Here is a 288,358-nt window from a genome sequence, read left to right as displayed (position 1 = left end):
TTTATAATAAAAGAAGTCAAATATTAACTTTAGGTATACAAATGGCTTGAGGGTAAGAAAAAAGAAAACTAAAACTTTAATAGGATCAAGAACAGAAAGATGGGCAAGCAATGTAGGAAAGTTGGGAAGAGTGAAGGGGGAAGGGGAAGCATTCCAAGGACTTGGGTGGGGAAAGGCGTGGATCTTGGACCAGTGACTCAAGATCTAAGTGCTAGTCCAAGAGATATAAAAGCTTTTGGGAGCCAGGCAGGGAAAGCAGCCTGAAGTGCAGGATTGACACACAGGCTGAGGCCAGTAAGCCACAGCAGTTTCTAGGGAAAGGCTGAAACGCCCGAGCAGCAGAGATCAGGTCCAGGATGCTGCACCTGTTCTTGTCCCACCTGCTAGGAATCTGGCTACTATTGAGCCAATTTCCCAGAGAGGTCCCAGGAGAGACAGACAAGCTTATTCGAGCATGCGGCAGAGAATTAGTCCGCATCCGGATCGAGCTCTGCGGTACCATGCCCTGGAGAAAAAGGGATCAAGGCCAGAAGCCTCTGCTGGAATTTGAACAGCTCGCAGGTGAGAGCTCCTGCCCTGGCTTTGAGGCTGCACATGCCAAAATGTTTAGTTTTCCCTTGCAACTTGCTTTTCTAGTACGGGTCCCATGAAGGAATCTCAGCAGAGGGAAGGGAAGTAGCAGGAACAGCAAACAGACTCACCTGAGCGGCATTTGGTCCCTCTGACCTCCTGGAAGTCAGGGTGACACAGTTGGGAGCAGGAGGAAGCCACAGAGGAGGTGAGGCTGCCCGCAGGTGCGCAGTATAAGGAACCATGGGCCAGACAGATGGCATGCTGGACCCCAGAAACTATGCAGGGCATCTTGACTTGAGAGGACTGGGGCAACCAGTGATGTATGAGCAGGTTATCAAGTGCTTGTGCAGGCCAAGAGGCACGGGGCAGAACCTGCAGACCACTGATAGGATCCCGGAGTAGTTAACACCAAGGCCTTTAGATTTAAAGGACTTTCCTCTGTAGAAAAGCTTGGCTGTGGCCCATGCCATTGAAAACTTTCTATTTTTAATATTAATTTTACTTGTAAACTTCACTAAAGGGGAGACCCTAGTCTCTTTGAACCAGGTCTTGAAGTTCATTTGTGAGAGAAGGGAGCAAGAAAGCAAAGGGCCTGACAGCCTACAGGAGGAACTGAAGGGGACCAAGAATCAAGGGGAGTTTGCGCTTGAGGCAAACACAGATGGAATTCCTATTGATGCTTTAGGTACTTGTAAGGTGCAAGACCTTCAAAAGCAAGATCTCATTATTGATTACTGCTCAAATTTGGAATTATCAAAACATACTGTTAGTTATAGAGCATTTATACACAGAAACCAGAAGCGAACTTTAGGTAGCAGTGGAATTTTTAAAGAAGAATAGGCTAATCTTATCAATGTCAGGGATCATTTTAAACTCAGAGAAGGGAACCTCAATTATGAATAATTCTTTTATCTTTCATAACATATATGCAATTTATGATAAACCACAATAATATTTTATATGCCATATGCATATCCTGTGTCTGAGTAACACTCATGTAAAATCATTTGCACACTAAGTATGTTGACCCTTTTATGGGATTTAAAGCAGAATTATAAAACTATTTTTCTACATTATTGGTCAAAGATTCATTTATTTAATATAAGTTTTTACATAATTCCTGTATAGTATTAATAGAAAACTACTACAGAGTTTAGGAATTTACTGATTCAAAATAGGGAGGTCTGGATTGCATTGCATTTACTTCATTAATTCACTTTTTCTGGATAAATAATATGTTTATATCAAAGACTGAAAATATACATTATACAATAAGGAGAAAATGATGAGAACTCTTACATACTAAATAAGATGTGAAAACATTTGTGAATTTAATAAGAAAATGAAAATATGTATATTAAGTGAGGAACTGGAAAGCATATTAACATTTGGAGATATATATGAATATCTCCTGCATTTTCACTTAACATTATACTGTGAGAAGTTTCTCACACTATTATTCTCCAAAGACATAATTTTAAGATTCTTGACAATATGCAGTATCATAGATCTACCATATACAGTTAACAATTCTTAGTGGACATGGCTTCCTTTCCCAGCTGCTGAATTGTGCATGTTTATGTATAGATATTTGGCCATATTTATATTTCTGTAGGAGAGACTTGTGATATTAAAGTATTTTAAAAGAACTGTCTTTATTGCTACTCAGTGCATAATTTAACTGTAAATAAGCTAACAAAATATTGCCTGCAAGTAAGGATCAAGAGAAAGTTTAAATTACTAGTTAAGAATCATCTTTAAAATACATGTGAATAATTTGGGATTCATACGTTTTAAAAGCGGGATTTTTAGTTTTGTGTTTACATTATTGAATTATTAGCTAACCATGTCCCCCACAATGTATGCAGAAGTAACACTTACTGCATCACTTCTAAAAGTACATATTTTTACTTAGGAGAGGTCTATGCTGGTGAGATTTTACTCCAAAATATACTGATGAATAGGTGTTTGTATGAGTCAGGGAGATTAGAATATTACACATTACTTAGATTCCAGCACCTAAAGTTGTGGATTGCAAATGTTTCCAATTGAAAATATAATTTTAATAAAAGGGTATCATAGAGGCAATAAAAGCAGTATTAGGAAGTGTGAAGACAGAAAATCAAAAAAAGCTTCTGCCCAGCAAAATGAATAATCAACACACTGAGAAGGCAATCTATGGAATGGTAAAATATTGGCAGACCACATTTATGATGAGGGGTTAATTTCCAAAACACGTAAAGTACAGCTATAATTCAATCGAAAAAAAACTAGTAACTTGATTAAGACAGGAGCTAAACACTTGAATAGACATTAACCCAAAGAAGACATACAAACAGCCCACAGGTAGAAGAAAAGATGCTACACATCACTAATCATCAGGCAAATAGAAATCAAAACCACAATAAGATATACTTTGCACCTGTCAGCATGGCCCTTATCAACAAAAGAAGACAAAGTATTGTTGACGATATGGAGGAACTGGAACCCTTGTATAGTGTCGGTGGGAAAGCAGCCACATAGAAAATAGTATGAAGGTTCCTAAAGAAATAAAATTTACCATGTGATCCAGCAATCCCACTTCTGGGTATTTATCCAAAAGAATTGAAATCAGAATCCTGAAAAGACTTCACTTGCACATTCATTGCAGTGCTATTCACAGTAGCTAAGATGTGGAAACAACTTAAATGTCCACCCACAGATGAATGAATAAAGTATGTGGGTATATACATGTAATGGAATATTATTCTGTCCGAAAAAGAGGAAATCCTGCAATATGCAATAACATGGATGAACCTGGAAAATACTATGTTATGCAAATAAAAGCCTGTAACAGAGGGACAAATACTACATGATTCCACTTACAAGTATTTAAAATAGTCAAACTCATAGAAGCAAAGAATACAGTAGTGGTTGCAAGGGACTGGGAGAAGGAAGAAATAGGGAGTAGTTAATAAATGTGTATAAAGTTCAATTATTCAAGGTGAACTGGTTCTAGAAATCTGATGTAGAAGGTTGTATGTATGGATAACTGCTATATTGGAAACTTAAAATTCTGTTTAAAGGGCAGGTATTATGCTAAATGTTCTTACACCAAAAATTAAAAGACAACATATTATATGGGAATTCTGTTATACTTTTATGAATTTTCTGAAACTTCAAAAAGTATTTCCACATAATGGGTTTTTAAATTGTTAAAAAAAAAAAAGAATGCTCAAAACTAGCTTCCGAATAAACATAGTACACAGTACAATTACTTTGTGTGGCTCATTCATTTGTGGGAAGCTACTATCAGCTTTTCTCTGCATTCAATAAGCTCTAAACTGCAAAAAGTTTAAGTTAGAGCAAAGAGAATGTATCATAAGAATGAAATTTATGATGTTTTACTGAGGGAAAATGAAAAAACTTCTACTAAAAAATGGTATAAATTCTCATCTGTCATTGTCAGTTTATAACTTAAATGAAAGAGACCATTAGGAGGAAGGAAAAATACTCTTTTGTTTTTTCACGGAAAACCACAACTATTGAAGTCGGTTGAAAGGAGAGCATTTAAAACTCTTACTACAGAACTCATAGGAAGTGGACCAGCCCAGACCATTCATACCTGGGTGAAGACATGTTTTTTTTCCTACTCAGTCGTTTTTCTGCTCAGGTTACCCAGAAGCCCAACTTCCAAGCTTAGATTTATGTCTCTTGGCCTCATTGTTTCCACTGTTCAAAGAGTAATGTCTTACTAATAAGCTTTCGGAAAAGGACAGTTTTGCTGTTAATGACGTGATCAAGGTTTATGCTGTAATTTATGTTTATTTATCTGTGCTTCTAATTTTTTGGTGATAAGACTCAAAATTATGTTAGTAGGATAGATAAGGTTAGCAGAAAATTCACATGACTGAAAGTATTTTGAGAACAGGAAATATGTTTTCTTTTTATTTATATCCCCAATCTGGCAGTGCCAGAGACATGTGAACAATAAATATTCATCTGAACTTAATGGATATAAACAAGGAAGACTTCAGCTGATTCCTGCAAAGTTCCCAGTCCAAGTACCAACCTTCATATGTGCCCATCCTGGGATGTTGTTTAAGAACAGGCTTCTTTTGTAGGGAACGTACAGAACTTGCTCACTGCATGATCCATAGCACTGGAACGAAAACCATCAGAGTATGTGAGTCAGTACACACACACCACAATAGATACTAATCTTTTCTTAAAGGTGAGATTATTTGGTTAGTGTTCTTTTAACCCAGTTCTCTATTTAATGTAAAATACTACTGATTTGGAGTAAATACTCTGGGACAAAGAAATTGTTAAATAGATATATGAGGAATGTCAGAGATCGCAAGCGTGTCAGATCATAGCATTTGGAAATTCTGCTAGTTTTTACACTTCATCTTGGAATAGTAACTTGGCACCATGAAACATTTGATATTTTAAAATATATAACATGCTTTCCAAGGGTTACTGTCATAACTCATAATTTTCTTAGTAGTGGAAGAAAATTACTCAGCTACGAAACATTCATCTATGGTCAAACAGCATTTTTCAGACACAAGATGACTTCAGAAATGTCAGGTGGAGTCTAAAGTGCTATGACAGAATATTAAGAGGACCTGAGGAGAGATGACAGAGGGTCTAAGTAGAGTAAAGCAATTATAATGTTATAATACTTAAGCTCCCAGCTACAAAAAACCAGCTTATTTAGATATCAGGATACTTGCTGATTCTGTTCTGATGTTTAACTCTCTTGAGGCAATGTTTTCCTTTATATCTATGCAAAATTTTGTAGGTTTTTTTTGGTTCTTTAACATAAATATTTTTCTCTTCCCCCCTTTTGTGAACCTAGAAATCATGCCATCCTCCATTACAGAAGATGCAGAAACCTTAAATAAGATGTTGGAATTCATTCCCCATTTGCCACAGAAGACAAATGAAACACTGTCTGAGAAACAGCTATCACTGTCAGAGTTACAAAAACCTGCATTAAGGGATACACATCTTAACTTTGAAGAGTTCCAGAAAAATATTCTTAGGAGACAAAATGAAAAAGAAAACAATAATTCAGAATTTAAAAACTCAGGCTTAGAGAAGCATTCCCGAGAAGAGAAACAGGTCCTTATATCACTGGCAGACAAGTGTTGTTCAATAGGTTGCAGCGTAAAAGAACTTTCTAAAATATGCTGAGATAAAAATATTTCTGTATCTCTTCTAATACTCAAATGTATTCTCAATTACATATTACTGATGCCTCTGTCTCCCCAATATTAGAAAACGAGAAATTACTAGTGTTTGGGGTTTTTTCTCGGTGCAAAAGAAAATGTTCCTTTCAATATTGTAGTTTCTGCTAATAAAGCCTTTTATGCAAAGAAGTACGTTTGCCTTTTTCATTATTGGTACAGTTATATTACTGTTTTTTTAATGCTGTTAATTGCTTCTTTATCACTTTCACCACAAACAATTAACGCAAGTTTTAAAAAAATTTCTAAGAAGTTCAGTAAAATTCTATGTCTTCAATTAGTGAGGGTGGACAAGTCTATTTTTGAAAGTTCTATTTGATAAATTACAACCTATGATCCATTCCTTTTATTCCAGACCTATAAGCAAATATTCTTTCACCATTTTCTATCAAACAAATTATTTTAATAGCAAAAGATAAAAGAATAACTCAAGTCACACAGTGCCTAACACCAGGTATATAAAATGGACCAAAATGTTTTCTTGATATTAATTCTTAGATCATCTGTGTAAAGAGTCTCAAAACTTGGACTTCTCCAATAGATTTAATTTAAAAGAATCGTGCCTTGTTGAACAACTAATTGTAAACAATCAGACTGGAAACTAAATCGACTCAATTTAATAGGGGCAATATAAACTCAAGGATTTTACAAACTAAATTTCTTTCTTAATTCTACCATCTGGGACACGAAAAAACATATAGTTTTTTAAGGAGAAAAATGAATAACATATATATAAGAGAATATATATACAGAATTATATATACATAGAATATAGAAGCAATGGTATATATAGAGGAGAGTTAACAACTCACTGTCCTATGTTAAAGAAGAAATGGTTTGGTAGGGGAACATACTTCATGTTCACTCTTAGAATTTACAAACCATTTCTGTAACGAAATTACTGCGAAATGATATGGAAACTTGGTAGAACAGCAAATTAACAAAGCTTTCATCTTAATATTTAGCCATTTCCTTCAACTTACATATACATAAATTTTTAGGCAGCATTTCTAGAAAAATGCACTTAAATAGCAAATTAATCTCCATCAAATGTCTGTAAACAGAATTGATAGGGATTAAGACAACAACACTCATATTTTAAATCCTCATACATGATTGATCATAGCCAGGCTTCTAAGGCTATGAAGTCCTTTATGAATTCTCACCAAGACCACCTTGTAAAAATTCATGAATGCCTACAGACCTTCCTCAGAGGGCATAAGCCTCTTTGGACAAAGCCAGGAAGAGTGCTGTGTCAGATGGCAATTCCAACACAGGAAAACAAGGGCAGTGGAGAGGCAATTCACAGTCCAGACAGGAGAAAGAGGTGCCCCCAGATACAGGAGGCATCTCACCAGCTCCTGCCCTAACCCATGGCCCTCATCTGTTTCACGAAAGCCCTGAAGGCAGGGGTCCTGGTCTCGGAATCTTCATTCACTATCTCTGATGTTACGACCACTTTTTAAATTTATTTTTATTTTTATTATTTTTATTTTGGTATCATGAATCTACAATTACATGAAGAACATTATGTTTACTAGGCTCACCCCTTCACCAAGTCCCCCCTACAAACCCGTTCACAGTCACTGTCCATCTGCGTAGTAAGATGCTGTAAAATCACTACTTGTCTTCTCTGTGTTGCAAGGCCCTACCGGTGCCCCCCACGCACTATACGTGCTAATCGTAATGCCGTCTTTCTTTTTCCCCGCCCTTATACCTTCCTTCCCACCCATCCTCATCAGTCCCTTTCCCTTTGGAAACTGTTAGTCCATTCTTGGGTTCTGTGATTCTGCTGTTGCTTTGTTCCTTCAGTTTTCCTTTTTTCTTATACTCCACATGTGAGTGAAATCATTTGGTACTTGTCTTTCTCTGCCTGGCTTATTTCACTGAGCATAATACCCTCTAGCTCCATCCATGTTGTTGTGAATGGTAGGATCTGTTTTTTTCTTATGGCTGAGTAATATTCCATTGTGTATATGTACCACTTCTTCTTTATCCATTCATCTACTGATGTACATTTAGGTTGCTTCCATATCTTGGCTATTGTAAATAGTGCTGCAATAAACATAGGGGTGCATCTGTCTTTTTCAAACTGGAGTGCTGCATTCTTAGGGTAAATTCCTAGAAGTGGAATTCCTGGGTCAAATGGTATTTCTATTTGGAGCATTCTGAGGAACCTCCATACTGCTTTCCACAATGGTTGAACTAATTTACATTCCCACCAGCAGTGTAGGAGGGTTTCCCTTTCTCCACAACCTCGCCAACATTTGTTGTTGTCTGTCTTTTTGATGATGGCATTCCTTACTGGTGTGAGGTGATATCTCATTGTGGTTTTAATTTGCATTTGTCTGATGATTAGCGATGTGGAGCACCTTTTCATGTGCCTCTTGGCCATCTGGATTTCTTCTTTAGAGAACTGTCTATTCAGCTCCTCTTCCCATTTTTTAATTTGATTATTTGCTTTTTGTTTGTTGAGATGTGTGAGCTCTTTATATATTTTGGATGTCAATCCTTCATCAGATCCGTCATTTACGAATATATTCTCCCATACTGTAGGATATCTTTTTGTTCTATTGATGGTGTCCTTTGCTGTTCAGAAGCTTTTTAGCTTGATAAAGTCCCACTTGTTCATTTTTGCCTTTGTTTCCGTTGCCCGGATAGGTATGTTCATGAAGAAGTCACTCGTGTATGTCTATGAGATTTTTTCCTATGTTTTTTTCTAAGAGTTTTATAGTTTCATGACTTGACATTCAGGTCTTTGATCCATTTTGAATTTACTTTTGTGTATGGGGTTAGACAGTGATCCAGTTTCATTCTCTTACATGTAGCTGTCCAGTTTTGCCAGCACCATCTGTTGAAGAGACTGTCATTTCCCCATTGTATGTCCATGGCTTCTTTATTGTATATTAATTGGCCATACATGTTTGGGTTAGTGTCTGGAGTCTCTATTCTGTTCCACTGGTCTGTGGCTCTGTTCTTGTGCCAGTACCAAATTGTCTTGATTACTGTGGCTTTGTAGTAGAGCTTGAAGTTGGGGAGCAAGATCCCCCCCGCTTTATTCTTCCTTCTCAGGATTGCTTTGGCTATTCGGGGTCTTTGGCGGTTCCATATGAATTTTTGAACTATTTGTTCCAGTTCATTGAAGAATGCTGTTGGTAATTTGATAGGGATTGCATCGAATCTGTATATTGGTTTGGGCAGGATGGCCATTTTGACAATATTAATTCTTCCTAGCCAGGAGCATGGGATGAGTTTCCATTTGTTAGTGACCTCTTTAATTTCTCTTAAGAGTGTCTTGTAGTTTAACGAGTATAGGTCTTTCACTTCCCTGGTTAGGTTTATTCCTAGGTATTTTATTCTTTTTGATGCTATTGTGAATGGAATTGTTTTCCTGATTTCTCTTTCTATTAGTTCATTGTTGGTGTATAGGACTTTCTGTGTGTTAATTTTGTATCCTGCAACTTTGCTGTATTCCGATATTAGTTCTACTAGTTTTGCAGTGGAGTCTTCAGGGTTTTTTTATGTAAAATATCATGTCATCTGCAAATAGTGACAATTTGACTTCTTCTTTACCAATCTGTATTCCTTGTATTTCTTTGTTTTGTCTGATTGCCATGGCTAGGACCTTTAGTACTATGTTGAATAAAAGTGGGGAGAGTGGGCATCCCTGTCTTCTTCCCGATCTCAGAGGAAAACCTTTCCAGCTCTCACTGTTCAGTATGATGTTAGTTGTAAGTTTGTCATATATGGCCTTTATTATGTTGAGGTACTTGCCCTCTATGCCCATTTTGCTGAGAGTTTTTACCATGAATGGATGTTGAATTTTGTCATATGCTTTTTCAGCATATATGGAGATGATCATGCGGTTTTTGTACTTCTTTTAGTTGATGTGGTGGATGATGTTGATGGACTTTCGAATGTTGTACCATCCTTGCATGCCTGGGATGAATCCCACTTGGTCATGGTGTATGATCCTCTTGATGTATTTTTGTATTCGGTTTGCTAATATTTTGTTGAGTATTTTTACATGTATGTTCATCAGGGATATTGGTCTGTAGTTTTCTTTTTTGGTTGGTCTTTGCCTGGTATTGGTATTAGGGTGATGTTGGCTTCATAGAATGAGTTTGGGAATATTCCCTCCTCTTTTATTTTTTGGAAAACTTTAAGGAGAATGGGGATCATGTCTTCTCTGTATGTCTGATACAATTTCGAGGTAAATCCATCTGGCCCAGGGGTTTTGTTCTTGGGTAGTTCTTTCATTAGTGATTCAATTTCGTTGCTGGTAATTGGTCTGTTTAGATTTTCTGTTTCTTTGTGGGTCAGTCTTGGAACGTTCTATTTTTCTAGGAAGTTGTCCATTTCTCCTAGGTTTTCCAGCTTGTTAGCATATAGGTTTACTTAGGATTCTCTAATAATTCTTTGTATTTATGTGGGGTCCGTCATGATTTTTCCATTCTCGTTTCTGATTCTGTTGATGTGTGTTGACTCTCTTTTTCTCTTAATAAGTCTGGCTAGAGGCTTATCTATTTTGTCTATTTTCTTGAAGAACCTGCTCTTTGTTTCACTGATTTTTCCTATTGTTTTATTCTTCTCAATTTTATTTATTTCCTCTCTGATCTTTATTATGTCCCTCCATCTGCTGACCTTAGGCCTCATTTGTTCTTCTTTTTCCAATTTCGATAATTGTGACATTAGACTATTCATTTGGGATTGTTCTTCCTTCTTTAAATATGCCTGGATTGCTATATACTTTCCTCTTACGACTGCTTTTGCTGAGTCCCACAGAAGTCAGGGCTTTGTGTTGTTGTTGTCATTTGTTTCAATATATTGTTGGATCTCCATTTTAATTTGGTCATTGATCCACTGATTATTTAGGAGCATGTTGTTAAGCCTCCATGTGTTTGTGAGCCTTTTTTCTTTCTTTGTACAATTTATTTCTAGTTTTATACCTTTGCGGTCTGAAAAGATGGTTGGTAGGATTTCAATCTTCTGGAATTTACTGAGGCTCTTTTTGTGGCCTAGTATGTGGTCTATTCTGGAGAATGTTCCATGTGCACTTGAGAAAAATGTGTATCCTGTTGCTTTTGGATGTAGAGTTCTATAGATGTCTATTAGGTCCATCTGTTCTAGGGTGTTGTTCAGTGCCTCTGTGTCCTTACTTATTTTCTGTCTGGTGGATCTGTCCTTTGGAGTGAGTGGTGTGTTAAAGTCTCCCAAAATGAATGCATTGCATTCTATTTCCTCCTTTAATTCTGTTAGTATTTGTTTCACATATATTGGTGCTCCTGTATTGGGTGCATATATGTTTATAATGGTTATATCCTCTTGTTGGACTGAGCTCTTTATCATTATGTAATGTCCTTCTTTATCTCTTGTTACTTTCTTTATTTTGAAGTCTATTTTGTCTGATACTAGTAGTGCAACACCTGCTTTTTTCTCTCTGTTGTTTGCATGAAATATCCCGCTGGGTTCTGGGGTGTTGGAGTGTTTGGGTCCCACCTAGTTGCAGCTTGTATCTTACCCTCTTCGTGTGATGTTGATTTCTCACATATGAAGATATATCCTGACTGTTGTACTGCATCTACTGGTGTCTCTTTTAGGAATAGTTGTATTTATTGTATTTTCATAAATATATATGTTTTGGAGAGGAGATTTCATCTGAACTACTCATGCCGCCAACTTCCCATGATCCTATCACCACTTTTTAAGTGGTTCAAAGAAAATCTGCGGTTAATCATGTTCTATAAACACTCACATAATCAGTTAATGTCTTCCAAATATCCAAAACTCACGCTACTCATGTCCTCCTAAGACTCTCATGACAAACTGATTTGTAGGCTTATTTTTCATATAAAAAACTTCCTGTTTATACATATACATGCAGTAGTAAGATCATGTTCACTGTAAATAACAGTAGACTCTAAAACAGTGGTTTCAGAGAAGCCTATGAAGTAAACATCCAACCCTGTTGGCATCACTGAATGATGCCAGCAGGCTCCTCACACCTTTCTGGTCAGCTTTGCTTAGCATGTAAGGACTCCTCATCACCGCACGGTCCCAAGATAGCTGCTGCACCTCTGGATATCAGTGTGCATTCTAGACAGAAAAAGAAAAGGGGACAGAAAAGGCTTATTTGCTGGATTAGAAAAACAAAGGTTTTGCTAGAAACTTCCACATGTGTCCTTGCACCTATTTTGCACAGGCCAGAACTATGTCACATGGACACTACTTCCTGAAAGACACATAGGAAATCATTTCTAGAGCTTACATTTAGAGAATTGAGGTTGGCAAGGGAGAAGGGTCTAGAAAGTGGGTTTAGGTAATCAACCGGTAGCTTTGCTCATGTTGCTGTTCTTGTACCAACTATGACTATTTCAAAGACACTGATCTTTATTTATTAGCCAGCACTATTACAATAACTCCAGCTGGAGTTGGATCCATGAAATATGATGTGAGAAAGTAGGAAGTCTTTGGAATCCAGTAGACATGGGAAGGAATGGCAGCTCTAGCATTCAGCAGCTTTATGCATGGGCACATTTATTTTTTCTCTTTTAAAACGTGTCTTTGTTTCTGTTTTGAATTAAAATATTGACGTTTAAATGAACAGGTGTTATTTTTTAAAGCAGTTTCAGGTCCACATAAAAATACAGTGGGAAGTACAGAGAGTTCTCATCTATACACACACCCACAAATATAGTTTCCCGTATTTTTAACACCCTGAATTAGTAGTGCACATTTGCATGAACCAACGAACCAATATTTACATAGTAGTAGCAGTAATAGTATTAACAACTAAAATCCATACATTCTGGTTCAGTATTTGTGTTGTACTTTCTGGTTTTCTAATCAATAAATTGTCTTTATTTTTAGATCATTTTTAGTTTCACAGTAAATTTCAAGTGTAATGCACAGTAAGTTCCCACATACTCTTTTCCCCTACAACCTCCCCCGCCATTTGTGTATTTGTTAGGTGTGGTACATTTGTTAGGATTGATGAATCAACACATGTTTATCATTATGAACCAAAGCCCATAATTCACATTATGGCTCACATTTTGTATTGTACATTCTAGTGTTCTGACAAAGAGAAGCACCACTACTCAGAAAACAAAGAACTGGCTGAAGCAAATTACCTTCTGCGGGGGACTGAGATAAATCACCACCTGCAGACAGACAGAAAGATGGCCCTGCCTACAGCACACTAACAGCAACAGGGGCCCCAAAGCAAAGGAGAAGCAGACCCTGAGAGGAAAGTGTCCTGAGCTTCTGGGCACCAATAGATGGCCTCTAATAAATCTATGTATTTCTGTGGTATTTGTTGTGACCATTCCTTCTTCATTTTGGATTTTGTTTATGTGCGTACCCTTTTTTTCTTGGTAAGACTGGCTAATGGTTTATCGATTTTATTTATTTTCTCAAAGAACCAACTCCAGTTTATTAGTTTTTTCTATTGTTTTATTCTTCTCTATGTTATCTATTTCTACTCTGATCTTTATTATGTTCCTCCTTCTATTAACTTGGGGTTTCATTTCTTCTTTTCTTAGTTTCTTTAGTTGTGAGTTTAGACTGTTTATTTGGGATTGTTCTTGCTTCTTGAGGTAGGCCTATATTGCTACTTCCCTCTTAGAATGGCCTTTGTGGCAACCCACAAATATTGAGCTTTTGTACTTTTGTTTTCATTTGTCTCCATGTAGTGCTTGATTTCTGTGTTAATTTGTTCATTGATCCATTGATTAGTTAGAAGCATGATGTTTAGCCTCCACGTATTTGTAGGCTTTTCTCTTTTTGTGATTTATTTCTAGTTTCATACCATTTGGTCTGAGAAGTTGCTTGACACTTCAATATTTTTTAATTTATTGAGGCTCTTCTTGTGGCCTAGTATGCGATCTACTCAAGAGAATACCCCCGTGTACACTTGAGAAAAATGTGTATCCTGCTGCTTTTGGGTGGAGTGTTTTCTGTAGATGTCTGCTAAGTCCATCTGATCTAAAGTTATTTTTCAGTGCCTCTGTTTCCTTATTCATTTTTGCCTGGTTGATCTACTTATGTGAGTGGTGTGTTCAAATCTCCTACAATGAATGTGTTGTAATCTATTTCCCCCTTTCTTTCTCTTTGTATTTGTTTTACATATATAGATGCACCCATGTTGGGTGTGTAGATATTTCTAATGGTTATATCCTCTTGTGAACTGATACCTTTATCAGTATGTTATGTCCTTTTTTGTCTCTTGTTATTTTCTTTGAAGTCTATTTTCTGTGATACAAGTACTGTTACTCCTGCATTTTTCTCCCTATTGATTGCACAAGATGTCTTCTTCTATACCTTTACTTTTAGCCTGTGTGTCTTTGGTTCTGAAATGAGTCTCCTGTAGGCAGCATATATATAGGCCTGTTTCTTTAGCCATTCTGCCAATCAGTCAATCTTTTTATTGGTGCATTCAGTTCATTTACATTCAAGGTTATTACCGACAGGTATGCTTTGTCAATTTTGTGTTTTCTGACTGTTTTTTATTCCTCCTCTCTGTTCCTTTCTTCCTCTCTTATACTCTTCTTTTGTTATTTGATGTTTTTCTTTAGTGTTTTGGCAGGATTTCTCTTTTTTAATTTTTTTATGTATCTATTATAGGCTTTAGGTTCCTGGTTACCCTAGGTTCAAGGATAGCTTCCTGACTATATAATACTCTATATATTAAGTTTTTGATTGCTCTATTTCAAACACAATTTAAAAGTACTTTTTTTCTTCTTTCTCCGCAATTTGTTAGATGTCATAATCAAAACTGTTTAGCCTTAGGAACATGTCCATCTACAGTAGTTCCTTTTACACATCCTGTAATACTGCTTTTGTCATAAATTCTTTGAGCCTTCATTTACCTTGAAATTGTTTAATCTCTGCTTCAAATTTAAATGATAATCTTGCTGCGTAGAGGATTCTTGGTTGAAGGTCCTTGTTTCAGTATATTAAATATTTCATGCCACTCCCTTCTGGCCTGTGAAATTTCTGCTGAAAAGTCTGCTGATAGCCTGATGGGGTTTCCCTTATAAGTTATCTTTTGTGTCTCTTGGGCTGCTTTCAATACTCTCTCCTTATCCTTAATCTTTGCTATTTCAATTATCATATGTCTTGGCGTTGTCTTCCTGCGGTTCCTTTTGTTAGGGGCTCTCTATGCTTCCATGAAGAATACACACTCTGTGTGTATTTCCTTCCCTAGATTAAGGAAGTTTTCAGCAATTATTTCCTCAAAGGGACTTTCTATCCCTTCGTCTCTCTCTTCTCCTTGTGGTACCCCTATTATGTGAATATTGTTTCATTTGGATTGGTCACACAGCTCTCTTATCATTCTTTCATTCCTAGAGATCCTTTTTTCTCTCTGTTCCTCAGCTTTGTTGTGTTCCTGTACTATAATTTCCATGTCATTGTCTCCTCGACTTGCAGCAATCTACTATTCATTCCCTCCATTTTGTGCTTAATTTCAGTCATTGTATTCTTCAGCTCTTGTATGTCTTTGATGAAGTCCTCCTTGAGATCTTTAATTCATATCTGAATGTCAGTGAGCATATTTAAGACTTTTCCTTCATAATTTTTATCAAGAATATCGATTCTTTTTTCCCTCTTTCTGGTGTCTTATACTGTAGTTCTATTTGGACTACATTCCTCTGTCTCCTCATTTTGTCATAGTTTCTTTGTTTCTTCCTTTACATTAGATGGATCTGCTATGCTTCCTGAACTAGAGAGTAATAGCTTTATGAGGAAGGCCCAGAAGCTCAGGACTCTTTCCTCTCCAGTGCCTGTTTCTCCTTTGCTGTGAAGCCCCAGTTGCTACTGGTGGGCAATGGGCATACTTGCTTTTCTGTCTGCCAGCAGTGGTTTCTCTCAATCTGCCTCAGCTGGGTCTATGTGATCAGAGCAGTGATTTATTCTGGGATTGTTGTGGGCGGGATTTCCTTCTGCCTGCCCTGTAGCAATGGGGGGGATGCTGGGTTAAAGAAGTGGACAGGGTAGTTGCAGGGTGAGTTGCACAATAGCAGGATACACAGGTTAACAGAACTGAGACGTTGCCTGGTTGAAGAGCCCTGAGGCACTCAGCAGTGGTGGCAATATGTGAACCGGGAGGACACCGGTCACACAGTAGCAGAAGGGCAGGAAATTGCACAGTGGAAGGGCCTGCAGGTTCATAGTGGCTATGCAACATGTGCATGAATAGCAGCAGTAATGATTTGGGTCATGGGAAGCCACATTGGTGTAGCAGTGAGACCCACAGAGATGCCAAGCAGCAGCAAGGCAAGAAGCATCCAGCTTGGCCACCCACAGGGAGGAAGAAGCTCTTGGGGCTGGCTCCTGAAGGCACCTCCCCTGTTGGGCTAAAATAGGACCATAGAAGTTGGAAAAGTTTCCCTCTGCCAACCAGGCAGCAAAGTCTGAAACTACTGGGCCAAGTTGAATGGTGCATTGGTGTGTGCAGGGAGATGCCTTTGTGCTGAGCCACCAGAGAGGGCTCCTGAGAGTGCTTGACCTGCTGGGCCAAGGGAGGGATGGGGAGGTATTAGACACCTGCCCTTTCTCCTGCAGAGACAGCTCTGTCCAACCCTGGCCCCTCTGGCTCCCATCCTACTGCTGGAAAGTCTTTCAAACTGCTGTCTCTGTGTTGGGTCTCAGTGGGACCAGTGGAGTGTGCCTGTCCTCCATAGGCAGCTAGTGTCTCAGCCTCCCAGAGTGTTCCAACTCCCTCTGGCATCCAGTCTAATTACCAGAATTCAATGCAATGGGAACTTGTGTTCCCAAAGCAGGCCTCCAGGGTCAGGTGTGCAAAGTTCCTGGGCACTTATCCCTTCCAAATTCCATTCTTCTTCCTCCCATCTATGGGTCAGGATTGGATAAGTGCTTGTATCCTGCTCAGTTGTGGCTCTGATACTTTATCCTTTTCTGTGTGGTCTTCTCTTTTTCCCCCAGGTGTAAATGTTGTGTTCTTCAGTCTTCAGTTCATTTTAAGGTTTAGTTATATTTGCTGGAGTTGCTTCATTTGTGTGTGAGGAGTAGGAGGTTTCTGTATTGTCCTATTCCACCATCTTGAGAGCCTCCCCCCATGTCATTTCTGTTTATGTTGTGTGTCACCTTGATCGATTTTCAGATGTTAAACTATCCTTGCATTCCATGAATAAATCCCACTTGGTACAGGTGTGTGCATTTGAATATATCATTCAGTTTAGTTTGTTAATATTTTCTTGAGGATTTTTGCATAAATATTTATAAGTGGTTTGGGTCTGTAGTTTTTTCTTGTAGATTCTTTGCCTTTGCTCTCAGGATAATGCTTGTATCATAAAAGGAGTTAGGAATAATGCCATCCTCTTCAATTTTTTGGAAGAGTTTGAGAAGTATTCATTTTAATTCTTAGATGTGGGATAGAATTCACAAGTGAAACTGTTTCAGGGTTTCTTGTTCTTAGGAAGTTTTGGATTTGATGCAATCTCCTTCCTAGTTATAAGTCTTTTTAGGTTTCCTATGTCTTCAGGACTCATTCTTTGGGGGTTTTACATTTCTAGGAATTTCTCTATTTCTTCTGGGTTATGAATTTGTTGATATACAATTGTTCACAACGCTCTAATCCTTTTTAATTACTATAATTAATGGTAATATCTCCACTTTCATTTTTGATTTTAGTAATTTGTCTTTTTTCATTTGTCAATATAGCTAACGTTTTTATCAGTTTCATTGATCTTCCCAAACATCCACCTTCAAAGTTTTAACTTGTTGAGTCTTTGTATCCATGAACATGGAACACCTCTTAGTTATAATAAGATATTCTTTTATTTCTTTCATTAGAGGTTCATAATTTTCTTCTTATATATTCTGTATCTATTTTGTTAGATTTAAACCTAAATATTTCATTTTTTTGTGCTAATGTGAATAGTATTGTGGTTTAGTTTCAAATTCCAATTGTTCTCTGCCAGTATATTGGAAAGCAATGGAATATATATATTAACCTCATATTCTGCAACCTGGCTATGTTTGCTTATGAGTTCCAGGAGGGTTTTATTGCTGTTTTCCATACTATGGGAATTTCTACACATACAATCATGTCACTGGCAAACCAAGACAGTTTTATTCTTTCCTTGCCAATCTGAATCACTTTCATTTTCCTTTCTAGTTTAAATGCAGTTAACTAGACTTCCAACATGATATTTGAAAATCTGTGCTAAGAGGTGACATCCTTATCTTGTCTCTGATCTTAGTTGGAAAGCTTATAGTGTCTAACCATTGAATCAGATGTAAGTTGTAAGTTTTTGCAGTTATTCTTTGTCAAGTTGAATAAATTCCCTTCTATTCCTAGTTTGCTGAGAGTTTTTATGATGAATGGGTGTTGGAATTTGTCAAATGCTTTTTTGGCATCTACTGATATGTTCATGTGATTTTTCTTTTTTAGCCTGTTGATGTGATGGATTAATTTCAAATGTTGAACTGGCTTGGCATACCTATGATGAATAATACTTGGCCATGGTGTCATATTTATATTTACCTAATTTTTCTTGATCCTTAATGGTTTCCTCATCTAGACTTCACAGGTTTGCTCTACCAATGACAATTCTTCAAAAGTCAGTTAAGTTTGGGTTTCTGGATATGTCTGTTAGAAATGTCTTTGGGCAGGTGGGGCCTGATACTAGTCTAATTTTGAGAAAGGCAACTATTTGAGCTCTGAAGTTGGGACTGAGGGTTGTGCCACTGGCTACAAACAGCTGGATAGGTATTGTGGCTGGATCCTCTGCCCAAGTGAGGCTGTAGGATGGCTCCACAGTTTCCTGAATTTTCTGATCAGGCTCATTAAATACTCAGAACTAGGTACTATACATAGCAATAGATTGGCTATGAATTAGATTTACTGCTCTGGAAGGAAAGCAAGACAGGACCCAGCACCTGCATGGCTCATTGCTTGAGGATCTGAATCAGGCAAGAGTGTGTAATGAATATCTTGGTGAGATGAGGCGCTGGTTTTCTTCTGAAAACATGGAAAGTCATAGGCTGTGCTCTCTGTTCAAGTGCCATGGTAAGCAGGGCTATTGTATGGGCTATTCAACTTCCTGTGTGCCCTGGTAATGCTCCCTGATTGGGTAGGTTGAAGGCTATATTCAGCAATAAGTAGGGCTATGAATTAGTTTCCAAGCCCAGATACAACAGGAAAAGCAGATCCAAGGACACTGAGGCTCTTTGTTTGTTGTCTTGACTCAATCAGACCCACGTCCCCAAATCCCATGGCTAAGCAAGGCCACTAGCTTTACTCTACAGTCAATCAGCACTGCCCACCAAACTCTCAGCTCAAGCATTGCTGGGTTATACAGCAGCTTCTACATATTCTTGTCAGCCCTTCCTGTCAGATGGGGCAAGAGGCCACACTCCACAGCAGGTGGGAGTATGATTCAGCTCTTCTGCCTGGTTTTGGGCTGATCAGCCTCCAAGGCTGGCAAAACTCATTTAAGAACCCAAATCAGGCAGACCTACACCCTGAAGAGTTCCTTTGTCAGACTGTGCCACCAACTTGGTTCTGCAGATGAGCACAGTCACTGACTGGAATTACTAGTTGGGCTATTCAGATAAGAACTTGGGATGTCAATACTGAGTGCTGGTTGCTCAAAGCTCCTCTCTATCCTCCATCACAATTAGATTCTCTGTGGTTGAGCCCTGCAGATCCCCCTGAGATCCACATAAATTGAAACCAGTGTAGGGGCTCCCATGAAGTAACCCAGAAAGCTCGAGGCAGTAGGCTGGACATTTCTCCAGGCTCTCTTTTACTACTGAAGGAACCATAGACTCAGAGGAGACCTCATAGCATGGTGCTGCACTGGCCTGGAGGATGGGCAAGTCAGCATGTAGCCACTTTTCTTACCCTTCTAATAAGCTTGTCTTGGTCTCTGTGATACAGGGGGGTTCTTTGGCCTCATCTCAGTATTCTAGGTTTCTTTAAGTATGTTGTTCATGAAGATTTCTTAGTTTTTCTTCTTGTGAGGGAGAACAAAGTCAGGAACAAAGTGACATTGCCATCTTGGTGATGTTGCTACTCTGTGTTTCTCAAATTATGGTTCTTTTACACTTCTAAGAGACCCAAGTATGTGTTTTTAAGTGATAAAATGAGTAGTCCTGAGATACTCTTCATGTAACAGGTAAGGATTTTTTTTATGATTATTCGTTTGGTTTTTTTTTTTTTTTTTGAGAGGGCATCTCTCATATGTATTGATCAAATGGTTTTTAACAATAAAATTCTGTATAGGGGACTCAATGCACAATCATTAATCAACCCCAAGCCTAATTCTCAACAGTCTCCAATCTTCTGAAGCATAATGAACAAGTTCTTACATGGTGAACAAGTTCTTACATAGTGAATAAGTTCTTACATGGTGAACAGTGCAAGGGCAGTCATATCACAGAAACTTTCAGTTTTGATCACGCATCATGAACTATAAACAATCAAGTCAGATATGATTATTTGTTTGATTTTTGTACTTGATTTATATGTGAATTCCACATTTCTCCCTTATTATTATTATTATTATTTTTAATAAAATGCTGAAGTGGTAGGTAGATGCAAGATAAAGGTAGAAAACATAATTTAGTGCTGTAAGAGGGCAATGTAGATGATCAGGTCTGTGCCTATAGACTAAGTATTAATCCAAGCTAGACAAGGTAACAAAACATCCATGGATGCAGAAGATTTCTCTCAAAACAGGCGGGGGGTGAGGTTCTAAGCCTCACCTCTGTTGATCCCAATTTCTCACCTGATGGCCCCCCTGCGACTGTGCCTGTCTTAGGTTGTTCCTCCCTTGAGGAATCTTAACAGGTAAGGATTTTTAAGCACAATCCCTGGTATGCAAAAAATACCATCTTTATTTTTATCAAATAAACATAAATTGAACTTCTGCCACTGGGTGGGAATATCATTTTCAGACATTATTTAAATAGTATTTCCCCTACTAAATTGTGTCTTGAATTCTCAGGTTGTAGCATCAAAGCATTAAATGCAGAAGATATTTCTCAACTTCTTCTCAGTTCCCCAGAGTCTCTGAGAGTTCCAATTGAGCCTATTTGGGTGTATATCAGAATTTTAAGCAAGTACTTAAAAAAGATTATATGGCTATTTATTAAATATGAATGAAAGCAAAGGAGAAAAACTACATACCAATATGTCAATTCCATGCCAAGGCCACTATACAGTACAGCAAAGACAAGGACTTAAACTTCATATATGGAAAACCAATCTATTTATCTATATTTCCCTTCTTCTTTTGTCTTACCTTGTGAGAGATATCTGCATAATTTTTTCAATTTTTAGGCATTTAAAAATGACAGCTTCAGGAAGATTCTCTTTATACATTTTTGATATTTCAATCTTTTTTGCTAATATTGGTATATTTATAAAACTTATAACTTTACCATTTCTTGAGGGATATACAGGCAAAAAAAGTAATTGAATAACTCTTAAATATTGCAACAGGGTCTTTGTATAGTCAGTCGACAGTAGTTCCTCAACAATACAGAACACTAGAAATAAGAGATTTTAAAAAATACTTATGCCTAGCTCTGGCACTAGGACATAATGATTTAATTACTTTGGCATGCAACATAGATACTGGGATTTTAATTGAACATTCCACAGGGGAATATAATGTGCTGTTAACATTGCAAAATCATTGGGGAGGGGGGATAAAGATGGTGGTGTGAGAAGTGAGACAGAAACCTCCTCCCAAAACTACATATAACATGAAAATACAGCAAATGCAACTAAACGTGAAAGAGCAACCCGATGACTGCAGAATAGACTGCCTACATCTGGGGAAAAGAGAAGACCTCATGGAAAAGGGTAAAGTAGCAAAGTCACTATCTGGCCGGACCAAATCCTTCCTCCAATATCAGATCACAGGGAGGAGGAAGAGAAATGAAGCATGGAGGGAGTAGAAGCCCAGAACTAAACCCAGCCCTGGAGATCTGCTCCGGGAGCACAAACCCACATTACATGGTGATCTGGGGATTAGTGGGGTTGGAAAGCAAAAACAGGCAGAGTACTCAGAGACAATGAGATTCTACCTGCTTGTGGAGAACAGGTACCCACAACCAGCCACACAAGAACAGAAGAAAGGTGGGTACTTTGAAAGACTTCCCAACTGCAAGAGGAGTGCTAAAGGGGGCATGAATTACACAGAGCTTGCTGCTCAGGAGAAAGGGAAGTTGGATGAAATCATCCTGGCACACTCAGCACAGCAGGTTGGGAATTTTCAGGAGATCCCCTTGGCTGAAAGCCCAGAGCCGAAGCCCTGCACTGCGATAAGCAGGCAATGTTCCGCATGCCTGCTGCCCCCGCCATCACATCAGGCCAGCTGGAGGGTTGCCCTGCCAATGGTACCTACAGGGGCATAACACAGAGGCTCCTGCCTGTGAGATCAGCCCACTGGACCTGGCAGTAGAGGGAGGCAATGCAGCCAGGAAGCAGGATAGAGCTCCTTCCTCCTAGCAGGTGCTGGTGACATGTGGCTGCAACTCCAACCATCGCTCCAGGTGTTGGGCAGCTCCAGAAAGTAGAGCTTCTGGGCAGTAGAGGACATCAACTACACGAAGTTCTTATTCCATAGGATCATTAGAAATATGAAACAGCAAAAACCTTGGTTCAAAGTTGGTACAAACCAGAATCCAACAGATACCAGAAAGAGGGCAAAGCAAAACCGAAGTCACCAATCATCTTGATAAAGATTTCAAAATAAAAAACAAGAACATGCTCATGGAGCTACAGAAAAATACTCAAGATCTCAGGGAGAGCTTCAGGAAAGAGAAAATTTGAAAAATACAGTACCTGAAATGAAATATACAATGGAAGGATTTAAAAGTAGATTCAACAGGTATAGGACATGGTAAATGAAATAGATATTAGAGAACAGGAATACAAAGAAGTTGAGGCACAGAGAGAAAAAAGGGTCTCTAGGAATGAAAGAATAATAAGAGAACTGTGCAACCAATCCAAACAGAACAATATTCACATTATAAGGGTACCAAAAGAGAAGATAGAGAAAAAGAGATAGAAAGATTTTTTTTAGGAAATAACTGCTGAACACTTCTCCAAACTGGGGAAGGAAATAGTCTCTAAGGTCATGGAAGTGCAGAGATCTCTCAACAAAGGGTACCCTAAGAGACAGAGGCACTGAACAATGCATTAGAACAGATGGACATCTCCACAACACTCCACCCAAAGGAAGCAGAATATACATTCTTCTCAAGTGCACATAGGACATTTTCCAGAATAGATCACATACTAGGCCACAAAAAGAGCTTCAGTAAATTCAAAAGGATTGAAATTGTACCAACCAGCTTCTCAGATCAGAAGGTGTGAAACTAGAAATAAATTATGGAAAGAAAACAGAAAAGCCCACAAATGTGTGGAGGCTTAACAACATGCTCCTAAATAATCAGTGGATCAATGACAAAATAAAAACAGAGATCAAGCAATACATGGAGACAAATGGAAACAACAAAACACCCCAAAACCTGTGGGATGCAGTGAAGATGATTCTAAGGGGAAAGTATACAGCAATACAGGCTTATCTCAAGAAAGAAGGACAGTCTCAAATGAACAGTCTCAACTCACAATTAATGAAACTAGAAAAAGAAGAACAAAGTCAGTAGGAGGGACATAATAAAAATCAGAGAAGAAATAAATAAAATTGAGAAGAATAAAACACTAGAAAGATTCAATGAAACGAGGACCTGGCTCTTTGAAAAAATATACAAAACAAATAAACCCCTAGCTAGACCTACCAAGGAAAAAAGCATGTACACACATAAACAGAACAAGAATGAGAGAGGAAAAATTTTTATGGACACCACAGAAATACAAAGAATTATTAGAGAATACAACAAAAAATTATATGCTAACAAATTAGATAATCTAGAAAAAATGGACAACTTTTTAGAAAAATACAACCTTCTGAGACTCACCAACGAAGAAGAAGAAAATATGAACAGAACAATTACCAGTAATGAAATTAAACTGGTAATAAAAAAATTACCTATGAAGAAAATACCTGTACCAGATGGCTTCACTGCTGAATTTTATCAAACACTTAGTGAAGACCTAATACCCATACTCCTTTAAGTTTTCCAAAAAGTAGAAGAGGAGGGAATACATCCAAACTCAATCTATGAGACCAGCATCACTCTAATACAAAAATCAGAGACACCACCAAAAAAGAAAATCATATGCCAATATCCCTGATGATCACAGATGAAAAAATACTCAACAAAATATTAGCAAACTGAATTTAAAAAATACATCAAAAAGATCATCCATCATGACAAGTGGGATTTATTCCAGGGATGCAAGAATGTTACAATATTAAAAAATCCATCAATATCATACACATCAAAAAAAGGACAAAAATCACATGATCATCTCAATAATGCAGAAAAAGCATTTGACAAAATTCGAGATCCATTCATGATAAAAACTCTCAATAAAATGTGTATACAGGGCAAATACCTCAACACAATAAAGGCTATACAAGACAAACCCACAGCCAACATATACTTAACAGCGAAAAGCTAAAAGCTTTTCCTCTAAGATTGGGACAAGATGAGGATGCCCACACTCCCCACTTTTATTGAACATACTACTCGATATCCTAGACATGGCAATTACACAAAACAAAGAAGTAAAAGGAATCCAGATTTGTGAAGAATAAATTAAAATGTCACTGTTTGCAGATGACATGATATTGTACATAAAAAACCCTAAAGACTCCACACCAAAAATACGAGAATAAATACCTGAATTCAGAAAAGTTGCAAGATACAAAAGTAATCCACAGAAATCTGTTGCTTTCCTATATACTAATGATGAAGTAGCAGAAAGAGAAATCAGGAAAACAATTCCATTTATAATTGCATCAAAAAGAATAAAATACCTAGAAATAAACCTAAGCATGGAGGTGAAAGATCTATACCCTGAAAACTACAAGACACTCTTGAAAGAAATTAAAGAAGACACCAATAAATGGAAATACATCCCACTGCTCATCATAGGAAGAATTAATATTGCCAAAGTGACCATACTGCCTAAAGCATTCTACAGATTCAGTGCAAACCTAATAAAAATACAAACAGCATTCTTCAACGAACTAGAATGAATAGTTCTAAAATATATATGGAACCACAAAAGACCCTGAATTGCCAAAACAATACTGAGAAGGAAGAACAAAGCTGGGGATATTATGCTCCCCAACTTCAAGTTCTACTACAGAACCACAGTAATCAAACTAATTCAGTACTGGTACAAGAACACACTCACAGATAAATGGAACAGAATAGAGAGCCCAGATACAAACCCACACATATATGGCCAATTAATATACAATAAAGAAGCCATGGATATACAGTGGAGAAATGACAGTTTTCAACAACGGTTGTTGGTAAAACTGAACAGCTACATGTACGACAATGAAACAGGATAACCATCTAACTCCATACACAAAAGTAATATCAAAATGGATCAAAGACCTGAATGAAAGTCATGAAAATAAAAAATTCTGAGAAGAAACATAGGCAAAAATCTCTTGACTATAAACATGAGCAATATTTTCCTGAACACATCCCCTCGGGCAAGGGAAACAAAAGCAAAAATGAACAAATGGACTACATTACACTAAAAAGCTTCTGCACAGCAAAAGAACACCATCAGCAGAACAAAAAGTCATCCTGCAGTATGGGAGATTATATTTGTAAATGACATATCCAATAAGGGGTTAGGAGCCAAAATATTTAAAGAACTCACATGTCTTAACACACAAAAAGCAAATAACCCAATTAAAAAATGGGTAGAGGATTGGAACAGACACTTCTCCAAAGAAGAAATTCAAATGGCCAACAGACACATGAAAAGATGGTCCATATTGCTAATCATCAGGGAAATGCAAATTAAAATCACAACGAGATGTCACCTCACACCAGGTACAATGGCCAACATCCAAACAAGGAACAACAAATGCTGGTGTGGATATAGAGAAAGAGGAACCCCCTACACTGTTGATGGGAATGTAAAGTAGTTCAACCATTGTGGAAGCAATATGATGTTCCTCAAAAAACTAAAAACAGAAATACCATTTGACCCAGGAATTCCACTCCCAGAAATTTACCTGAAGAAAACAAGATCCCAGATTCAAAGAGACATAGGCAACCCTATGTTTATCACAGCACTATTTACAACAGCCAAGATATGGAAGCAACCTAAGTGTCCATCAGTAGAGGAAAGGATAAAGAAGGTGTGGTACATATACACAATGGCATAAGTCAGCCATAAGAAGAAAACAAATCATGCTATTTGCAACAACATGGATGGAGCTGGAGGGTAACACACTCAGTGAAATAAGCCAGGCAGAGAAAGACAAGTACCAAATGATTTTCCTTATGTGTGGAGTAGAGCTGCAAAGCAAACTGAAGAAAGAAAACAGCAGCAGACTAAGAGACTCCAAAAAGAGACTAGCAATTACCAAAAGGGATTGGGGTGGGTGGGTGGGGAGAAAAGGAGAAGAGGATTAAGGGGCATTACTTAGAACAGAAAATATAGCTCAGTGACAGGGAAGGTAGTACAGCATGGAGAAGAGAAGTAATGACTCTGTAGCATCTTACAATGCTGATGGACAGTGACTGCAATGGGGTGTGTGGAAGAGATTTGATAATATGGATGAATGTTGAAAACACAATGTTGTTCATGTGAAACCTTCATAAGATTTTATATCAGTGATACCCTAAAAAAAAATCACTGGGCAAGGGTTAGGGCCTAGGTTGGGAGACAGGGCCATAGACCATGTACTGAACTCAAAAATAACCAATGTTATTGAAGAAGAGAATACAGAGTTTAGAAGTTAGACTTCTTTGGAAAGTTAGGTTTATTCTAATAGATAGTTGTAGACCATGAATCTAGAGAATGGTTAAACAAATCATGGCACATCATATCATGGAATAAGTAAGTAAGCAATGAAAAGCAACTAAGTATTAATATGTGCAACTTGGGTGAATCTCTATAGAAACAACTGAGTGAAAGCAAGCCTATCCTAAAGGTTACATGCTGTACGATTCCTTTACAAACATTCCTGAAATGACAAACTTATATAAATAGAGAATCGTTTTTCAAAAGTTAAAACCATGGGAAGAAGCTTGAGAGGGAAGCGTGACTCAGAGTCCTCGTGGTACTGGGGTGGTTTTTTATCTTCACTATAGGAATGCCAACATCTTAGTTGTGATATTGTATTATAATTTCATAAGAGAGTACCATCATGGAAATCTGGGTAAAGCACAGACAGGATCTCTGTACATGATTTCTTATATGCATATGTGTGAATTTATATTACATCAAAATTTAGAAATTAGTTTTTTAAATTCCTTATAGCCCCAAGAATCATAGGGATTAGGTATAGGTTGTTTGCAGTGAACAATCAAATAAATTGATGAGATAACTTGGTCAAATAAAAGGGTAGAAATTCATGGAAAATATAAAGTGCTTGGAAATATACAAATCTAGATAATATACAAATTATCAAATATAAGAGCAGGAGGTTTGCCCTTTAAATACCTACTTCAAGTACTATTAAGTACACTGAAAACTCTCATGAGAAACTTAAAAAGTTATTTCACATAAAAATTTATGCTACTTACACTTTGTATTAGGTAGGATTCTGCTGTTAATAAAGAATACAATACAACAGTGGTTTAAAAAAGGCTATAGGGTAAGCATCCACCCCTGCTCCTGCATATCAGTAATGCCAGCAGGCAGCACCTATTTTTCCAGTAAGCTGTGCTTATTAGCATATATTCCTTCCTCCATATGCACCCACCTTGTGATTCTGAGTTACCTGCTGCATTTCCCAGTATTAGTTTACATTATAAGCAATGAACAAAGGGGTCATAAGGAGGCTTAGTGCCTAGATCAGAAAAGCAAAGGCTTTGCCAGAAACCTCCATAGAAGTGCTTATGTTGTATTAGCCAGGACTGTCACACAGTCTGCTACCTACCTGCCTGTATTAGTTTTCTAGGACTATAACAACTAAATACCACAGACTGGGTGGTTTAAAGAACAGAAATGTATTTTCTCAAAGTTTTGGATGCTGGAAGTACAAGACAAGGTGCTGGCAGAACTGGCTTTTCTTTAGGCTTCTCTCCTTGGCTTTCAGACAGCTGCCTTCTTGCTATGTGGTCACATGTCCTCTTTTCTGTGCGCTCACATTCTGGGTGTTTCTTCCTCCTCTTACAAGGAAACAAGTCCTATTTGATTCGGGCCTCACCTATTTTACCATAATTACTTCCTGAGAGCCTCTATCCTCAAATTCAGTCATATTCTAAAGGTTTAGGTCTTCCACATAGGAATTTGGAGGGAACACAATTTAGACTATAACATTCCACCCTTTACACTCCCACAAATTCATGGCCATTTCACATGCAAAATACATTCTCTCCCATCCCAATGATCCACAATTCTTAACCCATTCCAGCATCAATTTGACTTCCAAAGTCTCACCTAAATATCTTCTAAATTACAAATATGTGAGATTCAATGTATGATCCATCCTGAGGCAAAATTCCTCTCCAGATGATAACTTGTTAAACCAGACAATTCAAACACTTCCAAACACAATGGTGGGAAACAATGGGACAGACAGAAGATAGTCATTCCCAGTCGAAAAGGGAGAAGAAGAAAAAAAAGGTGATGGGTCCCAAGCAAGTGTATTACAACATGGCAGGGAAAATTCCACTGGACTTTAATGTTTGAGTATAATCCTCCTTGGCTCAATATTCTGTCTTTTGAGCCTGCTGGGCCTCTACCTTGGACAGCAGCACTGCCTTATAACCCTGGACAGTAGCCTTGTGCCTGAGGCAACGGGAGGCAGCAGCCTGGTCTTTGAATCAAAGGAGACAGCCTTGTCCCATGGGCCTATAGTGCAGGGACAGACATGCGAACCCTAAATCACCCACAGGATCATTCTTCCGTTTTCTTGAAGGATAACATCCACAGCTGAATAGCTCTATTGTCCCACTGTATAGAATCCCAGAAGTCCAACAGTCTTCCTTCATTTACATCCCATGTTTGTCTCTTTAGTCAAAGATGGAAATATTTCTGCTGATACAGCCTCATAGTTGTTCCTAGCTTCTGTTGAGATGGCTACTTACATGCATAGGCAATCTCTATGGAGTGATTTTATAGCCATTTCATTGATGCCTTCTTTAGAACATATTTTCCACCTTTTGCAACATGGAATAGGCTGAGGTTTTTGAGCATTTTCAAGTTCTGGTATTTTTTGTTTCACAATTCCTTCAATTCTTCTCTCTCCTCTAGCGTTTTAGTATAACTAGTAAGGAGAAAGTAGGCTGCACCTTGGACACTTTCTGGAAACTTATCCACCTAAATATCTATGTTCATCACTCTTCTACTTTCCACAAAACTCTAGAACACAATTCAGACAAGTTCTTTGCCACTTTATAACAGGGATCACCTTGTGGTAGCATTCAGTAACATTTTCCTGTCTGAGATCTCACACAGAAACACCATTACCATTCATATTCCTACTAACAACCTCTTTAAGCCAATCTAGGTTTATTTTAGCATGCTTTCAAAACTCTTCCAGCCCCTAGACATTACTCAGTTCTAAAGCTACTTGCACATTTTTAGGTTTTTGTTACAGTGGCAACTTACTTCTTGGTACCAAAATGTGTATTAGTTTGATAGGGGTGCCATAATAAAGGAGGCCAGTCGGAGTAGCTTGAACAACAGTAATTCATTTTCTCACAGTGCTGAGGCTGAAAGAACACTTCACCTTTGAGCAATATTGGTTTGATCTTGGAGGGTCCATCTATTAGTCTATTTTTAAAAGTAAACACATCAGAAAATTTTTGGAGCTCTGCAACAGTTGGAAAGAAATTTCTTCTCTCTAGCTTATTTATTGTAAGAATACAGAACATAATACATGTAAGTACGAAATATGTTGATCAACTGTTTATGTTATTGTTAAGGCTTTCAGTCAACAGTAAGCTATTTGTAGTTAAGTTTTCAGAGGGTCAAAAGTTATACTCAACTTTTTGACTGTGAGGGAGGTCAGTTCTCCTAACCCCCCTGTTTTTCAGGGGTCAACAGTATATTAAGATGTTGGCAGGGTTAATTTCTCCTGGAGCCTCTCTGACTTGCTAACAACAGCTACAATGCTATTATCAATATGTGTCTTATCTCTGTGCACTCACATCTCTGTGTCCCTTTTTCTTCTTCTAAGGACACCAGTCATGCTGGATTAAGACCCATTTTCATGACCCTATTTAATCTTTATTACATCTTTAAAGCTCCTATGTCCAAAAATATTCACATCCTAAGGTAATAGGGCTTAGGGCTCCAACAAATAAGTTTTGCAGGGAGAGGAGGGACACAAACAGGTCCCCCTCTGCAAGGACACAGGAAATCATTTCTAGCACTGAGAGCCTCAAGAGCTGAGGTAAGCAAGACTAAAAAGGACACTGGGTCACCTAAAGTTGATCACGCTTGATTTTCTTATACCACCACCAACTCATTCAAAGACATTAAGCTGTATTTATTTACCTTCACCATTTCAGTTAACTCCTACTGGAGTTGGAGTCAAGGGATACAGCGACAAAAAAGGAGGTAGGTGTTCGAGTCTAGTAGACATAGATAGGAGTCATAGATCCAGCACATACCAGCTATATTCAGCAGCACATTTACATTTTCTCCTAAACAGTTTTGCTTATTTTTAAGGACATGCAAAGCACTTTAGCTGTGCCTCAAAAGTCTGCCAATCCTGAATTTCTCAGTGGCCCTTAACTGGGTAGGGTAAGCCCATATATACTGCACATGTGCAAGATGAAGTTACACTGGCAGAGTTCCTTCACCTCTCTGAACTTGATTACTCTCTTTGTAAAATGGAAAAATGTCCTCATTGGCAGGCAGTGGTGAGGATTGCATGAGACCACCCATGTAGAGTGCCCACAAACAACTCAAGCACTCAACATAGGTGCCCTTTATCCTTTTCTCAATTCCAACATACAGTCTGCTTGGAGATGCTTTAACTCACATGCAGCAAAACAGGCCTCAGGAAATATGTCTAAATAGTTATTAGCCCCTCAAATTGAAAACCTTGTATTCATATACTTTATATCTCCCATGAGAGTACCTATTATGTATGAGGTACATCACAACTGCCTAAACAAATAATTCTTTGCTGCTTTATGCAATTATTTCTAACATAAAGAGTTGATATATAAGTAATTTCTCTTGCCAAAGTTGTCAGAATTTCAGTGTAAAAAATAAAAGCAATTGAAAAAGTTTGTGCTACATTTAAAAAGAAAATAATATGTATTACTCTTCTTGGTTGCAGAAGAAATAAGATGTTTCTTCAGATAAAGCCAAGATGTTAAAAAAATATGTAAAAAAATGAAATACATATGAAAAAATATGTAAAAACATGAAATAATTTACAGCAATCATGTTGTTTTCAACTTAAAGACTTCAATGTGTTTGTAAATTATTACTCTGTTTTTGCATTGCATTATTTCAGCTTAGGAAGATTAAGGATATTTCACAAAATGTCCTTTAATAATAGAAAGTAGAGCAAAACAGCCGATTGGGAAGCTACAAGCTCTTTTTCTCCCATGAAAAGCGTAAGTGGAAACAGGCTGAACTAACTGAAGAAAAATTCTGAAAACCATGAAAACAATCAAGTTACAGTAGCTTAGTGAATACCCAAAAAGAAAAAGTCACCTTCCCAACAGTAGGTAAGATTTGTGGTGTTTTAATTGGCCTTGTCCTATACTTACAGGGAGTATTAGTTTTGGGCTGGAAGAGAAGGCACTCCACTCATCCTTTGCCTTTCCTGAACCAGAGTAAAGAGCAAACATTACTGTGTATGTGCAAGAGCTGTCTGAAGCGGCTGGCATTAGTACAACCTAACTCAGACGTCAGGAGGGAAAACAGAGGGCACTGCTCATGAAAGCTGCAAGGAGATAACCAACTTGCTCCCACCTAGGGCAAGAGATTATAGGTAGATAGATTCAATAGACGAATCTCAGACCCTGACAATAGGTGGGGCAAGATCCTTTAGGAAATTAAGACATTTAAAAGCAGCTGTGTATACAGAGGAACTGAGAAAACCACAGGAAGGCCAAGGCAAGACACAGGCTTAGAAAAGACCTGCAAAGAACAAGATTTCACCTGTACCTGATCTCTAGGCTCAATGCAAGTCTAGCTTATTGGAGAAGGACTACACAAATATGGAGATAACCTGCAAAGACTGGTAGAGGGGCCTGTATTTCCAAATGCCCCATTTCTACAAAAAATTCACAAGGTATATAAAGAAAGAGAAAACAGATCATTAAAGAGAGTAATGTAGACAGAAACTCAGATATGGAACATACTAAATAAATTAGTAAAACACTCTTAAGTATGATAAAAATACTGAAAGAAAACATGTGCAAAGATCTAATGAAAATAAATTGATGTGTGAACAAAGCAGAAAGTCAAAAAAGAGATAGAAATCATAAAAAAGGAGCCAGACAGAAATTCTGGAACTTAAAAATAAATTACCAAGTTGAAAGTTACTGATTGTATCAACAACATATTTGAACAGTCAGAAAAAATAAACGGGAAACTTGAAGAAAGTACAATTGAAATAACTGAGTCTGAGAAACGGAAGTATAAAAAAGGAACAAAAGTCAACAGAAACCAAAGCACTTTCTCCAAATGGCTGGCTATGCTATGCATTATGGTAATCCCATAAGAAAAGAGAGTGAAGGAGCAGAGAAACTGAAGAAATAATGGCTAAAACTTCCTAACGTTGATGAAAGACAAGAATATCTAAAGCAAGAAGTTCAACAAACTGCAAGCTGTATAAATACAAAAGAAACCAAACACATCATAATGTATAGAATGAAAGACAAAAAAGCAAGGAAAGAATCCTGAAAGCAGCAAGGGAGAAGCTATTCATCATGCACAAGTGTTCTCCAATCATATCATCAGCTTATTTCTCAGTAAAAGACAAACTGTCAACCAAGAATTACATGTCCAGCAAACTGGCCTTTAAAAGTAAAAGAAAAATAAGACATATCAGGTAAAAAGAAGTTGAAGAAGTTCATTACATGACATCTGCCATAAAAAAAATGATAAAGGAAGTCCTTTAGGTTGAAATAAAAGCATACTACATATAACTCAAAGGCATGTTAAGATAGAAAGATATCTTAAAGGTAAATAAATACAGGGGCAAATATATAAACAAGCATTATTATAATTGTAGTTTGCAATTCTACTTTGTATTTTTTATAGGGTTTAAAAGATACAAAGACATAAAATAAGTATATGTAGTGACTTTACAATGTAAAAAGAGGCAATGTGTGACATCAATAATATAAAATGACAAGAATAGAGCTACACAGGAGTAGAAATTTTGTATGGAATTGAAGTTAAGTTGGTATCAATTCAAATTAGATGTTATAACTTTAGTATGTTGTCTGCAATCCCCATTGTGAGAACAAAAATATACCCATAGAATATAGCCAAAATGAAATAAGCTAATGAAAACATGTCACCACAAAAAATCAATAAAAAAAACCAGTCACTAATGATGGAAGTAAGAGACAAAAGAGCTTAAAGATATACAGAAATAGAAATATGGGAAAAGTTAAGTTCTTCCTTATCAGTAATATTTTAAGTATAAATGACTGAATATTCAAAAGGTTGAGATTAGCAGAATTGATGAGAAAATATGATAAAGTATTCTCTATCTACAAAGGACTCACTTGAAATATGAAGACACAAGTACATTGGAAGTTAAAGTGTGGAAAAACATTACATGCGAATATGAACTCAAGAGAGATCTAGGGTTGCTATATGCTATGGTCTGAATGTTTGTGTGCCCCTCAAAATTCGTATGTTGAAATCTTAATGCCCTATGTGGATATCAGAAGACAGATAGGGTCTTTGTCAATATGCCTATATCCTGATTGTAGAGCGCATATAAATGAGATTACTGCTTTTTAGACCTAATTGAGCTCCCCAGACCTTTCCACTATACGAGGACACAGCAAGGAGTGAAGAGTGTAAAACACAGAAGAAAGCCTTCACCAGAACCCAATCACTTTTATCTTGACTTCCAGCCTCCAAAACAGTGGGAAAGAAACCTTTGTTGTTAATAAGTCATTCAGGGTACACTCTTTTGTTATAGCCAACTGAATGGACTAAGACTCTACCTATATCAGATAAAATAGACTTTTAGTCAAAAACTATTACAAGTAATAATGAAGACATTATACATTAATAAAAGGGCTTATTCACAATATATAACATTTACAACCATATATATAACAATCTCTGGAGCTCCAAAATATTTGAAGCAAATGTTGATAAAATTTAGTGAAACAGAATTAGACAGCTATTAAATAGGAAGCTATTAGGTAAATAGATACACAGATTGCCCTATCATAAAATTTGAAGATTTCATTTTTTGTTTAAAAGATCAACAAAATTGACAAACATTTACTGGTTTATTAATGAAGACAGAAAAGACTACCCTTACTAATATCACAAATAAGACTTGAGACAATACTATTGATGGCAGAGAAGTAAAAGGATAAAATTACTATTAACTATGGAATGTGCACAAACGGGATGAGACAAAATGGATACATTCTTAGAAAGAAACTATCTCCAGCAATGAATCATGAACAAATAGAAAATCTTAATAACTCTATACCTATGTATAGTAAGGAGATTCAATCAGTAATCAAAATCCTGCAAACAAAAAAAATTCCAGGACAAGATGGTCTCACTAGTGAATCTACCCAACATTTAAAGAAGATTAAAACCACTCCTTCTCAAAATTGTCCAAAAAAACCCCAGAGATAGAACACTTCCTAACTCTTTGTCAGAGCCAACATTACACTGATTCCATAGCCAAAGATACTACATAAAAAAGAAAACTAAAGACCAATATCCCTTATGAATATTGATGGCAAAAACATCAACCAAAAAAAAGAAAACTGAATTCAGCAGAATATTAAAAGGATGATACACCATGACTATGTGAGATTTATTCCTGGAATTCAAAGCTAGTTCAACATACAAAAATAAATTAATGTAATACATCACATTAATAGAATTATGTGGGGAAAGAATGTACTAAAGGAATTTGACAAAATTCAACACCATTTCATAATAAAATGCAACGAATGAACTAGGAATAAAAAGACTTTTCCTCAACACGGTAAAGGCTGTGTATACTAAACCAGCACTTACATCATTTTCAAAGGTAAGGACTGAAAGCGCATCCCTTAAGATCAGGAACAAGATAAAGAAGCGCACTTTCACTCCTTCAATTTAATACAGCAACCAGAGAAACTGGAAAGGAGGCATGCAAATTGGAAAAGAAGTAAAATATTCTCTACCTGGAAACAATATGATACTATACATAGAAATACCTCAAGATTACACAACCATTAGAGCAAAAAAACAATTTCAGTAAAGTAGAAGGATAAAAAATCAACCTGTAAAAATTGGGTGTATTTATATATGCTAACAGTGAACATCTATGCATGAAATGTGTCCCGTCCCGCGGGACTATCAACGAGGGCCAAAACGAGAAACCTGCAGAAATGAAACAAGCAAGGGACACAAAGCACGACCAGCAAGACAGGATGTCTGATCAAGCTGGCACAGTTTATTGTTTGCAGGCTCAATTTATACAGGTTAGCAAGGAAGGGGTGGGTCAGAAGATAATTGGACCTTAGGTGGCGCCGGCGGGAAGGTGTAGAGGGGTGATTGGGCCTTGGCTGGCACCGGCGGGAGCAGAGGACCCGGAAGAGAAGCGGGGAGTTCGCCATCTTGTGGGCGGGGGCCCTTGGGAGGGAGGTTTTAAGGGTGGGGCCTTCCCCTGGGGCAGAGGATGTTCCTGAGAAGCAGGGTGTTGGCAGGGTTAGAAGGCCAGTGGAAAGAACAGAGGAGGAAATGTTGCTTAGCAATCTGACTGCAAGATCTATATTGATTTGGCTAGGAGAGCAGCTTTGCTTTTTCTAGGATACTGCAGAAATGATTGCTGTTGTCTTAACTTACATAACTGGCATTGCTTAAAGTCCATAGGCTCGCTCCCAACAGAAATGGAGAAGACAACTCTATTTACAAGAGCATCCAAAAACATAAAACATTAAGGAATAGAGTTAAAGTAGAAGAAACCTACAAAACATTCCTAAAAGCAATTAAAGAAGGCATAAATAAATGGGAGCACATAATATGTTCATGAATTAGAAGCCCTAATATCGTTAAGAGGTCAATAGTATCCGAAGAGATATACAAGTTCAATGACATCCCTATCAAAATGTCAATAACTTCCCTTACAGAAACAGAAGAACAAAGAAAAATGATAATAAAGTTATTCTTCTTTCCTTAAAAAAAGAAGTGAGATATTTGCATAAGGACAATCATATAAATCAAAGAAACAGAATAGAGAGTCCAGAAATAGACCCTTGCATATTTGGTCAAATGATTTTTCACAAGGGAGCCAGGACCATTTAATGGCAAAAGGACAATGTTTTCAACAAGTGTAGCTGGGAAAGCTGGATATCCACCTGCAAAAGGACTTAGACTCTGACCTCACATACTAACAAAATATAGCTCAAAAGGTACTAAAGAACTAAATTGAAGAGCTAAAAACTACAATGACTAGAAGAAAACATGAGGGAAAATCTTCTTGACCTTGGATGTGGCAATGATTTCATGGATATGACACCAAAAGCACAGGAAACAAAAGAAAGCACAGATATACTGGACTTCATCAAGATTTAAAACATTTATGTATCTAAGGACATGCAGAGAGTGAAATAAATTATAAAATGGGAGAAAACAATTGAAAATCATATGCAAAGCAGGTTTTAATATCTAGAACATACCAAATAGAAAATAATGTTTAGAAAGGAATTTTTGTATGACATAAACGGACACGAGGAAATTTATTTTTAAATAATAAATTGCAGAATGGTATTGTACGTGGACTACTCACCAAAATCAGTTAACCCATAAAAATACCTTCAGAACTTCTCTCTTGAAAAGTATCTCCTAGATTCTTTAACATCTTCCTGTGTTGACAGATAGTAACTGTACTAGTTGAGATGAGTATTTAATAATATGGGTAACTGTTGAACCACTGTGTCATATACTTGAAACCAATATAAAATTCTATATCAACTATTAATTCAATAAAGAAATAAAGAAAATAATTTAAAATAAGAGCCTCTCCCAAACTGCTTGTCTTAATAAAAACATATTTAAAATGACTACTTTGAGCATCCCATAGCCCTAGAAAGGAATTATGTGAAGACTCAAACACCCATATATGACAAATGATGACTAGGCCTTCCTCCAATTATGAAGACCCTAGATCAAATTTTTTTAATTGGGAAGTAAGCATATTTATCAGTTTATTTTTTAAAAATCATAACTTCCATCAACCCCTCAGGCTTACCTGACTAGTACCCATCTAATCTGACTAGATTTTGAACAATAAAAAGCAATAAAATTTCACAATCCAGTTTGAAAGTTTCACAGCCCAGTTTGAAAAAGACATATGCACCCCTTTGTTTATCGCAGCACTATTTACAACAGCTAAGAAATGGAAGCAACCTACGTGTCCATCAGTAGATGAGTGTCTTTTGGGTGTTTGTACGTGTTTGTGTCTCCAATTCTAGAGATAAAAATTACCATTTCAAATTAAAATATTCAGATAGGAGGTAATAATTCACCAACCACCCAGGGAAGTAAAAAAAAAATAGAAGGAAAAAAAAGCAGGGGGGATCTCACTTCCCAACTTCAAGCTCTACTACAAAGCCACAGTAATCAAGACAATTTGGTACTGGCACAAGAACAGACCCACAGACCAGTGGAACAGAATAGAGAGTCCAGATATTAACCTGAACATATATGGCCAATTAATATACAAAAAGGAGCAATAGATATACAATGGGGAAATGACAGCCTCTTAAATAACAGGCGTTGGCAAAACTGGACAGGTACATGTAAGAGAATGAAACGGCATCATTGTGTAACCCCATACACAAAAGTAAACTCAAAATGGATCAAAGACCTGAATGTAAGTCATGAAAACATAAAACTCTTAGAAAAAAACATAGGCAAAAATCTCTTGGACATAAACATGAGTAACTTCTTCATGAACATATCTCCCCGGGCAAGGGAAACAAAAGCAAAAATGAACAAATGCGACTATATCAAGCTGAAAAGCTTTTGTACCACAAAGGACACCATCAATAGAACAAAAAGACATCCTACAGTATGGGAGAGTATATTCATAAATGACAGATCTGATAGAGGGTTTACATCTAAAATATATAAAGAGCTCACACACTTCAACAAACAAAAAAGCAAATAATCCAATTAAAAAATGTGCAGAGGATCTTAACAGACACTTCTCCAAAGAAGAAATTCAGATGGCCAACAGCCACATCAAAAGATGCTCCACATCGCTAATCATCAGAGAAATGCAAATTAAAACCACAATAAGATATCACCTCAAACCAGTTAGGATGGCCACCATCCAAAAGACAAATAACAACAAATGTTGGCGAGGATGTAGAGAAAGGGGAATCCTCCTACATTGCTGGTGGGAATGTAAATTAGTTCAACCATTGTGGAAAGCAGTATGGAAGTTCCTCAAAAAACTAAAAAAGAAATACCATTTGACCCAAGAATTCCACTCCTAGGAATTTACACTAAGAATGCAGCAGCCCAGTTTGAAAAAGACATATGCAGCCCTTTGTTTATCACAGCACTATTTACAACAGCTAAGAAATGGAAGCAACCTAAGTGTCCATCAGTAGATGAATGGATAAAGTAGATGTGGTACATATATACAATGGAATATTATTCAGCCATAAGAAGAAAACAAATCCTACCATTTGCAACAACATGGATGGAGCTAGCGGGTATTATGCTCAGCGAAATAAGCCAGGTGGAGAAAGACAAGTATCAAATGATTTTACTCACATGTGGAGTGTAAGAACAAAGAATAAACTGAAGGAACAAAATAGCAGCAGACTCAGAGAACCCAGGAATGGACTAACAGTTACCAAAGGGAGAGGAACTAGGGAGGATGGGTGGGAAGGGAGGGATAAGGGGGGATAAGGGACATTACAATTAGCACACATGGTGAGGGGCAGGGCACAGGGAGGGCTGTGCAACACAGAGAAGACAAGTAGTGATTCTATAGCATCTTACTATGCTGATGGACAGCGACTGTAATGGGTTATGTGGTGGGGACTTGATAATGGGGTAAGTCTAGTAACCGTAATGTTCATGTAATTGTATATTAATGATACCAAAATAAAAATAAATAAATAAAAGAAAAACACAACAACTGTGGGCTCATCAGGGGGAGGATCCACCCCCCACCCCAGGTTGTGGAGCACTCCATGTTCCTCCACTATACACAGAATGAGCTCATGGACATGAATGTCCAGTATAGGCAGAAGCTGTTGGAATCTCGGCATACATGGCTTTTGTGTCTCTGGGATATGGGGATGAGAAACATTATTATGTCAGGTTCTGAAATGAGGACACTGGCTTTCCTGATGACTTACCCTTCCCTCCAGCAGCAGTTTCATAGTGCCCATCATACCCCAGGGAATCAGGTGCTTCTGGATTGTCTGACAGCTGCCATCAGGGCAGTTTGGCCTAATTAGGGTGACTTAAAGTACTTACCCACTAGGTGGAAAACATATGCAGAGCTCCAACAGGTCTTACAGGAATTGGGCATGAAAAATATCATCCATAATATGGACCTCCAGGGCCCCGATGAGGAGTTGTGCACCACAGGAATGAGAAATTCAGTGCTGCATAAACACTCCCATCTCTCTTTGGTTCCCTAGTGACTATAGTTGCCCCCCCACATAGGGCAAGCCATAAGTGAGGCTCCTCATACTTTTGTAGATCTGGGGGAGGTTGAAACAGTAAGAGCACAGAAGGAAGTACATGCTACAAATGAAAGGAAAGATGCAAATGACCTGGTAAAGGTCTCAAGGACACAGATATGGGCTGATTTGGTAAAGGTCAGGGTAGTGAAAGAAAAACTTGATGGGCAGCCCAATAGGCATCAATTAAAGCCAGAGCAGCAGTTCCAGCCACTGAGGCCAGGACACAGAAGAAAAGGTGAAAGCACCATGTCCAGCCTGTGTCCCTTCAAGAGTTCCTGGGGGGACAGTCCTCAGGCTCTGCCTGGGCCCTAACCCCAGTAAGAGGATGATTGGACATTGCAGTTTGCCTGAGGGGGTGGTCAAGGTCCTCACCTTGCTGGACGTGGTGGGGACAAGAGGCCACATGTAGAATTAGTAATTCATTGGTCCACTGTGAATGTACAAAGTGACCTTGTGCTGTTGGACACAGGAGCTGAATGTTCTCTGATTTATGGCAACCCTGAGCATTTTCCTGAGACCCCTGCTGTGATAGATGGCTATGGGGGTATGGCAATTAGAGTAAAGAAAGCCCAAATTTCATTGGGGATAGGGAGTTTACCCCCACAGGAGTATACTCTGTACATTTTTCCAATCCCGGAATATATTTTGGGGATAGAAATCCTGCAGGGCCTGTGATTACAGACCAGATGCAGATGAGTTCAGAGTATGTATGGTAAAGGCAGTACTGAGGGGACATGCTAAGCACCCACCATAGCTCTTCCTGCACCTTGGCGAGTGACAAATACTAAGCAGTATAAATTGCCTGTGGGTGACTAGGAAATGGAAGAAACTCTACAGGAGTTGGAGAGTGTGGGCATCATAAAGCCCACTCATAGTCCTTTAATTTAATTCCCCCAGTGTAGCCAGTGAAAAAGCCAGATGGCCTCTGGCATATAACCATGGGCAACAGGGAACTGCATGAAGCCACTCCCCCTTTGCATGCTGCTTTCCCCTCTATAGCAGCCCTTATGGACACAGTCATGACCTACGGACATATCATTATCTTGTGGACCTTGCTAATGCTTTCTTCTCTACTGACACAGCACAGAAAGTCAGCAACAGTTTGCCTTCAGGTGGGAAGGCCAGCAGTGGACATTCAATGTCCTTCCACAGGGATAATTTCACAGTCCCACCATTTCTCATGAACTTGTAGCCCAGGACTTGACCACATGGAAGAAACCACAAATGGTGCGGTTATATCAGTACATTGATGATATTATGCTTACGTCTTATTCTCTCACAGATTTCAAAGAGGCAGTTCCTAGACTGCTGCAACATCTATAGGAGAAGGAATGGACTGTGAACAGCACCATGGTTCAGGGACCTGGTTTGTCTCTAAAATTCTTGGGGGTTGTCAGTTTGGGCAAAATTAAGTTATTACAGAAGCAGTCCTAAACAAGGTCTAGGCTTTCCATACCCCTACCACTGTGTAGTATTACAAGAATTTTTGGGTCTTTTGGGCTACTGGAGGAGAGTGTTTATCCCACACTTGGCACAAATTCTGAAGTCCTTATACCAGTTGGTATGAAAGGGCATTAGGTAGAACTGGGATGAGACATGTGCAGCTGCTTTTATTGCTGCTAAGCAAGCAGTCAAGGCCATACAGGACTTGAGTCTAATGGACTCATTAAGACCTTGTAAGCTAGATGTTCATGGAACTGAAGATGGTTATAGATGGGGTATTTGGCAGTGGCAGAACAGACACACCAATCTATTGGATTCTGGTCACAACTCTGGAAAGGATCAGAGGTCCCATACACCTTGATAGAGAAGCAACAGGCTGCTGGGTACCTCACTTTGCTGGCTATGGAGGCCATCAACAGAACAGCCCTGACTAAGTAATAACAACCTATCCCATTGCAGGGTGGGTGCAAGACTGGACCCAAAGGCCACGGAGTGGCATGGCCCTGACAGCTACTCTGACCAAACGTGGTGCATATTTACAGTAGCATAGTGCCCTCTCTACTAGCCCCTTGAGTGGAGAACTCAATGCTTATTGGGGCCAGTAACATATACCAGTGGAAAGCAGGAAGAATTTGCTTTTGGGCCATTGGTAGCCAAGAGTCCTTAATGGGAGGGAAAAGCCCCTATACCTGAAGATGCTTTGTATATAGATGGCTCCAGTCATAGGCATCCCCTGAAGTGGAGGGCTGTAGCTTTCTCTCCTAAGACTGAGACAATATGGAGGGAGGATGGAGAGGGGAAGATCAGTCAATGAGCTGAGTTGCAGGCAGTATGGCTTGTAATTACCTAGGAGCCCTCCCCTATAGTTGTCTGCACTGACAGCTGGGGCATCTATTGGGGCTTGACTCTGTGGCTACTAACATGGTACCATGCCACCAAGAGGGTAGGTCACCGGCCCCTTTAGGGGCAAGAATTGTGGCAAGACCTATGGGCCTCTGGTCAGACTATTACCATATATCATATGACTGGCTATTTGCCTTTGGCATCCCCAGGGAATGATGAAGCAGACACACTGGCCCAGGTGTACTGCCTAGAAGGAAAGCCTGCCTCTGATGTACTCCAATGGTTACATCAGTGTTGCACAATGGGCAAAAGATAATGTGGTCTGTTGGTGGGGCTTGCCTTTGACCTTTGAGTAAGTCAGCAGAGCCTGGAAGGAGTGCCTTGTGTGCACTAAGAGTTACTTACACTGATTCCTGCAGCAACATGAAACAATAGTAAACGGATCAATACCCCTTGTCAGATGGCAGATAGACTATACTGGGCCTTTGCCCATATGAGAAAGACATCTGTATGCGATGACTTGTGTGGACACAGCCACTGGCCAGTTGGTTGCTTTTTCTATATGTCATGCAGATCATCAAACTACCAAAAAGGGCCTATAGCACCTCTTTGCAGCCTATGGCCAGCCACAGGTGACTGAGAATGATAAAGGCACCCACTTTACTGGACATGCGTTACAAGAATGGGTGCAGCAATTAGGAATAAAATGGAAGATTCATGTACCATAAAACCCTACTGGGCAAGCATGATAGAAAGGTACAATGGTTTGTTGAAATATGGCCTGAAGTTGGACACCAATAGTCTACCGGACTGGTCTGTTCACTTATAGACAGTGCTGTGATGTTTGAATGAGAAGCTCAAAAAGGAGCCTTGAGCCCTGTGGATATGCTAACACACATTGCTGCCTCTTCCATACACCTATATGTGCAAACCAAAGAGGAGTTACTAAAGCCAGGGTACGGCCAGCAGAGCAACATCCTGCTGCCAGTCCCAACTGCATTAAACCCTGAAGATACTGTTGAGTGGACAAGGCCCTGGACATTTTGACACATGGACCATTGATGGCTGGCCCTTCTTGCACATTGGGGAAAAGTCTTGGAAGGTGGCTTCGTATGTATTCCTTGAGTAACAGCAGAGTGGCCTCCAAAGATCACGGTAGCGTACCCAAAAGGTGTGGGAGGTAAGAGCATCTTATAGAGAAGTTTTATCTTTATGGCCAGTGCATGTACCTCCCATAGCCCTATATACTGACCCATTTGTAACTCCCACAGGGAGGGGAAGGTTAAAATATGGTATAATAGAACAGGACTAGATCCCAGTCCTGCCACGGTCCTCTCACAGGACCACTCGCTTGTGTGCATCCTACCTAATATATAAAATTTGCCTATGCTGGTGTCATTAAAACATGTATCTTATTGCCCTTAAGGTTATTTTCTTCCGCAGTCTGTATGGCCTGGATGAGAACCCTGGCTGCCCCTGCCACATGATGAACTCCCTAGCCATTCAGCTACTGCCAGTCTGTGGAATGGGTAAGCTATGGACTTAATCTGCATAGGACTTTGAACCTAGCTGAATCCTCCCACTTGAAGATTATCATGATTTTATTGTTGTTGCTATGGTATATTATTAGTCTGGTTACAATGATTGTGTTTTCTGCCCAGGAGTCATTGCAGAAGATGGGGAACAGATAGATTGTAAGGCAAGATTTTTGCAGGGGTGGGCTGTGAGCAAAATTGCAACATTTCCAGAATCTCTACCTGGGTTTACTGCATCTCCATACAATGGGTGTTTCCAAGGGGTGGAGAGAAGGAGTCCATCTCCATATCAATAGTTAATTACAAGGGCAAGTGAAGGCTTATTTGGACCTGAGAGGTTGAGTTGGGGGCTATTCTGCAGCCTGGTCTCAAGGGACTTCAGAGGAAGCAGAAGTGGATGACTGCTTGTAAGAAATCAATGTTTTTTCTCCCTTTGACTGATTTTGCTTTCAAAGGTATTTTCCCATGATTTTCAGCCCTGAGTTACACTCTGTAATTTGGGAAGGTGGTATCCTTTGAATCCTTTGGAGGACTAATGTTATTCAATAGTGTCCAGAATATGTACTGTTTGTTCCAGGTGAAACTGACAAGATATTTAAAAGAATTTTTAGTAGCTCTGTAGTCAAAAGCTGGACAGATTGGAAGCTGATTTTTAGAAACTGAGAGGGTTTTTTTAAACGTCTTCTTCCCTAAGGTAATATTAGAACTATGTACCCAGAGGGAAAGAAGTAAATTGAGGATAATGTACTTGAATAGGTAGATAAAATCATTGAAATTACAACCCAGTTTTTGAGGAGTTGACAGCAACTGTCCTTATTTTAGAAATCTTTGCAAAACCAGAAATACTACTCTGGAAAGAGTTCAAAGTCCACCTATAATTCTTAAATAGACCAGCCTTAATTCCTAACACTGAAGAAAAAAAATGAAAAAGAAGGTCTTTTAACTTACAAATGGCTCTAGAAGCACCCTTGCCTTGAATCTAGCCCACAGCTTCTATAAGTTTACTTGTTAAGGACAAATACAGATCTTAAGTGTCTTCCCATATGTGGATAGGTGTAATGTCTCTATTCAGGTCTGTCTATAAGTTCAAGTATGTCTATGTATGTCATAAGTGGGAGACATTTTTCTATATGCAGACAGTATTACTAAAATTATTAAGATTGAAGACAAGAGTTGATAAGGATTGGGCATTTTAAATTTCGGAAATATAATTGAAACTAACCCATATGTTCTTCAAGTTCATATGATCTGGGAAAATTCTGGTATTAAAACTAATTTAAGACTATTGGCTTAATTAAAATAGGTACGTCTTTAGAGTTATCAACATTTAAATGGCAAGTTTATATTTTGCAAGGGTTTATTTAATGTAAGTTGATGTTACTTACCTCTGTTACAAAATGTTTTAAAAATAGCTTGGAAGAATGACTGAATTTATCCAATGTTTCATGAAGCTTGTATAAGTGATCTAAATATAATTATTAAAAACAAGTAAACTGAATAGATGTAAGATAAAATTTTTTAAGTGAACTTTCCAAAAACATTTATATTTTATGGTATGTCTACTGAAATAGTTTCCCAAAATCCCTTTGGTAACTTCAATCCTTAGAATTTTACTAAGTTAAACTAAATAATGGAAATTCATTGAATATATAGATCATTTCTACGTAACATAAAATACTGAAACATTAATTGATGAACATGCCTACCTAGTTTTGGCTTCTTATTTCAGAGAAAATAAAGACAAATTTGAGTTTATTGGTAAACATGTTATATGATTTACTGACACACTGTACTATGAAAAGGTGTATGTTTCTAGAAACTATAAAATGTATTCTTGCCAATCGGAAGAATTCTGCTATAACAGGTAGTCACAATTGCTTACTACACAGTTTCACCAGAAGTTAAGGTTTCTGGAAGCTAAGAATTCTAGTAAGTGTAAAACAACTAGAAATAAAAAGGGAAACACCTCTGTATGCAAAAAAAATAGTAGGACGTATACTTTGGTAAAAGAAGGTATAAAGAATGGAAATACATTTTACTGAGGGGAAAGAAAGTGATTTTGTCCTAAAGTAAAGCTAGTTATTTAAAGAGGGGAAAACTTAGGGACAAAATCTGAATGTAAAAAGAAAGTTGTAGAAAGTTTGTGGAAAAGGAATTTTAATGCATGATCAAGCTAGCAAAACTTCAATGAATTTATTTTAAAAATTATTCTACAGTCAAAAGTAAGCTTTAATAATAATTATCTTATGTTAAACTGAAACTTAATTCTCTTGTATCTGCTAAAAGGACAAAGTTTTCCCAAACTATTTGTCCTGCTCTTGATATTAAGAGATTGTGGAGGGTTTTCCTTGTACTTAAAGTAATTGTTTAATGAAAAATTTTTGTGCTTCTTTTCTTAATTCAGTCTTCAAATAATTAAGAGAACAAAATCTTCTGAATACTAAAAGAGCTAAGTTTTTCTAACAACGAAGTTACCTTCTGTACTTGCCTTTAAAATCTATTGTTGTCACTTTGGTTAAAGTGGATAACAAAGTATTGTTTCACACTGATCCTGTGACCCTATTTAGACACGTTCCTTAAAACCTATTGTGATATTTTTGACAGACTTACCAAACTCATTTCTAAATAAGGTCCTTTTATCTCTAGTAATTTTGAGAATTTCAGAGGGCCCATGGAATAAATCAGAGGATTTTCTAAAAGAGAGATATTAAACTATTTAGACATATTTATCCATTATGTTAAAATATGGGAAGCCCTGTGAAATAAGTGATGTTAAACATTCTTAAATTATATTTTGTGAAGAAATATGTTATTAAAACAAGAGTTCCAGAAGACGTATGAAATTCCTAGAAATCTGATATACCCTGATATGTTATCACTTCTAATTATAATTATTGAAATGTTGTATGTTACAGGACTAACCAAATTTCCTTATGAATTACATTATGATGAACTCTCAATAGATCTTTAACCATGGCCATTTTTAAGTCTTGTCATTTACAAAACATTATTGTTTTAGTCAGATACTTTTACAAAAGTGTCCCTGCAAAAGAGCTTCATCTTTAAGGAGATTCATGGAAAGGACTTTTGATAAATACAAGTTTCTAATTACCTTAAGATCATAAAACTGAACACGTAAAAACTTTCAGAACTAGAGGAAAAACTAGATTCAAGCACACCAAGAATTAACATGAGACTGAATGAACTGAGAAAGACGATTATAATTTTTATGACTCTTATTTAAAACATTACTGGTTCGCTAATATTTGCTTTTCCAGGCTTAAAAAACCTTTTTCTCTTAAGCTTTCTATGACTTACAATTATTTGGTAAAATATATCCTTGTAAACAAATTTGAAACATTTATATTTTTCTCCCTACATGATCAATCCAGAATTCAGATACTTTCACTGAGTATTTTTATTTTCACGGCAATATAGTTACTGGCGTAGTTCAGTATGAATCTCTTTCCATTGTAACACAACAATTGAAAACTGGTAATCTTACAAAGGCTTTGACTGGAATATCAGATTTGAGAGACAGAGATACATAGACTCAGTTATGCCCAGAGAACCTTAAGGAACTAGGGTTGACTTTACAGAGCTAAAGAAGCCCCTTGGCACAATCAGCCTGGTACTTTGCCTACAGGCTTCTCATCAACCTTACAGGTAAGGAATAAGGGAATAAGGTCACTTTCTAGCAGATACAGAAACCTTAGGATATTTTAGGGATCTTAAAACCTTGAGAAGTGTTCACCCAAATCTATGTTCCGCAGGTGAAGTCTGATGGCAAGTCCTTCACTTGGCTTTCCTGGTCTCAAGAGGACTTTTAAAGTTCAATCTGAGATTCATTATGAAAAGTTGCAGCAAAGCATATTCAAAAATATCTACATAGTTGATCACTATTCTTGTTCACTTATATAAATTATCAGGCCAATTTAGTTAGGCTTAATTTGAAAAAAGATTGATATGCTTGATAAAAATGAGAGTGATTTCAAAAAGAAGGATTATGTTTCAGTAGAACAACTTTGTGGATATTAGATTCTAGTTCTGATTAATTTGTCTTCGGGAGTTTGTTGTTTATATATAAACTGGACTGGATCCTGAATTCTTGTTTCCTCAAATATATAGTTGGACTCTCCAAAGTAATGTTTCCAATTTTCTCCTATACTTTTTTTTATTATTAAGGTATCATTGATATACAATCTTATGAAGGTTTCACATGAGCAACACGGTGGTTACTACATTCACCCATATTATCAAGTTTCCCCAACACCCCATGGCAATCACTGTCCATCAGCGTATTAAGACACTACAGAGTCACTACTCGTCTTCTCTGATATTCTGCATTTCCTGTGACCTACCTATATTATGTATGCTAATTATAATGGCCCTTAATCCCGTTCTCCCTCCCTCCACACCCACCCTCTTCATGCCCTTCCCTTTTTTTTTTTTTTTTGAGAGGGCATCTCTCATATTTATTGATCAAATGGTTGTTAACAACAATAAAATTCTGTATAGAGGACTCAATGCACAATCATTAATCAACCCTAAGCCTAACTCTCAACAGTCTCCAATCTTCTGAAGTATAACCAAACAAGTTCTTACATGGTGAACAAGTTCTTACATGATGAATAAGTTCTTACATGGTGAACAGTGCAAGGGCAGTCAGTCATATCACAGAAACTTTTGGTTTTGATCACGCATCATGAACTATAAACAATCAAGTCAGATATGATTATTCATTTGATTTTTATACTTGATTTATATGTGAATCCCACATTTCTTTCTTTTTTTTTTTTAAATAAAATGCTGAAGTGGTAGGTAGATGCAAGATAAAGATAGAAAGCATAATTTAGTGCTGTGAGAGGGCAAGTGTAGATGATCAGGTCTGTGCCTATAGACTAAGTATTAATCCAAGCTAGACAAGGCATGCCCTTCCTTTTGGTAACGATTAGTCCCTTCTTGGAGTTTGTGAGTCTGGTGCTGTTTTGTTCCTTCAGTTTTGCTTTGTTGTTATACTCCACAAATGAGTGAAATCATTTGGTACTTGTCTTTCTCCCCCTAGCTTATTTCACCTAGCATATTATCCTCTAGTCCATACATGTTGTTGTGAATAGTAGGGTTTGTTTTCTTCTTATGGATGAATAATATGCCATTGGGTATAGGTACCACACCTTCTTTATCCATTCATCTACTGTTGGACACTTAGGTTGCTTCCATATCTGGCTATCATAAATTGTGCTGTGATAAACATAGAGTTGCATATATCTCTTTGAATCTGGGATCTTGCTTTCTTCAGGTAAATTCCTAGGGGTGGAATTCCTGCCTCAAATGTTATTTCTATTTTTAGTTTTTTAAGTAACTTCCATATGGCTTTCCACAAGGGTTGAACTAATTTACATTCCCACCAACAGTGTAGGAGGGTTCCCCTTCCTCAACATCCTTGCCAGCATTGCTTTTTCTTTGTCTTCTGGATGGTGGCCATCATAACCAGTGTGAGGTGATAGCTCATTGTGATTTTAATTTGCATTTCCCGGAGAATTAGCAATATGGAGCATCTTTTCATGTACCTGTTGGCCATCTGAATTTTTTCTTTGGAGAACTGGTCTGTTCAGATCCTCCATCTATTTTTAATCGAGTTATTTGCTTTTTGGATGTTGAGCCATTTGAGTTCTCTATATATTTTGGATGTTAATCCCTCTTCGGTATGTCATTTACAAATATATTCTCCCATACTGGAGGATGCCATTTTGTTCTACTGATGGTGTCCTTTGCTGTATAAAAGCTTTTTAGTTTGATGTAGTCCAATTCATTCACTTTTATTTTTGTTTTCCTAGTCTGAGGAGATGTGTTCAGGAAATAGTTGCTCATATTTATATACAAGATTTGCCTGTTTTCTTCTCAGAGTTTTATGGTTTCATGACTTACATTCAGGTTTTTTTATCCATTTTCAGTTTACTTTAGTGTATGGATTTAGACAATAATCCCATTTCATTTTCTTACATATAGCTGTCCAGTTTGCCAACACGAGTTGTTGAAGAGGCTGTTATTTCCCTATTGTATGTCCAAGGCTCCCTTATTGTATATTAATTGGTCATATATGTGTGGGTTTATATATGGGCTCTCTATTCTGTTCCATTGATCTGTAGATCTGTTCTTGCGCCAGTCTAAATTGTCTTGATTACTGTGGCTCTGTAGTAAAGCTTGAGGTTGGGAAATGTAATTTCCCCAAGTTTATTATTCCTTCTCAGGATTGCTTTGCCTATTTGGGGACTTTTGTGGTTCCATATGAATTTTAGAACTATTTGTTCTTGTACATTGAAGAATGCTGTTGGTATTTTGATAGGGATTGTTTTGAATCTGTAGAGTGCTTTAGGCAGGATGACCATTTTGGCAATATATATTTTTCCTGTCCATAAGCATGGGATGTATTTCCATTTATTGGTGTCTTCTTTAATATGTTCATGAGTATCTTGTAATTTTCAGGGTATATGTCTTTCACCTCTTGGTTAGGTTTATTCCTAGGTATTTTATTCTTTTTGATGCAATTGTGAATGGAATTGTTTTCCTGATGTCTCTTTATGCTAGTTCATCATAAGTATATAGGAATGCAACAGATTTCTGTGTATAAATTTTCTATCTTGCAACTTTGCTCAATTCAGATATTAGTTCTAGTAGTTTTGGAGTGGATTCTTTACAATTTTTTATGTACAATATCATGTCATCTGCAAACAGTTATAGGTTAAGTTGTTCCTTGCTGATCTGGATGACTTTTCTTTATTAGTGTTATCTGATTGCTGTGGCTAGGACCTCCAGTACTATGCTGAATTAAAGTTGGGAGAGTGGGCATCCTTGTCTTGTTCCCAATCTTAAAGGAAAAGGTTTTAGCTTTTTGCTGTTAAGTACGATGTTGGCAGTAGGTTTGTCATATATAGCCTTTGTTAAATTGAGGAGTTGCCCTCTATATCCATTTTATTGAGAATTTTTATCATGAATGGATGTTCGATTTTGTAAAATGCTTTTTCAGCCATCTATTGAGATTACCATGTGATTTTTGTCCTTCTTTTTGTTGATGTGGTGTATGATGTTGATGGATTTTTGAATATTGTATCAACTTTGCATCCCTAGAGGTAATCCCACATGATCATGATAGATGATTTATTGATGTATTGTTGAATTTGGTTTGCTGATATTTTATTGAGTATTTTTGCATCTATATTAATCAGGGATATCCCCTATCCTTTTGATTTGGAATCATTGAGAACTACAGCTGCTATTTTCCCTGAAGCCCTGCAAACTGAAGCTAGATGACTTGATACAGACTTCAGGGAAACTGCCACAGACCTCATTTAAACAATCTTTTTGCCTATTGCTGAGTGGGCTACTTAGGAAGTTCACCACAGACATTCAAACTACAAACCAGGAAAATCTGTCAGATAGCCATCACCCTCAAGAACAACATAGGCCTCACTTTGGGAGCTGAACTCCAAAACAGTCTTCTGAAATGAGATACATCTATTTCACTGAACTAACTGACTCTCAAGACTGAAATTGGGTCTATGAGATATAAAGCCAACTGTCAACTTAACTTCTAGATTAGGAAACTTCTTTATGTTTCAGAGGTGGGAGGGACTAAACAGGTCTAGAACAAACCCCAGAAATGTTTCTGTGCCACCCTACCCTAGAATCTAAAAGTTACCAATCTTTATGAGAACAAAATCCAGGGACGTGCAAATAGTTATAGCAATAAGCCAGTTGACTACAACAGACTTTCACTTAGTCTGCAGGAGTTGACTGCTTTATAAGGTTGTTTTTTTAGACCACCACCACCCCAGGCAATTAAGGCCACGTTATCAGGATTTATTTAGATAGGACTGACAATCATAGCAATTTGGTCAGTTATATATTTCACAGTTAATTGTGTTTGCAAATGTTGGGACAAGATGGTAGTAGGGGCCAGCACTAACACTATGATAATATATATAGGGTAAAGGGATAAAACCGAGGACTTGGAATATTTTGAAATGAATGTATACAACTTTCTTTGCTTTGTCCTTTTTCAACAGGAAGAAGAGAGAGTGGTCATCATCCATATACCCCTCATGAATGAAGAGTATAAAAGAACAGGAGAGGATTGAAATCAAGCAGTTTATACTCCTTGGGGAAGACCTCAGATTTTTCCTCCACTATGGGCCTTGAGGCCTCCAAACCAAAGTGTGAGAATTGGACGAGATAGTTAATGATAATTAGGGTGATGGATACATCCAAGACAAAGGAAAAACTGGGAAAGCAGAGTAATAACAGCTTAACTTAGATGTAAGTCAGGGTCACAGGACTTCAGATCTCCATCAAGAACTATAGATAATGTCTTGACATATATCTCTTGAGTTTTTTTATACGAGCTGAGACACCATTAGACAGAACCCATGCTCACCACAGGCCCAGACTGGCTGGAGCCAGAAGATTGTTGATTAAGATTACTGAAATATCTCCTGCTTACTTAATGCTCAAACAATCAGAAAATGTCCATGAGCTAATCATGCATCCTAAGACACTCACTCATATTTTTCCATTTAAAAATTCTTCCTTATAAGCCAAATGGGAGTTTTGGGCCTTGAATATTACCTCCCACTCTCCTTTCTTGGAGACCTGTAATAAGGGCCCACTTTCTTTCACTCATCCTGATGTCAGTGTCAGCTTGCTGTGGCTCAGGCGAGTGAACGCAGGTTTACTTGACTCAGTAACACTTCCTTTCCACAAACTTCCACAAACCTTCCCTGAGCCTGTCCCAGGGCTTCACAAATAAAAACACTATCCAGATGGGCTGACCTAAAGCTGGCAGTGATGGTCACCAGGTTAAAGCTGAGACCAGATTCTTCCAGCTGGAACCTTGGTAAGTGGGACTCAAGGGCAAATCAGTTAAAGTTGGATATCTCCACTTTTACAGATGCAGGCCTCAGAGAACACCTGCCAAACACAAGCCAAACCCAACAACACGTTAAGATGTGGTACAGAAAATGAACAACCCTTATCTAGGAGATGAGAGCATTTTAGGGTAGGAAGAGATGGCAACATTGACAAGATAAAAAGTATGAGCACAAGCCTGCAGCAATTGGTAGTTCTGTCTCAGGTGGCCCTTACTATGTCATAGATCCAGTTAGTTAGCCAAGAGTAGTTAGGTAAAGCTAAGCAGGTGTCCATGATTAGGCCATCTTGTTCATATGCCAACTGTTCTGATAGCCTCCTATTCACCCCAGTGGTGAGGGAGGGACTCCATCCCAGGGATATGGTGATGGCAACATTTGACATCCAACATGAACAGTAGAGACGGGCAGCAGTTTATTAGTCACATATGCTCACATTTGAGGGTACGAGGACACTGCATGTCACACAAAGGCGCATTGGAGCTGCACTGAAAACAGAGTGAACAACCAGGGGCTATAGGGCCACCCTTGTGGTATCAAGAGGGTGAGGTAACCCCTGGGTACTGTGAGAGAATGCCATTGGCTTCACTGAAATATTCCATGAGCTGGCAGGGAAATGAAGCCCAGTACTCAGGAATAAGAAGGAACTGTGTCTGGTTCTTTTGATGAGGAGGGTTGTTTGGTTAGGGAACTTTATCTGTGGGAGTGGAGTGCGGAGGGAATCCTATGTTTGGCCATTTAAGTTTCCTTCAGTTTTACCCGGTATCAAAGCTTCCTATAATATTGGGCCTGAATTTTAGGCATAATATAGTAACATCTATGGTGATCAACAAAGCTAGCATATTTGGGGCCCCATTACTGAGTGCCTACCACACGATAAGCATTTATCATTAGTGGAAAAAAACTAAGATCCCTGTTCACACGGAGTTTCCATCAAGAGGCATGATTCTTTCTGAACATTCATTTAGCACATATATTGTTATTCTAGTAGAAATAAGAAGTAAAGGAAAGGAAATAATGAAGTTATTTATCTTTTCTAATCTCTTAAACAAAAGAATTCCAAAGGATTGCTGACAAGAGAACTTTCTGAAGATCCCAATCTCCTTTCATTTTTTCTTTCAGTCTTCTTGATGAAGCAGCATGATAACCTGAAGTGAAAGCACAAACACCTAGAGTGCTTCCAACGACATGCAATGAGGTTATCAGCACTGATTTCTCACTAGGATGTTTGAAAAGAATACGGCGCTTCTTTTTCCTTCTTTCCCAAATCCCAATGAAATGAAGGAGAAACTATACAAATAAAAATAGATCCAAGCAGCACAGCTTATCATGGGGATTGAATAAGGCTGTCTGTTACTGACAGATCAGAGAAAATTATGAGAATTCCCTACAACATAAACCAGATGGAAAGAGATTAATGCTGAATATAAGAGCAGAATCTCATATCTTTAAATAAGTGAGTTTCCTTTAGAACTAGTGGAGACCCCACCTCAATGAATTCCAAGCCAAGGTTGGCACAGGTAGAAGGCCATGAGCAAGAAAAATTCAATAAGGGCCTGTAATACCTTAGATGTTGTCTGCCACCTGGGATAAAGTTCTATGAAACTGACCTTCCAACTCAGAAGAAAATGGCAATGCCTAGAAAACTTACAGCCTAGAAAGCACAGAGACACAAACACAAAATGCAGCCCCACTTCATCCCCTTCTCCACAAAATCCCTGAAGGCAAGTGTCCTGGTCCCAGAACTTGCCTGTTTCTGATTACATGACTACTTTTTAAGTGGTACAAAGATAAGGTGTGGTAAACCATCTGGCATAAGCATTCAATTGATTACTTCAATCTTTAAAATATGTAATTAGGTCCTATTAAAGTATGACTAAACTCTCAAGAGAAACTCATAAATGTAAGCTTAATTTAGTTCTAATATAAGAACTATATATATACATATCTCTCCCCTTTCCCTCTCTCTCTCTCTCTCTCTTTCTCTCTTTCTCTCTACATGTATTTCAGGATTGTGTTCTCTGTAAATAACAGGAAAAGCTGCAATCATGGCTTTAAACAGCCTAGGAAGAAAGGCCCTAACCCCTTGCAGCATCTGAATGATGTCAGCAAGCTCCTCACACCTTCCCAGGCAGCTGTGCTTAGCATATAGGCCTTCTTCCTATGTTCCCACTTCAGGTCCCAAGATGGTTGCTGCTCCTCTGAGTCTCTGCATGCATTTCAGGGAGGGAACGAAGGGGACAGAAGGTTTACTGCCTGGATCAGAAAGGCTTTGCCAGAAACCTCCTCTGTGTGCTTATGTTGTATTGGCCAGAACTGTGTTATATGGACACTGCTACCTACAAACACTGGGAAATCATTTCTGTGATTTACAGCCTAGAGAGTCACTGCATAGGCTCACTTACTGCTTTGTATTTACAGTGACTGATTTACAGACATTAATGTTTATCTATTAACCTCTACCACGCAGATTAACTCCAACTGGAGCTGGACCTAAGGGTTTCAGGAGAACCAAAGAAAAGAAGCTTTGGAATCCAGAAGACAGATTAGGAATCCCAGGTCCAGCACTTGCCAGATGTTTGGATGGCACACATTTGGTTTTTCTCCTTAAAAAGGTTATTTTCATTTTTGTTGTTGTTTGTTTTAAGAACATGACATACCTTTTAGTTGTGCCTATAAAGGCTATGAATCCTGCATTTGCGTGTCCCCCTCACAGTGGGTACACCCAGCTCTGGCACATGTACTAGACAAAGCTGCACAAGCTACTTGACTACTCTCAACTTGCTTCCTCTGTCTGTAAAGTGGGAGAATGGCCACTCCACTGGACCGTTGCAAGTACTCCATTAGACTACCTGGGAAAAAAGTACACAGCCCCATATCCAATGAAACTTACATTTAACATGTGCGTTTGCTTTGCAGGACAGCCTTCTAAATGGATTATTTTTGAGATGACTCAATCCACAATATACATTCAAACCTCAGTTTTGAGAAGCTTCTCCCCAACTGTTTCTCCTCATGAAAACACATCTACAAGCACCATCTCTGACCATCTCACAGCTTTGGTTCTGACTTTTTTTGCTTTTGTTTTTTCAAATTAGATTCTGTTTAGCATTGGACTAGTGGTGAGTGGCCCCTGTTGAAATTAGCAGCAATCAACAATTTAGAATTTTTTTATGCCATAGTTGTATTTCTAAAACAGTGATTGTTGAGTCATTAATTTAAAGTTACAATAACTTCTTCCACGTCTCTAATTTGCCTGGTGTGGCTATGGTAATCTGAGTGCATTATGAACACAAGTAAATAAATAACTGAAAAAATTTTTTAAACTGTTTTTTAGTTACTGAAAAATAACTGTCCACCTAGAAAGGTGGTTTAATGAGCAAATATTACTTTAAACTGTGTTGAATTATTAACAAGGGAAATAAGAAGGTTTTAAAAATAACCTGACCAAGTACAGTAAACATAGAATAAAAAAATAATGATTTTTGTGCTGTTACTTGGGTTACCAAAATATTCTCTGGAATTGTGGGATTCTCCTACATTTTTTCTTTTCTTTTTTGGTCTCTGGGTGTGTTCTCCAGTTTCTAAGGCTATAGAATATAATCAGAAATAAAGATATTCAAGCAACTGGTTGCAATCAAACTACCTCCCGAAGAACTCAAATGAAGTCGCAGGAGAAAGTGCATTGTAAACTTAAGATACTGCATGAGCCTAAAGTAATACATTGAGACTTTTAATGGTTTTACTAGGATTTAGAAAAATAGTCATCAGTTCTCCCTCTCTTGTCAACAATTTATACATTCATTCATTGTTTTTATGGATCAATACATCAGACATTACACTACTTAATCTATTATCTTATTTAGATTAGAAGGTTATACAGCGAATGTTCATAATGGAAACTCTGGTTTGTGAGAATATGGGTGATTTCAATTTTATTTTTCTTTATACAATTTAGTATAATAGCTGTGCCCATCTTTATAATAAAGAATTCAAGTGTTAACTTTAGGTATACAAAATGGGTTGAGGGTAAGAACAGAGAAAACTAAAACTGTAATAGGGTCAAGAACAGAAGGATGTTCAAACAATGTAGGAAAGTTGGGAAGAGAGAAGGGGGAAGGGGAAGCATTCTAAGGAGGTGGGTGGGGAAAGGTGTGGATTTTGGACCAGTGACTCAAGATCTAAGTGGTAGCCCAAGAGCTATAAAAGCTTTTGGTAGCCAGGCAGGGAAAGCAGCCTGAAGTGCAGGATTGACACACAGACTGAGGCCAGTAAGCGACAACAGTTTCTAGAGAAAGGCTGAAACGCCCGAGCAGCAGAGATCAGGTCCAGGATGCTGCACCTGTTCTTGTCCCACCTGCTAGGAATCTGGCTACTATTGAGCCAATTTCCCAGAGAGGTCCCAGGAGAGACAGACAAGCTTATTCGAGCATGCGGCAGAGAATTAGTCCGCATCCGGATCGAGCTCTGCGGTACCATGCCCTGGAGAAAAAGGGATCAAGGCCAGAAGCCTCTGCTGGAATTTGAACAGCTCGCAGGTGAGAGCTCCTGCCCTGGCTTTGAGGGTGCACATGCCAAAATGTTTAGTTTTCCCTTGCAACTTGCTTTTCTAGTACGGGTCCCATGAAGGAATCTCAGCAGAGGGAAGGGAAGTAGCAGGAACAGCAAACAGACTCACCTGAGCGGCATTTGGTCCCCCTGACCTCCTGGAAGTCAGGGTGACACAGTTGGGAGCAGGAGGAAGCCACAGAGGAGGTGAGGCTGCCCGCAGGTGCGCAGTATAAGGAACCATGGGCCAGACAGATGGCATGCTGGACCCCAGAAACTATGCAGGGCATCTTGACTTGAGAGGACTGGGGCAACCAGTGATGTATGAGCAGGTTATCAAGTGCTTGTGCAGGCCAAGAGGCATGGGGCAGAACCTGCAGACCACTGATAGGATCTCGGAGTAGTTAACACCAAGGCCTTTAGATTTAAAGGACTTTCCTCTGTAGAAAAGCTGGGCTGCGGCCCATGCCACAGAAAACTTTGTTTTTAATATTAATTTTACTTTTAAGCTTCACTAAAGGGGAGAGCCTAGCCTCTTTTAACTGTATCTTGAAGTTCATTTTTGAGAGAAAGGATCAAGAAAGCAAAGGGCCTGATAGCCTTTAGATAGAACTAAAGGGGACCAAAAATCAAGGGGAGTTAGTGCTTGAGACAAACAGCTGAAAATCCTATTGATGTTTCAGACATTTGGAAGTTGCAAGAACTTTAAAAAGCAAGATCTCAGAATTGACTACAAAATTCATATGTTGAAATCTTAGTGCCCTATGTAATGATATTATGAGATAGGGTTTTTTGGGAGATGCTTAGTTGCTGATGGTAGAGTCCATATGAATGAGATTAATGTTTTTTAGACCTTATTGAGCTCCCTAAGGAGGACACAGCAAGGATTTAAGAGTATGAAACTCAGAAGAAAGCTTTCACCAGAACCCAAACACTTTGATCTTCACTTCCAGCCTCCCAAACTGTAAGAAATCTTTGTTAATAAGTCATTCAGGCTCCAGTGTTCTGTTATAGCAGACTGAATGGAACTAAGACTCTACTTCTATCAGATAAAAGAGACTTTTAGTCAAAAACTATTCTATTACCAGTGACAATGAGGACATTATATTAATAAAAGGGTTTATTCAGAACATATAATAATTACAAACATATATGTAACAATCTCTAGAGCTCCAAAATACACGAAGCAAATGCTGATAAAATTCAATGCAACAAGAATAGAAAGTTATTAGATAGGAAGTTATTTATTAAATAGAAATATAGATAGCCCTACCATAAAATTTGAAGATTTCACTTTTTGTTTAAAAGATCAAGAAAATTGACAAACATTTACCTGGTTTATTAATGAAGAGAGGGAAGACTCCCCTTCCTAAAATTAGAAATAGACTGGAGATAATACTACTGATTGTAGAGAAGTAAAAGTATAACATTACTACTATTAACTATGGAATGCACACAAAAGGGATGAGACAAAATGGATACATTCTTAGAAAGAAACTATCTCCAGCAATGAATCATGAACAAATAGAAAATCTTAATAACTCTATACCTATGTATAGTAAAGAGATTCAATCAGTAATCAAAACCCTGCAAACAAAAAAATTCCAGGACAAGATGGTCTCACTAGTGAATCTACCCAACATTTAATGAAGATTAAAACCACTCCTTCTCAAAATTGTCCAAAAAAAACCCAAAGAGATAGAACACTTCCTAACTCATTGTCAGAGCCAACATTACACTAATTCCATAGCCAAAGATACTACATAAAAAAGAAAACTACAGACCAATATCCCTTATGAATATTGATAGCAAAAACCTCAACCAAAAAAAAGAAAACTAAATTCTGAAGAATAATAAAAGGATGATACACCATGACTATGTGAGATTTATTCCTGGAATTCAAGGATAGTTTAACATACAAAAATCGATTAATGTAAAATATCATATTAATAGAATTATGTGGGGAAAGAATGTACTGAAGGAATTTGACAAAATTCAACACCATTTCATGATAAAATGCAACCAACAAACTAGGAATAAAAAGACTTTTCCTCAACATGATAAAGGCTGTGTATACTAAACCAGCACTTACATCATTCTCAAAGGTAAGGACTGAAAGCACATCCCTTAAGATCAGGAACAAGATAAAGACGCTCACTTTCACTCCTTCAATTTAATACAGCAACCAGAGAAACTGGAAAGGAGGCATGCAAATTGGAAAAGAAGTAAAATATTCTCTACCTGGAAACAATATGATACTATACATGGAAATACCTCAAGATTACATAACCATTAGAGCAAAAAAACAATTTCAGTAAAGTAGAAGGATAAAAAATCAACCTGTAAAAATTGGGTGTATTTATATATGCTAACAGTGAACATCTATGCATGAAATGGAGAAGACAACTCTATTTACAAGAGCATCCAAAAACAAAAAACATTAAGGAATAGAGTTAAAGTAGAAGAAACCTACAAAACATTCCTAAAAGCAATTAAAGAAGGCATAAATAAATGGGAACACATGCTATGTTCACGAATTAGAAGCCTTAATATTGTTAAGAGATCAACAGAATCCAAAGTGATCTACAGGTTCAGTGACATCCCTGTCAAAATGCCAGTGACTTTCCTTGCAGAAACAGAAGACCAAATAAATAATAACAAAGTTGTTCTTCTTTCCTCAAAAAATAAGTGAGATATTGGCATAAAGATATTGTATAAATCAATGGAACAGAATAGAGAGTCCAGAAATAAACTCTTGCATATTTGTTCAAATGATTTTTGACAGGGGTACCAACACCATTTAATGGGGAAAGGACAATTTTTTCAACAAGGGGCACTGGGAAAGCTGTATATCCACCTGCAAAAGAAAGACTTGGATTCTGACCTCACATACTAACAAAATATAGCTCAAAAGGTATTAAAGAACTAAATTGAAGAGCTAAAAAATACAATGACTAGAAGAAAACATAAGGGAAAATCTTCTTGACCTTGGATGTGGCAATGATTTCATGGATATGACACCAAAAGCACAGGGAACAAAAGAAAGCACAGACATACTGGACTTCATCAAGATTTAAAAACATTTATGTATCAAAGGACATGAAGAGAGTGAAATTAATTACACTATGGGAGAAAACAATTGCAAATCATATACAAAGCAGGTTTTAATATCTAGAACATACCAAATAGAAAATAATGTTTAGAAAGGAATTTTTGTATGACATGAAGAGACACCAGGAAATTTATTTTTAAATAATCAGTTACTTTGCAGAACAGTATTGTATGTGGACTACTCTCCAAAATCAGTCAACCCATAAAAATACCTTCAGAACTTCAGTTTTGAAAAGCATCTCTCAGATTATTTAACATCTTCCTGTGTTGACAGATATTAACTGCACTAGTTGAAATGAGGATTTAATAATATGGGTAACTGTTGAATCACTGTGCTGTATACTTGCAACCAATATAAGATTCTTTATCAACTATTACTTCAATAAACAAAGAAAGAAAATTATTTTTTAAAAAAAGAGCGTCTCCCAAACTGCTTGTCTTAATAAAAACACATTTAAAATGACTACTCGGACCATCCCATAGCCCTAGAGAGGTATTATGCGAAGACTTAAACAATGCCCATTCTTGACAAATGATGACTAGGCCTTCCTCCAATTATGAAGGCCCTAGATCATATTTTTTTAATTGGGAAGTAAGCATATTAATGAGTTTATTTTTAAAAATACCACAACTTCCATCAATCCCCCAGGCTTACCTGACAGGAACCCATCTACTCTGACTAGATTTTGAACAAAAACAAATCAGGTTTATATACATGTGGTCGTATTTGCATTTAAAAGTTTGTGCATACTTTAAGGGTCATTTAACATGAACCCATTGCCCTCCAAGGTGTGCTGACTTGTTTTAAAATTTTAAAAGTGATACAAACATCTGATCACAAAATAAAACACTTACGACATTCACCATTAAGTCCAGGATAAAGATACAAATTCTTGTACATTAAAATGTGTTACCAACATATTCTTACTAGATTGTGAAATTTTATTGCTTTTTCCTTGTCTTTTGGGTGTGTGTGTGTGTGTTGTGTGTGTTTGTCTCCAGTCCTAGAGATAAAAATTACCATTTCAAATTAAAATATTCAGATAGGTGGTAACAATTCACCAACCACCCAAGGAAGTCAAAATACCAGAAACTGGTAGAAAGTGATATTATCTGATTTTACCTACCACAGTAAGATCTTCCAATCTCTGGTGCTAAGACTTCGGAGACACCCCTGGAGGTCCAGGTGTTTCATTAATCCTTGTCAGGATCTACACACACACAAGTTCCCTCCAGGTTTAAGGTACTGGTCCTCTGCAATAATGAATGGTAAAGTACCTGTAAAAATTATTATAAAAACCTAAAGTGGTATTTTTGGATATTTAAAACTTTACAGAACTTGGATTAAAACATCATCAGTTTTCTTTACTTAGTGAACAATTTTCAGGCCACCCATAATAATATTATAGATGGACATACAAGAAACTACAGAAATCAGCCTAATTGTAGTCTTTTAGTGCTTTTAAGAGAAAATACAAACAAATGTGGGGTAGTTTAGAAAAATAATAGTGTATACAGCAAGTGTTAACTGAGGTAATGTCTAGCTGAGGAGCTTACAGGTCAGTTTTATTTTTCTCATGTTTTCTATATAAGCATCATATACCTTTAAATGTGAGGCATTAAAAATTACAAATATTTAAGTAAGCATAAAAGTGGTTGTGGAGGAGGGGAGAAGAGGTAAATTCACATTTTAAAGCAAGCAAGGAGTAGAAGAACATTAGGAGTATGGAGGGAAATGGGATATAGGATGGGGAGTAGGAGAGGATACACAAGTGATGAGAGAGAATTCTCTGAACGCTGTTGAAGAAAGGGCTGGAGCTGGGGCCACTGACTCAGGAGCTGAATGATAGTCCAAGGGCTATAAAAGCTACCTGTAGCCAGGGAGGGAGAGTATTCTGAATCCCAGTATAGGCACAAAAGCAAAGGTGGTAGGCAACAGTAGCTGTAGCCCCTAGAAAGACTGAAACGCCATTGCAAGAGCGACAAGGCTGCAGATGCTGAGCTTTTATGTCACCTGCTAGGAGTCCTTCAAGTGACACCTGTCACCCCTGTGGGTCTGCACCTCCCACTGGTTTCTATCAGCCTGCCAACCATTCCAAATGGTGACTGGTAGAGGCCTGGCTCAAGACCTCATTGGCTGCCTGTGCTCAGGCCCCTTATGATCCAGATAGAAGTCATCTATCAAAATAGTATCAGGGGGAGTTAAAAGTACCACTATTTAAGCATTAAGATCATAGGGTGAGTCCACAGAAGATCTGAATAGAGGAAGCAGAACCTTGATAATATTGTACTACTTCAAATGTCCAACTTTAGGTGAGCTGTTTGGATGTGAGCGCACTTGGTGATTCTGTTGCATGTTTAATTATATTGAGGCAATGGTTACCTTTCAGTCTATACAAAATTTTATAATTTTCTTGATTCTCTTCGACATGAATAAATATATTTTCACACCTACTACCTTTTTTTACATAACAGGTATTGTGTCATCCTCCATTAACAAACATGCAGAAACCCTAAATATGATGTCACAAAACATTCCTAATTTGCCATAGTAGCTGAAGACAACATTGTCTGAGAGGCAGCCAAGAAAACAAAAGGAAATGGAAGCTATGCATATGATAAACTTATGTTGTAAAAAAAGGTTGTAGCAAAAATACTTATTAAAAGATGCATAATATACAGTAATTATTCTCACCTGTCTTTATGTATGTTCAACATGCTGTACTTACCGTAGTCCAAATCAGTTACCACTGATTATTAGAACATGAGAACTCATTATCAGTATTTACATTTTTATTTGTTCTGTAATACAGTCTTTCAACACAATGCTACCTCTCAAAAATAAATCTTTTCTGCTGAAGAAGTCTATCTTTTTTATTAATGGCATCATTGCATCAATCACCCTTTTAATCTTATTAACTTTATGACTATGAAAACCTTTATTATTTAGCAATATAACTCATGATATACACAACTAATAGCAGGTGCACACAAAAGTATAAATTTTAATCCATCTTGTCAACGTAGGCCATGTGAACATTAAACTACAAACCTTGCAATTTTTTACTTGATGTCATAGGTTTGTTTTGTTTTTCTTTTTTCTTATTGAAATAATGTTTGAAAATAGTTAGATTCAACACCAAACACATCTGGATTTTTGTGCCCAAATAAACTCAATTGTGTTTCAAGTTAGGGCACTTTCATGCTTCTAAGAGATTCAAGTATTTTTAAGTGACAATAAATAAAGTCATATAGAGAGCTGAATAAATAACTCAATGTTTTATCTTAGAAAATAACAATAAATTGGTAAAGGAATGCATTCAGGTTTACCACTTTAGAATTTTTAGGACATTTATGTAAGCTAAATAAACTGTGAAATGATTTGAACATGTGTTAGATTGGTAAAAAGAATGGTATCATCTTAGTATTTAGGCAGTTTCTTCAGCTTATATATCCTTAAATTTTTAGCCATCATTTGTAGAGAAAATGCACTTACAGGTTAATACCCTCTATCAAATGCCTGTTAGCAGAATTCCAGAAGATGAAGACAGTAATTCCTATTTTCCAAATCCCCAGGCATGGCTAATCCTAACAAATTCTCACAGGTTCATGTCCTCCCTGAGGCCTAACCTTAACAGAGCTTCTGCTCACTGAGGAAGCAGAGATCAACAGAATGTAACACTACAGGGAGAAAGTCAACATTTTTCAAGTGTTAAACTTTCATCATAGAACCTCTGTGCTAATTTTAACACTTTCATTCATAACTTATTTATTCCCCTGCACATTGCTCATTGTCAATTTCAGAACTCCATTTGTACCAAGGCCCCCTCCCTACCCAACTGTTCTCAGATCAAACTTAACTGATAACACAGGTCTATAGCCACCATATGCTGACTCAGTTACTTTCATCTTCCAGTACATACCACAACTCCTAGCCTATCTTTTCCTCCATTTTAAATGCAAAAGTCCACCAAAATGTAACCCTTCTACCTGCCTGTGAGTTGTGACCCATACCCTTCTTATTCCCAAAAGACTCTGTCCATGTGTAACAGGTATAAATTAATGAGCAGTGTCTATTGCACAATACCCAACTTGTGCATTTTTAATTGTTATTCCTTCTCCTCTGACACCAAATGCAATGTTTTGTTCTTTTCCTACATATATATATAATAATAACAATATCATACAAAGCAGTAATAGTAATATAACTAAATTAGGGTTCCCGTACCTGGTTCCAATGTGTGTAACCATGCAGGAGGATATCTTCCCACACATACTTACATCAGGCAATTCTTGAACACAAGCACAGTGTCTGAGAACTCAACTCAATTCTGATGCTGTCTGCCTGGAGACAGTACTATATTCCCCAAGTTAAGCATTCTGTTCTACAAAACTGTCCTCCACACCCCACTCCAGACGCAGGTTGCAAGCCCCAGTTACCTGTGCTTCTGACCTATCAGCTAAAGAGTGGAGGTTGAACAACCTCCCTGCTATGTACAATTAATTTGCTTGAATGGCTCACAGAACTCAGGAAAATACTGCGGCTTACCAGTTTAATAAAGGACACCATAAAAGATACAAGTTAACATCTATGTGAAGAGATACATAGGGCCCAGTCCCAAATAAAGGAGCTTCTATCCTCGTATAGCTTGGGGCCTGGCTCGGTGGCACATGGAAGCGTTCTGGCTCCCCAAGCATAGAAGCTCTCTCCAACCAAGAAGCAGGATACAATGGAGCAGAGCAGGCACAGCACAGCAGAGAGCGATAAGCTCTTCTCAGGGGTTATTGCAAGGGCTTCACTGTATAGTCATATTTGACTAAATTGTTGGCTATGGCTGATTCAACCACCAGCTGCTGCCCTTGGGTGGGGTGTCCAAAAGTCCCTCATTAACATGACAAAACACCCATTTCACCTTTTAGACTGCAGTGTTTTCAGGAACTGTGGATGAAGACCAAATATACCTGGGAAATACTGAATATGTATTTCTTATGATGCATCATATCACATTAACAAAGTGATATAAATCCAAATTCTGTTACTGAGTTGAGAATTCAGCATCAGACATCATTGTAATGTAATTGTCCACTAAGTTGTGCCTCAGACCCAGGCTCTTTGCAACAAAGCACTGAGTCCCCAGGGCCCATAGTTTTCAATGGCTCCCACCATGATACCTGTTAGCCCAGCCTTCACGGTCCCCTCAGTTCAGGTGCTTGTCTCCCTTGTTGGGGGTCAGCAGAATTTTGGCAAGGATGCTTGTTTCTCTGCTCAGGGTCCTGTTTCCCCAGCCACTCTTAGGTCTTAACCTTTCCAGGGTACTGCCTCTGAGCATTGCACATCAGTAATCTGTTATTTCAAGACTCCAAGACCTCTTTTCAATATGAAGAAAATCACAACCTCTCTTTCTCTTACATAACTTGCATAATTTTTTGGCTGATTCGGATATTGATAGGTTATGGGAGGAACAACTTTAAGCAGCTTCTGCTCTCTGCTCTGCAGAAGTCCACCAGGTAGGGAAATGTTAAGGTTCTGAATACTTAAATGTATGTAGACGTATGAAAGGCTGAATGGAAAAAGATAGGGAGACAAATCAGTATCTCAATTATCTTGTTACACACTTTGCTCTTGATTATTATCAACCTCTCCTTCTACATGGGAATCTTCCTTTATATTTTTTTGTAAAAAAAGAAAATTGTCTTCACATTAACCTTCTGTGGGTAAAATTGCAATACTTCCAGAATCTCTTGTCTGGCTTTAGTGCATCTTCACACAATGGGTGTTTTCTGGGGGTGGAGAGAAGTAGTCCATCTCCACACCAAGAGGTAATTACAAGGGCAAGTAAGGACTTATCTGGACTGAAGAGCTTGGATGGGGGCTCTTTTTCTGCAGCCAGGTAGCAAGAGACACAGGGGAGCAGAAGTGGACTGCTTGTAAGAAATAAATGGGTTTCTCCCACTTTATTTCTCCCTTTGACTGATTTCAGTTTCAAAGGTATTTGTCCAAGGATTTCCCCGCCGGAGTTACACCTGGTTGTTGTCAGCAGGACCTCTGAACCCAAAATCCATGTACATGGATGCAGCCCTCAGGCGGGTTGCCCCTAGAGATGGTGGGGAGATATCTGGAAGCCCACCTGTGGATAGTGGGGAGGCCCCAGTGGCTGCTGCAGTAGAGGGTTCAACTTCACTCTAGAGCTCCCTATCTATGGGGCTTCCAACTGGGGAGCTCCTAATTGAGAACTAGTCTAGGGTAAAGCACCTCCTAGAGTGGTGGGGCTTTTCCCAGAACTGGGGGAGGGTGGAGACACAGGAAGCTGCAGAATTAGCCCTCCATGAGAAAGAAGACTGCTTAGAGGCCCTAAATGGCCGTGTAGCAGCTGGGATTCTAGGATATGTTTTCCTTGAGATGGTGGAAAGTGTTATCGAGGAGAGAGAGAGGGTTATTGAAGACAGAGACTTCGGCAGGGGAGAGAGGCACTTCAGCATCACTTGGAGGAAATGGGAGATGACCTATGGTATGCTCTTAAGGAAGAGAGAGTTATAGAGAAGATGGGTCGTGCTCCTGGAAGATTCCTTAGCATCAGCAAGGGGGAGGCAGCAGGAGAAGCTGCGTTGCAGGAGGCCACGGGGGAGGGGGAGGTAAGAGCCGTGCCTTAGTGCCAGAGATGGTATAAGAGGTGTCGGGAGACTATGAGGGGCTGGAGCTGAGTTCCGATCTGTGGTTGAAGCCACGACACAAGGCACCAGCCTCTCCTGTATTAAACGCCTGCCCTGTTGTACTAAGAAAATAAAAGCACAACAACCATGGCCTCCTCAGGAGGAGGAGCCACCTCCCACCCCAGGTTGTGGAGCACTCCATGTTCCTCCCCTATACACAGAATGAGCTCATGGACATGAATGTCCAGTATAGGCAGAAGCTGTTGGAATCCCTGCATACATGGCTTTTGTGTCTCTGGGATATGGGGATGAGAAACATTATTATGTCAGGTTCTGAAATGAAGACACTGCCTTTCCTGATGACTCACCCTTCCCTCCAGCAGCAGTTGCAAAGTGTCCATCATACCCCAGGGAATCAGGTGCTTCTGGATTGTCTGACAGCTGCCATCAGGGCAGTTTGGCCTAATCAGGGTGACTTAACATACTTACCCACTAGGTGGAAAACATATGCAGAGCTCCAACAGGTGTTACAGGAATTGGGCATGAAAAACATCATCTGTAATATGGACCCCCATAGCCCCAATGAAGAATTGCACACCGTAGGAATGAGAAATTCGGTGCTGCATAAACCACCCCATCTCTCTTTGGGTCCCTAGTGACTATAGTTTCCCCCCACATAGGGCAAGCCATAAGTGAGGCTCCTCGTATTTTAATAGATCTGGGGGAGGTTGAAACATAAGAGCACAGAAGGAAGTACGGGCTATGACTGAAAGGAGAGATGCAAAGGGCCCCGTGAAGATCTCAAGGACACAGATATGAGTTGATTTGATAAAGGTCAGGGTAGTGAAAGAAAAACTTGATGAGCAGCCCAATAGGAACTTGTTTGAACTGTGGCACCAATTAAAGCCAGAGCAGCAGTTCCAGCTGCTGAGGTCTCGGACACATAAGCCAGAGTCAAAGCTGCGTCCGGCCTGTGTCGGAGTTGCAGGAGGCTGTGGGGGAGGGGGAGAGTCTGGAGTCCGGCCTGTGTCCCTGCAAGACTTCCTGGGGGGATAGTACTCAAGCTCTGTGTGGGCCTTCACCCCCACAGTATGATCACTGGGCATCATAGTTTAACAGACTGGGAGGGGAGTCAAGGTCAGCACCTTGGGGGACATAGTGGGGACCAGAGGAAACATGTAGAATTAGCAATTCCTTGGTCTCCTGTGAATGTACAATGTGTCCTGGCACTGGTGGACACAGGAGCTGAATGTTCTTTGATTTATGGCAGCCTTGAGTGTTTTCCTGGGACCCCTGCTGTGATAGATGGCTTATGTGGGTAAGGCAATTAGAGTGAAGAAAACCCAAATCCCACTGGGGATAGGGCATTTATCCCCAAAGGAATATACTTGTACATTTTTATAATCCCAGAATATATTTTGTGGGGAGAAACCCTGCAGGGCCTATGGTTACAGACCACTGCAGGTGAGTTCAGACTGAGGGTACATGTGGTAAAGGCAGTAACTGAGGGGACATGAGAAGCACCCTCCTGTAGCTCTGCCTGTACCTCGGTGAGTGACAAATACTAAACAGTATAAATTGCCTGGGGGTCACAAGGAAATAGGAGAAACTCTACAGGAGTTGGAGAGGGTGGGCATCATAAAGCCCCCTTATAGTCCATTTAATTCCCCAGTGTAGCCAGTGAAAAAGCCAGATGACTCCTGGCATATAACCATGGGCAACAGTGAATTGAGTGAAGTCACTCCCCCTTTGCATGCTACTTTCTCCTCTATAGTAGCCCTTATGGTCACAGTCATGACCTAGGGACATATTATCTTGTGGACCTTGCTAATGCTTTCTTCTCTGTTGACACAGCACAGAAAGTCAGCAACAGTTTGCCTTCACGTGGGAAGGCCGACAGTGGACATTCACTATCCTTCCACACGGATACCTCCACAAGTCCCACCATCTGTCATGGACTTGTAGCCCAAGACTTGGAAACATGGAAGAAACCACAAATGGTGCTACTGTATCAGTACATTGATGATATTATGCTCACATCGGACTCTCTTGTAGATTTCAAAGTGACAGTTCCTAGACCATTGCAACATTTACAAGAGAAGGAATGGGCTGTGAACAGCACCATGGTTCAGGGACCTGGTTTGTCTGTAAAATTCTTGGGGGTTGTCAGTTTGGGTAAAATTAAGTTATTCCATAAGCAGTCATAGACCAGGTTCAGGCTTTCCCTACCCCTACCACTGTAGCAGTATTACAACAGGTTCAGGCTTTCCCTACCCCTACCACTGTAGCAGTATTACAAGAGTTTTTGGGCTACTGGAGGAGTGTTTATCCCAAACTTGGCACAAATTCTGAAGTCCTTATACCGGTTGGTATGAAAGGGCATCAAGTGGAACTGGGATGAGACATGTGTAGCTGCTTTTACTGTGCTAAGCAAGCAGTCAAGGCTGTACAGGCCTTGAGTGTAATGGACTCATCAAGGCCCTGTGAGCTAGATGTTCATGGAACCGAAGATGGTTATGGATGGGGTCTTTGGCAACAGCAGACCAGACACACCAACCTACTCGATTCTGGTCACAACTCTGGAAAGGAGCAGAGGTCCCATACACCTTGATAGAGAAGCAATTGGCTGCTGGGTACCATGCCTTGCTGGCTATGGAGCCCGTCATGTGAATAGCCCTTACCAAGGTAATATACACAGCAGCATAGCACCCTCTCTACTAGCCTCTTAAGTGGAGAATTACAATGCTTATTGGGGCCAGTGACATATGTCAGCGGAAAGCAGGAAGAATTTGCTTTTGAGCCATTGGTAGCCAAGAGTCCTTAACGGGAGGGAAAAGCCCCAGTACCTGAAGATGCTTCTCACACAGACGGCTCTAGTCGTGGGCAGCCCCCAAAGTGGAGAGCTGTAGCTTTCCATCCTAAGACTGAGACAATATGGATGGAGGACAGAGAGGGGAAGATCAGCCAGTGGGTTAAGTTGCAGGCAATATGGCTCATAATCACCCAGGGGCCCTCCCCTATAGCTATCTGCACTGACAGGTGGGGCATCTATCGGGGCTTAACCCTGTGGCTACCAACATGGTACCATGCCAACTGGATGGCTGGTCACTGGCCTCTTTGGGGGCAAGAATTGTGGAAGACCTAAAGGCCTCTGGTCAGACTAAGACTGTTACCATAAAGCATGTGACTGGCCATTTGCTTTTGGCATCCTCAGGGAATGATGAAGTAGACACACAGGCCCAGATACGTTGACTAGAAGGCAAGCCTGCCTCTGATGAAGTCCATGGTTACATCAGTGTTTGTTGCACGTGGGACAAAAGACAATGTGGGCTGTAGTCCGTCAGTGGGGCTTGCCACTGACCTTTGAGTAAGTCAGCAGAGCCCGGAAGGAGCGCCTTGTCTGCTCTAAGAGGGACTCACACCAAGTCCCAGAGAAATATGTGACAATAGTAAAGGGGCTGATACCCCTTTTTTGGTGGTAGATAGATTATACTGGGCCTCTGCCCATATCAGAAGGATATCGGTATGCCATGACTTGTGTGGACACAGCTACTGGACTACTGGTTGCTTTTTCTGCACATCTTACAGATCAGCAAACCACCAAGAGGGGCCTAAAGTGTCCCTGCATCCTTTGGCTGGCTGCAGGTGATTGAGGGTGATCAAGGCACCCATTTTACTGGACATACATTACAAGAATGGGTGCAGCAATCAGGAATAAAATGGAAGTTTCATGCACTATATAACCCTACTGGGGCAGGCATGATAGAGAGGTACAATGGTTTGCTGAAATCTGGCCTGAAGTCGGACACTAATAGTCTACAGGGCTGATCAGTTCGGTTGTGGACAGTGCTATGGCATTTGAATGACAAACCCTGAAAAGGAGCCCTGAGCCCTGTGTATATGCTAACACACATTGCTGCCTCTCCTGTACAACTATATGTGCAAACCAAAGAGGAGTTTTTGAAGCCAGGATACAGCCAGCACAGCAACATACTGCTGCCAGCCCCAACTGCATTAAGCCCTGGAGACACTGTTGAATGGACCTGGCCCTGGACACTTCGACACATGGACCAGCGATGGCTGGACCTTCTGGCACCTTGGGGGAAAGGCGTGAATGCTGGCCTCCTGTGTATTCCTGGAACAACAGTTGAATGGCCCCCAAAGCTTATGGTAGTGTACCCAAAGCGTTCAGGCGGTAAGAGCATCTTGCGGGGAAGTTTTGTTTTATCTTTATGGCCAGTGTATGTACCTCCCATAGCCCTATATATTGACCCATCTGTAACTCCCACAGGGAGTGGGGTGAAAGTCTGGTATACTAGACCAGGATGAGATCCCATTCCTGCCACTGTTTTATCACAAGACCACACTCTTGCATGTATCCTACCTGATGGACAAGATTTGCCTATGTTGGTGTCATTAAAACATGTATCTTAACACCCTTAAGGTTATTTTCTCCTACAGTTCTTGTGTCCTGAATGCGCCCCCTGGCTTCGGCTGCCGCATGATGATTGCTCTGAACCCTCAGCTACTGCCTGCCTATGGATGGATGAGCTATGGACTTAATCTGCTTAAGAGTTTGAACCTAGCTGAATCCTCTGGTTTGAGGATTGTCATGATTTTATTGCTGTTGCTATTGTTATATCATTAGTCTGGTCACAATGCTCCAGTTTTCTCGCCCAGGGACAACTGAGGAAAAAGGAGAATGAGTAGATTGTAAAGTGAGATTTCTGGAGGGGTGGCCTGCGGGTAAAATTGTTAATATTCCCAGAATATCTCGCCTGGCTTTAGTGCATTTGCATCGTTTCTCAGGGGTGGAGAGAAGTTCATCTCTGTGTCTATGGATAATTACCTGGGCAACTGAGGGTGTATCTGAATCTGAGAGGTTAAGGGGAGGGGACTGGCTTGCTTGCTGGCTTCTTCCAGAGCAGAAGAGAGAGACGGTGCTGGACTGCAGTTTGTAAGCAATAAATGGGTTTTAAACTTTATTTCTCCCTTTGACTTATTTCCATTTTTAAAGGTATTTTTTCCTGGGATTTCCTCTACACTCATGCCACATGTTCTTATATTAATGACACATAAGTAAACTGGGGTCTGTGATTTCTTCACGTTTGTATAGCTACCTAGCCTTGTAACTGCGAACAGCCTCCAATAGTCTATTACCAATGGCATGAATTTTTAGACCCATTCTGAAGCAATCACCTTAGGCTTTGTATGCTTTTTCTGGGTTCAAATTATTCTTTCCTCTAATTTAAGGTTTTTGTTCACAAAAGATTGGCTTTCCTGTGACATCATGTACTATCACTGAACTAGATTGTTTTTGTAAGCTTTTTTTTTTTTTTGACAAATAATAGTTACATAAAGTATGTTAAGAGTTTGGGCTCTGGAGACAAACTGACTATTTCTAATCAGACCTCTGCCCTTTACTAGCTCTCTCATCTTAGGCAAGTTTCTTAATCTAAGTCTGAGCTCCCTCATTTACAAAATGGAAATAATTACAGTACTACTTGATATGATTGCTACAATGATTAAATAGGGTAAACATTTACAAGAACTTAGATCAATGACTGACATGTGGTAATCACTCAATAAATAATGTATTATTATACTTCCAAAATACATCTTTGAATACATACTATTTGTATAAAGATGTATAATAATGAATGAAAGGATAAAATGAATATGTATAATATGTTTTTGTATATGAATGAATAGGTATAATAATGCCTGACATGTGATTGATTATCATTCTTCAAAACATATCTTTGAAAACATACTATCTTATATACTTAAGAACACATTCTTGGTGTAAACACAAAGAATAAAGTGTTAACAAGACCAATATTGTAGTGAAAAAGTCAAACAATAAACTGGACAGAAAGCAAAAAAAAAGTAAGGGAGACATTACTCAGATTATAATCAACCAACTATTATGGTTCTTATGATTAATTGCACCCACAATTAATATTGCTAAACAGAAAATGTAAAGGAATAAACCATGGGAATCCTAGTTTCCATATCAAAATATCAACATAACATGCTAAAATAACTTAACAAACAAATATTCTAGTATAATTCCTAACAATCACATATTTTATCTTGCATGACAGAAATTCTCTTTTATAAATATGCAAATGTGTTGGGCAGTTCCTATTTTATGACAACATTGTGGAATAAGGTAGCTGGGACAAGATACTAAAAAATAAGTCAGGAATTCATTCAATAATAATAGGAACTTATTCATTCAAAGTAAATCATTTCCTAGTAATTTGCTGTATTCAATAAACTTATTGAATCATTCTATTAAGAATAATTATGAGGAATTTACCCTAAGAATACAAGATCCCAGATTCAAAAAGACATATGCACCCCTATGTTTATCACAGCACTATTTAAAATAGCCAAAAAATGGAGGCAACCTAAGTGTCCATCATTAGATGAATGGATAAAGATGTGATACATATACACAATGGAGTATTATTCAGCCGTAAGAAGAAAACAAATCCTACCACTTGCAACAACATGGATGGAGCTTGAGAGTATTATGCTCAGTGAAATAAGCCAAGCAGAGAAAGACAACTACCAAATGATTTCAGTCATCTGTGGAGTATAAGAACAAAGCAAAAACTGAAGGAACAAAACAGCAGCTGACTCACAGAACCCAGGAATAGACTAACAGTTATCAAAGGGAAAGGGACTGGGAAGGGTGGGTGGAAAGGGAGGGATAAGGGGATTAAGGGGCATTATGATTAGCACACATAACATAGAGGGGGCAGAGGGAAGGAAGTTAGCACATAGAAGACAAGTAGTGACTCTATAGCATCTTACTATGCTGATGGACAGTGACTGTAATGGGGTATGTGGTGGGGACTTGATAATGGGGGGAATCTAGTAACCACAATGTTGCTCCTGTGATCGTATATCAACGACACCCTAAATAAAGTAAATAAATAAATAAATAAGAATAATTATTAGGTCAAATAATTATGTAATTAATTATTAGTAGTTAAGAATGTGTTTTCAATAAATGTTTATTAAGGATCTATTAATATTACTGTCCTAAGCATTGGATAATAAATATTAAACAAAAATTGTTTCACTCCTTAAGGAGCTTACAACTAGTAGAGAAGAGATAATTACATGATTAAAAAAAAATTCACAGTGCAATAAAGAACTGTAATTATGACTGTAGCTCCACCGAAAGCACGTTCCTGGAGCGGGGTGAATAAACCCATTGACCATCAGTCTAAGGAACGGCTAGATTGGAAGAAACCCGTTTATTGCTTACAATGAGGCCTGGCTCCATTCTTCCCCTCTAGTGGAAGCTCTCACTCCCCCTCCCTCCAGCCATGGCACCCACATGCCTCTCCACCCACCCCTTCCGGGAGAAACTCCACCTACAGAACCTGGTGACTGACAAGTGCCAGGCCAATTATGCAACAGAGGGGAGGAGAGAGGAGAGAACAGCCTCTCTCCATCCATTGTCCCTGGAGGTTGTAGGAGGAAGCACATATCGGTATGTAAATAGACTAAAGCCAGGTGAGAGATTCTGGAAATATTGCAGTTTTACCCCATAATGACATAAGTATATGAAATAGGATATGAAAGAACAAGTAGTCAATTCTCAGGGATTCATTTGCCAAATATTACATGAGTTTTAATATTATTAACATTCCACTTATTATGTTAATATTATTAATTGTAATTATTAGTACTAAATTATTACTGAGAACCTACTATGTGCCAGGCACTGTTCAAGGCAAAGAGGATATCAAAGTAATGAAAATAAAGAAAAATCCCTGCCTACATGAAGCTTTCATTCTGGTAGAAGTAGACAAATAGTAAATACATAGAAAAGTAAAATATGTGGTGCGTCAGTCTGTAATGAATATGGAGAAATGGTATGGAGAAATACAAAGCAGGGTCAGAGTATAGAGAGTGCAGAGAGAATGGGAGTATAAATCAAATTTGCCAGGTTCTGACATATATTGCTTGTTTTTAAATTTCATTTTCTTTTTAGTCATTCTCTCAGTATATCGAAAGTTTTCCTTTCTCATAACGTTTCCTCTATAAAGTTCTCACTGGACTCAGAGCCCACTATAGTCTGGACATTAGCTGTTTTTCAAGGAAGGTGATGACAATGATGCTCATCAAATTACATTAATCTTTTTTTAAAATCCTATTGCCAGTATTTATGGATGTCTTTGGGAAAAAATGCAAAGCTGGGGGACCGGAAAATGGAGAAAAAGACAAAGAGGTAGAAGGCAGAAAGGAGAGGGAGGCAAAATAAAACTGTAAAAGGAAGTCATGTGAATGTTACCGACAAATGCCAAGCACCTCTCTGATGCACTGGCATCCTGAAGCTGACCACTCCTGCGACGGCTCCTGACTGCCCCCCTGTGGCTGATGTTACATCCTTCCGAGCCAACACACTCCAATAAAATTAAATTTTATTTTAAATAATAAAGCTGCCTATCCCTACTGCGCTGCACTTCCCTGCCCCTTCCATTCTAATTTTTTTAAATGCTGTTGTTCATAGAAGGCAAATCCTCCAGGGTTCCCTGTCACAAACCAGTTACAATTTGGCAATGTACAATTCTCTATAATATAACTAAAAGAACCATCCCAGTTACTCTGTTCTGGAATTTGAGGCTAAGGCCCATTCCTCCCTGAGAAACTGGTAGGACTTCCCTGAAGAAGCTTTCGGTCTGACTAAAAGGCACATGCACATAATCTAGCACATACATGTTTCCACATAATTGATTGTCAACCACGCGTCAGGCCCTATGATACAGTTGGAAGCAGGAATAGACACAGGCAGTGCCTTCATGAAGCTTGGAGACTCGGGGGAAGAAGTTATCAAACAAGTGCATAAGAAAAATTGTGAACAAACGTACCGATACAAAGACAGTGAAAGAAAAGAGGTTTCTTTGAGGAAGAGACGCTCATTTACCAACCAAGCAAAAAGGATGGGAAGTGCATTCCACTAGAGGGAGCTACATTTTTATGACTTTATCAGTTAACATGGGGCCCTATGTTTCACTTGAGGAGTCTCCCTAACGAGGAAGACAAGAAAAAGTCTCATTTTACGAGCTGGAGCCTTACCTACCACTGTGTGGGAGCCTGGGCAGCTCAGGTGGCCCCAGGTGGAGTAGTCTCGGAACGTGTGAGCTTGGAGTTCTCGCGGGCTCGGCGTTCTCGCAACGTCCGCACGCGCTCAGAAACCCGCCGGGCGCGCCACGTCTGCGGCGATGGTCGCGGACGTAGGTGCAGGCCGGACATCGGGTGCGCGGCGGCCCTGGCTGGGGCCCGGGGATGCCGCGGCTTGGACTCCTGCTGGTTCGGTTCTCCTGTGAGCTTACCGACAGCAGCAGACGCAGGAAGCTGTGCGGCAGGCACCTACTGAAAGAAATCATAAAACTCTGGCAGTGTGAACTGGAGCCATTTCGAGCTGGAAACCACTGTCACACAGATGCTCTTCCAGACATCGGAAGTTGAAAGTTTCATCCCTGACAGACTAGAAAGCTCCCAAACCACTATTCCGATCTGGGGTAGGGGCACAGACCCAGGTAAAAATCTAAACCAAAGGCATGTTTGTTCATTTCTGTAGATTTCTTATCCCTGAATCTACCAGATGGTGGGCTTCCCCCAGGAAATGGAATTTGTGCCTAGTACACAGGTGAATAACAATTTTTATAAACCAGTATATTGAGGATATACAAAACCTCTATGAGGTTTTTGTTTTTGTTTTTAACTTAGAGGAAATAAATGTGCACATAGAAGCCTACACATGTGTGTAAGAACACTGCTTCTTACTTAGCTTTCACTTTCTGGAGTATCCTAGTCACCTGGCAAACTCCCATTTTGTCCTTCAAAGCCTAACTTAGGTAAACGTTTTCCCTGTGAAGTTATTATTGACCCTTTAATACCTGCTTACTCCATTCTTGTTCTACCACAGTATTTAACACATAGTATTTATTTAATTATCATCAGGATTGGCTACATAATTGGCCTAGCTCACTGTATGATAAAAATGCACAACCCCTTGTTTCAAAAGCAGGAAAAGGCCTTTAAAGTTACTAAAATATAAAACTTTTTTGCTTTCTTGGGTTCCATTAGACTTCACTTAAAAGTTCATGTACTTAATACTTCACCTACAAATTCAAAATAAAATTGAGAATTTCAAGACTGCAACAATAGAGCGTTAAACAAAATGCAGAGTCCTTCAAAGCCTTGGATCTCCATATGTAAGTCTCATTCCCATAAGGCCAGACCCATATACCACACCATATTATAGGGACTATGTCATGCATGTTTTTATCTGAAATGCCTAGCAGAGGGCGTAGCACTTAATACATGTGCTTAATATGTGTTGAATTTATACTTAATGCTTTTAAGCAGTCTTTAGGAAAAATATTTTTTGTTTTACATCCATTATTACCTTCCACCTATGTTTTTTACATTCTAGTTTCTAATATAGTTTGCTATTTTAAAAGAAAATGCACTTTATTTATAGGCTGTCCATAACATAGTGTCAGTGAAATCATTGCCTTTTAAAATAATTTGATTTGGACAAATTTCGCAAAAGTCAAGATTTCTGCAATTAAGGAGTAGATGATCATGTCAAAAAAGACGCTAATGTACATGGCTGAAACTAAAACAGTGTGCCTAGCACATTAGGCTCTCATTAACTTCTTTTTAAATGAATGACTAAATGGAATTTACAAGATTATTGCTGTTAAGGGAATGAAAACTTAGAAAGACAAACAATAGAAATCACCAGACTGAATCTTGATCGTTTTCCACCATCAAACCTACCTACATATAAAGTCACTCTATCCTGCTTTTGTAATGGAGGAAGTGTCTCTCTCCAAAGTCGTGCACTTACACTTTAGTTAAATGATTCTCGTACTTAAATGTGCATATGAATAACCTGGAGGAATACCATTACTATACAGTTTCTGATTCAGTAGGTCTGGGGTGAAGCTTGAGAGTCTACATTTTTATAAGCTCCCAGGAGACACTGGTGCTGCTAGTTGGATAACACTGAGTAACAGAGGTCTAGTTTACCTGTCAGTTTCTTTATTTTCTCCAAGATGTGAAAGGAGGATCTTCCCTTCCTACTTCATGTCACGTGGGCCATTTCTTTCACATCAAATTCTGTGCTCTCAATACCTGTACTAGTCAAAATTTTACCTTCAGACATCCAAGTTTGAAGTTGTTATTTTAAAATGAGCTTGAAATCCCTTTTCTTGACAAAGCCTCCTTTGGAGACTATTTTCTTATTTTAAAAAAGGCAGCTTTACAATATGGAGATGCCTCAAAAAACTAAAAATAGAAATACCATGTGACCCAATAATTCCACCCCTAGAAATTTACCCAAACAAAACAAGAACCCTGATTCAAAAAGACATCCACACCCCTATGTTTATTGTGGCACTATTTACATAGCCAAGATATGGAAGCAATCTAAGTATCCATCAATAGATGAATGGATAAAGAAGATGTGGTACATATACACATGGAATATTATTCAGCCATAAAAACCAAAGAAAACCTACTGTTCACAACAACATGGATGGAGCTAGAGGGTATTATGCTTAGTAAAATAAGCCAGACAAAGAAAGACAATATCAAATTATTTCACTCACTTGTGGAGTATAAAAACAAAGGAAAACTGTAGGAACAAAATAGCAACAGACTCACAGACTCAGAGAAGGGACTGGTGGTTACCAAAGGGGAGGGGTTGGGGAGGGTGGATGGGGAGGGAGAAGGGGATTAAGAGGCACTATAATTCACAATCACCATATAGGTAGGTCACAGAGAAGAGAATTGACTCCATAGCATTTTACTACGCTGAAAGACAGTGACTGCAATAGGGGAGGGAGGATTTGATAATATGGGTGAATATTGAAACCACAATGTTGTTCGTGTGAAACCTTCATAAGATTGTATATATATATGATACGTTAAAAAAAAGCATATAAACGATACTTTAAAAAAAAGCGGTAGCTTTAAAACTTGAGCTGATAATGTCTCCTTTGTCTCAGCCGTTATTCATATTCCCCTGGAGGAATAAATGTCATTAATTCAATGAGAAGAGAGCTGCAATGAAACAAGGGTTGTAGGAAAAAAAAATATATCTGACAATATTTCAGAATTGTCTTACCCATTAAATAATTTATTATGGGAATTATGTAAAGGGCAGTTTGCTGAACTGGAAACATCATGTGGCAATAAAGCCATATAGTTCTAAAATAGGTGGAAGAATGAAAAATAGATTTAAGTTACAAAAATGAATTTGTATTAAATTTTTTAAGTTATTAATAAGGAAAGACAAAATTTATTCTGTCCTGTTAATTTCCAATGAATAATTTATAAACTGTAGAAAGTATGTGTTTTCGATATAGAATTCAAATATAGACTATGTAATTATGCCATTTCTTTTGTGTATGAATGTGTCCAGAAAGTGGATTCACTTTTATTTAGTTAGTACCAGCAGAACACATTTCTGTGTTAGAACAAGTCAGTTATCAACAATTTTAATCTTCTGATGGTCTATTTGAGCCTGATACAGGAAAAGATAGTTTGGTATATTAATATTAAAAAATGCTTTCTTTCAGAGCCATTCATACATAACCTGAATCTGAAATTGTGTGCTGCTTGTTAGTAGATCCTGAAGGTATGAGCCATGTCTTCAAGACCTATGTGGCACCATGAAACTAACATCCTATTTCTAAATTCTGGCTAAGCATGGTTCTTCCCAACTCTTAATGCCAGGTGAAATCATTATTGTTTTATCATCAGCTTTTCATAATCCATAACCCCTATTCCAGTTAGATTGGCTGTATTTCTCTATTCTTGGTCTTCATCTCTTTTTGTGTTTTAGATATCATCATCACAATAGTGCTATACAGACCTCTCTATATTAATTCAACAAAATTTGAGCACCTCTTATGTTTACTATTGTATGACATAGTCTTCTTGGTGTTTGGGACATGAGTGAACAGTTTCACTCAGAGGCAGTGAAGCTGCTGCCTTCTTGAAGCCTACAGAACTGTGAAGATAGACAATAAACATAAGTAAATTATACAGTGTGTTAAACGATTAGTCTTCACATACCTCCTTTCTCCACTCTCATTCTCTTCCTCCTATAGGCAGCCATTACAATGTGTTTATTATGTATTTTTGTTTGTATTTTTGCAATTGTGCAGTTTCCTGTGCATATATTTAAAAAATATATCTAAATATTAAAGATCTGTATCTTACTGTTCAACATGTATATTTAATCCATTGCTTCAAACTGCTCCATAATTTTCATATGCATTCCCACATTTTATTATTCTCTTAGAGATGAACACTGAACTATATGGTCTTCAAATCTCTGCCATTTAAATACCACTGCAGTGAACATCATTGTATGCACCCCCTTATGGACCTGTGTGGACATTTGTCTGGGATATATGCCTAGGAATAAAAATGTTGCATCATGAAATATGTATATGCTTAATTTGCTTGAGGTGTGTCAGATTGCTCTATAGAATGACTACACCAATTTATAGTTGAACCACTAGTACATGAGAATTGTTCTCATATCCATGCCAATAATTCACATTATACATTTTTTAACTTTTGACAGTGTGACAGACATGAAATGGCATCTCATTTTTGTCTTAACTTGATCTGGATTTGAGCCCCATGTGCATATTGGCTTTTTGGGCTTCTTTTTTCTGAAAGTTTCCTATTTGTATTTTTTGCCCCTTTTTTTGTTGGAATTGTCATTTCTCAGTTGATTTGTAAGTTATTCAAAATCTAGATACCGTAGTAACCAGTTGTTGGTTTTAGATATTGCAAGTATGTTCTCCCATATGTCTTCTATTGGTCTTGTTTGATAAAGACTTAATTTTGATATAATTAGGCAATTAATGTTCACACTTCTGAAATTTTGTTTTAGAGGTCGTTTTCTGTCACTCTGTTAACTTTATAGTTTTACTTTTCACATTAAGTCCTTAATTCTTTTGAAACTCATTTTTGGTTGTGTTCAGCTACGGATACTATATTAGTTCTCTCAGAAAGTCATATTTGTCTCTATACAAGGAGTTAATTTTCTGAACACCATCTACTAAACAATTTTTCTCCATTGATTTGTAGAGGCACCTTTATTATTATGTGTGCCTGAGATTCCTAATCTATTTAATTGGTCTTACTATTTGACCTTGCATCATTACTAAATTTTTTTTAATACTGTGACTCCATAGGATGTCATTTAGATGAGAGGGAAAGTTTCCAATGCTTTTTTCCCTTCAGATTGAGTAAGCTAATCCTTAACCTTTATTCTTCCATATATATTTATGAGTAAGCTTACTGAACTTTAAAAAAATTCCATCTGGAATTATAACTGGGATGCATGGAATATATAAATTAATTTGAAAAGAATAAACTTTTTAACATAAAGTCATCGCAGCCAAAAGCATGGAATATCTTTGTATTCTAAGAGTAGAATTTTAAGGTTTTCTGTATGAAGGCTGTGTATTGTTGGTTAAGTTAATGCTTAATATTTTGTTTTTGTTGCTAATGTAAGTACTTGCTAATTATACTTTCTAGTTAACGATTGTTAGAGAAATGCAACTGATTTTTACAAGTTGATCTTTATCCAGTAATTATGCTGAACCATCTTAATAGTCCTAAAAATTTGTCTCTATAGATTTTCCTGTCATTTGCCATTGATAGTTTTGTCACTTCCTTTCTAAACTTTACAGCCCTTTTTTTATTTTCTTATAGCATTTGCAAGGTCCTTTAATGCTGTTAAGTGGTGGTGATAATAGGATGTCTTGTCTTTTCCCAATTTTAAAGGGGAATGTATTTAAAATTTCACATTAGGTATAATATTTGTAGGTTTATGCTATCTATATAACCTTTAACAGTAAGAAAGTTTGCTAAGAGGTATTTTTTTAATCATTATAAGTAAGGCTGAACTTTATTAAGGTCTTTTAGGGGCATCCTTTTACATAATCATATGATTTCTCTCTTCATTAATTCAGCAAGTACTTACTAGACATCTGCTATTTATTGGGCACTGCTCTAGACCCTATCAGTGAACAAAATAGACAAGGATCCCTGGTCTCATAGAGCTTAATTAGCAAAAACATTAAATAAGTAAATATTAGAATATAATAAGAGCTATAGAAAAAAGGGAATCGAGATAAGGGAGATCAAGAGTATCTTGTGATACTCCAAGTGTGAATAGTCGGCCCCATTGAAAAGGTGAGATTTGAGAAAGGAGGAGGTAAAGGAATTAGCCAGGTGGATATCTGGCAAAAGTGTTTAGGTAGAGGAGAGAGCAGAGCAAATACACTTCTGCCTGGCTTATACAGCGAACAGTAAGGAGGCTAGCATAGTTGGAGCAGAGAGACTGAGAGGGAAATAGAAGATAAGGTCAGAGATGAAACAAGCAAAATAAAGTAGGAACTTTTAGACCATTGTAAGGCTTTGGCTTTTACAGGGAATCATTAAGTTTAGAACTAAAGCACAGCAAGAGATTAACAATAACTAGCAAAATGGAACATTTCTAACAATATATTGTAATAAGAGTTATGTGACTGTGGTCTCTCTCTCTCTCAAAATATACTATACTCACCTGTCTTCTTCTTGGATGATGTGAGATGATAAAATGTCTGTGTGGTGACATGAAGTGAATTATGTAGACATTGTGGTATGGCATTAGGTCCTTTGACTTTTGACAATACGTCAGGAGGAGGATCATGTGCTTCCAGACTGCAGTTGACTGTGTGTAACTGAAACCACAGACAAAACTGTGGATAAGAGTGGACTACTGTGACCCAATCAAGAAAATGGGCAAAGGATTTGAATAGACATTTCTACAAAGAGGATATACAATAAGCACATAAAAAGATGCTCAACATCACCAGTTGTTAGGTAAATGCAAATCAAAACCACAGTGGGGTACCACTTCACATCCAGTAGGATGGCCTTAATCAAAGAATAGAAAACATCAAGTACTGGTGAGGATGTGGAGCGGTAGGAACCCTATTATATCAGTGATGGGATTTTAAAATGGGGTGGCCACTGTGGAAAACAGTTCAATAGTTTCTCAAAAAGTTAAATTTACCATATGATTCAGCAATTCTATCCCTAGGTATATACCGAAGAGAATTAAAAACATGTTCACACCAAAAACTTGTATGTATATGTGAATGTACATAGCAGCACTGTTCATAATTGTCAAAAAGTGGAAAGTCAAATATTCATTAAATGATAAGTACATCAGCAAATGTGGTTATGACCATACAATGGAAAATTATTCAGCCATAAAAGGAATAACATACTGATACATGCTACAGCACAATTTGAAAGCATTATGCTAAGCGAAAGAAACAAAACACAAACAGCCACATAAGGTATTTCATTTCCAGAACAGACAAATTCTTAGAAATTAAAAGTAGATTAGTGGTTGCCAGGGGCTAGAGAAAGAGGGAAATAGGAGTGAATACTAATGAGTGTGGGGTTTCTTTCTGGGGTGATGGAGGAAACATTCTGGAACTAGAAAGTGGTGATGGTTGCACTACCTCGTGAATATACTAAAAAAAATACTGTATGCTTTAAAATGCTGAATTTTACGACACATGAAATCTCAATAAAAAGTTTTATTCGTGAAAAATATGCAAAAGTTTCTTAGCCTTTTTATAGGAAAACACTATAGCTATTTTAATTTAAAATATATATTGCTTTTGAATAACTTTTAAAATCTGATTTTTTTTTAATCATAAGCTAACTTTAGTATTCCAGTATTATCAAATTTTCAGCTAAAGAAAGATTTTAATAAAGTAGGATTTTTTTCTTGTCTCTCAACAGTCTCTACTTCTGCCTTTCAGGAAGAAGCAATAAACAGTTTGGAGATGCCGTTGTTACCTGAGTATCAGTATAAAAAGACCAACTTGCCACCTGAGATGATAAGAGAATTTTCCTCATTCCAAGATATAGATCCATATATTCATGAGATTGTAGAACTTCAGAAGAAAAGTACAAACAAAATGAAAACTGTAAGCAGTTTGTTTTGGGGGAACTATACCCAAAGAAAACACAGAGGATACTCAGAAAAGTGTTGTCTTAAAGGATGTACAAAAGTAGAACTTAGTATTGCATGCCTTCCATATATTGATTATAAAAACTTAATAAAAGAATCATCAGGTGTGACTGAGATACACTAACCATCATAGAAATTATACTAACCTAATAAAAGCTTAACATATTTTACTTTTTCTTAATTTTTTTGGTAATTGTCCTTGAAGTTTCTCTGCTATGAACAAATCTGAATGTACTTGCAAGCACTTGACAATACTTTTTGGTGGTAATAGGAATCTTAGTGTGTTCTTTGGTGACCATTTCTTCATATATGATTATATTTGAAAAATATAATACTGGAAGTGGCATGATCCATGTAGACATTTAAGAATTACCTGTTCATTCATTGAAACGCTCTTAAGCTGCATTTAAGTTGAATTATGAAATGTTCTACATTCCATTTGTATGACATACAAATTGATCCCCATGACTAGAAGGTTCACTCTAGTGTACCAATATATCTGTCCCAACAACTTAAAATACTAGCCACAATTCCTAGTAGGAGCTCTTACACTGTAATAATAGGTACACTTTTAATTCTGTGAGTTTTATTATAGTAACTGGTCAGAAATCTTTTCACAAGGAATGTCTTTAGGTTGTAAAATCTCTCCAAAATAATCTGTCTTTGAAGATGCTGATATAAGGAGACACTCTATTCTGGCCTGACGGGATAGGGTGCTGACCAAGCTAGCAGTGACAGCATCACGCAGGTTATTGTTAGTAATACAATTATAAAGTCCCATCAAAAGCCTACTGCGTCAGAAACTCTGGGTATAGGGTTCAGCAATTTACATTTTTACAGGCCTTCCAGGTCATCAGAAATAGGTTAAAGGTCAAGAACCAGTGGTAATAGAGTCACTATATGAATATTGCTGAAATCGTGCTATTTATGTGCTTTTATATCTCAATATAGATGTCTTAAAACCAGGTTTTGGTATTTTTCCACTTGATGTCTGCATTTGAAATTTTTAAAATTAATTTTTATTTTTTGATATAATTAATCTACAATTACATGAGGAACATTGTTTACTAGACTCCCCACATCACCAAGTCCCCCAATAAACCCCATTACTGTCTCTCTCCATCAGCGTAGTAAGATGCTGTAGAATCATTACTTGTCTTCTGTGTGTTGCACAGCCCTCCCAGTGCCTCTCCACATTATACATGCTATACATGCTATTTGTAATGCCCCTTTTATTTCCCCCTGAATTTTCCCTCCCTTCCCACCCATCCTCCCCGGTCCCTTTCCCTTTGGTAACTGTTAGTCCATTCTTGGGTTCTGTGTTTCTGCTGTTGTTTTGTTCCTTCAGTTTTTTCTTTGTTCTTATATTCTACATATGACTGAAATCATTTGGTATTTGTCTTTCTCTGCCTGGCTTATTTCACTGAACATAACACCCTCTAGCTCCATCCATGTTGTTGCAAATGGTAAGATTTGTTTTCTTCTTATGGCTGAATAATACTCCATTGTGTATATGTACCACATCTTCTATATCCGTTCATCTACTGATGGACACTTAGGTTGCTTCCATTTTTTGGCTATTGTAAATAGTGCTGTGATAAACATAGGGATGCATTTGTCTTTTTCAAACTGGGCTGCTGCATTCTTAGGGTAAATTCCAAGAAGTGGAATTCCTGGATTGAATGGTATTTCTATTTTGAGCTTTTTGAGGAACATCCATGCTGCTTTCCACAGTGGTTGAACTAGTTTACATTTCCATCAGCAGTGTTGGAGGGCTCCCCTTTCTCCACAACCTTGCCAACATTTGTTGTTATTTGTCTTTTGGATGGTGGAGATCCTTACTGGTGAGAGGTGATATCTCATTGTAGTTTTAATTTGCATTTCTCTGATGACTAGTGATGTGGAGCATCTTTTCATGTGTCTGTTGGCCATCTGAATTTCTTCTTTGGAGAACTGTCTGTTCAGCTCCTCTGCCCATTTTTTAATTGGATTATTTGCTTTTTGTTTGTTGAGGTGTGTGAGCTCTATATATATTTTGGATGTCAACCCTTTATCGGATCTGTCATTTATGAATATCTTCTCCCATACTATAGGATGCCTGTTTGTTCCATTGATGGTGTCCTTTGCTGTACAGATGGTTTTTAGTTTGATATAGTCCCACTTGTTCATTTTTGCTTTTGTTTCCCTTGCCCGGGGAGATATGTTCATGCAGAAGTCACTCATGTTTATATCCAAAAGATTTTTGCCTATGTTTTTTTCCAAGAGTTTTATGGTTTCATGACTTACATTCAGGGCTTTGATCCATTTTGAATTTACTTTTGTGTATTGGGTTACGCAATGAACCAGTTTCATTCTCTTACATATAGCTGTCCAGTTTTGCCAGCACCATCTGTTGAAGAGACTGTCATTTCCCCATTGTATGTCCATGGCTTCTTTATTGTATATTAATTGACCATATATGTTTGGGTTAATATCTGGAGTCTCTATTCTGTTCCACTGGTCTGTGGCTCTGTTCTTGTGCCAGTACCAAATTGTCTTGATTACTGTGGCTTTGTAGTAGAGCTTGAAGTTGGGTAGTGTGATCACCCCCACCTTATTCTTCCTTCTCAGGATTGCTTTGGCTATTCGGGGGCTTTGGTGGTTCCATATGAATTTTTGAACTATTTGCTCTAGTTCATTGAAGAATGCTGTTGGTAATTTGATAGGGATTGCATCAAATCTGTAGATTGCTTTGGGCAGGATGGCCATTTTGACAATATTAATTCTTCCTAGCCAAGAGCATGGGATAAGTTTCCATTTGTTAGTGTCCTCTTTAATTTCTCTTAAGAGTGTCTTGTAGTTTTCAAGGTATAGGTCTTTCACTTCCTTGGTTAGGTTTATTCCTAGGTATTTTATTCTTTTTATGCAATTATGAATGGAATTGTTGTCCTGATTTCTCTTTCTGTTAATTCATTCTTAGTGTATAGCAAAGTCTCAAATTTCTCTGTATTAATTTTGTATCCTGCAACTTTGCTGAACTTGGATATTAGTTCTAGTAGTTTTTGGAGTGGAGTCTTTAGGGATTTTTATGTACAACATCATGTTGTCTGCAAATAGTGACAGTTTGACTTCTTCACCAATCTGGATTCCTTGTATTTCTTTGTTTTGTCTAATTTCCATGGCTAGAACCTCCAGTACTATGTTGAATAACAGTGGGAAGAGTGGGCATCCCTGTCTTGTTCCCGATCTCAGAGGAAAAGCTTTCAGCTTCTCGCTGTTCAGTATGATGTTGGCTGTGGGTTTATCATATATGGCCTTTATTATGTTGAGGTACTTGCCCTCTATACCAATTTTGTTGAGGGTTTTAATCATGAATGGATGTTGAATTTTTTGAATGCTTTTTCAGCATCTATGGAGATGATCATGTGATTTTTGTTCCTTCTTTTTATGTGGAGGATGATGTTTATGGATTTTTAATGTTGTACCATTCTTGCATCCCTGAGATGAATCCCACTTGATCATGGTATATGATCCTCTTGATGTATTTTTGAATTTGGTTTGCTAAAATTTTGTTGAGTATTTTTGCATCTATGTTCATCAGGGATACTGGTCTGCAATTTTCTTTTTTTTGGTGGGATCTTTGCCTGGTTTTGGTATTAGAGTGATGCTGGCTTCATAGAATGAGTTTGGAGTATTCCCTCCTTTTCTAGTTTTTCGAAATATTTATGGAGAATGGGGATGATGTCTTCTGTATATGTCTGATAAAATTCAGCGGTGAATCCATTTGGGCCAGGAGTTTTGTTCTTGGGTAGTTTTTTGATTACCACTTCAATTTCTTTGCTGGTAATTGGTCTGTTTAGATTTTCTGTTTCTTCCTTGGTCAGTCTTGGAAGGTTGTATTTTTCTAGGACGTTGTCCATTTCTTCTAGGTTTTGCAGCTTCTTAGCATATAGATTTTCATAGTATTCTCTAATAATTTTTTGTATTTCTATGGGGTCCGTCGTGATTTTTCCTTTCTCATTTCTGATTCTGTTGATATGTGTAGATTCTCTTTTTCTCTTAATAAGTCTGGCTAGAGGTTTATCTATTTTGTTTATTTTCTCAAAGAACCAGCTCTTGGTTTCATTGATTTTTTCTATTATTTTATTCTCACTTTTATTTATTTCTTTTCTGATCTTTATTATGTCCCTCCTTCTGCTGACTTTGGGCTTTATTTGTTCTTCTTTTTCCAGTTTCAGTAATTGTGCCTTTAAACTATTCATTTGGGAATGTTCTTCCTTCTTTAAATAGGCCTGGATTGCTATGTAGTTTCCTCTTAGAACTGCCTTCGCTGCATCCCACAGAAGTTGGGACTTTATTCTGTCAGTGTCATTTGCCTCCATATATTGCTCGATCTCTGTTTTAATTTGGTCATTGATCCATTGGTTATTTAGAAGCATGTTGTAAAGCCTCCATGTGTTTGTAAGCCTTTTTTTTTCTTTGTACAATTAATTTCTAGTTTTATGCCTTTGTGGTCTGAGAAGTTGGTTTGTAGAATTTCAATCTTTTTGAATTTACTAAGGCTCTTTTTGTGGCCTAGTATGTGATCTCTTCTGGAGAATGTTCCGTGTGCACTTGAGAAGAATGTGTATCCTGCAGCTTTTTGGGTGTAGGGTTCTGTAGGTGTCTGTTAAATCCATCTGTTCTAGTGTGTTGTTCAGTGCCTCTGTGTCCTTACTTATTTTCTGTCCGTGGATCTGTCCTTTGGAGTGAATGGTGTGTTGAAGTCTCCTAGAACAAATGCATTGCATTCTATTTCCTCCTTTAATTGTTAGTATTTGTTTCATATATGTTGATGCTCCTGTATTGGGTGCATATATATTTATAATGGTTATATCCTCTTGTTGGGCTGACCCCTTTATCACTATGTAATGACCTTCTTTATCTCTTGTTTGTTACTTTCTTTGTTTTGAAGTCTATTTTGTCTGATACCAGTACTGCTACACCTCCTTTTTTCTCCCTATTGTTTGCACAAAATATCTTTTTCCATCCACTGACTTTTAGTCTGTGTATGTCTTTGGGTTTGAGGTGAGTCCCTTGTAAGCAGCATATAGATGGGTCTTGCTTTTTTATCCATTCTGTTTCTCTATGTCTTTTGATTGGTGCATTCAGTCCGTTTACATTTAGGGTGATTATTGAAAGATATGTACTTATTGCCGTTGCAGGCTTTAGATTCGTGGTTACCAAAGGTTCAAGCTTAGCTTCTTTACTATCTAACTGTCTAACTTAACTTGCTTATTAAGGTATTGTAAGCACTGTTTGATGATTCTTTCCCTCCCTTATTTCTTCTCCAATCTTTATATGTTAGCTGTTTTATTCTATGTTCTTTTGTGTTTCCTTTGACTACTTTTGTGAATAGTCAAATTTTTTTTTGCCTTTAGTTAGTATTTGGTTGGTCTGCTTTCTTTACTGTGATTTTATTTTCTCTGGCGACATCTATTTAGCCTTAGAAGTGCTCCCTTCTAGTACAGACCCTCTAAAATACCCTGTAGAGGTGGTTTGTGGGAGGCAAATTCCCTCAACTTTTGCTTGTCTGGGAATTGTTTAATCCCTCTTTCATATTTAAATGATAATCGTGCTGGATACAGTATTCTTGGTTCAAGACTTGTAAGGTTTCTGTTGTGAAGTCTTATGATAGCCTGATGGGTTTTCCTTTGTAGGTGACCGATTTTCTCTCTCTGGCTGCCTTTAATAGTCTGTCCTTGTCTTTGATCTTTGCCATTTTAATTATTATATGTCTTGGTGTTGTCTTCCTTGGGTCCCTTCTGTTGGGTGTTCTGTGGGTCTCTGTGGTCTAAGAGATTCTTTCCTTCCCCAGTTTGGGGAAGTTTTCAGCAATTATTTCTTCAAAGACACTTTCTATCTCATTTTCTCTCTGTTCTTTTTCTGGTACCTCTATGATGCGAATATTGTTCCGTTTGGATTGGTCACATAGTTCTCTTAATATTCTTTTATTCCTGGAGATCCTTTTATCTCTCTCTGTGTCAGCTTCTCTGCGTTCCTATTCTCTGATTTCTATTCCATTAATGGCCTCTTGCACCTCATCCAGTCTGCTCTTAAGTCCTTCCAGAGATTATTTTATTTCTGTATTCTCCCTCTTTACTTGCTCCTTTAGCTCTTGCATATTTCTCTGCAGATCCATCAGCATGGTTATGACCTTTATTTTGAATTCTTTTTCAGGGAGATTGGTAAAGCCTATCTCCCCAGGCCCTCTCTTGGGTGTTGTCTGGGTAATTTTGGACTGGACCAAATTCTTCTGCCTTTTCATGGCAATAGAGGTAGCTGTAGGCAGGTAGCATGTGTGTCAGCTGGGAGAACAAAGTCCTTTCCTGCTTGGTGGTCACCTTGCCCTTCTCCGCTGCCTTTGTTGGTTACCCACAATCCTGGAGCAGCCTCCGGGTTAATCCCCTAAGCTGCTGTGGGCAGGGCTCCGTCAGAGTAGCGCAGAGCCCTGTGGGGAGTGGCTGGTGTGCTGGGTGTGCTCTCCTGCGAAAGCAGCGCCCCCGCTGGGCAGCTGTGTTCTGGCTGCAGCCTTTGGGTCTGGCCCAGGCAGCTGTGCGCTGGGCTAAGATTCTGTGCAGCTGCTGGGGTCGCGGCTACTGCTGGTCTGCTCCTCTGCCACCACCGCCGTGTCCCGGGGACAGTTCCTGGGCCCATCTCGTGCTGCCCTCGCCAGCGCACACGGGCCGTTCGGCCACTGCAAGCTCATGCGGGCTGGTCCTGGCTGCTTGGCCGCCGCTGCCGCAGGCTCACCCAGACTGCTCCCAGGCCCCTCTGGTGCCACTGCCACCAGCACGCACAGTCCTCCCTGGGACCCTCTGGCACTGCTGCTGGCACACACAGCCTTTCTCCTGCTACTGGGCCAGTGTGTCAGGGTCTGCGCCAGTTGGGGGAATGACTGGCAGGCTGCTTATCACCATGAGGGGCTTCAGAGCTGCACTGCTGTCCAGGGGGTTAGGTTGCCTCGAGCTCCCTGGGATTCCCAGGTGCTGGGCAGAGTGTGCTGGGAGGACTTCATCCAGCTGTGAGGTCCCTGTCCCTTTAAGACTTGCAAAAAAGCACTTGCTTTTCTTTTGTCTCAGGGGCACCAGTTGTGGGGACCTGCTTGCACGTTTTACTTTCTGTTTCTCTAATATCCAGCACACTGTTCACCGCATGTCTGCACTCCCAGTGCGGACTACCAGAGTTTAGCAGACTACTGATTGTTTAGCAGTCCTGAGCCTTCACTCCCTCCCCACTCCGACTCCCTTCTTCCCACTGGGGGGCTGGGGTTGGGGGGCACTCAGTTCCCACTGGGCTGCGGCTTGTATCTTACCCCCTTCGTGTGATGTTGAGTTCCTGCAGATGCAAATGTAGCCTGGCTGTTGTACTGTATCCACTGGTGTCTCCTTTAGGAATAGTTGTATTTGCTGTATTTTCAGAAATATATATATGTTTTTGGGAGGAGATTTCCACCGAACTACTCACGCCACCATCTTGGCTCCTCCTCCTGAAATATTTTTAATGCTATAAATTAGAACAAAACTTAATTCAGAGAATCCAAAATGGAATTCCCACTTTCTACCATTAATTAGGAGGTAAGCATCATTTGAAATCCTTCTCTAGTTTCTTTCCAAAATATGTACTGTAATGTTATTTTCAATTAAATTTTTTATTCCTACTTGGTTCTGTTTATTTCTTAGGACAGAGGTTCTTTTCCACATATAATCTATATATATACACTTACAATGCATTAATGTTTAAAATAATATATTAAGATAATGTCAGTTATCTTTCTTAATATGTGGAGTCACCTGTTTTCATACAAAATAACAGATTATCTCATGGTTGAATAGTAGAGTAAGTTAGCTAGGCACAAAGTGAAAATGCACAATTGAGAATTGCCTATACTTAGGCTAAAATAAAGCAATGCACTTGAGTCAGTTTAAAGAATTATAGGTATATATTTGTAGTTTAAGAGTACAAGTATGTTTATTAGCTTACTATATACACATAAAAAGTCTAAAATCATGAGATTAACCATGTGTATTATTTGCCTAGCTAAATACTTCCCTACTCACTTTAATAATTTGTATGTTAGCATGTATTCAATTTGATTTTTGGATAAGGACCAATATTTGTAATTGTGCTAACATGACATTTATAGTATTAAATATTTATAATTGTGCTAACAATGATTTTGTGCATTTGCATAGAACACTTTTTTTTATGGGACCCTCACAGCAATACTGAAGGAGGAAAAATGAGTGAAAGCTCAGATACCATCATATTAAGTAACTTGTTGAGGCTCCCTCATGTTACTTGCCAGTTGGTGGTAGAGCTGGATCAAGATTTTAATCCTAGCATCTTGTTCAATACTCCTGATGTAAAAAAAAATGATGAGCAGAAATTCATACATACATTTTTGTTTGCACTTCATTTATTGGACTATACTTTGTTTTGTTTAGCATCTACTTTGTGTTGGTTAGCAATCTATTGGCTCTCAGTCCCAAATCTGTTCTTTATTCTGCTTTGTGATGTTAGGACTTGGATCCTGTAAACCACATATTCCTTTATGAGCTGGCTTCCTGTTAGGTTCTGCCAGTGGGGTATTTATGAGAAGGGATTCCCTCCTCTTTTGCCCCCTACTTCTTTCAGCATAATCCAGCAGCATTTCTGCACACTGGTAGTGGCCATTTGTTTCATTTTATCCTCAACTTCCATAACCACTCTCCCACAGAGATGCCAACACCAGCTGACTGGTACCCCTTTCTCAAAAGTCTGATTCCTATCTCTGAGGGGACTGTCCACCAAGTTCCTGTGGCACAATCAGCTGGGAGGCACATTCTCAGAGATCTAGGTCCCAGCTCCATGATGCCTTTCCTCCAAGCTTTTAGGTTTTGAAAACCTCTACTTCCCTTTGTTCAGGCATGGTAGCTCTTTTTTTTTTTTAAGTTGTTATCTTAGTGTTTGAATTTTTGCTTTTCAAGTTCAGAGCTTTATACTTTATATTCAACTTTCTGTTAAAATACCTAATTTGTTTTGTTTTCTTAAGTGAGTTTGAATGATAAAGCCCTTAACAATTGTTCAGAAAGTGGTTTTTGAGTTGGTTTAAGGCAAGGATGGTAGTAAATAAATGGGTTTCATTTTAATGGAAGCTCCAAATGAGAGTAGTGGCTTGCCCACTTGCCATCAGTCCAGGTAACCACTGTTACTTTAGTTTTCCCTTTTCTAGAATTTAATATAAATGGAGTCACACAGAATATACATATGTCTGGCTAATTTCAGTTAGCATAAGGTTTTTGAGATACATCAGTTTCAGATGAATCAGTAATTTGTTTGTTTTAATTTTGCATAGTATTTCCATTGTACTAGAAATAAAGCTGCTGTGAACATTCATGTACAAGTTTTAGTGTGGATATACATTTTTTATTTCTTGGCTAAATAAGTAGGAAAGGCAGTACCATGCCATATGGTAGGTGTATTTTTAACTTTGTAAGAAATTGTCAAATTGTTTTCCAATGTGAGCTCCAATTGTACCATCTCACCAACACTTAGTATAATCAGTCTTTTTAATTTTAGCTATTCTAGTGAGAGTGTTGTGCTCACTGTGGTTTTAATTTGCATTTCCCTGATGACTAATGATGTTGGGGCCTTGTTTTCATATGCTTATTGGTAATTTATATATCTTCTTTTTTGAAATATTTATACAAATGTTTTTCATTTTTAGTTTTTTAATTAATGAATTACAAGAGGGCTTTATAATTTCTTCATATAAGTCTTTTGTCAAATATATGAAGTACAAATATTTTCTCAATCTGCAACTTGCTTTTTTCCTTTCCTTAACAATATCCTTAATAAAAGTTTTCAGCTTTGATGAAGTTCAAGTTCATTTTATCAATTTTCCTCTTATAATTGGTGATATTTTGCACTTTATATCTAACAAACCTTTGCCTTTTCCAAGTTTGTTAAGGCACTCTTCCAAGTTTTCTTCTAGAAGTTTTGTTTTAACTTTTATGTTAGGTCTATGATCAATTTGAGTTCATTTTTGTGTATGGTGAAAACAGAGACCAAGGTTTATCTTTTCCAAATGGCTAACCAGTAGTTCCAGCACATTTATCATAGACTATTTTTTTATCCTGTCACCTTAGCATGTCTTACAAAAATGAATGACCATGTATGAGTGGGTTTATTTCTGAAACTCTCTGTTCCATCAATCTAATCGTTTATCCTTATGCTAGTATTACACTATCATGATTACTATAGCCCTATATTAAGTCTTGTTCATAAGCAGTGTAAGTTCTCCAACCTTTGTCTTTTTTTTCAAAATTTTATTGGTTATTCTTGGTCCTTGATATTTCCATATGTATTTTAGAACCAGCGTCTTAATTTTCACAAAATTCTGTTGAGATTATGATTGGGACTGCATTGAATCTACAGATCAAGTTGAGGAAAATTGGATTTTCTTATCTGTGAACATGATTTCATATGTCTTTCCATTTTCTGGTCTTAATTTCAGCCACATTTTATAGTTTTTAGTGTATAGTGCTTACAAATACCTTGCTAAATAAGTCCCTGATTATTTCTTTTCATGCAATTTTAAGTGGTATTTTTAAATAAGTTATTTTCTAATTTTTGAAAGTATATAGAAATTATAATTTTTTGTATTTAGGCCATGTATCCTGCAATATTGTAAACTCACTTATTTGCCTTTTTTTATGATTCCTTAGAATTTTCTACATAATCATGTCATCTATGGGTAGAGAGAGTTCTGTTTCTTCCTTTCCAATATACTTTTAATTTGTTTTTTGTTTGTTTGTTTGTTTGTTTGCCTCACTGATTTGCTACAACCTCCAGTGCAATGTTGACTATTGCCTGGACATCCTTTCCTTATTCCAATCCCAGGGGGAAAGAATTTAGTCTTTCACCATTAAGTATGTTGTTACCTTGATTTTTGTAGAAACACTTTATCTGGTTGAGAAAGTTCCCTTCTATTCCAAGTTTGCTGAGAGTTTTTATCATGAGTACTGAATCTTGTTCAAAGTTTTTTCTGCATATATTGAGATGATTATATGGGTTTTTCTCCTTTCTTATGTTAATATGGTGAATTTCATTGATGGATTTTTTTGAAGGTTAAACTAATTTCATATAGTTTTAAAATGATACATACATTTCCTTTTTCCTGGATCTATTTCCTAGTTAAGGGTTTTGCATCAATGTCTATAAGGGAGATTGGTGTATAGTTTTTTCTTATGCCTTTTTCTGGTTCTGGTATTTTCTGGTAAAGATAGTCTCAAAACAGGAGTTGGTAAGTGTTACCTCCTTTATTTTCATAAACAATCTGTGTAGGGTTGCATTATCTCTTCCTTAACTGATAGACTTCATCAGTGAAGTTATTTCAGCCTCAAATTTTTAAGTACAAATTTAATTTACAAATATGCTTCTATTCAAATTTTTTTATATCTTCTTGAGTCTCATTTTCATGTTTCTTTTTTTCAAGAAATGAGTACACTGTGTCTAAGTTCTTAGTCATTTATTGGCATAAAGTTGCTCATAACATTTCATTCATTATCCTTTAAATGTCTGTAGGATATAAATGATAGACACTCTTTTATTACTGATTTTAGTAATATGTCCTTGTTTTTCCTTCTTTTCTTGATAATCCTGAGGCTATCAATTTTATTGATATTTTCCAAGTATCAGCTTTTGCCTTCACTGGTGTTCTCTAATGATTTTATTTTATGGAATTATGCTTCTAGCTTTATTACATGCTCTTCAGCTTAATTTCTTTTTTGTTCTCTAGTTTCTGAAGTTACTTAGACCTTCCTTTTTGATGGAAGTATCGAAAGATATAAATTTCACTCTAATCACAGCTTTAACTGCTTATGCATTTTCATTTTCATTCATTACAGAATTTTTCTTTGACCGATGTGTTTGCTTTTAAGTTTTAAATTTCCTATTTGACAGCAATTACCAGACATACATTTTTTTTGGTATCATTAATCTACAATTACATGAGGAACATTATGTTTACTAGACTCCCCCCATCACTAACTTGCCCCAACAAACCCCATTACAGTCACTGTCCATCAGTGTAGTAAGATGCTGTAGAGTCACTACTTGTCTTCTCTGTGTTGCACAGCCCTCCCTGTGCCTCCACCCACATTATACATGCTTATCATAATACCCCCTTTCTTTTTTCCCCCCTCTTAGCCCACCCTTCACACCCATCCTCCCCAGTCCCTTTCCCTTTGGTAACTGTTAGTCCATTCTTGGGTTCTGTGAGTCTGCTGTTTTATTCCTTCAGTTATTTCTTTGTTCTTATACTCCAAATATGAGTGAAATCATTTGGCACTTGTCTTTCTCCGCCTGGCTTATTTCACTGAGCATAATACCCTATAGTTCAATCCATGTTGTTGCAAATTGTAGAATTTGTTTTCTTCTTATGGCTGAATAATATTCCATTGTGTATATGTACCACATCTTCTGTATCCATTCATCTACTGATGGACACTTAGGTTGCTCCCATTTCTTGGCTATTGTAAATAGTGCTGTGATAAACATAGGGGTGCATTTGTCTTTTTCAAACTGGGCTGCTGTATTCTTAGGATAAATTCCAAGAAGTGGAATTACTGGGTCAAATGGTATTTCTATTTTGAGCTTTTTGAGGAACCTCCATACTGCTTTTCACAGTGGTTGAACTAGTTTACAGTCCCACCAGCAGTGTAGGAGGGTTCCCCTTTCTCCACAACCTCGCCAACATTTGTTGTTGTTTGTCTTTTGGATGGTGGTGATCCTTACTGGGGTGAGGTGATATCTCATTGTGGTTTTAATTTGCATTTCTCTGATGACTAGTGATGTGGAGCATCTTTTCATGTGTTTGTTGGCCATCTGAATTTCTTCTTTGGAGAACTGTCTGTTCAGCTCCTCTGCCCATTTTTTAATTGGATTATTTGCTTTTTGTTTGTTGAGGTACATGAGCTCTTTATATATTTTGGATGTCAACCCTTTATAAGATCTGTCATTTATGAATATATTCTCCCATACTGTAGGATGCCTTTTTGTTCTATTATTCAGCCATACGAAGAAAACAAATCGTACCATTTGAAACGACATGGATGGAGCTAGAGGGTATTATGCTCAGTGAAAAAAGCCAGGCGGAGAAAGAGAAGTACCAAATGATTTCACTCATATGTGGAGTATAAGAACAAAGAAAAACTGAAGGAACAAAACAGCAGCAGAATCACAGAACCCAAGAATGGACTAACAGTTACCAAAGGGAAAGGGAGTGTGGAGGATGGGTGGGAAGGGAGGAATAAGGGCGGGAAAAAATAAAGGGGCTATTACGATTAGCATGTATAATGTGTGGAGGGGGTGCACAGGGAGGGTTTGTTCCATTGATGGTGTCCTTTGCTGTTCAGAAGCTTTTCAGGTTGATACAGTCCCACTTGTTCATTTTTGCTTTTGTTTCCCTTGCCCAGGGAGATATGTTCATGAAGAAGTTGATCATGTTTATGTCCAAGAGATTTTTGCCTATGTTTTTTCCTGAGTTTTATGTTTTCATGACTTACATTCAGATCTTTGATCCTTTTTGAATTTAATTTTGTGTATGGGGTTAGACAGTGATCCAGTTTCATTCTCTTACATGTAGCTGTCCAGTTTTGCAAACACCAGGTGTTGAAGAGGCTGTTATTTTCCCATTGTACGTCCATGGCTCCTTTATCATATATTAATTGACCATATATGTTTGGGTTAATGTCTGGATACTCTGTTCTGTTCCACTGGTCTGTGGCTGTGTTCTTGGGCCAGTACCAAATTGTTTTGATTACTATGGCTTCGTAGTAGAGCTTGAAGTTGGGGAGCGAGATCCCCCCTACTTTATTCTTCCTTCTCAGGGTTGCTTTGGCTATTTGTGGTCTTTTGTGGTTCCATATGAATCTTAGAACTATTTGTTCCAGTTCATTGAAGAATGCTGTTGGTATTTTGATATGGATTGCATTGAATCTATAGATTGCATTAGGCATGATGGCCATTTTGACAATATTAATTCTTCCTAGTCAAGAGTATTGGATATGTTTCCATTTGTTAATGTCCTCTTTGATTTCTCTTAAGAGTGTCTTGTAGTTTTCAGGGTATAGGTCTTTCACTTCCTTGGTTAGATTTACTTCTAGATATATTATTCTTTTAGATGCAATTGTGAATGGGATTGTTTTCCTGAATTCCCTGCTAGTTCATTGTTAGTGTATAGGAAGGCAAGAGATTTCTGTGTATTAATTTTGTATACTGCAACTTTGGTGAATTCAGGTATTTGCTCTAGTAGTTTTTGAGTGGAGTCTTTAGGGTTTTTTATGTACCATATCATGTTGTCTGAAAATAGTGAGTTTGACTTCTTCTTTACCAATCTGAATGCCTTGTATTTCTTTGTTTTGTTTGATTGCCATGGCTAGGACCTCCACTACTATGTTGAATAACAGTTGGGAGAGTGGGCATCCCTGTCTTGTTCCCAATCTTAGACGAAAAGCTTTCAGCTTCTCACTGTTAAGTATGATGTTGGCTGTGGGTTTGTCATATATGGCCTTTATTATGTTGAGGTACTTGCCCTCTGTGCCCATTTTGTTGAGAGTTTTTATCATGAATGGATGTTGAATTTTGTCAAATACTTTTTCAGCATCTATGGAGGTAATCATGTGGTTTTTATCCTTCTTTCTATATTTGTGGTGGATGATGTTGATGGATTTTCGAATGTTGTACCTGCCTTGCATCCCTGGGATGAATCCCACTTGTTCATGGGGTATGATCCTTTTGATGTATTTTTGAATTCGGTTTGCTAATATGTTGTTGAGTATTTTTGCATGTATGTTCATCCAGGATATTGGCCTGTAATTTTCTTTTTTGGTGGGGTCTTTCCCTGGTTTTGGTATTAGAGTGATGCTGGCTTCATAGAATGAGTATGGAGTATTCCCTCCTCTTCTATTTTTTGGAAAACTTTAAGGAGAATGGGTATTATGTCTTCCCTATATGTCTGATAAAATTCTGTCATAAATCCATCTGGCCCGGGGGTTTTGCTCTTGGGTGGTTTTTTGATTACTGAATCAATTTCATTGCTGGTAATTCATCTGTTTAGATTTTCTGTTTCTTCCTTGGTCGGCATTGGAAGGTTGTATTTTTCTATGAAGTTGTCCATTTCTTCTAGGTTTTCCAGCTTGTTGGCATATGGATTCTCATAGTATTCTCTAATGATTTTTTGTATTTCTGTGCAGTCCGTCATCATTTTTCCTTTCTTGTTTCTGATTCTGTTGATGTGTGTAGATTCTCTTTTTCTCTTAATAAGTCTGGCTTGGGGCTTATCTATTTTGTTTATTTTCTCAAATAAGCTGCTCTTGGTTTCATTTATTTTTTTCTATTGTTTTATTCTTCTCAATTTTATTTATTTCTTCTTTGATCTTTATTATGTCCCTCCTTCTGCTGACTTTGGACTTCATTTGTTCTTCTTTTTTCCAATTTCAATAATTGTGAATTTAGACTATTCATTTGGGAATGTTCTTCCTTCTTTAAATAGGCCTGTATTGCTATATACTTTTCTCTTAGAACTGCCTTCACTGCATCCCACAGAAGTTGGGGCTTTGTGCTGTTATTGTCATTTGTCTCCATATATTGCTTGATCTCTATTTTAATTTGGTCATTGATCCATTATTTAGGAGAATGTTGTTAAGCCTCCATGTGTTTGTGAGCAATTTTGCTTTCTTTGTACAATTTATTTCTAGTTTTATGCCTTTGTTGTCTACAAAGTTGGTTGGTAGAATTTCAATCTTTTTGAATATACTGAGGCTCTTTTTGTGGCCTAGTATGTGGTCTATTCTGGAGAATGTTCCATGTGCACTTGAGAAGAATTTGTATCCTCCTGTTTTCTTGCTGTAGAGATCTGTAGATGTCTATTAGGTCCATCTGTCATAGTGTGTTGTTCAGTGCCTCTGTGTCCTTACTTATTTTCTGTCTGGTGGCTCTGTCCTTTGGAGTGAGTGGTGTGTTGAAATCTCCTAAAATGAATGCATTGCATTCTATTTCCTCCTTTTATTCTGTTAGTATTTGTTTCACATATGTTGGTGCTCCTGTATTGGGTGCATATATATTTATAATGGTTATATCCTCTTGTAGGGCTGACCCCTTTATGATTATGTAATATCTTTGTCTCTTGTTACGTTCTTAGTTTTGAAGTCTATTTTGTCTGATACTAGTACTGCAATACCTGTTTTTTTCTATTGTTTGCATGAAATATCTTTTTCCATCCTTTGACTTTTAGTCTGTGTATGTCTTTGGGTTTGAGGTGAGTCTCTTGTAAGCAGCATGTAGATGTGTCTTGCTTTTTTATCCATTCTGTTACTCTGTGTCTTTTAATGGGTGCATTCAGTCCATTTACATTTAGGGTGATTATTGAAAGATATGTACTTATTGTCATTGCAGGCTTTAGATTTGTGGTTACCAAAGATTCAAGGGTAGCTTCTTTACTATCTGTCTAACTTAACTCACTTATTAAGCTATTATAAACACAGTCTGATGATGCATTTCTCTCCCTTCTTATTCCTCCTCCTCCTCCGTTCTTTATATGTTAGGTGTTTTATTCTGTACTCTTTTGTGTTTCCTTTGACTGCTTTTGTGTGTAGTTGGTTTCATTTTTTACCTTTAGTTAGTATTTGGTTGATCTACTTTCTTTGGTGTGATTTTATTTTCTCTGGTGACATCTATTTAGCCTTAGAACTGCTTCCATCTAGAGCAGTCCCTTTAAAATATCCTGTAGAGGTGGTTTGTGGGAGGCAAATTCCCTCAACTTTTGCTTGTCTGGGAATTGTTTAATCCCTCTTTCATATTTAAATGATAATCGTGCTGGATACAGTATTCTTGGTTCAAGGCCCTTCTGTTTCATTGCATTAAATATATCATGCCATTCTCTTCTGGTCTGTAAGGTTTCTGTTGTGAAGTCTGATGATAGCCTGATGGGTTTTCCTTTGTAGGTGACCTTTTTTCTCTCTCTGGCTGCCTTTTATACTCTGTCCTTGTCCTTGATCTTTGCCATTTTAATTACTATGTGTCTTGGTGTTGTCCTCCTTGGGTCCCTGGTTTTGGGAGTTCTGTGGGCCTCCATGGTCTGAGAGACTCTTTCCTCTCCCAGTTTGGGGAAGTGTTCAGCAATTATTTCTTCAAAGACACTTTCTATCCCTTTTTCTCTCTGTTCTTCTTCTGGTACCTCTATTAAGTGAATATTGTTCTGCTTGGATTGGTCACACAGTTCTCTTAATATTCTTTCATTCCTGAAGATCCTTTTATCTCTCTCTGCATCAACTTCTCTGCATTCCTGTTCTCTGATTTCTATTCCATTAATGGCCTCTTGCACCTCATCCATTCTGCTCTTATGTCCTTCCAGAGATTGTTTTATTTCTGTATTGTCCCTCCTAACTTGATCCTTTAGTTCTTGCATATTTCTCTGCAGGTCCATCAGCATGGTTATGACCTTTATTTTGAATTATTTTTCACGAAGATTGGTTAAATCTATCTCCCCGGGTTCCCTCTTTGGGGTTGTCTGGTAATTCTGGACTGGATCAAATTATTCTGCCTTTCATGGTGATAGAGGTAGTCGTAAGCAGTTGGCGCATGTGTCAGCTGGGAGCATAAAGTCCCTTCCTGCTTGCTGGCCTCCTTGCCCTTCTCTGCTGCCTGTGCTGCTTACCCACACTTGGGAAGCAGTTTCTGGTTTTATTTCCTGAGACGCCACAGGTGGGGCAGCTTTCTGGGCAGCCCGAGCCCTGCGGAGAGTGGCAGGTGTGCCATGTATGCTCTCCTGTGAGTCCCAACTTCTTCTGTTTGTGCTGGTCAGCCACGCACCAGCGGGGACTCTGAGTCTGGCCCTGGCATCTGCGGAGGCTCTGGGTGGCTGCTGTGGGCACGGCCACTCTCAGACTGCTCCCCTGCTGTGGCTGGTCCGCACCAGAGGGTCAATTGACGGGAGGCTGTTTATTGCCATGAGGGGCTTCAGAGCTGCACTGCCGCCCAGGGGGTTAGTGCACCCAAAGTTCCCTTGGATTCCCAGCCTGCTGGGCCGAGTGTGCCGGAATGATTCTATCCCACTGTGGAGCTCCTGTCCCTTTAAGACTTTCAGAAAGCACTCCTTTTCTTTTCTCCCAGGGGCACCAGCGGTGGGTACTCGCTCGCAGGTTTTACTGTTCCGTTTCCCTAATGTCCAGCACACCATGCACTGTGTGTCTGCGCTTCTGATGCAGATGACTTGGGCTGGGTATTTGGCAGTCCTGGGCTCCCTCTCCCTCCCTGCTCCGGCTCCTTTCCTCCCACCAATGGGCTGGGGTGGGGGGAGTGCTCGGGTCCCACCCAGTCATGGCTTGTATCTTACCCCCTTCGTGAGGTGCTGAGTTCTCACAGATGTAGATGTAGCCTGACTGTTGTACTGTATCTTCTGGTCTCTCTTTTAGGAATAGTTGTATTTGTTGTATTTTTGAAAATATATATGGTTTTGGGAGGAGATTTCTGCTGCCCTTCTCATGCTGCCATCTTGACTCCTCCTCCAGACATACTTCTTTTATTGATTTCTAATTTGAATTATACTGTTGACAGAGACTAATATTGTTTTAATATTTTAAAACTTCTTGAGAACTGTTTTGGTACAGCATATACTCCATCTTGATTATTTCAGGTATATTTGAAAGGAGTGTATATTCTGCTGTTGCAGTTGTTCTAAAAATGGATGTTGCATTTAATGTTCTACATATTTACTTGCCGTGTTCTTGTTCTGTTAGTGAAAGTGTTAAAATGTCTATAAGTATGCATTTTTTTATTTGTTCTTTTTGATTATTTATTTATGCTTCATGTATTTCATAATTCTATTACTAGGTATATGCCATGTCTTCCTGATGAATTGATCCTTTGGTTATTATATCTCCCTTTATCATTGGTAATATACCTGATATAGCCATTCCAAACTTTCTTGTGATTTTTCCATCATATAGTTTTCTACCCTTTTATTTTTAACCCATCTTAATCTTTATATTTCAAATTAGTTCCTTGTAAAAAGCATATAGTTGGTTTTTGCTTTTTCATTGAGTTTGGAAGTATATGACTTTGAAGTGTTTAGATCATTGATTAATTATCAGTATAATTTGGGTTTAAGTCTACACTCCTGCTATTTTTAATGTATCACATCTGATCTCTGTTCCTTTTCTTATTGCATTCTATTGGGTTGAATTTTATCTCTTTTATTGGTTACTTAGAAGAGATAAAATGTTTCTGTTAATTTTTAATTTTGATATTTAGCAGTTGTTCTAGGGTTTACAATATACATCTTTATCACATATTACCTTCAAATAATATTATGTCACTTCACATGCAGTTTAAGATCTTTTCAACATATACTTTAATTCCCCTTCCTGTCTTTTCTACTTGTATCTTTTACTTCTACATCTATTATAAACCACATAATATCTTTTTATTAAACAATCTTTTTTATTGATGTACTTTTAATGAGATTATTGCTACTGCTTACATTTTCAACTGAGTTTTACATTAAGCCAATTTCTGTCATGTGGGCATCCAAAATCTGTAATCCAATTTAGACTCTAGCTACTTAAAAGAAGTTCTGATTGCTTTGATGAAGAACTTTTACACTACAAACTCATGATCAGCCAGAATTGTAAATATACTTGCTTCAGTGCAAATATTTTTCATTATGCCATCTAAAATCTTGATAATTGTTTCTAATAATCTATTTTATCATGCTTTGTACCTTCAACGGTTTTCAATATATCTAATCTTGCTTATAAATATATTTATGCATTTTATTTATATTTACAACTCCTCCACCACCAGCAGAATATACATTCAAGTATACATAGAATAATCAAGATGGAGTGTACGCTGGACCACCCTCATATAAATTATCCAGGATTAAAAAAAAAAAATCCAGGATTCCTTCATCTATATCCATAGTTGGCTTATCTACCATTCTTTATTTTCAGTATGTGAATGCATTTTAGAATTTTATCAATATACTTAAGAGGTAATGCCTTCACTATTACAACCATTAATATAAATTACCTGATGCATCAAGAGTTGTAGGTAGCTGCACTGTCAGTATTGATAGATGAATGTATAAGCAGGAAGATCTGAAGTAGTATGCAATGAAGATATCCTTTTTTTTTTTTTTTTAAGAGAGAGAGAAGAAAGGGCTCTACTAAAGAGTTTGTTAAGTGGCCAAGTTAATGCAACTGTAAGAAAATGTCCTAGGTAGAGCCAAAAGTATTTTTGGCCTTTGATTGTGTTATCCATCCTCTATAACCTTCCATATTTATTATAGTAATCCTAAAATAAAATAAATTCAAGATGTTAGAAAGCCATTTCCAGGACAAAAATTGGCCTATACAGTAGTCTAAGTTTTTGGAAATTTCTAACTCTGTGATAGTATTGGAAATAAATGGGCTGCCTCAAGGAGTTATAATATTTACTCATAGTTCTAGAACTTAACTTGAACAGTTTTTGAAGTCCTTCATTAAGAAAGTAAGATTCAGTTTCAGTTTTTTTGTGTATCTTTACTCATCAATGATTACTATTCAACAACGGCAATATATTATTATAAAACTAGTCAGGAAGGAAGTGAACTGGTACCAGGATATTCATACTACCCTCAAAATTACTGATAGAAACAAGAATTGAAAATTCTTTCTTTTTTAGAAAGAAAAAATGTTCTGGCAGTATTTATAGGAAATTATGACTATTATTTTATTTTTAAAATGCTCTCTGAACAGTATTAAGTAGTCATTTAACAAAAACCACTTCTGATTTTTCATTTAGCTCTGGGTCACCTGCAGCTTGCAGACAGGTGATCAGACATTTTGGTTATGCAAATGTAAAGTATTTTAATTAGTATGATTAGAGAATTCAGTTATTTCTTCTTATGAATCAAGATGAAGTCTTTGATTCTGCAAAAAACTTTCATTATACTTTTACCCCAACCAAAAATTGAGGGGTCTTAAATGTTATTAAGGACATAAAATAATAAACTTTAATATACTTAAAATTTTGGATAGCTATAAAGATTCATTACAGCAACCTTCAACAAAAGTATTATGCAGAGGAAGAAAGTATCATATGTATATTTCAAGTAGTCAAAATTGAAAAGACAATTACAAGTAGATATTTTCATAACTGAGCATCTTAAATGTTAGATTTATATTCCTCATTTTGTTTCCATTTTCTTTAGTATGATTTCTTTATGTTTTTTATTTCAGTAAATAAATTCTGACTCAATCTCATACTACATGCTATTAGAAAATGCAGATTCTTATATATTCCAAGCATTTGACTCTAAATTTTTTATTAAAAATACTCTTCAGTTATCTTATTTTCTTGAAAAATACCTAAATATTTTCATCTATGTATACAACTATGCTTAAAAGGATGAATCATCAACAAATCTTTCTACTTGTTTTTGTGTGTTTTTAGTACTTGTTCTGATAATGTCTTATCATCTGCAACTAATAATTTGCCTTCTCAGTTGCCTGTTGTCTGTCTCTATTTTTTTCCCTTAGCACCTTATTCTGTTTATTAATGTCACTTACCAATAGTCAGATCCAAAAGCTATGTTTCTGTCTGCTCATACTGATCAAAGCTGACTTGCTTGACCCTAATAAATAGCATCTATAGGAGTGTTGATAGTACAGTTATTAAAATCAAAACTATTCACAAAAATCTAAGAATACAGATAACAGGGACAGGGATTCTCAAACTCTTATCTCTCTCATTTTATAAATCTGTTACAGATAATTAAAAAAATAAGATGTTAAATAATTTTCTATGTAAAAAAAGGCCTTATAATGAAATAATGATTATAAACAACTTTTAAAACCATATTAATAAAGATTGGTATTTCATTTAGAGAGAAGGCTTTTCCTTATACATTTTAAAATTGAAAATGAACAGTATTTAGGCCTGCACCATCTAAGCAATGCTATCTGGCAGAAGCACAATAGAAATTAATTTATCTTAAAGGAAAATATATTGTAATGAAACAAAATTGATGAGATTACAAAATATTTTCATATTTAGGTATATAATCTGCATTTTTACTAAGAATTTGGTTCAAATGAAAAAAGGCTATATGATAGGCATATTACATGAGCTACTGATTAAAGTTTTTAAATTCTCTTCTCTGTCATTCTCAATTCTTTCTAATGTTACTGTCAGCATCATGAACATTTAGCAGCTAGTGGTCTGGAAAGTAATTACAACCAACCCAAATCTGGCTGTAAACACAAAAAGTATTTTCTATTATTCGTACTGACTTTTTTTCTTAAATAAAATGAATGTTATCTCATATAACCTGGTCTTTGTTTAGATAATCCTGTTGACTTATACTTCCTATTTATTCTAATATAGCAAACTAAACAATTTTTAATAAGTTAGGCTGGAAAATTAGACTTTCACTAGAAATAATTTAAATAACTAAACTGGGATACATCAATGTTCATGAAGGGCACACAGTAGTTGATAGCAATCTTAGGATTTCTTAAAAAGTCAAAAGACAAGTGTACAATTATAAAAGGTTTCTCTCTGCACATCCCTAAACCAGTGTATGTACCTCCACTTCCTTGGTTATGTGAAAATACAAAAGAAAAATACTTCTGAATATTTATTACATCAATATTTCAATTTTGTGAACATGCTAAAAGCACAGTGAAGAAAACAACAGTTTCAATAAACTGGCCCCTTAATGCCACCCCATGGAGAATGGCCTCCCATGTATAGAACTGTAGGTATTTTCTAATGCCTACTCCATAATAAAACTGTTTAAACAAACTTTAAACATCAGAAGTTATAGTTGTGATAAAATTTCACTTGACTTTACAATAGAAATCTTGAGTTATAAGAAAGCACTCTTCCACAGTAAATTATATTCCTAATGGCAGCATATAAAAAAAACAACATGAAAACATGACTATTTCTCATCTCAAACCAAGTGGCCATGAATGTAGGGAATTATTTATATCAAGATTATATAACTTAAATATACTAGAATATTTACAGAATTATACAATTCTAAGAAAATCCTTACCTTCATTTCTAAAGACTACTACTAATTTGGAGAAACATTTTGGCTTATACAATAACTACTTTATTGTATAAGTTGATTGCTATCAACTATATATATTAACTTATACAATAATTACTTACCTGTGTCTTGTGAAGAACCATCTAAACAGCTGCAGGATTAATTTCTATTTATGTCTGGCCAGAATCAAAATCCAAAACATCACAAACCCTCAATGAATAATTCTCTTGAAAACTTAAAATTTTACAGATAGCCATCTCATTCTAACTTAAGGATGTTTGTATAGTATTTTTTAAAACTAAAAACCAAAACATTAAAAATAATATTCTTTTAAAGATACACAGTTAATATCCTTGTTTTTACAAACAAAACATTATAAATTCTTAAACTACTTTTAAGTACTTAAGTTTTAGTACAAAAATCTGAAATCAAGCATATTTTATAATATGCACTTTTGACTTGAAAAGTAACAGAATGGAAGACCTATTAATTGCATTACATATAAAGATCACTGAGGAATCTTTACAAATTAAATAAAAATTATACTCAATGTTCACCAAAACATCTACTAAAAATCCTTTAAAATCAATATACTACCATTTTAGATGACTTCTGCATTCAGTAACTACAAAAATGCTTTAAATTTAATGCAAAAAGCATTTCTCCTCTTTCCTCCCATTCAAACAAAAAAATCTCAAATTTTATGTGTGAGGCATTTTTTTCTTATATAATCTGCATTTTAAAACCATCTCCAAAAACTAGAAAGATAATCAAAAGCCTTATGTACAAATTTTAAAAATAGCACGTTATTGAAAATAAATAATTTTCTTTTAACCAAAATATCAAGTATTTTAAGCTTTGTGTAACACACACCACACACACCCCTAAAGAGGAGCAGCACTGAAACAAATAATGACAACAAACGGCCCTCTGCACTTAGCGGAAATACGTATACTCTCATTTTTCTAAAAGGCATACATTATGAATTTTTCTACTGGCATTCTTCAATAAAGTTAACAAGCATACTTTTTCACCAATTTATTCTCATATTTCCCTTGCATCTAAGAATCTCAAACAAAAGGAAATCTCTTCTATGACTGCAACAGAGACTTCTGAAACCCCTAAAATATATAGTCTTTAGGTAAAAACTTCCTACCCCACTATGTGTCTTATTAATAAGCATATACATCTGAAAAACTATTTTATGGCTTATGCTTGAATTTAATGCATGACCATAGGTCCCAGGGATTGAAGAATCTTATTGGCGGCCAACAGCTCAAGAGATGACATATTCCTGGCATTCATAATCTCAAAGTTTTAAAAGAAAACTATTTACTGTAGTCTTAAAAAAATTTGAGAGAGTTCTATTTAAAAAACATCCTCACCACAAACAGATAAAAGGGAGACAAATAAGAAAATAGATTGTTTTACATCTTTGTAAACTTGTTCCATTTCAAAAATGTGATCTTTAGAGTCAGGGAAATTTCCTATACAAATGAAATTAAACATTTGTTCCCTTTTCTTTGAAAAGTATTTACAGTACATAGAGCTACAAGCTAAAGATGTACATCTGCTTATATTGCTGGCTAGTTGTATAGGTTAACAAGGACACAAAAGTGCTTATTCAATTATCCAAGCATCTTAATTTATATAGCGAAGTTATTATAGATCAACTATGGAAAAATTAGAAAACATTATTAATGAATGCCAGCCCTTGTATAAAACATCACACAAGATGCCAAGGTATCATACATTCACTGTGGTAAAAACTGTACATATGTATTCTGTGCATCTTTAACATTACAAAATTTACAATTTTTTCATCTCTCAAAGTTCTGAGTTGAAAAAAACATTATTTTTCTTGTGCCAAAGAAGGGTGATATTAACTAATTGATCAGGTTCATGAAATTTTTTACAAAATATTTTGTTAAGGACTTTTCATCAACATCTTTTACTGGTGCTCTCAATAAGAAAAATTCACTGAACTTTGAAGTTTTCAACAGGTATTTCCAAATCTTTGTTGGCTAGCATCATGACATACATAAATAATGGTATGTGCAATAATAGTTCACAGCAATGTGAAATACAAAACTTTCTTCTGCAAGTATATTTGGTCTCAGAGTTAAGTTCATTTCTTTCATCCAGCCATGGTGTCCCTTATTTGATCAACTCGAAGAGCTAGATCTCTGAAAGAGGGGCGCTGATTTACATTATTGTTCCAGCATTCTGTCATAATCACATAAATCTGTAAAAGAAAATAAACCAAAATTACAATGAACACAAAGTGCCATCTTTTAATTGGTTGAAGACATAAATTCAGAGCCCACAATTTTCCTATACAGGCATGTGTCATAGCTATGCCTAGATCTACAGTCATATGAGTATGTCTTTTACATAAAAGTTCAGCAAATGAAATTTTACAAAATGACCTGAAATCCTTGGGTAAAAAAAGAAAGAAAATGCATGATGACTGTGGATAAAAAATATTTTGTTACCTCATCTGGGCACCCATCTGGTCTTGGTAATCTTCCGTTATTCTTCAGGAGTTCTATCAAATGAAACACAATCATCTGTCCTTGTTTGTCATTGCCAATCATACGCATAAATTCCTGAAACACAAACCCACTTTTCAATGAGATTTTTTGGATACATTTAATTTGAAGCAAAATTATTTCTCAACTTCTTCCAGTAAATGGGAAAACTTCAGTATATGTTTTCTTATATGTTTGAAACCTTTTAAAAACAGACTTGAACAATCAAAATGTTCCTTTTTAGTCGTATTTCAGAAAAGATGGCTGAATGCGGAAACTGCCATGCCCATAACTGTAATACACTCAACACAAATCTCTGAGGAGCACCCAAAAAAAGTGAACTCAAAACGTATTATTTACTTAGGTTTTTTGGTTGTTGTTTTAATACAACATACTACATTTCAGCTGAAATAAAAAGTTGAATGTAAAAGAGGATATACAAAAAAATGAATATAAAAAGAAAAGTAGAATCAAAATTTAAGCATAAAAGCAGTGGGGGAGGAACACTCTGCTAAAAATTCATAAAATTGAGAGTCTGAACTGTAAGCTACAGAAATGTTTACAATGAATCGGTCATTTATTTAAGTATAGAGAGCTCTTATAAACTGGCAAAGCATGTGAGGCAACATTGCATGTATACACATACCCCAAATACCCAACAAATATGTGTTCAATCACACTAACAGGAGAAATGTAATTAAAATAAAATAGATAACAACTTCTCTCCTATCAATTTGGCAAAACTGCATGAAAACATAATGGTTGATACCAGCAAATGATGAAATGTACAGCCTGTGCATTGCTATTGAGAATGTAATCTTGTACATCATTCCTAGAAAGCATTTTAAAGAAAACAAAAACTTTTAAAAGAATTCATAACCTTTCCCCTATAATTAAACTTTTATTCTAAGGTGACAGAGATAAATAAATATTTAAGTTTAAGAATATTCACTATGTTCAGTGAAATGTTACTTAAAGACTGAGAAATTGAAAATAATTGTCCAAAAATTATATCCTTATGATGAAATGCTACTATAAGTTAGAAAAAAAATACTGCATTGAATATTTACTAATATAGGAAAATATCCATGCTATAAAACCTAATGAAAAAGCAGGAAAGCAAACTGTATGGTATGAACTTCATTTCATAAAAGAAATATTTTTAAATAAAATTTCACTTTTACATATAAAATTAAAAGAAGTCTGGAAGAAAACATACACAATATTAAAGTGGTTATTTCTGAGTCACTGAATTAGAGATGATTTTTATTTTCTTTTTCATACTTCCTTATGAAAAAAAACTACAATGAACAGGAAAAAAATTACTTTAAAAAAAAGGTTTCAATAGTTTCTAGAATGAATGAGTTTATTAGATTTACCAAGAATAATACTTAGAGAATATACTAAATAGTATTCCAATCCTCCCTTTCAAGTTAATTTAATGAGTAAGTTTAGGGTTATTTTGTAACATGTTGTCTTACAAATAAGCAACAAAAGACTCTGAAATGAGCCCTAACCTTACTATTATTCATTGGAAAAGGCTTTTCTCATGTTAAAAAAGAGTTGAAAGTAAACAAAAAGCACACTAACCGCTGGTGGACTTTTACTCTTCTCAATATATGTGAAAAGCTCATACAGAACCACTCCAAAGCTCCAAACATCTGAGGCTACAGAAAACTTGCTCTCTGTGAGTGACTCTGGAGCGTACCTGTGATGTGGAAAGCATTTAAAACACAATTACTTGAGGTGTCAACTCTTAATTTTACCTACATATCATTGGATTAAAAAAAAAAGTGTGCAGAGAAGAGTTAACATAGCTTGCCTGACATAGCATAATAGGCTGCCATTCTCAAAAAGGCTTGCTTGCAATGTTGATACTTCATGGTACCTGGGAACTCAGATTTCAGGAGGGCTTCCACAATTCTCTAGATGTTAAGAGCAGCTCACTGTGCCTCAACTATCAGCAAACAATATGGTTTATACTGAACACTACACTTGCTTTCCTTCAGTCTAGAATTTTGCTATGTGCCAGGCAGAGTGCCTACATGACTAGTCCCAATAAAAACCTTGGGCACTGAGTCTCTCATGAGCTTCCATAGTAGATGACATTTCACACATGTTGCACAATTACTGCTGGGAGAATTAAAAGTGACCCACATAACTTTACTGGGAGAGGACAGTTGGAAGCTTGTGCTTCGTTTCCTCCAGGCTTTGCCTCAGATACCTTTTCCCTTCTCTGATTTTGCCTTATATCTTTTCCCTGTAATGAATCCTATGTGTCCTCCTCGTGAATCAATGGACCTGAGGGTGGTAGGAATCTCCACCACACAAAGATAAAATCCAAAATTTTATTTTTGTCTCTAAAGGTAACACCAGGGTTAAGTGCAAAGTACCGTCTAAGAACTAAAAAATAGGCTGCTCTTTACAAATTAGGATTTAAATGAATCAAGATGAGTATTTCTATAAGTGCTTTTAGTATGAAATATTTTAAACATACACAAATGAACAACCACGTACCTATCTCTTATCTAAATTCATTGCCCGCCTTGTTAAATCTACTATGCCTCACCTCCAACCCACTGGATTTATGTGAAGTGAATTCCAGACATGAAAGTAGTTCAACCATAATTATGTCAGTATATATCTTTAAGAGATAAGAAGTCTTCTTTAAAACACCCTCACAATGCCAGGATAAATTACTATTCTGTGGAAATGATGTATTTGTTCTAAATCATTGATGCTTTCTTACCTAACTTTCTTCCAGACTAACAATTTGCAACAACAGCTGGGATTAGTTGAAAAATTTACAGATAAAAAATAAAATGAAGATAATTAACATATGATCTTTGATTTATGAACTAAAAGCAGTAGCTAAATAATTTATATATTTCTAATATTTCCAATGAATCCCAGAAAAATATTTATAAATTGACAGTTACATTGTTTATGTTAGTAATTTTAATTTTCGAGTTGGAAACCCAAAATGTGAATAACACACTTAAGTAAACAAAACCCATCCCTTAACACAAATATGATTCAAACCACATAATTTTATAGCTATTTCCAGAGATGAATTAAACCAGAATTAAAGTCATTTTGTAATGCATCCCAAACCAAAACATTTGAATATAATTTTACCAATTCATCCCTAAGGATGAACTTTTATGAACTATGCATAAACCTTTTATGAACTAAGGTATAAAAAGAGAAAACTTTGCATCAAAGCACAAATCACTGCAAACAATGTATACTGCATAAAAATTTAGGTTTGTATGCGCCTCACAATTCACAATTCTAACTGAAGATCAAAAATTACCTTTTGCTTCAAATTTCTGTAACATATAAAATATTAAGTCAATCCAGATTAAAGCACCATCATGAGTAAGGAAGCTTCAAAGCACAAACTCTGGAATCAGACTACCTGGACTTGAATCCTAGGTTCTACCATTTTTTGACCATGGAACCTTGAGCAAGCTATTTAAAATGTCACATCTCAGTTCCTTTATTCTTAAAATGGAGATAGTACATATTCTCCAAGGGTGATTTTAAAGATTAAATGAGGTAATTCATGAAATGCATCTAGCCCTAAGTAAGCATATGATAAAATTTCTGTATTATTGTAAATATATAAATGACAAACTATTAATAATAGTAAAAATTAAGTTTGAAGCTTGTGCTCCAAAATTTCACTTTATTGTACTAATATAAACTCACCAGAATATAGGACTTTCACCAGGTTCTTTCACTTTGTAGTATTCTTTGTCTTGTGGCAAGACTTTAGTTAACCCAAAATCTCCAATTTTAACTCTGTTTTCATTCTCCACCAATATATTCCTTGTTGCCAGATCCCTATGGATATACCTTTTTGTACCAAGATACTCCATACCCTATGGATAAAATAAAATTTTTCTTTTAGATAGTATTATAACACAAACAATTTAAATGGTCTTACCTCTATATAATCCTTGAGTTAGCTAAGAAAAGCTCCAAAGGATTTCTTAACAATTACCTCAATATGTTCTCTTCACCTACAACAAACAGCCAGGATATTAAGTACCTTGCAAATCTGAGATGTGTACTGCAGAAGTTTGTTATGATCTATCCGTTCTTTATGTTTTTGGAGATAGTCTCGCAAACTTCCATATGGTAAATATTCCATAATTAATCTTAGATTACGCCGGCCTTTTAACATACAAATGGGAACATGTTTTACTTTGCTATATTTTACTAATGAAATATTAGAAAACAACCATACATAAATGACTTAAGGATAGAGTCTAAGATGACAAAACTTGATTATAATTAAAGGTGACATAGTAGTTAAGAACACAGGTCTTCTGAATCAAAAGTTTTTGAAAAGAAACTTTAAAAATAATTGTTTTAGTGTTCTGAAACCCTTTATGCAAACCAAAATAATCTGATGAGAACTTCTTTTCTCCTTGTCTATAATGAAAAAGCATCTAATTTAAAAAATATTATCACAGAAAATGTGAGCAAAGACAATTTTTCTTTAAAAGGATATTCTCTTGGTAAGCTTAAGGAAGAACGGTAACCTCCAACCACGTGAAGAGAATGACTAACCAAGTAGCCAAGAACTTCCTGTAGTTAGAGCCCACAGTCACCAAGCACCATCTCCAGTAGTGGAAGATGCTTTTCTCTCTGGGCACTGACATATTGTAAGTCCAGATCTTGAGACATTATATGTTCTTATTACTCAGGATGCCAAAGACATACCTTGAGTTTAAAATAGTTTCAATGGGAAACATACCAGCACTGTAGCATACTCCCTTGTACTTTACAATGTTGTCATGCTGCAAAGATTTAAGGATTTCAATTTCCCTTTCAAAGTCTCTGAGGTGCTCTTCAGTACTGTGTTGGAGCTTTTTTACAGCCACCACCTCCCCAGTGTTGTCTTGTAGAGGGTCATACCGGCACATCTCCACACTCCCAAAATTACCCTAAATAACACATCATATTAGAATAGAAATCTAAAGTTTCCTAGACAAATGACTAATAAATTCTAATTATACAGGCAATTTCAGTAGCTAGAATTAGCAGGCATATCTCTAAGCTTACATTAGGCAAGGCAACTTTCAGAACAAGAAAAGGAAATAATAGTTCAACAGGTAGGTAGTAAACCTATATGTTTAATTTCTTTAAAGGAATTATAGGCTGAAATAGAAAGTTCAAAATGGCATTCAAACAAATCATGAACATAAATTATTAAGACAGGCCAAGGGACAAGCCAGAGACAAGGCATTGCTAAATTTCTTTCACTAACTTCCAGGCATTTCTTCACAATATACCCTTGATATGGAGCCGGATGGAATAAGGGTCTATTATGGGCTGAATGTCTATGTTCCCCCCAAATTCATATGATAAAACCCTAAGCCCAAATGTGAGTGTATTTGAAGATAAAGCCTGTGAAGAGGTGATAACGGTTTAAATGAGGTCATAAGGGTAAAACCTTAATAGGATAGGGCTGGTGCCTTTTTATGAAGAGGAGACACCAGTGCTCTCCGCCATGTGAGGACACAGGAAGAAGGTGGCCATATGCAAGCCAAGAGGAGAATTCTCACCAGAAATCAAACCAGGCCTGAACCTTTTTCTCAGATTTTCCAGCCTCGAGAAGTATGAGAAACAAATTTCTGTTATTTAAGCCACCCAGTTTACGGTATTTTGTTATAGCAGCTTAAGTAAACTAACACAAGGTCCAATTTATTTGCTCAAGAAAGTAAGAAATTTCTATTCTATGGGGATGTTCCTGTATTTTTTTAAGTCAGTTTTTAAAGAAATACACTCTCTTTTTACTCTGGATTTACTTAAGAATTGATAAGTGGATATATTACATTTAAAATCAAGTATAAGTTTGGGGCATTCATTAAATTAGTATTTTTGGATATTACTGCACTCTTAAAGAATAAAACAGTGTAGTCTTTGAACATAAGATTCTAAGTGAATATGTTTTCAGTTATATACATGTAGTCAACTAGGCCATATGTAAGCTCAAAGTTAAATCTCTAATTAAATGGGCTGCACAGCAACGTGGGTAAGACCTGGGACAGACTGATTGGAGCTAGAATCTTGGCCCACCACTTTCTCTCTTTGGGACCTTGGTCAAGTCACTTCCCTCTGATATCTGTTTCTCTTCCTTAAAATGGAAAATAATAAAATATGTCTCATATTGTTGTTATAAAAAATTATCCCAAACATACTTAAAGCAAAAGTGAGAAATAATAAAGCTTTATATTATTTTTTCCTACTTACTTAACAGTGTATCCATTAAATTATTTTTCAGTGCCATTATATATTCCTTGAAAATAGATTTTTAATTATTGTATACTGTCTTATAAATGTATGAATTTTAAAATTGGAAACAAATGTATAAGTTTAAGAAAAATTTAAAATATTAATATATTCATGTTATTCCAATGATACCCAAATATCTGTGTACATCTCTATTAAGGATACATTCTTAAAAGTGGAATTAGCTATTCAAAGGATATGGATATTTCAAAGGCCCTTGATACATGCTGCAGCAGAGCTCTCTTGAGTTAGTAATTTATGTTCTAAGTACTGCAAAAACTGTTAATTTTAATCATACCCCTGCCAAAACTGGCCATTACAATTTTTCTAAATCTTTATCAATTTGATAGGCACAAGTCAACCTCACTGTTTTAATTTGGAATGCCTCTATTTTCTTTTGGAAGAAGTAGGTGAAGGCAAACGGTAAGAATGAAGAGATAGTTTTAGGATAGAAAACAAAAAGCGTCTATAAGGGTTTGGAGTAGGCACCAGAGAAGAAATCAAGTAAGGGAGCATAAAAGAACTGCCAATAAAAGACTCTTAAATGACAGCCAATGTTGGAAACCAATTTGCAATGGAGATAATAAACATATATATATGATTTTTTTCTTACAATTTTTGAGAGATGGAAACACAAGTAGGAAAAAAATTCAGAGTTGTATTATCACTGTACAAAGAAATGGCAGGGAAAATAAAACATGTAATCAAGGAAGAGATGTAACTGTGAATACCAGAGAAAGCAGAGTTTAAATGGTCTACCAAGAGATCTGCCCAAGGTAGGAAAGGAGAAAGCTCAATCTACAAGGCAGCTAACAACCTTTAAGAAGAAGATAGGCCATAGCAACGCTGGCAACAGCAAAGGTATCAAAAAGAAGGATTTATGTTTTGGGAAGAATCAAAAAATACAAAATTATAGGTAGGGAGATTACAAAGTCTGAAATTTCACAAGTAAAATGATTATAAGGTATTAGAGTTCAAAATGAACTCAATATAGACATAGATTTGAGGTAGACAGGTTGAGGAATTTTTAAAAGGTATTGAAAGGTTGTCCAAAATAATGGTGAAGATGAAAATAATGAGTACTGAAAGTACTCAAAGAATGTGTGGCATTGACCAAGACATTGACCAATCAAAGATGAGAATAGGAGAGAATAACAATCATATTCACAGGGGACTATAAATGATGCTGATAGTTTGAAAGTGGTAGCAGCAAGGTCCAGATCTCTATATCCCAGATCTGTATCATGGAGGAAGAGGGAATAGAGAATTTCAAAAAAGCTAGGTTTTAATTAAGGTGAAGAGGTAAAGAATAGAAGTATATGTAGGCAGGAGAATAAAGGAAGAAAACAAAGGCACTCATTTGAGAATTAAAGTAGCAGAAGACAGGTTTCATAATATTTTCTTAGCTCTTCTTATGAATATTAAACTAAAATATACCATTATTTCTTCTGGTTTAAAAAATATAGAAATAATATTATGGTATCAAATGCAGCTAGAAATATCCATGTTAAAGTATCAACAACTGACTAAAGACCATACCATTTTCCTTTAATTTCCTACAAACTAAATTACTGAGAAATCATTTGGTTATAAATACATTTTGAAAATGCTTTCCTTACAGTCTCATCAATTTATGTTTAAAATAATTTTAAACTCAAAGAACTATATAAAAACTAAAAATCAAAAGGGAAATAACTCAAAGTTGCAATAATAGGGAATGCTGTAAATGAAATATATAGTACATTAAATTTTAAAAATATGTTTCAAAATAATACTAATAATGGGAAAATTTTGAGATAATAAATGAAAAATAGCAAGATAGAAAATTAATATATATAGAATGATGTCACTTTTGAAACAGGGTGTTTGTGTGTATGTGTGCAAAGACTAGAATGAAGGAAATGTATCTGTATTTCCCATCTCTACAATAAATATATTATCACTTTCATAACTAGAAAAAAAGTTACTTTAAGGAAGAAAAAATACTTTGTAATTTAGTTTGATCTTTCCTCCTCCTTAGTTTAAATTTGTGATGTTTTGATTCTTTGTTATGTCTGTTTCTTAGATACCAGTATATATAGCTGAATTATAATAATTATATCCATTGTTTCATTTTAATATGTGACTTTGTGTTCTAGTAATATGTTAGGGGCTAAAGAAATGTTTAAGTTAGAAAACAAAAACAAATAAAAACCAAGATCTAATAAACAACGAAAGACTGATCAAAAACTAAATTGTGTGGAAGATGCAGTAAGTGCTATAAGCTTCCAGAAAAGAGGAATCAATGTCAGCTGGAGACACTTTAGGAAATCTTAATGCCACACATAATGCTAATATGGCCCTTACTATTTAAGAAAAGACTTAACATAAATAGTAATTTCTATTTACCTTTTATTCAGGAATATGCTTAGGATAAGATACTAAAGACAGTTTAAAAGTGAAACGATATATATTTTTGGTTGTTTTTAGAAGAGAAAACTGGTGATATAGGGGAGAGATGTAAATTTTACAGACATAATTGAGGGTAAGGGAAGGTCTGCTTTTTTAAAAAGCAAACTTACAAGATTTGTTGTATCACTATAAAAATAGATTTTTGTCTAAATAGTTTTAGAAAGCTTCCATTTATTCTTTAATATTACTAATTATTTAATCTCATTATCATTATTTTACAATCATTAAAAGTTCTTCACTAATTTGAGTTTAAAATATCTTTGTTTTTAAAGGAGCCAATAATTAACGAAGGTGCACACTTTGTTGTCTGGAACATTCATTTTCAAAGACTAGTTGAAAGCTTAAGGTGAAGTGTGTGTGACAGAGCTACTCCATTACCTCCTAATTTATACTTCCAAATTCATTTCTGCCCCTAAATTAGTCTTTACCACCAATATACATTAATATTTAAAAAAGGACTGCCTGGATAACAGAGAAATACACAGTATTGATTAACTATCTATTAAGGTACATGAGACAGAAGAAACTATTATTAGATTTTAAGGAAGTTCAAATATTCATTATTATTATTATTATTATTTTTTTTTTCTGAGGAACCTCCATACTGTTTTCCACAATGGCTGTATCAATTTACATGTCCATCAACAGTGCAAAAGGGTTTCCTTTTCTACACAACCTTGCCAGCCCTTGCTGTCTTTTTGTTACAGTCTTTCTGACAGGTTGTGAGGTGATGTATCATTGTGGTTTTGATTCACATTTTCCTGCTGATTCGTGATGTCATGTGATGTCAAACTCTTTTTTATGTATCTGTTGGCTGTCTTGTGTGTCATCTTTGGAAAAATGTCTATTCAAATCTTCTGCTCATTTTTTATATTGGACTTTTTTCTTGCTATTGAGTTGTATGAGTTTTTAAATGTATTTTGGACATTAGCCTCTTATCAGATACATGATTTACAAATATTTACTCCTATTCAGTGTGCTGCTTTTTCATTTTTATTTATTTTATTAAGGTATAATTAATATTCACTGTTATGAAGGTTTCACAAGAGAAACAGTGTGGTTACTACATTCACCCATATTATTGAGTCCCCTCGCCATACCCCATTGCAGTCACTGTCAATCAGTGCACTAAAATGCCACAGAGTCACCATTTGTCTTCTCTGTGCTACACTGTCTTCCCCGGGACCCCTCAGCACCACGTGAACTAATCATAATACCCTTCAATCCCCTTCTCCCTCCCTCTCCACCTGCCCTCCCACACCCCTAATGAAAAATTCAGAAAGTTAAACTAGATAAAAGAGTATTCTGAATAAGTGAACACTAAATCATAAGGTAGTTACTAAATACTGAAGGATATTAACTTAGTTACTTTTTCTAAGATATGACCATTATGAATGTGTTATGAATGTGTTATGACCAGTAGGAATGTGTTACATTTCCTTACATGGCTTATACATCTGAATATCCTTTTATAAAAGCACATTTTAAGAATGTAATTTACATATGTACTTAAATCTGAGTTTGAGCTATTGCAAATATTGAATTAGTTAAGTACAAATTAATGAGATTTTGGAGTAATCATAAAGAATAAGGAATTCTCTAAAAACAAACATAACCTTGTAATGACAGATAATATTCCTAAAAATAATTTTATAATATTCTTGTACAGATAAGTTCACTACAATTTACTGCAAGAACTTAAAGATTACTTTCTGGGTAATTCTAAATAAATCCCAACCAAGTACTGAATAACAATACACTGTTGCACCCTACCTTTTAAAAATTCATTAGAACTAATAATCAAAATTATGTATGTTTATTAAATTCGTAGAATTTCCATAGAATTTCACATGACTTCATATTCACAGAATTTTATACGAATTCATGTTCATATGTGAAAAAGCAGTTTATAATTAGGAAACTATGATATCTCAATATTAGGAGTTCATAAATATATACAAAATAATTATAGTATTAACACTTATACCAATTTGCACCTTATTAAATCTTAGAAACTGTGATCAGTGTGAAATTTAAAGTAGAGGATATACTTACCACACTCTTCTATAATTTTAGTTTGCTATCCACCTCCTCCAACTAAGCTGTCAACTCTTTAGAGGCAATAGCTATATCACCTATCCACAGTGACCAGTGGAGCACCTGGCACTTAGTAGCGCCTCAAATATTTGTATACTAAAACCACATCATTTCAGGAAAAAAAACTAAATTGAAAGTAATTCAGACCCTCTTACAGATGTCTAGTTCCTAGACTTCCCTTTAGATTTTCATCTACTGGTTTAAAAGTTCTGAGTCTTACAGTGAAGGATGGTTTTTACTTTGGATCTTTGAATTTGAAACTATGGTCTTAATCATACAAATGTTCATATATTTAGGTCTGTATAAAACTGAGTATAAATAAAAAAAGTATAGGTTGCCCTTTTTTACTTCAAATAAATTGGATTTTATTTTCTATAGTCTACCAGAAAAACCTTCTGGGAGATATAATACATATAAAGCCTGGATCTAAGGATAAGAAAAATTAAGTGGACAGTTCAGAAATCAGAGAGAAAATAATTTCTCAGGTTTTCATGATTTTGTGACTAGTGACTATGATTACTAATCTAATGACTAGTGTTTTTGTTCATGAAAATATTTCCATATAGCTAACAATAAATGAAGATGCATTTGACAATAAACACATTAATATATCAAATTACACTAAGTTCTGCCTTTTCCATAAACAATTTATTGCTTGCATTGTGATCCCTGAGTGGGAATTTAAAATATATATATTTTTTCCTTATGTCTTAACATTATTTGATTTGCCCCAAAAAGATAATAGAAAAAGATAATGCAACTGAAGCATTATCACATAAACAAAATCAAATATACATGTGAGATAGTAAAAATAGCATGGAAGTAGAATAGGGGAAGGTTCTGGTCTCATATCTGCTAATATCTATCTGTTAGACTGTAGACAAGTTACTTAACATCTCTGGACCTTAATTTTTCTCATTGTGAAATGAAAAGGTCACTCATAAGTCTAAAGCATCATTTCCCAAACTGTTTAAGGAAACACTTTCTATGACATGTCAGTAGATAAACTTTTTTTAAATGGGAGAAGACAACTAAAAGGTCTACTAAATTTTAGACACACTACATACTACTAAGAAATTGATACTATCAGTATAGAATTATGGCCAAAGTCAACCAGTGTAAGTGGCAGCCTCTAAGATATCTCCCAGTGTCACCTACCTTCTCACATTTGTCCTCTTTTTAATTCCCTTGAGGATAAGCTGCATTTATTAACTCAATTTATTATGAATAGAATATTGCAGGAGTGATGAGATGCCACTCCTGAGATTAAGTTATAAAAGACCATGGCTTCTACTTTGGGTGTTGGCTGTTGTGAAGCAGCCCTGTGGAGAGGCCTAAGTAAGTGAGCTTGGAAGTAGATATTCTGAGGTCTGTCAATAGCCATATGAGTAAGCTTAGAAGAAAATCCCTAGTGCAGTCTTCAAGGGAGACTGCAAGGCCTGGATAATACCTTGATTGCAGTCTTATGAAAGATCTTCAGCTAGAATCATCCAGTTAAATTGCTCCCAGACTCCTGACTCACCTAAACTAGGTGATGATAAATGTTTGTATTTGTAGCTGTTAAGTTTTAGAGCAATTTTTCACACATAGATAACTAATGCAGTTAAATACCTGAAACTTTTTTTTTGCCATCACTAAATTCCTTGAATCATTTCTGAGAATATTTTACAAACAAGGAACAACAGCAAAGTATTAATACAGCTAAGTGAATACTTAACATAAATACCCAAATGAGGCCTAATGTGGCTAGACCAAAATCCAGTTCACAAGTCACATAGTATAAGAACCCTATACTAGCAAGCTTTGAGGAAGAAAGAGAGCTTACCACTATATTGAACCTGCTAATAACTAAGCCTTTCCTGGTCTTAAAATTTGTAGGTAATGCATGACTGTGTGACCTTTTAGCAGAAACAGTCTCTGGCTTGCTAGTGAACATGGTCCAGTCAACATCTAGACTCTGAATAATCAGATTAATTATTTCTCCCTGAGATGACTAAACAAGGGTGGGTAGGAAGGCTTAATTGTTCCTTTCTCTATTTCATGACTAAAATACCCTCTACCAAGAAAGAGTCCCATGGTCACATCAATTGGGGAAATATTGCCTAATTTGTCATCCTCTTGAAGATGTTCAATGAACATTATATGTTAAAGGTTCTGAGAAATTCTTTGGTAAGATAGTTGTTGACTTAATAGAGCATCTCTCCAATATATGACAACTAAACCTTTTTTCTGCAAAAACTCCTTAAAATTTTGTGGAAAGTGAACTTCAGAGAACTGCTAAAGCCTTATTTTTTTTCTAAATAAAATGTTCTTTATGTTCGTTATACCTTTTCTAAAAAAATTCTGACATCTTACCTTGCCAAGTTGCTGTAGAAATTTCAAGTGTCTCTCTTCAAACTGTGTAGGGTCTCGGTCTTCAAAAGCACCAGAAAACCCTAGGGCACCTATCTTCATATTCAATAACATGTCATTTTCTGTTAATAATTCATAATCTGGGGAAATAAGGAGTATTACCACCATAAACTGGCAAATATATTCTCTGGTTTAAACTGACATGTATTCAAGCTGACCAAAATAATCAAAATGAGTTAGAAATACTAAATATGAATTGATAGAGGGCAACTCTAATAGTTTAGGTTATACTATTGGGAGCCTTTAATTATTATCCAGAAGACTTACAAGAAAGATTTCTGCGAAGTATAAAGAATTACTTTCCAAAATGGTTTTAGTATTTATAAAGTATGATTATATTCTGACTTTAGTGGTGAGAATGGCGAGTAATATTAGAACAGGAAACACTTATGGGTCAACCACATGTTTTAGAAGAGGACAGGGCAAAGAACAAATCTACTTCATGTATAGATAATAAATAAATCATAAAATATATGAGAACTAGCTTTAAAAAAAACTAGTTTTAAAAGAATTGCTTTAAAAAAGTCAAATAAGCTAAGTAAACTTCTATAACATACTACTCATTAACTGTCAAACTAAACTTAGGTTATTGGAGAAAAAGCCTGTTTTAAAAATGGAAAAACTGCTCAATTAAGACTAAATATATGTAAAGTAGGAAAAGTCACATAAACATAAGAAATTCAGAGGGTTTAAAAGTCATCAAGGAACTTCTTGGAAGGGATTGCTGGAGAATCCATAAGAGCAATACATACCTGGAGTAAACAAGCTATTAAGATCTCGTATGATGGCTCTGAAAGAAGGTCTAAAATCTGGTTCATAATCCATACAATTATTAATAAGATTTGCTAATTCTGTCCACTTTGGTGCAGGAAGCTGGTGCCTATCTTCATAAAACTGTAGCTTCTATAATTAAAGAACCAGACATTGAGAATAAATTGTATAATGCCATATCAATCTTCTTTTTAACATTAGGTGGGCTAAAAAGTATCAAATCAGGTAAAAAAATATCAACAATCATGGATAGGTTAATTCCAACTTCACAGTCTATATAAACTTACTCTTTGAGAATCCAAAGCACTCAAAGGCTTATCTCCTCCACTGCAGATTTCCCACAAAGTGGTACCAAAACTCCATTTGTCTGTTGCCAAGTTTAGATTTTTAGGATTTTCAATGCATTCAGGTGGCACCCATGGTATTCTCTCCTGAAGAACTTTTAAATTATAGGAACAAAGTATGGTTCAATAGCTCCCACAAGTAAACACTTCTTTTATAGGCAAATTTCAAACAGATTTGAATAATTAGGTCTTTATTTGTTTGGGGGTGTATGCACATACAAGTACATGTACATGCTTAAAAGCTAGGAAGGATCTTTGAGATCATCTAATTCAATATCTCAGCTTTAACAATAACAACACTGACTCCCATAAGACTGAATAATCTGCTCTAAATCACACAATTTGTTGGTAGCATGGAGAGAATTCAAATTCTGTACAATGAATCCTGGATCAATTAAACTTCTTTCCATTAAACCATACTGTCTCAGCTGGTATCCCACTCTCTCTGCTTCTTCCTATTAGTTTTGCATTCAAAATAATTTTTTTCCAGAAAATTTGTCCTAAAACTACCGCTTTATATTTCTGTACAATGTGTATGTAGTAAAGGTAATGTTAACATCATTCTGAGCCATTCTAAATTAGTGGCAATTCTGATTTGTAGATGAAAAAACAAGGACCAACAAACTGATCGATGACTAAATTATACCGAGATATTTGGGGTACAGAATTGATATAAGTAGGTTCTGCTCAGATCATGGAATTTCCCGTGTCTGGTTGTTGACCACATCAGAAAAATGGTATTCAAAGAAGGAGGGAGTACTTTAACTCCACCTGCTGGAATTCTGCATAGATAGACATAGTGATAAAGTAAGTAAAGAAATAAATAAGAATGAAGGATAATCTCTTGTACCTTTTAGTATATTTTGGTGAAGCAACGTGAATATTTTTGCTATATAATTAAGAGATTAAAGAGTACATGCTCCTTTCTCCTTCACCATATGCAATTTCTCCTTCACCTCCCATTCCAAAGGGTAAAATTTCCTGGAGTACCAGGTCTAAGATCCTTTAACATTTTTTACCCTATTATTTCTTTCTTCTCTGTCAGATAAGCTATCAAGTTTAAGTAGCTCTAATAGCATACGACGCATCAATGCACAAAAGTTGATCAATTTAGATCCTCAATTTAAAACATGCAATTAGAGAAGTTAGCTGAGATAATGAAATATAAATACAATATTACTTGTACCAAAAAAAAAACCTCAACTATTTGACTGAAATTTTTACTTTAACTAATTGTGTTAGATAGAACAAACACAAAGGTTTTTTTAAGTTAGAAAATATCAAAATTAGCTAAATAATAAAACTAAATAAGATCTCAAATTAGGTAATGTATCTTCTCAAAATTTTATTTAGTGACTAAAAGGAAGAAAAACTTAGAAAATTTACTTGCAGCCCAAAGATTAAGATGATGAAATTTCACATTAAAAATGGATAAAACCTAAACTTCTATACATAATTAGGGATTAAAACTTTTAAAAAATCATCTTTTGTCTATTGGCAAGAAGAAATGGACAGAGACTAGGACTTAACTATAACTTAAGTTAGTTGCTGAAATTGATAGCTAAACTTCATTATTAATCAAAAACATGTCAATAAGAGTTTGAGAAAAATTGACAACATGCTTTTCATGCTACTCTTTTAAGTAAAGCTTAATGAAGTTAAATGTAATCCTTGTTCTACTTACTGTCCTTTGGCAAAACTGTAATACTAATGCCAGGATCACTAAGTTTGATGAAAGGTGGATTTCCTATCTTCCTGTCTTCTTCTCTGATAAGCAGAATATTTTTGGCACACACATTCCCATGAGTAAGGGCTTTTTCTTCCTATTAAAGTTAAATGCACATATATATTCAAGTATCAATCCACAAATATTTAAGCACTTAATATGATTCAAGGATCCAAAATGGATTTAAATTAGAAAAATAAGTAAGACAGTGTTAACTAATAAACATTTATTTGGAAGCAAGTTTTGAAGTAATAAAAGAAAATTTTATGGCAGCACTGTGCTTTCTGTTTTACATTTTATATGACACAATAATCTTTACCCATGTTGCAACAAATATATTAAAACCATCCAGGGCCACTTTACTTTGTAAAGCTGAGATTTTATAAAGTAGGTATTTCTAAGTAGTAGCTGACAGTAAGAAATACTGTATCTGTTCAGCAGCAGGATACACACACACACACACACACACACACACACACACACACAAACACTCTCTGAAGAGTTTCACCACTGCCTAGCACTCCGGTATTCTGCTTCTCTGACAATACTGCTTTCTCATTAGACATACATTCAGTTGCCCATAAATACAATAACAAAGCACTTTCTGCAGGGATTTTCTACTAACTATACTTAACACAACATGTTTCTGCATAATTTTTGGTTAAATCCTCTAAACCCAAGTGATACAAACTACAGATTGTCCATCAAGAATTATAACAGATTGATGGGATGACAAAACTATATCTCTCAAAAGTGATTGCACATAAATAAATATATGCCTAAAATAATCTCTTTCATCAACATAGATTATTTTAAATGACTCAGTAACCATTTCTGACTGCTTTCTTGTTCCTAGGTCAAGATCCTTTTTACATTGCTTCATAACTTGTTAAGTGAATATACTTATCACTTACTAGAAAATGCATGGCCCATGCCAACTGTTTAGCCACTTCAAGTTTCCACAATATATTTATAGAATTTTTATTCTTTTTCAGATACGTATCTAATGATCCAAATTTTACAAACTCCTGAACCAGGATATCTGCATTAAAATACAATAATAAAAATAAAGCTTAAACATATGTATAATAAAAATATATAATTTTCAACTTTTATAAATATATTTATAATTATATATGTGGGCATCATAGGCATAGACATTAAACTACCAAAAATTCACTAATTTAAAGAAAGCTTAGCAGCTATATACCATTGTATTTTTAGGTTTTACTTTATTCACAACAGCAAGAGACAGGAGCTAAACAATTACATATATACAATGTTATATATATATCATTATATGTATTATAAAACAATATATAACACATAATATGTAATAATACTATATATAGAGAGAATATTACTCCAGCACACTTCTATATATTAGTACTGAATTATGGCTGCTTTTCTGAAACAAATGAAAATTTCTCACATAGTTAATTTCTCTTCCATGAAACTATAGTATTGCCCCCCTGTATCTGTGGTTTCTCTTGCCCTAGTTTCAGTTACTGTGGTCAACCTCAGTCTGGAAGCAGATCCTCTTCTGGTATCTGGTCATAAAGTCAATAGTAACTTAACACCAGTCACAATGCCTACATCATTCACCTCACTTCATGTGATCATGTAAGCATTTATCATTTCACATCATCACAAGAAGAAAGATGAGTAAGATTTTGAAAGATCACATTCACATAGCTTTTCTTACAGTATATTATTTAATTGTTCTATTTCATTCTTTTAATACTTTACTGTGACTTATTTATAAATTAAACTTCATCATAGATATGTATATATAGGAAAAAACAGTATATATCCACGGTTTCAGGCATCTACTTGGGGTCTTGGAACTTATCCTCCACAAATTAGGAGGGACTACTGTATTTAGACATAAAAAACTTCCTGAAATCCTTCCACACATACAAATTAATAGCAGTGTCTATTCCATTGCAAGCATAAAGGAGAATTTGAGTTCAAAATCCATTTATCCTTTTAATTTATGCTGCAAAAAAGCAAAAATTAGTGATTTCTCTTGTTCTACCTTTAAATTATTTTTTAAAATATTAAGATGTATTCTGCCAGAGAAACAAGTGTTTGCTTCTAAAAACAGTCCTCACTGCCTTTAAGACACAGATAAAAATTTCCAACCCTGTTAGTATTGATGAAGTCCCTGAAAGCCAAGACTGTTTCTATATAAAGGCATGTTATTTAATAATTAACTGGGCTTATGGTTCATTTATAGTCATCTAGTAATAATTTGTAATGGAGCACGCTCAAATTGTCAATTTCAAATGTGAATTTACTCAGACTGTTTTGTTACTTCTAATGTATAGTTTATATAAATGAGAAAAAATGGATTTTTGATTTTTAAATTAAAAAATGGAAATTTTAAGATAAAATTAAAGTCACAAAAATTTCAGCAAAAATTTAAAGCATGGTATCATTATATATATATATTTAAAGAAATCCTGACATACTTTCACATTGTAATCCATGTCAGTTCATGGCCCAGCAAGTTATTAAGTGCCTATATGTCATACATGTCTATGCTTCACATATTTGCTTTAAAATGCATACTGTAGATCTACTCCCAAACTGAGATTCTGCTTGATCCAACATTGAAATCACTTAGTTTTCATTTGGTATATAACAGCTAACAGGGACAAAAGTTACCTTGGGCTTTGCTGGGTAACTAAAATTTAGTTAAATTTTTGCTGCCCATAGTAAATTTGGAGAACAATCCACATCCACATGTCAATAATTAAGAATTGACTGCATCAGGGCAAGTGAAAGAAAGAAAAAAAAGGGATGGAAGGAAAAAAGGAAGGAAGGAAGGAAGGAAGGAAGACATAGAAGTTAAAATGAGTAAGAGTTTAATAAAACTTTTAAATGTATAATTTAAGATCTATGTTTAACAGATACCACTGATTGTCATATGTCCCATTATTCATTTGCCGTAAAGGAAACAATTGCCAATTAAACTCTGACATGCCATGCCATTAAACTCTAATAATTGCCAATTAATCTGATATGCCATCAATTAAAGCACACTTTTCAATTTCATGTATTTTAAAATGTGAAAAAATTGCATCATGGAATCAATAAATAAGTATGAAAGCAATTCTAAGAACTGGGATTACTCCCAAACTGTTTTCAAACTCTAAAGAAGTGTATTCTTTTTTTCCCCAAAATGGAAAATTATGAGAAACATCAATAATATAAGAGATAAACAGAGAACCACTCAAGCTGGTGGTAAAGGGACAGAATTTTCCACTACTACATTTAGATTTACTCTCACTTCATCAACCCCATGAAACACCTCCACAAAACAGATTTAAAAACCAGTGCCTTTGAAAAGAGACTACAATTTTAAAGGATATGAAGAAATGTTTTATCATTGTGGATGAATATTTAATCCACATGACTAACAGAAAATGAAAAATTACATAAGTAACTTTCTGAATGTAAACTAAGTTTTTATGAACAGTCTAAATTCAGCCATAGAATATATCTAATATCAACATCCAATCATTTCAGTCACTTCCATTAAAACTTCAGTCTATCATTTATATGCTTTGTCTTGATAATTCCTAATAAATTTGTACTGAAATAGCCAGTTATTCCAATGTTATGTTGAACCAGCCATAATCTGTATTGCTATAGTTAACAGAAATGGTTACATTTGTTTACTATAATACTCTACTGTTTTGGTATTTTAATAAAAGGCATATTAAATATTTTCTGCATTTTAATTTCATTCATTGGTTTCCTTTGTTAGAAGACATAACTGAACAGTTCTACAAGGTTTTTGGTTTCAACAATATACAACTCCTGTTAAATTATGGTTTAAACTGATACCTAACCATGATTCTGAAACTGAATTTTCTATATAAACAAAAATGGATGTTCTGAGAAAGGTATAACATTAACATAAAGAAAGGCAGTGGTTCTACTTACTCTCCTCTCCACAGACACATACTCCATAGTTTAAAACCAGATGTTTGTGAGAAAGCTGGCTCATCATGCTTGCTGCTTCAAAGAAAGACTAAGGAAAAGAAGAACACAAAAAAAATGCAAGAAATGTCATTTGTGTCTATAAGTATTCATAATTCAGAAAGATACTCTCTGCCATAAGAGAAATGTACTTTCTCCTAATCTAAGCAGGACTATAGATAAGGTTACTATGTGTTTTGGTTCCCTTATATGGACTGGCAACTCTATGGATGGTAGAGTTCATTCTAAGGAAACCCATGAGTAAGCCTGGAATGAGATAGCAATGAGAGAGAGCAATAGTGGCACAGTGCAACATGCACGATGCAAGACAGGCTTAGACCCATAGCTCCTAGAGTAGGGAACAGAGGTAGACACCAGAGATAGTGATACAGTACTGAAGTAAATGGATGGGAGCTTCAAATAACACTTCCTAAAGAATTAAGAAAGATCTCTGTACAGATAAAATATTATGACAACTATGTTGGGAGAGTGGCATGGTTTTAACATCATTCTAACTCAACTAAACTTTGACTAGAACTTCTGGGTATGTTGTTGAGGATCACAACCACCAATACTGTGGTGTTCTGTCTGGATAAGAACAACTCTTCAGCTTATATGTTTCACATCATCTTCCACTAACATCCTTTATGACATTTTAGGTATCATAAATGTTTATGTCTTATTTGGGGATGCCTTTGCTATGCTAAGGACTCTGACAACTGGCAGCTGAGTTTCTCTGGATAATGCCAAGTGTAAAAATCATTGCTTTAGTATATGCAGAGATAATAATACCTATAACACAATGCTAAAAATAATTAGTTTGGAAATCAGTTATTATTTTAAAAATTCTATAATTTTCTATAGCCCCACAAGAATGCATCCTCAGAAAAGTCCTTGACTATATACTTCTAAAAATAACAATTTGAAAAGCTGAAATCATGAGTGTGTTGCAGGCATATGAGAGCTCACCTTTAAATATCATAAATACATAAACTATACAAAGACCATACACACCTCTGAATAGTTTCTATGTGCTTTATCCAGAACTTTTAAAAGAACTTCTGTTTCATGCAATTGATCATAGTCTCCTACTTCTCTTCGTACACCTTTAAAAATTTTTGTAAAAGTCCCCTGACCAAGGCTTTCATTCTTTAAAAGAGAAAAAAGAAAGAATGAATAAAGGTAGAGAAAGATAAGGGAATTAGAAAGTATATTCAATAACAAAGAGTTTAAAAAATAATCCATGAGCAAATATTTCCCTTACAAACTAAACCCAGATTTGAGACTTCAAATTATATTCTGCTTCTTTACATAGTAATAAAAGACGGAATTAGCTGTAATTATCACTTTTCTATAGTGTCAGTGTTTCCCTACATTTATTTACATATGAATGTTTTTCTTTGTTTGCCTTTCCTAATAGTGCGGTAGAAAGGCAGTACAGTATGGTCTATGGAAGCAGAATGTTTAACTTGTTCCTGAGTACCAGTTACTATTTGTGTGACCTTGTACAGGCTATTTAATCTCTCTGTGCTGCAGTTATCTTGGTTTCATCTGAGGAATGCGGATATCAGCTATTTTTCCATAGGATTGTTCAATGAACAATAAATGAATAATTACATGAAAGCACTTAGTACAGTCCATGACACATGGTAAACGCTCAGTAAATGCTAGCTATTACTACTATTACCTCTTCCTGCATACACTTACAGAATAACTGTTGAAAGCCTGCACTCTGAAGCTCTACTATTATTAGTTTTATAACATTAGTTAGGTTATCTGGTGACTCTCTGCTTGTCATTATTCACATGAAGATTCATGTCTTTATAATTCTGAATAATTCTATCTATTGTCTCCTTATGGAACTCAGGCATCAGTTGGTCTTTCTCATTGTATTTTCCATGTCCTTAATCTCTCTTTCATAATTTCTATTTCTTTCTCCCTAACTGCTGCACCTGAATAATTTTCAGATCCATCTTCCAATTCCCTAATTCTCCTTTCAACAGTGAGTATTCTGTTTTCTAACCTGTCCATTTTGTTTTCATGTCAATGAAAGTATTTTTCATTTCTATACTTCTTTTCCCCAAATCTTTTTGGTCTTTTCTGACAATGTCTTATTTTTTCCCAATGTTTTCAATCCCTTTTATCTTTAAACATATATATGTTTTTTAAATATCTATTTGAAAAACTTATTATATGGGGGTGTAATTTTGATGTCTGATGTCTGTTGACTCTTTCTTACTCCTGGATTATTTCCTTGTATGTTCTAAAAAATTTTTATTAGAACTCATGCTTAGAGTTGTTTTATCTGTGGGAGTCCTGGGTGGCCTAGGTTAAGATTATGTTCTTCCAAAAAGACTTTGTTTGTTTCTACCCAGCCTCACAGGTTATTACTAGGAAAGTACTACTTTTTATTTTAATTTAATTAACTAGCTTAAGATTTCTTCAACCATGCAGGTGATAATAAAGAAACCCAAACTCAAAAGCTCATGAATACAAATTCTTGAGACTTTTTTTTCCTAAGTGCCTAACTTAGGAAACTTAGTACCTAAACAGACACCACTCCTTTTCTTCTTTTGCTACTGGGTAAATTTTTCACAGTCCATATATTGTTTTACTGAGAATATATTTTACTTGAGACTCCTGGCTTTATTTAGTGGTCTCACTTTTAACTCCTGGTCTTGTATAGGCCTTCAGACATGGTTTTCTTTGTATTGCTTTAAGATCTTAATCCCCTTAATTATTGAGACTAATCCGAACCCCCCAAGGTTATCTTCCAGTCAAGGTATCAGCTCTTATGTACTACTTTTCAGTTCCTTCTTTATTTTTACCCCTTTGTTTTTCCCTTGCTTTCTTAAGACTTGAGAATTAAAATATAGGCCTTTTGTAAAAGAATATTTTTAATTATTAATTAAGATTTATAAAGGAATATATTTAAATTCCTAAAAAGAGAATACAATTTCATTTTTAAAGTAATTAATTTTGCTAATTCTAACTCGTTTGGTATCACATTTTCACAAGAAATAAAATCACTTAAATGCAATAAAATTTTTATAGCATAGGTTATAATAAAATAGCTCCAAATGTCACATAAATGTAATGTGGGGTAGTAAATTAGGAAAACAATTGCATTTTAAAAGGACAGAAAAGAAAATAATCAACATCTAATGACTTACAAATGTCAAATCTTCATTTCTAATTTTGTGAAACACCATTTGGTTCACATTATTATGCCTGTGCAACGTTGGTGAGGTTGGTACATCAGAAAGACCATTAGTTCTGAAGACTAGAAGGTTTGATTTATCTGTTAAAAAAAGAATGAAACAATGAAAAAATATATATATATAAAATCAAAACACACTGAGGATATAAACTTCTCCAAAGGGGTATAATAAAATGTATTCTACAATAAGAAATGTTTAACTCTTTTTTTTTATTGAATTATAGTTGATATACAATCTAATATTAGTATACAACACAGTGGTTCAACAGTTACCCATATTATTAAATCCTCACACTCTCTAGTTAGTTACTATCTGTCTACATAGAAAGATGTTAGAGAATCACTGGCTATATTCTCCCTATGACCAATTTACATTATGATTGAGAATTTTTGTGCCCCTTTATTCCCCTAACCTTCCCCACCCACCCACCCAACTCCTCCTCCTTATTACATAACCACCAGTCACTTCTCACTGTCTATGAGTCTACTACTATTTTGTTCATTTTGTTTTGTGTTGTTTTTACAGTCCACAAATAATTGAAATCACATGGTATTTGTCTTTCTCTGCCTGGCTTATTTCACCTAGCATAATACTCTCTAGGTCTATCCATGTTGTTGCAAGTGACAGAATTTCAGAGATGCTTAACTATTTCTTACTGTTTATTTTTTCAATAAATGGAAAATTATTTTAGAAGTTTACTCCTTTAACTTTGATGTACTCTAACCAGTTGTTTCCTACATTCAAAATTATAATCACTTCTTTAACTAACATAATTTTTCATTATTTTAATACGTTTTATTAAACCTGTTATATCCTTACCTTACTATCTTTATTTAAAAAGTATAGAAATTAAAATTCTAAAGGAGAATGTAAGTTTATACCCAGACAACATATAAGAATTTGGCAATAAATTCTTTTAGTTCAGTAAATAAGTGACTGATCTATACCAAGCAACAATCATTTTTTAAATATCATTTCAGAATTATGGAACTTCAAGTAACTTCTAGATAACTCAAACCAAACTGAACAATCCTAACTTGAGGAAATTAATATAGCAGGATGAGACAAAATTAGCTTTTGGAGCAGCTTCTTCCATATTTCTTTCGATATAATATACTGAAGATACCTCCCATGACATATATAATCTATGACCAATATTTTTTAAATAACTAGAAAATTAATTTACCTTTCAGCTTTGGGGGACAGCACTTTATAAACTGGAATATTATACTGTCTGAGCGAACAGTTTCCATCTGGTAGCAATTCAGAAGATCTTTAAGATTACTGAAGTTCTTCTTAGTCCCACTGAGGTTGTATTCTCCATTCTCATTTTTTGTAATCAAACAGTGCTTATATTCAATGACATTTTCTCGCTATGTAGGTTTAATTATGAAGAGAGTGAGGGAAAAAACACAATGGACATCATAGCCATTATTGTGACAAAAAGGATATCACAAAACAACCAATAGAACATTTAAACATTTGAACATTGACTCCTAATGTAGTACTAGTATAGGGTGATAGAGGTGTTAGTTCCTGAAAAATATACTTAATTACAATTGCATAGGCTACAGAAATAGCTTAAGAGCTGATATTCTTAAAAAGCAAGTATGAAATAAATGATAATTAACAAAATAAAACCATCCTTAACAGCTTTCCATCATTTACAGAATAAACTGTAAAACTAATTTAGCATAGAAGGCTTTCCATGATCTCTGGCTTCTGCAACTCCATCTCTAACTTCAACTTCTGCCACTCCCAACATGCAACCTATATTCTAGCTGTATTAAGTGAATTAAAAATTTTTAAGCAAATGCCATATGCTTTGGTGACTGTTCATGCTATCTCTTCACTTGAATGTACATCCTCTCCTTATGAGCAACGGACTTTTATTCATTCCTTTAAACTTAGTTGAAGTACCACTTTTTTTGTGAGGTCCTCCCTAACAACTCTGACCCCATTCCACAACCAAAGCTGATTACGCACTTTATTTTGCTACTACTATTTCATATAATTATCTCTAATATGGCAATTTTAATATTTTTCAGTTTTTCAATATGTGCTGTTTTGTGAACTTTTTCATTAATATATTTTTTGAGCTGTTCTTACAAGCATATTCAAACTACTTAGAAGCATTTATATAAAATTTACTGAATATTTCAAGTCCCTACTCCAAAAGGTCTTTCTAAATAATTGCAATCCTTTCTGTTATAGTGTATTTGCTTAAACTTGATAATTACAATGACCAATTTAGTATTTTTTGGTATTTTTTTTATTTTTGTTTTTCCAAAAGATAAATTTCTTGAAGCAGGGATATAACATACACTCCCTAAAACAAAGTCCTCATATTAGGCAGGGCAAATACAATAAACAAAAAAATATACATTTGACTTGATAATTGAATGTAATGGACTGCTAAATAAGATACTGCGAAATTAGAATAGATTATCACTATTTTATAATGCTAAAGTAATGGAGTAACCTATCTTCTGTATTAATGGAGATTAATCCATCCTCCATGTGGTAAATACAAGATGGCTGTACATTATAAACATTAAAATAAATGAATGATAAGGTCCTTAATTTCTCTACTTTCAAAAAGTAAGATAAATTGTGCAAGCTGCTATAAAATTACTCAAGGTTTATACCATGAAAATGCCTTACAAATTATAGTATCTTTTTTGGTAATTTTGGATAGTAAATAATCTTAGGTGAGACCCAAAATGATCTGTATTAACAGTTAGGTTTCATTATAATCTTATGCTTAAGGCATACATTGTAAATCATTATTCTTAATATTGGAAAACCACTAATTAAAAGCGCTATGATGTTTGTTTCTGTTATTGCCCTATTTCACTCTAATCCTGTTAACCATTACTGGCGTAAGATTGCTTCTGATTTATTTTATTCTACAGTTTGGTAAAGATTTTTTGTGAAAAAAGAGACTTCAAGAGACTTGATGAAATTTGACACACTGGTAACACCCAAACACCAAAAAATAAAATAAAATAAATTCCAAATAAAAAGACAGCAAGGCATTTTAAGTCATTTTATATTTTTATAGAAATGTTAGTAATTTTATCTTGTTTATGCAGAATCCCTGAAGTAAAGGCACTATTATACTAGTTATCATATCTAGAGCTATTATTCTAAGTATTAAAAAGGAAATATGATAGGTAAACATGAAGGGGAAATTATATGGATTAAATAAAGATATTACCTTTGCCAGAGGCAGGGAGTAGGGGGATTGCAGAAATGAAAAAAAAATGTTACCATTCATTCATGTGATATACTAACCTCGACAGCAAAAGTCAGAAAATATTTATTAAAGTCCTTAGGACTGCATCGAAGTACATAAAGTCCAGTCTGATTTCCTGCTTTCTTCAGTTTACTGATGGCAAAATCCATTCTAAAGATAAAGAAGTAATTTGAATGATAATATAGTAAGCACCATGACACTATGACCAAAATGTCATCTAAAAGATCAAAAGTCAAAACTAAAACTCTCAGAATTTTTAAGTCTCCTCCACTTTATATGTTTATTAATAATCTTGCAGAGAAAAATATTAAAGTACCAAGTTATTCTAAAATAATTTCAAACCAACTCAAGGGTCAATTATATTGCTTTAAAAACAAATAAAAGGTACTATAAGACAAAAATGACAGAAAAAAATTCACTTATTTGGACTTTCTGCCTTCTATTTCAAATTTAGTACTTTAAAAATCATACTCTCATAAAACTTCATTTAACTATGCAAACAGCATATTACAATCCATTTCTTATGCCTCTTCTACCATAGGAGTTACTAATATAAATTTAATGTGTCATTTAAATATTTAATACCAAATTCTAATAGGAGACCCATAGCAAGTGACAAAGACTACCATTGTTAAATCTGCTGTATGTTTTACTGAAGCTGAGTATCATGAAAGAAAAGTCAAAATGTAATCTACATGAAAGCAGGAATCATCTGTTTCACACATACATAAACCAGTGCCTGGCACGTACTAGGTTAATGTTCTATAAATAAATGAAGGAATGCTTGAGTGGATGGATGCAGAATGAATGAATGGCAGGAGTTTTTAAATTATTGAATATATAATTTAAAAACGTTCAAGTAGTGCAACTTTTCCATAACAACTATGCTTATTATTAAGCAGATATTAGTTATATACAAAATCAAGTTTTAAATGTCAATCAGGATATGATTTCTCAAATATTTAATTAAGCATAAATTAAGTTCAAGAAACACATGCTCACAATCCTAGATTGTTTCTTTTGCTCAAGTCCTTTAAACCTGATGTCATTCATAAAGTACATCCTGGCTGAGAGATAACTGGGATTTGTGCTAAGTAGATGTTATGCATGATAACTGGCTTTATCCACTAGTACAGTAAGGGTGTACAACTGTGTGAGTCAATATGGCAGCCAGTAGCTACAGATAGCTATTTAAATGTAAAGTTATTAGAATTAAATTACAATAAAAAAATCCAGTTGCTTAGATGTGTTACTTTTGAATGCTAAATTTTTGTTACATTTTGAATGCTAAATAGTCACATGTGGCAAGTGACTACTGTATTAAATAGCATAGAAATAAAACATTTTCATTTTCACCATTGCAGAAAATACTGTACAGCACTAGTCTAGAAATATGGGCATCATATATATTATGTGTTTGAAGCTTTCAATAGGAGGAGCTGGATTGCCCTAATAAAAAGGATTATCACATTTTGCATTGTGGTTCCTCTGCATTATTTCAAAACTAATGAAATATAAATTGGAGGAGTTTTTTAATTAACACCCAAGAATAAATTAAGCACACATAGGCAACTGAGCACCAAACTTATAGAAGTATTATAGATTGGGATACAGAAAGCAAATTATACACTAAATAATTGATGATTATATAATGATTGCAAATAAATTTGTTAAAAAGAAAACTTCAGCCAAATTAGTATTTTTTTTCCTAAACTAAACCTATGCATACCAGTCTGTTGTATAAAATCTTCTTTGTAAAATCTCATCTACTTTTTAAAAAATTTACTTTTAATGTCAGTGTTACTCACAAAATTGGGCCATGACAGTTGCTTTGTATGTTTTCAAGCACCATTGGAGGTGCTACTTCTTTACAGAGGTAATGATGCGCATCTGCAGTTAATCTATAATATCCATCAATTAATGACACAAAAGACAAAGCTGCTCTTAATGAGTTAAGTTCAATTTCCTAAGCAGAGAAAAGAAGAAATATTATGTACCATTTACAAAGTCAACTGTATGCTACATATTGAAAATTCTCATCACTCCATCTTAAATTAGTTGCCCTAAATTAATTTCCTTCTAAATTGCTCACATGTCTTTTATGGTTCCCAATTGTCTAATCTAAATGACAAATTCTGTGTGTGATATGTAAGGTTCTCTCAAATATGGGCTTATCATGCCTTTCCAGTTATAGTTCACTCTACGTCCATAATTTAACTCTATTTTCCAATGCCCCTAGTAGATAAATGTGCCAGTCATATCAGTCAGAAATCTATCTAGTCTGATATAAAAGTTGATATTAGTTAGAAATTATGAGAACTTATTTTTACATACCAAGTACATACTGCTAAGGTTAAAACACTCATGCTATGAACTAAAATCATATAGCTATGTTATGATTGTATCATACATACATATGTGAAGATATAATCAGCCTAAAAGGTAGCCTCTTATTTAATGGAAAGGTACTAAGGCAATTTTTTCTAAAATCAGGAATAGGAAAAAAAAAAGCCCACCAGTTAATATTCTTTGTGTTTAGCTAACATAATCTAGCTAACATATTTAGTTAACATAATTAAGCCATAGAAAGCAAGTATAGAAATTGGAAACAAGCAGATTAAAACTGTCTCTCTATGGAAACTGTAAGAGTGTACATTTGCAGGACACCCCACAAAAAGTAATTATAAAACTACTACAACAGTGATTCATTAGGATGGCAGGATACAGAAATCAATAGATTTCACATATATAAAAAATATCCAATTAGATTATATAATCAAAAGAGATAGCGCCACACTATGATTAACACACATAATGTAGGCGGGTCACAGTGAAGGCAGTATAGCACAGAGAAGACAAGTAGTGATTCTATAGCATTTTACTACTGATGGACAGTAACTGCAATGGAGACTTTATAATATGGGTGAATATAGTAACCACAATGCTGTCATGTGAAACTTTTGTAAGATTGTATATCAATCATACCTTAATTTAAAAAAAGATAATTAAAAAAATAATCAAATATAAAAAAGACAGCCCCATTTGTAAAAGCAAAAAAACATGAAATGTCTAAAATTAAACTTCACCAAAAAATGTGCAAAATCATTTTTAGAAAAATTTAGACACTTTTTAAAAATTTACTTTTATTGATATATACTATTCTGTTGATTTCAGGTGTACAATGTAGTGATTCAAGTTATCTACATTATTAAATGCTCACCCCAGTAAGTGTAGTTACTGTCAACATAGAAAGATATTACAATATCATTACTATATTCTCTATGCTGTATCAAAACACTCCTGTAAGATGCAATCCTTATTTGACTATATAGAAGATTTACCATGTTCTTGGATAGAAAAACTCAACATCGTAAGATTGTAAAAATGCTCCCTAAATTATTTTTCTAATTTGTCATAATCCCAATAAAAATACTAATAATCACTAAAGGATGTGCCCAGAAAGACAAGGAAAATATGAGATTCAGAAAACCAGAGTCCAATGCTGGAAGATAAGAATAGGATGCCCAAGGATTACAGCTGTGTATGGCCTAGAGGGCACCCAGTCCAGATTAGATTATAAAACCCAGTGATCGAGGATGGACATTTTCAGGAAAGAACAGAAGTGATACAATATTTGACAGGTTTGACTATGTGAAATGCCATACTGAAAAGTGAGCTACTTACAAAGTTCTTAAAGGGAATAGGAAGACATACAAAGGAAACACATACACAACAGAAAAAAGTTGAAGGAATTATTAACCCAGAAAAACAAAATGCTGTACAAGAATGGAAATGTTACCATAGTATACTACCAGACTAAGCAATGAATATTTACTCATAATGGGAACACTGAATATGGACTTAAACAAAAAATTACAATAAGGAGAGAAGTGTGTGATACATTTGAACTATAAAAGATATTTCATAAAAACAATTAGGCCATACAAAAGATACCATAAACACTGTTAAATGGAGATTAAAGATGGTGGCATGAGAGGTGAGACAGAGGCTTCCTCCAAAAACTGCATATAATACAAAAATATAATTAATACAACTAATCCTGAAAGAACAACAGGAAAGAAGGCTGCTCCAGTGTGCATACACCTGGAGAAAAGAATAAACCTCATGGAACAGGGGAACATACCAAAGCCATGGCCCAGCAGGACCAAGCCATTACCCCACCCCAGCTCACCAGCAGATGGAAGAGAAATGGAGTGGGGAAGGAGTGGAGGCCTGGGACTGCTGAACACCTAGTTCTGGAGATCTGTTTTGGGAGCACAAACCTACAATACATGGTGCTCTCATGATTAGTGGGGGTTGGAAAGCTAAGATAGGCAGAATATCTGGAGACACTGAGATTCTAGCCGCTTGTGGAAAACAGGGAACCATATCCAGATGCTCTGGGACAAAAGAAAGGCGGGCAGTCTGAGAGACTTGCTAACAGCGAGAGGGCTGCTAAAGGGGCAAGGATTGCACAAAGCATACTGCTCAGGAGAAAGGGAAGGTAGGCAAGATTGTTTGGGTGCACTCTGCCCATCAGGTTGGGAACTTTCATGATCTTCAGGCGTTCCAGCTCCCTAGCTGGCAATGCAGCTCCAAGGCCCTCCTCTGTGACATGCAGCCTGCTGCACCTTCCTCCCGAACAGCCTGCACCAGGCTCGCACAACCGCAAACCCTGCCCTGGCATTAGGACAGCCAGAAGGAAACCCCACCTACACCAGCTAAAAATGCAAAGCATAGAGGCTTATACGTGTGTGCTCATCAAACTGATTCTGACAGTGGAGACAGCATAGCAGCCATAAAGCAGGAAACAGCTCTTTCATCCCCCCAGGCACGAAGACCGCTCCCCTATGACCCTTGGCATTGTTCTAGGGGCTAAGCAGCTCCAGAGGGTAGAGCTTCTGGGCAATAAAGGGTGCCATATACAAATATTAAACCCGAAGTGAACCTGATTCAACGCAAAATTATAAATACACCAGAAAAAGAGTCAAATGAAATTGACCTCATGAATGCTCCTGAAAGATTCCAAAATAAAATTATAAAAATGCTAATGTTGGAGGAGCCAAAATGGCAGCGTGAGAAGGGCAGCAGAAATCTCCTCCCAAAACCATACATATTTTTGAAAATACAACAAATACAACTATTCCTAAAAGAGAGACCAGAAGATACAGTACAACAGCCAGGCTACATCTATACCTGACAGAAATCAGTACCTCACGAAGGGGGTAAGATACAAGCTGCGGCCCGGTGGGAACTGAGCACACCCCCCACCCCAGCTCCCGGTGGGAGGAGAGGAGTCGGAGCGGGAAGGGAGAGGGAGCCCAGGACTGCTAAATACCCAGCCCTAGACATCTGCACCAGAGCGCAGACACACAGTGCGTGGCATGCTGGATACTAGGGAAATGGAACAGTAAAACATGCGAGCGGGTTCCCACAACTAGCGCCCCTGGGACAAAAGAAAAGCGCGTGCTTTCTGAAAGTCTTAAAGGGACAGGAGCCTCACAGCTGAATGGAAACGTCCAGGCACACTCAGCCCAGCAACTGGGAATCCTGGGGAATTCCAGGCACACTAACCCCCTGGGCGGCACTGCAGCTCTGAGGCCCCTCACGGTGATAAATAGCCTCCTGCCTGTTCCAACTGCGGCTCAGCACTGCCATTGGGGAGCAGAAGCCTGAGACTGGCCACGCACACAGCAGCTGTGCAGTATCCTTCACAGTCGCCCAGGCCAGACCCACAGACCCTGTCAGTGTGCAGCTCCCAGCACAAGCTGCTAGGGGTCACCATTCTCACAGGAGAAGAAGACGTTGAACAAGCGTGAAGGGACTTTGTTCTCCAAGCTGACACATGCGACAACTGCCCACGACTACCTCTATTGCCATGAAAAGGCAGAAGAATTTGATCCAGACCAGAATCACATAGATGTCCCCTGAGAGGGAACCTGGGGAGATAGATTTAACCAATCTTCCTGAAAAAGAATTCAAAATAAAGGTCATAACCATGCTGATGGAGCTGCAGAGAAAAATACAAGAGCTAAGGAGGGAGAATACAGAAATAAAACAATATCTGGAAGGACTTAAAAGCAGAATGGATGGGGTGCAAGGTGCCGTTAATTGAATAGAAATCAGAGAACAGGAATGCGGAGAAGCTGATGCAGAGAGAGATAAAGGATCTCCAGGAATGAAAGAATATTACGAGAACTGTGTGACCAATCCAAATGGAAAAATATCCGCGTCATAGGGTTACCAGAAGAAGAAGAGAAAGAAAAAGGGACAGAAAGTGTACTTGAAGAAATAATTGCTGAAAACTTCCCCAAACTGGGGGAGAAAATAGTCACTCAGACCACAGAAGCACACAGAACTCCGAACAGAAGGGACCCAAGGAGGACAACACCAAGACACAAGGCAAAAATCAAGGAAAAGGACAGAGTATTAAAGGCAGTCAGAGGGAGAAAAAAGGTTACCTACAAAGGGAAACCCATCAGGCTATTGTAAGACTTCTCAACAGAAACCTTACAGGCCAGAAGAGAATGGCATGCTATATTTAATGCAATGAAACAGAAGGGCCTTGAACCAAGAATACTGTATCCAGCACAATTATCACTTAAAAATGAAGGAGGGATTAAACAATTCTCAGACAAGCAAAAGTTGAGGGAATTTGCCTCCCACAAACCACCTCTACAGGGTATTTTAGAGGGACTGCTCTAGATAGAAGCACTCCTGAGGCTAAATAGATGTCACCATAGAAAATAAAATCACAGCAAAGAAAGCAGACCAACCAAATACTAACTAAAGGCAAAAAATAAAATCAACTACCCACAAAAGCAGTCAAAGGAAACATAAAAGGGCACAAAATAAAACACCTAACATATAAAGAATGGAGGAGGAAGAATAAGAAGAGAAAGAAATAAAGAATCATCAGCTGTGTTTATAATAGCTCAACAAGTGAGTTAAGTTAGAAAGTAAGATAGTAAAGAAGCTAAGCTTGAACCTTTGGTAACCACGAATCTAAAGCCTGCAATGGCAATAAGTACATATCTTTCAATAGTCACCCTAAATGTTAATGGCCTGAATGCACCAATCAAAAGACACAGAGTAATAGAATGGATGAAAAAGCAAGACCCATCTATATGCTGCTTACAAGAAACTCACCTCAAACCCAAACACATGTACAGACTAAAAGTCAAGGGATGGAAAAACATATTTCAGGCAAACAACAGTGATAAGAAAGCAGGGGTTGCAGTACTAATATCAGACAAAATAGACTTCAAAACAAAGAAAGTAACAAGAGATAAAGAAGGACACTACATAATGATAAAGGGGTCAGTCCAACAAGAGGATATAACCATTCTAAATATATATGCACCCAACACAGGAGCACAAACATATGTGAAACAAATACTAACAGAATAAAAGGAGGAAATAGAATGCAATGCATTCATTTTAGGAGACTTCAACACACCACTCACTCCAAAGGACAGAGGCACCAGACAGAAAATAAATAAGGACACAGAGGCACTGAACAACACACTAGAAAAGATGGACCTAATAGACATCTACAGAACTCTACACCCAAAAGCAGCACAATACACATTCTTCTCAAGTGCTCATGGAACATTCTCCAGAATAGACCACATACTAGGCCACAAAAAGAGCCTCAGTAAATTCTAAAAGATTGAAATCCTACCAACCAACTTCTCAGACCACAAAGGTATAAAACTAGAAATAAATTCTACAAAGAAAGCAAAATGGCTCACAAACACATGGAGGCTTAACAACATGCTCCTAAGTAATCAATGGATCAACGACCGAATTAAAATAGAGACCAAGCAATATATGGAAACAAATGACAACAACAACACAAAGCCCCGACTTCTGTGGGACGCAGCAAAAGCAGTTGTAAGAGGAAAGTATATAGCAATCTAGGCATATTTAAAGAAGGAAGAACAATCCCAAATGAATAGTCTAACGCCACAATTATCGAAATTGGAAAAAGAAGAACAAATGAGGCCTAAAGTCAGCAGAAGGAGGGACATAATAAAGATCAGAGAAGAAATAAATAAAATTGAGAAGAATAAAACAATAAAAAATATCAATGAAACCAAGAACTGGTTCTTTGAGGAAAAAAAACAAAATAGATAAGCCTCTTGCCAAACTTATTAAGAGAAAAAGAGAATCAACACACATCAACAGAATCAGAAATGAGAAAGGAAAAATCATGAGGGACCCCGCAGAAATACAAATAATTTTTAGAGAATACTATAAAAACCTATATGCTAACAAGCTGGAAAACCTGGAAGAAATGGACAACTTCCTAGAAAAATAAAACCTTCCAAAACTGACCAAGGAAGAAACAGAAAATCTAAATAGACCAATTACCAGCTAAGAAATTGAAGCGGTAATCAAAAAACTACCCCAGAGGAAAACCCCCAGGCCAGATGGATTTACCATGGAATTTTATCAGACATACAGAGAAGACATAATACCCATTCTCCTTAAAGTTTTCCAAAAAATAGAAGAGGAGGGAATACTTCCAAACTCATTCTATGAAGCGAACATCACCCTAATACCAAAACCAGGCAAAGACAACACACAAAAAAAGAAAATTAAAGGCCAATATTCCTGATGAACATACATGCGAAAATACTCTATAAAATATAAGCAAACTGAATTCAAAATTACATCAAGAGGATAAAGCACGATGACCAAGTGGGATTCATCTCAGGGATGCAAGGATGGTACAACATTCGAAAATCCATCAACATCATACACCACATCAACAAAAAGAAGGACAAAAACCACATGATCATCTCCATAGATGCTGAAAAAACATTCAACAAAATTCAACATCCATTCATGATAAAAACTCTCAATAAAATGGGTATAGTGGGCAAGTACCTCAACATAATAAAGGCCATATATGACAAACCCACAGCCAACATCATACTTAACAGTGAGAAGCTGAAAGCTTTTCACCTAAGATCGGGAACAAGATAAGGATGCCCACTCTCCCCACTTTTATTCAACATAGTACTAGAGGTCCTAGCCACAGCAATCAGACAACACAAAGAAATAAAAGGCATCCCGACTGGTAAGGAAGAAGCCAAACTGTCACTGTTTGCAGATGCCATGATATTGTACATAAAAAACCATAAGGAATATACTCGGAAATTACTAGAACTAATATGGGAATTCAGCAAAGTTGCAGGATACAAGATTAATACACAGAAATCTGTTGCATTCCTATATACTAACAATGAACTAGCAGAAAGAGAAATCAGAAAAACAATTTCATTCAGAATTGCATCAAAAGGAATAAAACACCTAGGAATAAACCTAACCAAGAAAGTGAAAGACCTATACCCTGAAAACTACAAGACTCTCTTAAGAGAAATTAAAGAGACACTAATAAACGGAAATCCTTCCTGTGCTCTTGGGTACGAAGAATTGTCAAAACGGCCATTCTGCCTAAAGCAGACTCCCAACTCAATGCAATCCTATCAAAATACCAACAGCATTCTTCAACAAACTGGAACAAATAGTTTTAAAAGTCAAATGGAACCACAAAAGACCCTGAATAGCCAAAGCAATCCTGAGAAGGAAGAAAAAAGCAGGGGGGATCTCGCTTCCCAACTTCAAGCTCTACTACAAAGCCACAGTAGTCAAGACAATTTGGTACCGGCACAGGAACAGACCAGTGGAATAGAATAGAGAGTCCAGATATTAACCCATGCTTATATGTTTAATTAATATATGATAAAGGAGCCATGGACATACAATGGGGAAATGACAGCCTCTTCAACAGCTGGTGTTGGCAAAACTGAACAGTTACATGTAAGAAATATTCAAATTAAAACCACAATGAGGTATCACCTCACACCAGTTAGGATGGCCACCATCCAAAAGACAAACAACAACAAATGTTGGCAAGGATGTGGATAAAGGGGAACCCTTCTACACTGCTAGTGGGAATGTAAATTAGTTCAACCACTGTGGAAAGAGGTATGGAGGTTCCTCAAAAAACTAAAAATAGAAATACCGTTTGACCCAGGAATCCCATTCCTTGGAATTTACCCAAATAATACAACTTCTCAAATTCAAAAAGACATATGCACCCCTATGTTTATGGCAATTTTTACAATAGCCAAGATATGGAAGCAACCTAAGTGTCCATCAGCAGATGAACGGATAAAGAAGATGTGGTACATACACACAATGGAATACTATTCAGCCAAAAGAAAGAAACAAATCCTACCATTTGCAACAACATGGATGGAGTTGGAGGATATATTATGTTCAGTGAAATAAGCCAGGCTGAGAAACACAAGTGTGAAATGATTTCCCTCATTTGTGGAGTATAACAAATAAGCAAAACTAAAGGAACAAAACAGCAGCAGACTCAAAGACTCCAAGAAGGGACTAGCGGTTACCAAAAGGGAGGGGTGTGCGAGGGCAGGTGGGGAGGGAGGGAGAAGGGGATTAAGGGGTATTATGTTTAGTACACATGTTCTGAGGGTTCTCGGGGAAAAACAGTGTAGCACAGAGAAGGCAAATAGTGAATCTGTGGCATCTTACTACACTGCAGGACAGTGACTGCAATGGGGTATGGGTGGGGACTTGATAATATGGGTAAATGTAGTAACCACATTGTTTTTACATGTGAAACCTTCCTAAGAGTGTATATCAATAATACCTTAATTAGAAAAAAAGAATAAATTAATAAACAAATAAAGGTAATGGATAATTCCTCCCCCTCCCAAAACAAACAAACAAATAAATAAATAAAGCTGCCAGAAAAAAAAAAGTTAAGTTATTTGTAGAAGAAAAGATGCTCCACATCACTGCACAGCAAAGGATTCATAAGAAATAAATACAGAGGGGCAAAAAGCTATAAATCAATTAAAAATAGAAAACTAGTCATAGGATGTGAAAAGATAATCCACAAAAGAAAAAGTACAAACATCTGAGTTACAAACCTGAGAAACTGATCAATCTCAAGTTCTCTAAGAAAATAAAATATAAAAATAGGACAGCAATATTTGTCCACTAATTTTGCAAAACATTAAAAGACTGATAACATCCAAGGATACTACAATGAGCATGGGGTGCAGATATCCCTTCAAGATAGTGGTTTGTTTCTTTCAGATATATACCCAGAAGTAAAATTGCTAGAACAACAAGCTAAATTTTATGGGAAGTTAATTTTACCACATTTTTTAAAAAAGATAAAGAGAAAAAAATGCCAGAGTAAAAGTAAGAGGATAGTTTTTTAGAAGTGCAATATAGACTGGGAAAATGCAATAAGTAAAAATTAATTAACTTTCTTATATCCAGCAATAAGTTGTTAGAACAATATATTGAGAAAAAGTCTTTAATCCTAATAAGTGACAGAAAAACTATTGTATATCAGTAAGAAACATGATGTATCAATATGAATAAAATTATTTAAAGTTACTGAAAAACATAAAATAATACTTAGGTACAGGAAGAAATACATGTACCCCTTAAACAGAAAATGTAATATGGTAAAGAAATGTCAATTCTTTCTAAATTAACCTTTACAGCAATTCCAACAAAATGTCAATGTAATATTTTAAGGAATTTAGGAATACCCAACAAACAAGGTAGTGTCAACAATTAAGAGCTTAGTTATCAAATCATACATATTTGGGTTTACATAGGCCCTATCACTTACTCTAACAGTGTGAACTTGAAAAGTTACTTAACCTATCTGCATTGGAAACTTAAAAGCCATCAAATCCAAATACCATTTCATTAAAAAGTTCTTTATGTTACTAAGGATGTTCACAGTAGCATCAATTAACCCTTCTAGAAATATTTATTCTATAAATACCACATTTATAGAATACAGGTATGCTTCATTTTAGTGTGCTTGCAGATACTGCAATTTTTATAAATTTAAAGTTTGTTCCAACCCTGTGTATAGCAAGTCATTGGGCATCATTTTTCCAACAGCATTTGCTCACTTTATGTCTCTGTGTCACATTTCAGTATTTCTCGTAATATTCAACTTTTTCATTATTATTATATTTATTATGGTGATCTGTGTTCAATAATCTTTGATGTTACTACTGCTATTGTTTTGGGGCACCACGAACCACACCCATATAAAACAGCAAACTTAACTGATAAATGTTTATGTCTATTCCACCATTCCCTGTCTTTTTTTCTCGCCCTCTTCAGGGCTCTGTATTCTGAGACATAACAATATTGAAATTAGGCCAATCAATAAGCCTACAATGGCCTCTAAGTGTTAAAGTGAAGGGAAGAGTCATTTGCACATCTTTCACTTTAAATCAAAAGCTAGAAATGAATGTTTAGTAAGGAAGGCATGTCAAAAGCTAAGGTAGGCTGAAAACTAGGCCTCTTGTACCAAACAGTTATACAAGTTGTAAATGCAAAGGAAGAGTTCTCTAAGGAAATGGAAAGTGCTATTCCAGTGAATACACAAATGATAAGACTATGAAACAGCCTTATTGCTGATATGGAGAAAGTTTCAGTGGTCTGGGTAGAAGATCAAATCAGCTACAACATTCCCTTCAGCTCAAAGCCTAGTCCAGATCAAGGCTGTAACTGTCTTCAATTCTATGAAGGCTTAGAGAGGTGAGGAAGCTGCAAAAGAAAAGTTTGAAGCTAATAGACATTGTTTTGTGAGGTTTAAGAAAAGAAGTCATTTTCTGTAACATAAAGGTGCAGGGCGAAGCAGCAAGTGCTGATGTAGGAGCTGCAGGGAGTTATCCAGAAGGTCTACCTAAGATAATTCACAAAGTGGTTACACTGAACAACAGGTTTTCAACATAGAAGAAAGAAACTTATATTGGAAGAAGATGTCATCAAGGACTTTCACAGTTTGAGAGGAGAAATCAATGCCTGGCTTCAAAGCTTCAAAGGATAGGCTGACTCTCTTTTTAAGAACTGCTGCCACTGGTGACTTTTAAGTTGAAGCCAATACTCATTGACCATTCTGAAAATCTTAGGGTCTTTAAGAATTATACTAAATCTACTCTGCCTATGCTCTGTAAATGAAACAACCAAGTCTAGATGAGAGCACATCTGCTTACAAGATTTAGTGAATATTTTAAGTCCACCGTTGAGACCTACTGCTTAGAAAAATATTTTCTTCAAAGTATTCCTGCTCATTGGCAATGGACCTGGTCACCCAAAAGCTCTGATGGAATCCAACATGACATTAATGTTGTCTTCATGCCTGCTAACACATCCATTCTGTAGTTCATGGATCAAGGAGTCATTTCAACTTTCAAGCGTTATTATTTAAGAAATACATTTCATAAGGCTAGAGCTGCCATAGATAGTGATTCCTCTGACGGATCTGGGCAAAGTTAATGGAAAACCTGCTACAAAGGATTCACCATTCTAGATGTCATTATGAACATTCATGATCCATGAGAAGAACACAAAATATCAACATGAACAGGAGTTTGAAAAAAGTTTATTCCAATCTTCATGGATGATTTTGAGGGGTTCAAAAGTTCAGTGGAGGAAGTAATTGCAGATATGGTGGTGGAAAGAGCAAGAGAGCTAGAATTAGAAGTAGAGCCTGAAGATGTACAGAATTACTGCCATCTCATGATAAAATTTGAACAGATGAAAAGTTGCCTCTTATAGATGAGCAACGAAAGTAGTGTCTTGAGATAGAATCTACTCCTGGTAAAGATGCTCTGATGATTGTTGAACTGACAATAAAGAATTAGAGTATTTCATAAAAGTAGGTGATAAAGCAGTGACAGGGTTTGAGAGAACTGACTCCATTTTTTTTGTTTTACAAATACATTGTTTTAAATTAAAGTATCATTGATAATACAATCTTATGAAGGTTTCACATGAACAATCTTGTAGTATCAACTTTCTCCCATGTTATCAAGTCCTCACCGCCCCCCACTCCCATTGCAGTCACTGTCTTATCAGAGTAGTAAGATGCTATAGAGAGGACAGACTCCAATTTTGAAAGAAGTTCTACTGTGGGTAAAATGCTATCAAACAGCCTTGCATGCTCCAGAGAAATAATTCATGAAAGGAAGAGTCAGTCAATGTGGCAAACTTCACTGTTTTCTTATTTTAAGAAATTGCCAGTCATTCCAACTTTCAGGAACCACCACCCTGATCAATCAGCAGGCAAGATCAACATCAACACAAGCTCTTCCACCAGCAAAAACTGTGACTCACTGAAAATTCAGGTGCTGGTTAGTGTTTTTTAGCAATAACGTAGTTTTAAATTAAGGTATGTACATTACTTTTTTAAGACATAATGCTATTTCACACTTAATAGACTACAGGGTTGTGTAAACATAATTTTTATGTGCACTGGGAAACCAAAAAATTTATTTGACTGACACTATGGCAATATTCACTTTACTGCAGTGATCTAGAACCAAACCTGCAATATCTCTGAGGTCTGCCTGTAAATATTTATGTGTATCTATAGAATACACAGTGTATTTGTGGTATTTAGAGAATAAATATTTCTTCTATTAATTCCACATTGGAGTTGAAAATTATTAATCATCCTTTCATTTATCCATGAAGTAGTTTTCAAACTCTTTCTAAACTAGGCTCTGAGCACTGTGCAAGGGGCAGGGAGTAAAAACACACACACAAAAATGATCCTTAACTTCAAAAAGTTCATAGTCTAGTAGGTAGTAGTAGCATACTATCATATTTTTATTTAAAAACAGAAAAGTGTACTGACTAAAGTGAATTGCAAGTTAGTTATAATTTTGGTAATATTAATCCTAAAATATTACCTAAAAAATGGTAATATTTACCTAAAAGGTAAAATTTAATCCTACCAGACAAGTAGGTCACATAGATATGTAAGTTAAAAGAGCAAATAGCATTAATGTGACATTTCAAGCCATTATTTCAGGTCCATAAATACCTCAGTCAAAAAAAAAAACAACCAAAGGCAGATATATAAAAAAATCTAAGAGCAGAGTAAAAAGGAATTTGTTTCTTCTGTTCAATTAAAATAAGTGGGATTTCTGAAGCCATTTAAAGGAAGAGAAAGGATTAATATTTTAGAATCAATCATGTCTTAGAGCTTAGGTGAGGCTGACTTGGTATTGGTTTATATTTTGTTATATAAACTTCAGAAAACATTGTTTTGATTTTTCTACTTTAATTAGGCAGTATGACTGGTATTATGCACATCTCTGTTGGCCAAAAAAAGATTGTAGTCAGGAATGAGCATTACAACAGGGAACTAACACAACCCAGGGTGGGGGAAAAAGTGTCTGCTGCTTTGCTAATCAGAAAAATGAGTGAAAAATACATTAATGTACAAGAAACTCAGTGGGAAGATGATACAAAAGGCCAGATATAATCAAAAAGCTTACTAAACTGATGTTTATGTTTTGAGCTATATTTAAAACTATAATCAAACTTTCTATAAGAAAATATCTTTGGTATTAAGATTGTGAAATACTTTTTCTGACAACTGTTAAACATAATCATTATTTAATTATAAAGCAAACTTACCAGATTTTTACCATCTTGCTTATGGATAGTTACAATTCTGCTTTCATTTGAAACTTCTTGGCTTGCTTGCTTAATAGTGACATCAATAATATCAGGAAAATCACAATATAACTGTAAATCCTGTAATTAAGAGCACTTGAAATTAAAAACATGTGGAATTTATAGAACCATTTTAAAACAAGTCTTATGAAAGATAACATTCATTCCAAATTTTTAAAAAAAGTATTGATAGCCATAAGTAAGTACTAAAAATCATTCTTTTCCTCAATGATCTAAACCTAGGGCTTCACACCTTGGCTTTGACTTAAAAATGAGAACATTAAATGGTGCCAGGAATCTAAAGTATGCTACAATATCTTTCACTCCAATCAACATTAATAGAAATTACTTACAGAAAATTGAGAGCTGAACTACCAAAGGATGAAAATTTTTTAAATGATTAAATCTCTAATAATAATCTAACAACAACATAGGTATGAAGAAACTTAAAACATGTAATGCAAACCTGAAAAAAAACTAAATTATTTTACAGGTATACATCATCATAAAATTAATCTTTTTCAATTAATTAAACTTATCAATGTCTCCTATTATCAATAATAGTAAAAAAAAAAAGGAGGCAAAAGTACTTTAAAAATCACTTTTAGAATTCAAGCTTTTTCTGAAAATATAAAAACATCATTATTAGTTTGCCATAAGAAAATGTTTAAAAAACCCTTTAAAAACAATGAGAAAACAGCTACAGATAAGGCTTTAATGGTTTCACATTATTAAAAACTTCCACTTCTATCAATGAGAGAAAATAAGTCCAAGACCATGTTTCAAATAACTAAAATTACTTTGCTTCTATTGCCATTCTACTTAAATTAACAAAGAATGAGAACATATCATTAAGGATTACCTGTTCTGTCAGTGTCTCACTTTCTTTAAGTTTCCCTCTTGACCACTGAATTCCACCGTTTCCAGTTATTACAATGGTTGCAAAAATCTCCTCACCTGAAGGACCTCTTCCAGGTTCTTTTACTTCAAACTGCTCTGTGTAGAAGGCAGACTGAAGAGTTTCCAGATTTATAAGATACTTAAGTTTCAAGTTTCTGGCAGTGGCTTTGCAATGGCTGAATTGCTCAATGAATCTGCGAAATCTGTACCTTATTCTCTTCCTTGTCAAAATATGATAGTCTTGGATCTTTGCTCGAACACATTTTGGTAAGAATGTCTTGTAGCTAGTAAAGAGCACACACAGAAAAGCAAAAACAAATTGAAAGATAAGTCTAAAACAAAAATTAAAAGAGAAATTACCACCTTTCTCTGTGATAGGTAAGTGCTACAGTATAGCACAGTTAGTCAAATGGAGAAAGATAACAATGCCACCACCCATATAATACAAAACCTTAAGGTTGCTCAAGACTTAACTATGAGCCCTCTTTTTTTTTTTTTTTTTGCTATACTCTTTCTCTCTAGATACTATGTATACAAATGACTCTGATATCTCCATCTGTAGCCCTGGCCTCTAAACTCCAGATGCACATCTTCCATAGTCAAATCAATTTACCCACTTAATCTGGATGCTTCAAAAGCTCCTCAAACAATGTGTTAAACCAAATGCATATGTCCCCCTAATACTCTCCCCAAAAGATCCTCTATCAGAATTCCATATGTAAGTAAAGAGCACTACAATTCATTAAAGCTGCAAGCCCCAGAAACCCACAAATCGTATTTTACACCACCTTCTTCCTCAACTCCCATTATTCAATCCATCATGACATTCCCTTGCTTTTACTTTCTAAATATTTCTCTTATTTGCCTATTTTTCTCATTACTAACCCATTCAACCGCATCTCCTAGAGGGACTACTACAATGGCCTCACTCTTTGACAACCTGCATTTCCATTTACTCTTAATATCCTCTCATTTTTTTAATACACTGGAGTCATTTTTAAGTGGGATCTTTTAAAAACACAAATCTAATCATTTCACCCTTGCTTAATATCCTTGCATGGTATCTTATTTCTTAGTGTTCTTAACCTTGTCAATACGACTTTCAGATTCTACCTGGGTCTTACTTTTGAGATAAAAAAAATAAGTAGAATTTAGTGGGTGGAAAGAGATAAGCAACAGAGACATAGAGACTCATGTTAAAGGTCTTGCAGCAGAAAGGAGCACGGAGAGAATGAAGATAATCAGTATAGCTAGAGCCTCATCTCCTACTAACTCTTGGAGCTCAAGCCACAATGACTCGCTTCACTCTTTCCATGCTCCCTTCTTCTACATGGCCTTTTCCATGAGTCTCTAACTCTCCATTGCTTATCCCTCTCTACTGATTAAATTCTTCTTATTTTTCAGATCACAAAAATCACACTCTGTTGCTTTTTAAAGCAATGATATATTTGTAATTAAACAAATACATAAAATTTATAAAAGCCTGGAGAGCATATAGGAGAACCTAAGTTTAGAATAAACACTGAAAATGTGATTTAAAGATATAATTGCTTCCCCTTTCTCCACAACCTTGCCAACATTTGTTGTTGTTTGTCTTTTCGATGATGGCGATCCTTATTGGTGTGAGGTGATATCTCATTGTGGTTTTAATTTGCATTTCTCTGATGACAAGCGATGTGAAGCATAATTTCATGTCATATTTTCATGGCCATCTGAATTTCTTCTTTAGAGAACTGTCTATTCAGCTCCTCTGCCCATTTTTTAATTGGATTATTTTCTTTTTGTTTGTTGAGGTGTGTGAGCTCTTTATATATTTTGGATGTCAACCCATTATCGGATCTGCCATTTATGAATATATTCTCCCATACTGTAGGATACCTTTTTGTTTTGTTGATGGTGTCTTTTGCTGTACAGAAGCATTTTAGCTTGATATAGTCCCACTTGTTCATTTTTGCTTTTGTTTCCCTTGCCCGGGGAGATATGTTCATGAAGAAGTCGCTCACGTTTATGTCCAAGAGATTTTTGCCTATGTTTTTTACTAGGAGTTTTATAGTTTCATGACTTACATTTAGGTCTTTGATCCATTTCGAATTTACTTTTGTGTATGGGGTTAGACAGTGATCCAGTTTCATTCTCTTACATGTAGCTGTCCAATTTTGCCAGCACCATCTGTTGAAGAGGCTGTCATTTCCCCCATTGTATGTCCATGGCTCCATTATCATATATTAATTGGCCAAATATGTTTGGGTTAATGTTTGGAGTCTCTATTCTGTTCCACTGGTCTGTGGCTCTGTTCTTGTGCCAGTACCAAATTGTCTTGATTACTGTGGCTTTGTAGTAGAGCTTGAAGTTGGGGAGCGAGATATGCCCCAGTTTATTCTTCCATCTCAGGATTGCTTTGGCTATTCGGGATCTTTGGTGGTTCCATATGAATTTTTGAACTATTTGTTCCAGTTCATTGAAGAATGCTGTAGGTAAATTGATAGGGATTGCATCGAATCTGTATATTGCTTTGGGCAGGATGGCCATTTTGATGATATTAATTCTTCCTAGCCAGGAGCATGGGATGAGTTTCCATTTGTTAGTGTCCTCTTCAATTACTCTTAAGAGTGTCTTGTAGTTTTCAGGGTATAGGTCTTTCACTTCCTTGGTTAGGTTTATTCCTAGGTATTTTATTCTTTTTGATGCTATTGTGAATGGAATTGTTTTCCTGATTTCTCTTTCTGTTGGTTCATTGTTGGTATATAGGAAAGCCACAGATTTCTGTGTGTTGATTTTGTATCCTGCAACTTTGCTGAATTCCGATATCAGTTCTAGTAGTTTTTGGAGTGGAGTCTTTAGGGTTTTTTATGTACAATATCATGTCATCTACAAATAGTGACAGTTTGACTTCTTCTTTACCAATCTGGATTCCTTGTATTTCTTTGTTTTGTCTAATTGCCGTGGCTAGTACCTCCAGTACTATGTTGAATAACAGTGGGGAGAGTGGGCATCCCTGTCTAGTTCCCGATCTCAGAGGAAAAGCTTTCAGCCTCTCGCTGTTAAGTATGATGTTAGCTGTGGGTTTCTCATATATGGCCTTTATTATGTTGAGGTACTTGCCCTCTATGCCCATTTTGTTGAGAGTTTTTATCATGAATGGATGTTGAATTTTGTCGAATGCTTTTGAAGCATCTATGGAGATGATCATGTGGTTTTTGTCCTTCTTTTTGTTGATGTTCTGGATGATGTTGATGGATTTTTGAATGTTGTACCATCCTTGCATCCCTGGGATGAATCCCACTTGTTCATGGGGTATGATCCTTTTGATGTATTTTTGAATTCGGTTTGCTAATAATTTTGTTGAGTATTTTTGCATCTACATTCATCAGGGATATTGGTCTGTAATTTTCTTTTTTGGTGGGGTCTTTGCCTGGTTTTGGTATTAGGGTGATGTTGGCTTCGTAGAATGAGTTTGGGAGTATTACCTCCTCTTCTATTTTTTGGAAAACATTAAGGAGAATGGGTATTATGTCTTCTCTGTATGTCTGATAAAATTCCAAGGTGAATCCATCTGGCCCGGGGGTTTTGTTCTTGGGTAGTTTTTTGATTACCGCTTCAATTTTGTTGCTGGTAATTGGTCTGGTCTGTTTAGATTTTCTGTTTCTTTCTGCGTCAGTCTTGGAATGTTGTATTTTTCTAGGAAGTTGTCCATTTCTCCTAGGTTTTCCAGCTTGTTAGCATATAGGTTTTCATAGTATTCTGTAATAATTCTTTGTATTTCTGTGGGGTCCATCATGATTTTTCCTTTCTCGTTTCTGATTCTGTTGATATATGTTGATTCTCTTTTTCTCTTAATAAGTCTGGCTAGAGGCTTATCTATTTTGTTTATTTTCTCGAAGAATCGGCTCTTGGTTTCATTGATTTTTTTTCTATTGTTTTATTCTTCTCAATTTTATTTATTTCTTCTCTGATCTTTATTATGTCCCTCCATCTGCTGACCTTAGGCCTCATTTGTTCTTCTTTTTCCAATTTCGATAATTGTGACATTAGACAATTCATTTGGGATTGTTCTTCCTTCTTTAAATATGCCTGGATTGCTATATACTTTCCTCTTAAGACTGCTTTTGCTGCGTCCCACAGAAGTTGGGGCTTTGTGTTGTAGTTGTCATTTGTTTCCATATATTGCTGGATCTCCATTTTAATTTGGTCGATCCACTGATTATTTAGGAGCATGTTGTTAAGCCTCCATGTGTTTGTGAGCCTTTTTGCTTTCTTTGTACAATTTATTTCTAGTTTAATGCCTTTGTGGTCTGAAAAGTTGGTTGGTAGGGTTTCAATCTTTTGGAATTTACTGAGGCTCTTTTTGTGTCCTAGTATGTGGTCTATTCTGGAGAATGTTCCATGTGCACTTGAGAAGAATGTGTATCCTGTTGCTTTTGGATGTAGAGTTCTGTAGATGTCTATTAGGACCATCTGTTCTAGTGTGTTGTTCAGTGCCTCTGTGTCCTTATTTATTTTCTGTCTGGTGGATCTGTCCTTTGGAGTGAGTGGTGTGTTAAAGTCTCCCAAAATGAATGCATTGCATTCTATTTCCTCCTTTAATTCTGTTAGTATTTGTTTCACATATATTGGTGCTCCTGTACTGGGTGCATATATGTTTATAATGGCTATATCCTCTTGTTGGACTGCGCCCTTTTTCATTACATAGTGTCCTTCTTTATCTCTTGTTACTTTCTTTATTTTGAAGTCTATTTTCTCTGATACTAGTATTGCAACGCCTGCTTTTTTCTCCCTGCTGTTTGCATGAAATATTGTTTTCCATGTCTTGACTTTTAATCTGTGCATGTCTTTGGGTTTGAGGTGAGTCTCTTGTAAGCAGCATATAGACGGGTCTTGCTTTTTTATCCACTCTATTACTCTGTGTCTTTTAACTGGTGCATTCGGTTCATTTACATTTATGGTGATTATTGAAAGATATGTACTTATTGCCATTGCAGGCTTTAGATTCGTGGTTACCAAAGCTTCAAGGTTAGCTTCTTTACTACTTTACTGTCTAACATAACTTGTTTATTGAGCTATTATAAACACAGTCTGATGATTATTTTTCTCACTTCTTATTCCTCCTCCTCCATTCTTCATATGTTGGGCATTTTGTTCTGTGCTCTTTTTAGGTGTGCTCCCATCTAGAGCAGTCCCTCTAAAATACCCTGTAGAGGTGGTTTTTGGGAGGCAAATTCCCTCAACTTTTGCTTGTCTGAGAATTGTTTAATCCCTCCTTCATATTTAAATGATAATCATGCTGGACACAGTATCCTTGGTTCAATTCCCTTCTGTTTCATTGCATTAAATGTATCATGCCATTGTCTTCTGGCCTGTAAGGTTTCTGTTGAGAAGTCTGATGGGTTTTCCTTTGTAGGTGACCTATTTTCTCTCTCTGGCTGCCTTTCATACTCTGTCCTTGTCCTTGGTCTTCGCCATTTTAATTACTATGTGCCTGGATATTGTCCTCTTTGGGTCCCATCTGTTGGGATTTCTGTGTGCTTCCGTAGTCTGAGCAAGTATTTCCTCCCCCAGTTTGGGGAAGTTCTCAGCAATTATTTCTTCAAATACACTTTCTATCCCTTTTTCTCTCTCTTCTTCTTCTTCTGGTACCCCTATAATGTGGATATTGTTCCTTTTGGATTGGACACACAGTTCTCTTAATATTGTTTCACTCCTGGAGATCCTTTTATCTCTCTCTGCATCAGCTTCTATGCATTTCTGTTCTCTGGTTTCTATTCCTTCAATGGCCTCTTGCATCTTATCCATTCTGCTTATAAATCCTTCCAGAGATTGTTTCACTTCTGCAATCTCCCTCCAGACGTCATCCCTTAGCTCTTGTATATTTCTCTGCAGCTCTGTCAGCATGTTTATGATTTTTATTTTAATTCTTTTTCAGGGAGACTAGTTAGGTCTATTTCCTTCTCAGGGGTTGTGAGTTTGCTCTGTATCAAATTTTTCTGTCTTTTCATGGCGATAGATATAGTTTGCGGAGCTGGCACTAGTGATGGCTGGGAGAACGTCCCTTCTTGTTGGTTTGTGGCCTTCCTCTCCTTGGAGAACAGCAACCTCTAGAGGCTTGTGCTGCGCAGCTGCACACAGACAGGGCTTCTAATTCTTGCCCAGCTGCTATGGAGTTTAGCTCCGTGTTAGCTGTGGGCGTGGCCTGCCTCGGGCAGCTGCTCTGATATGGCAGAGCCGCGTCAGAGGGGAAACAGCCAGGAGGCTGTTTATCTCCGTTAAGGGCCTCTAAGCTGCCCTGCTGCCCAGGGGGTTAGAGTGCCCAGAGTTCCCCGGGATTCCCAGCTGCTGGGCTAAGTGTCCCGGGACGCTTCCGTCCAGCTGTGCAGTCCCTGTCCCTTTAAGACTTTCAAAAAGCACTTGCTTTTCTTTGTCCCAGGGGCACAGGCTGCGGGGACCTGCTCACAGGTCTTACTGTCCTGTTTCCCTAGTTTCCAGCACCCCACGCATGCACTGTGTCTGTGCTCTGGTGCAGATGGCTAGGGCTGGGTGTTTAGCAGTCCTGGGCTCACTCTCCCTCCCCACTCCGACTCCTCTCCTCCCATCGGGAGCTGGGGTGATGGGCGCCTGGGTTCCACCAGGCCGCAGCTTGTATCTTATCCTCTTCACGAGGCACTGGGTTCTCCCAGGTGTGGATGTAGTCTGGCTGTTGTCCTGTGTCTTCTGGTCTCTCTTTTAGGAAGAGTTGTATTTGTTGTATTTTCAAAAATATATGTAGTTTTGGGAGGAGATTTCTGCTGCTCTACTCATGCTGCCATCTTGGCTCCTGTCCCCCCCGATGCTTTTCTTATACTGAGTTTTTAAAAACATTTCGTCTGATGTTTTTCTTATATTGAATTTTTGAATCCTAAAATTGAAGCTCTAAATGCTCAGAAATTGAACCATGCCTTACAAACTACTATTTTTGCACCATAAAATGAAATCTGCATCTTATCATTACAATTAGTGTAGGTAACTAGAAACTCTAGTATTTGCTTAGTTGTTCAGAAAGGGTGTTGAGTGATATGTAGCTCAGTTGCTATTGTAAGTGGCCTTGGCCCTGGCCTAGTGTTTGCAAATTCAGCAGACTGTTTTCTAGGCTCTTTTCATTCTCCAATTCTTTCCTTCCCACCCTTTAACAAACTTGGGATTTTAAAGAGCAGATGAAGAATGAAATGGAGTGATCATTTAACAACATTTTAGTGGAAAATGGATTCTTCATTTCCTACACTTTCTATACTCTAATACTTAAGTCACAATGTCCAGTTAGGAATTGGCATACAAAAAAAAATAATACATACACATGCACAAAGCGATTCACAAAAACATATAGGTGCATGTGTACACATAGAGGCATGTGCTCACAGACATAGACACACCTAACACAAGCAGAGCTGTGCCTTATATATATATATATTTAAATCTGGGAAAGAATATGTATTCAGTTATACTAATCACAGACCCATACCCTACCAAATATTTCTGGGAACAAAGCAGCTTATTTCACTCTGCCAAGAACTAGTAATCTGTTTTCCCATCAATCCTGAATATTTTAATACTGAATAGAGTATCTTGATTATTTCTCAGAACTGAGCACTAAATGAAAACTAAGAAAACACCAGTGAGATAAATTATATTAAGAAGGCAAGCAAGGCAGGCATGTTTTTGCTTCAGGACAGGTATAAGTTTTCATCCAATATTAAAATACCATGGTACAGAGACAAAAGAAAAAATAGATAAATTAGACTGTTTCAAAATTAAAACTTTCAAAATTTAAACTCTTGTCTGGCAAATGATACTTCATTCTAGAAAGTGAAAACAACCCAAAGAATGGAAAAATGTTTACATAATCATATATATATGATAACTTACATCTGGAGACTTGTATCCAGAATATACAAAGAACACTTTTAACTCAATAATAAAATATACCAAATAGCATACTTAAATGGGTAAAGTTTATATATGTGAATTACATCTCAATAAAGCTGTTCTAAAATATTATGAAATTCTTGAAAAAAAATCCTGCCGTTTGCAACAACATGGATGGATCTAGAGGTTATTATGCTCAGTGAAATAATTCAGGCAGATGAAAGACAAATACTAAATGATTTCACTCATTTGTGGAGTATAAGAGCAAAGCAAAACAAAAGGATCAAAAAAAGGCAGTAGACTCATAACCACCAAGAAGGGACTAGTGGTTACTAAAGGGGAAGGGATGGGGAGGGAGAAAAGGATTAAGGAGCACTATACATCGCAATCACAACATAGGTAGGTCACTGGAACAGTACTATACCACGGAGAATACAATTAATGACTATGACATCTTACTACGTTGATAGTGACCTCAATGGAGCGGGTGAGGGCTTGAAAACATGGGTGAATGTTGAATCACTGTTTTGTGTATGTGAAACCACCATAAGATTATCAATGACATTTTAATAAAAAATAATAATAATGAATTCAAAATATCATGGAATCTTAAAATGAGTGTTCAATATCTACACTATTTTAAAAGTAAACAGAAGGAAAAAACTGATACAGAATTTTGCAGATGGATTTATATTCTGGTTAAGGGAATCAGAGAAGTACTATTACTAAACATACATTGGCTTTAGGATACTAGGCTAAATAGTGCAGGGAGAAAAATTAATAGATGGCATGAATATCAAGACCTCAAAGAAACCACAATCTACACAGAAAGACTGTACTAAGATTTTGGACAATACTATGCTCTCCAAAGCAGAAGTGTTGCACCATAGCATAAGCATAAGATGAATACATATTTATAAAATTAATCTTTAGTGGCACAAAGCTTCTCTGTTCTTCAACTGTATTCAATTTCAACTTCAATCCCTTCAGTTTCTGTTAACAATATCTAAGATACACTTTCCCTGATTGTTCTATGGGCTGGCATATAGCAGGTATTCAAAATAACTGTTAAATGAATGAATGAACAAATTAGTTAATTAATCAGTTTAATATCCTAAGAAGTGTTTGTCTGCATTGTAATAAAGATCAAGACCTTAGTGAAAATCAGAAATATTTTTGTTTTTCCTTTGGACTTTGAAATCTTTAAGATTCCTTAGTGAGTTCCTGAAACCATATAGTATGGCCTACACCCTTAGGTTAAGACCTAACAGACAACTGCAAACAAATCAAGCATATTTAAAACCAAAGAGGGAAATGCAGAAACTGAAATTGCAAATTAGCTATGTAACTGTATTGAAGGCACTCAGCAAAGGAGTGAGTGAAACCAGTTATTGAGAGAAGGACTTAAAGAAATAAAGGGAGTTTTAACCAGAGTCATGATATCATCAAACTTTTAATCTGGTAAGTGGAATATTTAACACATATTTACTCTTCAAACTTAAAAAAAAAAAATCAAAGATTCTTATAACAGTCATATATACCATTAAAAATAATAGAAGAGTTTTAGAGCCATTAAAGCTGAGACATAGAGGTAGTGTTTCAAAAAATCATACTAAGCATTATTATTAAAATTTACAGAAGAGTAATCTGGAGAATGTGGAGGATGGATCACTTACATTAGAATATGATGGAGTTTGGAGGATTCAAGATGTTGGCGTGAGAGGTAGGACAGAGAACTCCTCCAAAAATCACATATAATAGGAAAATATAGTAAACACAACTAATCCTAAAAGAACAACAGGAAAGAAGGCTGCACCAGAGTGCAAACACCTGGAGAACAGAGCAGATCTCACAAAACAGGGTAATGTACCAAAGCCTTGATCGGCTGGGACCCAAGCCCTTCCCCCATCCCAGCTCAACAGTAGGAGGAAGAGAAAGGGAGCAGGGAGGGGTGGAAGCTTAGGACTGCTGAACACACAGCCCTGCAGATATGTTTTGGGAACACAAACCTACATTGCATGGTGTTCTGGAGATCAGTGGGGCTGGAAAGCTAAAACAGGCAGAATACTTAGAGAGACTGAGATTCCAGCCATTTGTGGTGGACAAATGGACCTAATTATGGACATCTACAGAACACTCCACCCAAAAGCACCAGGATACACATTCTTCTCAAGTGCACATGGAAAATTTTCAAGAATAGATCATATACTAGGCCATAAAAAGAACCTCAGTAAATTCAAAAAGATTGAAATTGTAACAACCAGTTTCTAAGATCACAAAAGTATGAAATTAGAAAACAATTACACAAAGAAAATGAAAAAGCCCACAAACACATGGAGGCTTAATAACATGCTCCTAAATAGTCAATGAATCAATCACCAAATAAAAACAGAGATCAAGCAATGTATGGAGACAAATGACAACAATAATTAAACACCGCAAAATCTGTGGTACTCAGACAAGGCCATGCTAAGAGGCAAGTATATTAAAATACAGGCCTACCTCAGGAAAGAAGAACAATCCCAAATGAATACTCTAAACTCACAATTAATGAAACTAGAAAAAGAAGAACAAATGAGGCACAAAGTCAGTAGAAGGAGGGACATAATAAAGATTAGAGCAGAAATAAATAAAATTGAGAAGAATAAAACAATAGAAAGAATTGATGAAGGCAGGAGCTTGCTCTTTGAGAAAACAAACAAAATAGATAAACCCCTAGCCAGACTTATCAAGAAAAAAAGAGAGTCTATACACATTAACAGACTCAGAAATGAGAGAAAAATCACTACAGACACCACAGAAATACAAAGAATTATTAGAAAGCACTATGAAAAATTATATGCTAACAAACTGGATAACCTAGAAGAATGGACAACTTTATAGAAAAATACAACCTTCCAAGGCTGACCCAGAAAGAAACAGAAAATCTGAAAAGACCAATTACCATCAATGAAATCAAACTGATAATCAAAAAACTACCTAAGAACAAAATCCCTGAACCAGATAGTTTCACTAGTGAATTTTATCAAACATTTAGTGAAGACCAAACACCCATCCTCCTTAAAGTTTTCCAAAAAGTACAAGAGAAGGGAATACTCCCAAACTCATTCTATGAGGACAGCATCACTCTAATACAAAAACCAGGCAAAGATACCACAAAAAAAGAATATTACAGACCAATATCTCTGATGAACATAGATGCAAAAATACTCAACAAAATATTAGCAAATCGAATTCAAAAATACATCAAAAAGATCATCCACCATGATCAAGTAGAACATATTCCAGGGATGCAAGGATGGCACAAGATTTGAAAATCCATCAACATCATCCACTACATCAATAAAAAGAAGGTCAAAAACCACATGATCATCTCCAAAGATGCTGAAAAGCATTTGACAAAATTCAACATCCATTCATAATAAAAACTCTCAACAAAATGAGAATAGAGGGCAAGTATCTCAACATAATAAAGGCCATATATGACAAACCCACAGCCAACATTATACTTAACAGCAAGAAGCTGAAAGCTTTTCCTTTAAGATGGGAACAAGACAAGGATGCCCACTCTCCCCACTATTATTCAACATAGCTCTGGAGGTCTTAGCTATGGCAATCAGACAGCACAAAGAAATAAAAGGCATCCAGACTGACAAGGAAGAAGTTAAACTGTTCCTGTTTGCAGATGACATGATATTGTACATAAAAAACCAGAAAGAATCCACTCCAAAACTATTAGATCTAATATCTAAATTCAGCAAAGCTGCAGGATACAAAATTAATACACAGAAATCCATTGCATTCCTATACACTAATTATGAACTAGCAGAAAGAGAAATCAGGAAAACAATTCCATTCACCATTGCATCAAAAAAGAATAAAATACCTAGGAATAACCCTAACCAAGGAAGTGAAAGACCCATACTCTGAAAACTACAAGACACTCATGACAGAAATTAAGGAATATACCAATAAACGAAAATGCATTTTGTACTCATGGATAGGAAGAGCTAATATTGTCAAAATGGCCATCCTGCCTAAGGCAATCTACAGAGGCAATGCAATCCCTATCAAAATACCAACAGCATTCTTCAACAAACAAGAGGAAATAGTCATAAAATTCATATGGAACCACAAAAGACCCCGAATAGCCAAAGCACTCCTGAGAAGGAAGAATAAAGAAGAGGGGATTACTCTCCCTGACTTCAAGCTCTACTACAAAGCCACAGTAATCAAGACAATTTGGTACTGGCATAAGAACAGACCCATAGACCAGTGGAAAAGACTACACAGCCCAGATACAAATGCAAGTAGATACGGTCAATTGATATGATAAAGGAGCCATGGACAATGGGGAAATGACAGCCTCTTCAACAGCTTGTATTGGCAAAACTGGACACCTACAAGCAAGAGAATGAAACTGGATTATTGTCTAACCCTATACACAAAAGTAAACTCGAAATGGATCAAACACCTGAATGTAAGTCATAAAACCACAAAACTCTTAGAAGAAAAGATAGGCAAAAATATTTTGAATATAAACATGAGCAACTTTTGCCTGAATGCATCTCTTCAGACAAGGGAAACAAAATCGAAATTAACAAACGGGACTACATCAAGCTAAAAAGCTTCTGTACAGCAAAGGATACCATCAGTAGAACAAAAAGGCATCCTACAGTATGGGAGAATATATTTATAAATGATATATCCAACAAAGAATTAACATCCAAAATATATTAAGAACTCACATGTCTCAACACCCAAAAAGCAAATAACCCTATTTAAAAATGGGCAGAGGATATGAACAGACACTTCTCCAAAGAAGAAATTCAGATGGCCAACAGGCACATGAAAAGATGCTCCACATCACTAATTATCAGAGAAATGCAAATTAAAACCACAATGAGATATCATCTCACACCAGTTAGGATGGCCAACACAGAAAAGACTAGGAACAACAAATGCTGGCAAGGATGCCGAGAAAGGGGAACCCTCCTACACTGCTGGTGGGAATGTAAACCAGTTCAACCATTGTGCAAAGCAGTATGGAGGTTCCTCAAAAAACTCAAAATAGGAATAACACTTGACACAGGAATTCCACTCCTAAGAATTTACCCTAAGAATGCAGGAGCCCAGTTTGAAAAAGTCATATGCACCCCTATCTTTATCACCACACTATTTACAATAGCCAAGAAATGGAAGCAACCTAAGTGTCCATCAGTAGATGAACGGATAAAGAAGACGTGGTATATATACACAATGGAATATTATTCAGCCATAAGAAGAAAACAAATCCTACCATTTGCAAGAACATGGATGGAGCTAGAGGGTATTATGCTCAGTGAAATAAGCCAGGTGGAGAAAGACAAGTACCACATGATTTCACTCATCTGTGGAGCATAAAAACAAAGCAAAAACTGAAGCAACAAAACAGCAGCAGACTCACAGAACCCAAAAATGGCCTAACAGTTACCAAAGGGAAAGGGAGTGGGGGGGGGGGTTAAGGGTGAGAGAACGCGAATAAGAGGCATTACAATTAGCACACATAAAGTTGGGGATGGGGGTACGGGGAAGGCAGTATAGCACAGAAAATACAAGTAGTGACTCTATAGCATCTTACTACACTGTTGGACAGTGACTGTATTGGGGTATGTGGTGGAGACTTGAATAATGGGGGGAATACAGTAACCACAATGTTGCTCATGTGATTGTATATTAATGATACCAGAATTTTAAAAAAAAAGAATATGATGGATCAGTTATAAGATCTGAGGATCTAATGTAAAACATTGTGACTATAATTGGTAGCACTGTATTGTATAATTTAAATTTGCTAAGGGAAAACTTAAATGATGTTCACACACACACAAAAACATAAATATATGAGGTGATGGATATGTTAATAAACTCAATGGGGGAAATTCTTTCACAATGTATACATACATAAAATCAATCATGGTGTACATTTTACATATCTTACAATCTTAAATATCTTTACATATCTTAAATGTCTTTAAATTACCTCAATAAAATTGAAATAAAAAAAGAATGGAACAATTGTAAAAATCTGTATTTGTGGGCTTTACCTCAGATTAACTGAATCCAAATTCTTGAGTTAGAGCCCAAGAATCTTCAGTTTTTAATAGGCAATTCAGGTGATACTAATTCAAGTAAAATATGAACAGCTATTTAAGAAATACTGATTCAGATTTATACAGACAATTTGATGATATGCTATAAGAAAATTACACACCTAGGTGTTCTTTTCATTCCTTTGACCTTACCTAGCCTTTTCAGAATAAGTGAATCAAATAACAAATAGGTAGTGAACAGCTATGATATTTTCTGTAGTACTCCAACTCTTTTAAAAATTTCCTAAGATAAATAAGTACTCAGAAAGTATGTACAATATGATTACTACATTTAACAGTGCTGTATGATATATATGAAAGTTGTTAATAGAGCCTAAGAGTTTAATCACTTTTTTTGTATCTATGTGAGATGATGGATGTTAATTAAATTTATTGTGGTAATTAATGAAGATATATGTAAGTCAAAACATTATGCTGTACACCATCTATTTATACAATGCTATATGCCAGTTGTATCTCAATAAAACAGAAAAAAAGGAAAAAATAATCTCTTTTATCTCACAAAGTGTGCATTGCATACAATGAAGAAAAGTTACCCATATGATTTTAAATTATTATAAAATCAGAAAGTATGGGGAAACACAGAATATAAATAAATTATTTTAAAATGCCAAATGTTCACATTTATATATATGGATGTGCATAAGGACATTACCTGATAGAACTATAGATGTCCAGTGGGGTCTGGTCCTTCTCTTTGGCTATTCTCATCATATCTAACACTGCCATTCCAAGACATTCTTCCTGTGTCTCATGAGTCACAGGTACTTTTATCCACCCATGCAAAAAATCATGCCGCCACTAAAAGAAAAAATATTTAGAATGAAGTATTTCACTGTTTCACTATCACCTTTTAATCTACTATTATATTTTAACCTATAACATAATTTCCAGAACATATGTGTTTAAAAATAACATCAACTCCTCCCTTAATTTTCAATTATTTTTCCAGAAAATTTTAGTAAAAATTCTTTTGCAAATGGAAACTACTTTAAGTTGATTTCCCAATTATAGAGTACATATGACATCAAACTCTATTTCACTGCTTATATCTTCAAATTATATCTTCTACATCAAAATTACTTAAACTAAATAGTAATTAATTAATCATGTACTGAGTTCCAAATGTGTTCAAAGCACTATACTGAAGATCTTGTTGGATACCAGGAAATATAAGATGTGGTCTCAGCCCTCAAGAAGACTAAAATCTAACAGGGAAGCTAATCATGTAAACAAAAAATTATAATGCCACATACTGGATAGTAACTGCCACATTAACAGAAGCTTCAGAAACTTAAAGAAGTTGATATTACATCCAGTTAGGGTAGTCAGGGAAGGTTTCATAGAAGTTTGAAATTTCATGCTGTCTTTGAAGATGAGGAAATTTTTGATGGACACAAAACAGAGTGAGGAAATAGAAGGAATGACAAAAAACAAAGCACAAAGCATGTTCAGAAATTCAACCAGTTTAGCTGGGGCAGACAATTTATGTAAAGGAATAATATGGAGTAAAACTTTGTGAAATAACTTGGGGTCAGACTGTAGGTAGATGCCCTTGAATGACCAGATCCTAGAAGCAACAGAGAACCATTTCCTTAAAGCATCAGTTTCTTTTTTCTTTTTTACTTGTTTATTCATTTTTTTCTTTTATTGAAGTATCATTGATATACAGTCTTACACAACGGTTCGACAGTTACCCATATTATTAAATCCTCACCCTCTCTAGTGAAATTACTATCTATCAATGTAGAAAGATGTTACAGAATCATTGACTATGTTCCTAAAGCATCAGTTTCTTAAAGCACTGTGCCTCTTTCAATGGTAGAAGTAGTAAAGATAGAAATGCTTTAAGAAAATAAGTATATTCAGAAAAACTCTTTATGAGCCTGCTGTAATGGTTCAGATATAAGATAACAAGGATCTGGTACAGGAAACCAAAGACACAAAAGGAGTCTGAAAAAATTTAGTAACTCAATACTTGTATAAAAAGAATGAATAAAAGGGAAAAACAAATTTCAATATTTTGATCTGGAATGATTTAGGGATATGGATACTAATTAGATTTAACAGGTAATGGGAGAAAGAGTAGAGTATAAAAATCAATGATATTCTAAAATTAATAGCAATTTTCCTTATAAGAAAGGTAAGAGATATAATATTAACTGAAATAACAATATTTAACCAAGGTTTTAAACTGAATAAGAGAAATATAGGGCTGCTTTCCATATCTTTATATATGTATCTCCCTTTTTCTATGTGATAACTTACCTCATGATACATTAAAGTTTAAAATGAATTCTTTAAGAATAATTTTACTAAAGGAAATAAACATGCATTTTGTTTGTTTATTAACTTTCTATTAACAAATTTCTATTAACAAATTAGAAAACATTTTATTATAATAGGATAATAAACTATATTACTTAAAAGGCATAAACCATGAAATAACCAGTATAAACCAAATCAGAGATCTAAATGCTGGTAATATAAAATTAACTCAGGGAAGGAGTTAGATTTCCTTTCTTTCAGTTTCAAACGTTTATTTCACCACATTTTTTTAAATGGGCAGGGATGTTATTTTGGTTAAGAATCACAGATAACTGATGGCTAAGCGGATTCTTTTTAATAGCTTGCTTTTGCTCAATATACTATATAAAACTAGAGGATAACAAATTCTGTTTATGAGGATATTCTGTGGAACTCGTTCCCAAAAGAATTATATGAAAAATCAGTGAGAGCAGCACTATACATGTAATCAACCAAATACCCATCACAGGAAAGTTACAAATGAGAGTCCCAAATGCCAAAACATTTTAAACTACCCTTCCTTAAACATCACAGTTACATACCAATAAAATTTCATTTAATTAAAACTGCAGAAAAGTAGTTTTTCACTGGGAGCTGACAACATTTGAAGTAAGAAATTTCATAGGCATTCAGCTAGAAAAATTTTTTAAAGTTATAGTCACAAAATCAGAAATGAGCCAAAGAAAGAACATGAAGATCCATTCTTATTGCTGAATATATATGAATTAAAGTTTCTCCACACAGCAGCAGTTTATATATTTGCTGAGCAAACATATTTGATGATATAAAGACAATCCTCAGAATAAAATGAATTTAAAAGGGCATTTCACTTTTGGCTTTTATTTGCTTACCTTTCCCAAGTTTGTCTCCCTATAGTAGTGTCTTTCAAACTTTAAAGAGAGTTTAGTGGACTAATTTTTTAGATATTTTAAGGTTTTATTATATTCTTACATCCTGGTGACAGTACTAGTCAAATTTGCTTTGTTTAGGCTACAATATGTATATAGTCTAACCTGATAACAATACAATCTGAGAATAAGTCAACCACTACCTTATATTCTGAACACAGATTTAAAGTAGAAACATTAAGAAACAGAAAATTGCAAGTGGTGTTGTCTAGACACAATTTAGTTTCTATTGTGAAATTATTTTGCCACCCTAGATAAGAAAACCCTCTTAGGGAGAAAAAATTGGAAATCACCTTAAAGTTACCTAGATCAAAAGTATAAGCTATCACAAAATTAATATGGGGTAAAACAGCTGAATAGTTTTGGAAAACTTTGCCTTACTAATGGGACTTAACTAGCAACCACAAAAATAAACCAGCTCTGTGGCACAGATGAAATAATATAATTATAAAAGCAGCAGAAAGTCATAACCTCATAGTATACTATTCTCAGAAGCCTTTTCTCTCCCTTTTCTTTACAGCTACTGAAAGAAAGGAAGCTGTACAAAAGTTGTTTGGTGGTCAAATGATTTTTGACAAGAGTGCCAAGACGATTTAATGGAGAAAAGACAGTCTTTTCAATGGACAGTGCTGGAAAAACTGGATATCCACATACAAATGAATGAAGTAGGACCCTTATCTTATACCATAATGGATCAAATAACTAAACATGGGAGTTAAAACAATAAAATACTTATATGAAAAGATAGGGGTAAAGTTTCATGATATTAGAGTTGGCAATGATTTCTTTGATATGGCACAAAAGCACAGGTAACAGGAAAAAAAACAGACAAATCAGGCTACCATTTTTAGTCAAAATTAAATTTTTTTTGTGCATCACAGAACACAACAGAATGAAAGGGCAACCTATGGAGTGGGAGAAAATATTTGCAAATCAAGTATTTGATAAAGGGTTAATCTCCAGAATAATAAAGAATACTTCCAACTTGACAACCCAAAAAACAAACAACCTGATTAAGAAGGGGCTAAGGACTTGAATAGAAATTTACCCAAACACAACATACAAATGGCCAACAAGCTTATGAAAAATGCTCAACATCACTAATATTAGGGAAATGAAAATCAAAACCACAATGAGATACCACTTCACACCTATCAGAATGGCTATTATAAAAAAAAAAAAAACAGTTAGCAAGAATGTAGAGAAATTGGACTGTGTGCCCTACTGGAAGGAATGTAAAATGGTGCAGCTGGAAAACAATGTGGCAGTTCCTCAAAAATTTAAAACTAGAATTACTATATGACCCAATAATTCCACATCTCTCTCTATATATATATCCATAGGAATTGAAAGCAGAGTCTCAAAGAGATATTTGTACACCCATGTTCACTGCAGTATTATTCACAAGAGATAAAAGGTAAAAAGCAACTGAAGTACCCATCAACAGATGAATGGATAAACGAAATGAGGTATATACAACGGATTATTATTCAGTCTTAAAAAGCAAGGTAATTCTGACTATGCTACAAAATGGATGAACCTTGAAGATATTATGCTAGGTGAAATAAGCAGAGATAAAAGGGCAAAATTGTACAATTCCACTTATACGAGGTTTCTGGAACAGTCAAATTCAGAGACAGCAAGTAGAAAGGTTCTTACCAGGGGCCAGGAGCAGAGGGGAATTGGAAGTTATTGTTTAATGGGTACAAAGTTTCAGTTTAGGAATATGAAAAATGTTCAGATAAATGATGGTGATAGTTGCACAACAATGTGAATGTACTTAATACCAGTGATCGGTCCACTTAAAAATGGATAAAATGATAAATTTTATTAAGTACATTTTATCACACACAAAAAAATTGATTGTGCTCTCATACCCCAAAAGAGGAAAATTTTTCAATGTATTGCTCACAAACTGAACTAGCCCTGTTAGACATCTTAGAAATATAAGCCATGAGGATTTGTAGGTTTATTTCCTATGATAATAGCACATCTGATTTGTTACTCCTTAATCTCATACTTTGGGGATACCAAGAACATATTTTTATCCAAAAGCACTAACATCTTTTCTTTCTTTACTTTCTACTTCTTAGTCTTGTAATATATGAAAAATAATAATTTAATGACAAAAAATTTCAATTACTACTTAAATAAAAGTAGTAAGAAAGCATTAAAAAATGTTCAAATACACTACAAAAATTTAATATAACAGTATTAGTAAACACGTCTCTCAGTACCAAGATCTAGCCACCCTCCTATGGGAAGCTACATAAACTACTGTAACTCACTTTTTATGCAATTACCTCCCTTACATTTCACTAACCACTATTTATATCTGCAATGGTTCAGGAATCAAAAAATAAACAAAACTTCTGTAAAGAAATTTTACTATCTTATATTCCAGTCACTGATGTTTATATGAATCATAGTGTAAAACTCAGTCTAAACTTCATGAAATCCATAAAATTATCTAAAGCACTAAAATAAGAATATTCAAAAGGACCAATTCAATGAATTTTTATAAAATAAATTATATTATCTATAAACTACAGGATTAAAAATGAGTTGATAGACTCAATTTTGTGAGTCTGTACCTTCTATATGTAAGACAGAACTTTAATTTTCCTCTATATGAAGATTTTCTTGACTAACAGATATTATGCAGCAAGATATTGATCCTTCAACACACATGCAAATAAGATATTATAATCATACCTGAGCAAAAAGGTAAGACATGGCAAAGTCATCGAGAAGCGGGGCTTCAGTGCCTCGAGAGACCCCGTGTCGGTAAGCTCTCTTGCTGCCGTTACAATACCAATAAGGAAAGTAAAACCTACAAGGTGATCAACACAGTCAGTCAGTCTCCAAGGAGCTCAAATGTAAAGATACTGCATATACATAGCAGCTTCAAGTATACTGAAAGGTATCATCCTGTAATCAGAAATCACAGCTAACAGTGTTAAGTATAAGCTGAGGACAAAAGGAAATCTGGATGAGACCATGGTGAAAAAAACGGGCAGAAAATAAAATAAACAAAAGTGTAAAATCAATATACAGCCTTCTTCCATGCACAGAATGGAGAAGCAATAAGAATTAGAGAAAGGTAGAAATAAAATATTAACAAAAGAGTTGTTTAATGTTAATCCAGTTATATCAGTAGAGGAATGTGAAAATGCTAATTCAGTGTGAAAACAAATAATTGCTTTTAAGGAAATACAGGATAAAACTTGCTCCTCAAATGCACAAAAAATATCCATTGCTTTTTAAATTTACAGCTTTGAGATACAATTCATATACCTTAAAGCTCACTCATTTAAAGTGTACAAAATGTTTTTTAGTATATTTATTGCATTATACAAACATCACCACAATCTAATTTTAGAACATTTTCATCTCCCCTATAAAAGAAAATCCATATCCATTAACAGTCACACCCAAACCACCCCATCCACTCCCCAGCCCTAAGTTACTACTAGTCTTTCAATCTCTATAAATTTGCCTGTTCTGGACATTTTACATAAATGAGTTTACATGGTACGAGGCCTTTTCTACCTTCTTTCACTTAGCATAATGTTTTTAAGGATCATCTACTTTACAGGATGTATCGGTGCTTCAGTCCTTTTAATTGCCCAATTAATATTACATTGTATGGATATAACACATGTTGCTCATTCATTAAACACCCGATGGACATTTGGGCATTGTTTCCATCTCTTTGTTATTGTGAATAATACTGCTAAGGAACAGTCATGTACAAGGTATTTTGTAGATATGTTTTTATTTCTCTTGCATATATTCCTAAGGGTGGAATTGCTGGATCTTATGGTAATTCTGTTTATCTTTTTGAGGAATGGTTTTCCAAAAGCAGTTGTATTATTTTACATTTCCAACAGCAATGTATGAACATCCCAAGAGTTTACATCCCTGCCAGCACTTGCACGAAGAATTTAGCTAAGTTACTACATGTTATTACTGCCACAGAATCCATTTTGTCTGACCACCTTAAACTGACACTAGTCCTCTCATCCAAGTGCATGCCCTAGACAGCAGCCTGCAGCCTCAAGCAAATGTAAGCTCCTGATATGATTTCCCCAACTACTGCTGTGATCAGTAGTCTCCTCCACTTCCCAACATCCTCTTTTGCACCCCTTTGATAAGAACCCCATGTGACTTATAAAAACTCAGCTCTTTTGGTTTGAATTGGTGAACTGGGTCTTAACCCAGGAACCCCAAAGCACTCTACCTACAGGCCCAATAAAGTCATATGCCCCAGGCCCTGCATTTCTCTGCCTGTACTCTGCACTGACCTCCCAGTGTGGCTCCCTGAAACGTACTGGGTACTTCCTCCAAGACCATAATAAACTTTTCTATTTCAATCTCTCTTGTGCTGTACTGTTGAAGCACAGCTCAAAATCCAGAACCTTATGCTCAGCTTAGTAAGTAAATCTGACAAATTCATGACAACTTGTTATTGTCCATCTTCTATATTTTTGTCATCTGAGGGCGTGAATTGGTATCCCATTGTGGGTTTGATTTCCATTTCTCCAATAATGATGCTGAACATCTTTTCACATGCTCATTTGCCATTTGTATGTCTTGTTTAGAGAAATGTCTATTAAAATCCTTTGCCCCTGTTTTCATGGTTGGTTGTCATTGTATTGTTCATCTGTGAGAGTTCTTTATATATTCTGGATATAAGACTTTTATCAAATATATGACTTACAAACATTTTCTTCCATTCCATGAACTGTCTATTCACATTCTTGACAGTATCCTTTGTTATGCAAACATATTTTGACATATCTTAATTAATCTTATAGGTTTTATAGAGTCTTTATATAGAGCTTTATAGTTGTAATTCTTAGATTTAGGTGTATGATTCATTTTAAGTTACTTTTTTGTTTTTATTGTGTGAGTTAGTGGTCTAACTTCATTACTTTACAAGTAGAAATGCAGCTGTCCCAGCACCATTTGTTGGAAAGACTATTCTTTCCCCATGAACTTTCTGGGTACCCTTATCAAAAATCAATTACCACAGTATCAGGGATTATTTTTGGACTTTCAAGTCTGTTCTATTAATCTTTCTATTCTTAAGTCAGTATCACACTGTCTTGATGACTATAGTTGTGAAGTTCTGAAATTAAGAAGTGTGAACCTTTCAATTTTGTTATTTTTCAAGACTGTTTTGGCTCTTCCAAGTCCTTTTAATATTTGTATGAATCTTATGATTTGTTAATTTCTGCAATAAAGACAGGATTTCAGTAAAGACTGCAGTGAATACACAGATCAATTTTGGAAGTATTGCCATCTTAACAATATTAAGTCTTCTAATCCATAAACATGAGATACCTTTCCATTTAGTTAGGTGTTTCTTTAATTTCTTTCAATGGTGTTTTCTATTTCTCAGCGCACAAGTTTTGCACTTCTTTTGTTAGGTTTATTCCTAAGTATTTTTCTTATGCTGTTGTAAATGGAATTGTTTTAATTTTACATTTGGATTGTTATAATCAACTATATAAAGTCCGATTTTTGTATACTGATCTACCCTTCAACCAGGCTGGGGTCTTTTATTAGTTCTATCAGTTTATTAATTCCTTAGGATTTTTACATACAAGATCATATATACAAGACCTTGAAACAGAGAGAGTTTTACTTCTTTTCCAATATGGATGTCTTTTATTTCTTTCTCTTGCCTAATTTCCCTGGCTAGACTCTATGGCTTAGTGTTAAACAGAAGTGGCAAGAGCTGCTATCTTTGTCATGTTCCAGATCTTTGGGAGAAAGCATTTTGTCTATCACCATCAAGCATAATGTTAGATTTGGGCTTTTTGTAGAGGCTTTTTATCAGAGTGAAGAAGTTCCCTTCTATTCCTATTGTATTGAATATTTTTATCATGATAGGGTGTTGGATTTTGTCAGAAGTGGTTTTTGTGCCTACTGAGATGATGATATGGATTTGGTCCTTTATTCCGCTAATATGGTGCATTATATTGATTCACTTGGGGATGTTAAAGCAACCATGTAATTCCCACCTGATCATGGTATATAAGTTTTTTTATACATGGCTGGATTTGGTTTGTCAGTATTTTATTGGAGATTTTTACACCTTCATTTATAAGGGATATTATAGTCTGTAGTCTTCTTATGGATGTCTTTGTCTGGATTTCATATCAGGATATAACTGAACTCACAGAATGAGCTGGAAGTATTGCCTCCTTTTTATTTTTTGTGAATAATTGGTATTGATTTTCCTTTCAATGGTTGGTAGAATTCACCATGGAAGCCATTTGGGGCTGGGTTTTTCTTGGTGGGAAGTTTTTTTAAATTACTAATTCAGTATCTTTACTCATTATAGGTCTAGTCAGACATTCTGTTTCTTCTTTTGTTAATTCCCATAGTTTGATCTTTCTAGGCATTTGTCCATTTCATCTTGGTTATATAATCTGTTAGCATACAGTCATTCTATATAACCCTTTTTATTTCTGTAAGGTGATAGTGATGTTCCCTCTTTATTCCTGATTTAAATTACTAAACTCTCTTTTATCTTTATCAGTCTAGTTAAGGGTTTATCAATATTGTTGATCTATTTAAAGAACCAACTTTTAGTTTCTTGATTTTCTCTTTTTTCTATTCTGTTTCATTTGTTTCTACTATGATCTTTATTATTTCCTTCCTTTAACTTGCTTTGAGTTTTATTTAAATTTTTTTCCTACTTCCTTACGGTGGAATGTTACTGATTTGAGAACTTTTTTAATATAGATGTTTACAAATATGAATTCTCTAAACATTGTTTTAGCTGCATACCCTACATTTTGATATGTTTTGTTTTCATTTCAGTCATATCAAAGTTTTTTCTATTTTCCCTTATGATTTCTTCTTTGACAGATTAATTATTTAGAGGCATGTTATTAATTACAATTTGTTTGTGAATTTTCCAGTTTTCCTTCTGTTAGTAATTTCTAATTTAATTCTATTCTGGTCTCAGAATATGCTTTGTATGATTTAAGTCTTTTTAAATTTGCTGAGACTCATTTTTGTGGACCAACATATGGTCTATCCTGGAGAATGCTCCATGTGCACTTGAGAAGAATGTTTATTGTACTGCTGTTGGATGGAATGTACTGTTTGTCTAGTTGGTTTATATGTTGTTCAAGTCTACTGCTTCCATGCTGATCTCCTGTCTAGTTGTCCTAGCTATTACCGAAAGTGAGATATTGAAGTTTCTAATTGTTATTGTTGAATTGTCTATTTTCCTCTTCAATTCTGTCAGTTGTTGCTTGATATATCTTGGAGCTCTGTGGTTAGATCCTATTTATAATAATTATAAAAAAAAGTTATTATGTTTTGTGATGGATTGACTCATATCATTACAAAATGTCCCCTATTTGTCAATTTAGTCTTAAATTATATATGTATAAAATTAATATAGCTGTTTCAGCTCTCTTTGGTTACTGACTGCCTATAATATATTTTTCAATCCTTTACTTCCAATTTATTCGTGTCTTTGACTGTAAAGTGTGCCTCTTATAGATAGCATGTAGTTTATGGTTTTTAAATCTATTCCTCCAATCTGTCACTTGAGTGTTTAGTCCATTTACATTTAAGGCTATTACTATCAAGGTAGATTTATGTACATCATTTCATTATTTTCTATATACCTTATGTCTTTTTTGTTCATCTATTCCTCCCTTACCACTTTCTTTGGTGTTAACGTAGGTAATTTCTAGTGAATTGTTTAAAGTCTCTTGTTGTTTCTTACACTACATATTTTTGAGTTATTTTCTTAGGAGTTTCCCAAGAAATTAAAATTAAGATTTTAACTTAAGCAATCTCATTTTTATTAATATCAAGTTAATTTTAATAGTATATAAAACTTTGTCCCATTTACTTTGTTCTATTGTTGTCATACAAATTACATCTTTATACATCATAAGCCCTTCAACACAGTTTCATAATTATTGTTCTTTTCTCTTGTTTTTGATATAACCCCTACTTATATAATAAAGGAAATAAAGAATAGGCTCTAAACAATAGGCAGGTGGAATTTTTAAAAGTTATATAAAGTATCTTTTAGGCAGTTTCTGGTTAGACTTTCCTGGGAATTTTTTATTACAGACAGCTGGATAAATGCCCCCTTAGTTTAATAATAAGAGGGATTCATGAATTTGGTAGGGGAAACATTTTATAATTCTTGAGAAAAGCTCAGCAAACTATGGCTCAGAGGTCCAATTAGGTCCACTGTCAGGTTTTATAAATGAAGTTTTACTGGAACATAATCATTCCCATTCAGATACTTACTGTCTATTGTTGCTTTCATGATGTAATAACAGAGTTGAATAGTTACAACAGGAACAGTAAGGCCTGCAAAGCCTAAAATATTTACTATCTGGACCTTCATAGAAAAAGAATGCAGAAATCTGTTCTACAGACATTTTAAAATAAAAAGATATACTTGCTAATTTCAAAAAGTATACTAATTACAGAAAGTGATAAAGAAAATATTCTTGATACTGATACTGTATCAATCATATGTAGAATGTAAAATGCTTCTTTAAATAACAACTTTGTAAAATCTTAAGAATTACATAAAAGTCTTATATTACTTTGTACAGTTTTAATCCTAGGTACCTTATGTTTTTGTTGCTGTTTTTAATTACTTCTCTTCTATTTGTTTGTGGTTTTTAGAAGTAGTTCATTTCTTAAGACAGTGACCATATAGATTTGGCAGTCCACTGAATGCTTATTATTGATGCCTGTAGGTTTGTTCATATTTTCTATGTTGACAATCATATCATCTCCAAATAATGACTTTCTGCTTCCTTGTTCTCAACATTAAATATTTTACTTGTTTTTCTTGTCTTATTATACTGGCTAGGAACTCCACTAAAATCCTAAGCACTGATTACGGCTATCTTTGTTTTCTCTATTGTTCCAGATTTTAAAGAGACTGCTTCTAACATTTTACCATTTAAGAATATTATTGGCTATATGTTTCCTGTAGATACCCCTTATCATGGTAAGGACATTGCTCTTGAGTTTTAGTTTTTTAAAGTTTCCTTTTCTTTTCTTTTTAAAATCATAAATGAGTCCATATTTTCTTACTATGTAGCAAAGACTGTTTACATGGAATGATCTATTTCATAAGTAAAAGCTACAGATATATTTATTTCATCCTTTTGAGTAGATAATTTCCTCTGGGTTTCTCTAAACTGGTATTTCATATTATCACAAATTATTTAATAAACTAGCATAATTTGAGGATGTAAACAAACACTGGCAAAAATCTTATTTTTCCTTCACTTCAACTTTTAAAAAAAAAAGGTTATTTAAAAAGAAGAGATGTGAGATTACATTTTATTGCAGATAGTATTGGTTTCCTAGGAAATGAGCAATATTCCAATCATTCAGTATTTTGCTAGTAAAAGTCATTCTCATCCTTTCTAAAATTAATTATAATAATCAATAAAACAGCATCACAACAAAGCAGCTTTATTCTCAGATCATTGTTGTTAAAAAACATGTATGAACACTTCCTCTACTGGAGAAACAGTCTTAAATGAAGAAGATTAAATGCAAATTAGTTTGCTCTCTGTTATTAAGTACCTTGCACTTAAAAAGTATGTTTTATAATTTTTCCCACATTTCCCTTTCATGAACCATTAAGTGAGTCACTTTATTGGAGAAAGTACCTTATTCTGTAGAGTACATTGTGCCTGGTTGATTCATCTATATGGAAGACATGATTAGGTGGATACCAGATCCTCTCTGTTTCACTCATTAAAGCAAACATACTATGATATACAGGTGTGATTCCTAGAAAAGAAGCAGAAGAAGAAATGATTACTGATAGTTAAAAGAATATTTACATAAATAACACCTATAATTTGTAACATCTCTAAACATCTCTTAAAAACAGCACAAAATGCAGTAGCAGTTGAAATCTTTCAGTTCAACATGACTTACAACTAAATTATTAATTTACTATCTTTTTCCCCCATATTTTAAAATGTGATTGATGAGATTCTTTAAGCAGACTTTGAAAAACATTTTATTCGATTTTTTTAGATGTGTTCTACGGAAAGGCTGATCCAAATTTGTGTGTTTTAACTGATAGTGAGGGAATCAAGTAACTAAAATATTTAGAAGTCATTGGATACTTTTAAAAGAACAGTGAAAGAGTTTTATTTTAAAATGTCAAGTTTTACACAATACACTAGCAATTATATCCTCTGGACTGTTTAAACTTACAGTGAAAAATTTTTAATGTCAACTTAAAATGCAAGGGTGTGTGAATTTTTTCTGAAGATATTTTAGAAGTTACATTAACAAAAAGTTGATGGCCACTGAGCTTTTAAAATGCAAATAGAACCAAGCCAAACAATGCATATTATTTCTAAACATATACAGAACATTCACACATAAACACACAAACACAGACCAATCATGTGGAGGCTGTAAACAAAAATACCAAAACAAAAATAATCACACATACCATTTTCTCTAACCACACTTCAGTTAAATCAGAAATACTTTTTTAAATCTTTTAATCCCATATATTTGAAAATATAAGTTTCACAGAAAACAAAAGTATTTTAATTCTAGTGATGTTTTCATTATTTTCCACCGTAGGCAAAATGACACTAACTTGACAACAAAGACTTAACATTTTTATTTAAATTAACATAACTGTTAACTCACAGATATGTGATAATTTCAGTAAGTTGTATATGAAAACATTGTTCAGTAACAATTTTTAAACTGTATCCTTCCATTCATGTATTTATACTTCTAAATATTTCACAAGCCATAGAAGAAATTAAAGCAGAAATTAGAAAGCATTCATACTGAATGATGATCAATACTACATATTAAAAATTATGGAATATAACATGATCTTCAAGAAAGAAAACTGTGTTTTAATCTGTTTATATTAGAAAATAACAGAGAATGATCTAAGTAATCTAATTCCATACCTTAGAAAATCTCAATGCAATATTCCCAAAGACAGTTGAAAGGACATGACAGAGTAGAAGTTACTAGGCAATAAATAGAACCAAAAAAAGAGAACCAATAATATTAAAGCTGATTATCTGCAATGACTAACAAAATTAACAAGTTTTAATCAAGTCTGATCAAGGGGGAAAAAAAGGAACAGATAAACACTAAGAATTTAAGTAAAATTATAGGTTATAAAGACAAAAAGTAATAGAATTATGCCAACAAATTTGAAAACAGACAATATTTTAACACATAACTTTAAAAAATGGATTCAAAAATAAGAAACTTCAAAAGAACCATTAAAGAATGTATCTACTTTTTTAAAAACGGACTCTAAAGAAGGAGGAAAAAGGCAGAATGAGAAAAAAGAGATGAAAAACCACACTATCAGGTGGATAAAAATTATGCTTGAGTTCAACTAAACATGAAAGACAAATTCTGATCTTAAGTATACTTTTTGAAATAGAAAAACAGAGAACAGAGAAATTCACATATTTTATAGATTTAGTCTGACCATGACACCAAAATGAGAGACAAGACATCATAAAAAGATCAACTCCCTTATAAAAACATAAGAAAATCCTAAATATTAGCAAACCAAATCCAACAATTTTTTTAACAAATTAAGGTAAAGTTCATTTATCCTAAGATTGTGTAGATAAATTAGAAAAATCTATTAATGTAAATCATCACATCAACATACTAGAGAAAAATCTGAAGTAAAATGGGAAATGATAAATTTGAAAAGCTATATAATTTAATATAAAATATAATATATACTGATATATTTTCTATGCAAAGTATTACTTGAATATTTTATAATTAAAAAATCAGGAATTAAAAGACAAAATTTTTAAAAAGTGAACATGGCAAAAAATGGAACTAAGTTATTCACGGTACAGAAATCCACATGACAAATAAACATGTGAAAGGATGGAATATAACTAGTATTGAAGGAAATATAAATAAAAATTATGTGATATCACCTTATACCCATTCAACTAACAAAAATAAGGATAACATCTAGTGTAGATTGAATTGTAGTGAAAAAGGTATCACGTTACATAATTGCTACAAATATAAACTGGTATAGCTTCTGAGAAAGCAATACCTTTATATTTTTGAAAAATCAATGTCAATGAAAATGTAAAATAACCTTTCAACCCAGTAAAGGAATCTCTCCTATGTACTCCTGAAAGTGCAGTACAGTAGTACTGTATAAATAGAAAGAAAATGTAAAGTCAGGAGCAGAAGATATTAAAAAATTGTGGTAGTACAATCCATGCTGTGGACTTTAACTCAATAAAAAGAATGAGTTAGTGAAAAACTGGTTGGCTTGAATAGATTTTTCATAATATGTTTTTCATGAAAAAAGAACAGAGCACACAGGGTAATATTATATGATTTCATTTTATAAAAGAGTGACCTAAAATCCCAATGACTATATGTACAGGAGGGAGGGAGATTGTGTGTCCATACATGTTTATATGATCGTGGAGAAAACTATGGAAGGATTCACAAGAAATTATTGTTTGAGTTACCAGGATGGGACTAAGAGAAAAGGAAGACAAGAGTACAGTAGAAAAGAAACTTCTTTTTAAAAAAGAATTCACTAAATAAAAAAAGTGAGCCCTCAGGTCAAAAAGAAAGAAAAGTGAAAGAAAAAAAAAAAAAGATACTATTCAATACCAAGATAAGCCTTCACCTTGTAAATTATCTTGAAATTATAGCGAATGATGGCTTGTTATTCTCCAAACTTTGAAATAACCATAAGGTGACAGGAAATAATGCCATATAAATAATATGAGAAATAGATATCTTATTTCAAAAATACTATTTTGATCAGGCTAATTCTGCATTGAAAAAATATTTTATACTTGAAAATTTAAGTAACACCATCTACTCAATGTAAGTAGCTGACATCATAATCTCATGTCGCTGTGCCTTGCACATACTACTTCTTTTATCTAGAAGATAACTTTGCTCCTCTAGCCACAAAATATTTTACAAAGCCAGTGTTCTAGGTACATAAGAGAGTGAGAGATGAAACTGCCCAGGAAGAGGACATTAGAAGACCCAATATGAGATTTCCTTGAAAAAAGAAAATACTAGGAAGAAAACCTTACAAAAAAAACTAACATTTAGTTCATATGCAATCATGCAAATAAAATTGTGAATAGAACCATTATTCTTAGCATATGAGAATAAGGATTTTTTTTTAGAACAGACAGAGTCATGATTTTCAAACAGTAGCCTAATTACACAAAGCAGGAAAAGTGAATTCATATTGAAGAATCATCAGGATTTTTAAAAATGATGACTAATGACTTCTTAAAATAAGAATGCATACTTTAATTTATAATTATCAAAACAGGAAAGTGAATGTATCTAAATAAAATGGCACAAAGGAGTCAGAAAGGGGGAATATATGTAAAAGAAAAATGGTTAGGTCAGTCCTGCAAACAAATAACAAAAGACAGTGGTTATAGTCACGTTTAGTTATACCAATATATTATTCCAAAATGCAATTATATATTAGTACATATTTCAAGTTTTTTTAGTTCATGTTAATTTGGATTGTCCTAGAAAGGAAAGAAAGGTAGTAACCATATTTGAGATATACATTATATTGGAAAGATAGGATTTCAAAGAAACCACAAGTCATTTTTAACTCCTTTTCATTCTCTACACAAGTCCAAATTATTTTTATTTACTAAAATCACTTCTTTGTGTTTCTTATTTTCCAAGTCATTACCAGAATTATGATTCAGTTTCATATCATTCTAGAGCAAAAACAGTCATCCTTCCACTAGTATTAGACTCCCTATTCTATCACAAGTTCAAGATGGGCAAATGAACTACAGATAAGAAAAATAGTGCCCAACTTTAAGGATTTCAGTGTAGTAGATGATACAGACAAGCCACTGGAGAATTATAATTCAAGAAGGTTAAGTGCAATGATAGTAAAGACCACAGAAAGCACATAAGTACAAAGGACAGGTGACAAAGATTCTTTGTATGACTCTGAACCCTCTCCCCCACAAAGCCCATCCATGTACTTCCTTGTAGAATGCAGTTTTATCAAGAATCCTGTTAAATGCACTTAGCAAGAGTTCCTTATCTTTGATACCTGATCAAACTCCTCATCACTACTATCCCCCAAGTGATATTTAATCACCCTGGCCTGCCTTAAGCCCCAATGCCCCCAAACTTGATGTATCCTCTTAGTAAGTTTCCAATCACCAATGCCCCCATCCAAGTTGCTCCTTGGGTGTACATCCCCACTTACCAAGTTGAATTCAGAGTTAAGCACACTTCTATATTGAAGTCTATTCCCCTAATAGTTTTTTTAATCCATCATCACCACTTTAACTTCTGTTTGGCTCTATTTGCTTCGAGGTTAAAAAATTTATCAAGAGGGTCAAATGGAGTAAAGACTTCAATGAAGGCTCCTGAAGAAGTAATGCATAAGCTGAAAGCATGAGAGGATTTAGCTGTCCTAAGTAATTGTAGGCAGTGTACATAAAATGTGGATGGGCATGGAGGATTGGTTACAAATGCTCCTTCAGCTAAAATAGCTACACAGAACAGAGAGGTGGTATACAGCACAGAGTTACAAACAAGATGAGCATATAACCTGGCTAAACCAAGATAGTTTTGGTTTATGCCTTCTGTCCCAGCATAATTATTAATAGTATACCTTCTCATCTCAAAAGTGTCACAGTTTGAACAGTGGTAACCTACTTATACAGTATCACCTTAAAATCAGATATGGGATAAGTCTGAGCTCAGCCATTTACTAGTCACGTGTACTTGTCATAGTTAATCTCTCTATGGACTATGTTTCACCATCCATAGGAAAGGACAAGAAAACTGAGGTCATAGGATAGTTGGAAGAATAAAAGGTGATAATATGAATAAAGTGCATAGCAATGTATAAGGCACTTGACATGGGTCCATGACAAGGGTCCCAGGAGTATATTCTAAGTGGGCTTGTAAGCTATATAAAGTTTTTTTAGTTTCTGCTAAGTAAGTTACACCAGTACTTTCTAATTTTAATGTATATAAGAATAACCTGGAGATTGAATTAAAATACAGACTCTTATTCATTGATTCTGGGATGGGGCCCAAGATACTGCATTTCTAGAAGCCATAGATAGGATTAGTTAATACAAAGATAAGTCAATAAAAATATACTGAAATTGAAGCACAAAAAAATAAGGATGAAAAAATTGAATAGAGTATAAAAGACACGTGAGCCAAGTTAAACAGACCTAATTTACATGTAATTGAAGAAATAATAGCCAAGAATTTTTCAAAGCTAAACAAAGACCCTGGACACTGACCTATAAATTCAGCACGCTCAGAGAGCCCCCCCACTATAAAAAGAAATAAAGTAATACAGGTACACCATAGTCAAATTGCTGAAGATGAACAACAGAGAGGAAAACTGGAAAATTCACAAACATGTGAAAATTAAACACACACTGACACAATAGATCAAAGAAGAAATCACAAGGGAAATTAAACAATACAGTGGGACAAATGAAAACGAAAACACAACATATAAAAACTTATGGGATGCAGTGAAACCAGAGGAAGAGGGAAAATTATAGCTGTAAATACCTACATTAAAAAAAATAGTGAACTTTTTTTTTCTGCAATAGGTTTGCCACCAGAACTCAGGTATCAGGAAAACCACTGCTAAGTCAAAACCAAAATAGGAAAGGAAAAGATACATCAACATTGTCATCGCTGGACACACAGATTTTGGAGAAAACTACCACTATTGGCCATCTGATCTACAAATGCAGTGGGATCAACGAAAGAATAATTGAAAAATCTGAGGAGCTGCTGAGATGGGGAATGGCTCCTTAAAGTATGCCTGGGTCTTAGGTAAACTGAAAGCTGAATGTGAGCATGGTATCACCACTGACATCCCGTGTGGAAATCTGAGAGCAGCAAGGATTGCATGACCATCATTGATCCCCTGAGACACCCAGACATTATCAAAAACATGGTCACATGCACATCTCAGGCCAACTGTGCCATCCCAATCGTTGCTGCTGGTGTTGCTGAACCTGAAGTAGGATCTCCACTCAGACCTGTGAGCATGCCCTGCTGGCTTATATGCTGCTTGTGAAACAGAAAACTGATGGAGTTAACAAAATGGATTCCATTGAGCCACACTATAGCCAGAAAAGATACAAAGAAATCATTAAGGAAGTCAGCACCCACATTAAGAAAACTGGCTAGAGCCCTGACACAGTAGCATGTGTGCCAATTTCTAGTTGGAACAGTGATGACATGCTAGAGCCAAGAGCTAACATACCTTGGTTACAGGGATGGAAAGTCACCTGTAAAGATGCCAGTGCCAGTAGAACCACACTTGCATCCTGCTACCAATGTGTCCAACTGACAACTCACTGCAACTGCCCCTCCAGGATGTCTACAAAATTGGTGGTATTGGTACCGTCCCTGTGGGCCAAGGAGAGACTAGTGTTTCCAATCTGCATGGTGATCACCTTTGCTTCAGTCACTTTTACCACTGAAGTAAAGTCTGTTGAAATGCACCATGAAGCTTTGAGCAAGCTCTTCCTGGGGACAATATGGGCTTCAATGACAAGAATGTATCTCTCAAAGATGTTCATTGTGGCAATGTGACCAGTGATAATAAAAATAATTGCCAACAATTCATTAACTTCGATAAAATAGAAAAATTCCTACAAAAACACAATCAAAACTGATTAAAGAAGAAACAGAAACTATAAACAGACTGATAAGAAATAAAGGCATTGAGACTGCTTTTTGGAAGTCTTAAAGGGACAGGGACCCCAAAACCGGATGGAAGCGTCCCGGGACACTTAGTCCGGCAGCAGAGAATCTGGGGATCTCTGGGCACTCTAACCCCCTGTGCAGCAGGGAGCACGGAAGCCCCTCATGGAGATAAATAGCCTCCTGACCGCTCCCCCTCCAACAGGGCTCCACCATATCGGAGCAGAAGCCTGAGGCAAGCCAAGCCCACTGCAACAGTGGAGATAAACTCCATAGCAGCTGGACAGGAATCAGAAGCCCTGTCGGCACGCAGCTGCCCAGCACAAGCCACTAGAGGTCGCTGTTCTCCCAGGAGAGGAAGGCCACAAACCAACAAGAAGGAAAGTTCTTCCAGCCGTAATTTGTGCCAGCTCTGCAAACTATCTCTATCACCACGAAAAGGCAAAATTACAGGCAGACAAAGATCAGAGTCAACACCTGAGAAGGAGACACACATAACCAGTCTTCCTGAAAAAGATTCAAAATAAAAATCATAAACATGCTGACGGAGATGCACAGAAATATACAAGAGCTAAGGGATGAAGTCGAGAGGGAGATTACAGACGCCCGGAAACAGATTACAGAAATGAAACAAACTCTGGAAGGATTTATGAGCAGAATGGATAAGTTGCAAGAGGCCATTGATGAAATAGAAACCAAAGAACAGGAACGCATAGAAGCTGCCATAGACAGAGATAAAAGGACCTCCAGGAATGAAACAATATTGAGAACTGTGTGACCAATCCAAAAGGAACAATATCTGTATTATAGGGGTACCAGAAGATGAAGAGAGAGAAAAAGGGTTAGAAAGTGTCTTTGAAGAAATAATTGCTGAAAACTTCCCCAAACTGTGGGAGGAAATAATCGAACAGACCATGGAAATACACAGAACTCCCAACAGAAAAGACCCAAGGAGGACAACACCAAGACACATAATAATTAAAATGGCAAGGATCAAGGACAAGGAAAGAGTTTTAAAGGCAGCTAGAGAGAAAAAGGTCACCTATAAAGGAAAACCCATCAGGCTAATATCAGACTTCTCGACAGAAACCCTACAGGCCAGAAGAGAATGGCATGATACATTTAATGCAAAGAAACAGAACGGCCTTCAACCAAGGATACTGTATCCAGCATGATTATCATTTAAATGATAGGGGGAATAAACAATTCCCAAACAAGCAAAAGGTGAGGGAATTTGCCTCCCACAAACCACCTCTACAGGGCATCTTACAGGGACTGCTCTAGATGGGAGCACTCCTAAAAAGAGCACACAACAAAACACGCAACATATGAAGAATGGAGGAGGAGGAATAAGAAGGGAGAGAAGAAAAGAATCTCCAGACAGTGTATATAACAGCTCAATAAGTGAGCTAAGTTAGGCAGTAAGATACTAAAGAGGCTAACCATGAACCTTTGGTAACCACGAATCTAAAGCCTGCAATGGCAATAAGTACATATCTTTCAATAGTCACCCTAAATGTAAATGGACTGAATGCACCAATCAAAAGACACAGAGTAATAGAATGGATGAAAAGGCAAGACCCATCTACATGCTGCTTACAAGAAACTCACCTCAAACCCAAAGACGTGTACAGACTAAAAGTCAAGGGATGGAAAAACATATTTCAGGCAAACAACATAGAGAAGAAAGCAGGGGTTGCAGTTCTAATATCAGACAAAATAGACTTCAAAACAAAGAGAGTAACAAGAGATAAAGAAGGACACTATGTAATGATAAAGGGCTCAGTCCAACAAGAGGATATAAACATTCTAAATATATATGCACCCAACACAGGAGCACCAGCATATGTGAAACAAATACTAACATAACTAAAGTGGGAAATAGACTGCAATACATTCATTTTAGGAGACTTAAACACGTCACTCACCCCAAAGGATAGATCCACCAGGCAGAAAATAAGGACACGGAGGCACTGAACAGCACAGTAGAATAGATGGACCTAATAGACACCTATAGAACTCTACATCCAAAAGCAACAGAATATATATTCTTCTCAAGTGCACATGGAATATTCTCCAGAATAGACCACATACTAGCCCACAAAAAGAGCCTCAGTAAATTCCAAAATATTGAAATTCTACCAACCAACTTTTCAGACAAAAAAGGTATAAAACTAGAAATAAACTTTACAAAGAAAACAAAAAGGCTCACAAACACATGGACGCTTAACAACATGCTCCTAAATAATCAATAGATAAAAGAACAAATTAAAATAGAGATCAAGGAATATATGGAAACAAATGACAACAACAACACAAAGTCCGAACTTCAGTGGGATGCACCGAAAGCAGTCTAAAGAGGAAAGTATATAGTGATCCAGGTACACTTAAAGAAGGAAGAACAATCCCAAATGAATAGTCTAACATCACAATTATCGAAACTGGAAAAAGAAGAACAAATGAGGCCTAAAGTCAGCAGAAGGGGGGACATAATATAAGATCAGAGAAGAAATAAACAAAATTGAGAAGAATAAAACACTAGCAAAAATCAATGAAACCAAGAGCTGCTTCTTTGAGAAAATAAACAAAATAGATAAGCCTCTAGCCAAACTTATTAACAGAAAAAGAGAATAACACAAATCAACACGATCAGAAATGAGAAAGGAAAATCACAACAGACTCCACAGAAATACAAAGAATTATTAAAGACTATATGAAAACCCATATGCCAACAAGCTGAAAAACCTAGAAGAAACGGACAACTTCCTAGAAAAATACAACCTTCTAAGACTGACCAAGGAAAGAAACACAAAAGTTAAACAAACCAATTATGAGCAAAGAAATTGAAACAGCAATCAAAAAACTACCCAAGAACAAAACCCCCGGGCCGGACGGATTTACCTTGGAATTTTATCAGACACACAGAGAAGACATAATACCCATTCTCCTTAAAGTTTTCCAAAAAACAGAAGAGGAAGGAATACTCCTGAACTCATTCTACGAAGTCAACATCACCCTAATACCAAAACCAGGCAAAGACCCCACCAAAAATGAAAATTACATACCAATATCCCTGAAGACTGTGGATGCAAAAATATTCAATAAAATATTAGCAAACCGAATTCAAAAATACATCAAAAGGATCATACACCATGACCAAGAGGGATTCATCCCAGGGATGCAAGGATGGTACAACATTCGAAAATCCATCAACATCATCCACCACAACAACAAAAAGAAAGACAAAAACCACATGATCATCTCCATAGATGCTGAAAAAGCATTTGACAAAATTCAACATCCAATCATAATAAAAACTCTCAGCAAAATGGGTATAGAGAGCAAGTACCTCAACATACTAAAGGCCATATATGATAAACCAATAGCCAACATTATACTGAACAGCGAGAAGCTGAAAGCTTTTCCTCTGAGAACGGGAACTAGACAGGGATGCCCACTCTCCCCACTGTTATTTAACATAGTACTGGAGGTCCTAGCCATGGCAATCAGACAAAATAAAGAAATACAAGGAATCCAGATTGGTAAAGAAGAAGTTAAACTGTCACTATTTGCAGATGACATGATACTGTACATAAAAAACCCTAAAGACTCCACCCCAAAACTACTAGAACTGATATCGGAATACAGCAAAGTTGCAGGATACAAAATTAACACACAGAAATCTGTGGCTTTCCTATACACTAACAATGAACCAAGAGAAAGAGAAATCAGGAAAACAACCCTATTCACAATTGCATCAAAAAGAATAAAATACCTAGGAATAAACCTAACCAAAGAAGTGGAAGACCTATACCCTGAAAACTACAAGTCACTCTTAAGAGAAATTAAAGGGACACTAAAAAATGGAAACTCATCCTATGCTCGTGGCTAGGAAGAATTAATATCATCAAAATAGCAATCCTGCCCAAAGGAATACACAGATTTGATGCAGTCCCTATCAAATTACCAGCAACATTCTTCAATGAACTGGAAAAAATAGTTCAAAAATTCATATGGAAACACCAAAGACCCCAAATAGCCAAAGCAATCCTGAGAAAGAAGAATAAAGTAGGGGGGATCTCACTCCCCAACTTCAAGCTCTACTACAAAGCCATAGTAATCAAGACAATTTGGTACTGGCAGAAGAACAGAGACACAGACCAGTGGAACAGATTAGAGACTACAAACATTAACCCAGACATACATGGTCAATTAATATTCAATAAAGGGGCCATGAACATACAATGGTGAAATGACAGCCTCTTCAACAGATGGTGCTGGCAAAACTGGACAGCTACATGTAGGAGAATGAAACTGGACCATTGTCTAACCCCATACACAAAACTAAATTCAAAATGGATCAAAGACCTGAATTTAAGTCATGAAACCATAAAACTCTTAGAAAAAAACACAGGCAAAAACCTCTTAGACATAAACATGAGTGACCTCTTCTTGAACATATCTCCCCGGGCAAGGAAAACAACAGCAAAAATGAACAAGTGGGACTATATTAAGCTGAAAAGCTTCTGTACAGCAAACAACACCATCAATAGAACAAAAAGGTACCCTACAGTATGGGATAATATATTTGTAAATGACAGATCCCATAAAGGCTTGACGTCCAAAATATGTAAAGAGCTCACCCACCTCAACAAACAAAAAACAAATAATCCAATTTAAAAATGGGCAGAGGAACAGACAGTTCTCCAAAAAAGAAATACAGATGGCCAACAGACACATGAAAAGATGCTCCACATCATTAATTATCAGAGAAATGCAAATTAAAACCACAATGAGAGAGGCGGAGCCAACATGGTGGCGTGAGTAGGACAGTGGGAATCTCCTCCCAAAAACATATATACTTTTGAAAATACAACAAACACAACTAGCCCTAAAAGAGAGACCAGAAGACGCAGAACAGTGGCCAGACTGCAGCTACACCAGCGAGAACCCAGCGACTGGTGAAAGGGGTAAGATACAAGCCCCGGCCCGGCGGGACCCGAGCGCCCCTCCCCCCAGCTCCCGGCGGGAGAAGAGTAGGCAGAGCGGGAGGGAGACGGAGCCCAGGACTGCTGAACACCCAGCCCCAGCAACCCCCACCAGAGCACAGACACAGTGCGTGGGCAGAGGGCCCTGGATACTGGGGGATCAGGGCAGTAAGACCTCTGAGCGGGTGCCGAAGCTGATGCCCCTGTGACAAAGAAAAGCGGGGGCTTTTTGAAAGTCTTAAAGGGACAGGGACTTAACAGCTTGACGGAAACAACCCAGGTCACAGTACAGCAGCTGGAAATTACAGGGAAAACCGGGCGCACTAACCCCCTGGGCAACAGCTCTGAGACCCCTCACAGAGGTAAACAGTCAAGCAGCCCCCCCATCCATTACCCCACCGGGCGCTGCGAAAGCAGAGAAGCAGCCTGAGACAAATTCCACCCACAGAAAGGGAAATTTCTCCCTTCCGGCCAGGCAAGACACAAAGACCCACTCTACACGCAATTACCCAACACAAGCCACTAGGGGTCGCAGTTGTCCCAGTAGAGAAAGGCCAGTAGCAAGTGAAAATTTTGGCCCTCCCAGCTGACAGTCAATAGCACCTGCAACATCAAAAGGCAAAAAAATATGATCCAGACAAGACTAACCCAGACAGCTTCGGCATCTGCTACATCTTCCCCTGAGAAGGAATCTGGGGAGGTAGATTTAGCCAGTCTTCCTGAAAAAGAATTCAAAACAAAAGTCATAACCATGCTGATGGACTTGCAGAGAAATATGCAAGAACTAAGGAAGGAGAATTCAGAAATAAAACAAGCTCTGGAAGGACTTCAAAACAGAATGGACGAGATGCAAGAGACCATTAATGGACTAGAAAACAGAGAACAGGAACGCAGAGAAGCTGATGCAGAGAGAGATAAAAGGATCTCCAGGAATGAAAGAATTTTAAGAGAGCTGAGTGACCAAACGAAAAGGAACAATATAAGAATTATAGGTATTCCAGAAGAAGTAGAGAGAGAAAAGGGGATACAAAATGTCTTTGAAGAAATAATTTCTGAAAACTTTCCCAAACTAGGGGAAGAAATGGCCTCTCAGACCACAGAGGTACACAGAACTCCCATGACAAGGGATCCAAGGAGGGCAACACCAAGACACATAATAATTAAAATGGCAAAGATCAAAGACAAGGACAAAGTATTACAGGCAGCCAGAGAGAAAAAAAAGGTTACCTACAAAGGAAAACCCATCAGGCTATCATCAGACTTCTCAACAGAAACCCTACAGGCCAGAAGAGAATGGCACGATATACTTAATGCAATGAAACAGAAGGGCCTCGAACCAAGACTACTGTATCGAGCACGAATATCATTTAAATATGAAGGAGGGAGTAAACAATTCCCAGACAAGCAAAAGTTGAGGGAATTTTCCTCCCACAAACCACCTCTACAGGGCATCCTACAGGGACTGCTCTAGATGGGAGCACTCCTAAAAAGAGCACACAACAAAACACCCAACATATGAAGAAGGGAGGAGGAGGAATAAGAAGGGAGAGAAATAAAGAATCATCAGACTGTGTTTATAATAGCTCAACAAGCGAGTTAAGTTACACACTAAGATAGTAAAGAAGCTAACCCTAAACCTTTGGTAACCACGAATCTAAAGCCTGCAATGGCAATAAGTACATACCTTTCAATAATCACCCTAAATGTAAATGGACTGAATGCACCAATCAAAAGACACAGAGTAATAGAATGGATAAAAAAGCAAGATCCATTAATATGCTGCTTACAAGAGACTCACCTCAAACCCAAAGACACGCACAGACTTAAAGTCAAGGGATGGAAAAAGATATTTCAAGCAAACAACAGAGAGAAGAAAGCAGGTGTTGCGATTATGGTATCAGACAAAACAGACTTCAAAATAAAGAAAGTAACAAAACACAAAGAAGGACATTACATAATGATAAAGGGCTCAGTCCATCAAGAGGATATAACCATTATAAATATATATGCACCCAATACAGGAGCACCAACATACCTGAAACAAATATTAACAGAACTAAAGGAGGAAATACAATGCAAAGCATTCATTCTAGGAGACTTCAACACACCACTCACTCCAAAGGACAGATCCACCAGACAGAAAATAAGTAAGGACACAGAGGCAGTGAACAACACAGTAGAGCAGATGGACCTAATAGACATCTACAGAACTCTACATACAAAAGCAACAGGATACACATTCTTCTCAAGTGCACATGGAACATTCTCCAGAATAGACCACATACTAGGACACAAAAAGAGCCTCAGTAAATTCCAAAAGATTGAAACCCTACCAACCAACTTTTCAGACCACAAAGGCATTAAACTAGAAATAAACTGTTCAAAGAAAGCAAAAAGGCTCACAAACACATGGAGGCTAAACAACACGCTCCTAAATAATCAATGGATCAATGACCAAATCAAAATGGAGATCCAGCAATATATGGAAACAAATGACAACAACAACACTAAGCCCCAACTTCTGTGGGACACAGCAAAAGCAGTCTTAAGAGGAAAGTATATAGCAATCCAAGCATATTTAAAAAAGGAAGAGCAATCCCAAATGAACGGTCTAATGTCACAATTACCGAAATTGGAAAAAGAAGAACAAATGAGGCCTAAGGTCAGCAGAAGGAGGGACATAATAAAGATCAGAGAAGAAATAAATAAAATTGAGAAGAATAAAACAATAGCAAAAATCAATGAAACCAAGAGCTGGTTCTTCGAGAAAATAAACAAAATAGATAAGCCTCAAGCCACAATTATTAAGAGGAAAAGAGAGTCAACACAAATCAACAGTATCAGAAACGAGAAAGGAAAAATCACGACGGTACCCGCAGAAATACAAAGAATTATTAGAGACTACTATGAAAACCTATATGCTAACAAGCTGGGAAACCTAGGAGAAATGGACAACTTCCTAGAAAAATACAACATTCCAAGACTGACCCAAAAAGAAACAGAAAATCTAAACAGACCAATTACCAGCAACGAAATTGAAGCGGTAATCAAAAAACTACCAAAGAACAAAACCCCCGGGCCAGATGGATTTACCTCGGAATTTTATCAGACATACAGGGAACACATAATACCCATTCTCCTTAAAGTTTTCCAAGAAATAGAAGAGGAGGGGATACTCCCAAACTCATTCTATGAAGCTAACATCACCCTAATACCAAAACCAGGCAAAGACCCCACCAAAAAAGAAAACTACAGACCAATATCCCTGATGAACGTAGATGCAAAAATACTCAACAAAATTTTAGCAAACCGAATTCAAAAATACATCAAAAACATCGTACACCATGACCAAGTGGGATTCATCCCAGGGATGCAAGGATGGCACAACATTCGAAAGTCCATCAATATCATCCACCACATCAACAAAAAGAAAGACAAAAACCACATGATCATCTCCATAGATGCTGAAAAAGCATTTGACAAAGTTCAACATCCATTCATGATAAAAACGCTCAGCAAAATGGGAATAGAGGGCAAGTACCTCAACATAATAAAGGCCATCTATGAAAAACCCACAGCCAACATTATATTGAACAGCGAGAAGCTGAAAGCATTTCTGCTGAGATCGGGAACTAGACAGGGATGCCCACTCTCCCCACTGTTATTTAACATAGTACTGGAGGTCATAGCCACAGCAATCAGACAAAACAAAAAAATACAAGGAATCCAGATTGGCAAAGAAAATGTTAAACTGTCATTATTTGCAGATGACATGATACTGTACATAAAAAAACCTAAAGACTCCACCCCAGAACTACTAGAACTGATATCGGAATACAGCAAAGTTGCAGGATACAAAATCAACACACAGAAATCTGTGGCTTTCCTATATACCAACAATGAACCAACAGAAAGAGAAATCAGGAAAACAACTCCATTCACAATTGCATCAAAAAAAATAAAATACCTAGGAATAAACCTAACCAAAGAAGTGAAAGACTCATATTCTGAAAACTACAAGTCACTCTTAAAAGAAATTAAAGGGGACACTAACAGATGGAAATGCATCCCATGCTCATGGCTAGGAAGAATTAATATCGTCAAAATGGCCATCCTGCCCAAAGCAATATACAGATTTGATGCAATCCCTATGAAACTACCAGCAACATTCTTCAATGAACTGGAACAAATAATTCAAAAATTCATATGTAACCACCAAAGACCCCAAATAGCCAAAGCAATCCTGAGAAAGAAGAAAAAAGTAGGGGGGATCTCACTCCCCAACTTCAAGCTCTACTACAAAGCCATAGTAATCAAGACAATTTGGTACTGGCACAAGAACAGAGCCACAGACCAATGGAATAGACTATAGACAATCCAGACAGTAACCCAGACATATATGGTCAATTAATATTTGATAAAGGAGCCATGGACATACAATGGCGAATGACAGTCTCTTCAACAGATGGTGCTGGCAAAACTGGACAGCTACATGTAGGAGAATGAAACTGGACCATTGTCTAACCCCATATACAAAAGTAAACTCAAAATGGATCAAAGACCTGAATGTAAGTCACGAAACCATTAAACTCTTGGAAGAAAACATAGGCAAAAACCTCTTAGACATAAACATGAGTGACCTCTTCTTGAACATATCTCCCCGGGCAAGGAAAACAACAGCAAAAATGAACAAGTGGGACTATATTAAGCTGAAAAGCTTCTGTACAGCAAAAGACACCATCAATAGAACAAAAAGGAACCCTACAGTATGGGAGAATATATTTGAAAATGACACATCTGATAAAGGCTTGACGTCCAGAATATATAAAGAGCTCACACACCTCAACAAACAAAAAACAAATAAACCAATTAAAAAATGGGCAAAGGAACTGAACAGACGGTTCTCCAAAGAAGAAATACAGATGGCCAACAGACACATGAAAAGATGCTCCACATCGCTAATTATCAGAGAAATGCAAATTAAAACTACAATGAGGTATCACCTCACACCAGTAAGGATGGCTGCCATCCAAAAGACAAACAACAACAAATGTTGGCGAGGCTGTGGAGAAAGGGGAACCCTCCTACACTGCTGGTGGGAATGTAAACTTGTTCAACCATTGTGGAAAGCAGTATGGAGGTACATCAAAATGCTCAAAACAGACATACCATTTGACCCAGGAACTGCACTCCTAGGAATTTACCCTAAGAATGCAGCAATCAAGTATGAGAAAGACCAATGTACCCCTATGTTTATCACAGCACTATTTACAATAGCCAAGAATTGGAAGCAACCTAAATGTCCATCGATAGATGAATGGATAAAGAAGATGTGGTACATATACACAATGGAATACTACTCAGCCATAAGAAAAGGGCAAATCCAACCATTTGCAGCAACGTGGATGAAGCTGGAGGGTATTATGCTCAGTGAAACAAGCCAAGCAGAGAAAGAGAAATACCAAATGATTTCACTCATCTGTGGAATATAAGAACAAAGGAAAAACTGAAGGAACAAAACAGCAACAGAATCACAGAACTCAAGAATGGACTAACAGATACCAAAGGGAAAGGGACTGGGGAGGATGGGTGCGTAGGGAGGGACAAGGGGGGGCAGAAAAAGAGGGGTATTAAGATTAGCATCCATAGCAGGGTGGGAGAAAGGGGAGGGCTGTAGAACACAGAGAAGACAAGTAGTGATTCTACAACAGTTTGCTACGCTGATGGACAGTGACTGTAAAGGAGTATATAGGGGGGACCTGGTATAGGGGAGAGCCTATTAAACAAAGTATTCGTCAGGTAAGTGTAGATTAATGATTAAAAAAAAAAAAAAGCTGTTCCTCTGTGGTGACCTCCAATGAGTTCTACACAATGATATAAAGGGCATATAAAAGTGTAGGCAAAGGTTCTGTTTGTGTTTATACAGAGGAGCAAAGCCTAATTTGGCTACCCCGAAAATGAACTAAGATACGATATGAAAAAGAACTTCCAACATCAGCACTCTCTGAAAGAGTCATGACAGAAGATGATCAGCAAAAAAAAAACCCCAACAAAGATCCACGCACTGCCACAGGTGTAGATGCACTCATCCCACCAGTTCCTGGACTTGCCATGGGAATGATGAAGGAGATATCTAAGCTGGCCTGTGCATACAGTAAAACAACAAATTGGACTGGATCTATACTGTTGGAACTCAACCAAGAATTAGGAGAAGTGCAAATTTTAGCACTCCAAAATCTTACAACCACAGACTATTTATTGTTAAAAGAACATATGGGATGTGAACAGTCCCCAGGAATGGGTTGTTCTAATTTATCTGAATTCTCTCAGACTGTTTAAGTTCAGTTGGACAATATCCACCATATCATAGATAAGTTTTCACAAATGCCTAAGGTGCCTAACTGGTTTTCTTGGTTTCACTGGAGATGGCTGGTAATTACAGGTATGCTTTGGTTAGGTAACTATATTCCTATTATGTTAATGTGTGTGCACAATTTAATTAGTAGTTTAAAACCTATCCATGCTGAAGTTACTCTACAAGAAGATATGTCAAAGAAATAGTCAATCATCCCAGGTTTTCTTCTGCCTGCTACTTCTATAGCTTTTCTTCTTCCTACCTAATCACAACCTTTAAATAGAACTCGTGCCACATGTCGAATTTACCGAGTATCATAATTCTTCCAAGTGGTAAAGACACCTCAAGACAAATGCTGGGCATAGAAGCCACAGGGCATAAATATGCAAAGAAGTAAAAAGCTAACCTTTTCAAACAATAAGGCTTCTCTCTCACTTACCAACTTTACATTTCCCTGTATGGCCCCGGAAGATGACTGGTTAGCCAGAGACGGGTAAGATTCCTCAAGGGAGGAACAACCTAAGACAGGCACAGTCGCAGGGGGCCATCTGGTGAGAAAATGGGGAGCAGCAGAGGTGAGGCTTAGAACCTCCCCCCTCATGTTCTGAGAGAAATCTTCTGCATACATGGATGTTTATTGCCCTCGTCTAGCTCGGATTAACACATAGTCTACAGGCACACACCTGATCATCTACATTTGCTCTCTTACAACACTAAACTCTGTTTTCTACCTTTATCTCGTATCTACCTACCACTTCAGCATTTTATTAAAAATAATAATAATAGAGAAATGTGGTATCCACATATAAATCAAGTTTAAAAATCAAATGAATATTCATATTTGAACTGACTCTTTATAGTTCATAATACATGAAGAAAACCGAAAGCTTCTGTGATGACTGCCCTTGCACTGTTCTCCATGTAACTTATTCACTATGTAAGAATTTGTACTCCATGTAAGAATTTGTTCGTTATGCATCAGAAGATTGGAGACTGACGAAAATTAGGCTTGGGGTGGATTAATGATTGTGCATTGAGTATTGACCCCCCTATACAGAAATTTATTGTTGTTAACAACTATTTGATCAATAAATATGAGAGATGCCCTCACAAAAAAAAAAAATTATATATATATATATTGAAATATATATATATATATGGGATATATATATATATAAACACACTTCCAATTGTAAAATAAATAAGTAACCAGGATGTAATGTATAGCATAAGGAATATAGTCAAAATATTGTAACAACTTGGTATGGTGATAGCTGGTACCTAGAATTATCATGTATATAAATGTTGAATCACTGTGTTGTACACCTGAAACTAATGTAATGTAATACTGTTGTCAACTACCCTTCAATTAAAGAAAAAAAAAAAAAAACCACAATGAGATATCACCTCACACCAGTAAGGATTGCTACCATCCAAAAGACAAACAGCAACAAACGTTGGCAAAGTTGTGGAGAAAGGGGAACCCTCCTACACTGCTGGTAGGAATGTAAATTAGTTCAACCATTGTGGAAAGCAGTATGGAGGTTCCTCAAAATGCTCAAAATAGTCTTACCATTTGACCCAGGAATTCCACTCCTAGGAATTTACCCTAAGAATGCAGCACTCAAGTTTGTAAAAGACCGATGCACCCCTATGTTTATCGCAGCACTATTTACAACAGCCAAGAATTGGAAGCAACATAAGTGTCCATCAGTAGATGAATGGATAAAGAAGATGTGGTACATATACACAATGGAATATTATTCGGCCATAAGAACAAAACAAATCCTACCATTTGCTACAACATGGATGGAGCTAGAGGGTATTATGCTCAGTGAAATAGGCCAAGCGGAGAAAGAGAAATACCAAATGATTTCACTCATCTGTGGAGTACAAGAACAAAGAATAACTTAAGGAACAAAACAGCAGCAGAATCACAGAACCCAAGAATGGACTAACAGGTAACAAAGGGAAAGGGACTGGGAAGGATGGGTGGGTAGGGAGGGATAAGTGGGGGGAAGAAGAAAGGGGGTATTATGATTAGCATGCATAATGGGGGGGTGGGAGCAAGGAGAGGGCTGTACAACACAGAGAAGACAAGTAGTGATTATACAACATTTTGCTATGCTGATGGACAGTGACTGTAAGGGGGTTTGTGGGGGGGACTTGTTATAGGGGAGAGCCTAGTAAACACAGTGTTCTTCATGTAATTGTAGATTAATGATAAAAAAAGAAAAAAAGAAAAAAAGGAAAGAAAAGGGGGAATACTCCCTGATAGGATAAAACTAACTGCAAATCAACAATTAATGCATGCTTTAAATATCCTTCATTTTGATCATTTAAAGAGTGTCAGATGATCAGCTCTGGAAGTACATTTTTCTGATAATATTCCTTTCTCTTAAAAAAAAAAAAAGAAAGAAAAAAAGAAAAAAAATTCCTGTGTGATAATCTCCAATAGGTTCTTCACAATGGTATAAAGGGCATATCAAAGTGTGGGCAGGGGGTTTGTTTGTGTTTATACAGAGGATTGAAGCCTAATTTGGCTACCCAGAAAATGAACTAAGATACGATATGAAGAAGAACTTCCAACATCAACATTCTCTGGAAGAGTCATTCCAGAAGATGATCATCAAAAAACTTCAACAAAGATACTGGTGCTGTTGCAGTTGTAGCTGCATTCCTCCCACCGGGTGGTTCCTGGACTTGCCATTGGAATGAAGAAGGAGATATCTAAGCTGGCCTGTGCATACAGTAAAACAACAAATTTGACTGGATCTATACTGTCAGAACTCAACCAAGAATTAGGAGAAGTTCAAGTTGCAGTGCTCCAAAATCTTGCGACTATAGACTATATACTGTTAAAAGAACATATGGGATGTGAACAGTTTCCAGGAATGTGTTGTTTTAATTTGTCTGATTTTTCTCAAAATATTCAAATTCAGTTAGACAATATCCATCATATCATTGATAAGTTTTCACAAATGCCTAGGGTGCCTAACTGGTTTTCTTGGTTTCACTGGATATGGCTGGTAATTGTAGGTCTGCTTTTGTTATGTAGCTGTATTCCTATTATGTTAATGTGTGCACGCAATTTAATTAGTAATTTAAAACCTATACACGCTTATGTTACACTACAAGAAGATATGTCAAAGAAATAATCAATCTTGCCATGTTTTCTTCCGTCTGCTACTTCTATAGCTTCTCTTCTTCCTTTGTAATTACAACCCCTAAGTAGAATTTGTGCCTCATATCAAAATTACCGAGTATCATAATTCTTCCAAGTGGTAAAGATACTTCAAGACAAAGGCTGGGCATAGAAGCCACAGGGCATAAATCTGCAAAAAAGTAAAAAGCTAACCTTTTCAAACAATATTGCTTCTCTCTCACTTACCAACTTTACGTTTCCCTGTATGGCCCCGGAAGATGACTGGTTAGCCAGAGACAGGTAAGATTCCTCAAGGGAGGAACAACCTAAGACAGGCACAGTCGCAGGGGGGCCATCAGGTGAGAAATTGGGGATCAACAGAGGTGAGGCTTAGAACCTCACCACCCCTGTTTTGAGAGAAATCTTCTGCCCATGGATGTTTTGTTGCCCTTGTCTAGCTTGGATTAATACTTAGTCTATAGGCACAGACCTGATCTCTACATTTGCCCTCTTACAGCACTAAACTATGTTTTCTACCTTTATCTTGCATCTACCTACCACTTTAGCATTTTATTAAAAATAATAATAATAATAATAATAATGGAGAAATGTGGGATTCACATATAAATCAAGTATAAAAATCAAATGAATAATCATAATTGACCTGATTGTTTATGGTTCATGATGCGTGATCAAAACTGATCTGTGTTTCTGTGATGACTGCCCTTGCACTGTTCACCATGTAAGAACTTATTCACTATGTAAGAACTTGTTCACCATGTAAAAACTTGTTCATTATGCTTCAGGAAAAAAAAAAAAGAAATAAAGGCATTGAATCCATAATAAAAATTTTTCAACAAAGAAAATCCCAGGACTAGATGGCTTCACTTATGGATTCTATAAATCATTTAAAGAAATGACCAAAATCTATCTCAGAATCATCAAAAAAAATTAAGAGGAAATGCTTCTTAAATCACTCAGGAAATACAAATCAGGCCATTATTAAACTGACAGCAAAGCAAAACAAAGACACTACAAAAAAATTACACACCAATATCCCTGATAAATACGCATGCAAATTTCCTCAACAAAACAGTAGCAAACTACATCCAGCAAAACATTAAGATGATTATATACCATGACCAGGGGAAATTTATCCCAAGAATAAAAGGGTGGTTCAACACAGGAAAATAAACAATGTAAAAAAGGAAAAAAAAAAACACATTATAATCTCAATATATATACAAAAAGTGTGAGAAAATCCAAAATTACTTTATGGCTTAAAAAATAAACTAGAAAGAGAAGGGAACTTTCTTGATCTGATTACAGGCACTTATGTAATACCTATACATAACATAAAGTCATAAACATAGTCAGGGACCTACAAAAAAATATTCAAGAGCTAAGGGAGGACTTCAACAAAGAGATAAAAACTTTGAAAAACAGAGTATAAGGAATGAAACCTACAATGGAGGGATTTAAAAGATTAGATGAGGTAGAGGACACAGTAAATGAAATAGGAATAAGAGAACAGAAAGACAAGAGGCTAAGGCACAGAGAGAAAAAAGGATCTCTAGGAATAAAAGAATATTAAGACAGTTCTGCGACCAATCCAAACATAACAATATTTGCACTATTGGGGTACCAGAAAAGAAAAGAGAGACATAGGGACAGAAAGTCTCTGAGAAATAATTGCCGAAAACTTCCCCAATCTGGGGAAGGACATATGCACTAAGGTCATGGAAGTGCAAAAATCTCCCAACAGAAGGAACTCTAGGAAGACAACACTAAGATATATAATAATTAAAATGACAAAGATCAAGGACAAGAAGAGAATGCTGAAAACAACCAGAGAGAGAAAAATAATCACTTATAAAGGAACCTCCATCAGGCTATCAGCAAACTTCTCAGCAGAAACCTTACACGCCAGAAGGGAGTGGCACAATATATTTAACCTAAGGAAACAGAAGGACCTCCAACCAAGAATATGCTACCTGGTAGGATTATCATTTAAATTTGAAGCAGAGATTAAACAATTCCCAGAGAAGCAAAAATTGAGGGAATTCACCACCACCAAAATAGCTCTACAAGATATTTTAAGTAACTGGTCTAGGTGGAGGTGCTCATAAGGTTAAATAGCTGTCACTAGAGAAACTAAAGCCAAAGTAAAAGTAGTAGACAAATTAATTACTAAGCAAATACAAACTTAAGTCAACTATTCACAAAGTCACCCAAGGGATACACAGACTGTAGAATATGACACCTAATATACAAAGAGGAAGAAGAGGAGGGAAAAAAAACCTTTAGATTGTGTTTCAAATAGAGTAGTAAGTGAGTTAAGATACACTGTTAGATAGTAGGAAGCTATCCTTGAACCTTTGGTAAACACAATCTAAAGCCTACGATAGAAGTAAGTACATATCTATCAATAATCACCCTAAATGCAAATGGACTGAACACACCAATCAAAAGACATAGAGTGGCAGAACAGATAAGGAAACAAGACCCATCTATATGCTACGTACAAGAGACTTATTTCAGACCCAAAGACATACAGAGACAGTGTGAAGGGATGGAAAAAGATATTTCATGCCAATAACAGGGGGAAAAAAACAGGAGAAGCTGTACTTCTACCAGACAAAATTGATTTCAAAACATAAAAAGAAACAAGAGCCAAAGAAGGACATTACATAATGAAGGGGTCAGTCCAACAAGAGGACATAACCATTATAAATATCTAAGTACCCAATATAGCAGCACCTAAAAATGTGAAAAAAACTACTAACAGAATTAAAGGGGGAAATAGAATGCAACACACTCACCTTAGGAGACTTCCACACACCACTCACACCAAAAGACAGATAAACCAGACTTAACATAAGTAAGAAGGCAGAGGCACTGAACAACACATTACAACAGATGGACCTGGCAGACATCTACAGAACACTCCACCCAAAAGCAGCAGGACACACATTTTTCTCAAGTATACATGGAACATTTTCCAGAATAGATCACATGCCAGGCCACAAAAGAGCTTCCGTAAATACAAAAAGATTGAAATTTTGCCAACCAGGTTCTCAGAGCACACAGGTATGAAACTAGAAATAAGTAATGCAAAGAAAACAAAACAGCCCACAAACACATGGAGGCTTAACAATATGCTCCTAAATAATCAATGGTTCAGTGACCAAATTAAAAGAGATCAAGCAATATATGGAGAAAAATGAAAACAATAACTCAACACTCTAAAACCTGTGGGATACAGTAAAGGCAGTTCTAAGAGGAAAGTATATAGAAATACAGGATACCCTCAAGAAACAAGAACAATCCCAAAGGAACATTTATACTCACAATTAATGAAACTAGAAAAAGAACTAAAAATGTGACCCAAAGTCAGTAAAACAAGGGACATAATAAAGTTCAAAGCAGAAATAAATAAAATTGAGAAAAATACAACACTAGAAAGAACCCATGAAAAGAGGAGCTGATTTTTCCAGTAAATAAACAAAATAGAAAACTCTTAGCCTGACTTATCAAGAAAAAGAGAGTGTACACATATAAACAGAAGCAGAAATCACTTTGGACACCATAAAAATACAAATAATTATTAGAGAACATCATGAAAAATTATATGCTAGCAAATTGGATAACTTAGAAGAAATGAACAACTTTCTAGAAAAATACAACCTCCAAGACTGACAAAAAAGAAACAGAAAATCCAAACAGACCAATTACAAGCAATGAACTGAAACTGGTAATCAAAAAACTACCTAACAACAAAATGCCTGTACCAGATGGCTTAAGGCTGAATTTCTTTTTTATTAAGGTATGATTGATATACACTCTCATGCAGGTTTCACATGAAAAAACAATGTGGTTACTGCATTTACCCATATTATCACGTCCCCACCCATACCCCAATGCAGTCACCATCCATCAGTGTAGTAAGATGCCACAGATACACTATGTACCTTGTCTGTGCTACACTGTTCTCCCTGTGATCCCCCACACCACGTGTCCTAAACATAAAACCCCTCAGTCCCGTTCTCACTCCCTCTTCACCCGCCCACCCACACCCCTCCCCTTTGGTAACCACTAGTTCATTCCTGGAGTCTCCGAATCTGCTGCTATTTGTTCCTTCAGTTTTGCTTCATTGTTATACTCCACAAATGAGGGAAATCACTTGGCATTTCCTTTTCTCCACCCGGCTTATTTCACTGAGCATAATGTCCTCCAGCTCCAGCCATGTTCTTGCAAATGGGAGAATTTGTTTCTTTCTTACGGCCTAATAGTATTCCATTGTGTATATGTACCACATCTTCTTTATCCGTTCATCTACTGATGGACACTTAGGTTGCTTCCATTTCTTGGCTATTGTAAATAGTGTGGTGATAAAGATAGGGATGCATATGACTTTTTCAAACTGGGCTCCTGCATTCTTAGGGTAAATTCTTAGGAGTGGAATTCCTGTGTCAAGTGTTATTCCTATTTTGAGTTTTTTGAGGAACCTCCACACTGCTTTGCACAATGGTTGAACTAGCTTACATTCCCACCAGCAGTGTAGGAGGGTTCCCCTTTCTCCGCATCCTTGCCAGAATTTGTTGTTCTTAGTCTTTTCTGTGTTGGCCATCCTAACTGGTGTGAGATGATATCTCATTGTGGTTTTAATTTGCATTTCTCTGATAATTAGTGATGGGGAGCATCTTTTCATGTGCCTGTTGACCGTCTGAATTTCTTCTTTGGAGAACTGTCTCTTCATATCCTCTGCCCATTTTCTAATCAGGTGACTTGCTTTTTGGGTGTTGAGGCATGTAAGATCTTTGAATATTTTGGATGTTAACCCCTTGTCAGATACATCATTTACAAATATATTCTCCCATACTGTAGAATGCCTTTTTTGTTGTGTTGATGGTGTCCTTTGCTGTACAGAAACTTTTTAGTTTGATGTAGTCCCATGAGTTCATTATTGCTTTTGTTTCCCTTGCTTGAGGAGATGCGTTCAAGAAGAAGTTGCTCATTCTTATATTCAGGAGATGGTTGCCTATGTTGCCTTCTAAGAGTTTTATGGTTTCATGACTTACATTCAAGTCTTTGAGCCCTTTCTAGTTTACTTTTGTGTACGGGGTTAAACAATAATCCAGTTTCATTCTCTGGCATGTAGCTGTCCAGTTTTGCCAACACCAGCTGCTGAAGAGGCTGTCATTTTCCCATTCTATATCCATGGCTTCTTTATTGTATATTAATTGACCATATATTATTGGGTTTATATCAGGGCTCTCTATTCTGTTCCATTGGTCTATGGGTCTGTTCTTGTGCCAGTACCAAATTGTCTTGATTACTGTGGCTTCGTAGTAGAGCTTGAAGTTGGGGAGCATAATGCCCCCAGCTTTATCCTTCCTTCTCAGAACTGCTTTGGCTATTTGAGGTCTTTTGTGGTTCCATATGAATATTAGAACGACTTTCTCTAGTTCATCGAAGAATGCTGTCGTTATTTTGCCAGGAATTGCACTGAATTTATAGATTGCTTGAGGCACAATGTCCATTTTGACAATATTAATTATTCCTATCCATGAGCACAGGATGTGTTGCCATTTATTGGTATTTTCTTTAATTTCTCTCATGAGTGTCTTGTAGTTTTCAGGGTATAGGTCTTTCACATCCATGGTTAGGTTTATTCCTAAGTTATTTTATTCTTTTTTATGCAATTGTGAATGGAATTGTTTCCCTGATTTCTCTCTCTGCTAGTTCATTGTTAGTGTATAGGAATGCAACAGATTTCTGTGTGTTAATTTTGTATTCTGCAACTTTGCTGAATTCAGATATTAGTTCTAGTAGTTTTGGAGTGGATTCTTTAGGGTTTTTTGTGTACAATATCATGTAATCTGCAAACAGGGACAGTTTAACTTCCTCCTTGCCAATCTGGATGCCTTCTATTTCTTTGTGTTGTCTGATTGCCATGGCTAGGACCTCCAGTACTATGTTGAACTGAAGTGGGGAAAGTGGGCATCCTCGTCTTGTTCCCGACCTTAAAGGAAAAACTTTCAGCTTCTTGCTGTTAATTATGATGTTGGCTGTGGTTTTGTCATATATGGCCTTCATTATGTTGAGGTATTTGCCCTCTATGCCCATTTTGTTGAGAGTTTTTATCATGAATGGATGTTGAATTTTGTCAAATGCTTTTTCAGCATCTTTGGAGATGATCGTGTGGTTTTTGTCCTTCTTTTTTGTGGATGTGGTGGATGATGTTGATGGATTTTCGAATGTTGTACCATCCTTGCATCCCTGGCACAAATCCTACTTGATCATGATGGATAATCTTTTTGATGTATTTTTGAATTTGGTTTGCTAATATTTTGTTGAGTATTTTTGCATCTATGTTCATCAGGGATATTAGTCTGTAATTTTCTTTTTTGGGGTGCCTTTGCCTGGTTCTGGTATTAGAGTGTGACTGGCCTCATAGAATGGGTTTGGAAGTATTTCCTCTTCTACTCTTTGGAAAACTTTAAGGAGGATGGATATTAGGTCTTCACTAAATGTTTGATAAAATTCAGTGGTGAAGCCATCTCGTCCAGGCGTTTTGTTCTTAGGTAGTTTTTTTATTACCAGTTCGATTTCTTAGCTGGTAATTGGTCTATTTAGATTTTCTGTTTCTTCCTTGGTCAGTCTTGGAAGGTTGTGTTTTTCTAGAAAGTTTTCCATTTCTTCTAGGTTATCCAGTTTGTTATAACATAATTTTTCATAGTATTCTCTAATAATTCTTTGTATTTCTGTGGTGTCCATAGTGATTGTTCCTTTCTCATTTCTGATTCTGTTTATGTGTGTAGACTCTCTTTTTTTCTTGATAAGTCTGGCTAGGGGTTTATCTATTTTGTTTATTTTCTCAAAGAACCAGCTCCTGCTTTTATTGATTCTTTCTATTGTTTTATTCTTCTCAATTTTATTTATTTCTGTTCTAATCTTTATTATGTCCTTCCTTCTGCTGACTTTGGGCCTCATTTGTGCTTCTTTTTCAAGTTTCATTAATTGTGAGTTTAGTCTGTTTATATGGGATTGTTCTTCTTTCTTGAGGTAGGCCTGTACTGCAATATACTTTCCTCTTAGCACGGCCTTGGCTGCATCGCACAGATTTTGCAGTGTTGAATTATTGTTGTCATTTGTCTCCACATATTGCTTGATCTCTGTTTTTATTTGGCCATTGATCCATTGGTTATTTAGGAGCATGTTGTGAAGCCTCCATGTATTTGTGGGATTTTTCATTTTCTGTGCATCATTTATTTCTAGTGTCATACCTTTTCTGTCTGAGAAACTGGTTGGTAGAATATCAATATTTTTTAATTCTCTGAGGCTCTTTTTGTGGCCTAGTATATGATCTGTTCTTGAAAATGTTCCATGTGCACTTGGGAAGAATGTGTATTCTGCTGCTTTTGGGTAAAGAGTTCTGTAGATTTCTGTTAGGTTCATCTTTTCTAATGTGTTGTTCAATGCCTCTGTGTCCTTACTTATTTTCTGTCTGGTTGATCTGTCCTTCAGAGTGAGTGGAATGTTGAAGCCTCCTGAAATGAATGTATTGCAGTCTATTTCTCCTTTTAATTCAGTTAGTATTTGTTTCACATATGTAAGTGCTCCTGTGTTGGGAGCATAGATATTTATAGTGGTTATATCTTCTTGTTGGATTGACCTCTTTATCATAATGTAATGTCCTTTTTTGTCTCTTGTGACTTTCTTTGTTTTTAAGTCTATTTTGTCTCATAGAAGTGGTGCAACTCCTGGTTTTTTCTATTAGTTGCATGAAATATCTTTTTCCATCCCTTCACTTTTAGTCTGTGTATTCTTTGGATTTAAAGTGAGTCTCTTGTAGGCAGCATATAGATGGGTCTTGTTTTTTATCCACTCTATGTCTTTTGATTGGTGCATTCAGTCCATTTACATTTAGGGTGATTATCGATAGGTATGTACTTATTGCCATTGCAGACTTTAGATTTGTGTTTACCAAAGTTTCAAGGTTAACTTCCTTACTATCTAAGAGTCTAACTTAACTCACTTAATATGCTATTAGAAAGACAAACTAAGGGTTCTTTTCCTTTTCTCCTCCTTTTTCTTCCTCCTCCATTGTTTATATATTAGGTATCATATTCTCTACTCTTTCTCTATCCCTTGATTGACTTGGGGGATAGTTAATTTAGTTTTGTATTTGCTTAGTAATTAGCTGTTCTACTTTCTTTACTGTGGTTTTATTACCTCTGGTGACAGCTATTCAACCTTAGGAACACTTCCATCTATACCAGTCCCTCCAAAATAGACTGCATAGATGGTTTGTGGGAGGTAAATTCTGTCAGCTTTTGCTTATCGGGGAATTGTTTAATCCCTCCTTCAAATTTAAATGATAATCTTGCCAGATAAAGTAATCTTGGTTCCAGGACCTTCTGCTTCATTGCATTAAATACACCATGCCACTCCCTTCTGGCCTGTAAGGTTTCTGCTGAGAAATATGATGTTAGCCTAATGGGCTTTCCTTTGTATGTGATCATTTTTCTCTCTCTGGCTGCTTTTAACAATCTGTCCTTATCCTTGATCTTTGCCATTTTTATTACAATATATCTTGGTGTTGTCTTCCTTGGGTCCCTTGTGTTGGGAGATCTGTGGATCTCCATGGCCTGAGAGACTATCTCCTTCCCCAGATTGGGGAAGTTTTCAGCAATTACCTCCTCAAAGGCACTTCTATCCCTTTCTCTCTCTCTTCTTTTTCTGGTACCCTGTAATGTGAATATTGTTCCATTTGGATTGGTCACACAGTTCTCTCAATATTCTTTCATTCTTAGAGATCCTTTTTTCTCTCTGTGCCTCAGCTTCTTTGTATTCATCTTCTCTGGTTTCTATTTCATTTATTGTCTCCACCACCATATTGAATCTGCTTTTAATACCCTCCATTGTGCTCTTCAATGATTGGATCTCTGACTGGAATTCAACCGTGAGTTCTTTAATATCTTTCCTTTCCTCCATTAGTATGTTAATGATTTTTATTTTGAACTCCCTTTCTGGATGAGTCATGAGGTCCATGTCATCTTTCTGTGCGGTTGTATTAATTTTACTCTGAACCAGATTCCTTTGGCATTTCATATTTGTGTATGGCGCCCTCTAGTGTCCAGAAGCTCTACTCTCTGGAGCTGCTCATCCCCTGAAGCAATGTCAGGCATTGCAGGGGACTGGTATTGGTAACTGGGGGGAGGAAAGAGCTGTTTCCTGATTCCCAGTTGCTATGCCTGCCTCCACTGCCTGAACTAGTGGGCCGAGCCCACAGCTATAAGCTTTTGTCCCTGAGCATCCAGAAATGGATCCCTGCTTTCCACAAGGAGCCGGAATCCCAGTCTCCCCAGGAACTCCACCTGTCCCAGCTTTCCAACCCCATAATCACAAGAGTATGACCAAAGCACCATGAAATGTAGGTTTGTGCCCCCAGAGCAGATGTCTGTAGCTAGGTATTCAGCAGTCCCAGGCTTCCACTCCCTCCCTGCTCAGTTTCTCTTCCTCCCACCAGTGAGCTGGGGTGGGGGAAGGGCTTGGGTCCTGCCGGGCCACAGCTGTGGTACGTTACCCTTTTCCGTGAGGTCTGCTCTTTTCTCCAGGTGTATGCAGTCTGGCACAGTCCTCTTTCCTATTGCTCTCTCAGCATTAGTTGTATTAATTATATTTTCGTATTATATGCAGTTTTAGGAGGAAGCATCTGTCTCACCTCTCATGCCGCCATCTTTAAACCTCCAGCTTAAGGCTGAATTTTATCAAACATTTAGTGAAGACCTAAAGCCAATTCTCCCTAAAGTTTTTCAAAAAGTAAAAGAGGAGCAAATACTTCCAAACTCATTTTATGGTGCCAGCATCACTCTAATACCGAAACCAGACCAAGATACCACAAATAAAGAATATTACAGATCAATATCCCTGATGAACACGGATGCAAAAATAATCAACAAAATATTGGCAAACCAAATTCAAAAACACTTCAAAAACATCATCCATACTGACCAAGAGGGATTTATTCCAGGGATGCAAGGATGGTACAATATCCAAAAATTAATCAATATCATACACCACATCAACAAAAAGGACAAAAATCACATGATCATCTCAATAGATGCTGAAAATGCATTTGACAAAATTTAACATCCATTCATGGGAAAAACTCTTAACTAAATGGGTATAGAGGGTAAGTACCTCAACATAATAAAGGCCATATATGACAAGCCCACAGCCAATATCATACTTAACAGCAAAAAGCTGAAAGTTACTCCTCAAAGATTGGGAATAAGACAAGGATGACCACTCTCCCCACTTTTATTCAACATAGGTCCTAGCCACAGCAATGAGACAAAGAAAGAAAAGGCATCCAGATTGGTAAGGAAGAAGTTAAACTTTCCCTGTTTGCAGATGACATGATATTGTACAAAGAAAACCCTAAAGACTGCACCAAAAAATTACCAGAGGTAATAACTAAATTCAGCAAAGTTGCAGGATATAAAATTAATATTCAGAAATCTGTTACATAACTATAGACTAACAATGAATCGGCAGAAAGAGATATCAGTAAAATAACTCCATTTACAACTGCATCAAAAGGAATAAAATACCTAGAAATAAACCTAACCAAGGAAGTGAAAGACCTACACACTGAAAACTGTAAGATACTCAAGAAAGAAATTAAAGATGACACCAATAGATGGAAATACATCCCATGCTCATTGATAGGAAGAATTTATATTGTCAAAATGGCCATCCTACTTGAACCATTCTACAGATTCAACGTAATCCCTTTTAAAATACCAACAGCATTCTTCAACAAACTAGAACAAATAGTTCTAAAATTCATATGGAATTGCAAAAGACCCCAAATAGACAAAGCAATCCTGAGAAGGAAGAACAAAGTTGGGGGATTATGTTCCCTAACTTCAAGCTCTACTACAAAGCGACAGATTAAGACAATTTGGCACTGGCACAAGAAAAGACCCACAGCTCAATGGAACACAATAGAGAACCTAGATATAAACCCACACATATATATATATGGCCAATTAATATACGATAAAGGAGCCATGGATATAAAATGGGGAAATGACAGCCTCTTCAACAAAAGGTGTTGGCAAAACTGGACAACTATATGTAAGAGAATGAAACTGAATTATTGTCCATATACAAAAGTAAACTTGAAATGGATCAAAGACCAAATGTAAGTAATTGAACCATAAGACTCATAGAAGAAAACACAAGTAAAAATCTCTGGAATATACACATGATCAACTTTTTCCCAAACACATCTCCTTGGGCAAGGGAAACAAAAGCAAAAATGAACAAATGGGACTACATCAAATGAAAATGTTTCTGTACAGGAAAGGACACCATCAGCCTAACAAAAAGGCATTGTACAATATAGGAGAATATATTTGTAAATGACTTTTCCAATAAGGGTTAACATCTACGCTATATAAAGAACTCACAGGCCTCAACACCTAAAACACAAATAACCTGATTAAAAAATGGGCAGAGGATCTGAACAGACACTCTCCAAAGAAGAAATTCAGATGGCCCACAGATACATGAAAAGATGCTCAACATCGCTGATCACCAGGGAAATGCAAATTAAAACCACAATGAGATATCACCTCACACCAGTAAGGATGGCCAATATCCAAAGACAAGCAAGAACAAATGCTGGCAAGGAAGCCTACAAAGGGGAACCCTTCTACACTGTTGGTGGGAATGTAAATTAGTTCAACCATTGTGGAAAGCAATATGGAGGTTCCTCAAAAAACTAAAAATAGAAATACCATTTGACCCAGGAATTCCACTCCTAGGAATTTACCCAAAAAACAAGATCTCTGATTCAAATAGACATATGCATCCCTATGTTTATCACAGCACTATTTACAACAGCTAAGATATGGAAACAACCTAAGTGCCCATCAGTAGATGAATGGATAAAGAAGATATGGTACATATACACAATGGAATACTACTCAACCATAAAAAAGAAACAAATCCTACCATTTGCAACAACATGGATGTAGCTAGAGTGTATTATACTCAGTGAAATAAGCCCAGTGGAGAAAGACAAGTGCCAAATGACTTCACTCATTTGTGGAGTATAAAAACAAAGCAAAACTGAAGAAACAAAACAGCAGCAGACTCACAGACTCCAAGAAGGGACTAGTGGTTACAAAAGGGAAGGGGCAGGGAAGGATGGGTGGGAGGGAAGAAGGTAATTAAGAGGCATTGTAATTTGCAATCACAATAGGTCATGGGGAAGGCGGTACAGCATGGAGAAGACAAGTAATGACTTTATAGCATCTTACTACACTGACAGACAGTGACTACAATGGGGCCATGGGGTGTGAGGACTCAATAATATGGATGAATGTTGAACCACAATGTTGCTCATGTGAAACCTTCATAAGATTGTATATCAATGATATTATAATAAAGAAAAAACACAGCTGGAGTCCCAGGATACAATTCTTCCTGAGGCAAATGACTCTCCAGTTACGAATTTGCTAAATCAAACAAGTTATGTGCTTCCAAATACAATGGTGTGACAGGCATAAGACAGGCATTTCCATTCCAAAATGGAGAGAGAAAAAATCGGAAAACAATGACAGGTCTCAAAAAGAAGTCTAAAATCCAACAGGGCAAATTCCATTAAACCTTAAGGTTCAAGAGTAATTCTCTTTGACTTGATGTTGTACCCTCTGGGCCCACTGGGGCAGAGGTCCTACCTATGGGACACACTGGCGCAGTGTTCTGCCCCTGCATCTTTTTCATGCAGAGGTTGGGCCCTCAACGCTCCCAGCAATCATGCCCCCATGAATTTGGATGGCTACACCCTTTGAAATCTAAGTGGTAGCAGCGATAACCCCTAGGCCTGTGTACTTTCCCTGGAGGAAACAGCTTACTCTACTAAAGTTTGCTGCCTCAATCCTACAGAGGGGCAGCTGCTCTATCAGAGACTGCCAGTGCCATACCTGGGGCAGCCAAGAAGCTCAACACTCACAATGTACCAGGAGAGTTCTCAATGAGAGGCAGCCCCAAGAAAGAGTCAGGAGGTCTCCAAGCCCTGGCAACTCCTCCTTTGAAACTGCTCTTCTCCCAGTGGCCCTTGCACTGTGGGCCTGTGATAAGAGGGGCAGCCTTGATGATTTCTGATTTGCCTTTGTGGTCATTCTTCCATTATCTTATTCAACAGCTCCTGGCATTTGTTGAGATGGCTGATTCATACTAATCTTATCAAATGGTCACTTGGTCACAACTTGTGTTTTCTTCTGATCACATGTTCTCATTTTTTATATGAATAGGCTGAGAATTTTCAAAATCTTTAAATTCTGCTTCATTTTTGCTTAACAGTGTCTTCTTCAAGTCATTTCTATCTTTTCACATTTTACCATAAGCAGTTAGGAGGTGTAAGCCCTCACTTTCCAACAGTTTGCTTAAATACTCAATTTCATTGCTCAGAAGTTCTGCCTTCCATATAACACTTCAAACATGAACACAATTCATGGAACTTCTTTGCCATTGTGAAAATAAATAAACTACTTTAAAATGGAGTCAGAAAGCTCTCACACACTACCACACCCACTAAGAAGCAAGCCTCACAATCCCCAAAAAGAAGCAGCTTACGTTATATATACTAGCAGGAGGAAAGATTTCTTCTAGCCCAGCAACAGTGCAGCCAGTAAGAAGTAAGCAAAACAGCTCCTCCCTTCCCCTATAAAAGCAAGTCCCTTTCCTCTCTTATCTGGAGTTGCCTATGGTTAACTATAGTTTGCTTGTCCCGAATTACAATTCCTCTGCTATTCCTGAATAAACTCATTCTGCTGGTAAAATAACTGGCTTTTTTGTTTTTTAAGGTCAACATCACTATAACAAGGATCACTTTTCCTCCACTTTCCAGTAACATGTTCTTCGTCAACATCAAAGACCTGATCAGAATGGCCTTTATTATACATATTACTACTGTTCAAGATTACTACTGTTCAAGATTACATATTACTCTTATCAAGATTACTTAGGTATTCTCTAGGACTGAGGTTTTCTCTGCAGCTCTCCTCTTTTCTTTCTGAGTCCTCACCAGAATCACCTTTAAAGGTCCATTCACAATAACGAAGGCTTTTTTCTAGCATGTACCTCAAACTCTTCTCCATTACTCATTACCCAGTTCTAAAGCCATTTCTACATTTTTAGGTATGTGTTATAGCAGCCCCACACTTCTCAGTACCAATTTTTGTCTTAGTCCATTCAGGATACTATAACAAAAATACCATACACAAAGTGACCTACAAACAACAGAAATTTCTCACAGTTCTGGAGGCTGGTAAGTATAAAATCAGGCACCAGCAGATTCAGTGTCTAATGAAGATCCACTTCCTGGTTCATAGATAGTTCATCATCTGATTCATCTTCTTACTATGTCCTCTCACACGGTTGAAGGGGCAAAGACACTCTCAGGGGGCTCTTTTATAAGAGTATTAATGCCGCTGATGACAGATCCATGCCATGACCTCATCACCTCCTGAAGGCCCCACCTTCAAATCTCACTAGGGACTAGCCCACAGAAGATTTACCTTAAATTCTACTCTAGTGATGTTTTTATCTTTTATGAATGTGAAAACACAACTGTCAGACATACAAGCATTTTTTAAAAATACACTATACATTGACATTGCATTAGAATAGCATAATTAAAGCAACATTCTGTTAATAATAAGAGAAAAAAAACCTATTTAATATTTACCACAAGCTTTAGAAGCAGAAACACAGATCTCTTCTGCAACATACTCCCCAGTTGGAAACCTCAGGCAGTCTCCCTCAGCTTTCTCAAGGGAATGATAAAGATACACCTGTAGTACTGGATCTATTTGCTTCACAGAATTAGCATTTCCAGGAATATCACCATTCTGATGTATAGGAGATGTGGATGTTCCTTCCATTTCTGTCATTGTAAGGCAAGCCATTCCCCCATGCAGAGGCTTTTTCAGAACATTTTGCCTGTGAGAGAAAACAATAGTTACAAATGAACATTACATTGACAAGGTACCCTTCATATATAAAGAAGTCTTCATCGACAGCAGTAAGTCTGTCAAATCCATTAACTGAACTAATGTTGTTTACTAATATACAAAGCACAGTGAGAGACATTAACTTCTTGTGGACAAGGAACATAAAACAATTTTACATCCGGAGGAAACACAATATAAATATGTAGCACTAACAAAACAGTTATAGAGAACAGAAGAGATCCCACAAGGTGACATGACTTTTTAACAAATGAATTACTCCAACAGAAGATGGAATTTTTCTTTCTTGCCTAATTGCTCTGAGTGTCACTTCCAGTACTATGTTGAATAAATGGGAAAGATGGCATCCTTGTATTGTTCCTGGTCTTAAAGAAAAAGCTTTCAGCTTTTCACCACTGAAGATGATGCTAGCTGTGGGCTTGTCAAAAATGGCCATTATTATAATGAGGCATATCCCTTTTGTGCCAAATATGTTGAGAGTTTTTATCTTGAAAAGATGTTGAATTTTTTCAAATGCTTTCTCTACATCTATTGAGATGGTCATATATGATCTAATTTGACTAGCCATAGCTTAATTTCAATGTGTCCTTATTGATTTTCTTTCTGGATAATTGATTCATTGTTCAAAGTAAGATATTGAAGTCCCCTGCTATTATTGTACTGCTATTTCTCCCTTCAAATTGGTTAACATAGGCTTTACATATTTAGGTTCCCTTCTGTTTAGGGCCTAAGTAGCTACTAATGTAACATCCTCTTAATGAATTGACTCTATCATTATGTAATGATCTTCTCTTTTCACAATTACAGGCTTAAAGTCTACTTTGTCAAATATTGGTATAGCTTCCCTTGGTTTCATTTGGCTTCCATTTGATGGAGTATCTTTTTCCATCCCTTCTCTTTCAGTCTGTGTGTGTCCTTAAAGCCAAAGTGAGTCTCAGAAATGCATACTTTGGGGTCTTGTTTTTCTTTTTATCCACCTGAGCTTTCTATATGTTTTCATTGGAGAATTTAGTCCATTTACTATGTAATTATTAATAGCTATGGATGTACTATTGCCATTATTTTTTTTCTGACTGTTTTATAATTCCTTTGTTCCTCTCATGTACTCTTACTTTCAAATCTGATGATTTTCTGTACTGGAATGCTTTGATTCCTTTTTCCTTATCTTTTCTGTATATTCTATAGGTTTTTGCTCTGTGGTTATATGAGGCTTACATAAAATCTATTTTTTAATTACAATCTTATTTTTGTAACAATCTATTTTAAACTAACAGCTTAACTCCAAACACATATAAAAGCTCTACAATTTTACTTCCACTCCCACATTTTATGTTTTTGATGTCACAATTTACATCTTTTTACATTACATATCTATTAACAAAATATTACAGCTATTTTTAATACTCTTGTTTTTTAATCTTTGTGCTAGAGATATATGCCCACTAACAATAGTGTATTCTGATCATAACTATGCATTTACCTTTACCAGTGAGTTTCATACTTTCATATGTTTTTCCTGTTACTAATAATGCTCTTTTGTATCAGCTTGAAGAATTCCCTTTAACATTTCTTGTAAGGCTGTTCTATGGATAATGAACTCCTTCAACATTTGGTTGTCTGGAAAACTCTTTATCTCTCCTGGATGAATTTGCTGGGTAGAGCATTCTTGGTTGGCAGTTTTTTTTCTTTCAGCTCTCTAAATATATCATCCCACCCCTTTCTGGCCTGTAAAGTTTCTGCTACACAAATCTGCTGACAGTCATATGGAGGTTCCCTGTAGGTAGTAAGTTGTTTTTTTCCAGCTTCTTTTAAGGTGCTCTTGTGTTTAACTTTTGACAATTTAATTATGATGTGTCTCACTATGGTTCTCTTTAAATCCATCATATTTGGTGCTCTATGGTTTTCCTGGATCTGGATGTCTGTTTCTTTCCCCAGGTTAGGGAAGTTTTCAGCCATTATTTCTTTAAATAACCTTTCAGTCTATTTCTCTCTTTCTTCACCTTCTATGACCCCTATAATGCATGTATTGTTATGCTTGATAGTTTCTCATAAGTCCCTTAAACTATCTTTGATATTTTTCACTCCTTTTTCTTTTGGTCCACTAATTAGATGAATTCCACTGCCCTGTCTTCTAGTTCACTGATCCTTTCTTCTGCTTTACCTACTCTGATGTTGAATTCTTCTATTGAACTTGTCAGTTCATTTATTGAATTCTTCACCCTGTGGTTTCTGTTGATTAACTTTTTTCTGTTTTTAAGTTCTTTGTTGAAATTCTCACTTTGTTTATGTGTTGCTCTCCTGACCTCAATGAGCATCTCTATGACTAATTTTGAATTCTCTATCGGGTAAATCACTTATTGCCATTTCATTAAGATCTGTTTGGAATATATTCCTCTCTTGCTTCATTTTCCTTCACTCTCTGGTAGTTTCGTGCATTGGATAAAAAAGCCATATCTCCCAGTCTGAATAGACTGGTCTTGTGTAGGGAATGAACCTTGTAAATCAGCCTGGTCTGAGCTCCTGATTGTCTATCAAACCTTTGTGACTGTCCAAGCTATTTTCTTTGTTCTTAGTGGCCACTTAGTTCTTGAAGGTGTGCCAAGACCCATCAGTATTGAAAAGCAAAGATCACATTCACAGCCTAGATGCACACTGACTGGAAGCTGGATCTTCAGGCAACAGCTGAGGGAGTACATAGTTAAGTCTCTTTCAGGGAGATGACATTTTTGCTTGCTCCCTCTGTGCTGGACAAGGGTCTATAGTTACAGGTTAGAGATGGGGGGAGGGGTGCTCCGTGCCCATTAACAATGACTTCTTTTTTTGCTACAGTACTGTGGGGCTCATGAATGCAAGCCCCACTGGCTATGTGAGCCAGGCAATTCAGAGGGCCATTCCTTCGGTAGTAGCTGCAAAAGCTAGGGCACCAAACATGCATTTTTCCAGGGGGCTACGAGTGACTTGGAGCAGGCTAGAGAGAAGCAGCGGAAGTGTCTATCAGCTTCCCCTGTCTTTGGAGAGGATTGAAGTCAGCTCCTAGATGCATGCTAATTAGAAGCCTTCCCCCAGGCAGCAGCTGTTAAAGTTCACAGATGGACCCCTTTCAGGGAAAGACTGGGAGATGGGAGTTTTTATCTGCTCCCTCTGCACTGACCCCTAGGGGAATAGATGCTTTGAGTGTTTGCACACACTAACAACTGCTTCTTTGTTTGCTATAGTCTTGTGGGTCTTCTGCCAGAAAACTTGTTGGCTTTCAGAGCTAGGTGTTTGGGGTGACCATCTCTCAAATGGAAGTCTTAAAAGTTGGGCCACTAAATGTGGGGTTCAAACCTTTAGCTCCTCTGGGAGAAGCTGGGATTTGGGAGTTCCCTCCTGATTAAATGGTGTTGTGCCAGCAGGGGGGTGGGGGAGAGGAGGGACAGTAGAGGGTTATGACAAGAGTGTGTCTCAGCCTCTCCTATCCATTTTGATGTGGAAAATTTCTCATTTGCACACTGTGTTGTAGTTACTCAGCTATTTCCTCAATTTCTTTTAGAGTTAATTGCTCTATGTGTAGCTGTACATTCAGTGTGTTCAAGAGAGTATAGTTCTGGAAACTTTTATGTCATCATTTTGTTTGACCACTTGAAAATTATTTTGTCTTCATCTCAAATCATTCCCTCACTTTCAAAATTTTATTTGCAATTCTTCACCCCTCTAAAGCACTTTGAAGATATTCCTGCATTGTTTTTTGACACCTATTGATATAAATATGAAGTATACTGTCAGTCTCAGGTGTCATGTTATTCCAATAGTTCAGGGCTTTTCCCTTTATGAGCAATGTTCTGCAACTTTGTTGCAACGGTCTTGGTATAAACTTATCTTAATCAAAATTCACTATACACTTTTAATCTGAAGGTTTATGTCTTTTTTTCTATTCTAAGAAATTTTCAGCTATTATGCATTCAAAGTTGTCCTTTGACATTCCCTCTCGTTTCTTTTAACAGAACCCCTATTAGTTGACCATGGGGGCCTCTCAAGTTCACTTCCACATTTCTTACATGGAGACAAAATTTAGGACAATGATCAGACTGGCAAGCCCACTACAGTGAGGGGCATAGAGAACGACTGACAGGATGCACAAGGGAGGCCTGGTAATAATCTACCTCTTGATGTGAGTAGTGTTTACATGCATGTGTTTGCTTTGTAAAAATTTGTCAAGCTACATGCTTATGATTAGCACACTTCTCTGTATGTATAGTGCATTTCAATTAAAGACTTACTAAATGTTTAAATTTTACCTGGAATAAATTAATATTTCAATTTTTAATTCTGTTGACCACATTTCGTAGTATTAGATTTCTTCATGTATTTTAAATTTTGGTTTGCAGGCTCATTTCACCATTCCCCATCTCCCCTCATTCCCAGCACATGTGCTGCATGCATGCACGCGCACACACGCACGCGCGTGCGCGCACACACACTGTGATTACCCTTCCTTGTCTAACAGTTTGTCATTGTCTCCACCTAGCTATCTGGTTAGGTCTCACAATAGCAGATTAAAATTTCTGCCCTGAGGAGGTATCAGATATGTTACCTACCCAGTAACAAGGCAGGAAATACTTGGCTCCATCTTGGTGTTTGAAAATCTGTGTCATCTCATCTTCCTAAACTTGTGGCTTATCCCAAGCTGTTGTACCAGGCAACATTTGGCAGGATATTGCCCTCCCAATACCCGACATAGAGGGAAGTGATGACTGGCAATAAAAGTAACATCTTGGACCAGGCTCCAGTCTGTGTTATACCATAAGTGCCTGCTTCTATGCAAGGAACTCAGCAAGGAAGATACTTTAATCCCACTCACTATTTTGCATTTAAAAATCCATAGGTATGTTTTATTTTTATCCAGGATATGTTTTATTTCCTTTTTTAATATTTTGATGTAACATAATTATGTATTTAGAGCAGAAAGGATGTTAAATGGAGATCACACCTCTTTAAACTTAACCATTCCAGAACTCAACAGGCACTCAATAAATGCTGAATTAAAATAAATTCTATCTTCCATAAAATGCATTCATGCTTTTCTACATAAAAGAAAAAAATCATAAGTGACTTGAACTGTTTTATTTTCTGTGAGTGCATGGCAAGAAAGACTAAAATGATTACAACTATTGCTGGTATCACTGCCTTGATTTGTGCTAACGTGCCAAGTTTTACTCAGTATTACTTTGCACCATCTGTGCATATGTCAACTCAGCAAAAAAAGGCATTTAACATCTTCCATTATGAGAACCATTTTAATTTCATTAATCCCTTGAAGAACTCCAGGTATCTACCAGAGACCAGCTTCAAGAACTGCTATAATTCTACTCCTAGTTAGAAACCCTGCAGACACTCATGCACCAAGAGACTCATCATAAGAATATTCATTGCATCTGTCTTCTTAATAGCCAAAAAACTGCAAACAACCAAAATACCAGGAAAGTGGGTAAATATTTAAGGTATATTCACATTATATATTCCTCAGCTGTGAAAATAAATGAACTGTAATTTTATGTAACATAGATAAATCCCATAAATCATGTGAAAACATAAGTTGCAGAAGACTGTAAATTGTAAAATGCCATTTTTATAAATCTCAAAAACAAGCAAAACTGAATATTATATTGCTTAAGCATACACACATATATTAAACAAACAATAATCAAAAACAAGGAAATATTAAACTAAAATTCTAATACAACAGTTACCTCTGCAACATAGGCAGCAGGCTAACTAGAAGAAAAATACATATGCAGAAACAAGTTACCAAAAATGTCTAGTTCTTGGGATGGGTGGTAGTTTTCATGGATGTTCAATATATTGCTCCTGATAACTCACATAATGTAAGTTACAGCTATTCTGTTTTTTAATAGGGGTTTTCCCCTCACCATAAAATGAAATGCAAAAAATCTGAAGTATACTTTGGACAAATGCATATACCTCTGTAACCCCAACCCCTAACAAGATTTAGAAATTATCAACATCCCAGAGTTCTCTCATGCCCCTTCCTGGTCAACCCTTGTTCCTAACACCCAACTAGCCACTACTGTTCTATTTTTCCACCATAGGTTAAAGTATTCTTTTACTCTTCAATTGTTATGCACCACTAGAATGAAAATTTCTTGGAGGTGCGACTTGCATGACTTACCTACTTCTGCATTCCTGGTGCCTAATACAGTGCCTGACACATGAAAGTTGTTGAATAAATGAAGAATAAATAAAGGTTATAATGAAGTTTAATCAACCTGTGTTGGTTAATAAGTCTGTTGAATAAATGAAAGGTAAATAACAGTTGTACTGAAATTTAATCAACCTGTGGTTCACGTACACTGAAAAACAATATGCCTCAAATACTAAATTTTAAAAGTTCGCATTTTCAAAATTTACTCTACACTATACAACACCTGAAATGCAATTTTTATTATTAGTAAATACCCATGAGAAAGTAATGTGGTTGAGTGGAAAAATTACTAAACTGGGAACTAAGAGACCTCAAAGTAACTTCTAATCCTTTCTTACTGTAAGATACTATATGACAATGAATCTCACCTTCCTCACTTGTAAAATAAAATTACTCTCAAATGTTCATCTCAAATCATAAAAAGTTATGATTTCCAGATAATTAATGCACAATATAAATACCAAATAGAATAATTTATTAAGTGTTACAAAATTGACAAGCAGAGAATGACCATGATTATTAAAATCAAAGAAAGGTTTTAGAATTTTCACAGAATAATTATAACATGGGCTGGGCTTTAAGAGAAAAACAGAATTAGGCAAGTATGCAAACTGGGATATTATTGACAGGAGAAAGTCATGAAAAACATGGAAAGAAGAATGCATACAGCATGTTCCTGGAACAAAATAGAGGCAAATTTGGCTGGATTGTCAGGTTCACATAGGACAGTGCTTTTCAACTTTGCCACTGAAATGCCGCACATGGCAGTGAAGAGGCCTCAAGAAGTAGCCAAGAGAATAAATGTTATGTTTTACCTTTAATATTCATGTAATTTTGTGTACTACTCCAAGATATACAGCATAATTATAAGAATTTGTGTGGAAAACTCAAGAACAGAGTCTCAAGTCCAGGACTGTGTTGATTCCCTTAATGACAAGTTTGGAATAATCATGAACATTCCCATTTTGCCACAAACACCAGTGAAATGGTAAACAATAATAAGTTTAAAATAAATTTTAAAATATGGACTTCCAATAGGAGAGAGTAGCTTACACCAAACTAATAATCCTGCTGATAAGAATTATAAACTCTAGAAAAAAGTATCTTAAAAAATACTGTTTGAAGACACTGGCAAGTAAATAAAAGCAGACAGCAATTAGAGATCTGAACCTTGACAGAAGGGAAACACACATGAAGTCCACATTTATCCATCTTTTACCTGTAAAGAATTGCACAGAATGTATAACACCAAGTTAGGGACTGGAGAAAAGAGGATAGAGCTCATGTACAAAGCTGCAGGCTTACTAGGTGGAAGAACCGATAAACAAACTCTGGAGCTGCTCCAAGATGTAGAAATTGAAGGCAGAAATCCCAGAAAAAGAGAGTTATAAGGGCCTGACCTCTGAACTCCTATGCATAGGATGAAAATCCAAGCCCAGGGAGACGCAATGACTGAAAACCTGAAAGATCTGGGAAAAGATTTGCATAGCCATATGATCCTGAAGAGTCTCAGTTTAGAGTTAAAGGTACCTGATAAATATCTCAGGCTTTCCACTGAAGCTCGAAAAAAGATCACAATTGAGAAATAAGGACCACATATTAGAATCAAGGGAAAAACTGAAATGGACCTGTCCTAACAAAGCCTCGAACTAAGCCTCCACAGGACAAGGCAATCAGCCAGTATTTTAACTGTCAGTTGTAAAAAAAAAAAACATACTTCAGAGAAAGATCAAAATCCACACTATCCAGAGTTTATACAAGAAAGCACCCACAATAGACAATGGTCAGTTGAAACTTATTTAACATAAAGAAAAATATGATATAGAGTGAAGACAGAAAGTATATAGTAGAAATGGACCTGTAATAGACCAAAATGTTGGAATTTCTTTAGAGACTTTTTTTTACTATGATACACGTGTAAAAAAAAATCTATAGGAAAAGATTCAGATAACACAGAAAGTTATAGAAGTCATATGTGAACTCTACAATATCAAGCAGTCCAACACAAGTAAAATATTAACTAATTTTCTTCTAAATTTGTTTAAAAACACCACTAATCCAAAAAGTTCATCTACCTTTAATCAGTATAAATCCATATCTACTCAAATCATAATCAAACTGTCTATAAGATGTATGATGTTCTGTTTTCACTCCCGCTAGTGATAGTTTTTCTTTCAAAATTGATCATTCTAGTTATAGGTTTATAAATTTTATGAATTTTTTTCTAAAAACTGACTTTTGTTTATATTGATTTGCTTTCCTGTTGTTTTCTACCCTTCATTGTTTCCTTTATTATTTCTCTGGTTTCTTTTTCTAGCTACCCAGGAAGTTTAAATATTTGATTTCAGATTTTTCTTCTTTCCTAACATTAAAATTTTAAGCTACACCATTTCCCTCTAAAACTGTGTTATATGTATCCAAAAAATTTTATTCTTATAATTATTCAGATCAAAATAATTTCTAATTTTCCTTTTGATTTCTTCTTTGAACCAGGGTTATTTAGAAATACATCAGTTTTACAATATTGGGAGATTTTCTAGACATCCTGTTAATATTAACTTCTAACAATTTCACTGGGTTCCAAGAACTTAATTTTTTAAAACTGAAGTATAATTGATATAAAATAGCCTCTTTGTTTCAGGTGTATATCATAGTAGTTCAACATTTCCATATAGTACCAAATGATCCCCACAATAAGTCTAGTTACCATCTGCTACCATACAAAGTTACTACCATATATTGGATATATCCCTGATACTGTACATTACAACTCCATGGCTTATTTATTTTATAACTGGCAGATTATATCTCTCAATTCCCTTCATCTATTTCACCTGACCACAAACTCCTCCCTGCCTCTGGTAACCAACAGTTTTTTTCCAGTATCTATGAGTCTGTTTCTGCTTTGTTTTGTTTGTTCTTTAGATTCCACATATAAGTGAAATATAGTTTAGTCTTTTTCTGTCTGACATTTCATGTAATATAATACCCTCTAGGTACATCCATGTTTTCACAAATAGCAAGATTACATTCTTTTATGGCTGAGTAATATTCCACTATACATGTAAAAATATTTATGTGTGTGTGTGTATATACATATATGTGCCACATCTTTTCCCTTCATCTATTGATGGACACTCCAGAAATAGAACCATACATAAATGTTCAACTGACCACTTTAGAGTAATAATGATTCCTTATACAAGACACAAAGTGTCAGCTATAATAGAAAAAAACAGTAATAAATTAGATATTACCAAAACTTAAAGCTTCTGTTCATCAAAAGACTATGTATAGAAAATGCATAGGCAAGACTGGGAGAAATATATGCAATACATATACCTGTTGAAGGATTTTTTATTAGAATACAGAAGAAACACCTATAATTCAACAATCCAAAACAGAAAAGTCAAAACATTTGAACAAACTCAACAAAAGATGATAAAAAAATTGCCCTAAAGCACATGAAAAACTGATAAATATCACTAATCATCAGGAAAATACAAATTAAAACCATACACACCCATTAAAATGGCAAAAAAATGTCAGAAGACTGGTGACACCAAATGTCAGTAAAGTTGTACAGCAGTTGGAACTCTCATAGATGGTGGGAATGTAAAACTGAACAACCATATCATAAAACTATTCCGCAGTTTCTTACAAAGTAATATATACATCCTTACAATCACACAATTCCGGTCTGCTGATTTAGCTATGAAGTACAAACTTTTTTCCCTTCCCCATTCCTCCTTTAGGCTACAGAGAATGAAAACACAATGACTGGAGTTATAAAGGCCCTCTTGCAACCACGAGGTGATTCTGAGGATGGAAGTCAATGCAAAGGTAGAAGAAAAAGTATCATGGAACCACCAAGTCCAGCATAATCTACTTTCAAACGTCTTCTACTTGAGAGAAACAAAAATCCACTATTATCTGTTGTTTCGGTTATATGCAACTAAACCAAATCCAAACTGTCACTTCTTCAGATTTGAACTCTTCATGCAGCCTAAAACATTCAAGTAAATTTAAAAATCTTTATTTGAACTGCTGCCTTTCCAGGTCTCCCTATTCTGCCTTTATTCTAAGTACTGCTTATCTGCACACCCAGACAAGATGATGTTATCTTCAAGCCCATACAGGTTTTAAGAAAAAGGATTTCCTACAAAAGCACATTTATGTTTGAAAAGAAACTAAAAAGGAATTCTTAACCAATTTCAATCCTGACGTCTGATTACTAATTTTAGTAAAGGAGGCAAAAAAAATTCTCAAGCACAGCATAGAAATAGACTCACTGTGAAACCCTATTGAATCTCACGTGGTTTTTTTTTTGAAATCAAAATCTTTATTTTTTTTATTACGGTATCCTTGATATACAATCTTATGCTCAGGTTTCACATGAGCAACACTGTGGTTACTACATTCCCCCCATTATCAAGTCCCCACCACATACCCCAATACAGTCATTGTCCATCAGCATAGTAAGATGCTATAGAGTCATTACTTGTCTTCTCTGTGCTATACTGCCTTCCCCGTGCACCCCCTATATTATGTGTGCTAATCATAATGGCCCTTATTTCCCATATCCCTCTCTTCCACCCACCCTCCCCAGTCCCTTTCCCTTTGGTTACCATTAGTCCATTCTTGGGTTCTGAGAGTCGGCCCCTTTTTTGTTCCTTCAATTTTTGCTTTGTTGTTATACTCCACAAATGAGTGAAATCATTTGGTACTTGCCTTTCTCCACCTGGCTTATTTCACTGAGCATAATAACCTCTACCTCCATCCATGTTGTTACAAATTGTAGGATTTGTTTTCTTCTTAAGGCTGAATAATATTCCATTGTGTATGAAATACCTTCTTTATCCATTCATCTACTGATGGACACTTAAGTTGCTTCCATATCTTGGCTATTGTAAACAGTGTGGCGATAAACAAAGGGGTGCCTATGTCCTTTTGAATTCGTGATGCTGTTTTCTTTGGGTAAATTCCTAGGAGTGGAATTCCTGGGTCAAATGGTATTTCTATTTTTAGTTTTTGGAGGAAACTCCATACTGCTTTCCACAATGTTTGAACTAATTTACATTCCCACCAGCAGTGTAGGAGAGTTCCCCTTTCTCCACATCCTGGCCAGAATTTGCTAGTGTCTTTTGGATGTTGGCCATCCTAACTCTTGTGAGGTGATATCTCATTGTGGTTTTAATTTGCATTCTCTGATGATTAGCGATGTTGAGCATGTTTTCATGTGCCTGTTGGCCATCTAAATTTCTTCTTTGGAGAAGCATCTGTTCAGATCTTCTGCCCATTTTTTAATCAGGTTATTTGCTTTTTGGTTGTTGAAGCAAGTGAGCTCTTTGTATATTTTGGATGTTAACCCCTTATCAGATATCTCATTTATGAATATATTCTTCTATAATGTAGGATGCATTTTTGTTCTGTTAATGGCATCCTCTGCTGTACAGAAGCTTTTTAGTTTGATGTAGTCCCACTTGTTATTTTTTGCTTTGTTTCCCTTACCTCAGGTGGTTTCTTAAATCACAGAAACAAGTTCAAAATCACACAAAAAAGTGAGGAAAGCAGTTATGAATGGAAAATTCTATAACATGAAAAACCTTTCCCTTCTGTTCCTTTGTCCATAATACCATTCTAGCAGACTGTTGATATTTCCATAATCCCTCATCCTCATCTAACAAACCTAAAAAGTTCTTTGAGAATGGTTTGAGAAAAGTACAAAATTTATTGTTAAAGTTGTTGGGAGCAATATCTAAACATAATTTCTCACTATTCACATTATATAGATTCTAGTTTTGCTTCTTCAATTTAAAACAAAAATGTATAATTAGGGGTAAGTTGAATAGTATATGAATTATTCTTCAATAAAACTGCTGTTTAAAAAGTATGCCTATTCTTAGTAGAAACACATGAGAAGTGTTAAACAATTCCCCCAGATACCTGTTAGCACCAAAACAAACTTCTGTTGCTTTTCCTCTTCTCATTTCTACCTTAGGTTTGTTGGTTTCAACCAGATATTTACGCAGACATACTTTTTAAATTCTCATTTGACCAATTATATCTAATGCAATAACTCCCTAAACTATAATCAAACATCCAAGTAGGGGCACAGCCAAGAAAAGTTACCTAACATGAATTGCACAAGGTCAGAGTGTCCAATTGGAGCTTCTTGTCAATGGTAATGGGAACATAATGTCTTCAACAGAAATCAGTGGTGAATAAGAATCTGGATCTCCTTCCTAGCAACTCTTATTTTTTAAAAGTTCTCATTTTTTATCAAATGTAATTTCTCATGTAATAACCAAGAAGCATTGGCTGAGACAACAAGAGCATTAGAGGAAGGCAGAGTTAATGTACCTATCCTTCCGTATCCCTACATTCCTCACAGGCTAAGCTAACAACTGAGGAATGACAGCTAGAAAGGGAACTGCAAGAGATATCAACTATTTTTTAGCCTCACCTACTTTTAAGTTATTTGACAGTTAAGGCAATTGGATTTACTATATACTTCATCTGAAATAAAAGGATCTATTTCTTAAAACCCTGTTTTTCTGGTATCAGCAATATTTCCCTGTTTAACGCCTCTTTCGTTAAGTAGAAATTTTCTTTGATGTACTATCAAAAGTTACTCCCTTAATTAACTTTGGGCTAACCTTAAGACAATTTTGGTATACATTTTGAAAATATGTTTGTATTAACTTTTAATATTTGGACTATTTTCTAATTGATTTGTTATAATTTAGCTGTATTTCCTTTAAGTATATAATGGTTCCCATTATTCTCTATTATTTTCAAAAAACTAAGAGCAGAAAAAAAATCACTTAAAACTAATCCTAACAGAATAGAGCCTATTTTGGAAAGTATACCACAATAATCTGTGACTGTTTTAGAAATTTCCTGGTAACACAGTAAAACATAAATTGCTGCTTTATAAATCCTTAATAAAACAAGAAAAAATGCCATTATACCATGTTTACTTATGCTTTCCCCACTCTTTAGAGAGAGATTTTGGGAGTAATTCAGCCAAGACCTACATAAAACAGATATGCCACATTTATTAGTTTAAGAAAATTTTAAAATTGTTTCACATAAATTTTCCATTCTAAATGCATTTCATCACTTTTCTGTTTGTATATCATTACATCATCTGCCTTTGTTTCAATTTATCTCATATTCATTTACTCATTCAACATTTTCCAAAGATACAACCCTTTGCCTCAAAAGCTCTTCATCTGGAGTATAAGGGAAATAATGTGTGCTTGTAATACATAAAGTGTTGCAGAAACTGATAGAATATACAAAGTGAAATGACAGGGCTATGTACTGTATAAATCTACCTTGATCACCAGTTTGGACATAAGGGAAAGGAAAGGACTCTATCTGAATCTGAGATTTCTGACAGACTGTGAATATAGAAAGCAGTACTAAGTACCAAGAGTGAAGGAAAAAAACAATAGTTTGGAAGGAAAGATGGATTTTAGATATTGGAATCTGAAGCACCTATAAGACAATTAAAAAGAAGCTTCATAATAATCGGTTTGACATGTGAATTCAGAGTGATTTCTTGAATGCAGTTTGAGAGGCTGGGTGTCCAGTACTATAAATCATAGAGTAGGATATATGGAAGAAGAGTTTTGAGGAAGGATGAATTCAGTTTGGTACTTGATGCTGAGTTACCTATGATACATCCAGATTGAGATATACAACAGGCAACTAGATTTACGGAGGTTAAGAGGAACATTATGTGTTTTTGGTACAGATTTTGGAGTTATTAGGCATAGAGACATACATGATATCTAGATATAAGGTATATAAGGTAAAAAGAGTAGAGGGTCAGGGACCAGATCCTTGAGGTCACATTTAAAGAATAGTTAGAGCTCAGAGCCTAATCTGCTCAGAGCCAAGATGGCGGCGTGAGTAGAACAGCGGAAATCTCCTCCCAAAACCACATATATCTATGAAAATATAACAAAGACAACTCTTCCTAGAATAAAGACCAGAGGACACAGGACAACATCCAGACCACATCCACACCTGCGAGAACCCACTGCCTCGTAAAGAGGGTAAGATACAAGCCCCGGCCCGGCGGGACCCGAGCCCCCCTCCCCACAGCTCCCGGTGGGAGAAGAATAGGCAGACCGGGAGGGAGAGGGAGCCCAGGACTGTTGAACACCCAGCCCCAGCCATCCGGAAGAGAGCGCAGACACAGTGCATGCGTGGGGTCCTACAAACTAGGGAAATAGGGCAGCAAGAACAGTGAGAGGGTACAGAGGCCTGGCATCGGAGGACATAAGAAAAGCTAGCAGCCATTTTTTTTTTTCTGTTTTGTTTTGGCGAACGCTTTTTGGAAGTCTTAAAGGGATATGGACCCCAATACTAGGGAAACAGGGAAGCAAGACTGGTGAGCAGATGCCTGAGGCTGGCGCCAGAGAAAAAAGAAAAACGAGCGACCATTTTTTATTTCTTATTTTATTTTTAATTTTTTACTTTTTAAATTTTTTTTTTTTTTTTTTTTTTTGTGGTGGTTGTTTTGTTTTGGCGGGTGCTTTTTGGAAGTCTTAAAGGGACAGGGCAGGACACTTAATCCAGAGGTAGGGAATTCGGGGATCTCTAGGCACCCTAATCCCTGGGCTGCAGGGAGCACGGAGGCCCCTTACAGAGATAAATAGCCTCCTAGCGGCTCCCCCTCCAACGAGCCTCCACCACTTTGGAGCAGCTGCCCGAGCCAGGCCACGCCCACAGCAACAGCGGAGATAAACTCCATAGCAGCCCGGCAGGAAGCAGAAGCTCTGTTTGCACCCAGCTACCCAGCACAAGCAATTAGAGGTCCCTGTTCTCCCAGGAGAGCAGGGCCACAAACCAACAAGAAGGGAAGTTCTTCCAGCCGTCACTTGTCCCAGCTCTGCAAACTATTCCTATCACCATGAAAAGGCAAAACTACAGGCAGACAAAGATCACAGAAACAACACCAGAGAAGGAGACAGACCTAACCAGTCTTCCTGAAAAAGAATTCAAAATAAAAATCATAAACATGCTGCCAGAGATGCAGAGAAATACGCAAGAGATATGGGATGAAGTCCGGAGGGAGATCACAGATGCCAGAAAGGAGATTACAGAAATGAAACAAACTCTGGAAGGGTTTATAAGCAGAATGGATAGGATGCAAGAGGATATTGATGGAATTGAAACCAGAGAACAGGAACGCATAGAAGCTGACAGAGAGACAGATAAAAGGATCTACAGGAATGAAACAATATTAAGAGAACTCTGTGACCAATCCAAAAGGAACAATATCCGTATTATAGGGGTACCAGAAGAAGAAGAGAGAGGAAAAGGGATGGAAAGTATCTTGGAAGAAATAATTGCTGAAAACTTCCCCAAACTGGGGGAGGAAATAATCGAACAGACAACGGAAATACACAGAACCCCCAACAGAAAGGATCCAAGAAGGACAACACCAAGACACATAATAATTAAAATGGCAAAGATCAAGGACAAGGAAAGAGTTTTAAAGGCAGCTAGAGAGAAAAAGGTTAACTATAAAGGAGAAACCATCAGGCTAACATCAGACTTCTCAACAGAAACCCTACAGGCCAGAAGACAATGGCATGATATATTTAACGCAATGAAAAAGAAGGGCCTTGAACCAAGGATACTGTATCCAGCACGACTATCATTTAAATATGATGGTGGGAATAAACAATTCCCAGACAAACAAAAGCTGAGGGAATTTGCTTCCCACAAACCACCTCTACAGGACACCTTACAGGGACTGCTCTAGATGGGAGCACTCCTAGAAAGAGCACAGAACAAAACACCCAACATATGAAGAATGGAGGAGGAGGAATAAGAAGGGAGAGAAGAAAAGAATCTCCAGACAGTGTATATAACAGCTCAATATGTGAGCTAAGTTAGGCAGTAAGATACTAAAGAGGCTAACCTTGAACCTTTGGTAACCACGAATTTTAAGCCTGCAATGGCAATAAGTACATATCTTTCAATAGTCACCCTAAATGTTAATGGCCTGAATGCACCAATCAAAAGACACAGAGTAATAGAATGGATGAAAAAGCAAGACCCATCTATATCCTGCTTACAAGAAACTGACCTCAAACCCAAACACATGTACAGACTAAAAGTCAAGGGATGGAAAAACATTTTTCAGTAAAACAACAGCGAGAAGAAAGCAGGGGTTGCAGTACTAATATCAGACAAAATAGACTTCAAAATAAAGAAAGTAACAAGAGATAAAGAAGGACACTACATAATGATAAAGGGCTCAGTCCAACAAGAGGATATAACCATTCTAAATATATATGTACCCAACACAGGAGCACCAGCATAGGTGAAACAAATACTAACAGAACTAAAGGGGGAAATAGACTGCAATGCATTCATTCTAGGAGACTTCAACACACCACTCACCCCAAAGGATAGATCCACCGGGCAGAAAATAAGTAAGGACACGGAAGCACTGAACAACACAGTAGAGCAGATGGACCTAATAGACATCTACAGAACTCTACATCCAAAAGCAACAAGATACACATTCTTCTCAAGTGCACATGGAACATTCTCCAGAATAGACCACATACTAGGACACAAAAAGAGCCTTAGTAAACTCCAAAAGATTGAAATCCTAAAAACCAACTTTTCAGACCACAAAGGCATAAAACTAGAAATAAACTGTACAAAGAAAGCAAAAAGGCTCACAAACACATGGAGGCTTAACAACACGCTCCTAAATAATTAATGGATCAATGACCAAATCAAAATGGAGATCCAGCAACATATGGAAACAAATGACAAAAACAACACTAAGCCCCAAGTTCTGGGGGACACAGCAAAAGCAGTCTTAGGAGGAAAGTATATAGCAATCCAAGCATGTTTAAAAAAGGAAGAACACTCCCAAATGAATGGTCTAATGTCACAATTATCAAAATTGGAAAAAGAAGAACAAATGAGGCCTAACGTCAGCAGAAGGAGAGACATAATAAAGATCAGAGAAGAAATAAATAAAATTGAAAAGAATAAAACAATAGCAAAAATCAATGAAACCAAGAGCTGGTTCTTGGAGAAAATAAACAAAATAGATAAGCCTCTAGCCAGACTTATTAAAAGGAAAAGAGAGTCAACACAAATCAACAGTATCAGAAATGACAAAGGAAAAATCACGACGGACCAGACATAAATACAAAGAATTATTACAGAATACTATGAAAACCTATATGCTTACAAGATGGGAAACCTAGGAGAAATGGACAACTTCCTAGAAAAATACAACCTTCCAAGACTGATCCAGAAAGAAACAGAAAATCTAAACAGACCAATTACCAGCAACGAAATTGAAGCGGTAATCAAAAAACTACCAAAGAACAAAACCCCCGGGCCAGATGGATTTACCTCGGAATTTTATCAGACATACAGGGAAGACATAATACCCATTCTCCTTAAAGTTTTCCAAAAAATAGAGGAGGAGGGGATACTCCCAAACTCATTCTATGAAGCTAACATCACCCTAATACCAAAACCAAGCAAAGACCCCACCAAAAAAGAAAACTACAGACCAATATCCCTGATGAACGTAGATGCAAAAATACTCAACAAAATATTAGCAAACCAAATTCAAAAATACATCAAAACCATCGTACACCATGACCAAGTGGGATACATCCCAGGGATGCAAGGATGGCACAACATTCGAAAGTCCATCAATATCATCCACCACATCAACAAAAAGAAAGACAAAAACCACATGATCATCTCCATAGATGCTGAAAAAGCATTAGACAAAGTTCAACATCCATTCATGATAAAAACTCTCAGCAAAATGGGAATAGAGGACAAGTACCTCAACATAATAAAGGCCATCTATGATAAACACACAGCCAACATTATATTGAACAGCAAGAAGCTGAAAGCATTTCCTCTGAGTTCGGGAACTAGACAGGGATGCCCACTCTCCCCACTGTTATTTAACATAGTACTGGAGGTCCTAGCCACGGCAATCAGACAAAACAAAGAAATACAAGGAATCCAGATTGGTAAAGAAGAAGTTAAACTGTCACTACTTGCAGATGACATGATACTGTATATAAAAAACCCTAAAGACTCCACTGCAAAACTACTAGAACTGATATCGGAATACAGCAAAGTTGCAGGATACAAAATTAACACATAGAAATCTGTGGCTTTCCTATACACTAACAATGAACCAACAGAAAGAGAAATCAGGAAAACAACTCCATTCACAATTGCATCAAAAAAAATAAAATACCTAGGAATAAACCTAACCAAGGAAGTGAAAGACTTATACTCTGAAAACTACAAGTCACTCTTAAGAGAAATTAAAGGGGACACTAACAGATGGAAACTCATCCCATGCTCATGGCTAGGAAGAATTAATATCGTCAAAATGGCCATCCTGCCCAAAGCAATATACAGATTTGATGCAATCCCTATGAAACTACCAGCAACATTCTTCAATGAACTGGAAAAAATAGTTCAAAAATTCATATGGAAACACCAAAGACCCCGAATAGCTAAAGCAATCCTGAGAAAGAAGAATAAAGTAGGGGGGATCTCACTCCCCAATGTCAAGCTCTACTACAAAGCCATAGTAATCAAGACAATTTGGTACTGGCAGAAGAACAGAGACACAGACCAGTGGAACAGATTAGAGACTACAAACATTAACCCAGACATATATGGTCAATTAATATTTGATAAAGGAGCCATGGACATACAATGGCGAAATGACAGTCTCTTCAACAGATGGTGCTGGCAAAACTGGACAGCTACATGTAGGAGAATGAAACTGGACCATTGTCTAACCCCATATACAAAAGAAAACTCAAAATGGATCAAAGACCTGAATGTAAGTCACGAAACCATTAAACTCTTGGAAGAAAACATAGGCAAAAACCTCTTAGACATAAACATGAGTGACCTCTTCTTGAACATATCTCCCCGGGCAAGGAAAACAACAGCAAAAATGAACAAGTGGGACTATATTAAGCTGAAAAGCTTCTGTACAGCAAAAGACATCATCAATAGAACAAAAAGGAACCCTACAGTATGGGAGAATATATTTGAAAATGACAGATCCGATAAAGGCTTGACGTCCAGAATATATAAAGAGCTCACACGCCTCAGCAAACAAAAACCAAATAACCATTTTAAAAAATAGGCAGCGGAAATGAACAGACAGTTCTCCAAAAAAGAAATACAGATGGCCAACAGACACATGAAAAGATGCTCCACATCGCTAATTATCAGAGAAATGCAAATTAAAACTACAATGAGGTATCACCTCACACCAGTAAGGATGGCTGCCATCCAAAAGACAAACAACAACAAATGTTGGCGAGGCTGTGGAGAAAGGGGAACCCTCCTGCACTGCTGGTGGGAATGTAAATTAGTTCAACCATTGTGGAAAGCAGTATGGAGGTACATCAAAATGCTCAAAACAGACTTACCATTTGACCCAGGAATTGCACTCCTAGGAATTTACCCTAAGAATGCAGCAATCAAGTTTGACAAAGACCAATGCACCCCTATGTTTATTGCAGCACTATTTACAATAGCCAAGAATTGGAAGCAACCTAAATGTCCATCGATAGATGAATGGATAAAGAAGATGTGGTACATATACACAATGGAATACTACTCAGCCATAAGAAAAGGGAAAATCCTACCATTTGCAGCAACATGGATGGAGCTGGAAGGTATTATGCTCAGTGAAATACGCCAAGCGGAGAAAGAGAAATACCAAATGATTTCACTCATCTGTGGAATATAAGTACAAAGGAAAAACTGAAGGAACAAAACAGCAGCAGAATCACAGAACTCAAGAATGGACTAACAGGTACCAAAGCAAAAGGGACTGGGGAGGATGGGTGGGTAGGGAGGGATGGGGAGGGGAGAAGAAGGGGGTATTAAGATTAGCATACATGGGGGGGTGGGAGAAAGGGGAGGGCTGTACAACACAGAGAAGGCAAGTAGTTATTCTACAACATTTTGCTATGCTGATGGACAATGACTGTAAAGGGGTTTAGAGGGGGGGCCTGGTATAGGGGAGAGCCTATTAAACACAATATTCGTCATGTAAGTGTAGATTAATGATACCAAAAAAAAAAAAAAAAAAAGGCAGTCCCTATGTGGTGACCTCCAATGAGTTCTACACAAGGGTATAAAGGGCATATAAAAGTGTAGGCAAAGGGCCTGTTTGTGTTTATACAGAGGATCAAAGCCTAATTTGGCTACCCCGAAAATCAACTAAGATATGATATGAAGAAGAACTTCCAACATCAGCACTCTCTGGAAGACTCATGCCGGAATATGATCATCAAAGAACCCCAACAAAGATCCGCACACTGCTACAGGTGTAGATGCACTCATCCCACCAGTTCCTGGACTTGCCATGGGAATGAAGAAGGAGATATCTATGCTGGCCTGTGCATACAGTAAAACAACAAATTTGACTGGATCTATACTGTTGGAACTCAACCAAGAATTAGGAGAAGTGCAAATTGTAGTGCTCCAAAATCTTACAACTACAGACTATTTACTATTAAAAGAACATATGGGATGTGAACAGTCCCAGGAATGGGTTGTTTTAATTTGTCTGATTTCTCTCAGACTGTTCAAGTTCAGTTGGACAATATCCACCATATCATAGATAAGTTTTCACAATTGCCTAAGGTGCCTAACTGGTTTTCTTGGTTTCACTGGAGATGGCTGGTAATTATAGGTATGCTTTAGTTATGTAACTATACTCCTATTATGTTAATGTGTGTGCGCAATTTAATTAGTAGTTTAAAACCTATACATGCTGAAGTTACTCTACAAGAAGATATGTCAAAGAAATAATCAATCTTCCCATGTTTTCTTCCGCCTGCTACTTCTATAGCTTTTCTTCTTCCTTCCTAATTACAACCCTTAAATAGAATTCGTGCCTCATCTCAAATTTACCGAGTATCATAATTCTTCCAAGTGGTAAAGATACCTCAAGACAAATGCTGGGCATAGAAGCCACAGGGCATTAATATGCAAAGAAGTAAAAAGCTAACCTTTTCAAACAATAAGGCTTCTCTCTCACTTACCAACTTTACATTTCCCTGTACGGCTCTGGAAGATGACTGGTTAGCCAGAGATGGGTAAGATTCCTCAAGGGAGGAACAACCTAAGACAGGCACAGTCGCAGGGGGGCCATCAGGTGAGAAATTGGGGATCAACAGAGGTGAGGCTTAGAACCTCACCCCCCCATTCTGAGAGAAATCTTCTGCATACGTGGATGTTTTATTGCCCTTGTCTAGCTTGGATTAACACATAGTCTACAGGCACACACCTGATCATCTACATTTGCTCTCTTACAACACTAAACTATGTTTTCTACCTTTATCTTGTATCTACCTACCACTTCAGCATTTTATTAAAAATAATAATAATAAAGAGAGAAATGTGGTATCCACATATAAATCAAATGAGTATTCATATTTGAACTGTTTATAGTTCATAATGCATGAGCAAAACCGAAAGTTTCTGTGATGACTACCCTTGTACTGTTCACCATGTAACTTATTCACTATGTACGAATTTGTTCTTCATGTAAGAACTTGTTCGTTATGCTTCAGAAGATTGGAGACTGATGAAAATTAGGCTTGGGGTGGATTAATGATTGTGCATTGAGCATTGACTCCCCTATACAGAATTTTATTGTTGTTAACAACCATTTGATCAATAAATATGAGAGATGCCCTCACAAAAAAAAAAAAAGTACACACTTCCAATTGCAAAATAAATAAGTAACCGGGATGTAATGTATAGCGTAAGGAATATAATCAAAATATTGTAACAACTTGGTATGGTGATAGCTGGCACCTAGAATTATCATGTATATAAATGTTGAATCACTGTGTTATACACCTGAAACTAATGTAAAAAAAAAAAAAAGAATAGTTAGAATTATCAGAGATGAAAATACATAGAGGAACATAAGAGATTCTTGGAAACAAATTGAAATGACCAGAGATGTAGGAGAAAAACCAGAAGTGTTTACTTTGTAAAAATTCATTGTGCAATATATGTATGCACCTCAGTAGTGCACTTTACTATATACGTATTTTAATAAAAATTAGGTTCCCTTAAAAAGAAAGAAAGAAGAGTTTCATGGGAAGACTTCTCAAATACAATGAAGAGGTTAAGCAGGATAGAAACAGAGGGTAAAAAAGTCCACTGAACTTGGGAATTAAGTTAGTATACAACTATCTGTAGGGAAAGTATATGAAGGATAAGGATGGCTTTTCCCTTCCATTTTGTACCAATATGTTGAATTTGCTAACCTTATTCATGGTTTTCTAAGAATTCTTACCCTGAAGAATAAAGGTATTTTCAAGCATTTGAATATTCAAAGTTTACCTCAAAAATAGCATTTAGGAAGTTACTTTCTTAAGATATAACATACCAAACAAAAGGAGTAAATCAAAAAAGATGATTTCAGATACAACACTGGAAGGCAGTAAAGTCAAATCATATGATGATAGCTGAATAGCAGGCCTGAAGCATACTTAGTGCACACAAGGGCAGAGGGACTCTAGAAGAAAGACTTCAGAAAAAAGTGGGTGTTATACTGCTTGCTATGAAACAAAACAACATGGCAAAAGAGGATATGATAAAGGAAAACAGTGAAAGAAAAAAAAGGCAATGATGAAAACTTAACAAGAAAGGGGATGAAATTACATCATACTGGGCCTTGTAACAATGTTCAATGTAATATAAGCACCGTTATAGTTTTGCAAATTTAAAATCACCTACATAGCAGTGAAGTGTTAATTATGGCTACTAAACAGAATGTAAATGTTAATCTTAACATACAAATACAAATGCTTGGAGGCTGAGAGGTGAAAGCAAGGACAGCTAGGAATGAAAAACAGATGGCAGTGTGAGAACTGAGGTAGAAGCCTCCTCCCAAAACCACATAAAACATGAAAACACAGCAAATACAACTAATCCTGAAGAAAGCAACCTGAAGATTGAAGAACAGACTACTACATGTGGCAAAGAAGGAAGACCACACTGAAGAAGGTAAAGTGGCAAAGCCACAATCTGGTAGGACCCAAGCCCTCCCATGACTCCAGCCCACAGGTGGAAGAGAAACAGAGCAAGGAGAGAGTAGAAGCCCAGAACTGCTGAACACCCAGTTCTGGAGATCTGTTCTGGGAGCACAAACCCATATTACATAGTGCTCTGGAGATTTGTGGGTTTGGAAAACAAAGATGGGGGGAATACTTGGAGAGACTGAGATTCCAGCCGCCTGTGGAAAACAGGTATGACAGCTAGCCACACTCACCCACAAAATCCCTGCTGCAAAAGAAAGGCAGCAGTTTGATGGACTTTCGAGCAGCAAGAGGGCACTAAAAAGGCAAAGATTACACAGAGCTCACTGCTCAGGAGAAAAGGCAGGCAGACAAACCTTCCCAGCACACTCACCCCAGCAGGTTGGGAACTCAGGAGCTTCAGATGCTCCATTCCGCTGGTTGGCAATGCAGCCCTGAGGCATCCCAGCTGAAGTAAGCAGTCTTCCAGTCCCTGATCCAAACAGATACTGGTCCCATTCACCTGCCACCCCTGCCATGGCACCAGGCAAGCTGGAGGGTGGTCCTGCCATGGCAGCTAAAGGGGTATAGCAAAGAGGCTACTCCCTGGGTGTACAGCACACTGGACCTGGCAGGGGATTCACGCGTTACAGCTAGGAAGGCAGGAAACCTTCCCAGGTAAGCTCTTTCCTCCCAGCAGGTGCCAATTCTGCTTACCTGTGACCCCCCGCCCCCCATTGCTGGAAGCACATGGCACCTCCAGAGAGTAGAGCTTCTGGGCATCACACAGTGATGCAAACACAAACTTATTATTCCAAAGGAAACAGTAATAAAATGAAGCAGCTAAGAATCTGGTCCAAACAAAATTACAAGAAAAAAATGCCAGAAAGAGGGTATAATGAAACTGAAATTACCATATTCTTGATAAAGACTTCAAAATGAAAGTCATAAACATGCTCATGGAGCTACAAAAAAATATTCAAGATCTCAGGGAGGACTTCAACAAAGAGATAAAAACTTTGAAAAACAGAGTATCTAAAATGAAACATACAATGGAGAGATTTAAAAGTTGATTAGATGAAGTAGAGGAAACTATAAATAAAATAGAAATTAGAGAACAGAAAAATAAGAAGCTGAGGCACAGAAAGATAAAAGGATCCCTAGGAATGAAAGAATAATCAGAGAGCTGTGCGACTAATCCAAATGGAACAATATGAGTACTATAGGGGTAGCAGAAGAAGAAGAGAGAGACAAAGGGAAGGAAAGTCTCTTTCAGGAACTAATTGCTGAAAACTTCCCCAATCTTGGGAAGGACATAATCACTCAGGTCATGCAAGTGGAGAGATCACCCAACATAAGGAACCCTAGGAAGACAACACCAAGACATACAATACTTAAAGTGGCAAAGATCAAGGACAAGAAGAGAGTATTGAAAACAACCAGAGATAGGGGCGACAGAGGATTACAGATGGCAGCGTGAGAGGAGAGACAGAAGCTTCCTCCTAAAACTGGATACAATTAGAAAATATAGTTGGCACAACTAATCCTGAGAGAGCAACAGGAAAGAGGATGGCACCAGACTGCACACACCTGGAGAAAAGAGCAGACCTCAGCGAACAGGGTAACATACCAGAGCTGTGGCTCGATGGGAACCGAGCCCTTCCCCACCCCACCAGCGGGAGGAAGAGAAACGGAGCAGGGAGGGAGTGGAAGGCTTGGGACTGCTGAATACTTAGCTCCAGAGTGCTCTGGGAGCACAAACCTACATTTCATGGTGCTTTCATCATACTCTTCTGATTATGGGATTGGAAAGCTGGGACTGGTGGAGTTCCTGGGGAGACTGGGATTCCGGCCACTTGTGGAAAGCAGGGATCCATATCCAGCTGTTCTGGGACAAAAGCTTATATCTGTGTGCTTGGCCCACTGGTTCAGGCAGTGGAGACAGGCACAGCAGGCAGGAAGCAGGGAACAGCTCTTTCCTCTCCCCAGGCACCAGTACCGCTCCCCTGCGACCCCCGACATTGCTTCAGGGGCTGAGCAGATCCAGCATAGAGCTTCTGGACACTAGAGGGCACCGTATACAAATGTGAAACACCAAAGAAACCTGGTCCAGAGTAAAATTATTAATACAACTAACAAGAAAGATTTAAATGATATGGACCTCGCGACTCTTCCTGAAAGGGAGTTCAAAATAAAAATCATCAACATGCTAATGGAGGTACGGAAAGACATCCAAGAACTCAGGAATGAATTCAGGTCGGATATCCAATTCTTGAAGAGCACAATTGAGGGTATTAAAAGCAGGTTGGATATGGTGGAGGAGCCAATAAATGAAATAGAAACTGGAGAAGAGGAATACAAAGAAGCTGAGGCACAGAGAGAAAAAAGAATCTCTAAGAATGTAAGAATATTGAGAGAACTGTGTGACCAATCCAAACGGAACAATATTCACATTATAGGGATACCAGAAGAAGAAGAGAGAGAGAAAGGGATAGAAAGTATCTTTGAGAAGGCAGTTGCTGAAAACTTCCCCAATCTGGGGAAGGAGATAGTCCCTCAGGCCATGGAGATCCACAGATCTCCCAACACAAGGGACCCAAGGAAGACAACACCAAGAAACATAGTAATTAAAATGGAAAAGATCAAGGATAAGGACAGACCGTTAAAAGCAGCCAGAGGCAGAAATAAGATTACATACAAAGGAAAGCCCATCAGGCTAACATCAGACTTCTCAGAAGAAACCTTATAAGCCAGAAGGGAGTGGCAAGATGTATTTAATGCCATGAAGCGAAGGGCCTGGAACCAAGATTACTTTATCTGGCAAGATTATCGTTTAAATTTGAAGGAGGGATAAAACAATTTCCAGATAAGCAAAAGCTGATAGAATTTACCTCCCACAAACCATCTCTACAGCCTATTTTGGAGGGACTGCTATAAATGGAAGTGTTCCTGAGGTTGAATAGCTGTCACCAGAGGTAGTAAAACCACAGTAAAGAAAGTAGAACAGCTAATTACTAAGCAAATGCAAAATTTAATTAACTATCCCCAAAGTCAATCAAGGTATAGACAAAGAATACAGAATATGATACGTAATATATAAAGAATGGAGGAGAAAGAAAAAGGAGGAGAAAAAGAAAAGAACCTTTAGATTGTGTTTGTAACAGCATCTTAAGTGAGTTAAGTTAGACTCTTAGATAGTAAGGAAATTAACCTTGAACCTTCAGTAACCATGATCTAAAGCCTGCAATGGCAATAAGTACATACCTATCGATAATCACCCTAAATGTAAATGGACTGAATGCACCAATCAAAAGACATAGAGTCACTGAATGGATAAAAGAGCAAGACCCATCTATAGGCTGCCTGCAAAAGACTCACTTTAAACCCAAAGATAAACACAGACTAAAAGTGAAGGGATGGAAAAAGATATTTCATGCAACTAACAGAGAGAAAAAAGCAGAAGTTGCAATACTTGTATCAGACAAAATAGACTTCAAAACACAGAAAGTGACAAGAGACAAAGAAGGATGTTACATAATGATAAAGGGGTCAATCCAACAAGAAGATATAACCACTATAAATATCTATGCTCCCAAAACAGGAGCACCCACACATGTGAAACAAATACTAACAGAATTAAAAGGGGAAATAGAATGCAATGCATCCATTCTAGGAGACTTCAACACTCTACTCACTCTGAAGGACAGATCAACCAGACAGAAGATAAGTAAGGAGACAGAAGCACTGAACAGCACAATAGAAGAGATGTACCTAACAGACATCTACAGAACTCTACAAGCAAAAGCAACAGAATACACATTCTTCTCAAGTGTACATGGAACATTTTCAAGAATATATCATATACTAGGCCACAAAAAAAGCTTCAGTGAATTCAAAAATATTGAAATTGTAGCAACCAGTTTCTCAGATCACAAAGCTATGAAACTAGAAATAAATTATGCAAAGAAAATGAAAAATCCCACAAGCACATGGTGGCTTCACAACATGCTCCTAAAATAACCAATGGATCAATGACCAAATAAAAACAGAGATCAAGCAATATATGGAGACAAATGACAACAATAATTCAACATTGCAAAATCTGTGGGACACAGCCAAGGCTGTGCTAAGAGGAAAGTATATTGCAATACAGGCCTACCTCAGGAAAGAAGGGCAATCCCATATAAGCAGTCTAAACTCACAATTAATGAAACTAGAAAAAGAAGAACAAATGAGGCCCAAAGTCCATAGAAGGAGGGACATAATAAAGATTAGAGCAGAAATAAATAAAATTGAGAAGAATAAAACAATAGTAAAAATCAATGAAAGCAAGAGCTGGTTCTTCGAGAAAATAAACAAAATAGATAAAACCCTAGCCAGACTTATCAAGAAAAAAAAAGAGAGTCTACACACATAAACAGAATCAGAAATGAGAAAGGAAAAATCACTACAGACACCACAGAAATATAAAGAATTATTAGAGAATACTATGAAAAATTATATGATAACAAACTGGATAACCAAGAAGAAATCGACAACTTTCTAGAAAAACACAACCTTCCAAGGCTGACCAAGGAAGGAACAGAAAATCTGAACAGACCAATTACCAGCAATGAAATTGAACTGGTAATCAAAAACCTAGCTAAGAACAACCCCTGGACCAGATGGCTTCACCGCTGAATTTTATCAAACATTTAGTGAAGACCTAATACCCATTCACCTTAAACTTTTCCAAAAAGTAGAAGAAGAGGGAATACTTCCAAACTCATTCTGTAAGGCCAGCATCACTCTAATACCAAAACCAGGCAAAGACACAACAAAAAAAGAATACTACAGACCAATATCCCTGATGAACACAGATGCAAAACTACTCAACAAAATATTAGCAAACCGAATTCAAAAATACATCAAAAATATCATCCATCATAATCAAGTTGGACTTACGCCAAGGATGCAAGGATGGTACAACATTCGGAAATCCATCAACATCATCTACCACATTAACAAAAAGAAGGACAAAAACCACATAATCATCTCCATGGATGCTGAAAAAGTACTTGACAAAATTCAACATCCATTCATGATAAAAACTCTTGGTAAAATGGGCATAAGAGGGCAAGTACCTCAACATAATAAAGGCCATATATGACAAACCCCCAGCCAACATCATATGTAACAGTGAGAAGCTGAAAGCTTTTCCTTTAAGATGAGGAACAAGACAAGAATGCCCTCTCTCTCCACATCTATTCAAAATAGTACTGGAGGTCCTAACCACAGCATTCAGATGGCACAAAGAAATAAAAGCCATCCAGATTGGCAAGGAAGAAGTTAAACTGTCCCTGTTTGCAGATGACATGATATTGTACATAAAAAACCTAAAGAATCCACTCCAAAACTACTAGATCTAATATCTGAATTCAGCAAAGTTGCAGGATACAAAATTAATACACAGAAATCTGTGGCATTCCTATACACTAACAGTGAACTAGCAGAGAGAGAAATCAGGAAAACAATTCCATTCACAATTGCATACAAAAGAATAAAATACCTAGGAATAAACCTAACCAAGGAAGTAAAAGACCTATACTCTGAAGACTACAAGACACTCATGAGAGAAATCAAAGAAAATACCAATAAATGGAAACTCATCCCATGCTCATGGATAGGAATAATTAATATTATCAAAATGGCTATCCTGCCTAAAGCAATCTACAGAGTCAATGCAACCCCTATCAAAATACCGACAGCTTTATTCAATGAACTAGAGAAAATCATTCTAAAATTCATATGGAACCGCAAAAGACCCTGAATAGCCAGGGCAATTCTGAGAAAAATAAAGTTGGGGGCATTATGCTCCCCAACTTCAAGCTCTACTACAAAGCCAAGGTAATCAAGACAATTTGGTACTGCCACAAGAACAGACTCATAGACCAATAGAATAAAGAGCCCTGATATAACCCAACCATATACAGTCAATTAACATACGATAAAGGAGCCATGGATATACAATGGGGAAATGACAGCCTCTTCAACAGCTGGTGTTGGCAAAACTGGACAGCTACATGCAAGAGAATGAAACTGGATTATTAACCCCATACACAAAAGTAAACGCAAAATGGATTAAAGACTTGAACGTAAATCATGAAACCATAAAACTCTTAGAAGACAACATAGGCAAACATCTCCTGAATATAAGCATGAGCAACTTCTTCGTGAATGCATCTCCTCAAGAAAGGGAAACAAAAGCAAAAATGAACTCATGGGACTACATCAAACTAAAAAGTTTTTGTATGGCAAAGGACATCATCAGCAAAACAAAACGGCATCCTACAGTATGGGAGAATATATTTGTAAGTGACATATCTGACAAGGGGTTAACATCCAAAATATGTAACGAACTTACACACCTCAACACCCAAAAAGCAAATAACCCAATTAACAAATGGGCAGAGGAACTGAACAGACAGTTCTCCAAAGAAGAAATTCAGATGGCCAACAGACACATGAAAAGATGCTCCACATCACTAATCATCAGGGAAATGCAAATTAAAACCACAATGAGATATCACCTCACACCAGTAAGGATGGCCAGAATCGAAAAGACTAAGAACAACAAATGCTGGCAAGGATGCGGAGAAAGGGGAACCCTCCTACACTGCTGGTGGGAATGTAAGCTAGTTCAACCATTGTGGAAAGCAATATGGAGGTTCCTCAAAAAACTAAAAATAGAAATACCATTTGACCCTGGAATCCCACTTCTTGGAATATACCCAGAGAATACACCTTCTCTGATTCAAAAAGACATATGTACCCCTATGTTCATCACAGCACTTTTTTCAATAGCCAAGATATGGAAGCAACCTAAGTGTCCATCTGTAGATGGATGGATAAAGAAGATGTGGTACATATATACAATGGAATACTATTCAGCCATAAGAAAGAAACAAATCCTATCATTTGCAACAACATGGATGGAGCTGGAGGACATTATGCTCAGTGAAATAAGCCAGGCGGACAAAGACAAATGTGAAATCATTTCCCTCATTTGTGGAGTATAACAATGAAGCAAAACTGAAGGAACAAAATGGCAGCAGACTCAGAGACTCCAAGAAGGAACCAGTGGTTACCAAAGGGGAGAGGTGTGGGAGGGCGGGTGGGGAGGGAGGGAGAAGGGGACTGAGGGGTATTATGTATAGTACACATGGTGTGGGGGATCACGGGGAGAACAGTATATCACAGAGAAGGGACATAGTGGATCTCTGGCAACTTGCTGCACTGATGCACAGTGACTGCATTGGGTTATGGGTGGGGACATGATAATATGGGTAAATGTAGTAACCACATTGTTTTTTCATGTGAAACCTTCATAAGAGTGTATATCAATCATACCTTAATAAAAAATTAAATAAAAAAAAAAGAAAGAAAGGAATAAACCTCCTTGGTGTGCCCTACCTGAATTACTGACCTGAAGTATATGTGAGACTAATAAAGTAGTTATTTTATATTGTAACAATTTGGTATGGTGAGAGCTGGTACCTAGAATTATCATGTATATAAATGTTGAATCACTGTGTTGTACACCTGAAACTAATGTAATACTGTGTGTCAACTACCCTTCAATAAAAAATAATTATCTAAAAAAAAAAAAAGTAGTTATTTTACATCACTAAGTTTTGTAGTAGTTATGTCACAGGGCAATAGCAACCTGAATACACACTGACAGACCTGTAGAGGGAAAAACCGAGAATGCAAGAAAAAAAGGGAAAAATACAAAGGAAAGGTACTTGAAGGCAAAAGGGTATGGGTTACTTTACACAAGTAGATGAAGAAGACTTAGATGGGATGCTAAACAGTTCATTTATTGTAAAGGAGGAAAGGACACAGAGGTGTTACTGATGGGGAATAATGTTATTTAGAAAAATAGAGGTAAGCACCTCCAATTATGCTAGAGATAACAAAATGTTAATACTAGTTATTTCTGCATGGCAACTATAAGCAATTCCCTTCTTTCTTCTGCTCTTCTAGATCTCATATTAGGAGAAACACCAGTACACACTAGAAGGCCTTTTTCCAGTTTTGATTCTTCTTATTTCTTGGCAGTAATCAACAATGATCAACATGTTAATCGTTCCCACCTTTTAAACCTACCCAGCCATTTGCCTCTTATACTAACTGTTCTTTGTCTCCTTTGCCCATTCCCCTCCTTTCATCCACTCTAATTACGTGCAATCCCATGGCTCAACCGTAAGTCCACAATTCCAGCCTTAAATTTCTCTACCAAGTTCTAATCACCTGTCCTACTGTGTAGCTGTCCATTTTCATTTAACTATCCCACTGTCACCTCTAACCTAACATATCCAAAACGTAAGTCCAGCTGTCTGTTATCTCCTCAACCAGCTAACACCTTCTTACCTATTTCTACCAGTACTGCCATTAATAAAATTCTAGTTCATTCTTTGTCACTAACTACCTGAGTAACTTTAGACACATTTTTAAATCTCTCTGTGTCTCGGGTTCCTAACGCATAAAATATATAGACTGGCTCAGATGTTCTCAGATGGCTTGAAGTTCCAATAGTCTTGATTTCCTCTGTCATTAAGGATCAAAACTTCAAAGTCATCTTTCATTACTACTTTGCCTCCCTACTCCTGCATCTTCCTTTTTTATACAATACATAATAAAGCCTTGTGTGGTATATGTGCAGCCTTATTTCCCCTAAATCGAAATCCTCATTACTTCAGGCCTAAATTATTTTCCCAGCTCTATCACTTCTTCTGCCAATTCACACTATGCCTACCAATGGTGCCACTGATTTTCCTAAAATAATTCTTTTGGCAAGCTCTTTCTCAACCCAAAACCCAAAAGTGTCTCTGTTACCTATGGAGCAAAATACATTCTTCTCATCCTAGCATTTAAAAGCATCCATAATCTAATTCCTAGCTACATTTTTCAACCTAATTTCTTTACTATTCTCTCACACAAACCTTCATTTCAGTCAAGTTGTTTTATGTACTGTCCTCTGAACATGTCATGCATAGATTGCTCTTATTTGCCTATTTTACAAGTTCCTTTCTCTTATGCAAAGTCAAAACCTGCCTACTTTTGATCCTACCTCCTCTCCGAAGTCTTTTCTACTCATTTCAACTCTAAGTGGTCTCAAATTCTATAGCTTTCATTATTTATCTTATCTCCCCAATTACATTTTAAGTCCTTAGTGAAAGGAATCTATTTTATATTTTTCTGTATCACTTTTGGACATAGCAAGGTACCTTTTACATTGTAGGTATTAATAAATATTTGTTTGGAGACTAAAATTCCATTTTAAAATACAGCTCTTACTAAATAACTCCCCATGTGTTCAACACTCTGTTTTTCTTAATCTAGTTATTATTCCTAAAAGCACACACAAATAGTTTGAAAAGATATTGCTAATGCCAGGAAAGGAACTATCAAACAGCCAGAGCATAGTATACAATTAAACTATGTGAAGATATTCTAAGATTAAAAGAACTACATAAGTACAGTAAGGAATCAAGCAATATTTACTGAGAAACAGTCTCACAAATGAGAAAGAATTTTAACTGGGCATATAGTCAAAGTAGTAATAAAAGTAGAGATAATAAATAATAATAATAATAATAATAGCTAAAAGTTAAGGTATGCTTAATGTGCCAAGCACTAGTCTCGAGTATTTTCATATGTTAACTCATTTACTTTTCACTACAATCCAAAGGAAAAAGTACCACAATTCTCATTTTTCAATGAGGAAACTGAGGCCCTGCTCAGTCATTCCACACCTCGTGAAAAGTTCAACAGGACAGAGAATTGGGCTTCACAGAAGATGAGTGGAAATCATGAAAATAAAAAGATGGAGTAAGTATAGCTGTTATTAGAAAGTGTGGAAAGCAGTTTGCAAGATTACAGCAGAGAATGTGTTGAGGGTCCTTAAACAAAAGGCTGAATAAATAGGGCAGGGACTGATGACAGAGTATCTCACAAGCTAGGAATAGGAAGTCATATTTAAAAGGTGGAAAGTGGGAAGTCACTGAACATTTGGGGGCAAGAGAATGCTACATAAGGAGTATTAGAGTGACACTTCTATCAAGGATTAATAGAAGTCAGAGATACTAGATACCGAGAGGTTGATATGACTTTTAATATTTTAAACTGAGGAAACAAGTCCTGAGATTCAGATGGTAAAGTTGGAGAAGGTATGAGAGCAAAAGAAATATGGACAGGACATGTTGAATGGGTCAATATAGGAGGTAAATGAAAGGCAGCCTAAAGATGATGCCTAATTTAAAGCCTATATGACCAGGAGAAAAGGAAACTACAAAAGGATATAAAATGATGATTTTGATTTTCATTTGGGACATGCTGAGTTTAAGGAGATGATAAAAAACACTAGTATATGACCAGTACTAGTAAAACCAGGGAATGAGTAGAATGACAAGCAATGGTATTAGTTTGAAAATGAAAGAACTGGCAGAATATATAAAGATATTAAATAGGAGAGGAAATATATTAAGCCATTGATCAACTTTTAGCTTTGTATGAATAATTATAGTAATAACTTTAGTAGGGCAGGGGACCAATGAGTGACTAACATCAAAAAATACAATTTTTCCACTTCAGAAAAGCCAACCAAAGGCCAAGACAGAAGTTACCAAACTTTCTCTATTCAGGAATAATTACTATTACTAAGTGAAAAACAGTAATTATTTAGTCTTAGTAATTTTTTCACAGCAACTCCAGGCCAAAGTAAATAGATTCAAATCATTCAACATCACATATCAATGTCCTTACAACTTGGTGCTTGTTGGGCACTGTACAACTTCTCAAACTTTAGAATCAAATTGGATATTACACTCTCATTTCCTGTATCACATTGATTTTCACGCATAGTTGCTTTTTATCAGAGTGACCTTTAAAAATACAGCTTTGCAAAGACATGACATTATAGAAAATAATGTGTCAATTTAAGGTTGAAATTGTGAACTACCTCAAACTAATAGTTCAAGCCTGCGTTCACCGGTGCCCTGGGACACCTCAGCACACACTCTGGGAAACTGGGAGCAAAGGGAAGGGGCCTAAAAAGAGGGGGGAAATAATGGAATAGGGGAGGAGCAAAACAAAGCTCTTAGCACAGTTAACCACAGGGGGGCAGCACAATAGTTCCTAGAGGTAGCACAATGTGGGAGTACAGAGTCATAAAGATGATAAAGATCATAAAAAGGCTAAAAGACCCCTTAATCAGCTCAAGACCTAAAAGTCTTTTTTCTCCTTATACTAAGGAGAAAGAAACAATGGTCGATGGCAAATCACTCTCTGAATCTCTTCTCTGAATCTCCTTTGCCTGCCCAGCCATGATGGTAGTCAAGACTTTTATAGTAGCCAAGGGATATACTACACTAAATGCATAATCTTATTCAGTCTTCATAGCAATCAAGAAAAGTGACACTAAAAGAGATTTAAAATAATGCAACTATTAAGTGGCAGGAACACCAGAACTCAAACCAGATCTGACTCCAGAGTCCATGCTCTTACCTATTCCACCTCAAAAGCATCCATCTTTTAGCAATAGCCAGGTGTAGTACAGAAAAGATACCATGCTCCCTTCCATACCTGAGACATCTGTCTCAAATCACTAGGAAAAACCAGTTAATAAAATAAAACTATTCCTTAATTGGTCCCTACAGTTTATGCTATAAACTCCAAATACAGGACATTCGGTTAGAGCAAAAACAAGCACAATGAGCTTACCCAGGGAGCAAGTACTGCAGCTTTCCAGTACAGGTAAATACATATACTGTTAAGGCAAGTGTCAGACACATCCAGTTTGCAGGTATGTTACACACTAACAGATATGTGCAAATACAAGCAAGTGATTTCTGAAGTGGTAAAAGGTGTAGGGGTTGGGGAAAAGGAAGTCAAAAGTTGATTATTCATCTTCAAATGTGCTGGATGTTATATCAGAATATTTGCAGTAGCACAGAATCTCACTTGTACAAACCTATTATGAAACCAAAAGCCATCGTCATCTCTTATTCCCACTTTGTTTCCTTCTCCACATTTCTCCACCCCTCTATGACACAGCCACTTCTATCCTTTCATTCAGAGAAAAAAGAGTTTCTCCTGACAGATTAATAACCACCGGAAAGCAAACTGGGTAAGTTCAACCGACACAGCAAACTTAAGCAGATAAAACCATCCAGGAAGCACTCAATGTGGTAGCAGAAACCCCAGCAAGAACAGCTAACGTGTTTTCTCAATAGGTATCTCTCATTACTTGAAAATGTTCCTCTTTGAAATATTAAGAATCTCTGGCTGCAAGGGTAGGAGAAAGGATAATTGACATTTTCTCATCAGAGAAGCAATGAATGTTTCTTAAACGACCCAAGAGCAACGATAAACACGCCAAATTAACTTCCTAGATCAACATTAGAAATTCCCCAGTGCCATTTTTCAGAGGAGTCGCAACAATGAGCCCTGTCTACACGCGTTTCCGACCTTCCTACGCACACACTCACAGCCCGCAACACCACTCATTCACTGCAGAGATAAAGGACAGCAGCCAGGATCGCAGACCTACCGTCGCGGCAAGGGGAAAACGGGCCTCTTTTTCTGCAGAAGAGAAACAGTTCACATCTTGTTCCCTTGCCTGCTCCTGAAACCTGTAAAAAAAAAAATCAGTAGTTACTGTCGCAGAAATCCAGGGAAAATAGATGCTCTTTTCTAGGTTGTTTAGATGTCTAGAAAATTTTAAAGAGGGGTGAGGGGGGTTGGGGGTGTGGATATCAGCAACACTTGTATGCAAATATCAACAGCAAAACACCCCCTTGTAGATTTCCCCTTAAAGAAGCTTTTCTAGCTAAGAACTTCATAGTCACTAGCAGGAGAAAAGAGAGGATCAGAAAGTGCGAAGAGGGTGGACAGACAACTGCTGTCCCCGACCGAGAGACCAGGCAGCAGTAACACCCACCTGCTGCAAGGATCGGGCGACAAGGACGCGCCCCCAGCCCGCAGCGGCTGCTCCCACCCGGCGCCTGCAGCCCGCCGAGGACTGCGAAGCTGCCGGAGTGCGCGCGGGTCCGACTGTCTGTCAGGCTGGGCTCTCCGCGGCCCTCCCGAGAGGGTTCGGCTCCCACTCACATCCCTCGGCGGCGAGGACCGGGCCTGTCTCTGCGCAGTGACAATAGCTCTCCGACGCGAGCCGAAAGTCCGGGCCCGGGCACCGAGCGCGAACTCGCGAGCCAGCCGGGCGCCCGCCCAGCCTGTCAGCGCCCAGGGAGGCCGTTAGCGGCGGCCGCTGCTGCCCCCTTCTGCTCCTCTTCCTCTCGCCTTCCTCGGGCCACACCACTAGCACCTCGGAAGCCGGTCACAGTGCGGTCTCCACTCTCGGCTGGGCCGCACCGTCTTCCCAACGCGTAGACGACTCTGGCTCGGACGCCCTAATTGTGTCGGGCTCTGCCTCGAAGTCGGGCTCCAGGCGGGCGGCCTGTCTTCGTCGGACTGTGGCCGCTTTGCAGCAGGGCGGGGCGGGGAAGAGGCGCGCGGCCCCGGACTGCGCTTGCGCGCGTGAGCCACCCTACCCAGGCCACGGCCACGCAGGACCCGGCCTCTCGGGAGCCGGCAGGCGCGCGCGAAGACTCCTGGGGCGGTCCTGGGCGTGACCAGGGGGGAAGTTGAGCAGGCGCGCACTCGCTGGGTTCCGGGGCCGCCAAGAACTCGGGGCCGGCGCCGGGCCCTGCCCTCCCCAGACCGGCTAAGTGTGGCCGCCGCCTGCCGTGGAGGCGGCTGGGAATGAGTCAGCCCCGGGGGGAAGGTGCCGCTGCGCGCAGCCTGGTACTGCGCTGAGACTTTACCCTCCCGCGCGCACTGTTCCCCTTCTGCTTTCGCTTCCACGTTCCGGGTACGGCAGACCTGCTCTTCCCAAGACCAGGCCACTAGGCCGAAAGGAAGGGGCGCCGAGTTTGGGGGCAACGCGTTCACGCGCGCCACTTCCTGCCAGTGCAATCCGGAGCGCCTGACTCCGATCTGTCACCCCCTGCAAGACTGGGGTTAAGGGCGGGGTGAGGCGCCCAATTGCCTTTGACGACAAGACCGGGCGAAGGAGGGGAACCAAGTTCCACTAAGCGTTTCCTTCATTCTTTCAGCAAATATTTACAGAGCCTCTACTAGAAGTTCCAGGCTGTAGGCCCCAAAGGATGCTATGTATACTGGAGCTCGTATTCTGATTAAGCAACAAAAATGATTTAAATGGATTCTGTGCTGGTATAATTGCCATTAAGGAAAGCAATACAAAGTAAAGGAGTAGTTAAGTGAGGAGGCGGTGTGCTGTTTTAATGAGGGTGGCCAGGGAAGACCTCTCAGAGTACGTGACATTTGAGCAGAGATCTGAAGGATGAGAACGAGAAGGATGCCTACCTGGGAAAAGAGTTTCAGGCAGAAAGACTAGTAAAGGCAAAGACCTTAAAAAGGGAATGTGGCAAAGTAAAGGACCGGGAAAGACGGCACCGTGTCTGGAGGACAATGAAGGTAAGAGGTGAGGCCAAAGAAGTAGCGCTGAGACCCCACCGTTTAGGATCTTCGTCACTTATTATTGCCGTCTTTCTGTCAATCTGAAAGAAAGGATGCATTTATAGACCCTGTTTCCTCATACACAATGATGCTGCAGGTCAGGTCTACCTTGTATTTAATGGTTACTTTAAATAAACTTCACCAAAGCAGCTCCTGCATTTCTTCTTGCATAAGACCCATTGCAAAAGGTCTTTGAGCAAATGATAACAGCATAGGAAATGACTTAATTCACACTAGCTTCTTTAAAGTAAATAATGAACAAGAGCCCTTGTTTTCTCATAAGAGGGAGGGTTTTATAGAGGAAATGCAGCCCTATGGCTACTGTCTTAAAAGCAAAATATGCTGGACAGGCCTTGTTTTTAATTTCTAAAAAGAAATTAGAAATAGGATTTGTGACTTATTGGCAAATCTAAGTTCTCAGAATATTAAGGCTGAAATTACAAGCAGCAACCACTATCAGAGTTCCCTTTTCCTATAAAAGAAAACTCTTACTGGAGTAGAAATCAAAACACATACCACACAAAAAAAGATAAAGTGCTTGATTGTAGCCTTATTGTCAGGGTCAAAATTAAAATAATCAGAACTGTAGAAATGGAAACATTCTCTTTTGTGAGAAAAAAAAGTTTGCTTTAGAACTCTGAAACAGTGCAAATGCATTCACTGTAGTAAGTGATGTTCCCATATTTTCCAATGATGTGCCTATTCAATCAGGCATGGTATCTATTACTGTCCCTTGCCTGTGTGTAGGGAGACACCATTTGAAACTAACGGAGACTGAGGGCTTTTTATGGAGGAAGGGATTATATTTTATAATAGTAATTTAGATAAGGAAGCAGTGTGGACAAGGGAAAAATATTATCCATAGGCTACATATGAATATATTATTCATGTGCCATTCACAGTATAGAATTGAGAAATCTACCTACTCAGAGAGATAAAGTGACTTTGCTTAGTGTCATTCAGAGTGAAACCCTCTCTCCTCACCAAGATATTATGATTTTAAGCCAACACTACCCTGGAAGGTTGAGCTCTTCACACTGTCGAGAATTATTAGCTTTTTATGTGATCCCTAATAGTGCCATAGCTAGAAATTTGCTCCCAGGGCAAACATTTCAGACAGTTTCCCCTAGTCTTTCCTAAGGATAAAAGAGAATTCCAAGAAAAGAAATATGGCCAACTCTTTCACGACATTCTTTTGCAAAATATGGCGAAACAAGAAATGTGGGTTGGATGACACATTTAGATTAAAAACTGACTATATGACCATATTTAAAAGTAAAAATTAGCAGCTAATTTTCACAGGGTTGCTGTTTAGGGGTATGCCAAGATTCTGTCCTTCCATCACATAACATAGCAGCAATGGTTCTTGATGGCAACTCCCCACACCCACTCCTGCAAGAAGATTGTGACTGTATGTGAGGTGGGTGTTTGACTTCTCTTTTTAAAATTCTTAGGTGATTTTGATGCAAAACCAAGGTTGAAAATCCATGGCACAGTATTAAAGAACTTAAGCTTGAAAGTCTGGCCAGCCCAAGTTTGATCACCGCTTTTACCAAAGAATTTACTCAGATTTTCTAAGTTTCCATTTCCTCATCAGTACAATGGAGATAATATCTTCCTTGAGTTGTTTTAAGATTAGATGAAAAAGTATTTCTCAACTCTTAGCACAGTTATTAAATGCCTATTATGGTTGTGGTAAGGACAATTTACAGAAATTACCAAGCTGGGAAGTATAAGAAATACACTGGGTTTTATTAGGAATCCTGAAGCATTTGTCACAATATATTGCATTACACAGAATTGTGTAGGCTGGAAATATTAAGGGCTGAGTTATAATAGAGAATATTGCAAAGACCTGCATTTGAATTTTTTTTTAATGTTAAGTGATAAAATAATGAAAACATCGTTCTTAAGAGGAGCATAAATGGGAGAACAATAGCTACAAAAAGATAGGAAAATCCTTGGAAGGGCAAACAGTCTCAATCAAAGGTTTGGGGATACATGGGGGAGTAGTTTCTTTCCAAGATAGGAGAGATGTATTTTTCTGAAGGCAGAAAGGAAGGAGATGTGGAGAGAGGCTGATTTATTCCAGGTTTAGTAATAAGCTGAAAGGCAGAGGCAAGAGTATAAATGAGGTAGACAGACAAGGAAGCAATGGTTTTTTTACTTTCAAATATTTTAGGGCCATTCATCTCAAAGTTTGGTTAGATATGGCAAAAAAAAATTTTTCCAAAACTTACTCTGCACTTTAGTATCTACCTCAATCCTCTCATCCATATTGTTCTAAGGAAAAATGTGTTCTTGGCAAATAGGCCCCTCCTTCCCTTAAGATAACCAGGTAAGTTTAACTTTGATTCATGAAAACATAAACAGATCTCCCCTTTGAAATCCAGAAATTAATAACTTCCTTCAGGTAAGATAATTATTGGGAAAATTTGCAAAATGTTTATTATAATTATGCTCTACTTCACAAAAAAATATAACTTAAAGCAGCAGTATAGGTATCAATTCACTAAAAATATTTTTCTTTGTGAAAGGAATCCTGCCAAGATTCACTCTTCAATATAGAAATTCCCCTGGCATGATTGCTAGTTTAATTATGAGCATTAATTCCTGAGTCCTTATTTGGATTAAGGATCCTGCGCTCTCTCCCTGAGAACTATCCCCTCACCCAGCGCAGCCAGTGTCCAGCCCCTGTTATTGTTGGTAACCATGCCCCCACACACCTTGACGGCACCATGAGTTGTCCCTAACTCAAGCTGAGCCAATCAAGGTCTCCTTCTGGGGAAGTTGGAAAGTTGGAATTGGGATTTAAAACCTGTTGCTCAGATTTTCTGTTCACTTGAAGTGAAGGTACCCAAGCTCTGAAGTTAAGGCTGACATTGTGAGGCTGCCATCTTTACTTCTGTACTTGGAGTTACACAGAAAGCTGATTTGCTGTGGGAGCAAAGAATGACATAGAAGAGAGAGTGAGAAAAAGAGACCGAACACACCAGCTATGAGTCTTCACAGCTTTTCAGTTTCTTCTTCCTTATAAGGCTCAAAGAAACTTCCTGTACTTGGTATCTTGAAAATACTTACGACAAATTTCTCCTTTTTTACTTAAGCTAGATCTAGTAGTGTCAGAGTACCTGCAAAGAAATAACCTGAAATAAGACAGATATTATAGTACACTGATGAGGGGAAAAAAAGGAAAAGAAAAAAATACTCTCTCAAATCACAATAGGAAAAATGTCTTTTAAAAAATCCAGCTTACCCACAAATTTTAGAATTCTATTTTCAATCATAAAGCCAAGCATAACTATGTAAGTATTAGTCACAGTCTGAGATGACACAGAACCCATAGGTTAGCAGGAAATAAGCTGTCTTTGTGTATGATGGAGATTTCCTACCAGGAAATTTTCTTCACTCTCACCTCCTCCTCCCACTACTACCTTCACCACTGTTGGCAATTCTTTGCTCCCTGCTTTCTCTCTAACCTAATTTGTGGATCTTCTGGACCACAGCTGTTGTAGTTGCTGTGGTCATTCCCTCTAGTTACACTTCTGACCAAAGGAAAATCTGATTTGATATTAAAGCATCCCACTGGAGTGTTTAAATACTATGTATTTCACCACTAAAATACATAACTGGACCACAAAATGCTGCATGAATCAGTTCTCAACATCTACCTGGCTTCTACCTAGCTACATACTCCCAATGTCTGTCATTTCTCCTTAACTTGACCTTCTTTTCTCCTCCTTGTGTTTCCCTTGATACCTTATCTTTCTAAGGTTTGGAGGCTGCACCTCTCTCTCTCCATCATGAAGGCTTGTCAAAGGGAAAGCTGGCAATTTCCTCCTAGCAAAGGCAGCTGGTGCTGAGGGAGCACCTTCTTCAGGGAAATATTACTTTATCCACATTTCTGTCCTCTCAGTTCTATTCTAGACCTGAGACCTATTACAGTGGTCTATGCCTGAATTTGTTTACCTTAAGTTTGTTTTCTTAAAAAAAGATACCTAGGGATTATCTGAATTGAATGGCTATGAAGTACTTAAAAGCCCACTGAATCAAAGTATTCAATAAAAGTCAAACATTTTAAATAATTGTTATTAATAACTGATCAGACTTCCTCCCACCTATTACAAGTTGAATTGTGTCCCCAGAAAGATATGTTCAAGTCCTAACCATAAGCACCTGTGAATGTGACCTTATTTGGAAATAAGATGTTTGCAGATGTTACCAGCTTAAGATGAGGTCACCAGGGTAGGCCCTAATCCATATGACTGGTGTCCCTATGAGAAGAAGAAAAGAAAGACACACAAGGAGAAAACAGTCATGAGAGACAGAGGCAGAGATTGTGGAGTGAATCATCCATAACCAAGGACTACCTAGGGCTACCGGAAGCTCAAAAAAAAAGAACATCTCCCCTAGAGGCTTTGGAGGAAGCATGACGGCTTGATTTCAGAATTCTAGGCTCTAAAACTGTGAAAGAATAAATTTCTGTTGTTTTAAGTCACCCAGTTTGTGTGTTTTGTTAATGGCAGTCTGGGAAACTACTACACCACCTTACATTCCTCAAACTACTGAGAAAAAGCCTTTGGAATAACTTTCTTTTCTCTTACCCAAACTAATCCTTTCTTCCACTAAACACTGATACAACCATTTATTTGAAGAAAAAGAATACTGTTTTTTTGTTTTCTCCTTATATGTAATAGTGCTTTTGTTTATTTGTTGTTATTTACCTATCACCTTTATCTGTTATTGATCAAGTGTGAAATGATGTAATAATCCTAAGGCAAACTCTTTGGCTAGGCACGCTAATGCTAGGAACTTTACTATCATGTGCTTTCCACTCAGATGCCAGTTCAACTTTTTTACTCACAGAAAATGCTCTGGGAATCAACGACATTACAAGTAATAAAGTTGTTAGCAAGAATGATGACTTAGGAAATTTTTTAAAGTAACTGATAGTGACTGGAATAGGCATGTTTTCAGGCTTTCTCCTGTACATTTTTAAATCACTTATCCATATTAAAGGGCTTTTAGGTATATCTGTTGAGCAAGCTACTTTTTTCTCTTTTGGTCTCACAAGTAAACATTAATAATACTTTCAGAAAATCCAAATAATATAGAATATAAAGTGTATAAAATGGAAGTTCCTCTTGATCCTCTTTTTCCTAGCCCTCTTTACTTCCCAGAGATAAACATGGATAACTGGTGTGTGACTTTTCAGCTTTTTTCCAAGCATTTTCCTACATATTTTCTACGGATGTAGTTTTGAGCTCTGTATACAAAATGGATAATTCTACACTTTTTGCTGTTACCATTTTTTCATTTAACACACGCTGGAGATCTTTCATTTCAATATCTGTTGCTTTCTCTCAGTCTTTTCAACTCTTACACAGTGCCTAATAAAATAGGTGACTCGTAATTTATTAAATAATTCCCCCCACTTATGATCATTTAGGTTTATAATTTTCACAATTATAAACAGTGCTAAACTTGAATATCATTATACATACATTTCATCAGCACAAAAGTATTTCCTAGGATAGATACTAGACTCTGGGCCAAAGGAAATATACATTTAAAATTTAGTGACTATTGCCAAACAACTTTCATAAATCTCATGATAGCGTATCAATGTCCATTTTTCTATAATCTCAGTAACTCCTGACATTATGAATATTTAATTTTAAGTAATTTTAATTACAAATCACTTCATTCCAATACATCAGCAAGTGTTTATTAAACAGCTATTATGTGATACGTAACTGCAAATGCTAGCACTCACAAGCACAATTCTATTTATTCTTGCCTCCACTACTTGTCTTTCATACATTTTAAAGCAGACAAAAGAATATTAGATTATAAAATTCATCAGCAATCTTTATCAAGCAAGTAATTATTCAATCACATTCAAATATACTTTTGATATTAGCTTTTTGCACCATTTTTCTTACAGGAGAAAATAATTCCTTTAGGAAAATGCTGGTGAAATACAAAGACCAGAGATTTTTACTAGCTGGGGGACCTTTATCAGTTGTTATTCAACCTTTCCAAACTTCTGTTTCCTGGTCTCCATGATGAAAATAATAAGGGTGCTTACCTTTTAGGACTGATTTTAAGTTATAATGAGATAACATGGAAAACGCTCAACAAATTCCTGATAATAATAACAGGTAACCCTGGAGTACATAAGCACACTAATCGTTCTTCAAGGGCTTTTTATGTGTTAAATAATTTGAGTCTCACATAAAGTCTATAAGGTGGTTTACTTTCCTTATCTCCATTTCAAAAGTAAAAAACTGAGGCACAAAGGAATAATTTCCCCAGGGTGTTCCAGAACTCCTGCAGAGTCAGGACTGAACCACCAGAGAGCATGACGTCAGAGCCAATCACACTCTACCATCTCCTGAATAGTCAATCAAGCAATAGATATTACTTCCTTTATTCATCTCACCTTATAACATAATCTACCAAAAACACATCCCTACCTACAGAATGTTAAATATGGTGGTGGAAGATGATTCATTAACTTCTTAAGGTATCAAGTAACATTACTTTTACATATCTGATGTATAACAAAGGGTTCTACCCAAGGATAGAGTCTTACCTGTAGGAACACCTCCCAGGGCTCCTACGTGTACAGTAGTGGTTCTTAAAATGTGGTCCCTCTACCAGCAGGGTCAGCACTACCTGAGAACTCATCAGAAATGTAAATTCTTGAGTCCCTGCTCAGATCTCCTGCATCAAATTCTAGCGGTGAGGACCAGTCACTTGGGTTTTAACAAGACTTCCAGATGATTCTGGTGCATGTTAAAGTCTTAGAACTACTGTTGTAGAGAACCCGTGTAACAGGTGAAGTGAAAAGGAAAGAAATGAGCCAAAGAGCTTAGGTTGACTTTCATAATAAAAAGGTGACACTGAGAAGAGAGGAAGGAGGGAAAGATAAAAGATATGTGAGGCCTAGATGTAGTACCTGACTTGAGGGATGAGCAAAAAGAATAGATCTTTATTTCACATTGCTATAGTATGGAGGGAAATAAGAGAGGGATGGTGAAAGACATTTCTAAAACATTTTGCCTTATGTTATAAATTGGATTCACTTTCACACCCTTAAAAAAACCTCAAAATTTCTTTTCAATTACACTTGACTATTAAACTTGGCTTATTTGGATGAAGCTACTGTAAAATATGTACACCATATAGAAACCCCTTACATTAAGTTACAGTGCAATGAATTAAAGTCAAATAACAAGTACACTAAATACAAATCAAACAGATTCCAAAATCTGAAGAAACTTACAGATAATAGAGATAATTGATCAGACAAAATCATCAAGTCTGAAATACCATGTTGGGTAAGTTACAGAGGTTGCAAAGCAGCCCAAGCAATGTATCTATTTCTTGTCTGGTAGAGTAGGTATAGAAAGAGTCCATTGCATAAGAACTCAAAGACACCCTTGTGGACTGTGAAGGCAGGAAACATACCTGTTTAATTCTCCAGAGCATATCCAGTACCACTCAAAGTCTGACATATAGCAGGTACTAAATAAATACTGTTGTGTAAGTGAATTAATGAATAAGAAAAATAACAAGACAAGATGAGGGTTACTTACTGTCAAAATCCTCTGTACTAATAATACCCGTAAGCTATCAGGAAAAAGTTACCACTTAACTCCCTGGACAGAGGTGCAGATATGGAAGCAACTCACCTTAAGGGAAGAGTTCAAAGTACAGAAATTTAGTCTGGAGAAAACGACTGACTATCAAGGGGTATGATGAATGATAACTGAGTTCAGCATAGGATGGTGTTGTTCAAGATTGCCCTTCAATCCAGCCGTCCAGCACCTGTGTCTAAGTCAGGAAGGGAATGGGGAGAAAGGACTGTAATTAAGAGCATTCCCAATAAGATACGTATACATTTAGGGCTTTTGTAAGAAACAGAGAGTTCAAAGCAGGGCTTTTTGTGGCATGATTATGGAGTCTAATTAGGGAGGTAACCCAATGGAAGACCTTGGTCTGAAATTGTAGAAGTCAGAGTTGCTGCCTCAGGGAAGCCAATGTGGGTCATTTAAGAGATACAACTCTAATTACAGCTGCAGCCAGGAATCAAGGCAGGGACCTTCCCTGGACCCCTTCCCTACCTTCCTATATCCACATGACTTGCTTCATTACCTCTTTCAAGTCTGATGCAATTGAAATTACAAAGTCTCCCAAACCCCAGCACCCCCTAGAGCAGTCCTCTGATTTGTTTTCTTCCATAGCACTTATTACCCTTTCACATCCAGTATATTTCACTTTATTTACTTGTGTATCTTCCCTCAAGTAGAAGGTGAGCTCCATATCTGTTATATTCATAGTGTCTACCTAGGACCTAGGACAGCACCTGCTATATGATAGATGCCAATAAGTATCTACTGAATGAATGAACTTTTCGTTCTTTTGCTATACATGCTATTAGTCTATTATCTCTATTTTACAGACAAGAAATGAAATTCAATTAAGTTAACTGGCCCAAAATAACATAGCAATTAAGTATTAAAGTTGCTATTTGAAGCTAACTCTTTCTGCATAGAAAATGTTTTCTTAAAGTAGATGTCACTTGAACTTAAAACACGGGTAGTATTGGCACTGTTCTCATAACTCATATTGTTCCTTTTAAAAATTTACATTCTTTTTTGTAGCTATAACCTCCAATTTACTTTATTCTTAGTTTTTACAATAAAAGAGACTCAACATTTATGAGTCATTTTGCTATAGTTTCTCTGTTTATCTCTGAATTCATCCTTCAGCAGTTTCTTCAAATAAGGTTTAGGAGAACTGGTCTATACTTAGTGCATACTCAAGATGTTTTTCTGTTTCTTCTCTACTTAAACAGCTTGGTTACACATCAATTTCTTGGTTGTGCTTTCTCTCCCTCGAGGACTTTGAATTTATTTCCCTACTCTCTTTTAATGTTGAGTAGTGGATTATAAACTCTTCTAAGCCCATCACTCACCTTCAGAACTATCAATATTTTGCCAACCTTGTTTTTTCTACTCCCCCCCACACACATTTTCTGAAAGCCCCAGATGTGTAATTTTGTCTGTAAATACTTTAACATCTGTAACTGTATCTATTTCTAATACACACTTAAAAAAATAGATAACTATCATGCCATCACCATGCCACAAAAAAGTTAAACTAATTCCTTAATATCATCTATTATCTAGTTCATACTTAAATATCTCCTGTTATTTCAAAGAGGTCTTTTTATAGTTGGCATGCTGACTTCCATTTTAATCAGATCATTCTGGATGTTGTCTTGAGAACAGACTGCAGAAGCCAACAGTAGAAGTAAGGAGACCAGTAAGAAGCTTACCACAACAGCCAGGTGAGAAATGGTTTGGACTGGACCATGGTGGTAGCCTTAGAAGTAGTGAAAAGTTATAGGATTCTAAATATATTCTTAAGATAGTGTCAATAGATATACTAATGTATTGAATCTAGGATATAAGAAGAAAGTTCTCACATCCTAGATCCAAGATGACTCCAAAATATTGAACTGAGCTACTGTAATGATGGCACCACCTTTAACTGAGATGAAAAAGACTGGGTAAGAATCAGGCTTCAGAGTTCAGTTTTGGATGTAAGTAAGAGAAGCTTATTAGATATGCAAGAGGAGAAGTCACATAAGCAGTTAAATATATTAGACTGAAATTTAGGAGAGATGTCTGAGCTGGAGATATAAATTCGGCAGTTATCAGCATACAGATTATATTTAAAACCATGGGCTTAGTTGAAATCACTGAGAGAAGAATGCAGATGTAGGTAGAAAAGAGAAGAGGACCAAGCATATAGACCTGGTATACTCCAATGCTCAGAGTTCGGAGACATTAGAAAGAACTAGCAAATGAGATTGAGAAGGAGGACCAATAAGATAGAAAATTCAATAGAGTGTGGTGATCTGGAAGCCAAATAAAGTATTTTAAAGAGGAGGTAGTAACAACTGCATCAAATGTTGCTACATCAAGTAAGGTAAGGACTGAGAACTGTCTATCGTATTTAACCCTCTGGAGGTCATTGATAATGACCTCAACAAAAGCAGTTATACACTAGTGTGACAAAGTCCTGATCTAATAGAGTCAAGAGAGAGTAGGCAGAGATACTGAGAATGATGAGTATAGATAGCTAGTAGGGGAAGTTTTTATTAAAAGAGAAGAGGCAAATGTGGAAAGTGCTGGAAAGGGAAGTAGGACCAAAAGAAGAACTGTTCAGTCATTAAACAATTAATGGTGAGAAATAACAGCATGTATGTAATACAACTGAATGGTCCGGAATAAAAGTAATCATTAATGATGAGGGAAGGAGAGGGGACTTGTTGGAGAATGTCCTTGAATAGGAAGAGCAGATAGGATCTGGATCATAAATGAAAAGTTTGGCCTTACATGGAAGCTCAGAACATTCAACCAGGATGTGTGATTTGGGGTCTTATGAGAAACAGGTGCCAGGATAAAATCATATTTGCAAGAGATTCACTGAGAGAAACAGTTGTGAAGAATAAAGGGAAAAGAGAGCAGTAGGAGCAAAGAGCCTCCAGACCAGGGTGCAAGCCTGAGACCTGTGAAAGAAAAGGAGTAAAAAGGAATTGGGTAATTCCATAGATTATCATATGGTCCAACAATTCTACTCCTAGGTATATGCCCAAAAGAAATGAAAAGATAAAAACTGTCCTGACAAAAACTTGTACACTAATGTTCATGGCGATATTATTCATAATAGGCAAAAAGTGGAAGCAACCTAAATGTCTCCCAACTGATGGATGGATAAATAAAATGTGGTATCTCCAGACAATGGAATATTATTCAGCAATAATAAGTACTGCTGGAGTTGGAGTTTTCTCAGGTAAATAAGAAGAAATTTTAAAAGGACAAGGTAGTAGAGAGTGTGTGCAAATAACTGCTTGCAATAGTCGATCATGGAATTTTCACAGGGTAAGCAAGCAAGTGAAGATATGAGGTTGGTGAACTGCAACATGGATGAGCTTTGAAAACATGCTAAGTGAAAGAAGCCATTCACAAAGGACCATATATCATACGACTGTGTTTATATGAATAATCCAGGAAGAGCAAATCTATAGAAACAAAGTAAATGAGTGGTTGTCTAAGGCTGTGGCAGGTTGCGGCGGGGGTTGGTGGGGTAGGGGAGCTGGGGATGGAAAGTGATGGCTAAAGGGTATGGGTTTCTTTTTTTGGGGTAATGAAAATGTTCTAAAATTGATTTTAATTTTAATATGGCTGTACAACTCTGTGAGTATAATGAAAATGACTGAATTGTATACTGAAAATAGGTGAAGTGAATGGCATATAAACTAAATCTCCATAAAGCTTTAAAAATTAGGGGAAAAAGAAAGGATTGGGTAGGAAGAGATACAGACTGCAGTGCCACTCAGAAAATCCTGACTCTGTCAACAGAGGGTGTTTGAGCAGAGACTGCCCTTTAGAGGACTAACACGTGAGGCAAAAATGACCCAGATCTAATATTCTCACTAGTTGGCTGGGAGAAGCCCAAGGTGGGGGAAAGCAGGGAGAGGGAAGGGAGGGCTCTTAATGTAAACTCTGCAGTAAAAACAAGAGTGTGCCAGCTGGGGGTCACCAGCCAGCTACACACCTCACAGCAGGTTGCCTTGGGCAGCGTACCTCCATGAGGCAAAAGAAGGCAGGTGACGTGGGTACAATACTGACAGCAGAATCTTCTATTTATTAATTGATTTTATTCTTTTCTATGTGTACGAAGCATGGTCATCAACTGACAGTGAATCTGGGTGAGAGGGTATTAAGATTTGGGGTTTGAAGATGAAAGTGAAGGCATGAATGAGTCACTGAGAGGAGTGAGAGGGTGAAAGGACCAAGGAAATAAAGGTTGATAACCAGGCAGCAATTAAGAGCCCACCAGACATCCAGTAATTGAAATGAGACTCAGCAGCATGATTGTGGGTTTCTCTCCACCCACATAGAGCAGCATGGGTCAAAGTTCAGAACAGAGAAAGTGCAATTAAAGCAGGGTTGGAGTTTTCCCAGGTAAGTAAGTGGAATAAAAAAGGACAAGGTAGTTGAGAGTGTGTGCGAATAACTGCTTACAGTAGTTGATCATGGAATTTTAATTGGGTAAGCCAGAAGTGAAGATATGAGGTAGGTGAGGGCAACAGAAAGGAATTAATATTTGTCCAATATGGATTGTTTGAGAAATTCTTGGAGTTAAGGTACTTGAAGGAATGACCTAGAAATAGAGGAACTACAGAGGTAGCAGGATTGCAGGGAAGCTTCTGTTGCCGCTTGCCCACCCTATTCCTATTATTCCAAACAGGTTTCTGCCTCTCAAATCAAGGTGTGCCTCAGACTTTGGAGAACAATCTTCTGCTTGCTTGGTCTCTGTTCTGCAGCCACAAGGACTCTTCTGTCACACCACACCACCTCATATTTTGGGCTTCACGGTTATTAGCATCTCCCGGATTTATCAAAAATGGCATTTGTATTTCTGTTTCTCATTCTCCTTGTTGCATTTGGGTGATTACCAAGAGCGAGAGGAAACTGCTATCTTTCATCTACCATTTTGTTTTTAACACAAGCCAGTATTTCAGCATTCCCTTTATACTTTAAGATTTAAGAAAGCAATTTCCTTGTAACTCCATCATTGTCTGGAATGTTTAGTCTGGTTTGCAGAATGCTGATGGGGCAGAGGCCAGAGAACAAGCCTAATTCACCCCATTTTCCTGTGAGCTTTGGCAAGGAATGGACTGGAGGGAGGGGGGCTTGCCATTTAAGTGGGTTGGAGGAAAAAATCACTTTTGTTTATTAAAATGTGTGGAAAGAATGACAACAAAGAAGTCTCTGTAGAATATGGTGTGAGAAACAGTAAAACGAAATGTGTAATTGTTCACCCAATCTTAGTGAAATTCACCCTTGACAGTGATGGCTCTATGGAAAGGGTGTAATAGGGACAATCTAGTTGTAAGGGTAGTGTCAGGTCCCACCAGGGAGCTTATACTGAAGCAACACTGTCCAGCAAACCCTCTGTTTGAACTGAATTTTTATGGAGGTGTCTTTGCCCTCCCCCCACACCAACTCAAACTATCATCTGGCATTGCACAGAGTCAGGCAAATCTGAAGTGTGCATGTGGTAAGATATCCACAACGTGTGACTGAAGGAAAATAGCAGGTTACAGGATATATATTATATATAAATGATATAATCTCTCTGAAGAAAAACAAAGGAAAGGGACGACAAAAGAAGGAAAGAAAATGTATATGTGAAGAAAGCCTAGTATATTTAACAAAATGGTAATAGTGCTTGTCTCTAGATGATGAAATTGTAGGTGTCTGACTTCATTTCTGAATTTTCCTTTTGTGCAATTTTTCTTAATTTTTGCATAATTATATTTCAATTGGGGAGTGAAAAATTATTTCCTCTTTTAATTTTGAATAGCTCTTCCCACTGGTATTTCATTTCCTGTAACTATGGCTGACTCATAGTAAGCCAACAATGAAAATAAAGGTTGGTTGGTTGGTTTTTGACAAACCATGAACAACTAAATCAACCTTATGGCCACAGCCATATAAGATTTCATATTTATGCTCAACTTAAGTCTAAGTGAATTCTTCAGAATAGATTTCTTATATTCTCTGTATGTTGAATCATAGGATTCCAGTCTATTCTCAGAAGGCTCAGAGGTTGTATGTAAATGGTTCAGGGTGTCCAGGAACAGTGGCAATATCTTCCCATCAAACAAACCAAAATTTAAACAGTGTGGTAAAATTTGTATAATTATTATGTCTGCTTTATATAATGGGGTTTTGCAGGTAAAAAAATTTTTAAAAGAACTCTGTCACTGCTAAAAAGTTGAAAACACTGCTCTAATACAGTGAACAACCCAATGTCCGAATCTTTTAAAAAATCTGCCTGGTAAGTGGTTCTATCTGAAACATTGCAGTATTATCTGGGACTACACATTTTTCCCTAATTGTCTTATTAAGTTACCCAAATAAAATAATATCTACCAGAATTTTAGCACAGGCAAACCAAATATAATTAACTGTCTTAAACTGTGGCCCTCTCTATGAAATGCTGTGCTCTATTTTTCAATTTTGTTAATTGAAGGTTCATCCAGATGGCCATTTACAGCAACAAAACTCATTACTACTCAAAATGTGTTCCACTTAACCAGGAGCAGAGGCATCACCTGGGAACTTGTTGGAAATCCTGAATCTCAGCGCCATCCCTGCTGATTCAGAATCTGCATTTTAACAAGATCCCAAGGTAATCACACAAACGCTTACATTTGAGAAGCACGGATATATTCACTGAAAGTAAGAAGCACATTTGTATTAGGGGTGAATTGGTTTAGATGAAGAAGAGGGCTGTTCTCCAATGGTTCCCAAACTTGGCCTCATATTTTGATTATCTGGGGTATTAAAGAATACTGATGACTAGGTATCACCCATACATATTCTGACTTAATAGGCCTGAGTGTCCGGTTATTTTTTTAATTCCCTTGGTGACTTCAATGTGCAGCTGAGTTTGAGAACCATTGCTCTAAATTAAAGATTCCTAATGTGTGGTTGTAGAGGGGATCACCTGAGGAACTTTTTAAAAATATCAGTGCTGAGGCCCTTACCCTGAACTCAATTGGTGTGGGGAGAAGCACAAACAGTGGTGTTTTTAAAATTTTTCCCAGTTGATCCCAATGGACAGATAGAGTTGAAACACAATTCTGCATGATGCTGATAAACCCATCCTCAAGGTAAGGTGAAATTCATAGCAGTGTTAGAATTGATAAACTACCCTCACTACCTTTTGCTCCATAATACATAGGAATCCAGCAGACATAAAAAGAATACTCATGAACCCTCATATTTAATTTCTGGGGCCTTGCACAGCAAGCAATAATCCTAGATATTTCTGCTCGGATGGAGATCTGTAGCCTATAGTTACAGGGGAGCCTGATTCATTTAGCAGTCCTCAAAAGGTTTGAGGGCTCAGACAGAGGTCATCAAGTTTAAAGATAGCCACTCAGCTCAGAAAAATTAAAAATTCTTCCACAGAAGCTACTCTGACAAAGCCCTTCGGCCTTTCCTTCACCATTCAGCACTTTGCCTGCTTTGCAACAGGAACCGCCAGCACCCCTGCCTGTGTAGGTCCAGGACTATAAAATATTAGGGGTACTTGGAAGAGGAGCCACAAAATAACAAAAAGTAGCAAGAAAGAAGCAGAACCTTTCATAGTATCATTGACTGAATTTAAAAATAGAACAAAAATATTCTCACCTTCCTTTCTCTTCCAAGTGTGAGAGATAATTGTGGTACATACAACGAAGGCATCAATACCAATACCAGCAAATTAACACTACTTTAAGGGTATGATTCTTAAAATTGAAATGGCCCTTAAACCTTAACCTCTAACAACCAGTAGAATACTGAAAGGTGAACTGTCACAGTGATTTGTTTGCCAAGTTTCTCTCTAAATGAGATTACATGGTAATTATGTCCTAGATAAAGTAATCTGGAAACAAGGATATGGACTCTATCCTGTAGTTGTAGTTCTCACAAAGCCCAGAATACTCTTTTAATAAATCCTTATTGAATTGATTAGAGACATAGAAGGCCACATGAAATGTCCACAACTATTTTATCCCACTCCTGTAAGGGAGGACAAAAAATAAAATTCCTCTATTATGTTAATGATGATAATGTATAAATAAATTTTGACTTCCAAAGATATAAACTTTAAATAATTTTTTACATAATTCTACCTTTTATTTTCTAGAACATTAAATATGATTAAATTAGCCACTGCCTTGAGTATGTGTGGGCTATATGCTTTGAACAAATATCCAAATATCTGCTAAGAAATTTGAATTTGCTTAGAATAGCAATCATCTTTAAAACTGCTCTAATGAAAATAAAAGTATTAACGAACTTCTGTTTAACATGGAAAGGACATTTTTCAGACATACTTGCATTCTAGGTGGAATTTCTACTGAGAAATCTTTGATACCAAAGAGACCTATACATTTGAATGACAGAACTGAAAATGTTGCTTATTTAAGTAAAAGACTATCTTTAGTATTAATTTCAACATCAGGCTTCATGCCTTAACATACTCCTTACAGAGAAGGGCTCTCCAAGCTGGGTTTTTAAGTCAAAACCACAGTCAGTATCTCGTTTTACTTCCTTTTCTCTTTTATCTTCATTAATATCATTTACAAGGTTGGATCTTTTTCCTGATCTTTGATCTAATTTCTACAATTTTGGGAGATTACTTTCTTTTGAACATTTTTTGAAAGTGAAATTTTTCAAGCTTTTCAAATTGTTTAAAAAAAAATTTTTTTTTAACTCAGAAAAGGCTTTCTTACTTCCTTTTCTACCACAGCTTAAGCATCAACGCTTAGTACTCACAATGGGATCAGATCAGCAGCATCAGAACTTGTTAGAAAAACAAAGTCTTAAGCTCCACTCCAGATGCACTAAATCATGTTCTACATTTTAACCAGAACTGGGGGTAATTTTTATGCACATTGCAATTTGAGAAGCACTTCTCTGAAACAGTTAAGAGGAAGTTCAAATCTAATCTTCTCGTAAAGATGTTTGCTAGTAAAAGAGTAGAAAAATTCAAAGTTTAAAATAACATATGAGGTTGGAGCACAATTTGGTACAATCCTTTTAACAATTTGGTAATAGTATCAGGAATGTTAAAATGGTCATATTCTTAGACCTAGTAACTACACTTCTGGAAATGTATCCTAAAGAAAGAATCCAGTGGAATGGTAAACGCTTTATGTACAAAGATGTTCCTTACCTAAAGTAGCAAAAAACTTCAAGCAAACGTAATGCTCAAAAATAGAAGAATGATAAGTAAATCATGGCACTCTACAAATAGAATTTTATTCAATAACCAAAATTACATTCATTAAAATATACAATATGGACTCAAAATGGTGGATTAGAGAATACCAGGACTCTGTCACTTTGCATAAAGAACTAATGAGATGGCTAAATGATCAGAATCAACTTTTGCAGAACTCTATAACCCAGTCAAAAACTTACGAGAAGAAGACCTGGTGAGGAGAGAAGATGCTGCTCTGTACTAAGGGGGTGCTGCAGTGTTTGAAACTGCCCAGCTGCTGCCATCTCCCATGACCCAGATTAACTAGTAAGGATGGCCAACTTCCAAAAAACAAGCAACAACAAATGCTGGCGAGGATGAGGAGAAAGGGGAACCCTCCTACACTACTGGTAGGAATGTAAATTAGTTCATACATTGTGGAAAGCAATATGGAGGTTCCTCAAAAAACTAAAAATAGAAATACCATTTGACCCAGGAATTCCACTCCTAGGAATTTACCCAAAGAAAACAAGATCCCAGATTCAAAAAGACACATGTGCCCCTATGTTTATTGCAACACTATTTATAATAGCCAAGATATGGAAGCAATCTAAGTGTCCATCAGTAGATGAATGGATAAAGAAGATGTGATGCATATACACAATGGAATATTATTCAGCCATAAAAAGAGAAAAATCCTACCATTTGCAACACATGGATGGAGCTAGAGGGTGTTATGCTCAGTGAAATAAGCGAGGCAGAGAAAGACAAGTACCAAATTATTTCACTTTTTTGTGGAATATAACAACAAAGCAAAACTGAAGGAACAAAATAGCAGCAGACTGACAGACTCCCAGAAGGGACTAGCAGTTACCAAAGGGGAGGAGTGAGAGAGGGTGAGTGGGGAGGGAGAGAAAAGTGAATTGAGGGGCATTATGATTGGCACACATGGTGTGTGTTGGGGGGAGTCATGCGGAAGACAGTGTAGCACAGAGAAGACAAGCAGTGACTCTGTGGTATCTTGCTATGCTGATGGACAGTGACTGCAGTAGGGTGTGGAGGGGGGACTTGATAATATGGGTGAATGTAGTAACCACAATGTTGCTCACATGAAACCTTCCTAAGATTGTATGTCAATGATACCTTAATAAAAAAAAATCTTTCTACAAAGTAAAAAAACAATGAAAAAAGTAGCCAAGAGGATGGCAGCCTGCAGTTCTGGTACAGGTTGCTAATGCCAGAGGGTGCAATACAAACTTTATTCTCACGGTATTGTGGTTATGGGTTTTGACCTCCCTGGCAGCTCCCTCAAGGACCTTCACAAAGGTTTCCTTTTGTTTCATCTTCAGAGAATTCCCAGGGCTGGGGCTGCTTCCCAGGCAGCTTTTGCTGAAGGCATTTAAAGGCAAAGGTATTAGACACAGCAGCCTGGAGCAACGGACAACATTTGGGACAAGGAATAGACAAAGATCCATGAAAAGAAAGGGACTAGGAAAGGAGATAAATGGAAGAATGGGGATTTTTAAAGCTTCTATGTTTACTGGGAAATCAAGAAGGCCATGAACATTTGCAGGGCAAGGCATGCATTCAGAAAAGGCCCAAGAAGACCCAAGTTTTCACTTCTAGCTGGTCTACAGATTCTGTGCAAGCAAAAAGTAAAGGCTAAGGCAGTGCTGTAAATAGCCTGGCAAGGCACTGAAGGAATTCCCCAACTTGAAACCAATCTACAAAGACTGGAGAAGAGTTCTTTTTCCTCTTTTGGTTTCCAGACACTTAAGATAACTCTGTCAAAACATGGCCTACAACTAACTAAGCATACACAGACTTCAGTGGCCACACATGACAAAGAATACACCTGGCAGAAAAATAGTTTAGAAAAATCACTTAACAAGCAAACAACAATCCACAATAGGAAGAACAACTAACCCCAGGGAAGGGGTAGAATCATATTTCTACAGTCATTATTACAATAATCAAAACATCCAGTATCAATGAAAAATTATGAGGCATGCAAGAAACACGTAAGTATGGCCCATTCAAGGAAACAAAGAAATTAAGAGAAACTGTACATAAAGAAGCCCAGGCATTAGAAACTAAACAGACTTTAATCATCATCTTAATATGCTCAAAGAGCTAAAGGAAACCAGGGAATGATTTCTCACCAAATACAGACTACCAATAAAGATATAGAAACTATAAAAAGGAACTCTTAGTCAGTTTGGGCTGCTATAATCAAGTATGATAGACTGAGTGTCTTATAAGCAACAGAAACTTGTTTCTCACAGTTCTGGAGGTTGGAAGTCTGAGACCAGTGAACTAGCATGGTCAGGTTCTGGTGAGAAACCTTTCCCAGAAAGCAAACTACCAATGTCTCATTGTATCCTCAACATGGTGGAAGCAAAGTGAGCTAACTGTCTGGCCTCTTCTAATAAGGGCACTAATCCCATTCATGGGCTTCCACCCCCATGACCTAATTACCTACCTAAAGGCCCCATCTCTAAATACCATCACATTAGGGATTAGACTTAACATGTGAGTTGTGGGGGAAACAAACTTTTAAGCCATGGCAGAAACAAAAATAGCAATTCTGGAGTTAAAATTATAACAGTTGGAATGAAAAATTCACTGGAGGGGTTCCAGAGATGACTTGAATTGGAAGAAGAAATAATAGTGAATTTGAAAAGGTCATTTGAAATTATCCAGTCTTAGGAGATGAAAGAGAAAAGAACAAATAAAAATTAACAGAGTCTAAGGGACCTATGGACACCATCAAGCATACTAATATACATATAATAGGAGCCCTGGAGTGAGAGGAGAGAAAGCACAGAAAGAATGTTTAAAAATATAATGGCTTCTTCATCCCAATCTGTGGAAGACATGAATCTACACATCCAAGAATCTCAATGAATCCAACCAGGATTAACTAAAAGAGATCCATACAGAAACACATTAGAATCAAGTTGTCAAATATAAAGTAAGATATATATAAATCATATATATACAAAGCCAAATATAAAGTAAGAATGTTGAAAGCAGCTAGAGAGAAGCAAATCATATAAGAGATCCATAATAAGATTAACATGTGATTTCCATTCACAAACCATGGTGCCGCGAGGCAGCTGCATGACATATTTAAAGTACTGAGAGAAAAAAATGGTCAACAAAGAGTTCTATATTTAGCAAAACTATTCTTTGAAAATGAAAGATAAACTTCCAGCTTCTAGTCTAGCATGTGAAAAGCTTTGAAGTCATTACTCTGTCCTAACAACAAGTAAAAAGCTAAACAAAAAAATCAACAACTCTTCTTTGAGCTCTCAGAGAAGTGAGGTCATAGGGCAAACTGCTGCCCAGAAAATTAGACAGGCATATAATATTCAAACTGAGGAAAATCAAAAATAAAGAAAAAATCTTGAAAGAAGCCAGAAGAGGAAAACCCTATATAATTAGGAGCAAAGATAAGAATTACATCTGACTTCTCCAAAGAAACCCTGAAGGAAAAAGAGAGTAGAAAAAAATATTTAAAGTGATGAGAGGAAAAAAGACACCATCCAAGAATTCGGTAGCCTATGAAATTATCCATCAAAAGTGAAGGAGAAATGAAAGTTTTCTCAAACAAAAATTGAGGGAATTTGTCACCAGTAGATCTATCTTGCTGCAAAAAACTGTTAAAAAAATTTCTTCAGAGAGAAGAAAAATTACATACATAGGTCAGAAACTTGGATCAATTTAAAGAAAAGAAGAGCATTGGAGAAGGAACAAAGATAAAATAGAAACTTTTATTTTTTATTCTTAATTGATCTAACATATTTGGTCATAATAATAGCAACAATGTATTTGAATATATGTATCCATATATAAAGTATATAACATATAATATATATGTCTTTATGCATATTTATGTATAAGTAAAATTATTAATAGTAATCATACATTAGATGGGAGGGGGGAATTAGGATTATTTTATTCTAAAGTCCTTGTACTATACATGTTATTTGAAAGTGGACTTGGATTAGTTGTAAATGTATATTGCAAACTCTCAGGGAATCTGTACAAAAAAAAGTATAACATATGCTAAGAAGTAGGAGAAAATGAAATCTTATAAAATGTTCTATTAAAACCAAATTGACAGAAAAAAAGTGGAAGACAAACATAGGAACAAGGAACAAGAGCATTAATAATAAACAGTAACAAATATTGTAGATACTCATTAACCATACCAATAATTACTTTATAAAACATCAATGATCTAAATGCACCAATTGAAAGATAGAAATTATAAAAATGGACCAAAAAACAATATCCAGCAATATGTTGTATATAAGAAAACCATTTTAAATCCAAAGACACATTGATTCAGTAGGGAGCTGCAAATTAAAACAAGATGCCGCCACACATCTATTACAATGGCCAAAATCCAAAACACTAACAATAGCCAGGGTTGGCAAGGATGTGGAGCAGTAGGAACTCTCATTTACTGCCAGTGGGAATACAAAATGGTACAGCTATTTTAGAAGACAATTTGTGTTTGTTTGTTTTTACAAAATTAAACATTCTTTACCACACAATCTAGCAATCATGATCCTCAGTATTACCTGAAAGAATTAAAACATGTCTACACAAAAACCTGTACACAGATGTTTACAGCATCTTTTTTCACAAGTGCCAAAACTTGGAAGCATCTTCTTTAGTAGATGAATGAAGAAACAAACTGGTACATCCTTACAATTGGATATTATTCAGTGATCAAAAGAAATGAACTTTCAAGCCTTAAAAAAACATGGAAGAACCTTAAATGTGTATTACTAAGTGAAAAAAGCCAATCTGAACAGGCTACATAGAGAGTCCAAACACATGACATTCTGGAAAAGGCAAAATGATGGAGACAATAAAAGGACCAATGGTTGCCAGGGGACGGACGGACCAGGGAGGGATGAACATGTGGAACACAGAGGACTTCTTTGGCAGTGAAATTAATCTGCATGATACTATAATGTTGGATACATGTTATTATATTTCTGTCCAAATACACTGAATGTATGACACAACAATGATCCCCAAGGTAAGCTACAGGCTTTGGGTGACAGTGATGCATTGATATTCGTTCACTGATTAAAACAAATACACTACTCTGATGTGGAGTGTTGATAATGGGGTGTCTATGCATGTGTATGTGGGGTAAGGGACATAAGGAAAATCTTTGTACTTTCTGCTCAATTTTTCTGTTAACCTAAAACTGCTGTTAAAAAAATAAATCTATTTTTAGAAAAAAGGAGGAGAAATTAAGACATATCGTGATAAAAATAAAAAAAAACTAAGGGAATTTGTCACTAATACACCTGCCCTGCAAGAAATAGTAAAGGGACTTCTCCAGGATGTGATGAAAGAACACAAGACAGCAACTTGAAGCCATACAAAGAAATAAAGAACAATGGTGAAGGTAGCTACATAGGTAAATGTAAAGGCCAGTAGTATTGCATATTTAGTTTGTACCTCCTCATTTTTCTACATGGTTTATATGACAAATGCATAAAATAATAATTATAATTCTGTATTAATGGTCACTCAATATATAAAGATGTATTGTTACAATAACAACATAAAGTAGAAAGGGATGAGGCAGAAAAAGGAGCATGGTTGTGTATGTTATTGAAACTAAGCTGGTATTTATTTGAACTTCATTGTTGTAAAATTAATATGTTAACTGTAATCCCTAGGATAACCACTAAGGAAAATATTGAAAATCACACAGAAAAAGAAGTGAGAAAGAAATCAAAGTGATAAAATAGTATAAAATCAATTAAGCACAGAAATGGCAATAATAGAAAACACTACAGAACAAGCAAACGCAGGTGCAAATGAAGGGGGGTACTCAGGTGGATACAGACAATACCATTAGGAGAGTTTCCTGGTTTTACAGCTCTTTACCTGAGGGCAAGCCTCAGTCACCGCCAAATGGACAGCCAACACTCCAGTTTAAAATCTGCAATGGGATGGTTTGGGGCAAACACAACATGTTTTTGTGGAATAAATCCCAGTAAATACCATATACACTTTGTCCAAATCTCTGTGTCACCTCTAAGTCACACATGGACACCAACAAAACTAAGCTAAGGAACTCAGAGTTATGCTGTTGGCCACTACAGGAAAGACAGTTTGGAGTTTGAGTTTAGTCGAGCTAAAAGGAAAAAAGGAAAATAAGAGCTCTCCAAAGGCATGTAATAGAATTTAAGTCTTTTCAGTGTATGACTTATAATATCTAGGGTAAGTTCCAAAATCCTAGACATACAAAGAGATACAAAAATGTAACCCAGCCCTAAGAAAAAAAGTAATCATTTGAGACTGTCCCAAGGTTACTTATCAGTAGAAATGAACACAGTATGATTTAAAGCAGCCATCATAATAATATTCAAGGTGTGATGGAAAATATGCTCATAATGAGTAAATGGATAGGGTACTTCAAGAAAGCAATAAAAACTATAAAAAAGAACCAAACTTTCTATTCTACAAGTAAAATATTCTTTACTAGAATACTATTTCCTAGTTTAGTATTCTATTCAAGTGTTCTAGAAGTAAAAATACACTATGTGGGGGAAAAATTAATTTCCCCTAAATAGGTTTAAAAGCATATTGAAGATGATAGATGAGAGTCAATGAACTTGAAGATAGGTAAGTAGAGATTATCCAAGTTGCAGAAGAGAAAAAAAGACTGGGGAAAATAATAAAATAGAATCTTTGGGACCTGTGGGATCATGTCAAACATTTTAACATTTACCAAATTAAGTCTCACCAAAAGAAAAGAAAGTGGAGTACAAAAAAATAGGTTCAATAAAATAATGGCATAAAATTTCCCATATTTAATGAAAATGCAACCTTACAGATTCAAGAATCCCAACAAATACCAAGCAGGATAAATATGAAGAAAAATGCCACCTAGGAACATTATAGTCCAATAGTCCTCAGAAGGTGAGCCATGATCCTCTTGGAATCCCTGAGATCCTTTTGTGGAGCCTTGCAAGTTCAAAATTATTTTCAAAAAAATATGAAGATAATATTCACTGTTTTCACTGGTTGATATTTACACTAATGGGGCAGAAGTAGTAACGGGTCTAACACAGCACCAGCTGCTGGCATCTTACCACAAGGCAAGGTGGTGGCACCGACCCATAGTAGCAGGCATTGTCTCCTACACTACCAGAAATAACAGGGTTTCTTTTTTAAATAGTTTTACTTAAGAATATCTTGATGAATCAGTAAATATAATTAATTTTATTAAAGCATGATCCTTGGGTATATATCTTTTTCTTAAATTACTAGACTTTGTTTCTTTTACAGGATAATTGAGCAGATACTACAGTCTCTTTTCCCTACTCAGTTTCTTCTATTATTAGTATCTTGCACTAGTGTGGTACAGTTGTTTCAATAGATGTGCCAATATTGACACATTATTGTTAACTAAAGTCCATACTTTACATTAGGACTCACTGTGTTGTAAAGTTCTATGGGTTTTGTATAATGTCATATAGCCACCATTATAGTATCATATACAATAGTTCCATTGCCTAAAAATCCCCTATGCTCCATCCACTTATTCACCCTTTCCTCTCTCTCCCTCAGTCCCCGGAAACTACTGATCTTCTTCATTAACTCCAAAGTTTTGCCTCTTCCAGAATATCATTTAGTTGGAATCATCTAGAATGTAGCCTTTTCAGATTGACTTCTTTCACTTATCAATATGCATTTAATGTTCTTCCATGTCTTTTCATGCTTGATCATTTATTTTTATCACTGAATATCCATCATATGGATGTAATACAGTTTGTTTATCCCTTAACCCACTGAAGGACATCTGGGTTGCATCCAAATTTGGACAATTATGAATAAAGCTGCTATAAAAATTCATGCACAGGTTTTTGCACAGACTTAAGTTTTCAACTTATTTGCATAAATAACTAGGAGTGCAATTGCTAGGTTACATGGTAAGACTATGTTAAATCTGTAAGACAATGCCAAACTATCTTCCAAAGTGGTCGTAGCATTTTGCATTACTACAGGCAACGAATTAGAGTTCCTGTTGCTTCATATCCTTACCAACATTTGGAAGTGTTACCATTTCTGGAGGTTAGCCATTCTAATAGGTTTGTAGTGATATCTCATTGTTTTACTTTGCATTTCCCTAAGGCCATATGATGTTGAACATATTTTCATATCCTTATTTGCCATCTGTATGCCTTCTTTGGTGAGTAGTTTCTGTTCAGATCGTCTCACTTTTTAATGGGTCGTTTAGTACACATCTGTTTACTATTCTGTATGATGAAATTGAAAGTACACATAAAGCACTTCTGCTCCATACTGAAGTATGATGGTTTTCTCAAGAAGAAACACTGAATGATAATTTGAGTTATGAGCTGAGAGAGCACAATTTTTACTTGAAAGAACGACTGATAGACAAACTATGATTGTTCAGAATTGGGTAATAGCAGACATTTTCTTGAAAAGAAAGTAAACGAGCTTGTCATTTCAAGAGCAAAAGCCGACAGTACAAATATAAAATTCAAGCTTTCAAGCAAAAATTAGAAATTTGGAACTCTTCTATCTGCCACTATAAGCCTGACAGATTTTCAATGCTTAAAAACTTTTCTGATAAGATTAGTAGTGATATTAACAAATGTGATTTTAAAATTTCATATAAGGAAATGTGTCAACATTTGAAAGATCTATATAACTTGGTGAACTGATATTGTGCATCAGAGGCCACTGCTAAGAAAATGAATAGGCAGGATACAGACTGGGAGAAAAGATTTACAAATCATATATCTGACAAAAGACTTTTGTAAATATGTAAAGTCCTACAGCTCAATATTAAAAAGGCAAACAACCCAACGGAAAATGGGCAGAAGATTTAAACTGAGATTTCACAAAGGAAGATATAGAATTGATATAAACTTATGCATGAATAAGTGCTCACAATTGTTAGTCAATGAGATACTGCTTTAAATGCATCAGAGTGGCTAAAATAAAAAGACTGACAACATCAAATGTCAAGGTGGATGAACAACAATTGAAACTCATAAACTGCTACTAAACTATGCTATGCTGAAAAACGTAAGAGTGAGTGCCTTTTGAGAGATGGGATGTGGGGTTGTATGGGAGGAACTTTAAGAATGTGCTCTCCGGGAAGATGGAATTATTCTATATTTTGATAGAGGTTTGGGTTACCCAGGTATTGGCCTTTGTCGTAATTCATTGAATGACATGACTGTATGTAAAGACTGTATGTAAATCTGACCTTAAAAAAAATAAATATTAAACTCTAATGATATGCATGCTGAAGTGTTGGATGAAGTATACTGATGTATATAACTTACTTTGAAATATATCAAAATATAAATGGATTGATGGATGGAGGGATCAATAGATGGTTGGATAAATATGTGATAAGGCAAATCAATTGCTAATTGTATAATCTAGGTGGTAAGTATATATGAATCCACTGTGCAGATACTTCAATTTTTCAGTATATTTAGCAATTTTCATAATAAAATGTAGGAAAACAACTATGCATAAAAAGGCCTGATAGGAAACACACAATTGACTTGAGATATCAAAACATTGAGAGAAGTTTCAAGTTAATTTATAATGGTGCATATTAATTTTGTTTTTTTTTAATGCACTTTATATTTTTAAAACTTGCACCATTTTCATGAGGCAGAAACAAATAGGTGTTTTTTCATCTTATACTGATCAGTGGAATATAACTTTCTGGCTAAACAATTCATCAATTTTAAATGTAGATTTTACATTTAACTGAGAAAATGAACTTTATTGTACCATAGTTAAATCATTTTAGTAAGGATAAATTGAAGTACATTTTCTTTGAGCATTCTTAGGGCACTATATGGATTTCAGAGGTCAGAGTTTAGATACCCTCAAGAGCTTCATAATTAATTATATCATAGGCACTAAGAACTTGTGTGACTTTATTTAGAAAATGTAACCTCTCTGTCAGAGATGTCTTTAAGATGGATGTTTAAATGCCCCTTCTAACTTAAAAAACAAACAAAAAACAATTAGCCAATTTTCCTCAGATCCATTACTTGCTTTCTCTCTGAGCTATCAGCTCTTCTTCCCTAGAGTTTAAAGTTGTTGCAATGTAAAAAACCTAGCTAGCTTAAACACAGATTTTATTTACCCTTGCCTTTACTTTTTACATTAAAGCAAATATAAAATTTTCCTGAGAACTGTTCTCATTTTGAAAAATTAAAACTGAAACCGATAGTTTAAAAAAATTGCCTTAAATCAGTTTGTTTTTAAAAAGACTTATTTTTGTAGAGATCTATAACATAGTAAAGTTTAAAACCACAAGGAACTTCTTTTCTTGAGTCACCTTTTCTTACCAAATAGTGGTTCTTACCAGTGATTTCCTTTCAGAGCACATTTTACTCACTGGTTACAAACTCCTAAAAATAAACATCTGCTTGTGTGTGTAACCCAAAATCAGAAACTCACCTATAATAGAACAATTCATTCTTGGCTAGACCCCCCCAACATAGTCATGCCAGGAATTGTCATTAAAATATAGTGATATGTTGTATGTTCTTTAAAAAAAATATATGGTAACTAAGCTATTTTATAAAGTTTGCATTAGTCTAATTGGAAAAATGGGATTTTTTTTCCACATGAAAATACAGCTATTTATTCTGCAAGTCAGTAGGTATTCTACCTGAATTCTTTGAATCAATCTTTCTATACATTATTCCCTCTGGTAAATGAGATAATTGTTCTCAATTCTTCACCCCTTCCCTCTGCTGTGTGAACTTTTTTAAAAATGTATTTTTTATTGAAGTATAGTTGATATACAGTATTATATTGGTTTCAAGTATACAACATAGTGATTCAAGTTATGTACATTACTAAATCCTCACCCCAACTAGTGTAGTTAACTGTCAACATAGAAAGATGTTACAGAACTATTAACTATATTCTCTGTTGTACTTTCATCCTTGTGACAAATTTATATTGAGATTTTGTGCCTCTTTATCACCTTCACCCATTTCTCCCACTGACCCCAGTCTCTCCCCATGACAACCAGAAGTTATATCTCACTGTCTAGGAATCTATTGCTGTTTTGTTTATTTTATTTTGTCTTTACTGTCTGCATGTAAGTGAAATCATATGGTGTTCATCTTTCCCTACCTGGCTTATTTCACTGATCATAATACCTTCTAGGTCCATCCATGTCATCACAAATGGTAAAATTTCTTTCTTTTTCAATGGCTGAATAATATTCCATTGTATATATGTACCGCTTCTGCTTTATCCATTCATCTACTGACAGACGCTTTGGTTGCTTCCATACTTGGCTGTTGTAAATAATGTGGCAATAAACATAGAGATGCATATATCTTTTCAAATCAGAGATTTTGTTTTCTTCAGGCATACAACCAAGTGGAACTAGTGGGTTGTATGGTATTTCTTTTTTTAGCTTTTTGAGGAAGCTCCATACTGCTTTCCATAGTGGCTGCACCAATTTACATTCCCACCAACAGTGTAGAAGGGTTCCCTCTTCTCCATATCATTGGTATTTCTTGTTTTTTGGATATGGCCACTCTAACTGGTGTGAGGTGATACCTCACTGTGGTTTTGATTTGCATTTCCCTGATGATTAGCAATGTGGAGCATCTTTTCATGTGCCTGATCGCCATCTATATGTGTTCTTTAGAGAAATGTCTATTCTGGTCCTCTGCCCATTTTTAATTGGGTTATTTGTCTTTTTGGTATTGAGTCATATGAGTTCTTTCTATATTTTGGATGTTAACCCCTTTTGGATACAGCATTTATGAATATATCCTCCCATACTGTAGGGTGCCTTTTTTTGTTTTGTTGATGGTTTCTTTTTTGCTGTACATTATTTCCCTATCTTACTGATGTGGGGTATAGTCATGTGTGTGACTTGTGTTGGCCAACTGAATAATAGCAAATGGGGTACAGGCTTTAAATAAGTAGTTTGACTTGGTCTTTTGTATTTGGTGATCCACCAGGAAAAGAATATACCTCAGGTAGATGATGAGATTTGAGGACATGCGGAGCACACCTGATCTTAACCAGAAGCTTTAAAACAAGCCTAGCTGACCTGCAACAGAAACACAGCAGACCTAGTTCACCTTCAGACCCACAAAAACAAGGAAAATAAATGCTTGTTTTTATGAGCCACTGAGTTTTAAGGTTGTTTGTTACTCAGTTTTTAGCATAAAAATAGCTGACTAATATATCCCGTATTTTTGTGTGCTCAGTGGCATAGACGTGTGAAAACTGACAGAAGCATATCCTTATATTAACTCTTAGCCCACAGTCTGCAATGACTAGGAGCTTTGGAGTCTTAAATAATCAAACATATTCCAATAATCAGCTTTTCCTGCTACTATCGACGGGGACCCCAGACAAATTGGGAACAGTAGATAATCTTCCATAATAAAGATTGAGAAGAAAAACAGTAAAGGAGTCAACCAAGCAGTACAAAAATCCTAAAGATTCTGTAAGAGTCCAGTATAAATAGCAAGACACGGAAAGTCTGTGCTTAACCAAGCAATCTGCCTTGCACTCTATTGGCCAAAGAAATAGCGATCTAAACCACCTCTGAAATCTTCTCTGGGGTCAGAGGGCCTGGAGTGTTTCACTGGCAGCTTTTCCTCTCTCTTTTCCTCTCTTTCATTTGCAAATAGCCACATTAGTACTTTTTCTTCCCAGAGCTCAGGATTTAGTGAGCTGGGTGTCCTAGAGAAGAGGAGGAGGGTTTATTTTTAGTATCTCTTTGATACTTCAAAAATCTCCTTCTGGAAAAGCTCCTTTTCTTCTCTGTGGTCTCTTTCCAGTTTTGTTTGAGGAAGAATTAAAGGTTGGATACATCCCCAAGATGCTTATTTTTAGAGAGAGGCTTTTCACATTTATATTCTTGTTACACTCCCAACAAGACTTTAGTAATAGTTCTGTTTCTGCTGGTCAAGATTGGTGATGAAGCTCTTGGCAGTAGTCCAACAGAAAATTAATTTATACAGCACTTAAAGGTTTAAAGATGAGGCACTTGGGTTATTATCTTGATTAATTACAAAATCTCCTCCCATCTTTCTGTCATAAGAATAATTTCAGTGTATTTCTTTGTATACATGCTTTTTTATATACTGAAGAATTTTTCCTGTGATTATAAACTAGACAAATGAGTCTCAACATTTTTCTGCTTGCACACTAATGACTTATCAAAGATTTTTCCATTACAAAAAGGGTTTTTTCATAATTATTATTGGTAATGGCTGCCTAATCTCCTATTGAGTGTATTATCATAATCTGACTATTCCCTATTGTTGGATTTTTAGGCTTTGACCAATTTTTCATTATTACAAATAATTTTCCTATATCATATTGCAAACTTTCAAGACATTTTAAAATCTTTTATTTCCTTAGTACAAATAGACCCAGAAGATTCTACTGGGCCAAAAGATATGGATATTTAAAAAATCTCTTGATAGATATTGCTAAATCAATATCTAATAGATTTTTGTAATACCAGTGGTAATCTATGTGTTTTACCCCATCCTAACAAATATTGAATATTATTATGGCTGTTGGTTTGTTTTGTAGCTAAATAAATGGAAGAAAAAGGATACTTTGTTATCATTTTAATTGTTACTTTTTAAAATTAAAAGTGAAGGGGAACATATTTCTACATGTTGGTACCGTGCTGATCTCCTCCTCTCAATATTGATTCACTTTATTGTTGCACAAAAGAACTAGAGCAGCTTTCAAGCAGTACCTATCAATAAGAAAATGTATACTTACTGTTTCTTTTTGTGTATGGTGCTTTAGTAGGTCATTCTATGAATTTGTATATAAACCTGTCCTTGCAGAATGAGTCTGTAAGTTGGGAGCAGTCCTTTGCTTCTTAAAAAGAGAAGTGGCAAACTCTTTCTGAGAAAATAATTGCTAGAACTTGTTACCAGCATTTACCTCAATTCAAAAGTATTGGGTTTATAGAAGGATATAATCAACTTAGCAAATCAGCCAAAAACAACAGTACATGACAGACCAAATTCCATTTGAACAAATACCACACAGACTGGGCAATTCCAGAGGGCAGAAGTAGGACCAATGAGGGGAAGTTGAAGGGAGACAAGACTTTTGCTAATGATAGGAAGGGCTTTCTATCAATCAGCTCAAGCCAAAAATGGACATACTGTCCAGTGAAAGAGCAAGTTTCTTATCACTCTATTTCAGCAAAGATGGTCAAGGCAGTTTAGGATAATCCATGGGTATGGACCTGTACCTATTGGTCCCAGCAATAGGGGACTGATCTATATAGGAGGGAGAAAGAAGAAGAACTTGTCTTTCTCTTCTTGAGGGTGGGGCTAAACCTAGCCAGAATTTTGAAATAGTCAGACTTTATCTTTGGCATTGTTCCACTTCCCTTTCTGTACTTTTGCTTACCATCTCATCCAGACCTAAGTTGCCCCATATTCTGATAGCCTCCAAGCAAGACCGCTCCTACTGCACTACTACTTTCTCTACAACTATTTCAAATGCCCCACTCTTTTAATACAGATAACCTCAGCTAAGTGGCAATAGGAAAACATTCTGTGACCATTTCACTCTAAAATGTGAATGACTGATAGCCTATGAACTTCTCAGATAGATATGAGTTTTCAAAACAAAATGCTTCTAAAACCAATGGCATCTTTAATGTGGTAAATGAATTCCAGTTAATAGCCCTTCCAGAGTTCAAGCCCAAACTCCATGACTTACTATCTGCTGAACTTGAGGAAATTTCTATGCTACCCTGTGCTTCATTAGTCTCATCTGTAAATAAGGAAGATATATAGTTAAACCAAAAAATGTGTATAACCAGCCTAGCATAATGCTTGACATGTAGATCTTAGTAAATTTAGTTATTATTCTCATCTATGCAGGCCTCCCCATAGACAATCATGGATTTTCCACTCTCATCCTTCTGTCTCCCTTTCAATGTCCATGACCCATATTCCATACTCACCTGGGAGGTGAGCATTCAAGTCAGGGTCTGGGCAGCTGAGATCCCTATGTAAAAGGACTTCCTCAGGTTCAGTTACCTCTACCACCCTTTTCTGTTGCATTATTTTCTGTCATTACATTTTTTTACAATTTCCCCTTTTCATTTCTTTTTGTTCACTTTGTTATTTTCGTTTGCTGTATTGTTGGATTAGGGTATTAAATTTTGATTTGAAAGTTTGCTTAATTTATTTTCAATATTTCTTATTTTCTAATACATGTTTTTGAGGCTGTGGGTTTCCTTCTGAATAGCATATTGACAATAAATCATAGATTTTGAAAAGTAATGCTTCTGTGTCCATTCATCTTTACGTGTTTTATAATTTCCATTTGATTTTCTCCTTAACCCAAGGGTTATTTAGTAATAGTTTTTTAAATGTATGACTCTGGTGGGTATTATTATTTATTGATTTGGGATTCACGAATATTCTGTCTCTATGTTCTCATAATAATAAATGCAGCACTTCAGGCATTAGAAGGCTAGCAGCCATTTGGTGGCTCTCTCTCATCTCTCTATATCTTTATAGATGCTAACTCTCAAAAGTTTATATGAAGTGCAAGTAAGCTATCAATGAAAGGATGCTTCATTAAATACATTTTAAAAATAGATAACACAGTATAGTGCTTTCAAGAAACAATAGCTATAGGTATCCATTTAAATGATATTCCCCCAAAAAACAAACCACTGTGTTCTTTGAATATGGTGAAAACTGATAGAAACTATAATTAAAACAAAGCTATGCTAAGCCAGAAAAATAAAAATAATTTGTGTGTGTTTGTAATGCAACATCTTTGCAGAGGTAAGGCATTTTTTTTCACACACCAAGCTAAAATTTGGCAGTGTCTTCCCAGTGATTTAAGTCAAAGAAGTTTAATTATGTAACTGTTATTATTTCTACAGCCACATTTGGAGTTCTCTGCTGATTATAAGATTGCCTTATCATAATAAGATAGCAGAGCTGACATCCTCCCAAACTGGGTTACTTGTTTACTTATTTAAAAGTTTATCTTTTTCCCACAGGTACTGGAGACTAAGTTAGCAATAGTATTAATGTTAAAATTAAGAAACCATAATCTACCCTTAACATTTGCAACAAATGCTCTGGTTCATCCAGGACTGGGGGTTTCCCGATATGGAACTTTCAGTGCTAAAATGAGGACAGTCTCAGACAAACCATGACAGTTGGTCACACTACTTATTTCCCAACAATAACTCACAGCATTATCCAGAGTCAATTTTACCAGCCAGCAAACTAAACTAACTTGTTGACTTTGTATGATTTAAGGGCTACCAGAAAGGCCATTCTGTACCCCAAATTACCCACCAACTCTAATAGCACTATCTTTCCTGATCTGCATTTCCACCATTACAATCATTCCTTAAGTTATTTTTCTTTTCAGCTAGAATCAGATGTCAAAAGTCCAAGCATTACCTTTAGAAAGTCTTTGTTACTAAGTCCAAATCTGGCAAGGAAGACGTTTTAGAACTCTTTTCTCATCTCCCAGCCCAAAGAACTCTTGAAAAAGCATTGAAGGCCAGTCTGGTGAAGGTGATACAAAATTAATTAGAGATTTCCCTCTGCATCCCCAGCTGCCCCTTTTCTCCACCCTCCTTCAGGTCATCAGTATCTTCATTCTACCTAAACTCTCTCCTATAACAACCCTTTCCCAGAACTGGAGGTCATAGAGGATTTACTCTAAAGTGTAACATTTAGAATAAGGTTAACACCTTCATAAAGTGTAAAAAGTTACCTCTTCAAAGTGCTTATGCATGTTAAGTAGGAGTAAGGCTTTTGTTTGTCTTAAGTCAAAGAAAAGAGGCACAAAATGGGAAATTTCAGGCACAGGTATGCACAGCAGAAAACTTGCAGTGGCCCCAAATTCACTTAGGCAACTACTGGCCTCCAGTCATCCAGAGGGTACTTTGATGTTCCTGCAGGGAGGAAGGTTTCATCATGGAGGTGAGAAAAATCCATGAAGTCTTCCAACAAACATTCATTGAGCACTTACAATGTGCCAGGCACACTGGGCTACTGAGATAAATGAGAAGTCCTTTCTGCCCACAGGACCCTCTGGTCCAGGAGGGAGACGTGCAGTAGGGACAGAACAGAAGCATGCCGAAGGTGTTACTGGAGCACGAAGGGGGAGGCCTAGATAGTGGTAGCTGCGGGGGAAGTCAGGGTTGCAGTATAGGCATGGTGAACACAGAATTTAGGCCCAAAGCACCTGTGCTCCTGAAATAGGCTGAGAACGAAAGCCATGTCCAAAAAGCAAAAGTTCCCCTACTTTACCTAACCTCCCTCTGGAACTGAGTTTTGAACTGAAAATATCTTATTTGACTAATAAAAACCCCTAAACATAAAAGTCGGGAG

At 36.6% G+C, this 288,358-nt stretch overlaps 2 protein-coding genes and 1 pseudogene across 2 annotated transcripts; 2 read left to right on the top strand and 1 right to left on the bottom strand.

Moving 5' to 3' along the window:
- Nucleotides 1–76,152: 76,152 nt before the first annotated feature.
- Nucleotides 76,153–85,113, top strand: INSL6 (insulin like 6). Its single transcript, XM_036928427.2, is given in 3 exon segments — nt 76,153–76,259; nt 76,261–76,406; nt 83,710–85,113. Coding segments are annotated over 3 exon segments (609 nt in total). The 3' UTR covers nt 84,066–85,113.
- Nucleotides 85,114–105,317: 20,204 nt separating this feature from the next.
- On the bottom strand, nt 105,318–253,084 carry JAK2 (Janus kinase 2). The gene is made up of 25 exons (XM_036928439.2): nt 252,469–253,084; nt 252,079–252,160; nt 215,900–216,153; nt 179,555–179,678; nt 172,581–172,698; nt 167,306–167,451; nt 152,568–152,889; nt 151,667–151,786; nt 137,962–138,119; nt 136,192–136,303; nt 134,081–134,267; nt 132,847–132,974; nt 130,688–130,822; nt 129,638–129,725; nt 126,598–126,725; nt 125,642–125,780; nt 123,901–124,052; nt 123,595–123,745; nt 122,786–122,922; nt 114,345–114,534; nt 113,634–113,758; nt 113,291–113,463; nt 111,167–111,284; nt 109,541–109,654; nt 105,318–109,290 (listed from the first exon to the last, which is right to left on the bottom strand). The coding sequence occupies exons 3-25, from the start codon at nt 216,117–216,119 to the stop codon at nt 109,183–109,185; spliced, it is 3,393 nt and encodes a 1,130-aa protein (XP_036784334.2). The 5' UTR covers nt 216,120–216,153; nt 252,079–252,160; nt 252,469–253,084; the 3' UTR covers nt 105,318–109,182.
- On the top strand, nt 181,809–186,642 carry LOC130682988 (elongation factor 1-alpha 1-like; annotated as a pseudogene).
- Nucleotides 253,085–288,358: the final 35,274 nt, after the last annotated feature.

Source organism: Manis pentadactyla, chromosome 3 (assembly GCF_030020395.1).
Source record: "Manis pentadactyla isolate mManPen7 chromosome 3, mManPen7.hap1, whole genome shotgun sequence".
Taxonomy (NCBI): Eukaryota; Metazoa; Chordata; class Mammalia; order Pholidota; family Manidae; genus Manis; species Manis pentadactyla.
This window is presented reverse-complemented; position numbering and strand designations above follow the sequence as displayed.

Bases quoted from the DNA above. Each gene is read 5' to 3' on its own strand.
- JAK2 (XM_036928439.2), bottom strand. From the start codon at position 216,119: ATGGCTTGCCTTACAATGACAGAAATGGAAGGAACATCCACATCTCCT. The intron at 109,655-111,166 runs GTTAGTGTGCTT...TTTGTGTTTCAG, and splicing joins AGAGTAAAAGTCCACCAGCG to GAATTTATGCGTATGATTGG. The intron at 109,291-109,540 runs GTAACAAAATAT...TTTCTTTTACAG, and splicing joins CAGATGGGTGCCCAGATGAG to ATTTATGTGATTATGACAGA.